The sequence below is a fragment of the Symphalangus syndactylus genome, chromosome 13 (assembly GCF_028878055.3).
Source record: "Symphalangus syndactylus isolate Jambi chromosome 13, NHGRI_mSymSyn1-v2.1_pri, whole genome shotgun sequence".
Lineage (NCBI taxonomy): Eukaryota > Metazoa > Chordata > Mammalia > Primates > Hylobatidae > Symphalangus > Symphalangus syndactylus.
In genome coordinates, this window is record NC_072435.2 from 29,096,730 (window position 1) to 29,334,355 (window position 237,626).

Consider the following 237,626-nt stretch of genomic DNA (forward strand, 5'->3'; position numbering starts at 1 on the left):
GAGAGAGAGGGACAGAGACCCACGGAGAGAGGGATAGAGACCCAGGGAGAGGGGGTGGGAAACCCAGAGAGAGAGAGGGACAGAGACCCAGGGAGAGGTGGACAGAGACTCAGAGAGAGATGGGGACAGAGACTCAGAGAGAGATGGGGACATATACCCAGAGAGGGGGACAGAGACTCAGAGAGAGAGGGGGGACAGAGACTCAGAGAGAGGGGGACAGAGACTCAGAGAGAGATGGGGACATATACCCAGAGAGGGGGACAGAGACTCAGAGAGAGAGGGGGGACAGAGACTCAGAGAGAGGGGGACAGAGACTCAGAGAGAGATGGGGACATATACCCAGAGAGGGGGACAGAGACTCAGAGAGAGATGGGGACAGAGACTCAGAGAGAGATGGGGACATATACCCAGAGAGGGGGACAGAGACTCAGAGAGAGAGGGGGGACAGAGACTCAGAGAGAGGGGGACAGAGACTCAGAGAGAGATGGGGACATATACCCAGAGAGGGGGACAGAGACTCAGAGAGAGAGGGGGGACAGAGACCCAGAGAGGTGGATGCGAGATGGGGAGGAGACACCTTGGGGCAAAGGGCAGGAACTCAGAAAGGAGAGGCCAGAGATTTAGGGGAGAGGGCACAGCGGGGACAGAGGGACGCAGACTTGGGTAGAGGACAGACACGAAGATGAGAGTGGGACAGAAGCCCAGAGTGAGAGGGAGAGGCAATCCCGTGGAGGAGGGACAGGGTCCCTGAAAGAGCAGATGACAGAATCGAAGAGAGAGGAGGACCCGTGAACAGGAAGGGAGACCCTAGTGGGGGCAGTCATGACCAGTGAGGAGTAGGAGATACTGACACACAGAGACGGGCAAGGCCACTGGTCTCCTGCCAGCCCTCTGTGACGGGGACAGCTGCGGCCCCTGTAACCTGAGTCCCCCAACCCCTCCCAGCTGTATTTATAGCCCTGGTCTAGCCCAGTCCCTGCCCCCAGATCTGAGTTCCAGGGACAGGAGGTCACGGACACGTGTGTTGGGGGCCATGTTCCTTTCTCCCCCTTCCAGGGCCTCAGTATTGACTTCACTCTTTCACCAGCGCGTGTCATTCTGGCTGGAAACACCCCGCAATTGAACCCCCAGTCCTTCCGTCCCAGGGGCCTCTCCCCTCTGATAAGTCTCTTCTGCCTCCCCCAGGTGCCCCAGGCTCCCCCAAAAACCTGCTAAAAGTCTAGCCTTTGTCTTTGCAGCTGCCAAACATGAGCTTGTTGGTAGGTCAAAGTCAAGTCCCTTGGCCCCCATCTCCTGGCCAGGGAGAGACCCCTCACTGATCCCCTCCCCAGCTGGGAGGAGGAGGAGCAGGAGGCAGGCAGGCGGGGACTGACCCAGAATAACTCAGGGCTGAGAGTAAATTTAGCTGGAGAGAGGGGAGGGGAAAGACCCTATTGGCTGGGGAATGGGGAGGGAGGGCCCCAGAGGGGGGTCAGGGGGCTCCGGAGACAGCCTCAGAGGGGTGTCCAGAGCCAGGCAGCAAGGACCAGAGGAAGGTGGACAGAGACCGAAAGGACAAAGCAAAGGAGAGACACAGAGAAAAAGAGACCGGCCCCAAAGGGACAAAGACCCCAACATTTGTCCACGTCCCCGCAGAGGCAGCTGGAGCCAGTGCTGCCTGTCCGTCCCCATGGGCCACCATAGGCCATGGCTGCACACTTCTGTCCTCTGGGCTGGGGTGGCCAGCCTGCTCCTCCCCTCGGCCATGACCCAGCAGCTGAGAGGGGATGGGCTGGGCTTCAGCAACTGGAACAACAACACCAGAGTCGCTGGGCTCTCCGAGGAGGCATCAGCAGAGCTTGGCCACCACCTCCACAGCCCTAGAGACCATCCAGATGAGAACGAGGATGTTTCCACAGAGAATGGGCATCATTTCTGGAGCCACCCAGACCGTGAAAAGGAGGATGAAGATGTCTCCAAGGAATATGGGCACCTACTCCCAGGCCACAGGTCCCAAGACCACAAAGTCGGAGATGAGGATGTCTCAGGTGAGGAGGACTTTGCAGAGCATGGTGGGCAGGCCCGTGGGCACAGAGGCCATGGGAGTGAAGACACGGAAGACTCAGCTGAGCACAGGCACCACCTCCCCAGCCACAGGAGCCACAGCCATCAAGACGAGGATGAGGATGAAGTTGTGTCCAGTGAGCATCACCATCATATCCTCCGGCATGGACACCAAGGCCATGATGGGGAAGATGATGAAGGAGAAGAGGAGGAGGAGGAGGAAGAGGAGGTCTCCACTGAGTATGGACACCAGGCCCACAGGCACCAAGGCCACGAAGAAGATGACGATGATGATGATGACGATGATGTCTCCACTGAGTATGGACACCAGGCTCACAGGCACCGAGGCCATGGGAGTGAAGAGGATGAAGATGTCTCAGATGGACACCATCATCGTGACCCCAGCCACAGGCACCAAAGCCATGAAGATGACAATGATGATGATGATGTCTCCACCGAGTATGGACACCAGGCCCACAGGCACCAAGACCACATAAAGGAAGAAGATGAGGCTGTCTCAGGTGAACACCGCCATCATGTCCCTGACCACAGGCACCAAGGCCACAGAGACGCGGAAGAAGATGAGGATGTGTCCACTGAACACTGGCACCAGGGTCCCCAACATGTCCACCATGGCCTTGCAGATGAGGAAGAGGAAGAAGAGGAGATCACAGTCCAGTTCAGCCACCATGTTGCAAGCCACCAAACTCGAGGCCACAAGAGTGATGAAGAGGACTTCCAAGATGAGTATAAAACAGAAGTCCCTCACCATCACCACCACAGAGTCCCCATGGAGGAAGATGAGGAGGTCTCTGCTGAGCTTGGCCACCAGGCCCCCAGCCGCAGGCAAAGCCACCAAGATGAAGAAACTGGCCATGGTCAAAGAGGGTCCTTCAAAGAGATGAGCCATCACCCCCCAGGACACACAGTGGTCAAGGATAGAAGCCATTTGAGGGAGGATGATTCTGAGGAGGGAAAGGAGAAGGAAGAGGACCCCGGCTCCCACGAGGAAGATGATGAAAGTTCAGAGCAGGGAGAGAAAGGCACCCATCATGGCAGCTGGGACGAGGAAGATGAGGAGGATGAGGAGGAAGGTCATGGCCTCAGCCTGAACCAGGAGGAGGAAGAAGAGGAAGACAAGGAGGAGGAGGAGGAAGAAGAGGAGGAGAGGAGGGAAGAGAGGGCTGAGGTTGGGGCCCCACTGAGCCGAGACCACAGCGAGGAGGAAGAGGAGGAGGAGGAGGGGCTGGAGGAAGATGAGCCCCACTTCACCATCATCCCCAACCCACTGGATGGGAGAGAGGAGACTGGAGGTGCCTCCAGTGAGGAGGAAAGCGGTGAGGACACAGGTAAGTGGCCTGGGCTGGTGTGGGTGGGAAGGAACCGAGTCAGCCTCGGTCACTGCTGCCCTCCTGTCCCCGCAGGTCCGCAGGACGCTCAGGAGTATGGGAACTACCAGCCAGGGTCCCTGTGTGGCTACTGCTCCTTCTGCAATGTATGTCCCTAGCCCAGATCCACCCACCAAGGTGTCCCCAGAGTCTGTCCCAGGGGCCCTGGGGTGGTGCTGTGGGAGGGCTCAGAGCAAGGGCAGGCCAGGGTCAGTTCTGAATGAAAAGAGATCCTTCTGCAGGCATGTGAGGTGAGGACAGACTGAAGGCTGGGAGGCTGGGAGGCTGGGGCAGTGGTGCAGGAAGGAGAGGACAAGACCCAAGCCGCATCTTGGGGTGTGGGGACAGAGACAGGGGTCTGTGGCAAAGAGAGTCGGGGGAAGGAGGGATGGCACAGGGGCTGATAGGCTAGGGGGAAAATAGGGAGAGAAGGGGTGGAGAGAGCACCTGAGCCCACCCTGACTGGGAGACATGGGGTCGCCCTGAGATAGAAAACCAGGGGCAGGGCCGGGCATGGTGGCTCACGCCTGTAATCCCAGCACTTTAGGAGGCCAGCGTGGGCAGAACACGAGGTCAGGAGATGGAGACCATCCTGGCTAACACAGTGAAACCCCATCTCTACTAAAAAATACAAAAAATTAGCCGGGCGTGGTGGCACGCACCTGTAATCCCAGCTACTCGGGAGGCCGAGGCAGGAGAATCGCTTGAACCTGGGAGACGGAGATTGCAATGAGCCGAGGTTGCGCCACTGCACTCCAGCCTGGGCGACAGAGAGAGACTCCGTCTCAAAAAAAGGGAAAAAAAGGGGAAAGAAGGAAGGAAGGAAGGAGGGAGGGAGGGAGAGAAGGAACGAAGGAGGGAGGGAGGGAGGGAGAGAAGGAAGGAAGGAAGGAAGGAAGGAAGGAAGGAAGGAAGGAAGGAAGGAAGGAAGGGGGGAGGGAAACCAGGGGCAGGGGAGGGGAGAGAGGCTGGTTTAGGGGACAGATACAGAGCTCACTGTTAGAGATAAAGAGGGTAGAGTCTGGGGAAGCGTCCAGGGTGCAGGGGTGGACCAGGGGCGGGTATCTCCCAAGTGGCGTTACAGTTTCCATCTAACCAGGCTCCCCCGGTCCCCAGCGATGCACTGAATGTGAGAGCTGTCACTGTGATGAGGAGAACATGGGTGAGCACTGCGACCAGTGCCAGGTGAGACCTCACCTCACACTCAAGGCTCCACTGGGCCTCAGGATGCACCGGGACCCTCTGAGGACCCCCAGCCCTAAATCCTGGCCTCTGACCCAACCCCTTACCCCTGATGCAACTTTGACTCCACAAGCGATCCTGACTCCAACCTTAACCTAGACCTAGCCCTCTGGTCCCGGTCTGGTCCCGGCCCCATCCTAACTCTGCCCCCGGCCACGCCCCACGCTCACTCTCTCTCCCGGTCCCCGCCCCCAGCACTGTCAGTTCTGCTATCTCTGCCCGCTGGTCTGCGAAACGGTCTGCACTCCAGGTGAGCATGGGCGGGGCCCTGGAAAAACCTGAGGAAGGTGCCAGGCCCAGCGTGGTGAATCCTGGTGGGGGCGGAGCCTGGCCCGGAAGGCTGGTGGGGCGGGGCTAAGAGGGGAGGCGTGGCCAAGGCTCTGAGCACGTGGGCCAGGACCTGGCTCGAGGAACACCAGGTGGTGTTGCTGAAGCCAAGGGACAGAAATGACTGAAGGCTTGAGGTGCGGCCTTAGAGCCTAATGGGCGAGGCCAACTCAAGTAGGAATCGAAGGGGCGGGGCTACTGGGGAAAGGAATCACTCAGAACGAAAAAGGGGTCCCGTAGAAGGGATTCAGTTTGAAGAAGGAATTAGGGAAAAGGAGGTAGAGCTAGCACTAATCTCGCACGCTATACTGAGTGGCCGCCTAATTTTGCTCGTGCGGTACCCCTCAAGCCTCTTTTCTCTGCTGTCCCACAGGAAGCTACGTTGACTATTTCTCCTCGTCCGTTTATCAGTAAGTGTGTAAAAGGGGAGTGTGTAAAAGCCCCGTTTAGAGAAGTGCTTGTCTCGCTATGAGTTATCAGATGACTTTGGGACTCCATTTCCCCGTCCATGAAATGGGCAGGTTAATGATCTCTAAGCGTCCTGGGGTGAGCTTTGAACACCAGCTATCTAACTTCTGGCGTTCTCCTCTCCAGGGCCCTGGCGGACATGCTGGAAACGCCGGAACCCTGACCCAGCCGCTCGACTGCGACGCAGGTGTACCTCCCCCTGCCTTCCAATCCCTTTCCACGAGCCATATTTATTTCTCTGAATAAACGTGCTCCCCGAAACCTTATTGTCAGACGTGGGGTCTGGGAATCTCAGGGCATCAGGGAATGCGGGTAGGGTCTAGAGACCTGGACCTAGACTTGAGGGATGAGGGGCCTGGACTCCTGGCTCGAGGTGGTTGGTTGAACACCCCCCCCCAAAAAAAAATCAGTCAACAAGGGAGTTTTTTGAAACAGTTCTCTTTACCCGTGATCACTGAGTGACGCCTGGGGCGGGGAGGCCGACCGAGAGTCGGGGGCGAGGGCTCCCCCACCGCCTCCCCTGCCCCCACGCCACGTCGCCCAGCGGCATCGTGGAAAGAGGATTCTCCCATGCAAACCCCGGAGCCAGAGGAGAAGGGGGAGCGCCATTCTGCGCCCCCTACCCCCGGGGCACGGATACGGCCACAGCACGGGGGGCGGTGAGGCCCCGGGGACACGAGACACGGGGGAGGGAGAGGGGACCCCGCCCGCAGATGACCCGGGGGACCGGCGACCGGACGCGGCGGGGCGGAGCTAAGTGGCACAGGGGGCGAGGCTTGTAGCAGCGAGTCCCCCCTCCCCTCCTTTCGGACGAAGAAGGAAGACTTGGGCCCCGCGACTGGGCAGGAAAAAGGGGAGGGGGCAGCCTCTCCCCGCATGCGGCCCGGGAGGGAAGCCCCGCCCTCTTCCCGCGGGTAAAGGACACCCGTCTCCCAACAGAAACTGATCAATAAATTACAAAGTAGAGAAAAGGAAGGCGGACGTTTGGGGCGGGATTTCTTCCTGCCCGCTTCTTCCCCTTCTCAGTCCAGTTCATGTGGTTTGGTCCAGGCCCCGGCCCTGCGCGAGGCGGGCGCGCGCACTCCCGCTGGTCTGTACAGATGGTCCAGTCCACGGCGCGAGCTCCCCCGCCCGCTCTCCCCGGCGAGGCCACAGTCCGGGCAGGAGAGGGAACAGCCCAGCCTCGGGAAGATTCTTCCGTCCGAGTGAGGTCACCTGCATGACGCCGAGCAGCGCGTGGAGCAGTGAAGATCCACCGTGCCGCCCCGCACCCCCAAGGTCGCCCAGCACGGTCCTCACCTGGAGGCCTGCACTAGCAGGAATAGGTCCGGACCGAAACGCCGTCTGCCCGGGAACTCCCAGAAGTCTGGCCTGGAGGGAGAGCGAGCAGCGGTTCAGCCGGGAGCACCCTCCTCCCTGTTCCTCTCCAGGATTCCTCCCTTTGGACTTCCCTTCCCGATGTCACAACGATCGCCAGGCTCCACATGGGTTTCCCTCCCTTCCCCGCAGCCAAGGACTCAAACTCTCACTGGGCGAGTTCACTCCCGCCCTGGGAAGGGGGAGTGGGATTTATCCATTTCATCCTGACGGGGGAGTACAGAACGTTGGAGCAGTCCATTCCTCAGGGGTGGGCGAGAAAGGACTAGGCCATTCCACAACCTGGACTACCGAGGTGGTCCATGGCCCACCCTAGGGAAGCGAGGAAGGGCTGTCGCATTTGGGAGCCCCCCACCTTCTGGCTGCAGCTTGCGGAGAGGGAGCCCCGGAGAGCCCAGGGCTCCTGCTGCAGCCGAACGAAAGTTGGGGGGCAACATCTCAGCTGAGTCGGGAGTTACGCCTCGGAGGTCCTTCTCTCGGAACATCTTCCGCCAGGATGGGGAGCGGCTAAAAGACTTGGCGCTGTCCTAGGTACAGGAGCCGGGCAGCCGGTGAGGGACTCCTGCCTCGTTTGACTCCGCCCCTTCCTTTGACCCCACCCCTCTCCGGGTCTCGCCTCTCCCTTAACCCCGCCCCCTCCTGGCCCCGCCTCCAACCTTGACCCGTTAATAGTCGGGCCCCGCCCCCTCAGCTCCGCCTCTCGAGGAGCCGCTGGGAGCAGAGCCCTCTGAGCTGCTGCCGCGCCCACCTCGTCCAGCCGTCTGTCTGTGCCTAAGGAGATAAGGTTGCTGAATTCCTTCTCCAGGAGCTGCCGGGCCTGGAAAGAGGAGGTGGAGGGGGCGGTTGGAGCGTGCAGTCTGCGAGGTGGGGACGCCCAGCATGCTCCGGGCCCAGCGGCAGCTCACCTGTGCGTTCTGCGTGGGGATCTGCAGGAGCAAGGCCAGGTCGGAGTAGTCGAAGGTCTCGTCCAGGGCGAGCAGTGCCCCGTGTACCCCGCTCTCCGTGAGGTTCGTGGCAAATTCCTTCAGGCCCAGCCCGGACACCCAACCCATGACCCGCTCATTGGACCACACCATCACGTCTGGGGACGGAAGGGACCTTCAGCCGTGCCCCTCCCGTGGCCTGGAGAGTTCAGTTTAGCCCATACCTCCACCTCCATTTCCTCTCTTCGGGCCACGCCCCCCACGCTGGCTCCACCCCTCGGTTATGGTGCCAATCTTCTTCTCCTCCCCATCCAGCTCCACACCCTCCACCTGGCTCCCAAAGGGACCCTTACACTCTACTCACCTCGGATCTGGGTCTGACTTTCTTCCCGCCTCCGCTCCAGGTCCTTCCGGTCATAGTTGAGCCGTTTCAGGCACATAATCCCATAATGTAGGCTCACCCTGAGCAGCAGGGGAGGTGGAGTCACGGGTGAGCTTTCCAGTCCCCCAGACTGCTGCTCCTACGGGTCCCTCCCCACTGGCTGTGCTCTTCTTGGAAAGGGTGGGGAGCTGATAAGTTCTATTGACTGTTGACCCCCTCAGGAGGTGAGGCATTTTCAATAATAGGCACTCCCTATTGGCCAGCCTGGAAGGGGTCCAGGGTTAACTAGCCAAGCCATCTCAGGATCTGAACTTTTCCTGTGGACCATCTCATTGGTGAAAGGGGCACAGAGTCAGGATTTCCTGAGAACTCAGGCTAAAAGGGCCAAGATAAGCCTAGGAATCTCCCATGGCCAATCCCGTTGGCCGAAGACTCTCTGGGGTGGGGCTTCCCTTTGGACTGTCCCCATTGGCCAGGCAGCCCCCACCTGTGAAAGCTGTCCACCATCTTGAGTTGGCCCCGGAGCTCCTTCTTGTTAAGATGATCTAACATTCGAGCGTCCACCAGCGACTCCATGAAGTAGCTGCGGTATTGAGGCAGCCCCAGGCTGGGCAGCCAGTCGTTCCCCACCCACTCGTGGTTCATGTCGCCATATGCCAGGATCTGGGGCCATGGGCAGGTGAGGGAGGAGTCAGGCCCTCTGGCCCCTTCCCACTGTACATGAGAGGGGTACAACCCAACCTCCCAATCCAGTTTTTTCCCACCCCATGGTAGGACAATGATCAGTCTCTGCTCAGGATAATGGACCAATCCAGAGTTGTCTCCTAGCCCTTCATGACAGCATATACTCTTGGCTACTCAAACAGTTGTCCTGAGACCTAGAGCATCACCATCACCTGTGGACTTGCTGGAATTGCAGAATCTCAGACCTTATTCCAGACCTACTGAAGTCGGTATCTGCATTTTCACAAGACCCTCAGGTGATTTGAAATATACATTATATTTATTTTTTAATTTCTCTATTTCTTTCTTTCTCTTTCTCTTTCTCCTTCTCTTTCTCTTTCTCCTTCTCCTTCTCTTTCTGACAGAGTCTGCTATGTCACCCAGGCCGGAGTGCAGTGGCATGATCTCGTCTCCCTGCAACCTCCCCATCCCAGGTTCAAGCAATTCTCTTGCCTCAGCCTTCGAGTAGCTGGGATTACAGGTACGTGCCACCATGCCCGGCTAATTTTTGTATTTTTTAGTAGAGATGGCATTTCACCATGTCGGCCAGGCTGGTCTCGAACTCCTGACCTCAAGGGATCCGCCCACCTCAGCCTCCCATAGTGCTGGGATTATAGGCATGAGCCACTGCGTCCGGCCATATTTGTTTATTTTTTAGAGACAGGGTCTTACTATGTTGCCCAGGTTGACCTCAGCTTCGTGGACTCAAGCGATCCTCCTGCCTCAGTCTTCCAAGTAGCTGGGACTACAGGTGCGTGCCACCCCACTACACATTAAATTTGGGGAAGCACTGCTTTAACTCTGTCTCACTGCAGTCCAACATCACTACACCTCCAAGTCAGGACAATGGACTCTTTCAAGGCAGCTCTCCCACTAAGAAAGGGCCATCACTCTTGCAATGTCCTGAAAATACTTGTCTAATGTTATATCTGGCCCAGGGCAATATTTCAGATGAGCCCCAAGTCCCTCACTCCTTTCAGCATCAGCACAAAATCCATGCCTCCCCCTGGCTGGAAATATGTGATCTATGACCACAGTCACACATAATTCCTCCATGGACAGTGAGTTCATGCCTCTTGGGTTTTTTTGTTAGTTTATTTGTTTGGTTTTTATGAGATGGAATCTCACTCTGTCACCCAGGCTGGAGTACAATGGTGCAATCTCGGCTCAGTGCAACCTCTACCTCCTGGGTTCAAGCGATTCTCCTGCCTCAGCCTCCCAAGTAGCTGGGATTACAGACGCTAGCCACTGCACTCGGCTAATTTTTGTATTTTTAGTAGACACAGGGTTTCACCATGTTGGCCAGGCTGGTCTCAAACTCCTGACCTCAGGTGATCTGCCCACCTCAGCCTCCAAAAGTGCTAGGATTACAGGCATGAGCCACAGCGCCCTGCTGCCTCTTGTTTCTTGAGAACAAAGTGTAGCTCCTCCTCCCCAACTTCTCATTCAGCCTGGCTACCTCACCACCACCACAGCCAATGCTTCCTCCTTGGCCCTGGTACACTAAGCAGTCCACTGTAGCCCCCGCCCCTCCACTATAGGGACACCGGCTGCTCAGTCTCTCCTGAGCTACAGAATTGAAGCCCCTTAGAGCCCCCACACTCCACGATGATGAAATGGTCCATGCATAAGGCTGACTATGCAAGTCTGGGCTTCCACACCGCATCCCCTCTACCCTCCCCACCACCAAGCCATAATGGAACAGTCCAGAGCCAAGCTTGGCGCAGCGCCCCCCCCCCATGGGGATGATGGCATGTTCTGGTGAGGGCAGGGGCAGGGCTCGGAGGAGGGGCATCCATGCGTCGTGCACAGCCTGTTCATGCGCTCACGCCCCGCCCCGCGCCCCCTACCTGCTCCCAGCTGATCTCCTTGGTCTCCTGACCCGTTAGTAGGAAGAGGGGAGAGAAGGGGTGAGTTAAGGGGCAGGCAGAGGAGGACGCAAGGAGCAGACTTAGGGATGGCCACAGACTCGGTCCCCGCCCCCACCCCCAAAGAGGGTTGGTGCCACCCCCAAGGCGGCCGGCAGGGGGTACTCACGGGCTTGGTCGTGGCCGTAAGGGACTCCATCTCCTCGTGTGTCATCCACACGTTTCCTGTGGACTGAGGGGCAGGGAGTGTTAATGGATGGTGGGAGAGGGCTTCGCGTGGGGGAGAGGAAGGAGGGTGTCCTCCTGAAGGCCCTGGGCCATACGTTTATGTCCCTCCTGCTTTCTGGGACAAGCAGTAACAGAGAAAAGGAATGATCCTTATTATAGGGCACCTGCCATGTACCAGGCAATGTGACATTGGAGTTGAACAAATTCAGGTTAGAATTGGGACCCTGCCATGCATTTTGCTGTGTGGCCCTGTGCAAATGACATCACCTCGCTGACCTCACACAGAGGTACAGAATGAGGATTCAGAAGTGGGGGGCAGACACAGCCATGATGCAAATGTTTAGGGGGTGTGTGGGGGGGTTCACATTTATTGAGCTTCTGCTCCCAACAACCCCACGAGTTAGGAATCCATACAAGGATAAAAACATTTATGTACTTCTGGTGAGAGTCAGGCACCAGTCACCGTCATAGGGTGTGGGATATGGCAAGGGACACAACAGACCCTTTTCGTCATAGTGGGGGAGAAACAATGAACATATTTTAAGCAGCTGGGGAAATTTGAATACAGAGTGAATAGTAGATGAAATTAACAACTGTGGCCAGGTGTGGTGGCTCACACCTGTAGTGCCAGCACTTTGGGAGGCTGAGGCAGGCACATCACTTTTGGAGTTTGAAGACTAGCCTGGCCAACCTGGAGAAACCCCGTCTCTACTAAAAATACAAAAATTAGGCTGAGAGTGGTGGCTCATGCCTGTAATCCTAGCACTTTGGGAGGCAGAGGCGGGTGGATCACCTGAGGTCAGGAGTTCAAGACCAGCCTGGCCAACGTTGGTGAAACCCTATCTCTACTAAAAATACAAAAGTTAGCTGGGCATGGTGGCATGCGCCTTTAATCCCAGCTACTCAGGAGGCTGAGGCAGGAGAATCACTTGAACCAGGGAGACGGAGGTTGCGGTGAGCCCAGCTCACACCACTGCACTCCAGCCTGGGCGACAGAGTGAGACTCCGTCTCAAAAAAAAAAAAAAAAAGAAAAGAAAAGAAATGAACAACAATGTGAATGCCCTTAGGTGTGATAAAGGATGTGGTATTTACAAGGAAGAAAAAGACCTACTAAAGTAATTTTGGGGGCTAAGCTGTTATGATGTTCTCAAATTACATTCAATAGGTCTCTGAGCATCCCCAACCTGAAAATCTAAAATCCAAAATGCTCCAAAATTCTAAACGCGTTTTTTTTTGGGTTTTTTTTTTTTTTTGATGCACTCTTTCTCTGTCACCCAGGCTGCAGTACAGTGGGATAATCACAGCTCACTGCAGCCTCGACCTCCTGGGCTCAAAGGATCCTCCCACCTCAGCCTCCTGAGTAGCTGGGACTACAGGTATGCGCCACCACGCCCGACTAATTTTTGTATTTTTAGTAGAGACGGGGTTTCGCCATGTTGCCCAGGCTGGTCTTGAACTCCCGGGCTCAAGAGATCGGCCGCCCAAGGCCTCCCAAAATGCTGGAATTACAGGTGTGAGCCACAGTGCTTGGCCCTAAACTTCTTAAGTGCTGACACGAAGCCACAAGACGAAAATCCCCCACCTGACCTCATGTGACAGGTCACAATCAAAATGCAGTCAAAACTTTGTTTCACGCACAAAGTTATTTAAAATATTGTAGGCTGGGCGCAGTGGCTCACACCTGTAATCCCAGCACTTTGGGAGGCTGAGGCAGGTGGATCACGAGGTCAGGAGTTCAAGACCAGCCTGGCCAAGATGGTGAAACCCCATCTCTACTACAAATACAAAAATTAGCCAGGCTTGGTGGTGGGCGCCTGTAATCCCAGCTACTTGGGAGGCTGAGGCAGAGGATTGGAATTGCTTGAACCCGGGAGGCAGAGGTTGCAGTGAGCCAAGGTCACACCATTGCACTCCAGCCTGGGCGACAAAGCAAGACCCCATCTCAAAAAATAAAATAAAATAAAAAATTAAATATTGTATAAAATTCTTTTTAGGCATGTGTATGAGATGCATATGAAACATAAATGAATTTCATGTTTAGGCTTGGCTCTCATCCCCAAGATATTTCATTTATATGCAAATATTCAAAAAAAACTTTTTAAAATCAGAAATTCTAAACACTTCTGGTCCCACATATTTCAGGTAAGGGACACTCAACCTGTACTCCCCACTCCCCCCACCCCACACACACAACAGAGCAAGTACAGCAAAAGTTTGAGAATCACTGAACTGGGTACACATGATTTTCTGTATGTTTGAAATTTCTCGTAATAAAAAGTTGGAACGAGGGCCAGGCACAGGGGCTCACGCCTGTAATCTCAACACTTTGGGAGGCCGAGGTGGGCGGATCACCTGAGTTCGAGAGTTCAAGACCAGCCTGGCCAACATGTCAAAACCCCGTCTCCACTAAAAATACAAAAATTAGCCGGGCGTGGTGGCGGGCGCCTGTAATCCCAGCTACTCAGGAGGCTGAGACAGGAGAATGGCTTGAACCCCGGAGGCGGGGGTTGCAGCGAGCCAAGATCGCGCCATTGCACTCCAGCCTGGACAACAAGAGCGAAACTCTGTCTCAAAAAAAAAAAGTTGGAATGAAAAGATAGAATAATTAGAAGGCAATAATTGCTATGGGGAACATTAGAAGGTGCTGATATGCCGGAATGATGGGGTATCTCGTTTAGCTGACAAGTTAAGGAAAGCTTCTTAGAAGTGGTGACATTTTAGTGGGACAGCAAATGCCAAGGAGAGGGAGAGAGTCAGGGAAGGAGGTGGCCTGGGCCCCTCCTGGAGTACCACATGGATCACAGGCGAAGTTGGGAGCGGAGGGGAGGCTGAGGGGGGTAAGAGCCAATGAGAAGTAGGGTCGTGGGACAGAGGAGTGAGCAGGCCCAGGATTGGCTAGACTGAGGGCAAGAGGCGGGGCTCTGAGGAAGCGAAGGCTGGAATTGGCCGCCGGACACTCACAGTGCGGGAGGAGGCGGGGGCTGAGGGCGAGGTGAGCGAGACCATCTCCTGGATGGCGAGGCGTAGCTTGAGTCGGTGCAGCGGGTTGCTGATGCCGATCTCGCGCTGGATCTCCGTGTCTGACAGGTTGGCCATGATGGCACCGCTCTTGACATTGGCCCGGCAGGCGGCCACATACCAGGCAGGCATGCCTACCCACAGCTGCAACGGAAGGACAGAGGAACAGAGGGGACAGAGGAACAGAGGGGACAGGCAAGGGGGGGATGGGAGGTGAAACAGAGACGTGGGAAAGTTCGCAAGGAGAAGAAACAGGACAAGTAAAAGAGACGTGGACGAGATGAGGGAGAGTCCGAGGGAGACAAATAGGGAGAGAGAGACAGGGAGACAGACGGAGGGGGGATAGGGAGAGAGAAGGAGAGCAAGGGAGGGGGGGACGGAGGGAGAGAGAGAGAGAGAGAAATAGAGGGTGGGGAGAGACAGAAAGCGGGAGACAGGGAGACGTCGGCAGGGCGATCGGAGACATCAGGAGAAATACGGGGGATGACAAAAGCGTGGTCAGAGATGGGAATGGTGCCGAAAAATAGAGACAGAGAATCCAGAAAGAGAGAGTAGAGAGAACGACAGGAGACCATGACCCAGGTGGGCAAGGCCAGAGTGGCAGGGGCAGAAGGAGAAGGAGAAAGAAGCTGTTTAGATGAACAGGAAGCCCGAGCCCTCTTGGGTCCTCACCTGCCCGGCCCATGGCCACCCCCACCTCTGGGCTAGAAGCAGGGTGGCGCCAGAAGGACCAGGCAGCCCCTACCAGTGGGGCTGTCAGAGGGGTTGGGGACCAACAGGGCATTTCTGGGTCCCAGTACCTCCAGCCAGGACACCACGGTGGGCCCGTCCCAGGCAGCAAAAGGTAGGCCCTGGCGGCAGGCCTCCTCCAGGAGTTCATGCCTGTAGGGGTGAAGGGGCCAGGATAGAAGCTGTCAGGGGTGGAGACCCCCTGCTCTGTGGATGGCCCCCATCAGCACACACACACACACACACGCACACACGCACACGCACCTTTTATGAATGTATAAAACACGGCAGAAGGTCAAAAAATACATGTGAATCTGTAAATCCTCTCCCCCCAACCCCTATCAAAAGAGAGAAAAAAATAAGAAAAATAAAAGAAACAATATTATATAAATGCAAAAAATACAAAAATTTTTTTCAAAAAAAAAGAAAGAAAAAATAAAAACTCTAGGAGCTCCTGGGTTTCCAGGCAAGCAAGTTCACGATCACGAACACCCCCTCCCAGCATTGAATTCCCATTTCTGTTCACCACCCCTGCTGCACACACACACACACACAGTCACACACATACACACACATCCACACATACACACTCAGACACCCACTCTCGCAGACTCTCACACACACACTCACACACACACACAAACACACACATTCACATACACAGACACCCACTCTCGCAGACTCTCACACACACACTCACACTCACTCACACACCCAAACACACACATTCACATACACTCTCTCACACACACTCACTTCCTCTTGTTCCTTCGGTCCTTGTCTCCTGGGCCTGTCAGCTTGGCTAGCCCCAGAGGGTCAGTGGCCAGTGTCTCATCTGAGGGTGTTCCAGCTGGAGGCAGGGAGGGGTCGAAATTTGGAAAATCTCAAGGGGAAGGCAGAATCTTTCATGCTGGAGGTAATGAGGAAAATGCTGGAAAGGCAGAGGCCCTGAGGGAGTAGTGAGTGAGGGCACGTCGAGGAAGTGATAAAGCCAGACAGGCGCCCATGAATTGGAGTCATCCCCAAAATACGGCTGGATGCACTGGGCTGGCCTTGGTAACGCAGCAGTGGTGTGCTGGTAAATGCCTAACAACTGGCTCCTTGGCGAGGCAGAAGGGAATCCCTGATTTGTAGCATTTGCCCATTTCCATGGTGTAAATAATCCCACCATGGGCAATTTCAAACTACCAGTGTGATGTCAGCCAATTCCTGAAATAGCGGATCTCCTGAGCCAGTGCCAGCAGGCTCCAGCACACCACAGGAAGGTGCCCTGCCTTGAGGATGCCACACCCTCTTCCTCTGTTTAAAAAATAGGTGGCCGGGCATGGTGGCTCACACCTGTAATCCCAGCACTTTGGGAGGCTGAGGCAGGCGGATCACGAGGTCAGGAGATCAAGACCATCCTGGCTAACACGGTGAAACCCCGTCTCTACTAAAAATACAAAAAGTTAGCCGGGCATGGTGGCGGGCGCCTGTAGTCCCAGCTACTGGGGAGGCTGAGGCAGGAGAATGGCGTGAACCCGGGAGGCAGAGCTTACAGTGAGCCAAGATAGCGCATAGCGCAACTGCACTCCAGCCTGGGCAACAGAGCGAGACTCCATCTCCAAAAAAAAAAAAAAAAAAAAGGTAAATAAGTCTGTAATCCCAGCACTTTGGGAGGCCAAGGCGGGTGGATCATCTGAGGTCAGGAGTTCAAGACCAGCCTGGCCAACATAGGGAAACCCTATCTCTACTAAAAAATACAAAAAAATTAGCCAGGCATGGTGGCGGGCGCCTGTAATCCCAGCTGCTCAAGAGGCTGAGGCCGGAGAATCATTTGAACCCAGGAGGTGGAGGTTCCAGTGAGCCAAGATCGTGCCACTGCACTCCAGCCTGGGTGACAGAGCGAAACTCCGTCTCAAAACAACAACAACAAAAACGAAAATACAACAAAAAAAAATAGATAAAGGAAATAAATTCATTTACCCACCCAGTCACCCAAGCAGGCCCCAGAGTGCCCTCTCCTTTTCCCTCCTCCTCCCGCCTACCTTGGCAAGCTGTGTTCCTTCCAAATTCTAAATAAATCACCAAAGGAATGAAGACATGAATGGATGTCAAATGAACATACAAAGAAGAAAGAAAGGGAGGGAGGAAGGGAGGAAGGAACCAAGGAGGGAAGGGTTAGAGTGAGGTACTCACCCAGAGAAGAGCTGTCCCGGCCTGGGGGTCCCATTCGTCCCTTCTCTTTCTTGCCAAAGAGACGGCCTATGGATGACTTGATGCTCTTCTTCTTGGGGGCTTTGTGCAGGGAATCTGGGGTGCCCTCACTGGGAAAGCAGGAGAGAATGAGAGCATATCCTTGCTGGGATGCCCCCTCTCCTCCCAAGTCCTTGTCCACCCCCTTCTCATCTTCCCAAGCCAGCTTCTCCCTGTCCCTATCCCTTGTCCCTGCTGACCTTCCCCGTGAGGGTCCCCCATCTTCCAGGGACCCCGCCTGCAGTGCCAAGGCCTGGGTCATTCTCTCAAGACGGGCAGAACGGGGAGTGGGTGGTGGGGTGTCTCCTGGGATGGCCGGCCCCTCCCCTCGTGGAGCTCCAGCTTCCTCCTTAGGGACATGATTCTGAGGACAGAGGGCATAGATGCTGGATTGAGTTCAAAGAGTCATGTCGGGGGCTCCTTATTAACTGAGACGTCTACTAAGGGGTGTGTGGGGTGACCCTGGTTTAGAACACAGTATCCAAAGGTAGTCTAGCTCAAGTCAGGGTGAATTGCAGAAACTTTTTTTTTTTTTTTTGAGATGGAGTTTCACTCTTGTTGCCCAGGCTGGAGTGCAATGGCACAATCTCGGCTCACTGCAACCTCTGCCTCCCAGGTTCAAGAGATTCTCCTGCCTCAGCCTCCCAAGCAGCTGAGATTAAAGGCATGTGCCACCATGCCCGGCTTTTTTTTTTTTTTTTTTTTTTTTGAGACGGAGTCTAGCTCTGTCGCCAGGCTGGAGTGCAGTGGCGCAATCTCGGCTCACTGCAACCTCCGCCTCCTGAGTTTAAGCAATTCTTTTGCCTCAGCCTCCCGAGAAGCTGGGACTACAGGCCCGCGCCACCACATCCAGATACCAGATAATTTTGTATTTTTAGTAGAGATGGGGTTTCACCATGTTGATCGGGCCTCAAAGAAAGCTAATGAGTTACAGGTTCTGGAAGCAGGAAAGCTGAATTTAAGGGAGTAAAATAGGGCCAATATCTCTTTGCCTCCCTCAAAGGTCAGTTCTGAGGATCTAATTTGTAGTTCTCAAATGCATGTTGTCACTGAAACTTTTTTTTTTTTGAGACACAGTTTCACTCTGTCTCTCAGGTTGGAGTGCAGTGGCACGATTTCAACTCACTGCAAACTCTGCCTCTTGGGTTCAAGTGATTCTCCTGCATCAGCCTCCTGAGTAACTGGAATTACAGGCACATGCCACCAGGCCAGGCTAATTTTTGTATTTTTAGTAGAGGGGGGCATTTCACCATGTTGGCCAGGTGGGTCTCGAACTCCTGATCTCAAGTGATCTGCCCACCTTGGCCTCCCAAAGTGCTGGGATTACAGGCGTGAGCCACCGCACCCAGTCAGAAACTTTTTAAAATCCTGTGCAGAAACTTGACGCATGAGAAATAAAAGTAGACCAGATCTGACTAAAGTGAAAGTTAGGGTTCAAGATCCCAGTGACTCAGCCTCCCCTTTGCCCTTTGAGTTTGAACCTTTAGGGAAAGCTGAGGTTGCTTTGGAAAACCACTGGTGTGAGGGGTTATTGTTGCTGTACACTGGGGAGCCCTGCTTCTGACCTCTCCCCATCCCCCTACTAGGCTGGGGAGACTTCAGAGCACTCACAGCCTTGTCGGTGCCCTCACGGGCAGGGCTAGGGGGTGCCAGGCGGGGTGTTGAGTGGCCAGAGCTGGGAGGGGAGGGGCTGGCAAGGGTAGAGGTGGTGAGGGAGGGGGGCAGGGAGCAGCTGCTGCGGTAGCGGCCCAACGAGTCCAAGCCAGAGCTGGACACCCGGCTCTCCAGCTCCTCTGCCCTCTGTTCTGTTGTCTCCTTCTCCTCTTGGATCAGCCTGAGGAGGGAAATAGGGGAAACTGGGTGAGGGGCCGCAGCAGACAGCGGGAGAGGGAATCTGGGAGCACAATAGGCCAGAAAGGCTTGGTGGGGCAAGGGGAATTCTGGGGACGGTGCAATGATGTCAGAGGGCTTTGGTGGGTTTCTGAAGGCCTTCCAGGCTCAAGGAGAGTCAAGGGGTCCTGATAGTCTCAGGAAGTCGTTGCAGGATTAGGGCTGTCAAGGTGATCAGGGTCTGCATCAGGGTGGCCCTGATGATAGTCAAGTGGTTTGGAAAATCATGAAGGGATTACTATGGACAAAAGGTCAAGTTCAAGATGGACTGTAAGACCAAGGTCATAATAGGAGTGGTGTGAGATCAGGGACTCAGGCCACTCTAGGCTCTGGGAAGGGCATGGAGTCATTTGGTATGGAAGGTGGTGGTCACGGTATATTTGCCGAAGGCTCATGGGGAGTACATTATAGGAGAATTGCTGAATATGGCCATTGCTGGTGAATCGGGGTAGACTTTACATCACTGGGGGCTTCTTAATAAGTTGGGGACTTTTTTTTTTTTTTTTTTTTTGAGACAGAGTCTCGCTTTGTCGCCCAGGCTGGAGTGCAGTGGCACTATCTCAGCTCACTGCAAGCTCCGCCTCCTGGGTTCACGCCATTCTCCTGCCTCAGCCTCCCGAGTAGCTGGGACTACAGGCACCTGCCACCAAGCCTGGCTAATTTTTTGTATTTTTAGTAGAGACGGGGTTTCACCGTGTTAGCCAGGATGGTCTAGATCTCCTGACCTCGTGATCTGCCAGCCTCGGCCTCCCAAAGTGCTGGGATTACAGGCATGAGCCACCGCGCCCGGCCCGGAGTTGAAGTTTTTGATTAGCGTGTTAGGATGAGATTCTTGGTGTTTGAGGTTGGGAACCTTGTGTTGTCTTGAGATTCTTAGGGTAGTGGAAGACTCTGGGCACTGGTTATGTGAAACCACAAAATTGATGGTATAATGGAAGATTCTTGATGCATCGAGAGGAACTAGGGTATTTGGGGATGCAGGCTTTGGTGTATTGGGGAATGGTGAGTACTGGCTGGGGGGTATATGTGTAGGTAGCACATAGAAGACTTCTGAGTGTATCCTAGGGGTTGCCTGGACAGCGGAGTGAGTGTTGGGCTGGAAGAATTCCTTGTGGATGGTGTAAGAGGAGATAGACTCAGGCTTTCAGGCCTCCAGAGCCAGAAGGGCTGTGGAGTCAGCTCGGGCAGGGCAGGGCAGGCCAGGGCGGGACCAGGGCTCACTTGATCTCCTTGTTGATGGCCTCCAGCTGCTCCTGAAGCATGATGGCCAGCGTCTGCACGTCGGCCTGCCCACTGGGGGACAGCAGCTCAGCCCCAAACATCCCCTCTGCCTCCTCCTCATCGGAGCCGTCCAGCTCCCCAGGGAACGGGGGTGGTATGGAGCCTGCAGGGGCAGACCGCTCCCAATCCTGTCCCTGTGTGAGGACAGAGGGACATTAGGTGGGTGGGGGCTGAGGTTGGCGCTGGGTCTTGGCTCATGATCCTGACCTTGCCCAACCTCACTGATGCTTTTCCCAGCCCAACTTTATTTCGTTTTATTTTATTTATTTTTTCTTGAGACAGAGTCTCACTCTGTCGCCCAGGCTGGAGTGCAATGGTGCAATCTTGGGTTATGCCTCCCAGGTTCGAACGATCCTTCTGCCTCAGTCTCCTGAATAGCTGGGATTACAGGTGCCCGCTACCACGCCTGGCTAATTTTTGCATTTTTAGTAGCGATGCCATTTTGGCAAGGCTGCCGTCGAACTCCTGACCTCAAGGCAGATCTGCCTGCCTCGGCGCCAGCAAGTGTTGGGATTACAGGCGTGGGCCCGGCCTCTAACTTCCTCTCTTGACAGGTCCCTGTTCTCGATCCCTCCTGGAACCCTCTCCAAGCCACGCCCACACCCATGACTCCACCCCCACCCTGATTCCCATGACTCAGCTGGCTCCTGTTCCTCACCTAACCCCGCCTACTCTGGGATTCTACACGCCCCTCCCTGTCCCATCATTACTCTCAGGTTCTCACCAGGTGGCAGGACATCCACACGAGGAGACATCCAGGCAAGAGGGTTGCAGGGAAGGAGAGAAGAAAGGGTGAGTGGGTGAGTCCAGGAGATCCTGCCTCAACCCAGCTTCCTCCCGGAGCCCCACATATTTAGCTCCACTTCCTACAGCTGCCCGCCCAAGCCCTGCTCAGTCCAGGCCCCAGAGGCAGCTGCTGACCTTGGAAGGCTCCTCCTTGACCCCTGACCAGCGGCCCCTCTTGCCTGCCCGACCACTGCCAGCCACATAGGGATCCAGGTGGGCACCAGAAGGTAATGTGGGTGCCTGAGAGTAACGGAGCTCCAGGGCACTGCCAGGGAGAGACCTGTGGGCATGAGGAATGCAGTCAGGGACCAAGGGGTCAGGAAAAGGGCACAGAGGTAAGGGGTCACAGAGACAGACCTAGCGCCAGGGGTCCTGAAGTCAGGGTCAAGGGGCCAGGCCTGGTGGCTAAGGCCTGTAATCCCAGCACTTTGGGAGGCAGAGGTGGGCAGATCACTTGAGGTCAGGAGTTCAAGACCAGGCCAACATGGTGAAGCCCTGTCTCTACTAAAAATAAAAAAATCAGCCAGACGTGGTGGTGGGCTCCTGTAATCCCTGCCACTCTAGAGGCTGAGAGAGGAAAGTCACTCGAACCGGAGAGGCGGAGGTTGCAGTGAGCTGAGATCGCGCCACTGCACTCTAGCCTGAGCAACAGAGAGAGGCTCTGTCTCAAAAGAAAGAAAAAATAAATAAAATCAGGGTCAAAAACCAGAGTGGGCTGAGCACAGTGGCTCACACCTATAATCCCAGCACTTTGGGAGGCCAAGGCAGGAGGATCACTTGAGGCCTGGAGTTCCAGCCTGGCCAACATGGCAAAACCCCGTCTCTACTAAAACTACAAAAATTAGCTGGCTGTGGTGGTGCACGCCTGTAGTCCCAGCTACTCGGGAGGCTGAGGCACGAGAATCGCTTGAACTCAGGAGGTGGAGGTTGCAGTGAGCCGGCATCGTGCCACTGCATTCCAGCCTGGGCGACAGAGTGAGACTGTCTCAAAAAAAAAAAAAAAAAAAAAAAAAAAAAAAAAAAAAAAAAAAAACCAGAGGGGTCAGAAGTCTCAGGAGGACAGGAAGTGGGGATCAGAAGGGAGGAGCTTGGCCAATGGGGCTCCATGGTGGGGGCAGGGCAGGAGGGCTGCTGTCACCTGGAGTAGGAGGATGGTGGCCTCCCCCGCAGCTGGTCGATCTCCATCTGCATCCGCTCCATTTCGGCCAAGAGCTGCTCCTTGGGGCCGGTGTTGGAGGTGTCGGGTTAGAATCTGCTCCGCCCAGGAGGAACAGCCCCTGCCAGACTTGCAGACCCTAGTCTCAGCAAGCACTGCCCCAACGTCCTCGTCCTGGATCCTCAGGGCCCCCTACCTTGTTTAGCAGCAGCTCATCCTGAAGCTTCTTCATGTTGGCTATCTCCTCGCTCAGGGAGTTCTATGGAGACAGAGGTCAAGTGAGGGAGTGGGGCCTGAAGGGGGCACGCCCGTGGGGCTGCAGGCAGCTCCCAATGCACACAGACAGGCCTGAGGGGACCCAGGAGGAATGAGATGGACACAAGTGGTGAGTTTCGGGGGAGAAGGGGCAACGATGTTTCTGGGGATAGAAGCCCCGGGATGCGACGTGCTGTGCAATCTCAGAGGGTTCAGGGTTTGGAGGTCCATGGGGTTGGAGGCTTTGGGAAAAGTCAAGGACTCGAGGCATGGGTGCCCCAGAATTCGGCTCTTGGAACGTCTAGAACAGGTGAAAAAGCGGTCTAGGCAACAGAGCAGAGAAGGCTGCCCAACTCAGGATGCCGGGGTTGAGGGAGGCCTCCGATAACAGATCTGAGGGAAAAGCCTGGGGCCCCAGGATTCCAGCAAAAGGTAGTCCCGGAATTCCGCGTCCCGCAGTCCTGTATAGGGGGCGCACCTTCTCCTCCAGCGCCCCCATGCGCTCCTTCAGGTGAAGCTGCAAGCGCTCGTTGGACTCGCTCAGCAGCTTGTCCACCGTCTCGGACAGCCGCTTATTGTGGTCATCGTTCATCTTCTCCCGCTGCCGGGCCTGAGCAAAGCAGAGCGGGGCGGGCGTGCTCAAGCCCACCCTGCCCAGACCACCGCCCTTGCTCTAAGCCCCGCCCCCGGGCCCAGCCCAGCCTCCTTATTAAGCTCCGCCCCAGCCTCGAAGCCCCACCCTCTGTGCAGTCTTCCGCCCCCTCACCCGCTGCAGCTCTTGATTCTTCTCTTCCAGCTGGGCCTCCAGCTGCCGAAGCCGCTCCTCGAAATTCCCATGACGTTCCTCAGCCTAGAGGATGGAACCCATGGCGTGTGACTTACCCTTCCAGGATCAGTCAGGCTCCGAGCCCCACCTCCTCCAAGGCTGAGCGCCAGGCCCCGCCCCCACAGCGCCAGGTTCCTCCCCTGCACCTTTGAATCAGGCCCCGCCCCTGCGCCTAGTCCACTTTTTCAGGACCTGTTCCTTCCCTCTCAGATTCCAGGCCACCCGTCCTTTCAGTCCAGGATAGAGAACCCCGCTCCCATCCGTCCCCCGTGCAAACCTCCAGGCCCTCCCCATTCCAAGTCCTGTTCCTTTCCCAGGCCCTAGGCCCCACCCTTTCCCCCAAATCCAGGGTTCTGACCTCGCTCCCACCCCTCCAGATTCACGGCCCCGCCTCCTCTAGACCCCACCCCTTCCCCACGCAAGGCCCCGACCCGAGTCCTCCCCGCACCTTGTTGAGCGCCGCCACGCGCTGCGCCAGCTGCGCCTCTATCTCGGGCAAGGTCTCCGCTTTCTGCAGCGTCTGCTGCAGCTTCTGCTTGGCGTCGTCCAACCACTCGGCCAGCTGACGGCTCTTCTCTTCACTCTGCGGGAGGGAGAGGCAGGGGGAGGGGACGGGCTGGGTCACTTGGGCCCCGGCGCCGCCCCCGTCGCCCCTCCCGGCTACGCCCCCACCTGCCGATACAGCGACTCCTTGCTAGCTAACTCGTTCTCCAGTTTGTCGTTGGCGTCGTGCAGAGACGTGGCCTCGCGCTGGGCGCTCAGGTAGCGCTTCTCCAGCGTCGTAATCCGCTCCTCCATATCTTCCCGCTGCGCCAGCGCCTGCGGAGGTGGCAAAGGGCCCCGTGGACTGCGAGCCCCTGGGGGAGAGGACGGGGCATCCCCTTCTTCCCTGGGAAACAAAGTGCCCTGACATGGGAGTCAGAATGGTGGTATCACACCTGCTAAGAGCTCCCAGGACTAGCCCATCTTAAGTCCCTGCCACCTGCGAGTTAAAATGGTGATGCTACACCTCCCATGAGCTTCTAGGACACTGCAGGCTCAGATCCTCCAGGTGCAGAGGATCTGAGGCCTGTGGGATGTGAAGTCTCCACTCCAGCCCTCTCCTCAAAACCCAGGCCTTGGATTTCTCACTAATTTCTGGCATAGAGCAGACTCAGAATCCAAGAGCAAGTGTCCTGGGGTCTCATGGGAAATAAGGATCCCTTCTACCTAGAAGGCAACACCTCTCAAGAGCTACCAGGGTACCAGAGGCTTAGAACCCCAAAAGAGGTGCTTCAAGTTCTCATGGGAGATGGACCCTCATCTGGTAGCCCACGTGGTGGGGCTACATTTCCCAATAGCCCCTGCGGCTATCCAGGCTTAAAATCTCAGATGAAGGCTCTCTCTCTCTTTCCCTTTTTTTTTTTTTTTTTTTGAGAGAGAGAGTCTTGCTGTCACCCAGGCTAGAGTGCAGTGGTGCGATCTTGGCTCACTGCAACCTCCACCTCCTGGGTTCAAAGGATTCTCCTGCCTCAGCCTCTCAAGTAGCTGGGATTACAGGCACCCGCTACCATGCCTGGCTAATTTTTGTATTTTCAGTAGAGACGGGGGTTTCACGATGTTGGCCAGGCTAGTCTTGAACTCCTGACCTCAGGTGATCTGCTTGCCTTGGACTCCCAAAGTGCTAGGATTACAGGCGTGAGCAACCAGCACCCTGGCTGGAGTGCAGTGGTACGGATCTCGGCTTACTGCAACCTCCACCTCCCAAGCTCAAGTGATTCTTATGCCTCAGCCTTTTTTTTTTTTTTTTTTTGAGACGGAGTCTTGCTCTGTCGCCCAGGCTGGAGTGCAGTGGCGCGATCTCGGCTCACGGCAAGCTCCGCCTCCTGGGTTCACGCCATTCTCCTGCCTCAGCCTCCCGAGTAGCCGGGACTGCAGGCGCCCGCCACCACACCCGGCTAATTTTTTGTATTTTTTGTAGAGACGGGGTTTCACCGAGTTAGCCAGGATGGTCTCGATCTCCTGACCTCGTGATCCACCCGCCTCGGCCTCCCAAAGTGCTGGGATTACAGGCGTGAGCCACCGCGCTTGGCATGCCTTAGCCTCTCTAGTGGCTGGGACTAAAGGCACCCGCCACCACGCCCGGCTAATTTTTTTTTTTTTTAAGTAGAGAGAGGGTCTCGCTATGTTGCCTCCGCTAGTCCTAGTGCTCACTCTTCTTTCTCATCCACTGCCTTCAAGAATCCAGGTCCACATTTCCCAGCAGCTCCCTGGGATCACCGGGGTTAGGATAAAGCAGCCTAAGCCAGAAAGGGGTGAAATACCCACAAAACATTCCATTTAGAGGCTGGACGCAGTGGCTCACACCTGTAATCCCAGCACTTTGGGAAGCCAAGGAGAGCTGATCACTTGAGGTCAGGGGTTCGAGAACAGCCTGGCCAATATGGTGAAACCCCATTTCTACTGAAGATACAAAAAAAAAAAAAAAATTAGCCAGGTGTGGTGGTGCACACCTGTAGTCCCAGCTACTCGGGAGGCTGAGGCAGGAGAATCGCTTGAACCCGGGAGGCAGAGGTTGCAGTGAGCCGAGATCGAGCCACTGCACTCCAGCCTGGGTGACACAGCTAGACTCCATCTCAAAAAAAAAAAAAAAAAAAAAAAAAAAGAGGCTGGGTGCTGTGGCTCACTACTGTAATCCCAATACTTTGGGAGGCCGAGGTGGGCGGATCAAGAGTTCAAGACCAGCCTGGCCAACATAGTGAAACCCCGTCTCTACTAAAAATACAAAAAAAAAAAAAAAAAAAAAAAAAAAAAAAAAAAAAGCCCGGCGTGGTGGCAGGTGCCTGTAGTTCTAGCTACTTGGGAGGCTGAGGCAGGAGAATCGCTTGAACCCGGGAGGCAGAGGTGGCAGTAAGCCAAGATCTCGCCACTGCACTCCAGCCTGGGCGAGACAGCCAGACTCTGTCTCACAAAAGAAAAAAAAATCCATTTAGAGGCACCAGAGAAGGACCCAAAGTTAGGTAACAAAGTAATTACGAGCAGTTATGGAGCGCCTACTCTGTGCCACAGGCTCACCATCTGATGAGAATCATACATCTCCTTTCACAGCTGGGGAAACTGAACCTCAAAGAGGAGTCACCCAGCCTGTGGACTGAATCGAGGTTCCGCCATTCGTGAGCAATGCGCGAGGGAGAGCTCTACGGAAAGGCGAGGAAAGGCGAGGGACCGAGGGCAGCCCGCCTCCCTGGGGGCCTCACCTCCTTGAGGTCGCGCTGCAGCTTGGAGTTGGCTTCCTCCGCCTTGCCCAGCTCACGGTGCGCGGTGCCCAACTCCTCCTCCAGCTGGCTCATCTGACGGCACAGCACCGCCAGGCGCTCCCGCAGCTGGCACACCTCAGCGCGCTGCCGCTCCAGGGCCTCCTCCAGCTCTGCTGTGCGCCGGTTGGAATCCCCGCCAGGACCCAGGCCATTGGCAAGAGTCTGGAGTAAGGGAAGGAAGGGACCAGATCCCAGAGTGTCTCCGGAGACACAGAGGAAATCCAAGGAGAAAGTCAATCAGCTGAATGTAGATCAAAGATCAATAAGGATCATGCTGGTCAGAGTCCACGGAGGTCAGTGAAGAAGGAGGTCACAGAAGTTAGCTAGGTGACCTGAATCAGAGGTCCAAGCTCTGTGACAGTCTTAGAGGTGCAGCCGTCTTAGGGCCAATGAGGATTATACCAAGCATTACAAACACCATCACAAAGTCAGGGAGTTGAATGGAGCTCACGGAGAGGGGACTTCCATGTCTCACCTGCCCATCCCCATCCTTGCCTGGCTCTTCCAGCCCTGACCGCCGCCTAGACAGCTGTTCTCGAAGGTTCAGAGTCTGGAAGTGTGAAAGGGGAATCAGAGCACAGGGGCTCCCTGAACCCCCAGCTCTAGTTCTCACTGGCATTGGCCCTCTAAGGGGATAGGCGGCCCCATCTGAGATGCCTCCGGTCGTGCTGCGGCCATGCCTACCCCACGGTTTACCCTTAGGCCCCCTCCCTCCTTATATCCCTCCTCAGCTGCCACCACGGAGGGCGTCTACCCTTACTCTTCCCCTTAGCCTTCTGGACAAAGTTTCCGCTTTAGCCCCGCTTTTCCCCATTCAGTCGCTTCCTCCTTAGTCCTAGCCTGAGCCCCAGCCCCTGGTTCTACCTTTAATCTCACTCTCACTGGGAGATTCTCCCCGTAGCCCTGCGCAATGAGTGCCCACTTAGAAACCCCACTGGTTTCTCTCCATAGTCCAACCCCATAGCTTGTCTGCCCTAGTCCCGCCCCAATAGATTCTCTCTGGAACCCACCCAACCGGCTCCGCCCCATGGGCAGCCCCTTAGCCCCTCCCCTTGGATTCAAATTCCCTTTCTTGGCCACACCCACACCTCCTGATTGCTCAGTTCCAGCTCCTCCTCGAGCACTGCCACGCGCTCCAGCGCCATCCGCAGCCGCTCCCGAACCTGGGGATCGGGGCAGGGCAACAGTCAGCTGGAGACCAGACCCAATTTAGGACAGTTGCTCTTGGTCCAGAACACCCCGGGACGGATCCGATAGGGCAGCGTTGGGGTTCCTGTCTCCATAACGGGTATGCAGCCCCAACCAGCTATCCAGTCTGTCCCATCCACTGGTAGCCCCTATCCTGGTTTATTTTTCTGCTATCAAACCAGTCAGGTCCCAGTCTACGTATCCTGTTCCCAATCAATCACAGTCAACATTCTTCCAACTCAGAACATCCCCAACCAATCACGGCCAGAATCTCTCCCACTCAGAACAGCCCCAGTCAACTATGGGTTTCCATTCTCCACCCCTGCTCTTCTAATTCCCATACCTTCTCATCCAGGGCCTTGTGGTGCTCGAAGAGAGACTTTAGAGCCTTGAGCACTTCTACCTCCGAGGAGACCCCACCCGGGGACTGGGCCTGGCGCTTCACCACGGTCATGCGCAGTGACCTCTCGTGCCTGGACACCAGGCACTCCAGGTGTTCCAGGAGCAGCTACAGGCACACGACATGGGGTCAAGGAAAAGAGGCAAGGGAAAAGGGGCAGAGTTGAGAAAAAGGGTGACAGGTAGGGCGGACACATGGAGGAAAAGATGGAGCCATATAAAGGAGCACCGAGAGAGACAGGTCAGGAAAAGAGAGGAGGTCGGGGTCAAGGAAGCGGTGGTACAGAAGAGAGAAAAGTTATGGAGACAGGGAGGAAGGAGTGGGACCAGAGTGGGAGACCAGCCAGGAAGTGGGAGCAGGGAAGAGAAGCAGAAAGGCGAGATGGGGAAAAAAAATGGGTCACGCTGCAACACTGCGAGGCCCCGCCCTCCACTTCAACACCACGAGGCCCCGCCCCCACTTAGGCCCCGCCCTCAACACCCCTCACCCGCGTGTTGTTCCGTTCCGCCTTCAGCTCTGCAATCTCTTCCTCCCTCTCCAGCAGCTGCTCCCGACATAAGTTCAGCTCCTTCGTCAGAGCTGCAAACTCCTGTCCGGACATTGGCAGGATCTGGACATTCAGCTCAATCCTTTCCCTGTCTCCTTCATTCCCTGGGACTGGAAGTTTGAAGGTCCCGCCCTCCCTGCTAAGTCCCGCTGTCCCTTGCCACTCAGGCCCCGCCCATTAACGGCAAGCCTCGCCCAGACTCCTCCCTTCCAGGCGCCAAGCCCGGCCCCTTCCGGACCGCCTTCTCCGCCGAGGCCCCGCCCCCTCAGGCCCCGCCCCGATCCCGCCCAGACCTGGGGCAGCGCGATGCTGAGCTGGCGCTGCAGCGAGTCCTTCTCGTGGCCGAGCTCGCGCAGCCGCAGCTGCGCTGTAGCCAACCCGTCTTGTGCCTCGCGCAGCGTCTCCAGCAGGCGCTCGCGCTCCGTGAGCATCGTGACCATGAGGCGCTCCAGTTCCCCGCCCGCCTCGTCCGGGCCCAGCGCCGAGCCCCGCCGGCCATCCTCGCTGATGGTGGGCATCACCTCGCACATCATGGCGGCGGTGCGGGCCTGCGGGGCGGGGAGGGCAAGGAACAGACCAGCCTTGTCAAGGCACAACAGAGAAACTGAGGCATGGCCACTCGGATACCATGTAGGGGAAATAGGGGCAAACCAAGCACTGCACAGAAGAAACTGAGGCCCAGGCAGTGTGATCATGACACAGGGAAACAGGCACCGCCACCTGTCACTCCACCAGGGAAACCAAAGATTGGCCACCAGGTGCTGCCAGAGGAAACTGAGGCCTATTTTTTTTTTTTTTTTTAACAGGGTCTCACTCTGTCGCCCAGGCTGGAGTTCAGTGGCGCGATCACGGCCCACTGCAGCCTGAACGACCCAGACTCAAGCAGTCCTCCCAACTCAGCCTCCTGAGTAGCTGTGACTACAGGCACGCGCCACCATACCTGGCTAATTTTTTTCTTTTCTTTTCTTTTCCTTTCCCTACTTTCTTTTTTTTTTTTTTTTTCTTTTTGAGCTGGAGTGATCTGTCACCCAGGCTGGAGTGTAGTGATGCGATCTCGGCTCACTGCAGCCTCCACCTCCCGGGTCCCGGTTCAAGCAATTCTCCTCCCTCAGCCTCCCGAGTAGCTGGGATTACAGGAACCCGCCACCATGCCCAGCTAATTTTTGTATTTTTAGTAGAGACAGGGTTTCACCATGTTGGCCAGGCTGGTCTTGAATTCCTGACCTCGTGATCTGCCCGCCTTGGCCTCCCAAAGTGCTGGGATTACAGGCATGAGCCACGGCGCCTGACTTTTTTTTTTTTTTTTTTTTTTTTAGAGACGAGGTCTCACTCCTGGACTCAAGGGATCCTCCTGCCTCAGCATGCCAAAGTATGCCACTGTGCCTGTGCCATTGCTCTTAGGAAAACAGTCCTGGCTACCTGGGTGAGAGGATTTGGGAAAACCGAGGTCAGACTCCAACATACACTGGCAGCAAACCTAAGCCTAGCCCACTCAAAGGAACCAAAGCTGGGTGACCCTGGCATCGTATGAGTGAACGTGGAGAAAATCAAGTCTCTACCTATTCTGGCTCTACTGAGAATCCCCCTCAACCCACTGCATGGGTAGGAAAACTGAGGCCCAGACCAGAACCATGCCTTAAGAAGGCCACAGGGCCAGGGACCCAGGATTAGGTCACTAGGATGTGGTTACCTGTATAATGTCACAGGGTTGGTCTCACCTACTAGCCAGCCCAACTCCTGCCTCCTTCAATTTCCCAGAAATCTGGACCCCGGCTCCCTAAGAATCTAAAGACCCACTCCATTTGGGAAAAGAAAAAAAAAAAAAAAAAAAAGCAAGGCCAGGACTGGGCGCAGTGGCTCATGCCTGTAATCCTAGCACTTTGGGAGGCCGAGATGGGTAGATCACTTGAGGTCAGGAGTTCAAGACCAGGCTGGCCAACATGGTGACCCCATCTCTACTAAAAATACAAAAAAAAATTAGCCGGGCATGGTGGCATGTGCCTGTAATCCCAGCCACTGGGGAGGCTGAGGCACGAGAATCGCTTGAACCCGGGAGGTGGAGGTTAGAGTGAGCCGAGATAGCACCACTGAACTCCGGCCTGGGCATGGGCAACAGAGTGAGACTCCGTTTCAAAAAAAAAAACAGTAATGGCTGGGCATGGCGGCTCACGCCTGTAATCCCAGCACTTTGGGAGGCTGAGGCCGGCAGATCGCGAGGTCAAGACATCGAGACCAGCCTGGCCAACATGGTGAAACCCCATCTCTACTAAAAATACAAAAATTAGCTTGGCGTGGTGGCACGCACCTGTAGTCCCAGCTACTCGGGAGGCTGAGGCAGAAGAATTGCTTGAACCCGGGAGGCAGAGGTTGCAGTGAGCCGAGATTGCGCCACTGCACTCCAGCCTGGCGATATAGACAGACCCCATTTCAAAAAAAAAAAAAAAAAACCACTATGGCCAGGACCATGTTCGTCACTTCTTCACCCTCTTCACGACCAGGAAGTCCAAGAACTAGCTCCCGCCTCCCTCAGGTCACAGGAGTATAAGACCCAGTCCCTTTCATCCCTCAGACCCCAGGAGCCTGCGCCTCCAGCCCCCACCTCCCCATTCCCAGGAGACTGCACCCCTCTCCTCCCCTAAGAGACAAGTCTAGGGGCCGGGCGCGGTGGCTCAAGCCTGTAATCCCAGCACTTTGGGAGGCCGAGGCGGGAGGATCACGAGGTCAGGAGATCGAGACCATCCTGGCTAACACAGTGAAACCCCGTCTCTACTAAAAATACAAAAAAATTAGCCGGCCGTGTTGGCGGGCGCCTGTAGTCCCAGCTACTCGGGAGGCTGAGGCGGGAGAATGGCGTGAACCCAGGAGGCGGAGCTTGCAGTGAGCCGAGATCGCGCCACTGCACTCCAGCCTGGGGGACAGAGCAAGACTCCGTCTCAAAAAAAAAAAAAAAAAAAAAAAAGAGACAAGTCTGGGCTCTCAGCTTCCTCGCTTAGACTCAGAAGTCCCAGGCTTCAGGCTTCTCCTCCCCCAGGCCCCTGCGTGCACAGCTCCTCCTCCAGGACCCAGGAGTTCTGGGACGCTCCCACCAACCCCAGCCCCAGCCCTCTTGAGGCTATACCCAAGGGCGGGGGACAAGGAAGGGGCGGGGTTTCTGTGGCGGGAAGGCGGGACTTGGGTCCCTGGAGCCAGGGGCAGGGCGGAGATGAAGCCAGGCCCCCTGAACCGCTCCCTCCACACACATCAGGTCCGACGGGTCCAGCTGGCCCGGCCGAAAGCAGGAGGGACTTTCACTCAGTTCCTTCTTTTCCTTCTCCCCCTGCGGGCAACGCATAACCGGTTCTGAGCGTGGATAATTCCCAGCCCCGCCCAATACGCGGACTGTGTCCAAAGCCTGGGACTGGGGCCTTGGACTTCTGTGAGGAGAGGAGGGCCTGAGGACCGTGGGCCCTGGGAGAGGAGGCAGCTGGGTTCCTGTCCCCTTGGCTGTTTGAGGTGGTGCATCTGAGAATCTAGGCAGGCGAATCCCAGCACTCAGTGGAAAGATTCAGGAAAACGATTCTAAGAGGGCAAGCCAGCCATAGGCCAAAAACCAACATGATATCTTTTTTTTTTTTTTTTTTTTTTGAGACGGAGTCTCACTCTATCCCCCAGGCTGGAGTGCACTGGCGCAATCTCGGCTAACTGCAACCTCTGCCTCCAGGGTTCAAGCGATTCTGCTGCCTCAGCTTCCCAAGTAACTGCGACTACAGGCTCGTGCCGCCACGCCCGGCTAATTATTTTTTGTATGTTTAGTAGAGACGGGTTTCACCGTGTTAGCCAGGATGAGCTCAATCTCCTGACCTCGTGATCCACCCGCCTCGGCCTCCCAAAGTGCTGAGATTATAGGCATGAGCCACCGCGCCCAGCCCCAACATGATATCTAAAACCAGCAATCCACTCTGACGATGCAACACAGATGTTTTGGGGAGGCTGTTCCAGAGCCTTAAATTCACCGAGAAGGAAATAAAAAACACAGCAAGGCTGGACATAGAACCTAGAAGGTTACTATGCACAGTACAGGGTGGGAAATAGACGTATGCTTCCACGCTTTCAATGGCTTGGGGTAAGAACCGCTCATAGGACTAAGTAGAGTAATCTAGAACTAAGTTCTGAAGCCTATAATCTAGAACCAGCCAAGAGCAACCCAATAACTTAGTGTCCAGGTCACCCCAGAACCCCACATACTTAATGACACCCATTAATATACCTAATGCAACACATAACAAACATAGTCAGCAGATAAAATCTAGAACTCAGAACCTGCTAGGGATGAAGGTATAACACAGAATATAGCAGGGGGCCAGGCGCGGAGGCTCATGCCTGAAATCCCAGCACCTCGGGAGGCTGAGGCGGGCGGATCACGAGGTCAGGAGATCGAGACCACGGTGAAACTCCGCCTCTACTAAAAATACAAAAAATTATCGGGGCGCGGGGGCGGGCACCTGTAGTCCCAGCTACTCGGGAGGCTGAGGCAGGAGAATGGCCTGAACCCAGGAGGCGGAGCTTGCAGTGAGCTGAGATCACGCCACTGCACTCCAGCCTGGGCGGCAGAGCGGGACTCCACCTCAAAAAAAAAAAAAAAAAAAAATCTAGAACTCAGAACCTGCTAGGGATAAGGGTATAACACAGAATATAGCAGGGGGCCGAGCGCAGTGGCTCATGCCTGTAATCCCAGCACTTATGGGAGGCCAAGGTGGGAGGATCGCTTGAGCCCAGAGGTTTGAGACCAGCCTGGGAAACATGGTGAAACCCCGTCTCTACAAAAAAATACAAAAATTAACCAGTCTCATAACCTGGTTTCAAAATAAATAAATAAATAGATTTTTAAAAATTTAATTACATTTTTATTTTTTTTTTTTATTTTTTTATTTTTTTGAGACGGAGTCTCGCTCTGTCGCCCAGGCTGGAGTGCAGTGGCACAATCTCGGCTCATTGCAAGCTCCGCCTCCCGGGTTCACGCCATTCTCCTGCCTCAGCCTCTCCGAGTAGCTGGGACTACAGGCGCCCGCCACCACGCCCGGCTAATTTTTTGTATTTTTAGTAGAGACAGGGTTTCACCGTGGTCTCGATCTCCTGACCTCGTGATCCGCCCACCTCGGCCTCCCAAAGTGCTGGGATTACAAGCGTGAGCCACCGCGCCCGGCCTAATTACATTTTTAAAAAAGAATATAGCAGGAGTCACATCCTTGGTTTTATCATGTGTCTAAGAGTTTGCTTGGAACTTAGAATTGTCTATAGGGTGGGGAGGGGGAGAGATCAAAAGGATGCATGTTGAGAATTGAGCATTTCCTGGAATAAAGACTGAGCTGGCAAAGGAGGGGGGCTGTTCTGGAAATAAGGACATTTCTAGGCTGAAGGCTCCAGAAGAAGAGAGAGCCTAGAACAAGCTTAGAATGCCAAAGTGGCAGATGGAAGAGAAAACCCACAATCCACCAGGGGACAAGTTCTAAACTAAGGCTGCACTGGGGAAAAAATGACAGAAAATGAATGGGCCTAGAACCTAGAACCAGGGGAAGGAAAACATTATGTAGAACACTTCACTGGGAATCTTTTACGTTTAAGAATATGAGGCCGGGTGCGGTGGTTCACGCCTGTAATCCCAGCATTTTGGGAGGCTGAGCCGGGTGGATCATTTGAGGTCAGGATTTCGAGACCAGCCTAGCCAACATGGTGAAATCCCGTCTCTACTAAAAACACAAAAAATTAGCCAGGCGTGGTGGTACACACCTGTAATCCCAGGTCCTCGAGGGGCTGAGGCAGGAGAATTTGCTTGAACACAGGAGGTGGAGGTTGCAGTGAGCCGGGATTGCGTCACTGCACTCTGGCCTGGGCAACAGAGTGAGACTCAGTCTCAAAAAAAAAAAATAAAAATAAAAAAGAATGTGAGATTAGGGCGAGGCACAGTGGCTCATGCTTGTAATTCCAGCACTTTGGAAGGCCAAGGTGAGAGGATCGCCTCAGTAACATAATGAGATCCAATGTCTAAACAACAATAACAGGCCAGGCGTGGTGGCTCACACCTGTAATCCCAGCACTTTGGGAGGCAGGAGGGGGATCACTTGAGGTCGGGAGTTCGAGACCAGCCTGGCCAACATGGCAAAACCCTGTCTCTACTAAAAATACAAAAAAAAAATTAGCCAGGCATGGTGGCATGTGCCTGTAGTCCCAGCTACTTGGGAGGCTGAGGCAGGAGAATTGCTTGAACCTGGGAGGCAGAGGTTGCAGTGAGCTGAGATCGTACCACTGCACTCCAGCCTGGGTGACACAGCGAGACTCCGTCTCAAAAATAAAATAAAAACTAAACAACAGGCCAGGCGTGGTGGCTCCTGCCTGTAATCCCAACACTTTGGGAGGCCGAGGCAGGCAGATCACGAGGTTAACAGATCAAGACCCTCCTGGCTAACATGGTGATATCCCGTCTCTACTAAAAATACAAAAAATTAGCTGGGCATGGTGGCAGGCACCTGTAGTCCCAGCTACTTGGGAGGCTGAGGCAGGAGAATGGCGTGAACCCGGAAGGCAGAGCTTGCAGTGAGCTGAGATCGTACCACTGCACTCCAGCCTGGGTGACACAGCGAGACTCCGTCTCAAAAATAAAATAAAAACTAAACAACAGGCCAGGCGTGGTGGCTCCTGCCTGTAATCCCAACACTTTGGGAGGCCGAGGCAGGCGGATCACGAGGTTAACCGATCGAGACCCTCCTGGCTAACATGGTGATACCCCGTCTCTACTAAAAATACAAAAAATTAGCTGGGCGTGGTGGCAGGCACCTGTAGTCCCAGCTACTTGGGAGGCTGAGGCAGGAGAATGGCGTGAACCTGGAAGGCAGAGCTTGCAGTGAGCCGAGATCACGCCACTGCACTCCAGCCTGGGAGACACAGCGAGACTCCGTCTCAAAAAAAAAAAAAAAAAAAAAAACTAAACAACAACAACAAAAAAGAATGTGCAATTAGATAAAACTTCCTTAGATCCTAAAACAGGGAAACAGGGAAGGGCATTCTAGAATCAATGGCACGAATTAGGAAGCCTAGAGTGCATACTTGGAACACACACATCTTAGAAGTTAGATTGCTCCTGGGAAGAGAATGGAATCTAGAACAACATGGCTGAAACCGAGAACACACTTGAAATGACCATTTAGCAAAGAAGGAAGGACTGGTTGTTAGAACTTTGGAACATGTCTGAGGATACGGTGGGATCAGAATCTGGCTCAGGGGTCTTATCTAAATATTTGAAAGAAACAAAGGCTGGGCACAGTGGCTCACGTCTATAATCCCAGCACTTAGGGAGGCCGAGGCAGGTGATCACCTGAGGTCGGGAACTCGAGACTAGTCTGACCAATATGGAAAAACACCCATCTCTACTAAAAATACAAAAAATTAGCTGGGCATGGTGGTAGGCGGCTGTAATCCCAGCTGCTCAGGAGGCTGAGGCAGGACAATCGCTTGAACGCGGGAGGCAGAGGTTGTGGTGAGCCAAGATCGCACCATTGCACTCCAGCCTGGGCAACAAGAGTGAAACTCCGTCTCAAAAAAAAAAAAAAAATTTGGCATCTGGCCTAGAACTCAGACCATGCCTGGAATGAAAATGGAACACAGAACAGACATCAACTGGGAGTGTTCTTGTGTTTAGAAGGAATCTAGAACATGGAGCAATGCAAGAGCACATGTGCGACAAGAAATGTGGCTGGGCCAGGCACGATGGCCATGCCTGTAATCCCAGCACTTTTGGGAGCCGACGGAGAAGGATCGCTTGAGCCTAGGAGTTTCAGACCAGTCTGGGCAACGTGGCGAAACCCCCATCTCTACAAAAAATTTAAAAATAAAATAAAATAAAATTTTTTTTTGAGACGGACTTTCGCTCTTGTTGTTCAGGCTGGAATGCAGTGGTGCGATCTCAGCTCAATGCAACCTCCGCCTCCAGGGTTCAAGCGACTCTCCTGCCTCAGCCTCCTGAGTAGCTGGGATTATAGGCATGTGCCACCACGCCTGGCTAATTTTGTATTTTTAGTAGAGACAGGGTTTCTCCATGTTGGCCAGGCTGGTCTCAAAATCCTGACCTCAGGTGATCCACCCGCTTCAGCCTCCCGAAGTGCTGGGATTACCGACATGAGCCACCGCGCCTGGCCAAAAAAATTTTTTTTAATTAGCCAGGCCTGGTGGTGAGTGCCTGTGGTCCCAGCTACTCAGGAGGCTAAGGTGGGAAGATCACCTGAGCCCAGGAGGTGGAGGCTGCAGTGAGCTTGGCTGTGCCACTGCACTCCAGCCTGGGCAACAGAGACCTTGTTTCAAAAAAATAAATAAATAAAGAAAGAAAGAAAGAAAGAAAGAAAGAAAGAAAGAAAGAAAGAAAGAAAGAAAGAAAGAAAGAAAGAAATTTGTATGGCAGCAGGTAGCTTCTAGATTCTCCTTATGAGCCCAGGCCACAGAATACATCTGGAGGAGGTGATGTGTGTTCGGCTCATTGGCCTGGGAGAGTGTACTTGGAGAATGGGAACTCATCTGAGCCTCAGGGGGCAATGGACTGCTAGAAACATCTCAACAATCTGCGTCTTAGGGGAAAGAGTAGAGAGTCCTGAACCCCACCACCTGGGGTGACATGAGGATGAGACAGGGGTTTGTTAAGGCCACAGGAGATGTGAAGTTGATGGGGCAGAGTGATGAGGCTGTGAAGACCTAGTTCCTAAAAGTGAGAGCTGAGAAACTAGATACCTGCTGGGGAGGGCAGTGGACAGAGCTGGGAGCCTGGACTTCTGAGTGCTTGTGGAGATAAATGATGGGGGATTGGAAGGTGAGAGCCTGAGGTCTTGTTTGGAGAGAGGGTTGAGGCAGACAGCCTCAGTAAAAGCTGGTGGGCAGTACAGAAGCTGGGATCTGAACTCCTGGGTCCCTGAGGGGATACAAGACTGGGACCAAGACATTTAGGTCCCCAAGAGGGAGTGTGAACATAAGTCAGAGAACTGCATTGAGAATCACATTCCGGGTCCCCCAAAGGAAGCGAGTCACGGCGCCTGAGTCCCTCAGGGAGCAGATGCTGGGTGCCAGGAGGCTAAGTCTGTGTGTCTGCAGGGCACAGCGGCTGTTGAACGGGGTTCTAAGCAGAGCAAACGCTGGGGAACAGGATTCCTAGGTTCTGACGGGGTGAGGGCTACCACCTGGGGCCAGCAGAGGTGTAGACACGGGCAGGCTTCCCGAACGGGGTGGGAGCTGCATGCCCGGATGCCATGGTCCCCACGGCGACCAGAACAGGAAAATTCAGAACCCCTGGATCCTCAGGGAGCAGCTGGAGTCCCAGGAACCCGGGGTGCCGAGGACGGGGCGACGAGCCTGGCCGGCAGAACCCAGAGGCTGGGGCGCCCGGGTCGGGGAGGGCCCGGGTATTCCCGGGTCAAAGGCGCGGCGGGGGGGATCCCCGCGCTGCCTGCGCCCCCTCCCTAGTGGCGGCGGCGGGAGGTGGGGGGAGGCGAGGCTGCCGAGCGCGCTGACCATGGACAGCTCCAGAGCGGGCCTGTGTCCAGGGCGGCCGCCGAGCCTGCTTGGACCGTGGGACGCGGCCGGCTGTGCGAGCCCGAGGCTGGCGACGGGAGACGGAGTGTGCGAAGCGGGGACGATGCGGACGCGCCTGGGGAGTCTGGCACCGCCGCGGCGGGTGTCTGGAGCTCCCAGGACAGGGTCAGGAAGGGGAATCTAGGCTCTAGAGGGGTCCCGGGGCCGGACCGGGAAATCCCAGCTCCTGGGCCCTGGAGGAGGCGCGAGGCGGCGGTGCGCCCGGGATTCTAGGGTTCGGTCGGGGACTCTGGGCGCCGGGAGGGGCACGCCTGAGTCCCCGGGGTTGGGCTGTGAAATCTGGGCTCGGGGGTCCCCTGGGATGAGGAAGGGAATCCGGGATCTCGGGGAGGCGGGGGAGGCTCGCCAAGAGGTCCCCGGGGTGGGCGCTGCCAGGAGGGCCGGGCCGGGCTCTTACCTGCCTGGTCCGCGGCGGCTGCGGGCGGAGCTGGGCTGCAGGAGGGACGTGGGGTGGAGTGGGGGGGCCGGGCGGGGCCCCTGGCAGCGGCCGGGGCCCGGCTCTGTCGCTTCGGAGCCCTGGAGCCCTGTCTCCGACGCTCGCGCGGGCTCCGCGTCTCTGGCTCGGGCTTGGGCGCTGGGGACCCCCTCCCCCTCACGCTCTCACTGCCTTCTACCCCCAAAATAGCCCCCTGCCCCTGTCACCGATCAGCCTCCCCCCGCGAGGCCGCAGCCGCCAGATACAGGGGTGCCCACCAGCGCCCCCCAAATCCCACCTTCCCCCCAAAAAAATTCCTCCTCCCTCCCCCTCCCCCCCACGGCTCCCGGGCGGTCGTGGCCCCTTTAACAGGAGACTGACAGACGGCGACGAGCGGCCAATGGAAGAAAGCGTCGGCGCCGGCCGGCGACTAGACCCCGCCTCCACACCGGCCGGGAGGGGTCGCGCGGGCGGAGAGCGAGAGGCGGGGCAAAAGGCGCATCGACCAATAGGCGCGCGGCGTGCGGCGGCTGGGGCGGGAGGCGGAGCCCGGCAGGGGGATGATGTCACCTGGAGCGAGTAGCGCGCGGCGTGGAACGCGAGTCGCGACCCCGGCTGCCGGCAGTGGCGCGCACTAGCCCTCGCGCCGCACGGGACACGAGGGCTGGGCGGGCAGCGGGATGGGGCTAAAGGTTGGATTTCAAGGCGGGGGCAGCTTCCGGAAAGACGCGCTCTGGTTGGAAGGTGGAGTGAGCACCCGGTGGGCGAGGGCACCTCATTCTGCACCCCTGCGCCTGCCTCGGGAACTGCACGCGGCACCCCCACCCGCGACTCCCACGCAGACAGTAGTGCGGCCTGCAGGGTTCCCCCGGCGGACGAGGCTAATGGTTTGCTCCACCCCGCCCACACAGAGGCCGCCCACTGGCTCAGGCTGCGTTTCAGGACTCTGGAGGAAGGGACTTGGCCTTCGCCCTCAGACGCTCTTAAGGGTAGGCGGCGTTGTCCTCAGTTCTGCCCCAGCACTCAGACCCAGACTGGGTCCCGGCCTCCGCCCTCCGCCCTCGGACTAGTCTCTTGGAAGCCGGCCTGTCTCCGCCTTCAGACCTAGGGAGAGGTCTTAACCTCTGTTCTCAGACTCTGGAAAAGGCTTCTCGAGGGCTTGGCCTGACCTCAGCTCCTCGCATTCCCTCCACATCTCAAGACACCAACCCAGGGATGCAGGACAGACACACAGACACTCAGTGAGAGTCAAATATCTTTAAATAAAGTGCCAGGGACAATAAATACTGTACAGGAAGAGAGTGCACGTGAACGTCCAGATCTGTGTTTTCAACCTCGAGACTCCAAGGACCTGCAAGGGGGGTGGAGAAGGGACCCGGGATCAGGGAGCCTCCGGGTAGATGAGAGGCAGGACTGGGGTTGCAGAGGCAAGGGCCCAGGGAAGTGGGCTGAGGGATCCCAGCCACAGTAGGTTCCATATCTTGGGATGGAAGGAAGCTAAGGGCTCCCCAGGGGATTTGGCCAGACTAGCCTGGGGTGAGAGCCTGGGCCAAGGGTCAAGGGTCAGGATCCCAGAGGAGGGGCCAGGGCTGGAAGATCCAGGAAGCATTGGCCTGGTTTGGGAGCCTGAGGTTAAAGGGAGCCAGTGGAGGCCCCAGGGGTGTGGTGATCCAGGGGCTCACGAGTAGCTCTGATGCTGTTGGCGCCGGCGGGCAGAGCGCATCTTCTCGAACCGGGCCTCCATCTCCTCCAGCACTCGCGGCGTGTAACGGACAACCAGCTTCACCGAGCCCTGGGCCGCCTTCAGCAGCTCCACCGCCTTCTCATGCTGCTCACCCTCAACGCTCTGCAGAGCCCAACACAGACAACTGAGCCTGGGGCCCGCTGCCTTCGTCCAGCCCCCACCGGGAGATGGGACCCACTGCTAGTGAGCCTGGTGCCAGCCCTGAGATGCCAATGCCTCATGTCCTCCTCGTGGGAGAGTCACTAACTCCTGGTTCAGTGTCCTCCTCCAAAACCTCCCAGGATTCCCATGTCAGGGATAGCCCCGTGTTCCCTCAGTCCCCAGCCAAACGTCCAGACCCATCTTTGTGGCCTCCCTGCCCACTAATGCCCGCCTACCTTGACTCCCTTTGTCCCCACAGCCCTGGGCCAGCTCAGGCCTTGTCCTCTCTTTTCTGGACTCCTACCCCAGCCTCCTCCCTGGCCTGGCTTCTAGTCTCTCCCCTCAGTTCATCTCCCATAGAGTCCCAGAGGGGTCTTTCTGCACCTGCAAGCTGAGCTTATCCCTGGCTCACCCCTCCCATAGCTCCCCAGCACCCATGGGACAAAGTCCCAGCTTGTCAGGCTGGCACTCAGGTCCTGTATGGCTGACCCCAGCCACCTCTCCAGTTGTGCTTCCCTCAACTCTAACCACAGTGATTTTTTTTTTTTTTGAGAGGGACTCTCACTCTGTCACCCACGCTGGAGTACAGTGGTGCTATCTCAGCTCACTGCAACCTCTGCCTCCCATGTTCAAACGATTCTCCTGCCTCAGCCTCCCAAGTAGCTGGGATTACAGGTGCCTGCCACCACACCTGGCTAATTTTTGTATTTTTAGTAGAGACGGGGTTTCACCATGTTGGCCAGGCTGGTCTTGAACTCCTGACCTCAAGTGATCCACGTGCCTCAGCCTCCCAAAGTGCTGGCATTACAGGTGTGAGCCACTGCACCCAGCCTAACCACCGTGATTTTAATTACCTGCATGCCCCAGACCTCCATCAGAACTAAGCCCTTTCTTTTCAGCTCAGAGGTATACCAAGTCAGTATCCTTACCTACAGTACCCTCAGCAGGAACACCCTATACCTTGTGTGCCTGGAGAACTCCTACTCATCCTTTAACACCCAACCCAAATGTCCCTTACTCTGCAAAACTTTCCTGTATCTATGCTGGCCTGGTGCCACATCTAGGCTGTCACAATACCTTGCACTTCCTCATTATTATGTCTCTGGATTAGGACTATTTCAGCCGGGGCCTACTGCCCTCCCCAGAGAGGGAAGGTTGAGTGTAGGGAGCTGAGGCCAACATCTCTCAGGGTCTGTAACATTGCCCAGCACAGGGCTAGCCATAGAGACAGCACTCAGTGTGTGTTGAGCAAATGTCAAAAGCAGGGGCTATGCTACCTTAGACAGACTGTGTCCCCCAGTCCTGCCTCAGCCCTCCACTCACCACACCATTCACCGACAACAGTTGATCCCCACGCTTGAGGCCTCCGTGGCGGTCAGCCACACCCCCTGGGATGACCCGGGAGATGTAGATGGGCGAGTTTTGCTCTTTGCCACCCATGATGTTGAAGCCTAGGCCCTCATCCGTCTTGGGTAGCTCCACTACCCTGGGATGTGCGTGGCCCTCGCTGGCTGTGAAGGCAGCCACTGTGGCCTGGGAGAGAGAAAGTGACTGAAGATGAGGGTCCCTTCCAGGTGGACACAAAGGCTGGGGTGGGGGATCTGGACCAAGGACAGCGATTTAGCCTGGGTTACTATCCCCAAGCATGGGACACTTGCCATGGCACAATGCAAGATCCCCCTGTAATGACTGTGCATCTCTTTCTGTTCACTTGCAAGAGAAAGTGTCCATTTGGTGTGTGTCTTGAATACCCTATACTTGCCAATCTTTTTTTTTTTGAGATGAAGTCTCACTCTGTCGCCCAGGCTGGAGTGCAATGGCAGGATCCCCGGCTCACTGCAACCTCGGCCTCCTGGGTTCAAGCGATTCTCCTGTCTCAGCCTCCCGAGTTGTAATCCAGCTTACAGGCACCCGCCACCACGCTCGGCTAATTTTTTTTTTTTTTTTTTTTTTTTTTTTTTAAATTTCTGTAGAGACGGGGTTTCACCATGTTGGCCAGGCTGGTCTCGAACTCCTGACCTCAACTGATCCACCTGCCTCGGCCTCCCAAAGTGTTGGGATTACAGGCATGAGCCACCGTGCCTGGCCTCAATCTTACTTTTAAACAGAGGGAAGCCAGGCCTGGAGGGAGATCCGAGCCTCCGGACAGCAGCAAGAGGTAGCAGCATCTAACTATTGTGCAGTGAGAGGTCAGAGCGCCATGACTTTCCTGGTTTGCACTGTGCAGATGTTGAAGGTTATCTTCTAGCCAGCCATGCCATACTGTTTCCATTTGCAGTTGCTAAAGACGCCTCAGTATGACATTTAAGTTAAAAATGTGCGATTATTTAATAATAGTAAGGGTGTCACATAGATTTAGCAAAAATCATGAGGGAGGAAACAGAAATGACTGGCATGAAGGAGATACTGAGTTCGACCAGGCAGTTAAATAGACACCAGGAGCAATGGGGTGTGGGGCCCACCTTGGCTGTGGCATGGGCTCGGATCTCGGCGCTGCCGGTGATGTCCAGCGTGTCATAAAGCTGCTCATACACCTGGGTGAGGAGGCAGCGACATCAGGGAGCCGCCAGCTCTTCCAGGCCTAGACGCAGGAGTTCGGGCCTCTAGACCCTCTCCCGTTACCACGCAAGGATTCGCCCCGCCCCCGCAACAGGAGCCTGAGGAAACTACAACTCCCGAAGAACCCCTGAACTGAAGCGTTGGCACCCCAAGGCGGGCCGCCTCGGGAACTGCCGGGAGGCGTAGTCCCCGGGCTCACGACAAGGAGGAGGAGGAGGACGGTGGCCACCAGCTCGCGCCCCTGCGCCGCGCGCCCCTCACCTCTCGGATAGCGGAGCAGAAGCGGCTCTGCAGGACTCGCTGGAGGGCCTGCAGCTTCTGCGGGGGCAGCTCCCCGCTGCGCTGGAGCCGCTCGAGGAGCTCAACCGCCCGGGACACGTCTGCGGGGCGGGGGCGGGGCGCAGATACCCCGAGTGTCAGAAACCCCGAGACGCAGAGAAGCAAGGAGAGCGGCGGAGTGAGGCCGAGCGCGCAGTCCGGGGAGGACGGCCGAAGCCTAGTCGGACACCCCGCAGAGTCCAGGGTGGCGCAGGAGAGACCGCCACCAGCGGCCCTGCGGCCCCGGGACCCCTCCACAGGCTGGGGTGTAAGGCGGGCGCCCCCCGCCCCGGCCCGCGCCCAGGGAGCCTCCCACACCCCGCGACCGCCCGGCCCTGGCGCCTGCCCCGCCCCGCCCACCCCCGCCGGATCCGCTGGCCCACCCGCACTGGTCTGACCCGGGAAGGGCGGGGACCGGAGGCTGGGTATGCAGGCCGCGGCCCAGGTGGGCAGGGCCCCCTGGCGCGCGCTTACCCCGCTCCAGCCCCAGCGGCTCCACCAGCGCAGCCATGTCGGCGCCACAGCTGCCAGCCGCCCGCCTGCCCTGGCGCCGGCGAGGAGGGCGGGGCTGCGCGAGGCCACGCCCCGGGCCACGGGCGCCCCCTGCGGAGGCGCAGCCTGGAGAGCGCCCAGCTCTCCCGCGCCGACTGCTCCTACCCCCTCGCGCTCGCCAGCCGTGGCCCTGCCCTCCGCCCCGGCCAGTCGGTCCTGTTGGCGACCCCTCCCACTGCAGGTTCGGTCCGTGTGTCTCTTTCAGGATCCGTGTCTGCCTGCCCTCCACACCTGTCTATCCCCTGTCCATCCTTTTCCCACATTCATTCAACAAACTCTTGTGAAACATCTGAGCCCAAGGCATGGACACCGTGGTGAGCAGGACAGCCAAGCCCACGGCCCGAACGAAGCTTCCAGTCTATAGGGGAGGTAGACGACCAACCACTGCCGTGATGAGAACTGAGAGTGGGGAGGTAATGATCTAGAAGACGAAGGAAATCCTAGAGGAGGGACATTGACATACAGTCCTGGGAGGTAAGAGGAACAAGAGGTGGAGCTTGGGTCACCCCCACCACGCAGAAAGAGCCCACGTGGCTGGAAGCAGAGTTAGGATTGGTTGATGATGAGGTGAAAAGGCCGGCAGGATAGTTTATGCCTGGGCTCCTGCGTTGGCAAATGCGCCTTGAGGATTTGGGGCTTCATGCAAACTCCTAAGAGTAAAATATGACACTCAAATTTGTATTATTATTATTTTTGAGATGGGGCTTCGCTCTGTCGCCCAGGTTGGGCCTCAAATTTGTATTTTAAGATCACTGGGGCTGGGCATGGTGGCTCACATCTGTAATCCTAACACTTTGGGAGGCTGCAGCAAGACTACTTGAGCCCAGGAGTTCAAGACCAGCATGGGCAATATAGTGAGACCTCGTATCTATTGAAAAAAAAAAATCACTGTAGCCACTGTGAAGACTAGTTTGGACAAGAACAAGAGGAGAAGCAGCGGGGCAACTTGGGAGGCTACCACAGCCATCCAGGTGGCAGCTGGCACCAGGGCCAAAGCACAGAAGATGGGTGGGCAGATGTGGAAAATGTCTGGACAAGCCTTGGTGCTTGTCTATATGTGGGGATTGGGAGGTGCAGGGAGAAGACAGTATTAAGGTGCTTTGGTGCCATTTTTAAGATGGTCTACACTGAAGGAGGGATACTGGATATTTTGTTTGTTTTTTGAGACAGAGTCTTCCCTCTGTTGCCCAGTCTCGAGTGCAGTGGCAAGATCTCGGCTCATTGCAACCTCTGCCTCCCGGGTACAAGCGATTCTCCTGCCTCAGCCTCCCGAGTAGCTGGGAGTACAGGTGCGCACCTCCACGCCTGCCAAATTGTTGTATTTTTCGTAGAGATGGGGTTTCACCATGATGGCCAGGCTGGTCTCGAACTCCTGACCTCAAGTGATCCACCTGCCTCAGCCTCCCAAAGTGCTGGGATTACAGGCGTGAGCCACCGTGCCCGGCCGATACTGGATATTTTGAATTTGAGGAGCCTATGCAGAATCCATGGGGAGAAACTATCGATCTAGGTCTAGAGCTCAAAAGAGCAACCTGGTCTGCAGGCATGTTTGAGTATTGGGACACAGGTGGTAAATAAAACCACGGGAGTGGATAAGAATGTCAGGGGCAAGCGAATATTAAGATGGCCTAGGACTGGTCCCCAAACCTCTCTAACACTTACAAGTCAGGAGGACAGCAGAGAATGGCCTGAAATGTGGGCAGAAACCCAGGTGGGAGAAACCATGAGAAGAAAGGTTTTTTATCTTTTTTGTTGTTTGTTTTAGATGGAGGGGTCTTTGTTGCTCAGGCTGGTCTTGAACTCCTGGGCTCAAACAGTCCCCCTGCCTCGGCCTCCCAAAGTGCTGAGTTTACAGGCATGAACTACTGTGCCTGGCTGAGAGTGTTTTTAAAAAGAAGTGTGGCTGGGCGTGGTGGCTTATGCCTGTAATCCCAGCACTTTGGGGGGTCGAGGCAGGTGGATCGCCTGAGGTCAGGAGACCAGCCTGACCAACATGGAGAAACCCCGTCTTTACTAAAAATACAAAATTAGCCAGGCGTGGTGGTGCATGCCTGTAATCCCAACTACTGGGGAGGCTGAGGCAGGAGAACTGCTTGAACCCAGGAGGCGGAGGTTTCAGTGAGCCGAGATCGCGCCATTGCATTCCAGCTTCGGCAACAAGAGCGAAACTCCGTATCAAAAAAAAAACAAAAAAAAGTGAGGCCAGGCGTGGTGGCTCACGCCTGTAAGCATTTTGGGAGGCTGAGGCGGGTGGATCACCTGAGGTCAGGAGTTTGAGACCAGCCTGGCCAACTTGATGAAACCCCATCTCTACTAAAAATACAAAAAATTAGCTGGGCGTGGTGGCGGGTGCCTGTAATCCCAGCTATTCGGGAGGCTGAGGCAGGAGAATTGCTTGAACCCGGGAGGTGGAGGTTGCGGTGAGCCGAGATCGTGCCATTACACTCCAGCCTGGGCAATAAGAGTGAAACTCCGTCTTGGAAAATTAAATAAACAAAAAATAAAAAAAGGAAGTGGTCAGTGGTATCATGCTCTAGAGAGGCTGAGGAGACGTGGACAAGACTTTGGAGAAGTCCGGCTGCTGCTCTTCTGGTTCTGCTGAGTGGTGATATGGAGTCCAGAAAAGGGCTTGTTCCAAGTTGGAGGACTAGAGCAGGTTTGTCTGGCTCTCTCCTTCACTGTAGTTCTCTCTTTAGCAAAAAGTAATGTCTTTATGGGATTAAAAACAAAATCAAATAACACAGACAGGCTAATAGTGAAAAGCAACAGCCTCTACCTCTCCTAACTCTACTCACTGTGAGAGGGAACTTACAGATGTTTAGTCTGAGAGCTGCTTCTGTGTCTAAGTAACATGCTATTTCTCTCTCTCTCTCTCTCTATATATATATATATACATATATATATATTTATCTGTCATCTATCGATTTATTTGAGGTAGAGTCTCTCTCTGTCATCCTGGATGCAGGCTGGAGTGCAGTGGCTGCAATCTCCACTCACTGCAACCTCTGCCTCCCGGGTTCAAGCGATTCTTCTGCCTCAGCCTCCCAAGCAGCTGGGACTACAGGCGTGCGCCACCACACCCAGCTAATTTTTTGTATTTTTAGTAGAGACGGGGTTTCACCATATTGACCAGGCTGGTCTTGAACTCCTGACCTTGTGATCCACCCACCTCGGCCTCCCAAAGTGTAGGGATTACAGGCATGAGCCACCACGCATGGCTATTTTTTAATTTTTTTGAGATGAAGTGGACTGTTGCCTAGGCTGGAGTACAGTGGCACCATCTCAGCTCACTGCAACCTCCGCCTCCCGGGTTCAAGCGATTCTCCTGCCCTTGTCTCCTGAGTGGCTGGGATTACAGGTGCCCCCCCCACCCCCGCGCCCACACCACACCTGGCTAATTTGCATATTTTTAGTAGTGATGGGGTTTCTCCATTTTGGCCAAGCTGGTTTTGAACTCCTGACCCTGAGTGATCTGCCCACTTCGGCCTCCTAAAGTGCTAAGATTATAGGCGTCAGTCACTGCACCCAGCCCTTGATTTATCAATTTAGATGTAATAGATTACAGATTGATTTTCTGCTCTTACCATCTTTTCCTGAAACTTCTGGGAAACTTCAGTCCTCTTACCCAACTCTGAACCAAATTGCTTTCTAGAAACTGCCATCCTGGAACTAACTTCCACTGATCTCCCGAATTAGATCCAGTTTCTTCTTGAAAATCCTTCATTTTAGTGAAGTATGGCTTCAGTTTTTCCTAAAGAAGTTGTGAGATGTCTCTTTCAAGAAAGTTTGAGGCCAGGCGCGGTAGCTTATGCCTGTAATCCCAGCACTTTGGGAGGCTGAGGCGGGAGGATCACCTGAAGTCAGGAGCTCGAGACCAGCCTGGCTAACATGGTGAAACCCTGTTTCTACTAAGAACACAAAAATTAGCCAGGCGTGGTGGCACATTCCCAGCTACTCAGGAAGCTGAGGCAGGAGAATCGCTTGAACCCAGAAGGTGGAGGTTGCAGTGAGCCAAGGTCGCCCATTGCACTCCAGCCTGGGCGACAGGAGCGAAACTCTGTCTCAAAAAAAAAAAAAAGGTTTGTTCAAGTCAATCTTTCCTAGCATTTCTAGCATTGATAAGGAAGACTCCACTTTATCTAGTGTCTCATTAACTACTAAATTCCTTTTTTTTTTTTGACAGAGTCTTGCTCTGTCCCCCAGGCTGGAGTGCAGTGGCACAATCTCAGCTCATTGTAACCTCCGCCTCCCAGGTTCAAGCAATTATCCTGCCTCAGCCTCCCGAGTAGCTGGGACTACAGGCACCCGCCACCACGCCCGCCTTTTGCATTTTTAGTAGAGACAGTGTTTCACCGTATTAGCCAGGCTGGTCTCGAACTCCTGATCTCAGGTGATCCCCCTACCTTGGACTCCCAAAGTGCTGGGATTACAGGCGTTAGCCACCGCGCCCGGCTGTCTACTAAATTCTTTAGTGTGTGTGTGTGGTGTTTTGTTGTTGTTGTTACAGGGTCTCACTTTGTTGCCCAAGATGAAGAGCAGTCGTGCAATCATGGCTCACTGCAGCCTTGACCTCCCTGGGCTCAGGTAATCCTTCCACCTCAGCCTCCTGAGTATCTGGGACCATAGGCGCACGCCACGTTTGGCTAATTTTTGTATTTTTTGTAGAGACCAGGCTTTTGCAATGTTGCCCAGGCTGGTCTCCATCTCCTGGGCTCAAGTGATCCTTCCACCTTGGCCTCCCAAAGTTTTGAGTTTACAGAGCCACCATGCCTGGCCACCACCTACTTAATTCTTAATTTCAGTTGTGTTTTCTAGTTCTAGAATTGCCATTTAACTTTTTGTTAGATTCCAGATTTTTTTTTTTTGAGGCAGGGTCTTCCTGTCACCCAGGCTGGAGTGCAGTGGTGTGATCACAGCTCACTGTAATCTGAAACTCCTTGGCTTAAAGAATCCTCCTACCTCTGCCTCTCAAGTAGGTAGATTCCAGATATCTCAACATTCTCCATCTTTTCCTTTTTTTTTTTTTTTTTTTTTTTTTTGAGACGGAGTCTCGCTCTGTCACCCAGGCTGGAGTGCAGTGGCGCAATCTCGGCTCACTGCAAGCTCTGCCTCCCGGGTTCACGCCATTCTCCTGCCTCAGCCTCTCCGAGTAGCTGGGACTACAGGCGCCCACAACCACGCCTGGCTAATTTTTTTTTTTTTTTGTATTTTTAGTAGAGACGGGGTTTCACCATGGTCTCAATCTCCTGACCTCGTGATCCGCCCGCCTCGGCCTCCCAAAGTGCTGGGATTACAAGCGTGAGCCACCGCGCCCAGCCCATCTTTTCCTTATTTTGTGAATATATCAGTTATGATAACTCCAACATCTGAATCACCCCTGCCTGGGTCTCTTTCTATTGTCTATTTTGTTTCCCTCTTGGTTTTCAGCAAATTAAGTCCTTTCTATCAAGGCTGGTTAACTATTGAGTAGATGCTGAGTAATGGGTACTAAAAATAGTGCATGTGGAGACTCGGAACGTTATCTTCTTCCAGAGTTTTCTTCTGACTAGCAGACTGCCCAAATCCTGAAAAAGTCTGGTTTCAGGCTTTCTTAGCTTGATTGATTATTTATTTATTCTTTTTGAGATGGAGTCTCTCTGTTACCCAGGCTGGAGTGCAGTGGCGCCATCTCGGCTCACTGCAACCTCCACCTCCCAGGTTCAAGCCATTCTCCTGCCTCAGCCTCCTGAGTGCCTGGGATTACAGGCGCTCACTACCATGCCCGGCTAATGTTTTGTATTTTTTAGTAGAGATTGGGTTTTGCCATGTTGGCCAGGATGGTCTCAAACTCCTGACCTCAGGTGATCTGCCCGCCTCGGCCTCCCAAAGAGCTGGGATTACAGGCATGAGCCACCGCACCTGGCCTCAGGGTAATTTTTGTATTTTTGGTAGAGACAGGGTTTCGCCATGTTGGCCAGGCTAGTCTTGAACTCCTGACCTCAAGTAATCCACCCACCTCCGCTTCCCAAAGTGCTGGGATTACAAGCATGAGCCACCGCGCCCAGCCTCTTAGTCTGATTTCTTCTGTTATAGCGTTACTCTGACACTGAGGCACTCTGGCCATCTCAAGCAGGGCCAATCCATGGTGGGCCTTGAACCCCAACCTGTCTCCCCTAGAACAGCACGGCTGCTGCAGTCTCCAGGCCACCAGTTCCTTAGACTCCCAGTTACTGCATTCTGATGAGTTTCTTGGGGGGTCTTGCAGACAGTGAGCAGCTTGAGTTGGCAGATGCCTCTAAGGGAGGGTGCACGTAGATTTGGGAGCTCAGTGCCCTCCTCTCCTGTTTTGTCAAGTCCCAGCTGCCTGGCTGAACCTCTGTGAACTTGGCCCAGTGGAAGTCAGTCCTGCCTGACCTCCTCAGGCTAAATGGAAAAACATCCTCAAGGAAAAGGCAAGGGTAAGTGCGAAACACACCTGTGTGTTCTCTTAACGGATCACACCCCCTCAAGCCTCATCAAAGCTGGCCGCTCTCCGGCGCCTTTCCTAAGTTTTTGCCTATTGTCCAGCCTTTATGTAACCAGTCTGTGCCATGTTAGTCCAAAATGGGCTTCTTGTAGCCAATACTAGAAGTCTTAATAGTTGCAGTATCTGGGATAGCTATGAAATAGTATACTAACTAGAGGTATGAAGTTCTTTTATTCCTAAGTCATTTCTTCCAGGGTCACTTTTTCTATTTATCTTGTGGTCTGTTTTTCTTTAAATGTCTGGGTATCCTCCGTTGGTTAAACTGAAGCCGTTAAAAAGCAGACTGAAATCCTGCCTGTCAGTCACAGACCCTCTGAGTTATCAGGCCAAGTTTGCCTTCAGGCTGAGACGCTTCTACAAGACACAAGCAGGTCTGAACACAAGCAGGTTTGCCTAGGCACCCCTGGCCCAGCTCCCAGGCATCCTGAGTGCCAACAGGGAGGCCAACTGTTCTGTACCGAGCTCTCCCTCTGGCCTCCCACCCTTGCTCTCCTGGAGCTGCAGCCTTGACCCTCTAGGGTTCTGCAAGGCTGACTGGCTTCCTTCCCTGCACTCACTAGACTGAAGTGTTCTCAACACCGATGTCTTTAATCTTTTGTCCAGGAATCTGCTTGAAATCTCAATTGCTGGTGGAACCTCTTTTGTGTTTCTGCTCGTTACTCCTCTGTCACTACTAAGTATGATGGGAGTCCACCCTTCCTGCTCTGCCCCATCTCACCCGTGCCCAGTGCGTTCATTCTGCCTTTCCTCACCCTGTGTGCCCCTCTCCCTTGCAAATGGTAGCTTCCCTTACATATTCAAAACTGCAGCTTCCCCAGAGTAATCAAGTCCCCTCCTAATTCCCAGCCCCCACCAAGACGGGTATGGTCAGCCCCGAGGAATGTGTGGCAGAGATGAAAAAGAAAAAGGTGAAAAACACAAGGGAGACAAGGAGCCCGAGAGGCGTCCTCACCCCACTTGGAACAGCCCTGGCTACTGGGCAGAGCCAGCCTCACGTCCTAACGCTCAAGTCGTGCTAAGTACGCCCTGGAAACCAAGCAGGGCTATCAAGTCAGGGACAACCTTCTGGGGAGAACAGAGCAGTGAGGAAGAAGCCGAGGTGCCCACTATCAACAGGAAATTAATTTTATTTTTAAATCCAAGGGGCCAGAACAAATGAGACACCTACCCTTGGAGGACAAACTCAGGTGGCCAAGGGTGGGGGAGGGCATGACAGCAAGGGGCTGGGCAGGAACGCGTCCAAACACAGCGGATGGAGAGGGCCTCTTCACTCCGGCGCAGCCTCCATCAAATACCCATTCTCCGGAGCCAGGTAGCCATCGCCACCCTCAGACTCCATGTACATGTCTCGGCTGTCGTTGCCCAGACCCTCCAGCCCGTTGTCCTGGCCACCGCCCCCACCTCGGGCCTCATCCCTGCCCCGCTCACTGCCCCGCTCCCCCCGTTTGTGCTCGCGGTCACGGTCACGGTCACGATCCCGGTCCCGACGCCGCTCGCGCTCACTCCGGTGGCTCCGCCGTCGCTCCCGGTCACGATCTCGGCCCTTTTCCTCTGGACCGTCAGGGCCGTCAGGCCCGAGCTCCCCTGGAGGCCCATCATCAGGGGGCGCGTCACCCGCCTCAGAGGGCTCCGCCATGTCGCCACCGCCGCCCCGCAGCTCCTCCTTGCGCTCCCGCTCCCGCCGGGCCCGCTCCCGACTCCGGCTGCTTCGCCGCTTCCGGTCCCGGTCCTTGTCCTTGCTCCGCTCCCTGGAGCGCCTCCGCTCCTCCTTGTCGCGACTCCGTGAGCGCCTCCGCCGGTCCCGAGAGCGGGAGCGTCGCCGTTCTCGCTCCTTGTCTCGCTCCCGGCTCCGCTCTCTGCGCTCCCGCTCACGGTCCCGGTCCCGGTCCCTGTGCGGAAGCGGGGAGGGGCCGGGCCTGGATGAGGTGGGCAGACCTGTGTGGCTGGGCTCCCCCCCGTGACTGCCCCCCACCCCAGGACACCGGTCGCCCAATCTTACCTCTCATCGTAGCGGGAGGTGTCATCGCGGCCTGAATGTCGGATGTTCACATCAGCCCCTCCTCTTCTGGTACCACCGAGGCCTCCTCCTGGGGCAGGGCAGACGGACAGAGGGTCAGTCTGGGCAGGAGCAGGGCCCGGAGGAGCAGAAATGAGCCGACTCCAAGAGCAAAGGGCAGGAAGGCAGCCCCTGGCTTAGTGTTCACAGGGCTGGGTCCCCCCGTGCAGTTCATCCCGTGCACTCCCATCACAAGACAGCCACGACTTCCCTAATTAACTCACACGAAGCGTTCGCTGGGAAACAGCTATTACTGGAACCCACGTTTGACCCCAAAGCGCATCATCTTAACCACAGCGCACTTCACAGCCTCCTCAAAACCCTCCCTTCCAATCATCCTCGCCCTCACACAAACCCGAAGCCAATGATCTTTCCATCCAAAAATGTGATCTGCTTAGAAGCCTTTGGTGGCGTGCCCCAGCCTAAGGTCCAAACTCCTTGTCAACTGGTGGTAGAGGCAGCAAGAGCGGGCCCTGCTAGCGTGAGCCGCGGCTCTTGGCTGCATGTCCCAGGCCTTTCCCGGTGTCCCCGCGCTCACCTTCCTGCCAGTGTCTGCGCATTCTCCTTGCACTGGACTGGTCTCCCTTTCCTTCTCTGGTGAACTCACACTCACCCTTAACGCTAGCCCGAACATCCCTTCTTCGGGAAGCCTCTCCTCACAGTCCTACGTACTCACAGCTGCAGAAACACTTCCTTTCCCCGGAGTTTCAGGTTTGCTACCTGAGTCAACCCCTACCTGCCTCTCCCACCAGACTGCAGGGCACCGGGACCGTGGGCATGCCCAGCTCTTGCTCATGGTACCAGCAGGTGGCGCTGCAGCTGGTATAGAGAGGTGGATGTGTGTGTGTGTCAAGTGAATAGATGAACAGCCCCAAGGCACAGATGATAACCTCATGGTTCTGATGGGGAAACAATCTCAGATCAAGTCACTGGCCCACAGTGACTCAGCAAAGAAGGTGCAGAACTGGGCTGTCACTGCCGTCTGCTGCAAAACCTGCCTTCTCAAGCGCTCCTCTTATCTCACACTGCCTGGAAAAGCTTCCGTGAGGCAGGGCTGAGTTCTGTATAGAAAAGAGGCTGCAGGGAGACATTCTCATAGAAGCAGGCAGCAGACCAGGCACCTGCTATGTCACAGGCACAGGGCAGCTAGACTAGCCTTTCCTATTTTCAGGTCATGACCCAGAAATGAGTCACATCATCAATCTGATGGGTTGCAACCAACATCTTAAGTAACAAAACAGCAGAATACAACTATATACTTACTACACAGAAAAAACTGTTTCCTCAAACTTTAGGTTACAGTATTTCTGCAGGTGCACCGAGTCAAGATGTTATTGGCTAACACCAACAAAAAGTTTGAATGGCAATTGAACTAGAAGATTCTGAGATTCTGGAAAGACTGAGATTCTAGAATTCTCCCGCCCCAACAGGAAACAGCAAAGCTATAAGAACTCACTCCACCCCAGAGAGACCAGAGTAAGGTAAGAACATGCCTGGTAAGCTCAGAGGCTCAGCAGCTGAGAGTGTGGTCTCCCTAGCACAGGTGAATCCAGAGCGAGGACACAGGGCTGGGAGGCAAGACAGGAGCCCCAAGTTGCTACTACTGCCTGGGTGTCTGCCCAGGGACCATCATCTTCTCTGACAACTGTCACTCAGCTTTGCAGGATTCAGTCCTTAATAAGCATGCCTGAGCAACAGGACCCCAGGCCCAATACTAAGTCAATCAAATGTGCCCACCCCGAAACAAGAGACTCAACCAGGACTGAGTGTAAAGATGGGGCCTGCGGCATGCTGTGTTGGGCCAGTGCAAAGAGGCATGGGACAGACCCAGCTGCATGGAGGCAAACGAGGCAGAAGCAAGCTGTGGGCTGTCACACATCACAGGTGGGTCGTCCGTTTTTTTTTTTTTTTTTTTTTTTTTGAGACAGAGTCTTGCTCTGGCACCCAGGCTGGATGGAATGCAGTGACTCTATCTTGGCTCACTGCAACCTCTGCCTCCCGGGTTCAAGCAATCCTCTGCCTCAGCCTCCCGAGTAGATGGGATTACAGGCATCCGCCACCACGCCCAGCTAATTTTTGTATTTTTAGTAGAGACGGGGTTTCAACATCTTGGCCAGGCTGATCTCGAACTCCTGACCTCATGATCCACCCGCCTCGGCCTCCCAAAGTGCTGGGATTACAGGCGAGCCACCGCACCTGGCCTGGCTGCCCCAGCTCTTAACAGCTTCAGCTACCAGGTTCTCAGGTCCACGGACATCAAATACCTCTGAACTCCAAAGGATGCCCATGATTCTGTATCAACAGGGCCCTTTATGTTTCAGGAAGCTCAAGTTTATTTCTGATACTTGCAGCCAAACTGACCTTGCCTGAGACAGCGAATGACAATGAGGAGACCGATTGCAGGAGGCTCAGAGGGCAGAGGCTGCCTCTGTGTTGCTCTTGACTAGAAGTCTGGCACATGGCTGGTGATCAAATAGGTACTTGCTGAATCAGTAAAAGAGCGAACAAGGGCAACAGCAAGCAGCAGAAGCAGATGAGCGGGTGACATTTACAACCCCAGCATGCGTCACTGCCAAGCTGGGCACCCAGGACACTGAGCTCAGTGAACTCGGGGTTATTTCCACTGAGAGGAGGACAATGAGGCAGGAGAAGGGGACCCCCAGCTAGCAAGCGCGGACGCCAGCATGTGGGCTCAGGCCTCTCCAGCTTGGTGCCCCTGCTCCTCACAGTAACCCAGAACGAGGAGACAGGCAGCTGTCAGAAATGTGATGGTCACAAGAGAGAGAAGCTGGAGATGAGGACGCGATGGGAGAGGTGGGCCAGCAGGAGACAGAGAAGCAGAAAGCAGCAGAAAAGGGAGAACAAGGCCACCAGGCCCAGAGCCCCTGAGAGCCCGTCGAGGGCAGAACGTGCTCACCTAGCCGCCGGGGCCTCCAGCCCTTCACGGTTCGGCCCCTCTCCACGTCCACAAGGACCCTCCTGCCATCAATCTTCTTGCCGTCTGCGTGTTTGTAAGCGGCTGTAACAGATGTGGGGAGGGGGAGGGGAGAGGAGTCCCCAGAGGGTCCTCTAGTCAGGACAGGCCCAGCTCTATAGAATCCCCGCCCCATGTCCCCATCATCACGCACACGCATACGCCCAACAGACAGCCAGGCAACTGACAGCCAGACCAACCCTCTCCCAAACCGGTGAAGGGCCTGCTCCATCTCAGCGTCTGCTTCCTCTCAGCGCCCCAACCACTCCTGGTCGGGGGAGACGTCCACCCTCACCCGCCACCCCCTGGGCTCCCCGGTCCTTCCTCTCCCACATGATGGAACAGCCCCCTCCCGCCAGGGCGGCCAAAATCGCTGCAAAGAAACTGAAGGTTAACTCCACGCTGGACTCTGCTGTGGGGGAGGGGGCTCCTCCACAACCCCAAGCATGCACCCTGAGACACCAAGCCGGGGCAGGAGGCCCAGCTGGGACGCTCTGCACCCCAGACCACACCGGTTTTTTCTGTTTTTGTTTTTTTTTGGAGGGGGGTGAGTGTGGGGGTAACAGACATCAGAACAGAAAATGAACCAGAAGGGGGTGGGAGGAATCTTCAGGAAATGGCAGGGGGGAGCAGAGAGGCGGGTTATACACTCCCAGGGGGCCTGGCGGGGCCCCTGCAGCAGGGGAGAGGGGCAGTGGAGGAAGCATGGGGAGCCGTGCGGTGCTACTGAAAATCCCTGCCTTACCTGAGACGACTGACTCTGCCTCCCCCCAGCCCTGCCCCATCTCGCCCTCCACACCCCCGGCTCAACACACGCTGGGAGCGCACCCCAGCCTGAGCCTGCCAGGAAAGGGGAGTCGTAGAGGAGAGACGGGGGACAGGCTCACTGCTGCTCTCGGGCAGCGCATAGCAGAAGGCAAGCCTGAGGCCCTGGCCTGTGATCAACGTGGGACTGTCATGAAGGCCAAAAAGTCCCCGTTCCCCCACCCAGCCCTGGCCTAGGGGGCTGTCCTCAACCAACCGTAATACCCTGCCCCGCCCCAGCCCGCTCCCCCCCAAATAACAACCAGAGGAAGAGAAAAAGGTGCCATTTACCGATGCCGGCCTTGCGGGTGTCCAAACCGAGCGGGATGGGGGGGGCTCGGCAACTCCTGGGGGCCTGGCGAGGAGGCGGGCTTCCCGGGGGGGGGACACGGGACCGCTTACCTGGAGCCCCCAAGCTTACCTGAGCACGCGCACAGACCCCACACCCACCACCATGGGGTCAGCTAAAGCTACAGGGAGGGGAAGTGGGGAGTTCTAGGGAGCCAGGAGAGGGAGAGGAACCACATCTCCTGTACCACCTGGAGACAGGCAGAGGACGTGGTGGACCCCAAAGAAATCTCAAGGAGGCCTTAGAGTGGGGGAGACGAGGATTATTATCCAAGCTGGGCGCTGGAAAGCTCTGGGCTATCTCGTGTGAATTTACAAAGAAGGCTAGGGAGGCCTCAAAAACCTGTCCGCCCTCACCAATCCCCAAGTCACACTGAACTAGGCACACAGCCCACCCCCTCCGAGGACCAGGAGTGACTTCTCCAGCTCCGACTCCATGCTCCCTCCCACCAGCTGCATCTGCAGAGGCTGGCACACAGGGGTCCAGGAGACAGTGCTGCCCGTGCTCTGAGGAGGGGCCGCTTGGCCCCTGAACCCACAGGAGGGGAGTGGGGAAAGGCATTTAAGGACCAGGATCAAAGTCAAGCGAAGGAACCCCGCTCGGGTTCAGAGTCCCAAACCCCAAAAGAGGCCCATCCCGGGAGGAACAGCAAAGAAAACATGTGATTGTGTTCGTCTAGGCCTCTCTCTCTCTTTCCCTCTCTCATGTCTCTAGACAGTGGAAGGTTCTTTAGTAAAAACCTACGACACCTTCAGCTGCTGGCAGCCTACCCCTTGACCCCTCCCACACCCCAAGCCCCAATTCCATGCACTTTAGGGAGCTCCTGACCACCTCTGGAGAGCGGCTGGACGTCACATCCAGCCCCCTCGGGAGGCCTCAACCACAGTAAGGAAGACAGGAAGGGGGCAGAGCACCCCAAAACTAGCAGCCAAAAAGACTCTCCAGGGCTAGCACAGTAGCAGCCCCACAGAAAGCACGGGGGCAGGGAAGGAAGGCTGAAGGGTTCCAGTGGAGCCCTGGCCTGGAGCCCTGCCCTCGGTGTTCCCGCCACCTCGCCGCTGACATCACGAAGCCGGGTCATCAGAGGCTGGGTGGAACCCAAGCGGAGAGGCCGCCGCCTTTCCCACCAGGTTCATCCTTCCCCTCCTGGGATCAGCAAGATTCTCGGAGAGCATACGGATCGGGGCAGGAGGGACAAAGGGCACCCAAACAAGGAAAGGGCCATGGGTGCGGGGAGGCTGCGGGGGCGACTGGGGCGGGAGGAGGGGCGCCTCGCTGCACCTGAGCTGCCTGGCTAAGCTGGGCTGGTGTGCGGTGCTGAGTGATCTTACCCATGATACAAACCCTTATACCAACCATACACTGAGGTGTTGTAAGGGGAGCGTAAGCATCAGCTGCAAGCCAGCTGCGTGGTGGCTGCAGTGACAATAAGAACAGTCAATTAATACGGCGGCCCCTGGACACGCCGCAGCCCTGCCCACCCTCCCCCACCCATCCCTGCCCATGTGGACGCCGCGGCAGCCTCAAAGGGGGCTTTGGAACTGTAGGGGCAGGCGCTCAACATGCCTATCACCCCACTGCCCGCTGAGGAACAGGGTGGGGGGCCAGGGTTGGGGAGGCGGAGGGTCGGGTGGTCCAGCCCCAGTTCTACTGGGGGGGAAGAGAGGGCAGGTTCAAAGGCCAGTCCTCATTGCAACCTGGCCACCCCCAACTTCGGTGGGGGGAATGGGGGAGGCTCCCCCAAAATCCGACCCCTCCCCCCACCTCCAGCTGGCCCCAGCCCCCCACCAAGTTCCCTCTTTGCCCCTGAGGTTCAACGTGTGACACTTACCTCCCCAGGTTCACACACACACACACGTTGTGGGGGATTTGGTTTTTGTTTTTTAAAAAACACGTATATAAAAAAAAAAAGATACATCAGAAACAGAGGGAGGAGGAAAAGAGACATCGCTAATGTCAGGTGTGGCAGGGTGGGGGAGGGGACAGACTGGGAGGGGCTGGGGCAGCAGAGAAGTGAGAGCGGGTCAGAGGGCAGGGCTCGGCGGGAGGTACTCACAGTGCATGTCTCGCTCGTGTTCGTACTCGATGAAGGCATAGCCACGGGGCTTTCCTGACCGCTTACTGTAGACCATGTGTATCTGCGGGGCACATGGGGACAGGGGTGAGTCCTGCCACAGGGCGGCTCCGTCCCACCAACCCCACAACAGCCTGTGCACCAGGCCCTGGGCCGGGTGAGGCCTCAGACCCTCTCTGTCCTTCAAGAGCCCTGAGTGACTCATGTTCTAATGGCAGGAGCAGAGGGCACAGAGGCGGCTTCTTGGAGAAAATGACACTTAAGCTAAGACCTAAAGAAAGAAGAGAGATGAAGGAAGACAGTGAGGTGTCAGCCTGTCAGGTGGAATAGCAGTAACTCCAGAAGTCCAAGGGCCTGGGTGCAGGAGGGCAGGAGGCTGGGGATGTACTTCGGCAGGGCTGGCTCATGTACTGATGACAAAGAGTCCCAGGAGATGAGGCCACAAGGGTGAGCGGGCCCAGGGTCACCAAGCGCCCCAATGCCAGGCCGAGAAGCGTGGTCGCTGAAGAGCTGGGAAGGGTGTTGAGCAAGGAAGGGCCAATGTGGGTGTTCTATGTGGAGTCAGGAGGACACAAATGGAGTTGGGGAAACAGGAGGGAGTTGTGAATGCCAATGGGACAGGGGAATTCTTTTTTTTTCTTTTGGAGTCTTGCTCTGTTGCCCAGGCTAGAGTGCAATGGCACGATCTCAGCTCACTGCAGCCTGCACCTCCTGGGCTCAAGTGATTCTCCTGCCTCAGCCTCCCGAGTAGCTGAGATTACAGGCACGCGCCACCACACCTGGGTAATTTTTTGTATCTTTAGTAGAGACGGGGTTTCACCATGTTGGCCAGGCTGGTCTTGAAATCCTGACCTCATGATCTGCCCTTCTCGGCCTCCCAAAGTGCTGGGATTATGGACGTGAGCCACTGCACTCGGCCTGACATGTATAAATATTTTTAAAAGACGGATCAGAAACAGAGGAGGGAGGAGAAGAGACATGGCTAACATCAGTTTGTGTGCAGGATGGCCTCAAGCCCTCACTACTGCCCAGTGAAGGCATGCGTCTCCCATGCTATATAAAGGAAATTAGACACAGAGCACTTAAGTGACTTAAAAGAAGACTGGTAAAACAAAGCCTTCCTCTAAAACAAGACTCAGCATAGGTATTCTGCCAAGACCCAGAGAGTAGATATTTCCAGCTTTGACGGCCGTGTACTCTGTTGCAACAACCCAACCCTGCCTTGCAACAGTAGCAGCCAAAGACAATGTGTAAACAAACAGACCTGCCTGGCTGAGCAGCAGGAAAACTTTAAGTCTGTAGTTTGCCAACCCCTGCTCTCAACCAACCACCAGCAGTCATTATTTCTCATTTTACTCCTGCTGCCCAAGGTCTGCTGCATGGAGATAGTCAGGATGCATAAACCCAGGCCCTGAAATGGTGTGAGCCATGCTCAGGGCTGAGATCTCTCTCCCTCCCTCTCAGGATACGCCCCTCCTCCATGCACCCCCAATTCAAACACCCTGACCCACTCCACTTACTCTTTTGATAGGTCCGTACACCTCAAACTCTCTCCGGAGCTTGGATTCTGTTGTGTCATAGTTCTACAAGGAGATGGGTATGACGTTAAATGGGAGAACAGAGCTGTCCCACAGTCCCTGGAACATTCCCCTGTACCTAGCCTATTTGACCTTTGTGCCAGACCCAGGCTCTCAGCAGCGTGGGGTTCCAGGAGCTAGGAGCTGGGGACTTACCACTCTCGCCACGAAGAGAGTCTTGAAGGCATCCCCCTGAGCATTGGGATCATTGTGAGGGTCCCCTGTGCAGGAAGAAGGGAATTTTATAAGTTGAAGGTGTCCATGGTCTCAGGTAGCAAAACAAATACGATGGGCAGAGGCCAAGAAGAAAACGGTGGCATTGGGAGAGGCCCCTAACTGGAGGAACATGGGTGGTGACCTGGCAACCTCAGGCACACCCCTCTCTGAACCTGTTTTTCTGAGGCACAGTGGGCTTTATCAGAGTGGCTGAGAGAGAATCCAGGCTGCTGAGGGGAGGAGGTAAGGCTGACTTCTAGCTGACAGGATGTGGGCAGGCCCAACTGCCATTTCAGACCTACATAAACCCTAAGGGCCCTATTGCTCCCAGATGCAAGGTGATCCAAACAGTAATAGCCCAACTGGGCTCCCCTGGAGATGCAGCTGATGCCCCCAGGTTCTGAGCTCCCGCCTGTAGGCAGAGCCACACTGCCACCTGCTGGACACAGACTGCAACTACAGCCCACAGGAAAACCTGAGACCAAGCGGCCCCAAGGCTACGAATGAGAGCCAGGAGAGCAAACACTAAGCAAGCCCTGCTTTCCTGTCTGTGCCGTGTGTCTCTAAAAGGAACCCAGGAACTGACTAGCATTAGATCAGATTCTCACTCCAGCCTCGCTACTGTGAGGCAAACTGTTCTACCTGGCTACTAAGGAATAACAATCTCCAAAGAAAGAGCCAGGAATCTCCTAAGAAACCAATTCCATAGGTGATCCTGCGGGTCAGGCCTGGGAATAAGTCCTTTTCACCAAATGTGGTGGCCCCAGCACATAATGACCCTGACTTCTGCCGAGGCCTTAAGGACACTGCCGGTTCTTCCATGGTATAGTGTTTCCCTCGGAAGCCCTGGCACATTCTGGGAGAGCATGAGAAAAGGAATAATATTAACCCATTTATGCCAGAAGTTGCAATTTTTTGAATTGCAGACACGTGAAAAATCAGACCCTGGTGATGACCGGTGCAGTAGGATATAAACAACTCCCACATGCTTAGCGTTCCAATAATGGAACATTAGGCATATAATTTACTGAACACATACTATGGCCCAGACACAGTGCTGGACACTGATATTTATTTATTACTATTTTGCAAATAGAAGCAAAACAGAACAAACTTGAGACACAGAAAAAGGGAGGTGTTAAAGTGGCAAAGGGCCAAGGCAGACTTCACTTCTCACCCCGGGCACTTGAACTACCAGGCTCCTTCCCTGAACCCTCGGGTGCTACCTTTTCAGGAAGACAGTGTGGGTGTTGCCAGAAGCTAGAGAAATAAAGTCTCAGATTTTTTTTTTTTGAGACAGAGTCTTGCTCTGTTGTCCAGGCTTAAAGTGCAATGGCGCAATCTCATCTCACTGCAACCTCTGCCTCCCAGGTTCAAGCGATTCTCCTGCCTCAGCTTCTCAAGCAACTGGGATTACAGGCGTGTGCCACCACATCCAGCTAATTTTTGTATTTTTAGTAGAGACGGGGTTTCGCCATGTTGGCCAGGCTGGTCTCGAACTCCTGACCTCAGGTGATCCACCCTCCTCGGCCTCCCAACGTGCTGGGATTACAGGCATGAACCACTGCGTCCGGCCAGATTTGTTTCTTACGAGAGAATTTAACTACAAGTATAAACTAAGGTCAAGATGACTTTAAGGAATGTATTTTTTTTGAGACAGAGTGTCACTCTTGGCAACATTTCGGCTTACTGCAACCTCTGCCTCCCGGGTTCAAGCGATTCTCCTGCCTCAGCCTCCCAAGTAGCTGGGATTACAGATACACACCACCACACCCAGCTAATCTTTTGTATTTTTAGTAGAGACGGGGTTTCACTATGTTGGTCAGGCTAGTTTCGAACTCCTGACCTCAGATGATCTGCCTGCCTCGGCCTCCCAAAGTGCTGGCATTACAGGCGTGAGCCACCGCACCTGACCTAAGAATATTTTAGAAAACAGAAGCCTGAGCCACAATTTAAGGGAATTGCTATCTGGGACAAATGGAAACGTCTGAAAACAACTCCATCTTGGCGTTCTCTCCACCCACTCCTCAAAGTTCCTTGCCAGGCTGGGCGCGGTGGCTCACACCTGTAATCCCAGCAATTTGGGAGGAGGCTAAGGCGGACGGATCACCTGAGGTCAGGTGTTTGAGACCAGCCTGGCCAACATGGCGAAACCCCGTCTCTACTAAAAATACAAAATTACCAGGGCATGGTGGTGTGCACCTATAGTCCCAGCTACTCGGGAGGCTGACGCAGGAGAATTGCTTGAACCTGGGAGGTGGAGGTTGCAGTGAGCCGAGATCATACCACTGCACTCCAGCCTGGACAATAAAGCGGAAAAAAAAAAAAAAGTTCCTTGCCATACCTTATCCCTGAGCGTTGTAATTTTCCATGGCCAGGTCTCTCAATCTGCACTGCTTTTTTTTTTTTTTTTTGCGCCAGCTAACTCTCATTTATTCAATAGGTAATTCTTTTTTTTTGCCGATGTTTGTACTCTTGTAAATAGGTAATTCTTAAGCATCTACTATGTGCCTGTAAATGCTATAGTTGTTGGGGATTTGGCAGTAAACAAGACAAAAAAAGGTGCTGGGCGCAGTGGCTCACAGCTGTAATCCCAGCACTTTGGGAGGTCGAGGCAGGCAGACCACTTGTGACCAGGAGTTCGAGCCCAGCCTGATCAACACAGCGAAACCTCATCTCTACTAAAAATACACAAAAAATTAGCTGGGTGTGGTCCAGCTACTCAGGAGGCTAAGATAAGAGAATCGCTTGAACCAGGGAGGCAATGAAGGTTGCAGTAAACCGAGATCGTGCCACTGCAGTCCATCCTGCACAACAGAGTGAGACTGTCTCAGAAAAAAAAAAAAAAGAGGTACCTACCCTCATGGGGTTCATATGCTAATGAAAGAGGTAAATAAGGAGCTCATATGATCACATCAGATGACAACAGAGACAGAAACGGGTGACTTTACAAGGCAGGTTAGGAAAGGCCTCATAAGATGCTGACATTTAATGAAGAGCTGAAAGCCGTCACAGCAGCAAGGAAACCCACCCGGCAATGCCAGACGACAGGCGTTCTGACAGTTACTGTGGAGCACTACAGTGGGACCAATGAATGCTGCAGGGTTGGGGAGTGGACGAAGGCCAAACAACAGCTGAGCTTCCTGAAGGGCAGCAGAGGGAAACCACCCCAGCACACTGCGTGAGCTCCCTGGAGCACTTGCTTACCCGGGGGGTGCGGGGGCCACAAATGAGACTAAAGGTAAAAAGCAAATGCAGCAAAGCAATGGTACCCCCAAGTCCTGAACATAGAGAACAAAAGCTCAAAGAAGGTAGCACAGACCCAATGCCGGGCAGTGCCCCACCAGCCAGTGTATGCGTGCAGAGCCCTGCCGGCAGCTCTCCCTTAGGAAATCACTGGTTAAGGGCTCATCTAAGTAGCAGCCCAGAGCAGAGACTCAAAGGAACTGGGCCATGGAGTTGGGAATTAGGCTTTGAGGTACTCGAGGTCCCATCTCCGAACTCTCACTCTTTGTAAGCGTGCTTGCCTCAACAAGCCTCCATTTCTTTATCTTAGAAATGGGAGTAGCAACCCCTGCTGCACTAGGAAGCTATGAGAAGTCAGTAACACGAAGTACAAGTGCTCAGCAAGGAGGCACCGTCCCCTTGACGGGAGCTGTTCATTGTGACAAGGCACAGCAAGCTTCTATAGCTATGAGTGGAGGCTCTCAAGGGCACAGAAACCCTACTGAACTTGATCCATTCTTTTATTTCTTTTCTATTATGGAGAAGTTCAAGCATTTAATGGAAGTAGAGCAGTATAATGAACTCCCATGAGCCTGCTTCCATTAACAACATGTGGCCGGACTTGTTTCATCCCTATCCTCCCACAGCCCACTGGATTTTTTTGAGACGGAGTCTTGCTCTGTCACCTAGGCTGGAGTGCAGTGGCATGACCTCAGCTCACCCCAAACTCTGCCTCCTGAGTTCAAGTGATTCTCCTGCCTCAGCCTCCCAAGTAGTTGTGATTACAGGCCCCTGCCACCACACCCAGATAATTTTTATATTTTCAGTTGAGACAGGGTTTCACCATATTCAACCCCGTCTCAGTTTTAATGTTTTTCTAAAAAAGAAAAAAAAGAAGACCCACAGTGGATTTTGGTTGGTTAAGACACAGATAAACTAGGCCGGGTGCGGTGGCTCATGCCTGTAATCCCAGCACTTTGGGAGGCTGAAGCAGGTGGATCACCTGAGGTCAGGAGTTCGAGACCAGCCTGGCCAATATGGTGAAACCCCATCTCTACTAAAATTACAAAAATCAGCTGGGCATGGTGGCACGCGCCTGTAGTCCCAGCTACTCAGGAGGCTGAGGCAGGAGAATCACTTGAAGCCAGGAGGCAGAGGTTGCAGTGAGCCGAGATAGTACCACTGCACTCCAGCCTGGGTGACAGAGTGTGACTCCGTCTCAAAAGAAAAGCGGGGGGTGGGGGTGGCCAGGCACAGTGGCTCATGCCTGTAATCCCAGCACTTTGGGAGGCCAAGGTGGGCAGATCACAAGGTCAACAGATCTAGACGATCCTGGCCAACGTGCTGAAACCCCGTCTCTACTAAAAATACAAAAATTAGCTGGGCGTGGTAATGCACGCCTCTAGTCCCAGCTACTTGGGAGGCTGAAGCAGGAGAATCACTTGAACCTGGGAGGTGGAGGGTGCAGTGAGCCAAGATTGCGCCACTACACTCCAGCCTGGCCACAGAGCAAGGCTGCCTCCAAAAACAAACAAACAAAAAAGACATAGGTAAACTAATTAAGACTGTGACTGTGTTGTCTAGGCAAGAGGTGACCTGGGTGGTGACGATGGACATGAAAAGAAGGGTCAGGTTTGTGACATTTAGAAAATAACACAAATAGGTCTTGGTGAGAGGCTGAGCAAAGGGTTAGAAAAGGTGTTAGAAACAAACTGCATGGCAAAAAATGAGGCCATGACGGGCACAGCTGAATGTCTACGTCCCACAGAAAACACCCAAAGGAAACCAGGTTGGTGGCGAAGGAAAACCCCTGTGGTTTGGACACTGAGTCTGAGATGCCTCTGAGGCAGGACATCAAAACAGCGTTCCGACAGCCAACGTCCAAAGAGCGCACCGCCAGATGTCTCTGTCACGCTTCTGTGTGAGCACCGAGGAAATCCTGCACTCCAGGATTTGGAGGAAAGGGATTCATCAAAGTTCACAGGTATAGGAGGAAAACCTGTCTTCTCACCAGAGTCATGTCATGTTCTGAGAAGTGCGTCGTTTGATGTTGTCGTCGATATGCCTACATGAGACGGCACTTCCACGAGCCTAGATAGCATACCTAGCAGCACTCCTGGGCTAGAGGGTCCGTCCCACTGCTCCGAGGCCAAGCGTGTTACTACACCAAATACCACAGCAATCCTAACACAATACTAAGTATTTGTGCATCTAAACGTATCAAAGAATAGAAAGGGTACAGTAAATATATGGTATAATCTTTTTTTTTTTTTTTTTTTAGACAGACTTTTGCTCTTGTTGCCCAGGCTGGGTTGCAGTGAGCCAATGTGATCCCAGCTCACTGCAACCTCCGCCTTCTGGGTTCAGGAGATTCTCCTGCCTCAGTCTCCCAAGTAGCTGGGATTACAGGCACCCGCCACCACACCCGGCTAATTTTTGTACTTTTAGTAGAGACAGGATTTCAGCATGTTGGTCGGGCTGGTCTCGAACTCCTGACCTCATGATCTGCCTGCCTCGGCCTCCCAAAGTACTGGGATTACAATGTAAGCCACTGTGCCTGGCAAAATACGGTATAATCTTATAGGATCACCATCACATCCACGGTTCCCTGCTGACTAAAACATTGTTATGCTGCGTGTGACTGTACAGTTTTTACTTTCAGAATAAAGAGCCATGGAGGTTGACATCTGACCCCCTTATGAGTTTGGTTAATGGCAACAACACACCTGTCTTGTACTCCAATTCCTCCTCCATGTGGAGGGGATGGAACATCCTCAGCCCAAGGGTCGGGGAGTTGAGGTTAGAGCCAGGACAGACCCACTAGCCCACAACCCACCACTTCAGCCTGTGACACCCAGCTGGGGTGTGGGAGCCCCTGAACTGTCCTCCTGTGCAGGAGAAGCCCAAGGTGCCAGGGGTCTCCCTTCCTGCCAACTTTTACCCTATGTTCTGCTGCTGAAAAGCCTAAACCAAAAACAGTGCTTGTGAAGTGGCATGGGCCAAAGAAATGAACTTAACCCTGCTCCCCACAAAACAGGCCTTAGGGAGACAGCAGGGTCCTGGGTATGACCTGGGAAGAATACAGAGGGTTTGGGGGAGGAGAGAGCCAAACGGTGGATGAGAGACTTACACATTTTAAGCTCCGTCTCCACTTCTTGCTGTCGCCGCTCAATCTTTTCCCGTCTCTGTCAGGAGAAAGGTCAGGTGGGGAAGTGAATGCAGATAGAAGTGCCCTAGTGTCAAGGATCATCTGGAGACAGTGGTAAAACAGGGGGTCAGGAAGCAAAAATGACATACTTTCCTCTCCATGCGCTCCTCTCGGGTTTCTGCACGAGTTGGAGGGGGGGCATCTCTAGGGTCCTGGGAACAAGAAGAGAGGTGACAGGGTGGGAAGGACTAGGGGAAATGGCAAAGGACACTCACCAAGGAAATAAGCAAGTTAACCCTCCCACCCCCACCCCCTACAAAAATAAACATCCACGCACACTTCCCCTGTCACAGTGGAGGGAGGGGAGTGCCACAGATCAAAGCAAGGTCTGCAGCCACGCACAGTGGCTTCCACTTGTAATTGCAGCACTTTGGGAGGACAACACAGGAAGAATGCTTGAGCCTAGGGGTTTCAGACCAGCCTGGGAAAACACAGTGAAACACCATCTCTACAAAAAATTTAAAAATTAGCCAGGTGTAAAGGCCGGGTGCAGTGAGCACGCCTGTAATCCCAGCACTTTGGGAGGCCGAGGCAGGCAGATCACGAGGTCAGGAGATCGAGACCATCCTGGCTCACACAGTGAAACCCCATCTCTACCAAAAATACAAAAAATTAGCTGGGCGTGGTGGCGGGCGCCTGTAGTCCCAGCTACTCAGGAGGCTGAGGCAGGAGAATGGCGTGAACCCAGGCAGCGGAGCTTGCAGTGAGCCGAGATCACGCCACTGCACTCCAGCCTGGGGGACAGAGCGAGACTCTGTCTCAAAAAAAAAAAAATCCTGTCTCAAAAACTAAGCACGGTCCATGGACCAGTACTATCTAAACTGCTGCTGGACTGTGGTTAAGTACAGATAAGTACAGAAACCAGGAATAAGTGTTCAGGAACTTCTACAGCAATTTCACAATTTGATGTCCACTGACTCTAAAACAAATTTGGTCTTTTATTCTGCAGGTCTTTTTTTTTTCTGAGACGAAGTCGTGGTCTGTTGCCCAGGCTGGCATGCAATGGCACGATCTGGACTCACTGCAACCTCCGCTTCCCAGGTTCAAGCGATTCTACGCCCTGCTTTGCCCCCTGTGCCCGTGTCTCTAAAAGGAACCCAAGAACTGACTAGAATCGTTCAAGCAGTTCTCCTGCCTAAGCCTCCTGAGTGAGTACCTGGGATTATAGGCACACAACAGCACGTTGGCTAGTTTTTGCATTTTTAGTAGAGATGGGGTTTCACCATGTTGGCCTGGCTGGTCTTGAACTCCTGACTGTGGATCTTTCTCTAAAAAGTAATTCTATCCTGTTTATCAAAAGCAAACAGATTGGAAACAGTATCTGTCCTTCACCAAAGACAGCTTGAAAGGCACTGGTACAGGTGACATCTAGTATTTAGGAAACACACTGCCTTCCATGTTTAGGAAACACATTGCTCCTCAAAGCTCCAAGGAACACTCACATTGAACAAAGTGCCAGAGGATGTGATGGGAGTGGAGTGATAGCAGGGCCCTGCTTATGAGTGCCAGTGAGGAGGACCAGGCCTGAAGCAACATGAGCTGACAGGACAGGGCTCCGAAGCCCACAACTACGCACCCTCTGAGGGCCAAGGCAGCTCTTAAAGGTCTCACCAACCACATATTAAATAGTAACTGGCTGGTAGGGTGCAGTGGCTCATGCCTGTAATCCCAGCACTTTGGGAGGCCAAGGCAGGCAGATCACAAGGTCAGGAGTTTGAGACCATCCTGACCAACATGGTGAAACCGCGTCTTTACAAAAAATACAAAAATTAGCCGGGCATGGTAGCGCGTGCCTGTAATCCCAGCTACTCAGGAGGCTGAGGCAGGAGAATCCTTTGAACCTGGGAGGCAGAGGTTGCAGTGAGCCAAGATCGCGCCACTGCACTCCAGCCTGGGCAACAGAGCGATAGTCTGTCTCAAAAAAAAAAAAAAAAAAAAAAAAAAAAAGGTCGGGCGCGGTGGCTCGCGTCTGTAATCCCAGCACTTTGGGAGGCCAAGGCAGGCGGATCACAAGGTCAGGAGATCAAGACCATCCTGGCTAACACGGTGAAACCCCATCTCTACTAAAAATACAAAAAATTAGCCAGGTGTGGTGGCGGGCACCTGTAGTCCCAGCTACTTGGGAGGCTGAGGCAGGAGAATGGCGTGAACCTGGGAGGCGGAGCTTGCAGTGAGCCAAGACTGCGCCACTGCACTCCAGCCTGGGCGACAGAGCAAGACTCCATCTCAAGAAAACAAAAAACAAAACAAAAAAAGGTACCTGGCTCCCAGGCATGGTGGCTCACACCTGTAATCGCAGCATTCTGGGAGGCCAAGCGGGGTGGATCACCTGAGGTTAGGGGTTCGAAACCAGCCTGGCCTACATGGTGAAACCCCATCTCTACTAAAAATACAAAATTAGCCAGGCGTGGTGGCACATGCCTGTAATCCCAGCTACTTGAGAGGCTGAGGCAGGAGAACTGCTTGAACCGGAAGCTGCAGTTAGCTAAAATCACACCACTGCACTCCAGCCTGGGCAACAGAGCAAAACTGTCTCATAAATAAATAAATAAATAAATAGTAACTGGCACATGACTTGCATCATCAAAGGGCACCTACCACCTGCCTGTGCCCATTAAGTTAATTGGCCAGTAACATTTCTCAAGTGCGGGTTCACCAAGGGTGGCAAATCCCACTGAAGATATACCTTTCTGTTATCTACGAAATTCTGCTCTGCAACTCCCTCGCCTCCAGCTGCCCTTACCTACCCAATGCTAGAACGTTCTTCTTGTAACTTCCGGCTGTGTGCCACCTTTTCTCAGGTGTGCTCTGATGCACCTAAGAGATGACCCTCATCAACCCATTTCACAAATAAAAACAGAGGTCCAGGAGCCTAAGTCATTCATTCCTATTCACCCCGAAGGTGCAGAGCTAAGATCCTCATCTGCAGTTTTAAGCCCTCCAATACTCAATACTGGGTGCTAGGCCTTTATGAACATCATCTTATTAACAATAAGAATGGTATACAGAGTAACAAAGGCTGACATGTGCTAACTGCTTGGTGCCAAGCTCCCCGACATACACTTTGCCATTTAATTCTCCACCAACATTATGAGGGTGCCACCACTATCCCCTTGCTAAAGAAACCAATGCATTAAGAGGATACAACATTTGCCCAAAGTCAGAGCTGATAAATGGTGCGGGTTAAGTGTGAATCCTCAACCACTACTCACTGAATTTTCACAAAAATTCTACAAAAGGTGTACTATCAACCCTACTTTTTTTTTTTTTTTTGAGACAGTCTTGTTCTGTTGCTCAGGATGGAGTGCAGTGGCGCGATCTCGGCTCATTGCAACCTCCGCCTCCGGGGTTCAAGTGATTCTCGTGCCTCAGCCTCTCAAGTAGCTGGAATTACAGGCATCATCATGCCCGGCTAGTTTTTGTTATTTTTAGTAGAGATGTGGTTTCACCATGTTGGCCAGGCTGGTCTTGAACTCCTCACCTCAGGTGATCCACCTGCCTCAGCCTCCCAAAGTACTGGGATTACAGGTGTGAGCCACCGCACCGGGCCACAACCCCATTTTAAAAAAAAATTTTTTTTTTGAGAGACGAAGTCGTGCTCTGTCACGCAGGCCGGAGTATAGTGGCACAATCACAAAGCACTCCAGCCTCCAACTCCTGGACTCAAGCAATCCTCCCATCTCAGCCTCCTGAGTAGCTGGGACTACAGACGCATTCGACCACACCCGACACCCGGCTCCAACCCCATTTAAAACAGGGAAACTGAGGATCACAAAGATTAAGCCCCTCACTTAAATCACACAGCTAGCAAAATGGCCAGAGGCTGGACTCCCAAATTCAACCCTCTGCTCCCCAGAACCCAAACCATTCCTGGCCTGCTCAGTGAACTCACCTCAAACTCTCGAATGTACGGCGCAATGCCACAATAAGGTTGATTGTGGTGTTTTTCATGTGGCAGTTTCTCCAGGGGTGGCAGGTATGGAATAGGGTCACGGGGGGCAAAGAGGGCCAGAAGGTTGGGCGGCAGGAACTGGGTCATCTTGCCAAGTCTGAGAGCAGAAGCAGGACAGCCTTAGGTTAGATCGGGTCTGCACAGAGAAAACCGCTATTACTCCTTGACTCTCAAAATAAGAAAGACAGAAGAAAAGTCTCGGAATTAAAACAGGCTCTGTAAGGGCAGAGAACGGTCCTTTGTTACGGAGAAAAGGGTACGTCTTGGTGGGGGTGGAGATGAAAGGCCAGTAAACAAAAACAACAGCTGGAAAAGGGTTCCTAAGTAGTGAAGTCTCAGAGTCCTGAGACACGAGCTGTAGGGCGGAGAGGTTCCCTGGGAATTTCTGGGGGAATCAAAGACCCGAGGAGGGAGGCCCAGAGCAGTTGTGGCTGCTCGTCCCGTGCCGTGGAGGGCAAATTACGAGATGCAGTTTGCAGGGTCCTGGGGATCGGAAGTTTCCAAGCAAAGAAAGAGAAACATAAGCAGCGAAGCCCCAAAACCAAGTGCTTGTGAGTAACAGACCTGGACCCCGCAAAAGCGAAAGGAATTATGGGTAAGGATCCAGGACAACATACAAAATCGAAAAATAAAAAGGGCCACACACCGCAAGGGCCTGTGGGTAGGGAACCTCGAGGGCGCTGTGGGAAGCGGGCGTGGGTGCCCAGAGATCTCGGGATCCGGGAAAGGGATGCAGAAGGGACCTGTGGCGGGGACGCGGGAAAGGGGCCTGGCCGCAGGGAAGAGGACGGTGCCCACCGCTGGGGCTTCTGGGTAGCGGCCCCGCACCCCGTCGGGCCACTCAGTCACACTCACTCGCCGCGCGGCGCCCTCCTCGCTCTGTCGTCTGTCCGGAGGCTCGCGGCGGCTGCGGCGGCCCCTCAGCAACAACAACTCCTGCTTCGGCTTCCACTCCGGGGGCGTCCGCGTCCGTCTGATTCCGTCGCCCGCTAAGCGAGCGAACCAGGCCGCTGCTCAGCCACCCGCGCGGCCTCGGCTAGCGACTGGAGCAGGGGGTGGGTCCCGGCCGCAAATCCCTCCGCCGTCCACACTGCGCACGCGCCGCGCGAGGCCAAGAACAACCCACACACTAAGACCCGTCGCTGCCGCGGGCACAGCGCACGCGCGAGCTCACTACCCCGCCTTCGGGCACCTTGAGTACCTCAGCCGCGGAGGGCTGGCGTCTGCACTGCGCACGCGCGCTTGTCCCAAGCCGCCCCTCCACCTCCCGCTTTCCGCTCCGAACCGCTTATATCCGCGAGACTCTCCTGATGCTCCGCCCCTTTCCGATCACACTTCCCGGATCTTTCGCGCATGCGTTTTGCGTAGAGAACTGTAATGTACCTCTCCGCCGCCTAGCAAAGAGTCCCTAGGTGACTAGCCTGATTGTGTTGATGTCTAATCTATTCAATCAGTAACTATTCATCGAGCATCTCGTGCGTGCTAGGCACTGTCTGGGCTTTGGAGGTACAGCACGTGATTAAAGCAAAGTCTTCTCCTGCTAGGGCTTACATTGTACTGGGAGAGACAATAAAAGCATTTAACTGAATAAAGATAATTTGAGGCCAGGCGCGGTGGATCACGCCTGTAATCCCAGAAATTCTGGGAGGCTGAGGCGGGCAGATCACCTGAGGTCAGGAGTGTGAGACCAACCTGACCAACATGGTGAAAGCCCGTCTCTACTAAAAATACAAAAATTAGCCGGGCATGGCGGTGCACGCCTGTAAGCCCAGTTATTCGGGAGGCTGAGGCAGGAGAATCGCTTGAACTCGGGAGGCGGAGGTTGCAGTGAGCCGAGGTCGTGCCATTGCACTCCAGCCTGGGCGACAGAGCGACTCCGTCTCAAAAATAAATAAATAAATAAAAAATAAAAGATAATTTGAGATAGTGGCCAGCATGATGAAGAACGATGGAGCAGAATAAAGGGATGGGAAGTGAGAGCGAGGCTATTTTGGAAAGGGTGATAATGGAAGGCTCCTTTGAAGAGGTTAACATTTGAATAAAGGCCAGATAGAAGCCAGATCTGGGGTGGGGTGGGGGAGGGGGCGGTGTTTAACAGTAAGTGCAAAGGTCCTGAACTGGGACCAGATGGCAGGAATCTCAGGTTGTTGGCCATGAGATCAGAGAGCTGGCACTTGTTATTTAGAGCCCTGTTCTTAAGTATTGTATCTTAAGTTTTGTGGATGGATTCAACAGCCTGTTTAATGACTACAGAAATTATTGCAAAATTAAAATGACTAATTTTATGTTTCAAGAAAAAGGCTGAGTGCAGTGGCTCACGCCTGTAATCCCAGCACTTTGGGAGGCCAAGGCCGGCAGATCACCTGAGGTCAATACTTCAAGACCAGACAGATCAACATGGAGAAACCCCGTCTCTAGTAAAAATACAAAATTAGCTGGGTATGGTGGCACATGCCTATAATCCCAGCTACTTGAGAGGCTGAGGCAGGAGAATCACTTGAACCTGGGAGCAGAGGTTGTGGTGAGCCAAGACTGCACCATTGCACTCCAGCCTGGGTGAAAAGAGCAAAACTCCATCTCAAATAAAAAAAAAAAAGAAGTGGGAGGATCGTTTGAGCCCAGAAAGTCGAGGCTGCAGTGAGCCAAGATTGTGCCACTAGACTCCAGCCTGGGCAACAGAGTGAGACCGTGTCTCAAAAAAAAAAAAAAAAAAAAAAGAGAAAGAAAAGGGCTGGGTGTGGTGGCTCACGCCTGTAATCCCAGCACTTTGGGAGGCCGAAGTGGGCGGATCACCTGGCCAACGTGGTGAAATCCCATCTCTACTAAAAATACAAAAATTAGCTGGGAGTGGTGGCACGCACCTGTAATTCCAGCTACCTGGGAAGCTGAGGCAGGAGAATTGCTTGAACCCGGGAGGCAGAGATTGCACCACTGCACTCCAGCCTGCACAACAGAGTGAGAATCTCTCTCAAAAAAATAAACAAATAAACCTGTAATCCCAGCACTTTGGGAGGCCAAGGTAGGAGGATACCTGAGATCAGGAGTTCAAGACCAGCCTGGGCAACATGGTGAAACCCCTTCTCTATTAAAAATACAAAAATTAGCTGGACATGGTGGCACGCACCTGTAATCCCAGCTACTTCGAAGGCTAAGGCAGGAGAATCACTCGAATCTGGGAGGTGGGGGCTGCAGTGAGCTGAGATTGTGCAACTGCACTCCAGCCTAGACAGAGCAAGACTCTATCTCAAAAAATAATGATGATGGCTGGGTGCGGTGGCTCACACCTGTAATCCTGGCACTTTGGGAGGCCGAGGCAGGCAGATCACAAGGTCAAGAAATCGAGACCTGGCCGGGCGCGGTGGCTCAAGCCTGTAATCCCAGCACTTTGGGAGGCCGAGGCGGGCGGATCACGAGGTCAGGAGATCGAGACCATCCTGGCTAACACGGTGAAACCCCGTCTCTACTAAAAATACAAAAAATTAGCCAGGCGTGTTGGCGGGCGCCTGTAGTCCCAGCTACTCGGCAGGCTGAGGCAGGAGAATGGAGTGAACCCGGGAGGCGGAGCTTGCAGTGAGCCGAGATCGCGCCACTGCACTCCAGCCTGGGGAACAGAGAAAGACTCCGTCTCAAAAAAAAAAAAAAAAAAGAGATTGAGACCATCCTGGCCAACATGGTGAAACCCCGTCTCTACTAAAAATACAAAAATTAGCTGGGTATGGTGGCATGTGCCTGTTGTCCCAGCTACTTGGGAGGCTGAGGCAGGAGAATCGCTTGAACCCAGGAAGCAGAGGTTGCAGTGAGCCAAGATCGTGCCACTATACTCCAGCCTGGCAACAGAGCGAGACTTTGTCTCAAAATAACAACAATAAAAATAAAAAAAAAATAGGCCGGGTGCGGTGGCTCACGCTTGTAATCCCAGCACTTTGGGAGGCCGAGGTGGGTGGATCACGAGGTCAGGAGATCGAGACCATGGTGAAATTCCGTCTCTACTAAAAACACAAAAAATTAGCCGGGCGTGGTGGCGGGCACCTGTAGTCCCAGCTACTCGGAGAGGCTGAGGCAGGAGAATGGCGTGAACCCAGGAGGCGGAGCTTGCAGTGAGCCGAGATTGTGCCACTGCACTCCAGCCTGGGCGACAGAGCGAGACTCCGTCTCAAAAAAAAAAAAATTAAATAAATAAAATAATAATAATAATAATAAAATAAAAGGGAGAAATCTGCCAAAGGAAAGGGACAATAGGCTTAACAGAAGTCTGAAACACAGCAGAGAAGATATTAAACTTTAAAGCTCCAGCCTGGCGTGGTGGCTCACACCTGTCATCTCAGCACTTTGGGAGGCCAAGGTGGGTGGATCACAAAGTCAGGAGTTCAAGACCAGCCTGGTCAAGATGGCAAAACCGCATCTCAACTAAAAATACAAAAATTAGCCAGGTGTGGTGGCAGGTGCCTGTAATCCCAGCTACTCATGAGGCTGAGGCAGAAGAATTGCTTGAACTCAGGAGGTGAAGGTTGCCATGAGCCAAGATTGCACCACTGCACTCCAGCCTGGGCAACAGAGAAAGACTCTGTCTCAAAACAAACAAACAAACAAACAAACAAAAACTTTAAAGCTCCAAAATAATCCCTGATTCCATGTTCTGCATCCAAGGCACACTGGTGCAGAGTGGGCTCCCAAAGTCTTGGGCAGCAAAGTCCAGCCCCAATGTCTCCTCACACAGGTTGGAGTTTAGTGCCTGCAGCTGTTGTAGGCTCAGGGTGCAATCTGCTGGCAGATCTATCACTCTGGGGTCTAGAGGGGAGGGGTCCCCTTCTCACAGCTCCACTAGGCAGCACCCTGGTGGGGACTCTATGTTGGGCCTCCAACCCCACCTTTCCCCCTTGGCACTGTCCTAGTAGAGGCTCTCTGTAGGGACTCCAACCATGCAGCCGACTTCTGCCTGGATGCCCAGGCTTTCCTACACATCCTCTGAAATCCAGGTGGGAGCTGCTAAGCTTCCTTCACTCTTGCATTCTGTGCACCTGCAGGCTTAATCCCACATGAAATCTGCCAAAGTTGCCGGGCGCGGTGGCTCACGCTTGTAATCCCAGCACTTTGGGAGGCTGAGGCGGGCGGATCACGAGGTCAGGAGATCGAGACCACAGTGAAACCCCGTCTCTACTAAAAATACAAAAAATTAGCCGGGCGTGGTGGCGGGCGCCTGTAGTCCCAGCTACTCGGAGAGGCTGAGGCAGGAGAATGGCGTGAACCCCGGAGGCGGCGCTTGCAGTGAGCCGAGATTGCGCCACTGCACTCCAGCCTGGGCGACAGAGCGAGACTCCGTCTCAGAAAAAAAAAAAAAAAGAAATCGGCCAAAGTTTATAGCTTGCACCCTCTGGAGTGGTGGCCCAAGCTGTACTTGGGACCCCATGAGTCATGGCTGGTGATGGAACAGCAGGGATGCAGGGGAGCAGTGTCCCCAGGCTGAGCAGGAGACAGGGCCCTGGATCTGGCCCAATAAACCACTCTTTCCTTATATGCCTCAGAGCCTGTGATGGGGGAGGATGTTCTGAAAACTCCTGAAATGCCTTCAAGGCCTTTTTCCCATTGTCTTGGCTGTTAGCACTTGGCTTCCTTTTAGTCACGCAAACCTCTCTAGCAAGGCAATATAGCCTGCTTGTATTTCTGTCTTAAAAAATGCTCTTCCCTTCTCTACCACATTGCCAGGTTGTGGCTTTTCTAAACTTTTATGCTGTGCTTCCTATTTATTGATTTTTCAGAGACAGGGTCTCACTGTGTCACTCAAGCTCGTGTGCAGTGGCTATTCATAGGCATGATCCCACTCCTGATCAACACGGGAGTTTTGACCTGCTCCATTTCCAGCCTAGGTCAGTTCACCCCCTGCTAGGCAGCCTGGTAGTCTCCCACGCCTCGGAGGTCACCATATTGAAGTCAAACTTAGTATGGACACCTAGTCAGCATAACACACTACAGCCCAGAAATCCTGGGCTCAAACAATCCTCTTGCCTCAGCCTCCAAGTAGCTGGGACTACAGGCACGTGCCACAGAGCCTGGCTGCCTCTCTTTATTTATTTATTTAAGACGGAGTCTTGCTCTGCCGCCCAGGCTGGAGTGTAGTGGCGCAATCTCGGTTCACTGCAAGCTCCGCCTCCCAGGTTCACGCCATTCTCCTGCCTCAGCCTCCCGGGTAGCTGGGACTACAGGTGCCCGCCACCACACTCGGCTAATTTTTTGTATTTTTAGTACAGACAGGGTTTCACTGTGTCAGCCAGGATGGTCTCGATCTCCTGACCTTGTGATCCGCCTGTCTTGGCCTCCCAAAGTGCTGGGATTACAGGCGTGAGCCACCGCACCTGGTCCAGAACATCCCTTTTTAAGAATGAAAACTTGCCAGGCACAGTGGCTTACGCCTGTAATCCCAGCACTTTGGAAGGCTGAGGTGGGTGGATCACCTGAGATCAGGAGTTCAAGACCAGCCTGGCCAACACAGTGAAACTCTATCTCTACTAAAAATACAAAAATCAGCCGGGTGTGGTGGCACACACCTGTAATCCCAGCTACTCAGGAGGCTGAGGCAGGAGAATCGCCAAGATCATGCCATTGCACTCCAGCCTGGGCAACAAGAGCCAAACTATGTCAAAAAAAAAAAAAAAAAAAAAGAAAGACAAGAAAAGAAAAGAAAGAGAAAGAAAGATAGATTTAAATTATTCGGGTGTGGTGGCTCAGGTCTATAGTCCCAGCTACTTGGGAGGCTGAAGTGGGAGGATCTGTTTGAGCCCGGGAGGTCAAGGCTGCAGTGAACTATGATTACACCACTGCACTCCAGCCTGGGCAACAGAGTGAGACCTTGTCTCAAGAAAAAAATGTTAACATCACCAGCAATATGGCATATGGACATCATATGCCCCCAGTATGATATGAGAAGAACAATGCCTCTCTGTGGCATTCTTTCTACCCCCACCCCACAAAAAGTATAACCTCAATCCAATCAAGATAACAGATCAGAGGAACACAAATTGAGAGACAGTCTACAAAACAACTGACTAGTATTCTTCTAGTTTCCAGATCATGAAAGACAAGGAAAAAGTAACAAACTATCACAGATTGCAGAAGACTAAGGAGGTAGGACAACCAAATGCAACATAGTAACCCCGACTGCAGCCTGGCATGGGAAAAAGACATTAGTGGAAATATAGAAAACCTGAATGAACTCTGTCATTTTGTCAAAAGTATTGTGCCACCTCAATGTCTTGTTGTTTTTTGTTTGTTTGTTTGTTTTTTTGTTTTTTTTGAGACAGAGTCTCGCTCTCTCACCCAGGCTGGAGTGCAATGGCGCGATCTTGGCTCACTGCAACCTCCACCTCCCGGGTTCAAGCCATTCTCCTGCCTCAGCCTCGCAAGTAGCCGGGACTACAGGCGCCCGCCACCACGCCCAGCTAATTTTCGTACTTTTAGTAGAGACGGGGTTTCACCATGTTGGCCAGGCTGGTCTCAAACTCCTGACCTCAGGTGATCCGTCCCCCCTAGCCTCCCAAGGTGCTAGGACTACAGGAGTGAGGCTCCGGCCAATGTCTGAGCTTTAACAAACGTTGCCAAAGCAATGCAACATTCTAACATTTGGGGAACCTGGGTGATGGATATTTTTTAAATGTCTGTACAATCTTTGCAACTCTTCTGTAAGGCTAAAAATAGTTCAAAGTGAAAATGAAACAAAACGGGCCCAACACAATAGCTCGCACTTGTAATCCCAGCACTTTGGAAGGCTGATGTGGGTGGATTACCTCAAGTCAGGAGTTCGAGACCAGCCTGGCCAACATAGTGAGGACCAAAAATTAGGCTGGGCACCATGGCTCATGCCTGTAATCCCAGCACTTCGGGAGGCCAAGTCAGGTGGATCACAAGGTCAGGAAATTGAGACCAGCCTGGATAACACAGTGAAACCCCGTCTCTACTTAAAATACAAAAAAAATTTTAGCTGGGCATAGTGGCACGCGTCTGTAGTCCCAGCTACTTGGGAGGCTGAGGCAGGAGAATCACTTGAACCTGGGAGGTGGAGGTTGCAGTGAGCCAAGATTGGGCCACTGCACTCCAGACTGGGTGACAGAGTGAGACTCCATCTCAAAAAAAAAATCGCAGAGCAGGGCCAGTGGCTCACACATGTAATCCTAGCACTTTGGGAGGCTGAGGCAAGAGGACTGTTTGAGCCCAGGAATTTAAAATCGGCCTGGACAACATAGTGAGACCTTATCTCTACCAAAAATTTAACCAAAAAGAAAACTAGCCGGGCATGGTGGTACACATTTTTAATCTCAGCTACTTGGGAGGCTGAAGCAGGAGACTTGCTTGAACCCAGGAGGCAGAGGTTGCAGTGAGCCGAGATTGCACCACTGCACTCCAGCCTGGGCAACAGAGTGAGACTCTGTCTCAAAAAATAAATAAAATAAAATAAAATAAAACCAAATGCTACCACAACCTCAGAGAATGACTCTGAGGAATTGCAGAGTCTAACTGTATTATTTTCTTGTTGCCGCTACAACAACTTACCACAAACTTGGTGGCTTAAAACAACATAAGTTTATTAGAATGCAGTTCTAGAGGTTAGACGTCGAAAATGGGGTGGCAGGGCTGTGTTTCTTCTGGTGGCTCTAGGGGACAGTCTGTTTCCTTGCCTTTTCAAGCTTCAGGAAGCCGCCCCCATTCCTTGGCTCATGGCCATTCCTCGGCTCATGGCCATTCCTCCGTCTTCAAACTTCAAAGCCAGCACGGTGACATCCTCTCTTCTCTGATCTCTATGTCCATCCTCACATCATCCATGAATCAGACCTTCCTGCAACCCTCTTTTTTTTATTTTTTATTTTTGAGACAGAGTCTTACTCTGTTGCCCAGGCTGGAGTGCAGTGGCTCAATCTCGGCTCACTGCAGCCTCTGCCTTCCGGGTTCAAGCGATCCTCCTGCCTCAGCCTCCCCAGTCGCTGGGATTACAGGCGCCCACCACCACACCCAGCTAATTTTTGTTATTTTTAGTAGAGATGGGGTTTTGCCATGTTGGCCGGTCTGGTCTTGAACTCCTGGCCTCAGGTGATCCACCTGCCTCGGCCTCCCAAAGTGCTGGGATTACAGGAGTGAGCACCCAACCATGTCCCTCTTTTAAAGACCCTTATGATTAGTGGGCCTACCCAAATGATCCAAGATAATATCCCTAACTCATCAGCCTTAATTTTTTATTTTTTTGAGACAGGGTCTTGCTTTGTCACCCAGACTGGAGTGCAGTGGTGTGATCATAGCTCACTGCAGCTTTGACTTCCTTGGCTCAAATGATCCTTCCACCTCAGCCTCCCAAGTAGCTGGATTACTGGTGTGCACCACCACACCTGGCTGTTTGTTTTGTTTTGTTTTTGAGACAGAGTCTCACTCAGTCGCCCAGGCTGGAGTGCAGTGGTGCCATCTCAGCTCACTGCAACCTCCACCTCCCAGGTTCAAGTGATTCTCCCACCTCAGCCTCCAGAGTAGTTGGGATGACAGGCGGAGCCACCCTGCCTGGCTAATTTTTGTATTTTTAGTAGAAATGGGGTTTCACCATGTTTACTAGGCTTGTCTTGAACTCCTGACCTCAGGCAATCCAGCCACCTCGGCCTCCCAAAGTGCTGGGATTATAGGAGTGAGCCACTGTGCCTGACCCACCTTTTACATTTTGTTCTAACTTCTTGAGCAAAAAAATGGCACCTTGGTTGGGTGCGGTGGTGTGCGCCTGTGATCTCAGCAATTTGGGAGGCCAAGTCAGGTGGATTACTTAAGGTCAGGAGTTCGAGACCAGCCTAGCCAACATGGTGAAACCTCATCTCTACTAAAAATACAAAAATTAGGTTGGACGTGGTGGCTCACGCTTGTAATCCCAGCACTTTGGGAGGCCGAGGTGGGCAGATCATGAGGTCGGGAGTTTGAGACCAGCCTGGCCAACATGGTGAAACCCCATCTCTACTAAAAATACAAAAATTAGCCAGGTGTGGTTGCGCACACCTGTAATCCCAGCTACTCAGGAGGCTGAGGCAGGAGAATTACTTGAACCCAGGAGGTGGAGGTTGCAGTGAGCCGAGATCACACCACTGCACTCCAGCCTGCGCAACAGAGCAAGGCTCCATCTCAAAAAAAAAAAAAAAAAAAAAAAAAAGGCTGGGCTTGGTGGTTCATGCCTATAATCCCAGCACTTTGGGAGACCGAGGTGGGCAGATCATGAGGTCAGAAGATTGAGACCATTCTGGCTAACATGGTGAAACTCCATCTCTACTAAAAATACAAAAAATTAGCCGGGCGTAGTGGCGGGTGCCTGTAGTCCCAGCTACTCAGGAGGCTGTGTCAGGAGAATGGCGTGAACCCAGGAGGCGGAGCTTGCAGTGAGCTGAGATGCGCCACTGCACTCCAGCCTGGGCGACTGAGTGAGACTCTGTCTCAAAAAAAAAAAAAAAAAAAAATTTAGCTGGTGTGGTGGTGCACGCCTGTAATCCCAGCTACTCAGGAGGCTGAGGCAGGAGAATCACTTGAACTCAGGAGGCGAAGGTTGCACAAAGAGCCGAGATCATGCTGCTGCTCTACATCCTGGGCAACAAGAGTGAGACTCCAACTCAAAAAAAAAAAAAAAAAAAAAAACGAGAATGGGAGAAAATAGGAGACAGAGACCAGAAAGACAGGGGACAGAGAGAGATAGAGAAGGCCAAAGACCATAAAATAAATGGACACAGACCTAGACAGAAGGAAGATAGAGACCTAGAGAGAGGGACACAGAAGTCCAGGGGACATAGATCTCAGATAGGGTGGGTGCAGTGGCTTACACCTGTAATCCTAGCACTTGGAGAGGCCTAGTACGGTGGATTGCTTGGGCTCAGGAGTAGAAGAGCAGCCTGGGCAACATAGCAAGACCCCGTCTCTACAAAAATTACAAAAAATAGCCATGCATGGTGGCTCACACCTATAGTCCCAGTTACTTAGAAGAGGTGGGAGGGGCCAGGTGAGGTGGCTCATTCCTGTAATCCCAGCACTTTGGGAGGCCAAGGCAGGCGGATCACCTGAGGTCAGGAGTTCGAGACCAGACTGATCAACATGGAGAAACCCTGTCTCTACTAAAAATACAAAATTAGCTGGGCATGGTGGCACATGCCTGCAATCCTAGCTACTTGAGAGGCTGAGGCAGGAGAATCACTTGAACCTGGGAGGCGGAGGTTGCGGTGAACCGAGATTGCACCATTGCACTCCAGCCTGGGTGACAAGAGGGAAACTCTGTCTCAACAAAATAAAAAGTGGGAGGATTGTTTGAGCCCAGAAAGTTGAGGCTGCAGTGAGCCAAGACTGTGCCACTAGACTCCAGCCTGGGTGACAGAGTGAGACCCTGTCTCAAAAAAGAAAGGAAGGAAGGAAGGAAGGAAGGAAGGAAGGAAGGAAGGAAGGAAAAGGAAAGGAAAGGAAAGGAAAGGAAAGGAAAGGAAAGGAAAGGAAAAAGGAAAGGAAAGAAAGAGAAAGAAAGAAAGAAAGAAAAGAAAGAAAGAAAAAAAGAAAAGGGCTGGGAGAGGTGGCTCATGCCTGTAATCCCAGCACTTTGGGAGGCTGAGGCGGGCAGATCACCTGAGGTCAGGAGTTCAAGACCAGCCTGGCCAACATGGCAAATCCTCGTCTGTACTAAAAATACAACAATCGTAGGGTCCAGCCCCACAGGGTCAGTGGGTTTTTCTCTCTGTTTGCAGAGAAGAGAGATTGTGGAAATAAAGATACAAGACAAAGAGATAAAAGAAAAGACAGCTGGGCCCGGGGGACCACTACCACCAAGACGCGGAGACCGGTAGTGGCCCCAAATGCCAGGCTGCACTGATATTTATTGGATACAAGACAAAGGGGCAGGGTAAGGAGTGTGAGACATCTCCGATGATAGGCAAGGTCATCTGGGTCACGTGTCCACTGGACAGGGGGCCCTTCCCTGCCTGGCAGCCGAGGCAGAGAGAGAAGAGAAAGAGAGACAGTTTATGCCATTATTTCTGCATATCAGAGACTTTTAGTACTTTCACTGATTTTCTACTGCTATCTAAAAGGCAGAGCCAGGTGTACAGGATGGAACATGAAAGCAGACTAGGAGCTGAAACACAGCATCACAGGGAGACGGTTAGGCCTCCGGATAACTGCGGGCAAGCCTGACTGATGTCAGGCCCTCCACAAGAGGTGGAGGACTAGAGTCTTCTCTAAACTCCCCCAGGGAAGGGACCTGGGGAAACGGAGACTCCCTTTCCCGGTCTGCTAAGTAGTGGGTGTTTTTCCTTGGCACTGACGCTACTGCTAGACCATGGTCCACTTGGCAACGGGCGTCTTCCCAGACGCTGGCGTTACCACTAGACCAAGGAGCCCTCTAGTGGCCCTGTCCAGGCATAACAGAAGGCTCGCACTCTTGTCTTCTGGTCACCTCACTATGTCCCCTCAGCTCGTATTTCTGTATGGCCTGGTTTTTCCTAGATTATGATTGTAGACTGAGGATTATTATAATATTGGAATAAAGAGTAATTGCTACAAACTAATGATTAATGATATTCATATATAATCATATCTATGATTTATATCTAGTATAACTATTCTTATTTTATATATTTTATTATATCGGAACAGCTCATGCCCTCGGTCTCTTGCCTCGCGGCACCCGGGTGGCTTGCCGCTCACAAACAATTAGCCGCGTGTGGTGGGCGCCTGTAATCCTAGCTACTCGGGAGGCTAAGGCAGAATTGCTTGAATTCAGGAGGCAGAGGTTGCAGCGAGCCAAGATCGCACCACTGCACTATAGCCTAGGCGACTGCAAGACTCCATCTCAAGAAAAAGAAAAAGAAAAAGAAAGAAAGAAAGGGCCGAGGGCAGTGGCTCACGTCTGTAATCCCAGCACTTTGGGAGGCCAAGGCAGGCGGTTCGCGAGGTCAAGAGTTCGAGACCAGCCTGGCCAACATGGTGAAACCTTGTCTCTACTAAAAATACAAAAATTAGGTGGGCGTGGTGACCAGTGCCTGGAATTCCAGCTACTCAGGAGGCTGAGGCAGGAGAATCGCTTGAAACCGGCAGGCGGAGGTTGCAGTGAGCTGAGATCACGTCACTGCACTCTAGCCTGGACAACAAGAGCGAAACTCCTCTCAAGAAAAAAAAAAAAAAAAAAAAGAAAAAGAAAAAAGAAAAAGAAGAAAGGAAGAGAGGAGGAATAGAAGGAAGACAGGAAGAGAGAGTGCCAGGATTAGCAGGGGGTTCTAACCCTTAGTGCCTCTCTCCACACCCCCAGCAGAGGGCGACCAGGACTTCTTTCCTGGGCGTCTCAGTGATCAAACCCCTCCACTTCCCCCAAGCCCATCTGATGGAGCTATTTTTATGCAGTGTCACCGGACACCAGTAGCTAGAAGGCCACCGTCTTGTCTCTGCGCCCTTCAGTTCCTGAAAATGACCCTGTGGCATCTCCCCGGCCCACACCCCCAACCCCCGCCCGTTCTGGCAAGCCCAGACTCCTTTTGAGAGAGTCATAGCCACAGCTCAGGTCCTGCTGGGTCTCAGAAAGTCTTGCGAAGAATACAGGTGGAGACTCTGGAGCGAACTCTGGGGAGAGAATGGGGCGTGCGTGCACGTGCTCAGTGGTTTGCAGCTGCCAGAGTGACCCTAGGATGGGACAGCCACCGGGACTGTGGCAGGACCCACATGGAGTGATGGTCAGGGAGAGATTCAGAGATATGACTCCAGAGACCCTAAGTCCTCTAGAGACGCTAAGGGGAGACCCAAAGGGGAGCGGCAGAGGAACCCTGAGACAGAGACGTGGAGGGCTAAGAGAGAATGAGAAAAAAGAGACCTAGAGAGGAGAGACAAAGAGACCAAGAGAGACAAGAGAAAAAGGGAGACAGACCAAGAGTCAAAATAAAGACGGAGACCAAGACATAGAGGCTGGCAGAGGTACCCATACAGAGGCCCCCAGAACAACGAATCTCAGAAATAAATGACCCATAGAGATACTCAGAGATACATCCGAACAGAGACACAGACCCAGCGGGGACAGCCGGACACAGACACACAAGAGAGTGAGAGACAGAGGTGCAAACAGGGCAACTCCAGGCCGGGCGCCGTGGCTCACGCTTGTAACCCCAGCAATTCGGGAGGCCAAGGAGGGCAGATCACTTGAGGTCGGGAGTACCAGACCTGCCTGGCCAACATGGTGAAACAAACCCTTTCTCAACTAAAAAAAACAGAAAAAAAAATTAGCTGGGCTTGGAGGCGCCTGTAATTCCAGCTACTAGGGAGGCTGAGGCACGAGAATCGCTTGAGCCCGGGAGGCGGAAGTTGTTGCAGTGAGCGGAGATGGCGCCACTGCACTCCAGCCTGGGCGACAGAGGGAAACCGTGTCTCAAAAAAAAAAAGAAAAGAAAAGAAAAGAAAAAACAAGAAAGAAAGAAGAAGAAAGAAAAAAGAAAAGAGACGACTGCAACCGAAGCCTGATTCTGACGAGACACACGCACACGGAAACTTGGAGAGACGCAGGACAGGATCCCGGTGGCAGAAGGACGGAGAGAAAGGGGACCCAGGGACGGGAAAGGCGCAGTGCAGGCGCGGGCGGCGGCGGCGGGGCAGGGCGGGAGTCCCGGCAGAGGGCGCGCCGTCGCCCTGTCGCCCTCCGCCCCGCCGGGGTCACAGTGCCCCCCTCCCCCGCGCCCTAGCCGCCCTGCCGGGCTATTTTTACGCGCGGACACCGGACACCGGACACCGGGCTGGGGCGGCGGCGGCGGCCGAGGCGGCCGAGGCGGGGCCGCACCGGGGCCGGGCGTCGGGGCCACACGTCCGTTCGCGGGTCGCCGGGGCTGCGCACGCCATGGAGCCGCGGTGCCCGCCGCCGTGCGGCTGCTGCGAGCGGCTGGTGCTCAACGTGGCGGGGCTGCGCTTCGAGACGCGGGCGCGCACGCTGGGCCGCTTCCCGGACACTCTGCTCGGGGACCCAGCGCGCCGCGGCCGCTTCTACGACGACGCGCGCCGCGAGTACTTCTTCGACCGGCACCGGCCCAGCTTCGACGCCGTGCTCTACTACTACCAGTCGGGCGGGCGGCTGCGGCGGCCAGCGCACGTGCCGCTCGACGTCTTCCTGGAAGAGGTGGCCTTCTACGGGCTGGGCGCGGCAGCCCTGGCGCGCCTGCGCGAGGACGAGGGCTGCCCGGTGCCGCCGGAGCGCCCCCTGCCCCGCCGCGCCTTCGCGCGCCAGCTGTGGCTGCTCTTCGAGTTTCCCGAGAGCTCTCAGGCCGCGCGCGTGCTCGCCGTAGTCTCCGTGCTGGTCATCCTCGTCTCCATCGTCGTCTTCTGCCTCGAGACACTGCCTGACTTCCGCGACGACCGCGACGGCACAGGGCTTGCTGCTGTAGCCGCAGCCGGCCCAGTGAGAGGCGGGGAGTGGGTGGAGACGGGCGGGGTTTGGGAAGAGATGGGCGGGGTCCAGAGGGGATCTGGCCAATCATAAGGCGGGGCCAGGGGCTGCGAGGGGTGGGCCAGCCGAAGACAGGGTGGGAGGGAGGCGGGGCCTGAGGATCCGGGTCGGAGGACCTGCCCCATCAGAAGGTGGGGTTGAGGTCAGTGAGAAACCCGGCATGCAGAGGGCAGGGCCCTTGGTGCAAGGGGTAGGAGGACAGGAACCTTAAAAATCAGAGCTGAGGAGTCCAAGGAGAGCCTGAAAACTCCGGGGTCTGTGCGCCTGGGAAGGACGTGCTGGGGGTGATGAAAGCCAGGCCCTGAATAACGCCAGCTGAGGGTGCTGGAGCCCGAGGGGCGAGAGTAGGAGGAATCTATGGAAAGAAAGCCAGGCTGAGGGGCCAGAGGAGGGGCCTAGGGCTCGGCTTGCAGAGAAGGTCTTTTTTTTTTTTTTTTTTTTTTTTTTTTTTTCCTGTGAGACAGTCTTGCTCTGTCGCCCAGGCTGGAGTGCAATGGCGCTATCTCGGCTCACTGCAAGCTCCGCCTCCCGGGTTCAAGCGATTCTCCTGCCTTAGTCTCCCAAGTAGCTGGGATTACAGGTGCAGGCCACCACGCCCGGCTAATTTTTGTATTTTTAGTAGAGATGGGGTTTCACCAGTTGGCCAAGATGGTCTCTATTTCCTGACCTCGTGATCCGCCCGCCTCGGCTTCCCAAAGTGCTGGGATTACAGACGTGAGCCACCGTGCCCGACCGCATTTAGTCTGGGCTGGAACTGGGGAGGGCAAGGAAAAGCTAGGTACAAGGTGGTGGGGCCAGGACAGGGACCCTCCCCATCTAGAAAATCAACACTGGAGGCGGGACTTTGGGAGAGAAGAGGTTGCACCCTACTCAAACATGAGTTCTCGCGCATGAAGGGGCAGGGACCACCTCTCCAGCCACCCACCAGGTCAGGAAACCAGAAAGTCAGCGGCCCAGGGATGATCCCTGGGATCCTGGGAGGAAGTCTGGGATAACCAGGTCACCGAGGGCCTTGGCACAGCGGCTACTGACCAATGCGTAAAGAGGAGCTGGGTATTTAAATGATGATTAAGGCTGTCCCTGTGTCCTAGCCCCAGCCTGACCCTCCCTGAACACTTTCCTCCCTGCAGTTCCCCGCTCGGCTGAATGGCTCCAGCCAAGTGCCTGGAAATCCACCCCGCCTGCCCTTCAATGACCCATTCTTCGTGGTGGAGACGCTGTGTATTTGTTGGTTCTCCTTTGAGCTGCTGGTACGCCTCCTGGCCTGTCCAAGCAAGGCGATCTTCTTCAAGAATGTGATGAACCTCATCGATTTTGTGGCTATCCTTCCCTACTTTGTGGCGCTGGGCACTGAGCTGGCCCGGCAGCGAGGGGTGGGACAGCAGGCCATGTCACTGGCCATCCTGAGAGTCATCCGATTGGTGCGTGTCTTCCGCATCTTCAAGCTGTCCCGGCACTCAAAGGGCCTGCAAATCTTGGGCCAGACACTTCGGGCCTCCATGCGTGAGCTGGGCCTCCTCATCTTTTTCCTCTTCATTGGTGTGGTCCTCTTTTCCAGCGCGGTCTACTTTGCCGAAGTCGACCGGGTGGACTCCCATTTCACTAGCATCCCTGAGTCCTTCTGGTGGGCGGTAGTCACCATGACTACAGTTGGCTATGGAGACATGGCACCCGTCACTGTAGGTGGCAAGATAGTGGGCTCTCTGTGTGCCATTGCCGGCGTGCTGACCATTTCCCTGCCTGTGCCCGTCATTGTCTCCAATTTCAGCTACTTTTATCACCGGGAGACAGAGGGCGAAGAGGCTGGGATGTTCAGCCATGTGGACACGCAGCCTTGTGGCCCACTGGAGGGCAAGGCCAATGGGGGGCTGGTGGACGGGGAGGTACCTGAGCTACCACCTCCACTCTGGGCACCCCCAGGGAAACACCTGGTCACCGAAGTGTGAGGAACAGTTGAGGTCTGCAGGACCTCAAACCTCCCTAGAGGGAGGGAGGGAGGGCAGGGTGGAGGGCAAGGCTGGGGGGAGGGGATTGGGTTTAGGAAGAGCTAGGTTAAGTGGTAACGAGTGGGGAAACACTGAGTCTTGTTGGGTCTTGGGTTGTGTGGTTTGGTAGCTCCTGTGAGTACCTCCTGAAGCAGCAGCAAATGGCAATGGGTTGTGTTGTGTTAACGAAGACTCAATTGGTTCGTATTACTCTGAGTTGTGCAAAGCTCATGGAGCCTTTTGGGGTAGTGTTGAGCTAGGTTTGGTCGTATCATTTTGTGAGTTTCCTAGGTCAGTGTTGGGTTTGGTTGGGTTGTGAGTCTGGGAGAGTGTGGTCCAGCTGCACTGTGTAGGATTCTGTGGTTTGGTGGGTCCCCCAGGGCCATGTTGGCTCAAGTTAGATGGTCCCCCATGGCATTGTTGAGATTGTGTGTGGTGTTCAGTTTCGTTGAGACATGGTGGAAATTTGGTAGCTTTGTGATTCTTCTAGGGGCATGTTATTTTAGGTTCTGTGAACTTGTGAGTCATGTAGAAATGTGAAGAGTCAAGTGGTAGAATTTGAGCTTTCTAGGTCACATTGGGTTAAGTATGTATGACCAAATGAATCTTGTAGGGTTCTGCTGGGCTGAACTGTGTAGAGGTGTGTGGCTGGACATGCATTGTGTAGAGGTGTGTGGCTGGACATGCATTGTGTAGAGGTGTGTGGCTGGACATTTTTCATGGCCACAGCAACTTTAGTTGTGTTGAATTGTACAACCATATGAGCCTTGTAAGGCCAGTTCAGTTGGGTCATGCCACTGTTTGAGTCTCATAGGGCCATGTTGAGTTGAGTTCCATTGAGTTCTGTCACTATGTGAGTCCTACAGGAAGTTGAGTTGAGTTGGACTGTGTGAATGAGTTCCATAGGGCCACATTGGGCTGTTTTGCATTTAGTGGTACCACCAGGACCCAAAGGAAATAGCAGCGGGGAAGCATCATGTATCAGGGAGCATGCAGTGGCGAGGGCTCTGGGAGATGTGCTGAGCTGGCTCCCCAGCTCACTGTAGGGGGCGGGACTGGATTCTGTATCCATGGGATTGGATGTTCATCCAGAGGCGATTGGGGTAAACTAGGAAGAGGTGGATGCTCCTCCTGTTTACCCCACATCCACTTCATTGTGCTGTTCACTCCCATTCTCCCCTACAGTTTTATGCTAGACATGGAGGTCAGAGCCACAGGGAAAGGGGGAGAGGGGGAGAAAACTGTACTCTGTCCAGACGTGATAGAGGGACAGAGCCAAAAGGATGGGGAAGGAGACCCAGAAAAAGGAAGAGATGGAAACCCAGAGAGACAGAGACCCAAAGGGAGAGAAATAGAGACTCAGGGAGAGGGAGACAAAGACCTGGAGGGTGGGGTATGGCAGAGACGCAGAAGAGGGGAACAGAAATCCAGAGTGAGAAGGGGACAGAGACCAAGAGCAGGGGATAGAAGCCAGGCGAAGTGGCCCACGCCTGTAATCTCAGCACTCTGGGAGGCCAAGGAAGGGGGATTGATTGAGGCCAGGAGTTCAAGACTAGCCTGGGCAACATGGTTAGACCCCATCTCTACAAAAAATACAAAAATTAGCTGAGTGTGGTGGCACATGCCTGTGATCCCAGCTACTCAGGAAGCTGAGGCGGAAAGATCCCTCGATCCTGAGAGGTAGAGGCAGCATTGAGCCATGATTGCACCACTGCACTCCAGCCTGGGCAACAGAGGGAGCCCCCGTCTCAACAAACAAACAAAAAGAGCCGGGGGGACAGAGACCCAGAGGGCAGCGTCAGGCACCGAGAGTTGGAGACAGAGCAACAGAGTCTCAGGGAAAGAGAACCACAATAGAAAAAGGCAGAAAAGGCTGGGTGTGGTGGCTCATGCCTGTAACCCCAGCACTTTGGGAGGCCGAGGCGGGCAGATCACGAGGTCAGGAGATCCAGACCATCCTGGCTAACACGGTGAAACCCCGTCTCTACTAAAAATACAAAAAAATTAGCCGGGCGTGGTGGCGGGCGCCTGTAGTCCCAGCTACTCAGGAGGCTGAGGCAGGAGAATGGCGTGAACCCGGGAGGCGGAGCTTGCAGTGAGCCGAGATCGCGCCATTGCACTCCAGCCTAGGCGACAGAGTGAGACTCCGTCTCAAAAAAAAATAAAAAGAAAAAGAAAAGAAAAAGGCAGAAAAAGTTGGTGCCCCTGAACCCAAGAGTGATGTACAGTCTATTCCATAGAATCACAGAACGATCCTGAACCAGGCCTGTCGCCTACCCTCCCCGCAGCTCAGGAAGGCTGTCAGACAGGCTGGGGGCCTCACTCTGTTTTCCAGGGGAGAAACTGGAGTCTCAGAGCAGGGGAGTGGCTTCCCAAGGTCTCACAGCTTGTCCCCAGGGGCCAGGCAGGCTGTCTGTCTGCTTCACATGTCCCCGTCAGACTGCTGGGACAGGTCCTCGTTTCTTACAGACAGGGTCTCCTGAGTCCCGTAGCCTCGTTTCTTACAGACAGGGAAACTGAGGCTCAGAGCGGCGGGTGTTACCCAAGGTCACAAGGCCGAACATTTTCAGAAATCTTTCAGAACTCAGAGGGCATTTAGAGGAGGAAGGCTGAAATCACTAAAACATATAGGGCTTCCTTTGGTATCAAAGTACTTTACTGGGATTAATTTATTAAAACCTATCCAGTGGTTTACAGACTGTTGTTGTTATTTTTAGCCATACCCACCCCTTTTTGGGGTCAAATCGATCTTCCTTAGAGACACCAGTGGGAAGCATGGGAAGGGAACTGGCTGGAGGAGAACACGCCTCCTCTTGGCAACTCAAAATGCAGCTCAGGAATTCAGTGTGGAAACCCCTGGTTTCATCTGAGCACCTTTTCATACAGCTAAAGAGAAGAGGGTACAGATGGTGGCAGGAGTTTGATAATGGTTGAAATTAATAGAAGCTTTAGGTAGTCACTTGTCTCTGAAATGGAGAGAAAGCCACATTTAGGGACAGAATGGAGACGGACCTCACAGTGACAAGCGACAGGTCGGACTCCAGCACAGAGACCTAAAGAGGAGACACAGACAAGTTCGGAACTGAGGCCGAGAAGGAGGAGGGGCCCAGAACAAAAGAGAGAAATCCAAGGGCGAGGGGGAAGAGGGCAGATGGCCGGGAGTGGGGACGGAGACCCCCACGAGGGGAAAGAGAGGCAGACAGTGACCCCAAGAGACAGGATGCAAGAGGCTCAGAGAGAAGGAGACTGGGACCCAGAGAGGGTGGACAGATATCCAGAGAGAAGAAAACTGGGACCCAGAAAGAGGGGGACAGAGAGCAGAGAGAAGGGGGGACAGAGACCTGGGAGGGGAACAGAGACCCAGGGAGAGGGGGGACAGAGACCCAGAGAGAGAGAAAGAGGGACAGAGACCCAGACAGTGAAGGGGACAGAGACCCAGACAGCGAAGGGGACAGAAACCCAGACAGCGAAGGGGACAAAGACCCAGAGAGAGGGGGACAGAGACCCAGAGACAGAAAGGGACAGAGACCCAGAGAGAGAGGGACAGAGACCCAGAGAGAGAGGGACAGAGACCCAGAGAGAGGGGGACAGAGACCCAGAGAGAGAAGGACAGACCCAGAGTTGGAGGGAGACAGAAATCCAGAGGGAGGGGGACAGAGACCCAGGCAGGGAGAGGACAGAGACCTGGAGATAGGGGGACAGAGACTGTTTCCCAGTCACTCTGTTTGGAAACCTCATCCCTACTATCCCCTCCAGGACTAGAAGCTAGAAGCTAGAGTCCTCCCGCTATGAGGCAGGATGTATTGGGTGTTTAGGAACAGGGGAAGTGTGGAGAAGCCGGAGAGGTGACCCGAACGCACACCCAAAGCCTGGGAAGTGGCCCTTCCCCCCCTCCAATAAATAACCGGAGTGGCCTTGTGTGTTGCCTTGGCTGGGATGGTGAGGAGCAGGAAACACCCTAACCGGGGACACCCTCCTGCCACTTTGCCATGCTATATTTAGGCTGGGGGGGTGTGGGATGACCCCCGAGGCAGGTGTCAGTTTTCCTTCTGAAAATAGCGCAGGCAGAGGGGAGCAGAGTCTCAGGGTGGAGGTGTGGTGGGGTGAGGAGCCCCGCTGCCCTCATGACTGTCCTGAGACACTCCGGCTCCGGTCCCATCCCTGTCTTTCTCCGGGTCTCTCAGGGGCTCTGTCCCCTTCTGGGGTGGGGGTGGGGGAGGGTGGTCTGCCCTCGCACTCTCTGGGCCTGTCTTCTCTCTGGGCTCCTGCCCTCCCCCACTCTCTCTAGTCTTGCTCCCCCTCTTTCTTTTGGTCTCTCCCCACTTTTCCATGTCTTCTCCCTATCTCTCCCTTCATCTGTCACCGCGCGCCATTTCTCGAAGTAGCTGATTGTTCTTAAGACACATCTGTCTATCTCTGGGTCCTATGATACCTTGTATGTCTCTTATCTGAGCTCAGGACAAGACCCTCTCTCCGGTCCCCATCCAGGAAATTCCAGGGGAGAGGAGTATACGGGAGCCCCCACATCCACTGTCTCCCCGGGCCTGGGGCCTTATCACTGCCCAAGCCCAGCTGGTTAATGTCTGGCGTGGAGCTCCTGGGAAGTGGGGAGGAGAGCAGAGGGTGGGAATCTGCCCCGGGATTGACACGCAATTGGCAAAAGACGGCAAAGGAATCTCAAGCCCAGACTCCTGGGGCTAATGGAGGAGGAGGCTGGGGGCTGGACTCCTGAGTCTGAGACGGGGCGGGGTTGGGAGGTGGTGGGGGGAACTGTGAGTTTAGTACTCAGGCGCCTGGGACTGGGGGGGAGAAGTGGCTGGGGTCGCAAGTCCTGGGTCTGAGGGAGGAGGGGCTGGATGCCTGGACACTCCTGGGTCTGAGGGAGGAGGGGCTGGGGGCCTGGACTCCTGGGTCTGAGGGAGAAAGGGCTGGGGGCCTGGACTACTAGGTCTAAAGGAGGAGGCAGCTGGAAACTGGGACTCCTGTGACCAAGGCGGCCAGGTTGAACGAGCCAGGCCTGGCTTCCAAGGTCCCGGCACGCGTGTGCAAGGCAGGATCCCCCGGCCCCTCCTCTGCCGTCCGGCGCCGCCCCGCCCCCGCCCCCGACCCGGGCCCTGCAGAGCGCGAGCAGTTAGCAGCCGGCGGGCCAGCGAGCGTCCGTGCAGCCAGCGAGCAGGAGGAGGAGCTGCTGCCGGGCCGAGGGCAGCCGGGGGAGCCGAAGAGGGCGCCCCAGGTAAGAGCTCCACGCCTCCTCCCCCGAGATTCCGGCGTGCTGGTCGCCCTGCCCTCGGGTGGGGAGGGACGGGGGCGGGGCCGAGGGGGGCGGGGCTTGGCGGAGGAAACTGAGGCAAGAGGGAAGTGTCCCAGATATGCAGCCGGTTTCCCCTGAGGGGTCTCGGAGTCCAGACCCCCAGCCCAAATGTGGAGGATGAGGAACCCCGAGTCTGCATTTCTTAGTACCCGAGAAGGAGGAGTCTGAATTCCAGAACTCCTGGGTCTGAGGGAGGAGGGCACTGGGGGCCTGGATTCCTGGGTCTGAGGGAGAAGGGCGCTGGGGGCCTGGGCCTGGACTCCTCCTGGGTCTCAGGGAGAAGGGCGCTGGGGGCCTGGATTTCTGGGTCTGAGAGAGGAGGGCGCTGGGGGCCTGGACTCCTCCTGGTTCTGAGAGAGGAGGGCTCTGGGGATCTGAACTCCTGAGTCTGAAGGTGGAGGCCCTGGGGTCTGCACTACTCGGTCTGAGGGAGAAGGCGGTCCTGGTTGGGTCAGCCGGGGCTCCTTTCACTCTCCACCCTTCCCCTTTCCTGTACCGAGGAGCCAGGGCAGGCAGCCACTCCAGGTATGTGCAGAAGTCTTGGGCGGGCCCTGGCCTGTCCTGTGAGGAGGGAACATTCCAGGAAGCAGCTTGGGGAACCAGGGCTTCTTGAGTGTGGGCCCTCAGGGACCCAGGTGGCCAGTTCCGCCGCATCTGGGAGATGAATGGACCGAGGGGGATGTCATCTCTTCCAGCCTTCTTCTTCCACTGCCTCTCCCTTCCCCTCCTCCCCCATCCCCTCCATCCATCTGCCTCCCCTCCCAGCCAGGAGCCATCACCTGGGTAGAAAAGGGGCCTCTGGAAAGGGGGCGGGGCCTTGACTCTTGGGTACCCTGCACTTGAAGAGGGACTCTGGGAAGAGGTTGTTCAGGCATTTGGCCCCTTCCTCACCTGCCTCTATAACCTGTCTATTCTTTTCTTCCCCTAGGTGGTTGCCCCCTCCCTCTCCTGAGATGTCAGGAAGGAGGGGGCCACCTGTGTCCTCCACAGGGGCCCCCCAAAGCCTGGGGCCTCCCAGCCCCAGAGCTCCGAGGTGGAGGAGGTGCTGACAGGTCTGGTAACTACTGACTGTGTCCCAGTGTTCTCCACGCCACCCTTTCCCAGAACCACAGGCTTCCAGAACGTTGTAAAGAAACTGCAAAATCCACGCCTCCACCAGCCTCTCCCAACGCCAGGTCAATTTCACACACGGGGAAACTGAAGCCTGCCTCAGAGGGGCAGGGTTTTACCTCCTTAGTGGCAGTTTTGAGGTGAACGGGGCTCTCCCTAGGATTCCAGGTTGTGACCTTTCTCTAAATTGTGGAATGTGGCCAGGCGTGGTGACTTGAGTCTGTAGTCCCAGCTACTTAGGAGCCACAGCAGGAGGACTGCTTGAGCCCAGGAGTTCAAGTCCAGCGGGGAAACATAGCGAGACTTGATCTTAAAACAATCTGTGGCCGGGCGCGGTGGCTCACGCCTGTAATCCCAGCACTTTGGGAGGCCAAGCCGGGCGGATCACAAGGTCAGGAGATCGAGACCATCCTGGCTAACGCGGTGAAACCCCGTCTCTACTAAAAACACAAAAAATTAGTCGGGCGTAGTGGCGGGCGCCTGTAGTCCCAGCTACTCGGCAGTCTGAGGCAGAATGGCCTGAACCCGGGAGGCAGAGCTTGCAGTGAGCAGAGATCACACCACTGCACTCCAGCCTGGGCTGGAGACCAGTTTGGGACCAGGCACGGTGGCTTATGCCTGTAATCCCAGCACTTTGGGAGACCAGGACAGGACTATTGCTTGAGGTTGGGAGTTCAAGACCAGTCTGGCCAACATGGTGACACCTCATTTCTATTAAAAACACAAAAATTAGCTGGGCACATTGGCAGGTGCTTGTAATTCCACCTACTCAGAAGGCTGAGGCAGGAGAATCACTTGAACCCAGGAGGCAGACATTGCAGTGAGCCAGGATTGTGCCATTGTACTCCAGCCTGGCCAACAGAGTAAGACTCTGTCTCAAAAAAAAAAAAAAATTGTTTGGAGCATCCTCCAAGATGCAAGACTGTTGGTTCCTCAGAGTTCTACAGGAAGGATGGCAGAGTGCAGTTGCCCAGAGGTGAAGTCCCATCTCTGCCATTTGCTGGCTGTGTGACCGGGCACAAATCATTAACTTTTCTGAGCCTGTATTTCAACATCTGTTACTATTAAGTAATAGTAGTTGAATTATTTTTATTTTTATTTTATTATTGTTTTTTAAGACGGAGTTTCGCTCTTGTTGCCCAGGCTGGAGTGCAATGGCGCAATCTCAGCTCACCACGACCTCCACCTCCTGGGTTCAAGTGATTCTCCTGCCTCAGCCTCCCAAGTAACTGGGATTACAGACATGCACCACCATACCCAGGTAATTCTGTGTTTTTAGTAGAGAAGGGGTTTCACCATGTTGACCAGGCTGGTCTGGAACTCCTCACCTCAGGTGAGCCGCCCACCTCGGCCTCCCGAAGTGCTGGGATTACAGGCATGAGCCACCATGCCTGGCCTTACTTTTACTTTTGAGACAGAGTCTCACTCTGTCGCCCAGGCGGCAGGGCAGTGGTGCGCTCTCTGCTAACTGCAACCTCTGCCTCCCAGGTTCAAATTATTCTCCTGCCTCAGCCTACCGAGTAGCTGGGATTACAGGCGTGCAGCACCATGCCCGGCTAATTTTGGTATTTTTAGTAGAGAGAGGTTTCACCGTGTTGACCAGGCTGCTCTCGAACTCCTGACCTCAAGTTGTCCACCCGCCTCAGCCTCCCAAAATGCTGGGATTAGAGGTGTGAGCCACAGTGCCTGGCCTGTAGTAGTTGAATATTTATTATTAATCTACAAGTTGGGCATTACACAAGCCCTAGATATAGGGTCCCCCAAACTTCTAGAACAAGGGCTTCCCCACAATCCTGGCAGGCAAGCCTCCCCTGGGGTTCCAAACTTCTGTCCCCACTGAAGTTTTTACCCCCTTCTCTAATCCCAGCCTCCCTCTCTCTGTCTCCAGGTGCTCCGAGAGATGCTCCCTCTCCCCTCATGCTCCCTCCCCATCCTCCTCCTTTTCCTCCTCCCCAGTGTGCCAACTGAGTCCCAACCCCCACCCTCAACGTTGCCCCCTTTTCTGGCCCCTGAGTGGGACCTTCTGTCCCCCCGAGTAGTCCTGTCTAGGGGTGCCCCTGCTGGGCCCCCTCTGCTCTTCCTGCTGGAGGCCGGGGCCTTTCGGGAGTCAGCAGGTGCCCCGGCCAACCGCAGCCGGCGTGGGGTGAGCGAAACCGCACCAGCGAGTCGTCGGGGTGAGCTGGCTGTGTGCGATGCAGTCAGTGGCTGGGTGACAGACCGCCGGACCGCTGTGGACTTGCGTGGGCGCGAGGTGGAGGTGTTGGGCGAGGTGCCTGCAGCTGGCGGCAGTCCCCTCCGCCAGTACTTCTTTGAAACCCGCTGCAAGGCTGATAACGCTGAGGAAGGTGGCCCGGGGGCAGGTGGAGGGGGCTGCCGGGGAGTGGACAGGAGGCACTGGGTATCTGAGTGCAAGGCCAAGCAGTCCTATGTGCGGGCATTGACCGCTGATGCCCAGGGCCGTGTGGGCTGGCGATGGATTCGAATTGACACTGCCTGCGTCTGCACACTCCTCAGCCGGACTGGCCGGGCCTGAGACCCATGCCCAGAAAAATAACAGAACTGGATGCTGAGAGACCTCAGGGATGGCCCAGCTGATCTAAGGACCCTAGTTTGGGAACTCATCAAATAATCACAAAATCACAATTCTCTGATTTTGAGCTCAATCTCTGCAGGATGGGTGAAACCACATGGGGTTTTGGAGGCTGAGTAGGAGTTCTCCTGGGGGAACTTGAGGGTAATAATGATGATGATATAATAATAATAGCCACTATTTACTGAGTGTTTACTGTTTCTTAGCCCTAATACATAACTCCTCAGATCAACTCATGGATTTGATCATTGGTGGCCCTTGGCGTTAAGTTGCTGACTACTCAGTCTCAGAGGACACCACCTTGCTCATCCTGGGGAGTGGAAGGGGACATTTCACGATGTGGGTGGGGGAGGAGATAAACTGGAACAGGCAAGCAGATGGCCAGGGGACCTTGAGAATGTGGCCCACAGAAGGCCTTTAAGTATCTGGGAGCTGGGGTTCAAATGGGAAATCTTACTTGGTAAGAGGGGGCAAAGGTTGACTTAGAATATTCTGTTTTGAGGTAATAAGCTACCGATCACAGGGGGAGTACACGCAAGGTTGAATGAGAAGTGATCAGGATGCTGGAGAGTTCAGCCCTGGGTGGGGAGCTGCAGTCAGGTTTCTAGCCCTCTTCCCTGTGCCAACCTTTACTCTACACTGGGAAAGAAACAGACCTTAAAATTTTCCAGCTTGATGGCCAGGTGCGATGGCTCATGCCTGTAATCCCAGCACTTTGGGAGGCCGAGGTGGGCGAATCACCTGAGGTCGGGAGTTCGAGACCAGCCTGGCCAACATGGTGAAACCCTGTCTCTACTAAAATTATAAAAAGAAATTAGCTGGGCGTGGTGGCGGGTGCCTGTAATCCACGCTACTCTGAAGGGTGAGGTAGGCGAATTGCTTGAACCCAGGAGGCAGAGGTTGCAGTGAGCCAAGACCATGTCATTGTACTCCAGCCTTGGCAAAAAGAGCGAAACTCCATCTCAAAAAAAAAAAAAAAAATGTGTCCAGCTTGAGTGGGGCATGAGTTTCTGAGTAACTCACCGGCCCCCTGGCTAGGATCAGGGGGTCACTGTCCATTGAGAGCCCTTGAATAGGGCCAGCAAAATCCAACAGAAAGGCCCCAGAAGCCTGAATGGGGGAGGAGGGGTAAGTGGGATCCTGGGCCTGGCTGCAGAAAGTAGCCTCAGTTTTCCTTGTCTGAAGAATGGGCTGGTAGGATGAGATAATGGGGGTTGAGGAGGAGTCGAGGCCTTGACCAAAAGCTTTTTTTTTTTTTTTTTTTTTGAGATGGAGTCTCGCTCTGTCGCCCAGGCTGGAGTGCAGTGGTGCGATCTGAGCTCACTGCAGCCTTCACCTCCCGGGTTGAAGTGATTCTCCTGCCTTAGTTGGGATTACAGGTGTTCGCCACCACGCCCGGCTACTTTTTGTATTTTTTGGTAGAGACAGCATTTCGCCATGTTGGCAAGGCTGGTCTCAAACTCCTGACCGCAAGTGATCCACATGCCTCGGCCTCCCAAAGTGCTGGGAATACGGGCATGAGCCACTGCTCCCGGTGACCAAAAGCTGTTTATAGTGAAGAAGTGACAAGCGAAGCCAGCGACAGACCACAGGCCTTCACAGTAGCCAACTCTCTATCTCTCTCTCAGGTCCGGCTTTGAGCAAAGGACATAGGCAACTTCTCCCCCCATCTATACAGACCAGGCCCCTGGGCAGGGTGGGGCATGGCTGCCTCAGTTCCTACATCTCCTTGTTTTCCATCTGTGACTTTGGCCTTTTTTGCCACCTTCATCTCTGTCTCTAACTTCCAGTGTCTCTCGCCTCTGGGTAGTACTAATAGCTCCCTTTCCATCGTGGTCTCTTTCTTCCTCCCTGTCTCTCCCCTTTCTTCTATTTATTCCTCACTCATCAAAGCCCATCTTTTTCGCTATGTCCCTGTGCACTTCTCTCTAGGTCCCTTTCTCTTTCCCCACCCAGCCTACCCAGGTAGAAGTTTTCAACCAAATCAAAGGCAGGCAGGACAGCTGACACTGGCACTGACTCCTTCAGCACATGCGGGAAGGGTTGGGGAGCCCCAGGGATGGCTGGAAATCGTTACCCCGATGTGGGCAGGCCTGGCAGAGGAAGGAAGCAGCTAGGAGGTTCTGGACCCTGGAGCAAAGGGGGGTGTTTCTCATGGATGTCCTGAGGTGCTGGGTGCAGTGCAGGGGTCTCTGTCTGGATCTCTGACACCTCCAGGTTTCTGTCCTTCTTTCTGGGTCTCTGTCTCCCCCACCCCCTGGGTCTCTGAAATCCTGAACTTCTCCGTCCCCTTCTGCCCGCCTCTTTCTGACTCTCCATCCCCCACTCCGTGTTTCTCTGTGCCCCTCTTGGAGTCCCTGTCCCTCTGTCTCTGGGTCTCTTAATCACTCCATCCATCCATGTGCCTGCAGGCCTTTCACTGGCTGGATTGGGGTGGGCGGGTTCTGTCACCTGGGGCAACACCAACAAACCAGCTCCTGCTTGGCTACAGGGAGGGGGTGGAACCATGGCCAGTGGCACCCTGGCTCTGCGCTGTGGCCCACCGTGGTCTTCCATCTCTGCAACCCAGATGCCTGAATCCTGGCCCAACGGGAATCTCACCAGCAGCTACCTTACCCATGGCATCATCCCACCCGTACCCTTCCCCCCGCCCACGGTGCAGGTGGGCAGACCCTAGGCTGAAGCCCTGCCAGGCCTGGCGACCCAAAAAGATGGGGGCTGCGAAAAGGGGATTGGGAGCTTGGACTCCTCTCTGAAGCAGGAGGGTCCTGGAGTTCTGGGTCTGAGAGAGGAGGCGCCAAGGAATCTGGATGCCAGGGACTGCAGAGGAAAGGGCTGGGGGCCGACCGGAGGAGGTCAGAGTTTGGGGTGGGGGTGATACGGACTCCTGAGTCTTTAAGGCTGATGTGCAGCGCCTTCTCTCCAGTCCACGGTCGCGGACCCTTTACCTCCGACTGCAAAGCAGGATTCTCGCATCTGGGCTTTCGACGAGGTCCTCAGCAGATGGGAGACAACCTCTGGCTCGGCCTACGTGCCCAAGACCCATGGCGGGCCCTGCGCCCAGCCCAGAGCCCCAGAGCCTGCAGACCCCACGCGGACTGTGGGGATCAAGGATTCAGGAGAAAAGGTAAGATTTGGGGAGTGCCGGAGTCCGCAGGGGACAGGGCGGGGGACTGCATTTGAGTCCCCTGCTCCTTCACATGAGTCTCTGGGTCGCCTTTCCGCAGCTCAGACACCGCGGCTGGCGCCTCCCACTGACCACAAAGTACCAGAACAGCGAGACGAGGGCGCAGTACACTGGCTTTCCCAGCGGGGACCCGCGCGCCCCGGAATACTTCGGGCCCCAGCCCCCACAACTCGCAGACCACCACCGCGGGGGGCCTTCCCAGGTGGCTGGGTGGAAGCCGGCGCTGGCGAGACAGGGCGGAGCTCCGGGAGCCCTGGGCGGGGCCAGAAGGAATCACGGCTTTGGGGCGTGGCTGCTAAAGGGTCTGGGGCGGGATCGGGAGGTTAGAGGAGCCGGGTGAGGGGCTGGGCATTAGGCCAGGCCAGAAGGACCAGGGACTACAAACCCACCTTCAGGGTTCCGAAGCTGCTGCGGAGCTAGACGGCGGGCTGTGGGTGGGGACGAGACTAGAATATTCTGAGACGGGGTCGGGTGGGAGTTGGGAGAGGTAACGTGGAGTTGCTGCCCAAGATGCAGCTCAGCTCCAGTGGCCACACCAAGACGCTTTAAGACCGGGAGCGGAACCAGGGAGGTTGTTTTTGGTGGCTGGGGAGCCTGGATTTGAGTTCCTTGACCAGCAGGAAGGCTTGGATTTAGGGAGGTGAGGCTGAGAAGGGTTCGGGTATGAGGAAGGAAGCTCAAGTTCCCTGGCGTGGGTGGCAGGAAGGGCTCTGACTCTGGGGCGGGGTGCGAGGGCCGTGGCCGTCATGGCTGTCGAGGCCGAAGGAGAGGGATTCTGAACTCGGGACCCAGGGCTTGGGATGGGGTATGAAATCTATGTCTTGGGTATGCCTCCTCCCCCAATCTTGCTCAGGCTCTAATCGCCTGGACGAAGAACCCCGCGCTGTCTGGCCGGCCTTTCACAGTATCCGACGGGGGCGTCCTGAACCGCCGACAGCTCTATCTAACCACCTCAGCGCGGGACTTTCGGTTCTATCCCAAGTAAGCCGGGCTCTCGCTCGGCACCGCCTCCTGCACAGCCCCCGCCTTGGCCGGTGCACACCGAGCCCCTGGGCTGTCTCCCATTCTCTGACCGGTGGTCTCAGCCTCGACTCCTGTAGCAGCAACAACCACAGTTCAGGCCCCAGCCCCTCCCGCTTTTAGCACCCAGGAGTCCTTAGTGTCACCTCTCAGGAACCGCGGTAGGGACAGGAAGCCTGCACAGCGGCTCCAGGGGATTCTGGATCTGAGGGCAGGGCCTCCTTCTGTACTTCAGCCCCCAGATACTCTTTCACAAGGAAGCGAAAGCCCCCGTTTCCTTCCCCAGGATGCGAAAGCTCAGTTTCCAGGACGTTAAGTACCTCGAGGACCCAGGAACGCAGGCTACGCGTGCCCGGTCGCGTCCTTCCGAAGGGGATCCTCTCCTGGAAATGCAGGAGTTTGAGTGTGCAGACTCCTTAGATCCCGAGGTCTGAACCTCGTCCCCAAGGATCCAGCTGTATCCTCACCATCCTGCCCTGCTCCCACAGGACGGAGCTGTCCGGATACCCCCGCAAGGACTACCTGACCTACTGGAGCTTCGAAGAGACGCCCCAGGTCTGGGGCCACGGCAGCAGCGGCCGCCCTGTCCGCCCTCCTCCCGGCCGCCTCGAGCGACGCACGGCGAGGCCCTTTCTCTGGCTCAGGAATCCTACAGCCCCTCGCTGCAAACGCACCGCCAGCTCGACCGCTTCCGCCCGCCGGAGGCGACCGGGGATGGCCCCCACTGGAACCCCTGCCGGGCATCCACAGCGTCCCGAAAGCCTACAGCACGGAGAACTCCCGCTCAGGCAACTGGAAGCCCGGGCCAGTGGGAGCCGGCTCAGCCAGCCCAACCCCAGACACGCCCCCTGGCCTGGGGGCGGAGCGGAGCTCTAGACCTCCGCTCTCTACTCGGTGTCCGGACCAAGGTGGGCTCGCACTCATTAACTCTGTCCCCAGTGTGGAAACAGGACTAGTCCAGACACGCTCACTCAGCTACGGCTGGATCGCGGGGAAGGGAGTAAGTCCAGATAAAGTCCTTCGAGGCTGCGGCCCCGCGGGCAGGACACAAGCCCTTCGGGCCTATTCAATAATCAGTTAAATCACCTGAAGCACACGCATTTCCGGGGACCGCTCCGGGCATCCTGGCTTGAGGGTGGGGTGGGCGGAGGTCCCTAAGGGAGAGGTGGGGCTCAGGCTGAATCCCTCCTTGGGGACATCTGGGTCAAGTGGCTTCCCTGGCAGCACAGTCACGGGGAGACCCTCTCTCATTGGGCAGAAGCTAAGTCCGAAGCAGCGCCCCTCCTGGGAGGTTGGACTGTGGCACAGGAATGGCTCAAGTGGAGGAGGGTTGAGGCTTCAGTCCAGCACCTTTCTCGGGTCACGGCCTCCTCCTGGTTCCCAAGACCCCACGATAGGCAGAGACAGGCCTTCCTACACCCTACTCCCTGTGCCTCCAGCCTCGACTAGTCCCTAGCACTCGAGGACTCAGTCTCTGAGGTCACTTCACCGTGGTCTCCGCCTCACCCTTGGCGCTGGACCACTGAGAGGAGAGGGCTGGGGCGCTCCGCTGAGCCACTCCTGCGCCTCCCTGGCCTTGTCTACCTCTCGCCCCCCGAGGGGTTAGTGTCGAGCTCACCCCAGCATCCTACCACCTCCTGGTGGCCTTGCCGCCCCCACAACCCCGAGGTATAAAGGCAGGTACACGAGGCAGGGGACGCATCAAGGATGGAGATGCTCCAGGTAAGACTGCAGGGCCCCTGGGCACCTTCCACCTCCTTCCAGGCCATTACTGGCATGAGAAGGGGCAGACCCGTGTGAGCTGTGGAAGGAGGCCTCTTTCTGGAAGAGCGTGACCCCCAGTAAGCTTCAGGTGGGGCAGTTCCTGAGGGTGGGGATCTGAAATGTTGGGGTATCTCAGGTCCTCTGGGCTGTGGGGTGGGCTCTGAAAGGCAGGTGTCCGGGTGGTGGGTCCCGAATAGGAGATGCCAGGAAGGGTCTCTGGGTCTTCGTGGGTGGTGTACCCCGGGGGATGGGAAGGCCAGGGCTCAGGGCTCCGGTCTCCGACCCGGGTGAACCAGTGTCCTTGTCCCAGGGGCTGCTGCTGTTGCTGCTGCTGAGCATGGGCGGGGCATGGGCATCCAGTGAGCCGCTTCGGCCACGGTGCCACCCCGTCAATGCCACCCTGCCGATCGAGAAGGAAGGCTGCTCCGTGTGCGTCACCGTCAACACCACCATCTGTGCCGGCTACTGCGCCACCAAGGTGAGCTGCCTGGGGCCAGGGGCAGATGCTGCCACCTCAGGGCCAGACCCACAGAGGCAGCGGGGGAGGAAGGGTGGTCTGCCTCTCCGGTCAGGGGCTGGGGAATGGGGTGTGGGAGGGCAGGAACAGAGGGCTTCCTGGACTCGTGAGTCTGAGACCTGTGGGGGCAGCTGGGGAGCTCAGCTGAGGCGCTGGCCCCAGGCACATGCTCATTCCCCAACTCACACGGCTTCCAGACGAGGGTGCTGCAGTCGGTCCTGCCGCCCCTGCCTCAGGTGGTGTGCAACTACCGCGATGTGCGCTTCGAGTCCATCCGGCTCTCTGGCTGCCGGCGCGGCGTGAACCCCGTGGTCTCCTACGCCGTGGCTCTCAGCTGTCAATGTGGACTCTGCCGCCGCAGCACCACTGACTGCGGGGGTCCCAAGGACCACCCCTGGACCTGTGACGACCCCCGCTTCCAGGCCTCCTCTTCCTCAAAGGCCCCTCCCCCCAGCCTTCCGAGTCCATCCCGACTTCCGGAGCCCGCAGACGCCCGGATCCGCCCATAATTAAAGCTTCTCAATCCGCACTCTGGAGGTGTCTTTCTGTGGGCTCAGGGCAACCACACACACACACAGGGTGGGTCCAGCTTCCAAACCATTTTATACAGATTCACAATATCAGAACTCTGTAGAAAACAGGGTGGACCGCTGGGCGCGGTGGTTCACGCCTGTAATCCCACCATTTTGGGAGGCTGACGCTGGGGTGGATCATGAGGTCAGGAGATCAAGACCATCCTGCTAACACGGTGAAACCCCGTCTCTACTAAAAATACAAAAACTTCTCTGGGCTTGTTGGCGGGCGCTTGTAGTCCAAGCTACTTGGGAGGTTGAGGCAGGAGAATGGAGTGAACCTAGGAGGGGGAGCTTGCAGTGAGCTGAGATCTCACCATTGCACTCCAGCCTGCACGACAGAGCGAGACGCCATCGAAAGGAAAGAAAGAAAGAAAGAAGGAAGGAAGGAAGGAAGGAAGGAAGGAAAAAGAAAGAAAGAAAGGAGAAGGAAAGAAAGAAAGAAAGAAAGAGAGAAGAAAGAAGAAAGAAAGAAAGAAAGAAAGAAAGAAAGAAAGAAAGAAAGAAAGAAAGAAAGAAAGAAAGAGAAAACAGGGTGGAGATGGGGGATGACCTCCAGCTCAGGAGGTGTCCATGGTCGGGCCTTCTGTGGGGAGAAGGAAGGCCACATGATCGGTGTGGCCCAGGGGGCAGCGCCTGAGCCTTCTAAGCCGAGCTCCCTCTTCCTCCTTCTGAGGTTGGCATTGGCAGTGCAGGTGGGGTGTGGGGACCTGAATGGGATGAATGGGCTAAGGGGGATGTCATCACTTCCATTCTCCTTCATCCACTGCCTCTCCCTTCCCCTCCTCCCCCATCCCCTCCCTCCATCTGCTTCCCCTCCCAGCCAGGAGCCATCACCTGGGTAGAAAAGGGGCCTCTGGAAAGGGGGCGGGGCCTTGACCCTTGGGTACCCTGCACTTGAAGAGGAACTATGGGAAGGGGTTGTTCAGGGATTTGGCCCCTTCCCCACCTGGTTGTATACCCTTCCTGTTCTTTTCTTCCCCTACCCAGTTTCCCCTCCCTCTCCTGAGATGTCAGGAAAGAGGGGGCCACCTGCGTCCTGCACAGGGGCCCCTGAAGCCTGGGGTTCCCAGTCCTAGAGCTCGGAGGTGGAGGAGGTGCTCCAGCTCTGGTAACCACTGGCTGTTTCCCAGTCTTCTCCACGCCACCCTTTCCCAGAACCACAGGCTTCCAGAATGTTGTAGGGAAACTGCAAAATCCACGCCTCCACCAGCCTCTCCCAGCGCCAGGTCAATTTCACACACAGGGAAACTGAAGCCTGCCTCAGAGGGGCAGGGTTTTACCTTCTTAGTGACAGTTTTGAGGGGAATGGGGTCTCCCTAGGATTCCAGGTTGTGGACTTTCTCTAAATTGTGGAATGTGGCCAGGTGTGGTGGCTTGAGTCTGTAGTCCCAGCTACTCAGGAGCCACAGCAGGAGGACTGCTTGAGCCCAGGAGTTCAAGCGCAGTGGGGAAACATAGGCAGACCTCTTCTTAAAACAATTTTTGGGCCAGGGTTGGTGTCTCACGCCTATAATCCCAGCACTCTTGGAGGCCAGGGCAGGAGTACCACTGGAGGTTGTGAGTTTAAGACCAGTCTGGCCAACGTGGTGAAACCCTATCTCTACTAAAAATACAAAAATTAGCTGAGCACCGTGGCAGGCGCTTGTAATTCCAGTTACTCAGAAGGCTGAGGCAGGAGAATCACTTGAACCCAGGAGGCAGGCGTTACAGTGAGCCGGGATTGTGGCACTGTACTCCAGCCTGGCCAGACAGAGACTCTGTCTGAAAAAAAAAAAAAAAAAAAAAAAAAAATTGATTGGAGCATCCTCCAAGATGCAAGACTGTCGGTTCCTCAGAGTTCTACAGGAAGGATGGCAGAGTGCAGTTGCCCAGAGGTGAAGTCCCATCTCTGCCATTTGTGGGCTGTGTGACCGGGCACAAAGCATTAATTTCTCAGAGCCTATATTTTGCCATCTGTTGCTGTTAAGTAATAGTAGTTCAGGATTTTTTATTTTTATTTTACTTTATTTTATTTATTAATTTTTTTGAGACAGAGTCTCGACCAGTCACCCAGGCTGGAGTGCAATAGCGCGATCTCGGCTCACTGCACCTCTGCCTCCCAGGTTCACGCGATTCTCCTGCCTCAGCCTCCTGAGCAGCTGGGACTACAGGCATGCACCACTACACCCTGCTAATTTTTGTATATTTTTTAGTAGAGACAGGGTTTCATCATTTGGCCAGGCTGGTCTCAAAGTCCTGACCTCAGGTGATTCACCCGCCTCGGCCTTCCAAAGTGCTTGGATTACAGGTGTGAGCCACTGTGCCCAGCCGAATATTTTTTATTTTTATTTTATTATTATTATTATATGAGATGGAGCTTCATTCTTGTAGCCCGGGCTGAAGTGCAATGGTGAGATGTTGGCTCACTGCAACCTCCGCCTCCTGGGTTCAAGCAATTCTCCTGCCTCAGCCTCCCAAGTAGCTGGGATTATAGGCATGTACCATCACGCCCAAGGATATTTTGTATTTTTAGTAGAGATGGGGTTTCTCCATGTTGGTCAGGTTAGTCTGGAACTCCTCACCTCAGTTGATGTGCCCACCTCAGCCTCCGACAATGCTGGGATTGCAAGCGTCAGCCACCATGTCTGGCCTTATTATTATTATCATTATTATTTTTGAGACAGAGTCTCACTCTGTTTTCCAGACAGAAGTGCAGTGGCACGATCTTGGCTCACTGCAATCTCGGCCTGCCGGGTTCAAGCGATTCTCCTGCCTCAGCCTCCTGAGTAGCTGAGATTACAGGCGCGCAGAACCACGCCCGGGCTAATTTTGGTATTATTAGTAGAGATGTTGTTTCACAGTGTTGGCCAGGCTGCTCTCCAACTCCTGACCTCAAAGTCATCCACCAGCCTCAGCCTCCCAAAGTGCTGGGATTACAGGTGTGAGCCACGGTGCCCGACCTGTCGTTGTTGAATATTATTATTAACCTACAAGTTGGGCGTTATGCAAGTCCTGTATATCGCGTCCCCCAAACTTCTAGAGCAAGGGCTTCCCCACAATCCTGGCAGCCAAGCTGACCCTGGGGTTCCAAACTTCTGTCCCCACTGAAGTGTTTATCCTCTTCTCTAATCCCAGCCTCCTTTTCCCTGTCTCCAAGTGATCTCAGAGATATTCCCCCTCCCCCAGGCTCCCTCCACATCCCCTTCATTTTCCCCCTCCCCAGTGTGTCAATGGAGTCCCAACTTCCACCCTCCACATTGTCCCCTTTCCCTGCCCAAAGTGGGACCTTCTTTTCCCCCCAAGTGGTCCTGTCTTTGGTTGCCGCTGCCAGGCCCCCTCTGGTCTTCCTGCTGGAGACTGGGGCCGTTCGGGAGTCAGCAGGCGCCCAGCCAACCACAGCCAGCGTGGGGTGAGCGATACTGGACCGACGAGTCATCAGGGTGAGCTGGCCGTGTGCGATGCAGTCAGTGTCTGGGTGACAGACCCCCGGACACCTGTGGACTTGGGTGGCCTCGAGGTGGAGGTGTTGGGCGAGGTGCCTGCAGCTGGGAGCAGTTCCCTCCGCCAGCACTTTGTCACCCGCTTCAAGGCCAATAACGGAGGAAAGTGGCCCGGGGGTGGGTAGAGGGGGCTGCCACCGGGGTGTGGACCGGGGGCACTGGGTGTCTGAGTGCAAGGCCAAGCAGTCCTATGTGCGGGCATTGACCACTGATGCCCAGGGCCGGGTAGACTGGTGATGGATTCAAATTGGCACTGCCTGTGTCTGCACACTACTCAGCCGGACTGGCAGGGCCTGAGGGTTATACCCAGGAACTGGTCAGGCAGAAAAAGAACAGAGCTGGATGCTGAGAGACCTCAGGGTTGTCCCAGCTGCTCTAAGGACCGCAGTTTGGGAACTCATCAAATCATCAAACAATCACAACTCTCTGAATTTGAGCTCAATCTCTGCAGAATGGGTGAAACCAAATGGGGTTTTGAAGGTTGAATAGGAGTTCTCCTGGGGGAACTTGAGGGTGATGATGATGATGATGATGATGATGATGATGATGATGATAACAGCCACTGTTTACTGAGTGTTTACTCTTTCTTAGCCCTAATACGTAACTCCTCAGATCAACTCTCATGGATTTGATCACTGGTGAGCTTTGGTGTTCAGTTGCTGCCTGCCCAGTCACAGAGGACACCACCTTGCTCATCCTGGGGAGTGGGAGGGCACATTTCATGATGTGGATGGGGGAGGAGAGAAACTGGAACATGCAAGCAGATGGCCAGGGGACCTTGAGAACATGGTCTACAGAAGGCCTTAAAGTATCTGGGAGCTGGGGTTCAAATGAGAAACCTTACTTGGTGAGAGCGGGCAGGGGTTGGCTTAGAATATTCTGTTTTGAGATAATGAGCTACTGATCACAGGGGGAGTATAAGCAAGGTTGAATGAGACGTGATCAGGATGCTGGAGAGTTGAGCCCTGGGCGGGGAGCTGAAGTCAGCTTTCTAGCCCTCTTCCCTGTGCCAACCTATACCCTACATTGGGAAAGAAACAGACTTTAAAATTGTCCAGCTCGATGGCATCGCGGGGAAGGGACTAAGTCCAGATAATGTCCTCTGAGGCTGCGGCCCCTCGGGCAGGACACACCCCCTGAGGGCCTATTCAATAATCAGTTAAGTCACCTGAAGCACACGCATTTCCGGGGACCTCTCTGGGCATCCTGGCTTGAGGGTAGGGTGGGCGGAGGTCCCTAAGGGAGAGGTGGGGCTCAGGCTGAATCCCTCGTTCGGGGCATCTGCGTCAAGTGGCTTCCCTGGCAGCACAGTCACGGGGAGACCCTCTATCATTGGGCAGAAGCTAAGTCCGAAGCCGCGCCCCTCCTGGGAGGTTGGACTGTGGCACAGGAAAGCCTCAAGTAGAGGAGGGTTGAGGCTTCAGTCCAGCACCTTTCTCGGGTCACGGCCTCCTCCTGGCTGCCAAGACCCCACGATAGGCAGAGACAGGCCTTCCTACACCCTACTCCCTGTGCCTCCAGCCTCGACTAGTCCCTAGCACTCGAGGACTCAGTCTCTGAGGTCACTTCACCGTGGTCTCCGCCTCACCCTTGGCGCTGGACCACTGAGGGGAGAGGGCTGGGGCGCTCCGCTGAGCCACTCCTGCGCCTCCCTGGCCTTGTCTACCTCTCGCCCCCCGAGGGGTTAGTGTCGAGCTCACCACAGCATCCTACCAACCTCCTGGTGGCCTTGCCGCCCCCACAACCCCGAGGTATAAAGCCAGGTACACGAGGCAGGGGACGCACCAAGGATGGAGATGTTCCAGGTAAGACTGCAGGGCCCCTGGGCACCTTCCACCTCCTTCCAGGCCATCACTGGCATGAGAAGGGGCAGACCCGTGTGAGCTGTGGAAGGAGACCTCATTCTGGAGGAGCGTGACCCCCAGTAAGCTTCAGGTGGGGCAGTTCCTGAGGGTGGGGATCTGAAATGTTGAGGTATCTCAGGTCCTCTGGGCTGCGGGGTGGGCTCTGAAAGGCAGGTGTCCGGGTGGTGGGTCCCGAATAGGAGATGCCAGGAAGGGTCTCTGGGTCTCTGTGGGTGGTGTACCCTGGGGGATGGGAAGGCCAGGGCTCAGGGCTCCGGTCTCCGACCCGGGTGAACCAGTGTCCTTGTCCCAGGGGCTGCTGATGTTGCTGCTGCTGAGCATGGGCGGGGCATGGGCATCCAGTGAGCCGCTTCGGCCACGGTGCCACCCTGTCAATGCCACCCTGCCTATCGAGAAGGAGGGCTGCTCCGTGTGCGTCACCGTCAACACCACCATCTGTGCCGGCTACTGCGCCACCAAGGTGAGCTGCCTGGGGCCAGGGGCAGATGCTGCCACCTCAGGGCCAGACCCACAGAGGCAGCGGGGGAGGAAGGGTGGTCTGCCTCTCCGGTCAGGGGCTGGGGAATGGGGTGTGGGAGGGCAGGAACAGAGGGCTTCCTGGACTCGTGAGTCTGAGACCTGTGGGGGCAGCTGGGGAGCTCAGCTGAGGCGCTGGCCCCAGGCACATGCTCATTCCCCAACTCACACGGCTTCCAGACGAGGGTGCTGCAGTCGGTCCTGCCGCCCCTGCCTCAGGTGGTGTGCAACTACCGCGATGTGCGCTTCGAGTCCATCCGGCTCTCTGGCTGCCGGCGCGGCGTGAACCCCGTGGTCTCCTACGCCGTGGCTCTCAGCTGTCAATGTGGACTCTGCCGCCGCAGCACCACTGACTGCGGGGGTCCCAAGGACCACCCCTGGACCTGTGACGACCCCCGCTTCCAGGCCTCCTCTTCCTCAAAGGCCCCTCCCCCCAGCCTTCCGAGTCCATCCCGACTTCCGGAGCCCGCAGACGCCCGGATCCGCCCATAATTAAAGCTTCTCAATCCGCACTCTGGAGGTGTCTTTCTGTGGGCTCAGGGCAACCACACACACACACAGGGTGGGTCCAGCTTCCAAACCATTTTATACAGATTCACAATATCAGAACTCTGTAGAAAACAGGGTGGACCGCTGGGCGCGGTGGTTCACGCCACCAGTTTGGGAGGTCGAGGCGGGCGGATCATGAAGTCAGGAGATCAAGACCATCCTGGCTGACACGGAGAAACCCCTTCTCTACTAAACATACAAAAACTTATCCGGGCTTGTTGGCGGGCGCTTGCAGGAGAATGGAGTGAACCTGGGAGGGGGAGCTTGCAGTGAGCCCAGATCATGCCACTGCACTCCAGCCTGCAGGACAGAGCGAGACGCCATCTGAAAAAAAAAAAAAGAAAGAAAGAGAGAGAGAGAACGAAAGAAAGAAAGAAAGAAAGAAAAAGAAAGAAAAAAGAAAGAAAGAAAGAAAGAAAGAAAGAGAAAGAAAAGAAAGACAGAAAGAAAACAGGGTGGAGATGGGGGATGACCTCCAGCTCAGGAGGTGTCCATGGTCTGGCCTTCTGTGGGGAGAGGGAAGGCCACATGATCGGTGTGGCCCAGGAGGCAGGGCCTGAGCCTTCTAAGCTGGGCTCCCTCTTCCTCCCTCTGAGGCTGGCACTGGCAGTGCAGGTGGGGGGTGGGGACCTGAATGGGATGAATGGGCTGAGTGGGATGTCATCTCTTCCATTCTCCTTCATCCACTGCCTCTCCCTTCCCCTCCTCCCCCATCCCCTCCCTCCATCTGCCTCCCATCCCAGCCAGGAGCCATCACCTGGGTAGAAAAGGGGCCTCTGGAAAGGGGGTGGGGCCTTGACTCTTGGGAACCCTGCACTTGAAGAGGAACTCTGGGAAGGGGTTGTTCAGGAATTTGGCCCCTTCCCCACCTGGCTGTATACCCTTCCTGTTCTTTTCTTCCCCTAGCCAGTTTCCCCTCCCTCTCCTGAGATGTCAGGAAAGAGGGGGCCACGTGCGTCCTCCACAGGGGCCCCAGAGGCCTGGGGTTCTCAGCCCCAGAGCTCGGAGGTGGAGGAGGTGCTCCAGCTCTGGTAACCACTGGTTGTTTCCCAGTCTTCTCCACGCCACCCTTTCCCAGAACCACAGGCTTCCAGAATGTTGTAGGGAAACTGCAAAATCCACGCCTCCACCAGCCTCTCCCAGCGCCAGGTCAATTTCACACACAGGGAAACTGAAGCCTGCCTCAGAGGGGCAGGGTTTTACCTTCTTAGTGGCAGTTTTGAGGGGAATCGGGGTCTCCCTAGGATTCCAGGTTGTGGACTTTCTCTAAATTGTGGAATGTGGCCAGGTGTGGTGGCTTGAGTCTGTAGTCCCAGCTACTCAGGAGCCACAGCAGGAGGACTGCTTGAGCCCTGGAGTTCAAGTGCAGTGGGGAAACATAGAGCGACCTCGTCTTAAAACAATTTGTTTAGGGCCAGGGGTGGTGTCTCACGCCTATAATCCCAGCACTCTGGGAGGCCAGGGCAGGAGTATCACTGGAGGTTAGGAATTTGAGATCAGTCTGGCCAATGTGGTAAAACCCCTTCTCTACTAAAAATACAAAAATTAGCTGGGCACGGTGGCAGGCGCTTGTAATTCCAGTTACTCAGAAGGCTGAGGCAGGAGAATCACTTGAGCCCAGGAGGCAGGCGTTACAGTGAGCCAGGATTGTGGCACTGTACTCCAGCCTGGCCAGACAGAGTGAGACTCTGTTTCAAAAAAAAAAAAAAAAAAAAAAAATTGATTAGAACATCCTCCAAGATGCATGACTGTCGGTTCCTCAGAGTTCTACAGGAAGGATGGCAGAGTGCAGTTGCCCAGAGGTGAAGTCCCATCTCTGCCATTTGTCGGCTGTGTGACCGGGCATAAATCATGAATTTCTCAGAGCCTGTATGTTGCCATCTGTTGCTATTAAGTAATAGTAGTTGAATATTTTTTATTTTCATTTTACTTTATTTATTTTTTGAGACGGAGTCTCCACCTGTCACCGAGGCTGAAGTGCAATAGCGCGATCTCGGCTCACTGCACCTCTGCCTCCTGGGTTCAAGCAATTCTCCTGCTTCAGCCTCCTGAGTAGCTGGGACTACAGACGTGCACCACCACACCCAGCTAATTTTTGTATATTTTTTAGTAGAGACAGGGTTTCATCATGTTGGCCAGGCTGGTCTCAAAGTCCTGACCTCAGGTGATTCACCCGCCTCGGCCTCCCAAAGTGCTGGGATTACAGGTGTGAGCCACTGTGCCCAGTGGAATATTTTTTTTTATTTTATTATTATTATTATTATTATTATTTGAGATGGAGCTTCGTTCTTGTAGCCCAGGTTGAAGTGCAATGATGAGATCTTGGCTCACTGCAATCACCACCTCCTGGGATCAAGGGATTCTCCTGCCTCAGCCTCTCAAGTAGCTGGGATTATAGGCATGTACCATCACACCGGAAGATATTTGGTATTTTTAGTAGAGATGGGGTTTCTCCATGTTGGTCAGGCTGGCTTGGAACTCCTCACCTCAGTTGATGCGCCCACCTCAGCCTCCGACAATGCTGGGATTGCAAGCGTCAGCCACCATGTCCGGCCTTATTATTATTATCATTATTATTATTATTATTTTTGAGACAGAGTCTCACTCTGTTTTCCAGACAGAAGTGCAGTGGCACGATCTCGGCTTACTGCAATCTCGGCCTCCCGGGTTCAAGCGATTCTCCTGCCTCAGCCTCCTGAGTAGCTGAGATTACAGGCGCGCAGAACCACGCCCGGCTAATTTTGGTATTATTAGTAGACATGTTGTTTCACAGTGTTGGCCAGGCTGCTCTCCAACTCCTGAATTCAAGTCATCCACCCGTCTCAGCCTCCCAAAGTGCTGGGATTACAGGTGTGAGCCACGGTGCCTGACCTGTCGTTGTTGAATATTTATTATCAACCTACAAGTTGGGCGTTATGCAAGTCCTATATATAGCGTCCCCCAAACTTCTAGAGCAAGGGCTTCCCCACAATCCTGGCAGCCAAGCCGACCCTGGGGTTCCAAACTTCTGTCCCCACTGAAGTGTTTATCCTCTTCTCTAATCCCAGCCTCCTTTTCCCTGTCTCCAAGTGATCTCAGAGATATTCCCCCTCCCCCAGGCTCCCTCTGCATCCCCTGCATTTTCCCCCTCCCCAGTGTGTCAATGGAGTCCCAACTTCCACCCTCCACATTGTCCCCTTTCCCTGCCCCAAAGTGAGACCTTCTTTACCCCCGAGTGGTCCTGTCTAGGGTTGCTGCTGCCGGGCCCCCTCTGGTCTTCCTGCTGGAGACTGGGGCCGTTCGGGAGTCAGCAGGCACGCGGCAAACCGCAGCCAGGGTGGGGTGAGAGATACTGGACCGACGAGTCGTCAGGGTGAGCTGGCCGTGTGCGATGCAGTCAGTGTCTGGGTGACAGACCCCCGGACCGCTGTGGACTTGGGTGGCCTCGAGGTAGAGGTGTTGGGGGAGGTGCCTGCAGCTTGGAGCAGTTCCCTCCGCCAGCACTTTTTCACCTGCTTCAAGGCCAATAACTGAGGAAAGTGGCTCTCGGTTGGGTGGAGGGGGCTGCCACCGGGGTGTGGACCGGGGGCACTGGGTGTCTGAGTGCAAGGCCAAGCAGTCCTAGGTGCAGGCATTGACCGCTGATGCCCAGGGCCGTGTAGACTGGTGATAGATTCAAATTGGCACTGCCTGTGTCTGCACACTACTCAGCCGGACTGGCCGGGCCTGAAGGTTATACCGAGGAACTGGCCAGACAGAAAAAGAACAGAGCTGGATGCTGAGAGACCTCAGGGTTGGCCCAGCTGCTCTAAGGACCGCAGTTTGGGAACTCATCAAATCATCACAAAATCACAACTATCTGAATTTGAGCTCAATCTCTGCAGGATTGGTAAAACCAAATGGGGTTTTGAAGGTTGAATAGGAGTTCTCCTGGGGGAACTTGAGGGTGATGATGATGATGATGATGATGATGATGATGATAACAGCCACTATTTACTGAGTGTTACTCTTTCTTAGCCCTAATACATAACTCCTCAGATCAACTCTCATGGATTTGATCATTGGTGACCTTTCATGTTAAGTTGCTGACTGCTCAGTCACAGAGGACACCACCTTGCTCATCCTGGGGAGTGGGAGGGCACATTTCATGATGTGGATGGGGGAGAAGAGAAACTGGAACATGCAAGCAGATGGCCAGGGGACCTTGAGAACATGGTCTACAGAAGGCCTTAAAGTATCTGGGAGCTGGGGTTCAAATGAGAAACCTTACTTGGTGAGAGCGGGCAGGGGTTGGCTTAGAATATTCTGTTTTGAGATAAGGAGCTGCTGATCACAGGGGGAGTATAAGCAAGGTTGAATGAGAAGTGATCAGGATGCTGGAGAGTTGAGCCCTGGGCGGGGAGCTGAAGTCAGGTTTCTAGCCCTCTTCCCTGTGCCAACCTACACCCTACATTGAGAAAGAAACAGACATTAAAATTCTCCAGCTTGATGGCATCGCGGGGAAGGGACTAAGTCCAGATAACGTCCTCAGAGGCTGCGGCCCTGCGGGCAGGACACACCCCCTGCGGGCCTATTCAATAATCAGTTAAGTCACCTGAAGCACACGCATTTCCGGGGACCTCTCTGGGCATCCTGGCTTGAGGGTAGGGTGGGCGGAGGTCCCTAAGGGAGAGGTGGGGCTCAGGCTGAATCCCTCGTTCGGGGCATCTGCGTCAAGTGGCTTCCCTGGCAGCACAGTCACGGGGAGACCCTCTATCATTGGGCAGAAGCTAAGTCCGAAGCCGCGCCCCTCCTGGGAGGTTGGACTGTGGCACAGGAAAGCCTCAAGTAGAGGAGGGTTGAGGCTTCAGTCCAGCACCTTTCTCGGGTCACGGCCTCCTCCTGGCTGCCAAGACCCCACGATAGGCAGAGACAGGCCTTCCTACACCCTACTCCCTGTGCCTCCAGCCTCGACTAGTCCCTAGCACTCGAGGACTCAGTCTCTGAGGTCACTTCACCGTGGTCTCCGCCTCACCCTTGGCGCTGGACCACTGAGGGGAGAGGGCTGGGGCGCTCCGCTGAGCCACTCCTGCGCCTCCCTGGCCTCGTCTCCTTTCGCCCCCCGAGGGGTTAGTGTCGAGCTCACCACAGCATCCTACCACCTCCTGGTGGCCTTGCCGCCCCCACAACCCCGAGGTATAAAGCCAGGTACACGAGGCAGGGGACGCACCAAGGATGGAGATGTTCCAGGTAAGACTGCAGGGCCCCTGGGCACCTTCCACCTCCTTCCAGGCCATCACTGGCATGAGAAGGGGCAGACCCGTGTGAGCTGTGGAAGGAGACCTCATTCTGGAGGAGCGTGACCCCCAGTAAGCTTCAGGTGGGGCAGTTCCTGAGGGTGGGGATCTGAAATGTTGAGGTATCTCAGGTCCTCTGGGCTGCGGGGTGGGCTCTGAAAGGCAGGTGTCCGGGTGGTGGGTCCCGAATAGGAGATGCCAGGAAGGGTCTCTGGGTCTCTGTGGGTGGTGTACCCTGGGGGATGGGAAGGCCAGGGCTCAGGGCTCCGGTCTCCGACCCGGGTGAACCAGTGTCCTTGTCCCAGGGGCTGCTGATGTTGCTGCTGCTGAGCATGGGCGGGGCATGGGCATCCAGTGAGCCGCTTCGGCCACGGTGCCACCCCGTCAATGCCACCCTGCCGATCGAGAAGGAAGGCTGCTCCGTGTGCGTCACCGTCAACACCACCATCTGTGCCGGCTACTGCGCCACCAAGGTGAGCTGCCTGGGGCCAGGGGCAGATGCTGCCACCTCAGGGCCAGACCCACAGAGGCAGCGGGGGAGGAAGGGTGGTCTGCCTCTCCGGTCAGGGGCTGGGGAATGGGGTGTGGGAGGGCAGGAACAGAGGGCTTCCTGGACTCGTGAGTCTGAGACCTGTGGGGGCAGCTGGGGAGCTCAGCTGAGGCGCTGGCCCCAGGCACATGCTCATTCCCCAACTCACACGGCTTCCAGACGAGGGTGCTGCAGTCGGTCCTGCCGCCCCTGCCTCAGGTGGTGTGCAACTACCGCGATGTGCGCTTCGAGTCCATCCGGCTCTCTGGCTGCCGGCGCGGCGTGAACCCCGTGGTCTCCTACGCCGTGGCTCTCAGCTGTCAATGTGGACTCTGCCGCCGCAGCACCACTGACTGCGGGGGTCCCAAGGACCACCCCTGGACCTGTGACGACCCCCGCTTCCAGGCCTCCTCTTCCTCAAAGGCCCCTCCCCCCAGCCTTCCGAGTCCATCCCGACTTCCGGAGCCCGCAGACGCCCGGATCCGCCCATAATTAAAGCTTCTCAATCCGCACTCTGGAGGTGTCTTTCTGTGGGCTCAGGGCAACCACACACACACACAGGGTGGGTCCAGCTTCCAAACCATTTTATACAGATTCACAATATCAGAACTCTGTAGAAAACAGGGTGGACTGCTGGGCGCGGTGGTTCACGCCACCAGTTTGGGAGGTCGAGGCGGGCGGATCATGAAGTCAGGAGATCAAGACCATCCTGGCTGACACGGAGAAACCCCTTCTCTACTAAACATACAAAAACTTATCCGGGCTTGTTGGCGGGCGCTTGCAGGAGAATGGAGTGAACCTGGGAGGGGGAGCTTGCAGTGAGCCCAGATCATGCCACTGCACTCCAGCCTGCAGGACAGAGCGAGACGCCATCTGAAAAAAAAAAAAAAAAAGAAAGAGAGAGAGAGAACGAAAGAAAGAAAGAAAGAAAGAAAGAAAAAGAAAGAAAAAAGAAAGAAAGAAAGAAAGAAAGAAAGGGAAAGAAAAGAAAGAAAAGAAAGACAGAAAGAAAACAGGGTGGAGATGGGGGATGACCTCCAGCTCAGGAGGTGTCCATGGTCTGGCCTTCTGTGGGGAGAGGGAAGGCCACATGATCGGTGTGGCCCAGGAGGCAGGGCCTGAGCCTTCTAAGCTGGGCTCCCTCTTCCTCCCTCTGAGGCTGGCACTGGCAGTGCAGGTGGGGGGTGGGGACCTGAATGGGATGAATGGGCTGAGTGGGATGTCATCTCTTCCATTCTCCTTCATCCACTGCCTCTCCCTTCCCCTCCTCCCCCATCCCCTCCCTCCATCTGCCTCCCATCCCAGCCAGGAGCCATCACCTGGGTAGAAAAGGGGCCTCTGGAAAGGGGGTGGGGCCTTGACTCTTGGGAACCCTGCACTTGAAGAGGAACTCTGGGAAGGGGTTGTTCAGGAATTTGGCCCCTTCCCCACCTGGCTGTATACCCTTCCTGTTCTTTTCTTCCCCTAGCCAGTTTCCCCTCCCTCTCCTGAGATGTCAGGAAAGAGGGGGCCACGTGCGTCCTCCACAGGGGCCCCAGAGGCCTGGGGTTCTCAGCCCCAGAGCTCGGAGGTGGAGGAGGTGCTCCAGCTCTGGTAACCACTGGTTGTTTCCCAGTCTTCTCCACGCCACCCTTTCCCAGAACCACAGGCTTCCAGAATGTTGTAGGGAAACTGCAAAATCCACGCCTCCACCAGCCTCTCCCAGCGCCAGGTCAATTTCACACACAGGGAAACTGAAGCCTGCCTCAGAGGGGCAGGGTTTTACCTCCTTAGTGGCAGTTTTGAGGGGAATCGGGGTCTCCCTATGATTCCAGGTTGTGGACTTTCTCTAAATTGTGGAATGTGGCCAGGTGTGGTGGCTTGAGTCTGTAGTCCCAGCTACTCAGGAGCCACAGCAGGAGGACTGCTTGAGTCCAGGAATTCAAGTGCAGTGGGGTAACATATGGAGACCTCATATTAAAACAATTTGTTTAGGGCCAGGGATGGTGTCTCACGCCTATAATCCCAGCACTCTGGGAGGCCAGGGCAGGAGTACCACTGGAGGTTGGGAGTTTGAGAGCAGTCTGGCCAACGTGGTGAAACCCCATCTCTACTAAAAATACAAAAATTAGTTGGGCACCGTGGCAGGCGCTTGTCATTCCAGTTACTCAGAAGGCTGAGGCAGGAGAATCACTTGAATCCCGGAGGCAGGCGTTACAGTGAGCCAGGGTTGTGCCACTGTACTCCAGCCTGGCCAGACAGAGTGAGACTCTGTCTCAAAACAAAAACAAACAAGAAATTGTTTGGAGCATCCTCCAAGATGCAAGACTGTCGGTTCCTCAGAGTTCTACAGGAAGGATGGCAGAGTGCAGTTGCCCAGAGGTGAAGTCCCATCTCTGCCTTTTGTTGGCTGTGTGACCGGGCACAAATCATTAATTTCTAAGAGCCTATATTTTACCATCTGTTGCTATTAAGTAATAGTAGTTGAATATTTTTTATTTTTATTTTATTTTATTTATTTATTTTTTTGAGACGGAGTCTCACCCTGTTACCCAGGCTGGAGTGCAGTGGCGTGATCTCGGCTCACTGTACCTCTGCCTCCCGGGTTGAAGCAATTCTCCTGCCTCAGCCTTCGGAATAGCTGGGACTACAGGCGTGCACCACCACACCCAACTTATTTTTGTATTTTTTTTAGTAGAGACAAGGTTTCACCATGTTGGCCAGGCTGCTCTCCAAGTCCTGACCTCAGGTGATTCACCCACCTCGGCTTCCCAAAGTGCTGGGATTAGAGGTGTGAGCCACTGTGCCCTGCCGAATATTTTTTATTTTTATTTTATTATTATTATTATATGAGATGGAGCTTCGTTCTTGTAGCCCGGGCTGAAGTGCAATGGTGAGATGTTGGCTTACTGCAACCTCCGCCTCCTGGGTTCAAGCAATTCTCCTGCCTCAGCCTCCCAAGTAGCTGGGATTATAGGCATGTACCATCACGCCCGAGGATATTTTGTATTTTTAGTAGAGATGGGGTTTCTCCATGTTGGTCAGGCTGTTCTGAAATTCCTCACCTCGGCTGATCTGCCCACCTCAGCCTCCGACAATGCTGGGATTGCAAGCGTCAGCCACCATGTCCGGCCTTATTATTTTTTTTTTTAGACAGAGTTTCACTCTGTTTTCCAGGCGGAAGTGCAGTGGCACGATCTGGGCTCACTGCAATCTCGGCCTCCCTGGTTCAAGCGATTCTCCTGCCTCAGCCTCCTGAGTAGCTGAGATTACAGGCGCGCAGAACCACGCCCGGCTAATTTTGGTATTATTAGTAGACATGTTGTTTCACAGTGTTGGCCAGGCTGCTCTCCAACTCCTGACCTCAAAGTCATCCACCAGCCTCAGCCTCCCAAAGTGCTGGGATTACAGGTGTGAGCCACGGTGCCTGACTTGTAGTTTTTGAATATTTATTATTAATCTACAAGTTGGGCGTTATGCAAGTCCTATATATAGCGTCCCCCAAACTTCTAGAGCAAGGGCTTCCCCACAATCCTGGCAGCCAAGCCTCCCCTGGGGTTCCAAACTTCTGTCGCCACTGAAGTGTTTATCCTCTTCTCTAATCCCAGCCTCCTTTTCCTTGTCTCAAAGTGATCTCAGAGATACTCCGCCTCCCCCAGACTCCCTCCCCATTCCCCTCATTTTCCCCCTCCCCAGTGTGTCAATGGAGTCCAAACACCTATCCTCCACATTGTCCCCTTTCCCTTCCCCAAAGTGAGACCTTCTTTTCTCCCGACTGGTCCTGTCTAGGGGTGCCGCTGCCGGGCCCCCTCTGGTCTTCCTGCTGGAGACTGGGGCCTTTCGGGAGTCAGCAGGCACCTGGCCAACCGCAGCCAGCATGGGGTGAGCGATACTGCACTGGCGAGTCATAAGGGTGAGCTGGCCCTCTGCGATGCAGTTAGTGTCTGGGTGACAGACCCCCGGACGGCTGTGGACTTGGGTGGCCTCGAGGTGGAGGTGTTGGGCGAGGTGCCTGCAGCTGGGGGCAGTTCCCTCCGCCAGCAGTTCTTTGTCACCCGCTTCGAGGCCCATAACTCTGAGCAAGGTAGCCCAGGGGTAGGTGGAGGGGGCTGCTGCCAGGGTGTGGACAGGAGGCACTGGGTGTCTGAGTGCAAGGCCAAGCAGTCCTATGTGCGGGCATTGACCGCTGATGCCCAGGGCCGTGTGGACTGGTGAAGGATTCAAACTGACAGTGTCTGTGTCTGCACACTCCTCAGCCGGACTGGCCGGGCCTGGGACTTATACCAAGGAACTGGTCAGGCAGAAAAAGAACAGAGCTGGATGCTGAGAGACCTCAGGGTTGGCCCAGCTGCTCTACGGACCCCAGTTCGGGAACTCATCAAAACATCACAAAATCACAACTCTCTGAATTTGAGCTCAATCTCTGCAGGATGGGTGAAACCACATGGGGTTTTGAAGGTTGAATAGGAGTTCTCCTGGGGGAACCTGAGGGTAATAATGATGATGATGATGATGATAACAGCCACTATTTACTGAGTGTTTACTCTTTCTTAGCCCTAATACATAACTCAGATCAACTCTCATGGATTTGATCATTGGTGACCTTTGGTGTTCAGTTGCTGATTGCTCAGTCACAGAGGACACCACCTTGCTCATCCTGGGGAGTGGGAGGGCACATTTCATGATGTGGATGGGGGAGGAGAGAAACTGGAACATGCAAGCAGATGGCCAGGGGACCTTGAGATCATGGTCTACAGAAGGCCTTAAAGTATCTGGGAGCTGGGGTTCAAATGAGAAACCTTACTTGGTGAGAGCGGGCAGGGGTTGGCTTAGAATATTCTGTTTTGAGATAATGAGCTACTGATCACAGGGGGAGTATAAGCAAGGTTGAATGAGACGTGATCAGGATGCTGGAGAGTTGAGCCCTGGGCGGGGAGCTGAAGTCAGGTTTCTAGCCCTCTTCCCTGTGCCAACCTATACCCTACATTGGGAAAGAAACAGACTTTAAAATTGTCCAGCTTGATGGCATCGCGGGGAAGGGACTAAGTCCAGATAATGTCCTCAAAGGCTGCGGCCCCTCGGGCAGGACACACCCCCTGAGGGCCTATTCAATAATCAGTTAAGTCACCTGAAGCACACGCATTTCCGGGGACCTCTCCGGGCATCCTGGCTTGAGGGTAGGGTGGGCGGAGGTCCCTAAGGGAGAGGTGGGGCTCAGGCTGAATCCCTCCTTGGGGGCATCTGGGTCAAGTGGCTTCCCTGGCAGCACAGTCACGGGGAGGCCCTGTCTCATTGGGCAGAAGCTAAGTCCGAAGCCGCGCCCCTCCTGGGAGGTTGTACTTGATGCAGCAAAGCCTCAAGTACAGGAGGGTTGAGGCTTCAGTCCAGCACCTTTCTCGGGTCACGGCCTCCTCCTGGCTGCCAAGACCCCACGATAGGCAGAGACAGGCCTTCCTACACCCTACTCCCTGTGCCTCCAGCCTCGACTAGTCCCTAGCACTCGAGGACTCAGTCTCTGAGGTCACTTTACCGTGGTCTCCGCCTCACCCTTGGCGCTGGACCACTGAGAGGAGAGGGCTGGGGCGCTCCGCTGAGCCACTCCTGCGCCTCCCTGGCCTTGTCTACCTCTCGGCCCCCGAGGGGTTAGTGTCGAGCTCACCACAGCATCCTACCACCTCCTGGTGGCCTTGCCGCCCCCACAACCCCGAGGTATAAAGCCAGGTACACGAGGCAGGGGACGCACCAAGGATGGAGATGTTCCAGGTAAGACTGCAGGGCCCCTGGGCACCTTCCACCTCCTTCCAGGCCATCACTGGCATGAGAAGGGGCAGACCCGTGTGAGCTGTGGAAGGAGGCCTCTTTCTGGAAGAGCGTGACCCCCAGTAAGCTTCAGGTGGGGCAGTTCCTGAGGGTGGGGATCTGAAATGTTGAGGTATCTCAGGTCCTCTGGGCTGTGGGGTGGGCTCTGAAAGGCAGGTGTCCGGGTGGTGGGTCCTGAATAGGAGATGCCAGCAAGGGTCTCTGGGTCTCTGTGGGTGGTGTACCCCGGGGAATGGGAAGGCCAGGGCTCAGGGCTCCGGTCTTCGACCTGGGTGAACCAGTGTCCTTGTCCCAGGGGCTGCTGCTGTTGCTGCTGCTGAGCATGGGCGGGGCATGGGCATCCAGTGAGCCGCTTCGGCCACGGTGCCACCCCGTCAATGCCACCCTGCCGATCGAGAAGGAAGGCTGCTCCGTGTGCGTCACCGTCAACACCACCATCTGTGCCGGCTACTGCGCCACCAAGGTGAGCTGCCTGGGGCCAGGGGCAGGTGCTGCCACCTCAGGGCCAGACCCACAGAGGCAGCGGGGGAGGAAGGGTGGTCTGCCTCTCCGGTCAGGGGCTGGGGAATGGGGTGTGGGAGGGCAGGAACAGAGGGCTTCCTGGACTCGTGAGTCTGAGACCTGTGGGGGCAGCTGGGGAGCTCAGCTGAGGCGCTGGCCCCAGGCACATGCTCATTCCCCAACTCACACGGCTTCCAGACGAGGGTGCTGCAGTCGGTCCTGCCGCCCCTGCCTCAGGTGGTGTGCAACTACCGCGATGTGCGCTTCGAGTCCATCCGGCTCTCTGGCTGCCGGCGCGGCGTGAACCCCGTGGTCTCCTACGCCGTGGCTCTCAGCTGTCAATGTGGACTCTGCCGCCGCAGCACCACTGACTGCGGGGGTCCCAAGGACCACCCCTGGACCTGTGACGACCCCCGCTTCCAGGCCTCCTCTTCCTCAAAGGCCCCTCCCCCCAGCCTTCCGAGTCCATCCCGACTTCCGGAGCCCGCAGACGCCCGGATCCGCCCATAATTAAAGCTTCTCAATCCGCACTCTGGAGGTGTCTTTCTGTGGGCTCAGGGCAACCACACACACACACAGGGTGGGTACAGCTTCCAAACCATTTTATACAGATTCACAATATCAGAACTCTGTAGAAAACAGGGTGGACCGCTGGGCGCGGTGGTTCACGCCACCAGTTTGGGAGGTCGAGGCGGGCGGATCATGAGGTCAGGAGATCAAGACCATCCTGGCTGACACGGAGAAACCCCTTCTCTACTAAACATACAAAAACTTATCCGGGCTTGTTGGCGGGCGCTTGCAGGAGAATGGAGTGAACCTGGGAGGGGGAGCTTGCAGTGAGCCCAGATCATGCCACTGCACTCCAACCTGCACGACAGAGCGAGACTCCATCTCAAAAAAAGAAAAGGAAAGGAAGAAGGGAAAACAGGGTGGAGATGGGGGATGACCTCCTGCTCAGGAGGTGTCCATGGTCGGGCCTTCTGTGGGGAGAGGGAAGGCCACATGATCTGTTTGGCCCAGGGGGCAGGGCCTGAGCCTTCTAAGCCGAGCTCCCTCTTCCTCCCTCTGAGGTTGGCACTGGCAGTGTAGGTGGGGGGTGGGGACCTGAATGGGATCAATGGGCTGAGGGGGATGTCATCTCTTCCATTCTCCTTCATCCACTGCCTCTCCCTTACCCTCCTCCCCCATCCCCTCCCTCCATCTGCCTCCCATCCCAGCCAGGAGCCATCACCTGGGTAGAAAAGGGGCCTCTGGAAAGGGGGCGGGGCCTTGACTCTGGGGTACCCTGCACTTGAAGAGGAACTCTGGGAAGGGGTTGTTCAGGGATTTGGCCCCTTCCCCACTTGGCTGTATACCCTTCCTGTTCTTTTCTTCCCCTAGCCAGTTGCCCCTCCCTCTCCTGAGATGTCAGGAAAGAGGGGGCCACCTGCGTCCTCCACAGGGGCCCCCGAAGCCTGGGGTTCCCAGTCCTAGAGCTCGGAGGTGGAGGAGGTGCTCCAGCTCTGGTAACCACTGGTTGTTTCCCAGTCTTCTCCACGCCACCTTTTCCCAAAACCACAGGCTTCCAGCATGTTGTAGGGAAACTGCAAAATCCACGCCTCCACCAGCCTCTCCCAGCGCCAAGTCAATTTCACACACAGGGAAACTGAAGCCTGCCTCAGAGGGGCAGGGTTTTACCTTCTTAGTGGCAGTTTTGAGGGGAATCGGGGTCTCCCTAGGATTCCAGGTTGTGGACTTTCTCTAAATTGTGGAATGTGGCCAGGCCTGGTGGCTTGAGTCTGTAGTCCCAGCTACTCAGGAGCCACAGCAGGAGGACTGCTTGAGCCCTGGAGTTCAAGTGCAGTGGGGAAACATAGGGAGACCTCGTCTTAAAACAATTTGTTTAGGGCCAGGGGTGGTGTCTCACGCCTATAATCCCAGCACTCTGGGAGGCCAGGGCAGGAGTACCACTGGAGGTTTTGAGTTTGAGAGCAGTCTGGCCAACGTGGTGAAACCCCATCTCTACTAAAAATACAAAAATTAGCTGGGCACGGTGGCAGGCGCTTGTAATTCCAGTTACTCAGAAGGCTGAGGCAGGAGAATCACTTGAATCCCGGAGGCAGGCGTTACAGTGAGCCGGGATTGTGCCAATGTACTCCAGCCTGGCCAGACAGAGTGAGACTCTGTCTCGAAAAAAAAAAAAAGAATTGGCCTGGGCGCAGTGTCTCATGCCTGTAATCCCAGCACTTTGGGAGGCCGAGGGGGGCGAATCACAAGGTCAGGAGAGGCAGACCATCCTGGCTAACACGGGGAAACCGCGTCTCTACTAAAAAATAGAAAAAATTAGCCGGGCGTGGTGGTGGGTGCCTGTAGTCCCAGATACTTGGGAGGCTGAGACAGGAGAATGGTGCGAACCCGGGAGGCAGAGCTTGCACTGAGCTGAGATCCAGCCACTGCAGTCCAGTCTGGGCGAAAGAGCGAGACTCCGCCTCAAAAAAAATAAAAAATTGATTGGAACATCCTTCAAGATACAAGACTCTCGGTTCCTCAGAATTCTACAGGAAGGATGGCAGAGTGCAGTTGCCCAGAAGTGAAGTCCCATCTCTGCCATTTGTTGGCTGTGTGACTGGCCACAAATCATTAATTTCTCTGAGCCTGTATTTTACCATCTGTTGCTATTGAGTAATAGTAGTTGAATATTTTGTACTTTTATTTTTATTTTATTTTATTTATTTACTTATTTTTTTAGACGGAGTCTCACCCTGTCACCCAGGCTGGAGTGCAGTGGCGCGATCTTGGCTCACTTCACCTCTGCTTGCGGGTTTCAAGCGATTCTCCTGCCTCAGCCTCCCGAGTAGCTGGGACCACAGGCCTGCACCACCACACCAAGCTAATTTTTGTATTTTTTTTAGTAGAGACAAGGTTTCACCATGTTTGCCAGGCTGGTCTCGAAGTCCTGACCTCAGGTGATGCACCCGCCTCAGCCTCCGACAATGCTGGGATTGCAAGCGTCAGCCACCACGCCTGGCCTTATTTTTATTTTTATTTTTGTGAGACAGAGTCTCACTGTGTTGTCCAGGCAGAAGTGCAGTGGCACGATCTTGGCTCACTGCAATCTTGGCCTCCCGGGTTCAAGCGATTCTCCTGCCTCAGCCTCCTGAGTAGCTGAGATTACAGGCGCGCAGCACCACGCCCGGCTAATTTTGGTATTATTAGTAGAGATGTTGTTTCACAGTGTTGGCCAGGCTGCTCTCCAACTCCTGAATTCAAGTCACCCACCCGCCTCAGCCTCCCAAAGTGCTGGGATTACAGGTGTGAGCCACGGTGCCTGACCTGTCGTTGTTGACTATTTATTATTAATCTACAAGTTGGGCGTTATGCAAGTCCTAAAAATGGAGTCTCCGAAACTTCTAGAGCAAGGGCTTCCCCACAATCCTGGCAGGCAAGCCTCCCCTGGGGTTCCAAACTTCTGTCCCCACTGAAGTGTTTATCCTCTTCTCTAATCCCAGCCTCCTTTTCCCTGTCTCCATGTGCTCTGAGATACTCCCCCTCCCCCAGGCTCCCTCCGCATCCCCCTCATTTTCCCCCTCCCCAGTGTGTCAATAGAGTCCTAATCCCCACCCTCCACATTGTCCCCTTTTCCTGCTCCAGCATGGTACCTTCTTTTCCCCCGACTGGTCCTGTTTAGGGGTGCCGCTGCCGGGCCCCATCTGGTCTTCCTGCTGGAGACTGGGGCCTTTCGGGAGTCAGCAGGTGCCTGGCCAACCGCGGCCAGGGTGGGGTGAGCGATACTGCACTGGCGAGTCATCGGGGTGAGCTGGCCGTGTGCGATGCAGTTAGTGTCTGGGTGACAGACCCCCGGACCGCTGTGGACTTGGGTGGCCTAGAGGTGGAGGTGTTTGGCGAGGTGCCGGCAGCTGGCAGGACTTCCCTCCGCCAGCACTTCTCTGTCACCCACTTTGAGGACAATAACTCTGAGGAAGGTGGCCCGGGGGTAGGTGGAGAAGGCAGTCACCAGGGTGTGGACCGGGGACACTGGTTGTCTGAGTGCAAGGCCAAGCAGTCCTAGGTGCGGGCATTGACCACTGATGCCCAGGGCCGTGTGGACTGGCGAAGGATTCAAATTGACAGTGTCTGTGTCTGCACACTCCTCAGCTGGACTGGCCAGGCATAGGACTTATACCCAGGAACTGGTCAGGCAGAAAAAGAACAGAGCTGGATGCTGAGAGACCTCAGGGTTGGCCCAGCTGCTCTACGGACCCCAGTTTGGGAACTCATCAAATCATCACAAAATCGCAACTCTCTGAATTTGAGCTCAATCTCTGCAGGATGGGTGCAACCACATGGGGTTTTGAAGGTTGAATAGGAGTTCTCCTGGGGGAACCTGAGGGTAATAATGATGATGATGAGGATGATGATAACAGCCACTGTTTACTGAGTGTTTACTCTTTCTTAGTCCTAATACGTAACTCCTCAGATCAACTCTCATGGATTTGATCATTGGTGACCTTTCATGTTAAGTTGCTGACTGCTCAGTCACAGAGGACACCACCTTGCTCGTCCTGGGCAGTGGGAGGGCACATTTCATGATGTGGATGGGGGAGGAGAGAAACTGGAACATGCAAGCAGATGGCCAGGGGACCTTGAGAACATGGTCTACAGAAGGTCTTTAAGTATCTGGGAGCTGGGGTTCAAATGAGAAACCTTACTTGGTGAGAGTGGGCAGGGGTTGGCTTAGAATATTCTGTTTTGAGATAATGAGCTACTGATCACAGGGGGAGTATAAGCAAGGTTGAATGAGACGTGATCAGGATGCTGGAGAGTTGAGCCCTGGGCGGGGAGCTGAAGTCAGCTTTCTAGCCCTCTTCGCTGTGCCAACCTATACCCTACATTGGGAAAGAAACAGACCTTAAAATTGTCCAGCTTGATGGCATCGCGGGGAAGGGACTAAGTCCAGATAATGTCCTCGAAGGCTGCGGCCCCTCGGGCAGGACACACCCCCTGAGGGCCTATTCAATAATCAGTTAAGTCACCTGAAGCACACGCATTTCCGGGGACCTCTCCGGGCATCCTGGCTTGAGGGTAGGGTGGGCGGAGGTCCCTAAGGGAGAGGTGGGGCTCAGGCTGAATCCCTCCTTGGGGGCATCTGGGTCAAGTGGCTTCCCTGGCAGCACAGTCACGGGGAGACCCTCTCTCATTGGGCAGAAGCTAAGTCCGAAGCCGCGCCCCTCCTGGGAGGTTGGACTGTGGCACAGAAAAGCCTCAAGTAGAGGAGGGTTGAGGCTTCAGTCCAGCACCTTTCTCGGGTCACGGCCTCCTCCTGGCTGCCAAGACCCCACGATAGGCAGAGACAGGCCTTCCTACACCCTACTCCCTGTGCCTCCAGCCTCGACTAGTCCCTAGCACTCGAGGACTCAGTCTCTGAGGTCACTTCACCCTGGTCTCCGCCTCACCCTTGGCGCTGGACCACTGAGGGGAGAGGGCTGGGGCGCTCCGCTGAGCCACTCCTGCGCCTCCCTGGCCTTGTCTACCTCTCGCCCCCCGAGGGGTTAGTGTCGAGCTCACCACAGCATCCTACCACCTCCTGGTGGCTTTGCCGCCCCCACAACCCCGAGGTATAAAGCCAGGTACACGAGGCAGGGGACGCACCAAGGATGGAGATGTTCCAGGTAAGACTGCAGGGCCCCTGGGCACCTTCCACCTCCTTCCAGGCCATCACTGGCATGAGAAGGGGCAGACCCGTGTGAGCTGTGGAAGGAGGCCTCTTTCTGGAAGAGCGTGACCCCCAGTAAGCTCAGGTGGGGCAGTTCCTGAGGGTGGGGATCTGAAATGTTGAGGTATCTCAGGTCCTCTGGGCTGTGGGGTGGGCTCTGAAAGGCAGGTGTCCGGGTGGTGGGTCCCGAATAGGAGATGCCAGGAAGGGTCTCTGGGTCTTCGTGGGTGGTGTACCCCGGGGGATGGGAAGGCCAGGGCTCAGGGCGCCGGTCTCCGACCCCGGTGAACCAGTGTCCTTGTCCCAGGGGCTGCTGCTGTTGCTGCTGCTGAGCATGGGCGGGGCATGGGCATCCAGTGAGCCGCTTCGGCCACGGTGCCACCCTGTCAATGCCACCCTGCCTATCGAGAAGGAGGGCTGCTCCGTGTGCGTCACCGTCAACACCACCATCTGTGCCGGCTACTGCGCCACCAAGGTGAGCTGCCTGGGGCCAGGGGCAGATGCTGCCACCTCAGGGCCAGACCCACAGAGGCAGAGGGGGAGGAAGGGTGGTCTGCCTCTCCGGTCAGGGGCTGGGGAATGGGGTGTGGGAGGGCAGGAACAGAGGGCTTCCTGGACTCGTGAGTCTGAGACCTGTGGGGGCAGCTGGGGAGCTCAGCTGAGGCGCTGGCCCCAGGCACATGCTCATTCCCCAACTCACACGGCTTCCAGACGAGGGTGCTGCAGTCGGTCCTGCCGCCCCTGCCTCAGGTGGTGTGCAACTACCGCGATGTGCGCTTCGAGTCCATCCGGCTCTCTGGCTGCCGGCGCGGCGTGAACCCCGTGGTCTCCTACGCCGTGGCTCTCAGCTGTCAATGTGGACTCTGCCGCCGCAGCACCACTGACTGCGGGGGTCCCAAGGACCACCCCTGGACCTGTGACGACCCCCGCTTCCAGGCCTCCTCTTCCTCAAAGGCCCCTCCCCCCAGCCTTCCGAGTCCATCCCGACTTCCGGAGCCCGCAGACGCCCGGATCCGCCCATAATTAAAGCTTCTCAATCCGCACTCTGGAGGTGTCTTTCTGTGGGCTCAGGGCAACCACACACACACACAGGGTGGGTCCAGCGTCCAAACCATTTTATACAGATTCACAATATCAGAACTCTGTAGAAAACGGGGTGGACCGCTGGGCGCGGTGGTTCACGCCACCACGTTGGGAGGCCGAGGCGGGCAGATCATGAGGTCAGGAGATCGAGACCATCCTGGCTAACACGGAGAAACCCCGTCTCTACTAAACATACAAAAACTTATCCCGGCTTGGTGGCGGGCGCCTGCAGGAGAATGGGGTGAACCTGGGAGGGGGAGCCTGCAGTGAGCCCAGACCGCGCCATTGCACTCCAGCCTGCACGATAGAGCGAGACTCCATCTCAAAAAAAGGAAAGGAAGGAAGGAAGGGAAGGGAAGGGAAGGGAAGGGAAGGGAAGGGAAGGGAAGGGAAGGGAAGGGAAGGGAAGGGAAGGGAAAGGAAAGGAAAGGAAGACAGAAAGAAAACAGGGTGGAGATGGGGGATGACCTCCAGCTCAGGAGGTGTCCATGGTCGGGCCTTCTGTGGGGAGAGGGAAGGCCACATGATCGGTTTGGCCCAGGGGGCAGGGCCTGAGCCTTCTAAGCGGAGGTCCCTCTTTCTCCCTCTGAGGTTGGCACTGGCAGTGCAGGTGGGGGCTGGGGACCTGAATGGGATCAATAGGCTGAGGCAGATGTCATCTCTTCCATTCTCCTTCATCCACTGCCTCTTCCTTCCCCTCCTCCCCCATCCCTTCCATCCATCTGCCTCCCATCCCAGCCAGGAGCCATCACCTGGGTAGAAAAGGGGCCTCTGGAAAGGGGGCGGGGCCTTGACTCTTGGGTACCCTGCACTTGAAGAGGGACTCTGGGAAGGGGTTGTTCAGGGATTTGGCCCCTTCCCCACCTGGCTGTATACGCTTCCTGTTCTTTTCTTCCCCTAGCCAGTTGCCCCTCCCTCTCCTGAGATGTCAGGAAAGAGGGGGCCACCTGTGTCCTGCACAGGGGCCCCCGAAGCCTTGGGTTCCCAGTCCTAGAGCTCGGAGGTGGAGGAGGTGCTCCAGCTCTGGTAACCACTGGTTGTTTCCCAGTCTTCTCCACGCCACCCTTTCCCAGAACCACAGCCTTCCAGAATGTTGTAGGGAAACTGCAAAATCCACTCCCCCACCAGCCTCTCCCAGTGCCAAGTCAATTTCACACACAGGGAAACTGAAGCCTGCCTCAGAGGGGCAGGGTTTTACCTTCTTAGTGGCAGTTTTGAGGGGAATCGGGGTCTCCCTAGGATTCCAGGTTGTGGACTTTCTCTAAATTGTGGAATGTGGCCAGGTGTGGTGGCTTGAGTCTGTAGTCCCAGCTACTCAGGAGCCACAGCAGGAGGACTGCTTGAGCCCTGGAGTTCAAGTGCAGTGGGGAAACATAGAGGTACCTCGTCTTACAACAATTTGTTTGGGGCCAGGGGTGGTGTCTCACGCCTATAATCCCAGCACTCTGGGAGGCCAGGGCAGGAGTACCACTGGAGGTTGGGAGTTTGAGACCAGTCTGGCCAATGTCGTGAAACCACATCTCTACTAAAAATACAAAAATTAGCTGGGCACGGTGGCAGGCATTTGTAATTCCAGTTACTCAGAAGGCTGAGGCAGGAGAATCACTTGAACCCAGGAGGCAGGCGTTACAGTGAGCCAGGATTGTGCCACTGTACTCCAGCCTGGCCAGACAGAGTGAGACTCTGTCTCAAAAAAAAAAAAAAAAAAAAAAAAAATAGAATTGGCCTGGGCGCAGTGTCTCATGCCTGTAATCCCAGCACTTTGGGAGGCCGAGGCGGGCAGATCACAAGGTCAGGAGAGGCAGACCATCCTGGCTAACACGGGGAAACCCCGTCTCTACTAAAAAATAGAAAAAATTAGCCGGGCGTGGTGGTGGGTGCCTGTAGTCCCAGCTACTCGGGAGGCTGAGACAGGAGAATGGTGCAAACCCGGGAGGCAGAGCTTGCAGTGAGATCGAGCCACTGCAGTCCAGTCTGGGCGAAAGAGCGAGACTCCGCCTCAAAAAAAATAAAAAATTGATTGGAACATCCTTCAAGATACAAGACTCTCGGTTCCTCAGAATTCTACAGGAAGGATGGCAGAGTGCAGTTGCCCAGAAGTGAAGTCCCATCTCTGCCATTTGTTGGCTGTGTGACTGGCCACAAATCATTAATTTCTCTGAGCCTGTATTTTACCATCTGTTGCTATTGAGTAATAGTAGTTGAATATTTTGTACTTTTATTTTTATTTTATTTTATTTATTTACTTATTTTTTTAGATGGAGTCTCACCCTGTCACCCAGGCTGGAGTGCAGTGGCGCGATCTTGGCTCACCGCACCTCTGCTTGCGGGGTTCAAGCAATTCTCCTGCCTCAGCCTCCCGAGTAGTTGGGACTATAGGCCTGCACCACCACACCCAGCTAATTTTTGTATTTTTTTTAGTAGAGACAAGGTTTCACCATGTTGGCCAGGCTGGTCTCGAAGTCCTGACCTCAGGTGATGCACCCACCTCGGCCTCCCGAAGTGCTGGGATTGCAAGAGTGAGCCACTGCGCCCGGCCGAACATTTTTTATTTTTATTTTATTATTATTATTTTTTGAGATGGAGCTTTGTTTTTGTTGCCCAAGCTGAAGTGCAATGGCACGATCTTGGCTCACTGCAAACTCCGCCTCCTGCGATCAAGCGATTCTCCTGCCTCAGCCTCCCAAGTAGCTGGGATTATAGGCATGCACCAGCACGCCCAAGGATATTTTGTATTTCTAGTAGAGATGGGGTTTCTGCATGTTGGTCAGGCTGTTCTGGAACTCCTCACCTCAGCTGATCCGCCCACCTCAGCCTCCGACAATGCTGGGATTACAAGTGGGAGCCACCACGCCCGGCCTTATGTTTATTTTTATTTTTGTGAGACAGAGTCTCACTGTGTTGTCCAGGCAGAAGTGCAGTGGCACGATCTTGGCTCACTGCAATCTCGGCCTCCCGAGTTCAAGCGATTCTCCTGCCTCAGCCTCCCGAGTTCAAGCGATTCTCCTGCCTCAGCCTCCTGAGTAGCTTAGATTACAGGCGCGCAGCACCACGCCCGGCTAATTTTGGTATTATTAGTAGAGATGTTGTTTCACAGTGTTGGCCAGGCTGCTCTCGTACTCCTGATCTCAAGTCATCCACCCGCCTCAGCCTCCCAAAGTGCTGGGATTACAGGTGTGAGCCACGGTGCCTGACCTGTCCTTGTTGACTATTTATTATTATTTTTTATTTTTTATTTTTTTAATTTTTTAATTTTTTTTGCATACAAAAACAATAAGCATTTTCTAAAAATACATACAAACAAAAAGATGCGTATCAAACATATTAGGAAGGTTGCACATGGGAAGTCGGGGAATAGAAATGGGGGTGGGAGTTAAAATAAATGAGAGAGGGACTTTATATGGATCAGTGATAATAACTCAATCCTCTATTTGACAAAGAAGAGGGAGAAGGAAGAGGAAGAAAAAGAAAGTGGGATAAAGGATCAGAAAGGGAGGAAAATAGAAAAAATTAGAGTATGACTCCAGGGTAGACCTGTTTTGTTGTCATTGAGTTGGTTGGTTGGTTTGTCTGTTGTATTCTTCATGTTTCGCCAAGTTGGCCAGACTGGTCTCGTACTCCTAGCCCGAAGTGATCAACCCGCCTCGCCCCCCAGAGTGCCGGGACCACAGGCGTGAGCCACCACGTCCAGCCCCCACATTGCTTCTGGCCTCCGTGGTAGACCTCCCAGACGGAGCGGCCAGGCAGAGGAGCTCCTCACTTCTACCCAGACACGGGGCGGCCGGGCAGAGGGGCTCCTCACTTCCCAGACGGGGCGGCCAGGCAGAGACGCTCCTCACTTCTTCCCAGACGATAGGTGGCCGGGCAGAGGCGCTCCTCACTTCCCAGACGATGGGTGGTCGGGCAGAGGCGCTCCCCACTTCCCAGACGATGGGTGGCCGGGCAGAGGCGCTCCTCACCTCCCAGATGATGGGTGGCCGGGCAGAGGCACTCCTCACTTCCCAGACGATGGGCGGCCGGGCAGAGGCGCTCCTCACCTCCCAGATGATGGGTGGCCGGGCAGAGGCACTCCTCACTTCCCAGATGGGGCAGCCGGGCAGAGGCGCTCCTCACTTTCCAGACGACGGGTGGCCTGGCAGAGGCGCTCCTCGCCTCCCAGACGATGGGTGGCCGGGCAGAGGCGCTCTTCACCTCCCAGACGATGGGTGGCCGGGCAGAGGCGCTCCTCACTTCTTCCCGGACGGGGCGGCCGGGCAGAGGCGCTCCTCACTTCTTCCCGGACGGGGCGGCCGGGCAGAGGCGCTCCTCACCTCCCAGACGGTGGGTGGCCGGGCAGAGGCGCTCCTCACTTCCCAGACGGGGTGGCCGGGCAGAGGCGCTCCTCACTTCCCAGACGGTGGGTGGCCGGGCAGAGGCGCTCCTCACTTCCCAGACAATGGGTGGCCGGGCAGAGGCGCTCCTCACTTCCCAGACGGTGGGTGGCCGGGCAGAGGCGCTCCTCACTTCCCAGACGGTGGGTGGCCGGGCAGAGGCGCTCCTCACTTCCCAGACGGGGTGGCCGGGCAGAGGCGCTCCTCACTTCCCAGACGGTGGGTGGCCGGGCAGAGGCGCTCCTCACTTCCCAGACGATGGGTGGCCGGGCAGAGGCGCTCCTCACTTCCCAGACGGTGGGTGGCCGGGCAGAGGCGCTCCTCACTTCCCAGACGGGGCGGCCAGGCAGAGGTGCTCCTCACCTCCCAGACGGGGCGGCCGGGCAGAGGCGCTCCCCACCTTCCAGATGGGGCGGCGGCCGGGCAGGGGCTGCAATCCCAGCATCCTGGCAGGCCAAGGCAGGCGGCCGGGGGGTAGAGGCTGCCGCGAGGCCAGACCACGCCACCGCACTCCAGCCGGGGCAACACCGAGCACTGGGTGAGCGAGACTCTGTCTGTAGTCCCAGTAACTCGGGAGGCTGAGGCGGGCAGAGCACTCGGCGTCAGGAGCTGGCGACCAGTGTGGCCAAGATGGCGAACGCGTGCCTGCATCCAAAGGAGAAAAGGCAGGCAGCGGTGGCGCGCGCCGGCAGTCCCAGGCAGTCCGCGGCGCGGGCAGCAGCAAGCCGAGTAGATTGTAGCCTGGGCCAGAGAGGGAAAGAAAGAAGGAAAGAAGGAAAGAAGGAAAGAAGGAAAGAAGGAAAGAAGGAAAGAAAGAAAGAAAGAAAGAAAGAAAGAAAGAAAGAAAGAAAGAAAGAAAGAAAGAAAGAAGGAAAGAAGGAAAGAAGGAAAGAAGGAAAGAAGGAAGGAAGGAAGGAAGGAAGGAAGGAAGGAAGGAGGGAAGGAAGGAAGGAAGGAAGGAAAGGAAGACTATTTATTATTAATCTACAAGTTGGGCGTTATGCAAGTCCTAAAAATGGAGTCCCCGAAACTTCTAGAGCAAGGGCTTCCCCATAATCCTGGCAGCCAAGCCTCCCATGGGGTTCCAAACTTCTGTCCCCACTGAAGTGTTTATCCTCTTCTCTAATCCCAGCCTCCTTTTCCCTGTCTCCATGTGCTCTGAGAGATATTCCCCCTCTCCCAGGCTCCCTCCACATCCCCCTCATTTTCCCCCTCCCCAGTGTGTCAGTAGAGTCCTAGTCCCCACCCTCCACATTGTCCCCTTTTCCTGCTCCAACGTGGGACCTTCTTTTCCCCGGAGTGGTCCTGTCTAGGGGTGCCGCTGCCGGGCCCCCTCTGGTCTTCCTGCTGGAGACTGGGGCCTTTCGGGAGTCAGCAGGCGCCTGGCCAACCGCAGCCAGCGTGGGGTGAGCGATACTGCACTGGCGAGTCATCAGGGTGAGCTGGCCGTGTGCGATGCAGTCAGTGTCTGGGTGACAGACCCCCAGACTGCTGTGGCCTTGGGTGGCCTCGAGGTGGAGGTGTTGGGCGAGGTGCCGGCAGCTGGCGGCAGTTCCCTCTGCCAGCACTTCTTTGTCACCCGCTTCGAGGCCCATAACTCTGAGGAAGGTAGCCCGGGGGTAGGTGGAGGGGGCTGCCGGGGTGTGGACTAGAGGCACTGGTTATCTGAGCGCAAGGCCAAGCAGTCCTATGTGCGGGCATTGACTGTTGATGCCCCGGGCCGTGTGGACTGGTGATGGATTCAAATTAGCACTGCCTGTGTCTGCACACTCCTCAGCCGGACTGGCCGGGCCTGGGACTTATGCCCAGGAACTGGTCAGGCAGAAAAAGAACAGAGCTGGGTGCCGAGAGACCTCAGGGTTGTCCCAGCTGCTTTACAGACCCCCAGTTCGGGAACTCAACAAATTATCACAAAATCACAACCCTCTGAATTTGAGCTCAATCTCTGCAGGATGGGTGAAACCACGTGGAGTTTTGAAGGTTGAATAGGAGTTCTCCTGGGGGAACTTGAGGGTAATAATGATGATGATGATGATGATGATAACAGCCACTATTTACTGAGTGTTTACTCTTTCTTAGCCCTAATACATAACTCAGATCAACTCATGGATTTGATCATTGGTGAGCTTTGGTGTTCAGTTGCTGCCTGCTCAGTCACAGAGGACACCACCTTGCTCATCCTGGGGAGTGGGAGGGCACATTTCATGATGTGGATGGGGGAGGAGAGAAACTGGAACATGCAAGCAGATGGCCAGAGGACCTGTAGAACGTGGTCTACAGGAGGCCTTAAAGTATCTGAGAGTTGGGGTTCAAATGGGAAACCTTACTTGGTGAGAGCGGGCAGGGGTTGGCTTAGAATATTCTGTTTTGAGATAATGAGCTACTGATCACAGGGGGAGTATAACAAGGTTGAATGAGACCTGATCAGGATGCTGGAGAGTTCAGCCCTGGGCGGGGAGCTGAAGTCAGGTTTCTAGCCCTCTTCCCTGTGCCAACCTACACCCTACATTGGGAAAGAAACAGACCTTAAAATTGTCCAGCTTGATGGCCATGTGCGATGGCTCATGCCTGTAATCCCAGCACTTTGAGAGGCCAAGACAGGCGAATCACCTGAGGTTAGGAGTTCAAGACCAGCCTGGTTAACATGGTGAAACCCTGTTTCTACTAAAATTACCTAAAGAAATTAGCTGGGTGTGGATGCGGGTGCCTGTAATCCAAGCTACTCTGGAGGGTGAGGCAGGAGAATCGCTTGATCCCGGGAGGCGGAGGTTGCAGTGAGCCGAGACTGTGCCATTGTACTCCAGCCTGGGCAAAAAGAGTGAAAGTCCGTCTCAAAAAAAAAAAAAATTGTCCCGTTTGAGTGGGACATGAGGTTCTGACTAACTCGCTGGCCCCCCCTGGCTAGGATCAGGGGGTTACTGTTCATTGACAGCCCTTGAGTAGGGTCAGCAAAATCCAACAGAAAGGCCCCAGAAGCCTGAATCAGGGAGGAGGGGTAAGTGGGATTGTGGGCCTGGCTGCAGAAGGCAGCCTGAGGTTTCCTTGTCTGAAGAATGGGCTCGTGGGATGAGATAATGAGGGTTGAGGAGGCAGAGGCTTAAAGCTATTTTTTTTTTTTTTTTTTTTTTTTTTGAGATGGAGTCTTCCCTGTCGCCCAGGCTGGAGTGCAGTGGTGTGATCTCAGCTCACTGCCACCTTCACCTCCCGGGTTCAAGTGATTCTCCTGCCTTAGTTGGGATTACAGGTGTGTGCCACTATGCCTGGCTAATTTTTATATTTTTCGATAGAGACAGGGTTTTGCCATGTTGGCCAGGCTGGTCTCAAACTCCTAAACTCAAGTTATCTGCCTGCCTCTGCCTCTCAAAGTGCTGGGATTACAAGAGTGAGTCATCGTTTCCGGTGACCAAAAGCTCTATATGGTGAAGAAATGACAAGGGAAGCCAGGGACAGACCACGGGAGTTCACAGTAGCCCTTCACCTATTACCCATCTCCCCACATGTGTTGCCAACACACAGACATACAGACACACACACACACACACACACACACACTCTCTCTCTCACTCTCTCTCTCTCTGGGACAGACCACAGGACTTCACAACAGCCCTTTACCTATTACCCATCTCCCCACATGTGTTGCCAACACACAGACACACACACACACGCGCGCGCGCACGCATACACACACACACACACACTCTCTCTCTCACTCTCTCCCCCTCTCTCTCTCTCAGGTCCAGCTTTGAGCAAAGGACATAGGCACCCCCTCCACCAATCTGTACAGACCAGGCCCATGGGTGGGGTGGGGCATGGCTGCCTCCGTTTCTACATCTCCTTGTTACCATCTCTGATTTTGCTCTTTTTTGCCACCTTCCTCTCTGTCTCTAACTTCCAGCGGCTCTAGCCTCTGGGTGAGTACTAATAGCTCCGTTTCCAACGTGGTCTGTGTCTTCCTCCCTGTCTCTCTCTTCTCTTGTATTTCTTTCTCACTCATCAAAACCCATCTTTTTCGCTATGGTCTCGTGCAGTTCTCTGTGGGTCCCTCCCTCTTTCCACACGCCGCCTACCCAGGTGGAACTTTTCAAGCAAATCAAAGGCAGGCAGGACAGCCAATGCTGGTGCCGATTACTTCAGCACGTGCGTAAGGGGAGGGTCAGGGAGCCCTGGAGATGTCTGGAAATCGTTACCCTGAGGTGGGCAGGCCTGGTAGAGGGAGGAAGCAGCCGGGAGCATCTGGACCCTGGAAGAAAGGGGGGTGTTTCTCATGGATGTCCTGAGTTGCTAGGTGCAATGCAGGGGTCTCTGTCTCTCTGTCTGGATCTCTGACACCTCCAGGTCCCTGTCCCTCTTTTTGGGTTTCTCTCTCCCCCACCCCCTGGGTCTCTGAAATTCGGAACTTCTCCTTCCCTTTCTGCCCTCCTCTCTTTGAGACTCCATTCCCCCTCCTCGTGTGTCTTTGTACCCCTCTTTGGGTCCTTGTCTTTGGGTCTCTTTCTCGCTCCATCCATCCAGGTGCCTGCAGGCCCTTGATTGACTAGGTTCTGGGTGGGCGGGTTCTGTCACCTGGGGCAACAACCACAACAAGCCAGCTTGGCTACGGAGTGGGGGTGGAACCATGGCCAGTGGCACCCTGGCTCCGTGCTGTGGCCCTGCGTGCTGTCGTATCTCTGCAACCGAGGTACCTGGATCCAGGCCCAACTGGTATCTCACCAGCAGCTACGTTGCCCACCGCATTATCCCACCCGTACCCTTCACCCTGCCCACGGTGCCGGTAAGCAGACCCTAGGCTGCAGCCCTGCCAGGCCTGGCGACCCAAAAAGATGGGGGCTAAGTAAAGGGGATTGGGAGCTTGGACTCCTCTCTGAAGCAGGAGGGCCCTGGAGTTCTGGGTCTGAGAGAGGAGGCACCAGGGAATTTGGATGCCAGGGACTGCAGAGGAAAGGGCTGGGGGCCGACCGGAGGAGGTCAGAGTTTGGGGTGGGGGTGATACGGACTCCTGAGTCTTTAAGGCTGATGTGCAGCGCCTTCTCTCCAGTCCACGGTCGCGGACCCTTTACCTCCGACTGCAAAGCAGGATTCTCGCATCTGGGCTTTCGACGAGGTCCTCAGCAGATGGGAGACAACCTCTGGCTCGGCCTACGTGCCCAAGACCCATGGCGGGCCCTGCGCCCAGCCCAGAGCCCCAGAGCCTGCAGACCCCACGCGGACTGTGGGGATCAAGGATTCAGGAGAAAAGGTAAGATTTGGGGAGTGCCGGAGTCCGCAGGGGACAGGGCGGGGGACTGCATTTGAGTCCCCTGCTCCTTCACATGAGTCTCTGGGTCGCCTTTCCGCAGCTCAGACACCGCGGCTGGCGCCTCCCACTGACCACAAAGTACCAGAACAGCGAGACGAGGGCGCAGTACACTGGCTTTCCCAGCGGGGACCCGCGCGCCCCGGAATACTTCGGGCCCCAGCCCCCACAACTCGCAGACCACCACCGCGGGGGGCCTTCCCAGGTGGCTGGGTGGAAGCCGGCGCTGGCGAGACAGGGCGGAGCTCCGGGAGCCCTGGGCGGGGCCAGAAGGAATCACGGCTTTGGGGCGTGGCTGCTAAAGGGTCTGGGGCGGGATCGGGAGGTTAGAGGAGCCGGGTGAGGGGCTGGGCATCCAGGCCAGGCCAGAAGGACCAGGGACTACAAACCCACCTTCAGGGTTCCGAAGCTGCTGCGGAGCTAGACGGCGGGCTGTGGGTGGGGACGAGACTAGAATATTCTGAGACGGGGTCGGGTGGGAGTTGGGAGAGGTAACGTGGAGTTGCTGCCCAAGATGCAGCTCAGCTCCAGTGGCCACACCAAGACGCTTTAAGACCGGGAGCGGAACCAGGGAGGTTGTTTTTGGTGGCTGGGGAGCCTGGATTTGAGTTCCTTGACCAGCAGGAAGGCTTGGATTTAGGGAGGTGAGGCTGGGAAGGGTTCGGGTATGAGGAAGGAAGCTCAAGTTCCCTGGCGTGGGTGGCAGGAAGGGCTCTGACTCTGGGGCGGGGTGCGAGGGCCGTGGCCGTCATGGCTGTCGAGGCCGAAGGAGAGGGATTCTGAACTCGGGACCCAGGGCTTGGGATGGGGTATGAAATCTATGTCTTGGGTATGCCTCCTCCCCCAATCTTGCTCAGGCTCTAATCTCCTGCACGAAGAACCCCGCGCTGTCTGGCCGGCCTTTCACAGTATCCGACGGGGGCGTCCTGAACCGCCGACAGCTCTATCTAACCACCTCAGCGCGGGACTTTCGGTTCTATCCCAAGTAAGCCGGGCTCTCGCTCGGCACCGCCTCCTGCACAGCCCCCGCCTTGGCCGGTGCACGCCGAGCCCCTGGGCTGTCTCCCATTCTCTGACCGGTGGTCTCAGCCTCGACTCCTGTAGCAGCAACAACCACAGTTCAGGCCCCAGCCCCTCCCGCTTTTAGCACCCAGGAGTCCTTAGTGTCAACTCTCAGGAACCGCGGTAGGGACAGGAAGCCTGCACAGCGGCTCCAGGGGATTCTGGATCTGAGGGCAGGGCCTCCTTCTGTACTTCAGCCCCCAGATACTCTTTCGCAAGGAAGCGAAAGCCCCCGTTTCCTTCCCCAGGATGCAAAAGCTCAGTTTCCAGGACGTTAAGTACCTCGAGGACCCAGGAACGCAGGCTACGCGTGCCCGGTCGCGTCCTTCCGAAGGGGATCCTCTCCTGGAAATGCAGGAGTTTGAGTGTGCAGACTCCTTAGATCCCGAGGTCTGAACCTCGTCCCCAAGGATCCAGCTGTATCCTCACCATCCTGCCCTGCTCCCACAGGACGGAGCTGTCCGGATACCCCCGCAAGGACTACCTGACCTACTGGAGCTTCGAAGAGACGCCCCAGGTCTGGGACCACGGCCCGCAGCGGCCGCCCTGTCCGCCCTCCTCCCGGCCGCCCCGACCACCGCAGGTCCGCGTGCCACGCGTCAGCCCGGTGACCTCGGCCATTCCGCACCGGGGAGCCCTGTCTCTGGCTCAGGAGTCCTACAGCCCCCTGCTGCACCCGCTCCGGCGGCTCGACCGCTTCTGCCCGCTGGAGGCGCCCTGGGGCGGCCTGCACTGGAAGCCTCTGCGGGGCATCCACAGCGTGCCGGAAGCCTACAGTACCGAGAACTCCAGCTACGGCAGCTTGAAGCCGGCGCTGGTGTGAGCCGGCCGGGCCAACCCCACCCCAGACCCGCCCCCAGGGCCGCGCGGCCGAGCGGAGCTCGGGACCTCCGCTTACTAGGAGGGGTCCGGACCCAGCCTGAGTCGCACTCATTACGTCTATTGGCAATGTGCGGGCAGGACTAGCCCAGACACCCACTCAGCTGCGGCATCGCGGAGAGGGGACTAAGTCCAGATAACGTCCTTGGAGGCTGTGGCCCCGGGGTCAAGACACGTACCCTGCAGGCGTATTAAATAATGAGTTAAATCACCTGAAGCACACCCATTTCCGGGGACTGCTCCGGACATTCTGGCTTGAGGGTAGGATGGGCGGAGGTCCCTAAGGGAGAGGTGGGATTCGGGCTGAATCCCTCGTTGAGGGCATCTGGGTCAAGTGGCTTCCCTGGCAGCTCAGTCACGGGGAGACCCTCTCTCATTGGGCAGAAGCTAAGTCCGAAGCAGCGCCCCTCCTGGGAGGTTGGACTGTGGCATAGGAATGGCTCAAGTGGAGGAGGGTTGAGGCTTCAGTCCAGCACCTTTCTCGGGTCACGGCCTCCTCCTGGTTCCCAAGACCCCACGATAGGCAGAGACAGGCCTTCCTACACCCTACTCCCTGTGCCTCCAGCCTCGACTAGTCCCTAGCACTCGAGGACTCAGTCTCTGAGGTCACTTCACCCTGGCCTCTGCCTCATCCCTGGCTATGGACCACTGAGGGGAGAGGGCTGGGGCGCTCCGCTGAGCCACTCCTGCGCCTCCCCGGCTGTGTGCACCTCTCGCCCCCGGGGGGATTAGTGTCCAGGTTACCCCAGCATCCTACCACCTCCTGGTGGCCTTGCCGCCCCCACAACCCCGAGGTATAAAGGCAGGTACATGAGGCAGGGGACGCACCAAGGATGGAGATGCTCCAGGTAAGACTGCAGGGCCCCTGGGCACCTTCCACTTCCTTCCAGGCCATCACTGGCATGAGAAGGGGCAGACCCGTGTGAGCTGTGGAAGGAGGCCTCTTTCTGGAAGAGCGTGACCCCCCAGTAAGCTCAGGTGGGGCAGTTCCTGAGGGTGGGGATCTGAAATGTTGGGGTATCTCAGGTCCTCTGGGCTGTGGGGTGGGCTCTGAAAGGCAGGTGTCCGGGTGGTGGGTCCTGAATAGGAGATGCCAGGAAGGGTCTCTGGGTCTTTGTGGGTGGTGTACCCCGGGGGATGGGAAGGCCAGGGCTCAGGGCTCCGGTCTCCGACCCGGGTGAAGCAGTGTCCTTGTCCCAGGGGCTGCTGCTGCTGCTGCTGCTGAGCATGGGCGGGGCATGGGCATCCAGGGAGCCGCTTCGGCCACGGTGCCGCCCCATCAATGCCACCCTGGCTGTGGAGAAGGAGGGCTGCCCCGTGTGCATCACCGTCAACACCACCATCTGTGCCGGCTACTGTGCCACCATGGTGAGCTGCCTGGGGCCAGGGGCAGATGCTGCCACCTCAGGGCCAGACCCACAGAGGCAGTGGGGGAGGAAGGGTGGTCTGCCTCTCTGGCCTGCGGTTGGGGAATGGGGTGTGGGAGGGCAGGAACAGAGGGCTTCCTGGACACCTGAGTCCAGGACCTGTGGGGGCAGCTGGGGAGCTCAGCTGAGGCGCTGGCCCCAGGCACATGCTCATTCCCCAACTCACACGGCCTCCAGATGCGGGTGCTGCAGGCGGCCCTGCCACCCTTGCCTCAGGTGGTGTGCACCTACCGCGAGGTGCGCTTCGAGTCCATCCGGCTCCCTGGCTGCCCGCCCGGTGTGGACCCAGTGGTCTCCTTCCCTGTGGCTCTCAGCTGTCACTGTGGGCCCTGCCGCCGCAGCATCTCTGACTGTGGGGGTCCCAAGGACCACCCCTTGACCTGTGACCACCCCCAACTCCCAAGCCTCCTCTTCCTCTGAAGACCCTCCCCGCAGACTTCCGAGTCCATCCCGACTCCCAGAGCCCGCAGACACCCCGTTCCTCCCATAATAAAGGCTTCTCAATCCGAACTCTGGAGGTGTCTTTCTGTGGGCTCAGGGCAACCACACACACACAGGGTGGGTCCAGCTTCCAAACCATTTTATACAAAGTCACAGTGTCAGAACTCTGGTAGAAAACAGGGTGGGGTCGGGGGATGACGTCCAGCTCAGGAGGTGTCCATGGTCTCGCCTTCTGTGGGGAGAAGGAAGGCCACATGGTCAGTGTCGCCCCGGGGCAGGGCCTGAGCCTTCTAGGCCGAGCTCCCTCTGCCTCCCTCTGAGGCTGGCTCTGGCAGTGCGGGTGTGGGGTGGGGATTCTTACTGAGTTCATTGAAGAGGAAGGCGTCCTGGTACTCCTTCATGTACTGCGTGGAGCGGGACTCGTCCAGGAAGAGTGAGTAGACCCGCTTGATGTCATCCACCTGCACTTCTGTACCCTAGAGGAGGAGGGCGAGTCCTCAGTTGGGCCCCTCTCCGTGAGGCTCACGGCACAGACCCCAGCGTATGCCACCTCCATGCTCTAGGCAGCAGAGCGTGGCATGTGAGGGGAGGGCATTCTGGGCCAGACTGCCTGGGTTCAAATCCTGCCTGGCCATCTCCTGGTTGTGGGCCCAGCCTCTTCATTCCCCAGTTTCTTTATCTGTAAGGTGGACCTAACAGCATCTACTTACAGTCAACAGAGATCTACTGAGCACCTACTATAGGCCAGGCTGGGCGATACAGAAGCCATCCTGAGGGATGAAAATTCCCTGCCTCTGAAAATGTACATTCTAGGATGAAACTGGAACCCTGGAAGCCCCTGAAGTACTGCGTCACTCACTGCCGCCATCTGGCCCTGCTGGCTAATTCAGCCGGCTGACCTTGCGTTTCCGGCACACCAGGCTGGCAGCTGTGATGAGCTGGATGGCGTAGCGCAGTGACGTCTCCAGCCCGATGCGCGTCAGCACTGTGTAGGCGTCCTCACTCATCTCCACATCTTCCTCCTCACACCTGCAAGCAGTGGGGGACAGGGGTGGCTCAGCCAGGGCCCAGCCTCTGACTGCAGCAGAAGTGGCCACAGCAACCCTCTGGCTCTTCCCCACTGGGAATATGTGGCGCCTACATCTTAGAACCATAGAATGCTGAGGCTAGAAGAGCCACAGAGACAGGGGCTGGGCTGGACCTAAAACCTAGGCCTCCTGGCCACCCCCAGGGTGCTGGCCCCAACACTAGTCACGGGTACCTCGCCTCCCTTTCCCACCGTGGCTCCTGCTCCTGGATCGGAGGCCACTGTCTGGGTGCCCGCTCAGCCCTCTCTCTTGCAGGCCCAGCCACCATGCCACTCTGCCAGACCTCAGTGTCAGCATTTGTCAAACAGGGTACACCCCAGCCCTGCCTCTCAGGCGCACGGCCTGGTCCTGCCCGCACCGGATGCGGAGGATCTGCTTCGTGTCTTTCTCGCTGTAGGGGGTGGTGGAGACGATAAGCAGCCGGTCCAGCAGGTCTATGGGGATGCCGTGAGGGCTCTGGTAGCTGGTGCCCCGGATTCTGAGGAAGAGGCAGAAAGAGGGGGCTGTCAGGGGGATGTTCCCTCTTCAAGGAACACTCTCACCTCCCATCACCACCCACTCACAGGGCCCAACACCACTTAACCTTTAGCTCGCGTCTCCTGTCACATGATGACATCACCCCCTGATGACGCAGCCTTCCACAACTGCGTCAGTCCCCCAAGGGCACCTTTCCGCAGAGCTGGGCTGCTTTAAGCTAGATCTCTGCCTCCAGGATTACTGGTCAAGGCCCCACTGCCGTGCTCGACATGAAGCTTCACAAAGGAGGGGGCTGCACCTGTCTTGTTCCCTGCTGCAGCGGGGCCAGCCCAGGGCTGGTGCCAGGGGATACAGTCAGCTCCCCTTATTCACAGTAGTGAGGTTCTAGAAAGTCATCGTGAACACTCCAGTTAGCTGATCCTGAGCCACTGCTCCTCGTGGAACACAGGGTTAGGCGCTCTCGAGCCTCTGCTTACAGAATTTTCATCAATCTATATATATATAATTTGGGTCTATGTGTGTTTTCATTTGTGTGTTTCTGGTTTTTTTGGTTTGTTTTTTGAGACTGAGTCTCACTCTGTTGCGAGGCTGGAGTGCAGTGGCGTGATCTCGGCTCACTGCAACCTCCGCCTCCCGGGTTCAACCGATCCTCCTGCCTCAACCTCCCGAGTAGCTGGGTCTACAGGCGCCTGCCGCCACACCCAGCTAATCTTTTCTTTTTTTTTTTTTTTTTTTTTTTTTGAGACGGAGTCTCGCTCTTTCACCCAGGCTGGAGTGCAGTGGCGCGATCTCGGCTCACTGCAGGCTCCGCCCCCCGGGGTTCACGCCATTCTCCTGCCTCAGCCTCCCTTGTAGCTGGGACTACAGGCGCCTGCCACCTCGCCCGGCTAATTTTTTGTATTTTTAGTAGAGACGGGGTTTCACCGTGTTAGCCAGGATGGTCTCGATCTCCTGACCTTGTGATCCGCCCACCTCGGCCTCCCAAAGTGCTGGGATTACAGGCGTGAGCCACCGCGCCCGGCCCTAATTTTTTCTATTTTTAATAGAGACGGGGTTTCACCATGTCGGCCGGGATGGTCTCATTCTCTTGACCTCGTGATCCGCCCACCTTGGCCTCCCAAAGTGCTGGGATTACAGGTGTGAACTACTGCGCCTGGCCTCATTTACGTGTGTTTCTATTTCCATGTGTTTGTTATGTAACATCACTGTTTATTCTCTAACATGGAGCTCATGTCAATAGCATTCTAACTTGGGCTCAGCGAAGCGTCTATAACACGGCATTTCCTCCGTCAGGCATCACAGCCTCCTTGCACTTAGAATACTAGACAGCACTTCAGCACTGTGCACAGGGGACAATTTAAATGGCAATATCACCAATAAATGGCCCCAAAAAGTTTAAAAAAAAAAAAGGCACAAAAAAAGTGACACTTTGGGAGGCTGAGGCGGGCGGATTGCTTGAGCCCAGGAGTTTGAGACCAGCCTGGGCAACATGGCAAAACCCCATCTCTACAAAAAAAATACAAAAAAAAAAAATTAGGCCAGAAGCAGTGGCTCACCCCTGTAATCCCAACACTTTGGGAGGCCGAGGTGGGCAGATCACGAGGTCAGGAGTTCGAGACCAGCCTGGCCAATATGGTGAAACCCCATCTCTACTAAAAATACCAAAATTAGCCGAGCGTGGTGGCGGGTGCCCGTAATCCCAGCTACTCGGGAGGCTGAGGCAGGAAAACTGCTTGAACCCGGGAGGCAGAGGTTGCAGTGAGCTGAGATCGTGCCACTGCACTCCAGCCTGGTGACAGAGCTAGACTCCATCTCAAAACAAAAACAAAAATTAGCTAGGCATAGTGGTCCATGCCCATGGTCCCAGCTGATGAGGAGGCTGAGGCCAGAGGATTGATTGAGTCCCAGGGGTGGTGTGTGTATGTGTGTGTGTGGTGGGCACTGAGGCTGCAGTGCGCCATGATCGTGCCTCTGCACTGCAGCGTGGGCGACAGAGCAAGACCCTGTCTCAAAGAACAAAAGTGCCAAATGTAAAACTAAATAGAATACAACAAGGACACTTATTTACAGCATGAGCGCTAAAGAGAGTAGGCAGTGTTGCCTCATCCACACTCAGCTGGGAAAGTGGGTGTCAGGCAACTTGAATTTGTTGCGGAAAGCAGGGCAGATATTTATTTGGGGATTACAAATAAATCTTAGCAAGCGAGGAGATTCTCAGATATGGAGTCTACGAACAATCAGGGCTGCCCGTAGCTGCTGCCTCCCACAGGAGGTGCCCCTGGGCAGTCCCCAGGCCCTGGCCTGCAGTTTCTGTGAAAACACCGTCAGCCCTGGGGGTCTCTTCCAGTGTCCAGCCATCCAGAGACCAAATTCTGGCCCTGCTACCTTCTAGACTTGTGACCTGGGCAAGTCACTGGGCCTCACTGTCCTGCCCTGTAAAATGGGGCTGAGGTGATATCTACCTTCTGAGCTTCTTCCGCGGATCCAAGGAGTTAAAAGAGCCAAACACAGAGCCAGGCACAGCGGCCCACCATCCTCTGTAGGGTGCCCGCTTCTTCCCTTTTGTGATGCCCACCCCAACCGCCCAGTTTCAGCTGGGCCCATGGCTGCAGGGCTGGAGCTGACAGTCCCCAGCCTTCTTTGCCACCAGGTACGGCCCTGAGCCCGAGCAGTGCTGCGCAATGGAATGTGGGTGCAAGGGTGGGGTGCAGCCTGTGGATCACAGCCTATGGGGGCTGCCTGCCCTCCACATCCCCCTGCTTCCTGCGGGCCAAAATGTGGCAAGGTGGAGAAGACAGCCAGTGGGCATGGTGGCAGGTACCCATAATCCCAGCTACACAGGGTGCTGGCAACACCTGGGAGATGAGGTTCCCAGGCTTCAGCAGAGCACAGTACCCTCTGTGTCACGGGAATCTGTCCCCGGCATCCTCGGGCCAAACACAACACTAAGAGTTCCCGTGCACGGGGTGCTGGCAACACCTGGGAGATGAGGTTCCCAGGCTTCAGCACAGCACAGTACCCTCTGTGTCACAGGAATCTGTCCCCGGCATCCTCAGGCCAAACACAACACCAAGAGTTCTGTTAATGAAATTGTTGGGTCGAAGTGACTGAACAATCGTAGTTTATGTTATGTCTAACAGATGTCACTGTGCTTCCCTCAAGATTAGAAAACATCCCACAGCACTCCTGTGAGTTTCCTGCAGCACCCTGGGGTGCCTCGGCACGCAGTTTGAAAACTGCAGCCTTGGGGGCTAAAGGAGCAGCAAGACAGAAAGGCAGCAAGAACACAGTCTCTGGGCTTCCTCTGGCAGCAGAGCTGCCTCCTGCCCGCCTTTGTAAGCGAAGAGCGCACACTGCAGTCACGCGTCCCTCCCTGACCTGGTGTCAACACAGGCTCCCGTTGACCCTCTCACCACACCCACTCCCAGAGCATCCCGTTTTCCCCAGAGGCCCCTGTGGCCAGCTCACCGCGTGATGCCGCGGTTGGTGGCCATGATCAGGACAGGCGCCATGTCACTCTCCAGGGCCCGGTTGAGGAAGGAGAAGCTCTCGATGTCCAGCATGTGGACCTCGTCGATGAACAGCACCTGGGATTGGGGTGCGTGTGAGAGTCACCACCTGCGCCCGCACTTCCCCGGCCCACCTCCACCCCACCGCCTGCCCCGGCCACGTCCTGGGTCCTCACTCCAGGGATGATCTCCGCCTTGCCCTCCTCGCGCCACTCGGCCACCTTGGCATTGATCTGCTCGCGGACTTCTGACTTGATCTCCCCTGTGTCACCTATGGGAGGCACAGGTTGCATCAGGGAAGTCGGAGAGGAGGCGGGTTCCAGGGCCAGAGTGTGGCTAAGACAGAGAAGGGTGATGCCAGGGATGGAGGAAGGGGAGCAAAGCAAGGAGGGACGAGGAGCCTGAGACATCCCCAGAGAGGAGGAACAGAGGCAGAGAACACAAGAGGGGAGAGGGCAGGACCACACCCCATCACAGCATCAGCAGGGGTGGGGACGAAGCGGACTTGCAGGTGGAGAACAGAGGCAGCCACGGGCCGGAGTTACAGGAAACGGTGTGGAGCAAGTGGGCCCCGCTCGGAGTGCAGAAACAGAGGGAGCCCGAGGGAGGCTGCTAGGCCTGGGGCAGGGCAGGGCAGGAGGGGCCTCACCTGAGAAGAGCGCCAGGAAGCCCTGGGTGCGGGAGTTGATGACGTCGATCTCGTGCAGGGACACGGTGTGCACCACCTCCTTGCGTTTCTGGAGCTCCCCATCTGGGCACTGCACGAACTTGGTCTATGGGGCGGGGGTGGGGGAAGAATGGAGGAGACAGGGCAGGGAAGGGCATGAAGGGGGCCCCTAAAGCCCTCTGTCTGGGGGAGACTGGAGCTCCAGGAAATGGAGCTGGGAGGCTAAATAGGGTCATCTGGAAACCCCAGGCCCAGGAAGTAGTCAGGACTAGGGGCGTTCCAGAGCTCTGAGGGTCATGGGGGCTCCCGGAGGACCTCAGAAGCCACAGGCCACATGTGGCGATGCGAAGCTATAGTGCCAGGCTGAGGGGCCCAGCTGTCCTAGGGTTACAGGGAAGACCCAGGAGTACCAGGACAAAGAGTCAGGGAGACAGGAAGATCCAGACCCCATGGGTCAAGGGGGTGATAGGAAAACACCCCAGTGCTGGGGGCGAGGGGATCCTGGGAGTCCTGGCCACACCTGGGAGCCCATCGCATCGTAGTCACGGGCACGTGTGAAGGAGCGGCCCAGCTTGGAGATCTTGCCCGTCGCCTTGTCGATGGTGATCACATCCCTACAGGGGGATAGGGGTGGGGTAAGGAAAGGAATGGGCCCAAGCTCGCCCATCCCCCTGGCTGCCTGGCATGGCCCGAATGCTCACCCGGCCTGGACCTTGTCCTTGGTCAGGGACTCAATCATCTTGGTGCCCAGGTCGTAGATGGTCTCCATCTCTGTGGTCTTGAGGGTCAGTTTGCCCACCTTGGAGCCCTGAGAGTGGGGACAAGCCAGGGATGGGGCTCAGAGAGGGCCTTGATGTTGCCCCAGTGCCCCCAGTGTTGAAGAGCTTCTGGCTCTGCTCCGGCCTCTGCTTATACAGCTTCAAAACGGGCACAACACAAGGAAGCTCTTCCGGGAAGAGAGACAGTGTGCTCACCAGCCTGACGTGGTGATGGCTCCGCGGCTGAACACGTATGTCCCAACTGACCATACTGGACACTTGCAATGTGTACAGCTTTCTGTATGTCAATTAAAACTCAATAAAGTTCTTTTTTTTTTTTTTTGAGACGGAGTCTTGCTCTGTCGCCCACGCTGGAGTGCAGTAGCGCGATCTCAGCTCACTGTAAGCTCTGCCTCCTGGGTTCACACCATTCTCCTGCCTCAGCCTCCCGAGTAGCTGGGACTACAGGTGCCCGCCACCACGCCCGGCTAATTTTTGTATTTTTAGTAGAGATGGGGTTTCACCGTGATAGCCAGGATGGTCTCGATCTCCTGACCTTGTGATCTGCCCGCCTCAGCCTCCCAAAGTGCTGGGATTACAGGTGTGAGCCACTGCGCCTGGCCAAAACTCAATAAAGCTCTTAATAAAAATAGTAAACAGGCAGGGTGCGGTGGCTCACACCTGTAATCCCAGCACTTTGGGAGGCCAAGGCAGGCAGATCACAAGGTCAGGAGATCGAGACCACAGTGAAACCCCGTCTCTACTAAAAATACAAAAAATTAGCCGGGCATGGTGGCAGGTGCCTGTAGTCCCAGCTACTCGGGAGGCTGGGACAGGAAAATGGCGTGAACCCGGGAGGCAGAGCTTGCAGTGAGCTGAGATCGTGCCACTGCACCCCAGCCTGGGCAACAGAGCAAGACTCCATCTCAAAAAAAAATTATAATAAAATAAAAATAAAAAATAAAAATAGTAAACAAACAACATGCCTAAAAAATAAAGTCTATCAAAAACAACATAGGCCCGAGGTCTTGCAAAATTGCCACAGGTCACACTTTGACATTCCTATTTTATACCCAAATACAAGGTGTTTTTGTTGATCACAAAATCAGAAAACACTTTTGCTATGCAAAAAGGAGAAAACAGAAATTGTAAAAAACAAAACAAACAAACAAAAAGGCCAGGTATGATGGCTCATGCCTGTAATCCCAGCACTTTGGGAGGCCAAGGTGGGCAGATCACGAGGTCAGGAGTTCGAGACCAGCCTGGCCAACATGGTGCAACCCCGTCTCTACTAAAAATACAAAAATTAGCCGGGCGTGGTGGCACACACCTGTAATCTCAGCTACTCGGAAGGCTGAGGCAGGAGAATCACTTGAACCCGGGAGGCAGAGGTTGCAGTGAGCCGAGATTGCACCACTGCATTCCAGTCTGGGGGACAGAGGGAGACTCTGTCTCAAAAACAACAACAAAAAAAAGAGAGAGCAAATCACCCGTATCATGTAAGCTGGGCAGTACATGCCTTTCGGCCACAGAACGGGTTTTGAAGTCTGTTGGGTTTTGAGGTCTGCTGGGAACTCAATAACAGATCTCTCTCATTATTTTACTGCCTCAGTTTCTATTGCCCATAATGTCCCTCATAAGGGGATAAGCCACTGTCAAGTTAACTGACCTCCTACTGTAGGCATGTACATGGCTCTAGTCTGCAGCTAGAACATTCCATGGGATTCTGACCTCAGTGAAGACCTGACATCTACTCTCTCCAACGCTGGCGCTGGAGGTGGCCTCAGCAGGGTACAGACTCGCAGACTCACCGTCCCTGTTGCCGGTCGATCAATCTGGATCTCCACCACCTCCCCTTCGATGATCTCCGTCTCCTCCCTAGCCAGAGAGCAGATCTGAGGAGACAGCCTGACACCCGGGCCCTCAGGAATCACCAGCTTCCACGAGCTCTGGGACAAAGGACTAGCCGCCCGGGGCTCGGGGTTGCTCCCAGGCTCTGGGGACTGGCACCCGCCTCGGGTCCCCCGCTTACTTGATGCGAACGCCAATGGACCGCCGGAAGGCCTGCGTCAGCGCCTCGGTCTTGCTCATCTCCAGGGAGAAGATTTCACTGCCGGCGATGGCTGTGAATGGCGTGTCAGGGCCCAGGGCCTGCGCCATGCCTGGGAAGGAGGCAGTCTGGGTAGGTGAAGCCGCCCTGGCACCAGGTCCCCGACACGTGCTCTGTGGCAAACTAGCTCTTCTCCTACCCCAGGAAAGAGGGTTCAGTGCCATCCTACATGTAAGGACTTGGCTCCGAGCTGAGCAGAGCCCTGGGGAGGGGGAAGTGGAGGGCGGGGTTCAGCCACGAGGCAGACAGTGAGTGAGAAGCCAGGGAGGGCAGGTTGCTCCGGCAGGCCTGGCTTAGAATCCCACATTGCCCAGAGGGTACAGCCTAGAACCTCACCACACCTCAGTCTCCCAGCCTGTACGAGCTGTCTAGCCGCAGAGCTGGGCGAAGGGGACCAGGGACGAAGGCCAAGGAGCCGACGTAATAGCTACAAGTGATGAAGGCAGACTGCCTCGGTTCCGATCCCAGATCCACCACTTAGTGCAGTTGGTGCTGTGTGATCTTGAGCGATCTCAACTGCTCCCTGAGCCTCAGTTTCCCCGTCTAATGGGGATAATAACAGAACAGGTGCCGGCATGGGATGACACCCTGCTTAGGAGTGACTATGGGCGGGCAGGCAGGCACTGGTGCTCAGCAGTAACACAGTTGCACAGCCTGAAACTGGCACAGGGCGGGGCCCGCTCTACTGCCTGTGGCCTGGGGTGGCTGGCAGGAAGCAGCGCTGTCTCCAGCAATGGCTCTGAGCGCCAGACCTTTCCTTCCAGCTCCCTGGCCACAAGGTTTGGTCCAATGTAGGGCACGCCCTTACAGACAGGCCGACGCCACACCCTCCTGCCCAGTGTCAAGTGGGACCTCTTCTTAGTCCCCTTTGTGGATGCACAATGGCCCTCATCACAGAACTCAGCAAGTATCTGCTGAGGACTGAGTGGACGAGCATGGCCTATGCCATCTGGGGACACCAGGGGTCCTCTCTGCCTCTTTCATTAGACTAAGGAGCATCCCCCCCAGGGCGAGGCTGGCCTCACCCCAGTGCTGCCCAGTACAGGGTTTGGCCTGCAGGAGGCTTTACCCAGGAGACACAAGAAGAGGAAAGGCGAGGCCAGGCACAGTGGCTCACGCCTGTGATCCCAGCACTTTGGGAGGCCAAGGCAGGCGGGTGGATCACCTGAGGTCAGGAGTTTGGGACCAGCCTGGCCAACATGGTAAAATCCCATTTCTACTAAAAATACAAAAATTAGTTGGGTGTGGTGGCACACATCTGTAATCCCAGCTACTTGGGAGGCTGAGGCAGGAGGATCACTTGAACCTGGGAGGCAGAGGTTGCAGTGAGCCAAGATCACACCATTGCACTTCAGCCTGAGTGACAGAGTGAAACTCTGTCTCAGAAAAAAAGAAGAGGAGGAAAGCAGAAAGGATGGAGGGAAGGAAGGTGCTGTGTGTGCCACATTCTGGGCCTGGACATGCTGTCCCCAGTGTCTGCCCAGAAGCCTCCTGGCCATCCTACTAGGCTTAGCTCAGATATCCGCTTCTCTGGAAGCCTCTACTGACAAATGCCACCACATGCCCTGTTTTCCTACCAAGGTCAGGAGCCTCCTCTGTCACGTGCTACCTCCATTGTAACACATGTCGCCTTGGAAGGGATCGTGTTCATGACCACCTCCTCCAGACCAGGAGCTCTTTGAAGTCAGGCCTTGGTCTAACTCATCTATGGGTCCCCAGTGTCCAGTCCAAGGCCTGGCACCCCAACAGGCACTGCTTTATCTTCACTGAAGACCTGGCTGTTAACTCTGATTCTCCCTGCCTGGCCCCAGCCTCAGCACAGAGGTGGGAGTGAGTGGGAAGAGCAGTGGGTTAGGAAAAGCTTCAATGGGGCAGAGATGCTGAAGTAGGGTTTTGAAGGATAAATAGGAGTTCAACAAGGAAGAAGAGGAACAGCTGGGAGTGAAAAGATCATAAACCACTAGTGGACTGCAACACAGACTGCTGGGTGACTCTTCAATACCCACCTTCCCCTTCTTCCTTAGTTCCAGAACCCTCATTTTCTTTCCTTTTTTTTAAAAAAAATTTTTTATTTTTACAACAACCTCTTGCCCAACAGAAGAATCCTCATTTTCTTAAGGCAAAAATGGTCCAAATTATGAAATTTAAAAAAACATTTAATGTGCCAGCCTCCCCTGAAGCAGAGTGTGAGCATGATTAAATTCTAGTCAATGAGATATAAGCAGAAGCATGGAGGATTTCCAAGATGACTGCTTAAAAGAAGCCAACTGGAGGGGGTTCATCCTCATGGCAACTCCTTTCTTCCTGCTGCCTGGATTATGAGTGGGGAGGCTGGAGCTCCGGCAGCCCTCTTGGAACACGACGTCCTCTTGACACTGGAACCAAGTGCAGAGGATGATGAGGCAGGAAGATGGAAGACCTCCTGGAACTGCTTAATATGCCCCAAATGGCCTACCTCTAGATTCTTCCACGGGCGAGAATGAATCCTGAGTGTTTAAGCCACTGCCATTTTGGGTCATCTGTGAAATGCGGCTCATCCTGACCCTGACTTACACAGGAGTTATTTAGCAGGGAACTCCCTGCCCTGGGAGGTTTCTTACCCATGGCGATGGCCGTCTTCCCCGTGCCTGGCTGGCCAGCAATAAGGACTGCCCGCCCAGCAATCTTCCCTTCCCGGATCATCTCCAGCACCACGCCGGCTGCCCGCCGTGCCGCCAGCTGACCCACCATGCCCTGCGAAGCCTGTGGGTGGGAGGCAGTACATTAGGTGATTTCCTATGGGGCTACCACGGCATTTCTACCACATCCTGGCTAGTGAGATGGAAGCAGACATTACTAGCTGGGACTTCCAGGAAAAGCCAAAAAAGCTTTCTCCACTTTTTGTTTTTTTTTTTTGGAGACAAGATCTCGCTCTGTCACCCAGGCTGAACTACAGTGGTACGATCATGGCTCACTGTAGCCTTGACCTCTAGGGATCAAGAGATCCTTCCACCTTAGCCTCTTGAGTAGCTGGGACCACAAATGTGCACCACCATATCCAGCTAATTTTTTAGATTTTTTATAGAGATGGGGTCTCACTATGCTACCCAGGCTGGCCTCAAGCTCTTAGGCTCAAGCAACCTTCCCACCTCAGCCTCCCAAAGTGTTGGGATTACAAGTGTGAGCCATTGCACCCAGCCTAATTTTTTTTTAAGGTGGCAAAGCAATTGCTACCCACCCCCAATTTTTTTTTTTTTTTTTTTGAGATGTCACCCAGGCTGGAGGGCAGTGGCACAATCTCGGCTCACTGCAACCTCCACCTCCCGGGTTCAAGCAATTCTCCTGCCTCAGCCTCTCGAGTACCTGGGATTATAGGCGTGCACCACCATGCTCGGCTAATTTTTGTATTTTTAGTAGAGATGGGGTTTCACCGTGTTGGTCAGGCTGGTCTTGAACTCTGACCTCAGGTGACCCACCCACCTTGGCCTCCCAAAGTGCTGAGATTACAGGCATGAGCCACCACACCTAGCCTAACCAATTCTTTAGTACCAAGAAAACCCACGTGTGGCTGAAGTTTATGGGTATGTAGCCAAAGGTCCAGCAGACCGTAACATAGTCCCCACACTCCCCAGGGCCCTGGGTACCCACTACCCAAGACCTTCATGGAGAGGCCCTCACACCCCAGCCTCCTCTGCTCTACCTGCCGAGGCTCCAAGGCATCGTCCAGCCCCAGTCCCCGGATGTGGGAATGGGCACCTATATGAAGGGAAAGAACAAAGACTCAGTTACTAGCCAGCTTGCCGCACGTATGGCCTAACCCCTCAGAGCCCTGGTTTCCTTCTTTGTCAAAGGGGTGGGTGGGAGTAGCGAGCAGGGGTTGGGGGAATGAAGGGGCACATGGGAAGGATATCCCAAAAGCCTCCCTAGGAAGATGGCTGAACGTGGTAAATGCTCAATGAACGGGAGCTGCTCTGAGGATGCATCCTAGTTAAACAAAAGTCACCGAGGCCTGATTAAGCACATAATTGTACCAAGAACTAACCACAAGGGCTAATGATCACAATTACTTCGTGTTTATGGCTTACACAGCACCCACATGTTTTCAGTTTATTCCATATGACCCTGCAAAAAAAGAGCCCTGGCTGGGGCCGGGCGCAGTGGCTCCTGCCTGTAATCCCAGCACTTTGGGAGGCTGAGGCGGGCATATCACTGGAGGTCAGGAGTTCGAGACCAGCCTGGCCAACATGGTGAAACCCCGTCTCTACTAAAAATACAAAAATTAGCTGGGCGTGGTGGCAGACGACTGTAATCCCAGCTTCTCAGGAGGCTGAGGCAGGAGAATTGCTTGAACCTGGGAGGTGGAGGTTGCAGTGAGCCAAGATTGTGCCACTGCATTCCAGCCTGGGTGACACAGCAAGACCTGTCTCAATAAAACAAAATAAAATGAAACAAGAGCCCTGGCTGCTATCACCCTGAAAACACTTCTGGGTATCAAAATGGCAACAATCCCAGAACCTATTGATATGAATAGGGAGGGAGCTCAGAGAGGTTAGGTCCCATGCCCCAGTCATACAGCCAGCGAGAGGGGAAGATGGGATTCCAATGCTTTACATTAGATGAGGGTTGAGCAAACCTAAGCCTGGAGGCCAGCCACCTGTTTTTGCAAATAAAATTTTATTGGAACTGGGCGCGGTGGCTCACGCTTATAATCCCAGCACTTTGGGAGACAAAGGCAAGCAGATCACCTGAGGTCAGGAGTTCGAGACTAGCCTGGCCAACACAGTGAAACCCCGTCTCTACTAAAAAATACAAAAATTAGCCTGGTGTGGTGGCATGCACCTGTAGTCTCAGGTACTCGGGAGGCTGAGGCATGAGAGTTGCTTAAATCTGGGAGGTAGAGGTTGCAGTGAGCTGAGATCGCCCCACTGCACTCCAGCCTGAGCAACACAGCGAGACTCCATCTCAAAAAAAAAAAAAAAAAAAAAACAACCAAAAAACCTTTGTATTGGAACACTGCCATGCCATTTCATTTATATACTGTCTGTGGCTGCCTTCGCACTGCAAGAGGAGAGTTGAGTAGTTTCAACAGAGGAAAGATTTACCATCTGACCCTTTAAGAAAGATTTGCTAGGGGCCAGGCATGGTGGCTTACGTCTGTAATGCCAGCACTTTGGGAGGCCGAGGCGGGCGGATCACGAGGTCAGGAGATCGAGACCATCCTGACTAACACAGCGAAACCCCGTCTCTACTAAAAATATAAAAAATTAGACGGGCTTGGTGTTGGGCGCCTGTAGTCCCAGCTACTAGGGAGGCTGAGGCAGGAGAATGGCATGAACCCGGGAGGTGGAGCTTGCAGTGAGCCGAGATTGCACCACTGCACTCCAGCATGGGGGACAGAATGAGACTCCGTCTCAAAAAAAAAAAAAAAAAAAAAAAAAAGGAAGATTTGCTGACCCCAGTGCTTGACTGTGAGCACCCCAAGGGAGGCTCCTGGGTGCAGCTAGTCTCTACTGGGTCCTCAGCTCACAAGCAGTGCTTGGCCCTTCATCTTTTTTTTTTTTTTTTTTAAATTTATTATTGTTTTTCAGCCAGGCGCGGTGGCTCACGCCTGTAATCTCAGCACTTTGGGAGGCCGAGGCAGGCGGATCACGAGGTCAGGAGATGGAGACCATCCTGGCTAACACGGGGAAACCCCGTCTCTACTAAAAACACAAAAAATTTGCCAGGCGTGGTGGCCGGCGCCTGTAGTCCCAGCTACTCGGGAGGCTGAGGCAGGAGAATGGCTTGAACCCGGGAGGCGGAGCTTGCAGTGAGCCGAGATTGCACCACCGCACTCCAGCCTGGGCGACAGAGTGAGACCCTCTCTCAAAAAAAAAATTTTTTTTTTTTTTTTTGGAGACGGAGTCTTGCTCTGTCGCCCAGGCTGGAGTGCAGTGGCGCAGTCACATCTCACCACAGCTTGAACCTCCTTGGTTCAAGGAGTTCTCCCAAGTAGCTGGGACTCAGGCATGCACCACCACTGATGGCTAATTTCTTGATGTTTTTCTTTTTTAGAGACAGGATCACACTATGTGACTCAGGCTGGTCTTGAACTCCTGATTCAAGCAGTCCTCCTGCCTCCACCTCTCAAAGTGCTGGGATTACAGGCGTGACCCATCGTGCCCGGCCATACTTGGCACTTTTTGTTTGTTTTTGAGATGGAGTCACTCTGTCACCCAAGCTGGAGTGCAGTGGCACGATATTGGCTCACTGCAACCTTTGCCTCCCAGGTTCAAGCCATCCTCCCTAGTAGCTGGGACTATAGGTATGCACCACCATGCCTGGCTAATTTTTGTATTTTTAGTAGAGACAGGGTTTCACCATGTTGGCCAAGCTGGTCTCAAACTCCTGACTTCAGGTGATCCACCCGCCTTGGCCTCCCAAAGTGCTGGGATTACAGGCGTGAGCTACAGCGCCCAGTCTTGGCACTTTTATTTATTTATTTATTTAGAGACAGAGTTTCACTCTTGTCACTCAGGCTGGAATGCAATGGCATGATCTTGGCTCACTGCAACCTCCACCTCCTCGTTCAAGCAGTTTTCCTGCCTCAGCCTCCCGAGTAGCTGAGATTACAGGCACGCGCCACCATGCCCAGCAAATTTTGGTATTTTTAGTAGAGACGAGGTTTCACCATGTTGGCCAGGCTGGTCTCAAATTCCCGACCTCAGGTGATCCAACCACCTTGGCCTTCCAAAGTGCTGGGATTACAGGCATGAGCCAATGCGCCCAGTGCCCCGGCACTTTTAATAGATGAAACAGTGTTGGCACACAGACCCAAAGTGCTTTCTATGAACTACCTTATTGAATCTTACATTAACTGATGAGGTGAACTATCTTAGCTTCATCTTGCAGATAAGGAAACTGAGGCACAGAGAGGAACTAGTCCCTGGCCACATGGTGGAAAAGTGGCAGCGCTAAGCTCCAGGAATCCAGCGCTGGGTTTCTAAAACCCATGTTCACAGCCAGGAGCCCTTACTGCCTTTCTCGGAGGCGCTGAATGAGTGAGCCTGCTGCATGAATGAATGCGGTCTCTTCCCTGCCGGTACAGCTCTTTGTGAGAGCGCACCCTGCTGGCCTCACTGCGTTCCAACTTCCTGCTCTGTGTGAGCCGGGGCCAGTGATTTAGCTGTTCTGAAAATTCAGTTCCCTCAGCTAACAGTTACAATATGCACCTCATGGGGCTACTGCAAGGGTTCCACAGGACGCAAACTCGTGCATTCAGTGGTTATCTCTTGATCATCTGCTCTGTCAGGTCCTGTGCTAGGGACACAGCTAGGATTGAGACAGACCTGGTCCCTGCCCTCAGGGAACTCACCCCACGGTGTGTACTGGGTATATGAGGCCAAACCCAGTAAAGCACCCAGTAAATATCTATGACTTCCAGGCAAACATACCCGGGAACCCCACCAGGATAGCCAGGCTAGCAGCCTGGTCCCCAGTGCATCATCTGACCCAACTCTGGAACTGAGGATCCACCTCCCCCATTAGACAAGGCGAGTGGGGGAATGGTAGTGGGGGGGCAGTTGGTGTGCAGGCCACCTCCCTCTCCATCTTAGGGGTCCTCAATAGGTTTGCTCTGTCAGGGCACATGGCAGGCAGGGCTTAGGTCCTATTCCTGACCCAACTCACTCACCGATTCGCTCAATCCTTGTCACATCACGGATCTCCGGGACTTTGGTTGTGGCTGTCTGGGGGTGCAAGAAGATGTGTCAGAGGACTAGTGTGGTCTCAGCTTTCACCAACCCCTCCTCTGTCCCTCCCATGAGACGGTCCTTTCCACTCCTTCCCCTCACAGGCAGGCGATGGGTCAGGCACCAGTCACCCCCACCCCTCTTGCCTGTCACTGCCTAATGGCTGGTTGGTTGAGCCCCAGGAAGACAAGGACTGTCTGTCTCATCCACAGCTCGGTCCTCAGGGTCCAGCATGTATTTGGTTATTTGGTGAATGAATGAAATCCTCCCTGTTTCTTTTTTTTCTTTTGAGACGAAGTCTCGCTCTGTCACCCAGGCTGGAGTGCAGTGGTCTAATCTCGGCTCACTGCAACCTCTGCCTCCTGGGTTCAAGCAATTCTCTGCCTCAGCCTCCTGAGTAGCTGGGATTACAGGCATGTGTCAACACACCCAGCTAATTTTTGTATAAACACCTAGAGATGGGGTTTTGCCATGCTGGCCAGGCTGGTCTCAAACTCCTGGCCTCAAGTGATACGCCAGCCTTGGCCTCCCAGAGCGCTGGGATTATGGGCATGAGCCATTGTGCCCGGCAAAGTCCTCCCTATTTCTTTTTTTTTTTTTTTTAATTTTTTGAGACGGAGTCTGCTCTGTCACCCAGGTTGGAGTGCAGTGGCCCGATCTCAGCTCACTGCAACCTCCACCTCCTGGGTTTAAACGATTCTCCTGCCTCAGCCTCCTGAGTAGCTGGGACTACAGGCTCACACCACCATACCTGGCTAATTTTTTTTGTATTTTTAGTAGAGATGGGGTTTCGCCCATCTCTACTGGGGTTGGCCAGGCTGGTCTCGAACTCCTGACCTCAACCGATCTGCCCGGCAAGGCCTCCCAAAGTGCTGGGATTACAGGCGTGAACCACCATACCCAGACAAGTCCTCCCCATTTCTAGTAACTGTGAGCTCCATAAGGACAGACACCAACGAGGAGCAGGCATGGAGCTGCACATGCTCTGGGCCCTGCTGATTTCCCAGCATCCCTTGTACCAGGCGGCCCCAGTTCTCAACCACCAGGCCTTGCACATGCTGGCCCCTGAGTCCAGACTGCTCTCCCTGCCCTCTCACTGAATTAGATCAAGTGCTGCCCCCTAGGGGAGGCCCTTTCTGACCACCACCCCTGCCAGGCTAGTTCTAGGACCTCTAGACATTCAGACAGGTGAAAGGCTTCCCTGGGAGCCTGATCTCCCCGTGTGATCTCACATTCCTGAGGGAGATGGATGGATCAATATTCTCGGCTCCAGTGGACATGAGTCCCATGACGGGCATGGCCTGTGTCTCTCTTGTTCACCTCGGGACTCAGTGTCTGTGGTTCGCATAAGTGATACTCCAAAGTGCTGAGCTCATTCACCAAGAATATACCGAGGCCTCCCATGTTGACAGTTCTCCAAAGAGAGGAGCCAGCTACCACCCCTTCTCACATCGGGGAGGGAGGTGAGTAAACACCACCCGGGACAATTCAGGACCCCCCCAGAGGTCCACACAAAACATGGACACGAGTGTTCACAGCAGCACTATTCACAACAGCCAAAAGATAGAAACAACCCACATGTCCATCAGCTGATGAAAGGCGAAATAAAACATGGTCTATTTGTGCAATGGAATATTATTCAGTCACAAAAAGGAATGGAGTTCTTTATTCTTTTCTTCCTTTTTTTTTTTGAGACAGTCTCACTCTGTCACCCAGGCTGGAGTACAATGACGCAATCTCGGCTCACTACAACCTCTGCTTCCTGGGTTCAAGCGATTCTCCTGCCTCAGCCTCCCGAGTAGCTGGGATTACAGGTGCCCGCCACCACACCTGGCTAATTTTTTTTGTGTGTATTTTTTAGTAGAGATGGGGTTTCACCATGTTGGCCAGGCTGGTCTTGAACTCCTGACCTCAGGTGATCCACCTGCCTCGGCGCCCCAAAGTGTTGGGGTTATAGGCGTGAGCCACCGTGCCCAGCCAGGAATGGAGTTCTGATACATGCTACAACGTGGATGAACTTTGAAAACATTATACTGACTGAAAGCCGCACACGAAAGACACGTATTGTATGATTCCATCTATATGAAGTAGCCACAATAGGCAAATCGATATACAGAGAAAGATTAGTGACTGCCTAGAACTGAAGATGGGAGGTATGGAAGGATTAGCGGTGACAGGTAAGAGGCATAGGGTTTCTTTTTGGGGTGATGACAATGTTCTAAAATTGACCGTGGAAATGGCGGCACAACTCTGTGAATATACTAGAAAACACTGAGCTGTATACTTTAAATGGGTGAATTATGTAGTACGTGAATTCTATCTCAATAAAGCTATTAAGAAAAAAAAACAACAGGCTGGGCGTAGTGGCTCCCACCTGTAATACCAGCACTTTGGGAGGCTGAGGCAGGCAAATCACTTGAGGTCAGGGGTTTGAGACCAGCCTGGCCAACATGGTGAAACCCTGTCTCTACTAAAAATACAGAAATTAGGTCGGGCACGGTGGCTCACGCCCGTAATCCCAGCACTTTGGGAGGTCAAGGCAGGTGGATCACTTGAGGTCAGGAGTTCGAGACCAGCCTGGCCAACACGGTGAAACCCAGTCTATACTAAAAATACAAAAAATTAGCAGGGCGTGGTGGCAGGTACCTGTAATCCCAGGTACTTGGGAGGCTGAGGCAGCAGAATTGCTTGAACCCAGGAGGCAGAGGTTGTAGTGAGCAGAGATCATGCCACTACACTCCAGTCTGGGCAACAGAGCAAGACTCTATCACTAACACACACACACACACACACACAGACACACACACACACAGATACAAAAATTAGCTGGGCGTGGTGACGCACACCTGTAGTCCCAGCTACTCGAGAGGCTGAGGCAGAAGGATCATTTGAACATGGGAGGCAGAGGCTGCAGGGAGCCAAGGTCACACCACCGCACTCCAGCCTGGGAGACAGAGTGAGACTCTGTCTGGAAAAAAAGAAAAAACAAAAAAACAATCCTGGATGGTGGATCTTTGCGTGTCTGTTACATTATTTTCTGACACTTCGGGATAGTTCGTAATTTCTAATAAGGAAAAGGAAGCCTAAGAAACTAGCATGCTAACCAAGGCCACCCATCCCCAACTCTCATTCCTTCCCACAGGTTTGTGTTTTTTTTTTGAGACAAGATCTCATTCTGTCACCCAGGCTGGACTGCCGTGGCTTCCACCTCCCAGGCTCAAGCAATCCTCCCACCTCAGCCTCCCAAGTAGTTGGGACTACAGGTGTGTCCCACCACATTTGGTTAATTTTCTTTTTTTTCTTTTTTTTTTTTTTTGAGACAGAGCCTCACTCTGTCACCCAGGCTGGGGTGCAGTGGCACGATCTCAGCTCACTGCAACCTTCATCTCCCAGGTTCAAGCAATTCTCCTGCCTCAGCCTCCAGAGTAGCTGGGACTACAGGCCTGTGCCACCACACCTGGCTAATTTTTTTTTGTATTTTTAGTAGAGACAGGGTTTCACCATATTGGCCAGGCTGCTCTCAAACTCCTGACCTCGTGACCTGCCCGCCTCGGCCTCCCAAAGTGCTGGGATTACAGGTGTGAGCCACCACGCCCGGCCTAATTTTCTTACTTTTTTGTGGAGACAGGGTTTCGCTATGTTGCCAGGGCTAGTCTTAAATTCCTGGGCTCAGGCAATCCTTCTACCTTGGCCTCCCAAAGTGCGGGATTACAGGCATGAGCCACTGTGCCCAGCCCACAGGTCTTTCTTCTCTTCTTCCCCCAGAGAGGATATGCAGTTATCTAGCCCACAGGAAGCCTCCTCCCTCTGGAGCCAATCGTTTAGACTTTCTGGCCATCAGTGGTCACAAGCTTTCCCTGTCACTGTGTGAACCTTCTCACCTACTGTCTCCTATAGGAAGCTGGAACCCAGGAGCACAGAACATTACCCGCAGACTACAAGCAGAAGACTAGGCATCCCCGTCCCACAAAAAAGACATGAATCCAGGAATCCCAAATTCAGCTCTCTCAACATAAACAGGCCCCTTACCAAGGACTGTCTCCTACAAAGACTTTCTCTTTCACCATAAGTCTCTCCAAAACCTTGCTGCCCACTGGCCCCATGAAAACCAAGGTCATTTCAAAACTCAGCACCCACCATCCCCTCATACTTCCAATACTTTCTCCACAGAAGTTCTGGTCATAGCCTTCCTCTTCTACTTCCCTATCCACCTCCTCCTCCTCCTTGCCCTGGTGAGAGCAACAGACTCAAATCTCATCCCCAGCTACCAACAACTTTCTCCCCCTCCCTTCCTCCATCTTGACTGGGATCATCATGGAAATTGAGGCACCTGTAAGCCCAGCCCGGTCCCTAAGTTCAGGTCACATCACTTTTTTTTTTTTTTGAGACAGAGTCTCGCTCTGTCGCCCAGGCTGGAATGCAGTGGCGCGATCTTGGCTCACTGCAACTTCTGCCTCCCAGGTTCAAGCGATTCTCCTGCCTCAGCCTTCTGAGTAGCTGGGATTACAGGCCTGCACCACCACGCCTGGCTAATTTTTGTATTTTTAATAGAGACAGGGTTTCGCCATGTTGGCCACGAACTCCTGACCTGAAGTGATCCGCCCGCCTTGGCCTCCCAGAGTGCTGGGATTACAGGCATGAGCCACCACGCCAGGCCAAAATCACTTCTTTATTCAGGTAATTGAGGAGGTGCCAGGCCAAGTTTCCTGGCCTCTCCTTCATTCACATGTATTCATTCATTCAAATATTCAAGTGATAATTTATTGAGCATTTACACTGAGACATAACCCGTGTGAAATACTAGAAATATGAAAATGGCCAAAACGGTAGCATGACAAGATCCCGATTTCTGGGTCCCTAATCCTTTAGTCCTCTCCACTAAGACTCTCTTGTTTCTTGACAATTTCTTCCCACTAAAGGCTCACTAGGCGCCCTCGCGCTCTCAGACACACAGAACAGGTACCTGCCTGTGCTTCCAGCTTGGAACTCAAGTGCCATTGGCACCACTAACAATCCAAGGCTCCCAAATGGCTCGAAGCGCAAGGTCCCACAACCCTCCTCATCACACACTGGCGCCAAGGACTGCGGAACTCAAGGACTGGCGCCAAGAGGATTTTGAAAGTTGGAGTTCCTATAGCATGATGGGGCCAGACCTGAGATTCCGGGATCCCAGCCCCCTCCCCGCCTCAGATCCAGAAGTCCAGCCCCCATGTCCCCTTCTCCCCCAGATCTGAGAGGCCGAGCTTCCTCCTCCTTCAGACCCAGAAGTCTGAACCCCCAGATCCCTCCTCCCTCAGACCCAGGAGTCAGGGCCTCCAGCATCCTCCTCTCTCAAACTCAAGACTGAGAGCTCGCTCCTCACCCTCCATGCACCCACACTTACAACGGTTGCCATGATGCTCACCAACCGCCAGAGTCCTAGCGGAAACGGAAAAGCGCGAGAAGCGAGATGTTCTGGCTCCTCTAGGCTAGCTGGTTCTTCAAAGATCTCGATGGTTCCTCATAAATATGTAAATATTGCGGGGGCGTGGCGGGACTTTAGGCCCCGCCCTCCCACCGAGGCTGCGCTGGAAGACGGGTGTCAGGAACTCCTGGGTCCATTCCCACTGCCTCCTGGCTCCTCTTCCTTTTGCTCAACCCCACCACCGCCCCGCTCAGGCCGACTGCAAAATTCTTAGCTGTTCTTTGAGTAACCACACGTCCTCCACGCTCCTTTCCTCTTTATCCCACCCTCCTCCTCCTCCCCACTTTGAGGCCTCCAGCTTCAGATTGACAGAGCTGAAGGCCAATCGTTTCCGTAGAGCGCAGCGGCAAACTCCGCCTCCTGGAGGTCTCACCGCTGAGGCGGGGCCGGGACACAGCGACTCCAACCCGCTCCACCAATGAGGACACGCGGAAATCCCCGCCCCCGGGCGTGGGCCAATGGCGCTGGCTGGGGGTGCGGTCACCGCCTCCTGGCGGCTGCGAGGTTTCACTGCAGGGGCGCCGGTGGGCTCAGTGACGCTGCGGCCGCCTTCTGCCTAGGTCAGAACGCTTCGGGGCGTGGGTGCGGTCTTGCAATAGGAAGCTGAGCGTCTTGCAAGCTTCCCATCGGGCACCAGCTACTCAGCCCCGCACCCTACCTAGTGCATTCCCTGGACACCTCCGGGGTCCCTACCGTGAGGTCCCCGGAGCCCCCGTCCTGCGCCAGCCATGCCTTTAAACCGCACTTTGTCCATGTCCTCACTGCCAGGACTGGAGGACTGGGAGGATGAATTCGACCTGGAGAACGCTGTGCTCTTCGAAGTGGCCTGGGAGGTGGCTAACAAGGGTGAGCACGCCAGGCGTCGGGGCCCTTGACCAGAAGGACAGTAGTGGAGGGGGGCCCGGAACTCTGAGTTGTAGGAGGACCGGGCTACTAGGGGAACCCTTGGGACCTGGGCAAGGAGGCTGTGACCCTGTGCCCTTGAGGAGGGGCTAGGAGGCCGGCGGTGGGTGGGAGAGTGATCGTTCGTTTGACTTAAGATGAAAGGAGGCTGGAAGCCCGGGTTCTGGGTCCTAGGGAAGAGGGCGCTAAAATGAGACTCCTAGGTCCTGGAGGGAGGCTTCCGAGAGACTAGATACCTGGATCCTGAACTGGGAAGGGGATGGGGGGGATGGGATTTCTGCGTGCAAACCTGGGAAGCTGCCGGGGTTTCAGACCTATGACCCTAACAGCATGGTCTAGGGGATAAAACTCCAGATTTGAGAGAGAACTGACTGGGAGATAGGAGGCCTGAGCGGCGGTGGGAGGACCTGAGGACCTGGCTGCTTAAGAATAAAGATGGGACGGGCTGGAGACTGTAATCCTTAGAGCCTAGGGTCGGAGAGGCTTGTGGGCCTGAATGCCTGGGCTTTGAAGGAGCTGAGGGCCTGAGCTATTAGTTCCTAGGAGTAGAGGAGCCCGTGGCCTGGGACACATGCGTACTGGAATAGGGGAAGGCTGGGAAGTCCTAAGTTAGTCAGGGGCTGGGCCCTAGGATGGGAGGGGCTAGGATCCTGCATTTCTGTGTCTTGGGCTTCAAAAAGCTGAGGTTCTGGCCTTGGAGAAGGCTGGGGCTGAAATCCCCAGGAACAAGCCAATCTCACACCTCAAAGAGCAGGGTCTGGGGGGTTGCTCTGCTGGGTCTTGGAGGGGAAAGGGACTGTGTCTCCCAGGAGGAGAGGGGGCCCGTGAACACACAGCCGGGTATCGCCAGGGCCTGGGCTCCAGGAGGGGAGGAGGCTGGGGGCTGGGGCTCCTGGGTCTGGGGTGGGGTCATGGGAGAGGCAGAACCGTGCTTGCCGGTGTCCCTAGTCAGGGAGAGGAAATTGGGAGGCAGGTCAGCAAGGTCCCTGGGGGCAGGGAATGACCATGCAGGCTTCTCTTGGGCAATGGTGAGAAGCTGGATTGGCCATGAGGAGGTCTCCCTCACCGGGTTTTGGAGCCTGGCTGCTATTTAAACCCAGCTCCTGTGAGCTGGGAACTCGGGAACCTGGGTCCGGGTAGTCCTCAGCTCTGCCATCCTTAGAGCCCCAGTCCCTAATTCCCTCAGACCAAGGGGTCCCAGCACCCAGCCCTTTCTCTCTCAGACCCAGAAGTCTAGCCTGAGCCCCCTCCCCCCTCAGGGTCCTGACCCCAGCCCCCTTCTCCCTTAGACCCGGGAGGACTGCCCCCCAGCCCCCCTGTTCCCTTCATCCAAGCCTCCAACCCCTACTCCAAACTACGGGCTCCCAGTCCCCTCTTCCCACTGAGCTAGGGGTCTGGGGCCTGAGTGCCCCCTACATCCCCGGCCCACCCCACCCCAGGCCCCAGAACTATGGACCTTGGCCGGGGCCTGCCCTCACACGCTTGGGCCCACAGTGGGTGGCATCTACACGGTACTGCAGACGAAGGCGAAGGTGACGGGGGACGAATGGGGTGACAACTACTTCCTGGTGGGGCCGTACACGGAGCAGGGCGTGAGGACCCAGGTGGAACTGCTGGAGGCCCCCACCCCGGCCCTGAAGAGGACACTGGATTCCATGAACAGCAAGGGCTGCAAGGTGGGACATGGCCCGGCCCAGGGCAGAAGCGGGTGGACAGCCTGTCATCGGGGTGGGAGCCACAGACGGAGAGGGGGAAGGGTGGACAGCCCCAGCCAGAGAGCGAGGCAGGCTTGGACACAGGAAGGAGGCGTGATAGAACACCCAGACAGATGCAGGGCCTGGAAGTGGGTGGGTGGATCCCAGACATGGGCGAATAGACAGACAGATGGCAAGTATGAGACAGACTGAGATGGAGATCCAAGAGGCCAAGGTCCTCAGACCCAGAGAGAAAGAGAGCGAGATCGAAAGACAGCCTGGTCAACATGGTGAAACCCCGTCTCTACTAAAAATACAAAAAAAATTAGCTGAGCATGGTGGCGTGCGCCTGTAATCCCAGCTACTCGGGAGGCTGAGGCAGGAGAATCGCTTGAACCCGGGAGGCGGAGGTTGCAGTGAGCTGCGATTGGGCCACTGCACTCCAGCCTGGGCGATGGAGCGAGACTCTGTCTCAGAAAAGAATGCCAGCCAGCCAGGCAGAGCTGGGGAGAAGTGGGCCTGGGGTCAGGAAGGAACAGGATTCTGGAGCCTGAAGTTCAAGTTCTCCCCTCCACTTGCTGCCTGTGTGTCCTTGGCTAATGGACACGCTAATAGCATCTACCTTCTAGAGGTGCTGGGAGGAGGAAACAGTTAATAAGGATAAAATGGTTAGTAGAGTTCTCGGCATGAAGGTAGCACAGGATGTGGTCGGTGATTGTCATTGTTATTATGATCATCATCATTGTTACTAACAGCCAAGCTTGGAGAGTGAGGGGGACAGGCAGACCAAGGGAGAAGGGTGGATGGAGCCACGGGCAAGAGTAATAGACAGACTAGGGATAGAAGAGAGGCCGCCAGATGTTTCAGAAAGTCAGTCCTAGAAGGAGAGAGAAGCATGGAATATCGGGGAAGAGAGGAGAGTTCACTGGACAGACCCACAGAACCGAGTCTTAGATGGGCAGATCAGGGATTAGAGAGGAGGGGGAGTTCCAGGGCCCCAGGATGAAGACGGAAGGAGACATGCTGTTGTCCAAGGAGAAAGCCATCAGGCAGCAGGGCTAAGGGACAGACAGGTCCAGGCCGGGGACGGAGAGGCACCGTGGTTCCTTTACTCATTCACAGCCTCTGGTTTGGGGTGGGGTCTGGAATCCATTCAGGCCCGACTGTGTCCCTAAGGGAACCCAGAACAGTCCAGTCCCTTCCTGAGGGCAGCTGCTTCCCACGTGCTGGGGGCCTAAGAATAGCCCCCCCCTCCAGCAAAAGGGCAGACAACAGCTGGGAGGGGGAGGGACCTCAGAGCGAGGCTCCGGGCAGGAAAAAGCCAGGTCGGCAAGGAGCAGAGCTGCTTCTCCGCTGCTGTGGCAGCAGGCCCAGAACCAACGCCATGGTCTCAGGGAGGAAAACAGCCAACTGGAGAAGTGCGGCCGAGGCAGAAGTGAGACAGCAAGTCTTCGAAACACGGCAGTGGTTAGAAAAATGCAGCCCCGGGGCACGGACAGAGGATGGGCTCTGTTAGAAATGTGTGGCCAGGCCGAGCACGGTGGCGCATGCCTGGAATTCCAGCACTTTGGGAGGCCGAGGTGGGAGGACAGCTTGAGCCCAGGAGTTCCTGACCCGCCTGGGCAACATGGCGAAACTCTGTCTCTACTAAAAATACAAAAAATTACCGGGTATGATGGTGTGTGCCTGTGATCCCAGTTACTCAGGAGGCTGAGGTGGGAGGATGAGATGTTGAGGCTGTAGTGAGCCATGTTTTTTTTTTTTTTTTTTTTTGAGATAGACTCTCACTCTGTCGCTCAGTCTGGAGTGCAGTGGTGCAATCTCGACTCACTGCAACCTCCACCTCCCGCGTTCAAGCAATTCTCCTGCCTCAGCCTCCCAAGTAGCTGGGACCTCAGGCGCATGCCACCATGCCCAACTAATTTTTTGTATTTTAGTAAGACAGGGTTTCACCGTGTTGCCCAGGCTGGTCTCAAACTCCTGAGCTCAGGCAATCCGCCCACCTCGGCCTCCCAAAGTGCTAGGATTACAGGCGTGAGCTACCGCACCCGGCCCAGTGAGCCATGATTGCACCACTGCACTCCAGCCTGGGCAACTGGAGTGAGACCCTGTCAAAAAAAAAAAAAAGAAAGAAAGAAAAAGAAAGGAGAGATGGAGGGAGGGAGGGAAGGAAGGAAGGAAGGAAGGAAGGAAGGAAGGAAGGAAGGAAGGAAGGAAGGAAAGAAGGAGGGGGGCTGTGGACTACAAAATAGGCCTATGGATAGAGGAAAGAGGTGGCAGGTGACAGATATGTGATGAAAGGAACAGAAACAAAGCAGCAAGGGGAAGAAAAGTGGCAGCCTAAACAGTAAGAATCATTACAGGCTGGGTGCAGTAGCTCACGCCTGTAATCCCAGCACTTTGGTAGGCTGAGGCCAGGAGTTTGAGACCAGCCTGGGCAACATGGTGAAACCCTGTCCTTACAAAAAATTTTAGCCGGGGTATGGTGCCATGTGCCTGTGGTCCCAGCTATGTGGCAAGCTGCGGTGGGAGGATTGCTTGAGCCTGGGAGGCCGAAGCTTCAGTGAACCGTAATTGCACCACTCCATTCCAGGCTGGAGGACAGAGCAAGACCCTGTCTCTGAAAATAAAAAAGGGCCTGGTTTGGTGGCTCACACTTCTAATCTCAACACTTTGGGAAGCTAAGCAGGAAAACTGCTTGAACGCAGGAGTTCACGATCAGCCTGGGCAACATAGTGAGACCCCATCTCCACAGAATATTAAAAAATTAGCCTGGCATGGTGGCCCACGCCTGTAGGAGGTGAGGTGGGAGGATTGACTGAGCCAGGGAAGTTGAGGCTGCAGTGAACCATGTTCACAGCACTGCACTCCAGCCTGGGTAACAGAGCGAGACCCTGTCTTAAAACAAAAAAGAAGCATCCCATGGAACGAATTAGCATCAGAAAGAAAAGACAGTGGGAGATGCAGATGGTTGGTAAGAGAAATGTGGCAGCAAGTATAGAAACAAGGCAGCAGGTAGGAGAAATGATTTGCAGAGTGGCCAGACAGGGCAGTGGGGGCATAGACACAGGACATGTGACGTATGTGGTTATAAGCAGAGAAAGGAGGCAGCAAGTGGGAGAAGGGTAGCAGTTATAGGAATTAAACAGGAGGCTGGGTGCGGTGGCTCACGCCTGTAATCCCAGCACTTTGAGACGCCCAGGCGGGCTGATCATGAGGTCAGGAGATCGAGACCATCCTGGCTAACATGGTGAAACCCTGTCTCTACTAAAAATACAAAAAATTAGCCGGCCGTGGTGGCGGGCGCCTGTAGTCCCAGCTACTTGGGAGGCTGAGGCAGGAGAATGGCATGAACCCGGAAGGCGGAGCTTGCAGTGAGCCGAGATCGTGCCACTGCACTCCAGCCTGGGCGACAGAGCAAGACTCTGTCTAAAAAAAAAAAAAAAGAAAGAAAGAAATTAAACAGGAGGCTAGGTGGGTGCAGTGGCTCACGCCTGTAATCCCAACATTTTGGGAGGCCGAGGAGGGCAGATCACCTGAGGTCAGGAGTTCGAGACCAGCCTGGCCAACATGCTGAAACTCTGTCTCTACTAAAAATACAAAAAATTAGCCAGGTGTGGCCGGGCGCGGTGGCTCATGCCTGTAATCCCAGCACTTTGGGAGGCTGAGGCGGGCGGATCATGAGGTCAGGAGATCGAGACCATCCTGGCTAAAACGGTGAAACCCCGGCTCTACTAAAAATACAAAAAAAATTAGCCAGGCGTGGTGGCGGGCGCCTGTAGTCCCAGCTACTCGGGAGGCTGAGGCAGGAGAATGGCTTGAACCCGGGAGGCGGAGGTTGCAGCGAGCCGAGATCGTGCTACAGCACTCCAGCCTGGGCAACAGAGCCAGACTCCGTCTCAAGAAAAAAAAAAAATTAGCCAAGTGTAGGGGCGGGTGCCTGTAATCCCAGCTACTTGGGAGGCTGAGGCAGGAGAATTGCTTGAACCCGGGAGGCAGAGGTTGCAGTGAGCTGAGATTGCGCCACTGCACTCCAGCCTGGGCCACAGAGCAAGACTCTATCTCAAAAAAAAGAAAGAAAGAAAGAAAGCAGGGGGCAGGGAAAATATTGCAACAGAGATGGAAACAATGTGTAGCAGGAATAAATCGTGCAAATAGAGAAGTAAGGCTAAGGCAGCAGGTGAGAAATTAGCGGCAGATACGGAAACAGAAGGTAAGAGAGCTGCGGCTTAAGTCTAGACATCTGCCTGCAAATGGAACCACAGATGCATGCAGATATGAGGTTGAAGCCCAGAGCCTCCCTATGGTGCCTCCCCCACCCCATCCCAGGTGTATTTCGGGCGCTGGCTGATCGAGGGAGGCCCTCTGGTAGTGCTCCTGGACGTGGGTGCCTCAGCTTGGGCCCTGGAGCGCTGGAAGGGAGAGCTCTGGGATACCTGCAACATCGGGGTGCCGTGGTACGACCGCGAGGCCAACGACGCTGTCCTCTTTGGCTTTCTGACCACCTGGTTCCTGGGTGAGGTAGGCCCCATCCGACATGTTCCACTCATACCTGAAACTACAATGACCATCAGCCCCTGGGACAGAGGATGGGCTTCTCCCTGGGCATTCTGGGAGTCATAGAGTCCTTTAATCCAAGGATTAGCTCTGGCCTTTGAGGACATGGACATCCAGGGGCCCAGGCTCTACTCTCGATGCCAACTTCATTTACTCCAGTCTTCCAAGCACAGGGATTCTATCTCAAAGTGAGGCTGGCGGGCTTGCCCAAGGAATTCTGGGAGTTGCAGTTCTCTAGTGTGCTATTGCTGGACTCAGCTCTCAGATGCTGCCCTGGATGCTTATGAATCCCCAGCCTGACCTGGTTTTGACCCCCTTCTAGGTTTTAAAAGGCTCAAGAAACTTAGTTTCCAGGCTGGGCACGGTGGCTCACGCCTGTAATCTCAGCATTTTGGGAGGCTGATGGGGGAAGATCACTTGAGGTCAGGAGTTCAAGATGGCCAAACCTCGTCTTTACTAAAAATACAAAAAAATTGGCTGGGCGTGGTGGTGGGCACCTGTAATCCCAAATCCCAGCTACTTGGGAGGCTGAGACAGGAGAATTGCTTGAACCTGGGAGGTGGGAATTGCAGTGAACTGAGATCGCATCACGGCACTCCAGCCTGGGCCACAGAGCGAGACACTGTCTCAAAAAAAAAAAAAAAAAGAAAGAAAGAAAAAAGAAAAAAAAAGCTTAATTTCTCATGCCCTGGGACAAATAATTCAGGAACTGGCTGCTCCTATGGCATTCTGGGAGTTGTAGTCCTTTTGCCAGTGTTGGGTACAGACAGTGTACCCTTGAGACAAGTGGTCTTTAGAGACTGTCCAGGACCTGGGGACATGAAAACTTCAGTCTTTCCAATCTTACTCTGCCAGGACTTAGACGGTTGGCCAAAAAATCCTCAGTTCCTGTCAACCCCTGAGGAGGCAGTCACTTGAGCCCAGGAGTTCAAGACCAGCCTGGGCTGCATCAGGGATTTACAGGTCCCTGTCCGGTTGGGATTGCTGCAGTGGAGACAGCGGCCCTGTCCCTGTTGCCCACAGTTCCTGGCGCAGAGTGAGGAGAAGCCACACGTGGTTGCTCACTTCCATGAGTGGCTGGCAGGCATTGGACTCTGCCTGTGTCGTGCCCGGCGACTGCCTGTAGCAACCATCTTCACCACCCATGCCACGCTGCTGGGGCGCTACCTGTGTGCCGGTGCCGTGGACTTCTACAACAACCTGGAGAACGTGAGCTGGGACCGTGGCAGATGGGGGACTGCGAGTATGCCAGGGAAACCCAAAGCTCTGGGGGGCGCAAGGGGATGGTGCCCCCTCTTCCCCCAGGATCCAGGAGTCCAAGTCCCCAGATCCCTCCTACCTCAGACCCAAGAATCCAGCCCCCAGCACTAATTTCTCTTAGGACCCCAGTGTCTGGACCTCCAGAGTCTTCTCCCCAGTCCTTCTAACCTGACTGCTGTCCCCTCCCACCCAGTTCAACGTGGACAAGGAAGCAGGGGAGAGGCAGATCTATCACCGCTACTGCATGGAAAGGGCGGCAGCCCACTGTGCTCACGTCTTCACTACTGTGTCCCAGATCACTGCCATCGAGGCACAGCACTTGCTTAAGAGGAAACCAGGTAGGGGCTGGGCTGAAGTCCCCAGACATGAATGAGGTAGGCAGCTGTCTATGCCAAAGCCAGTTGCTCCTCATCCCAAGAAGCTCACTGTAAGTTAAAATAGCATAAACCGAAAATGTATTTCGGCTGGGCACGGTGGCTGACACCTGTAATCTCAGCACTTTGAGAGGCCAAGGCAGGAGAACCACTTGAGCCTGGGAATTTGAGACCAGCCTGAGCAACATGGCGAATCCCTGTCTAAAAAATTCGCCAGACATTGTGGTGTGTGCCTGTATCCCTAACTACTCAGGAGGCTGAGGTGGGAGGATTGCTCGAGCCTAGGAGGTCAAGGGTGCAGTGAGCTGTGATCGTGCCATTGCATGATTTGGGTGGCCTGGAGAGACCCTGTCACAGCCTGGGTGACACAGTGAGACCCTGTCTCAAAAAATTAAAAAAATGCATTTAATACACCTAACCTACTGAACATCATAGCTTAGGCTAGTATACCTTAAATGTGCCCAGAACACTTTATGTTAGCCTGCGACTGGGCAAAATCATCCAATACAAATCTATTTTATTTTATTTTGTTTTTATTTATTTATTTATTTTTGAGACGGAGTCTTGCTCTGTCGCCCAGGCTGCAGTGCAGTGGCGCTGTCTCAGCTCACTGCAAGCTCCGTCTCTCAGGTTCATGCCATTCTCCTGCCTCAGCCTCCCAAGTAGCTGGGACTATAGGCGCCCGCCACCACACCTGGCTAATTTTAATACAAACCTATTTTATAATAAAGTGTTGAATAGGCTGGGCGCAGTGGCTCACACCTGTAATGCCAACACTTTGGGAGCCCAAGGCGGGCAGATCACGAGGTCAGGAGATCGAGACCAGTCTGGCCAACATGGCGAAACTCCATCTCTACCAAAAATACAAAAATTAGCTGGGCGTGGTGGTGGGTGCCTGTAATCCCAGCTACTTGGGAGGCTGAGGCAGGAGAATCGCTTGAACCCCGGAGGCAGAGGTTGCAGTGGGCCGAGATCGCACCACTGCCCTCCAGCCTGGACAACAGAGCGAGACTCCGTCTCAAAAAATTTAAAAGAAAAGCCGGGCGCGGTGGCTCATGCCTGTAATCCCAGCACTTTGGGAGGCCGAGGCGGGTGGATCATGAGGTCAAGAGATCGAGACCATCCTGGCTAACACGGTGAAACCCCGTTTCTACTAAAAATACAAAAAATTAGCTGGGCATGTTGGGCCCAGCTTGGGAGACCCAGCCTGTAGTCCCAGCTACTTGGGAGGCTGAGGCAGGAGAATGGCGTGAACCCGGGAGGCGGAGCTTGCAGTGAGCCGAGATCGCACCACTGCACTCCAGCCTGGGCGAAAGAGCGAGACTCCGTCTCAAAAAAAAAAAAATTTAAAAGAAAAGTGTTGAATATCTCATCAAAATCCAAAATTGGACTCATGTGAATGTATGTAACTTTCACACCATCATAAGGTTGAGAAATCATAACTTGGCCGGGCGCGGTGGCTTACACCTGTAATCCCAGCACTTTGGAAGGCTGAGGTGGGCAGATCACCTGAGGTCATGTGCTCAAGACCAGCCTGGCCAACATTGTGAGACCCCCTCTCTACCAAAAATACAAAAATTAGGTGGGCATGGTGGCAGACGCCTGTAATCCCAGCTACTTAGCTACTCGGGAGGCTGAGGCAGGAGAATCTCTTGAACCCGGGAGACAGAGGTTGTAGTGAGCCAAGATTGCGCCACTGCACTCCAGCCTGGGCAACAAGAGCGAAACTCTGTCTCGAAAAGAAAAATCATAACTTGGACCATCCTAAGTCCTAAGCTGGGGACCATCGGTTACCATTTTTTTTCCTAAAGAATAGAGAACTACAGCTCCCAGAAGGCTGTGGAGGTGGTGACCTGTATTTGAGGCTCTCTGACTATATACTCTGGAGGCTAATGGAAGGTCTAATTTCTTTCATATTAATTTCAGATATGATAAAATTCTGTAATTGGCTAATGTAGATTGGTCTTATGAAAGGGAATGGAAGATCAGTGGACTTTGTTTTTGAGAAAGGTTAGGTCGGAACTGGGCATTCTTCCCAGCCCTTAGTATCCGTTCTCGTGAGTATAAGGTGAGAACTACAACTCCCAGAAAGCCTTTGACTAGTTAGCTCCATATGTTCCAGAACTTTGCCCTAGGCGCTGATGGGGGTTGTAGTTTTTCGTTGATATACTTTAATTTGTATAAGGAGAAGAAATGACTGGGTCCCTGTAAGAAGCTTGGAAGTAGAGGATATATCCTAGGAGACGAAGAACTTTGGGGATGTTTAATCATTTCCATCTCAGGGTGGGCTAAGAGGAAACAAAAGAACTACAACTTTCCCAGAATCACCAGTGTGGATCAGATCCTGTTAGCCATTTCCAGTAGCTGAGGAGACTTATACTTGTGCTTGTGAACCTAAGCAAGTAATATTAGGCAAGAAGGCATCTCGGAGTCAGGGTATGTGTGTCACCAAGGGAACTGGCCAGGCATGGTGGCTCACACCTGTAATCCTAGCACTTTAGGAGGCCAGGGCAGGAAGACAGCTTGAAGCCAAGAGTTTGAGATCAGCTTGGGCAACATGACAAGACCCCATCACTACAAAAGTAAAATAAATAAATTAGCCAGGTGTGGTAGTGCACGCATGTAGTGCCAGCTACTCAGGAGGCTGAGGAGGGAGGATTGCTTGATCCCAGGAGGTCAGGGATGCAATGAGCTGTGATTGTGCCACTGCTCTCCAGCCTGAGTGACAGAGAGAAACCCTGTCTCCAAAAACAAACAAAAAAGGCGGGGGGGGGTGGGGGCGGACCTCATAGGAAGGCTCTTGAAACAAAGAAATTGCAAAAGGCAAAGGGTGTTTTCTTCATTTATTCATTCAACCACAACATTGATCTGAATGAACAAATAAAACATGGGACCCTCACCCCCAATCCCAGATATTGTGACCCCCAATGGGCTGAATGTGAAGAAGTTTTCTGCCATGCATGAGTTCCAGAACCTCCATGCTCAGAGCAAGGCTCGAATCCAGGAGTTTGTGCGGGGCCATTTTTATGGGTACGTGGGGCATATACCTAGGTCTTAAGAGAGGAGGGCATTGGGAGCCTAACCATCTAGGTCCGGGGGAGGGGGCAGCTGGGGGCCCGGACTCCTGGGTCTGAGGGAGGGGGCACCTGGGTAGTCGGCCTCCTTAATTCTTGAGCGCCGGAATAATGGGCTGAGGATTAAAGGAAAGCTCCAACTAAAGAGAAGAACTACAACTCCCAGGAGGCCCCATGATGCCTCTGTATTACCTAAGACACCCTCTGCCCCCACCCATAGCTTCTGGGATTTGTAGTTTTGAGGCCAGGGCTAGTGGGTGGGTGAGGGCTTTGGGCTTTACCGTGCCTTGTGGGTTCTTTAGGCATCTGGACTTCAACTTGGACAAGACCTTATACTTCTTTATCGCTGGCCGCTATGAGTTCTCCAACAAGGGTGCCGACGTCTTCCTGGAGGCCTTGGCTCGGCTCAACTATCTGCTCAGAGTGAGGCCTGGGCTATGAGGGGATAGAGGGAGGGCAACCAAAGCAGTTTATAACTAGGGAGAACAGCCAGGCACAGTGGCTCACGCCTATAATCCCAACACTTTCGGAGGCCAAGGCGGGAGGATAACTTGAGCCCAGGAGATGGAGACCAGCCTGGGCAACATGGTGAAACGCCATCTCTACAAAAAATACAAAAATTAAATTATCCAGGCATGGTGGCTCACACATGTAGTCCCAGCTACTTGGGAGGGTGAAAGGGGAGGATCACGTGAGCCCGGGAGGCGAAGGTTGCAGTGAGCCGAGATCACATCACTGCACTCCAGCCTGGGCGACAGAAAAAGACACTGTCTCAAAAACAAACAAAACAAGACAAAAAATAACAGAGAGAACAGAAACCCAAGAAGAAGGAGGCAGAGGTTGCAGTGAGCCGAGATCACATCACTGCACTCCAGCCTGGGCGACAGAAAAAGACGCTGTCTCAAAAACAAACAAGACAAAACAAGAAAATAACAGAGAGAACAGAAACCTAGGAAAGCACCTGCGTGTGGTGGGGGGCCGTGAGGGGAATATGGAGACCCAGAAAGAAGGTCAGAGTCCAGGTGGGGACTGTCCTATAATTCTCCTTGACAGGAAGGGGTACGGCAGGATCCCAGCGGTCTTGGCAGAAAGGCTGGCTGGTTCCAGGCTTCCCCCACACGATCCTGTCCTCCCCCTCCTTTCTGCGCAGGTGAACGGCAGCGAGCAGACAGTGGTTGCCTTCTTCATCATGCCAGCACGGACCAACAATTTCAACGTGGAAACCCTCAAAGGCCAAGCCGTGCGCAAACAGCTTTGGTTAGCAGCCCTCGCTCCGGCCCCTGGCCCAGTCCACTCCCAGCTGCATGCTTTGGGTCCCGTGTTTCTCCTAGGGTCTCAGTGTTTTTTGTTTTTTTTTTTTTTGAGACAGTCTCACTCTGTCTCCCAGGCTGGAGTGTAGTGGCGCGATCTTGGCTCACTGCAACCTCTGCCTCCTGGGTTCAAGCAATTCTTCTGCCTCAGCCTCTCGAGTAGCTGGGACTACGGGTACACACCACCATGCCCGGCTAATTTTTGTATTTTCAATAGACACGGGGTTTCAGCACATTGGTCAGGCTAGTCTGAAACTCCTGACCTCGTGATCTGCCCGCCTCAGCCTCCCAAAGTGCTGGGATTACAGGCATGAGCCACCGCACCCAGCCCTCTTTTTTTTTTTTTTTTTTTGAGATGGAGTCTTGCTCTGTCGCCCAGGCTGTAGTGCAATGGCATGATCTCGGCTCACCGCAACCTCCGCCTCCTGGGTTCAAGCGATTTTCCTGCCTCAGCCCCTGAGTAGCTGGGACTACAGGGGTGTGCCACCACACCTGGCTAACTTTTTATTTTTATTAGAGACAGGGTTTCACTATGTTGGCCAGGGTGGTCTCGAACTCCTGACCTCAGGTGTTCTGCCTGCCTCAGCCTCCCAAAGTGCTGGGATTCCAGGCATGAGCCACCACGCCTAGCCTTTTTTTGTATTTTTAGTAGAGACGGGGTTTCACCATGTTGGCCAGGCTGATCTCGAACACCCGACCTCAGGTGATCCAGCCACCTTGGCATCCCAAAGTGCTGGGATTACAGGGGTGAGCCACTGTGCCCAGCTGAGTTTCTTTTTCTTTTCTCTGATTTTTTTTTTTTTTTTTTTGAGACAGTCTCACTCTGTTGCCCAGGCTGGAGTGCAGTGGCGTGATCTCGGCTCACTGCAACCTCTGCCTCCCAGTGAAGCTCAGTTTCTTCATCTGTAAAACCGTTCATTCATTAGCAGCAGATACTCACTGAGCATCTACTATGTGCTGGCTAATTTTTATATTTTTAGTACCGATGGGATTTCACCATGTTGACCAGGCTGGTCTTGAACTCCTGACCTCAAGTGACCTGCCCTCCTCATGTATTCCAGGTCCTGGGAATACAGCTGTGAACCAGAAAGATAAGATCCCTTTCCTCATGGAGCTTGTATTCTAGAAAATCCTGTAGACGGAATTTACTTTCGGGCAAAAATAAAGCAGAACTGGAATATGAGACAGGGTTGTCAGGACACGCCACACTGAGAAAGTGTTATGGGGTAGAGACGAGGAAAGGTGAGGAGGGAGCAAGCCCTGTGGGTATCTGAGGAACAGCAGATGCGAAGGCCCTGAGGCATGATTGAGACACGGTGGGGAGTCCTGTGGGGCTGGAGCAGCATGTCTCATAGAGAAGAGATAGAAAGTGAGGCAAGATGGGGGACACCTATAGTCCCAGCTACCCGGGAGGCTGAGGCAGGAGGATCATTTCGGCCCTGGAGATTGAGGCTGTAGTGAGGCATGATTGCGCCACTGCACTCCAGCCTAGGCGACAGAGTGAGACTGTCTCAAAAAAATAAAAAAGAGGCCGGGCGCGGTGGCTCACGCTTGTAATCCCAGCACTTTGGGAGGCCGAGGCGGGCGGATCACGAGGTCAGGAGATCGAGACCACGGTGAAACCCCGTCTCTACTAAAAATACAAAAAATTAGCCGGGCGTGGTGGCGGGTGCCTGTAGTCCCAGCTACTCGGAGAGGCTGAGGCAGGAGAATGGCGTGAACCTGGGAGGCGGAGCTTGCAGTGAGCCGAGATTGCACCACTGCACTCCAGCCTGGGCGACAGAGCGAGACTCCGTCTCAAAAAAAAAATAAAATAAAAAAATAAAAATAAAAAAGAAGTCGGGCATGGCGGCTCACACCTGTAATCCTAGCACTTTGGGAGGCCGAGGCGGGTGGATCACCTGAGGTCGGGAGTTTGAGACCAGCCTGACCAACATGGTGAAACCCCATCTTTACTAAAAATAAAAAAATTAGCTGGGAGTGGTGATGCACATCCATAGTCCTAGCTACTCAAGAGGCTAAGCAGGAGAATCGCTCGAACCCAGAAGGCAGAGATTGCAGTGAGCCAAGATCACGTCAACGCACTCCAGCATGGGTAACAGCGAGACTTGGTCTCAAAAAAGAAAAAAGAAACAGGCTGGGCACGGTGGCTCACACCTGTAATCCCAGCACTTTGGGAGGCTGAGGAGGGCGGATCACTTGAGGTCAGGAGTTCGAGACCAGCCTGGTCAACATGGTGAAATCACATCGGTACTAAAAATATAAAAATTAGCCAGACGTGGTGGCACACGCTTGTAATTGCAGCTACTCAGGAGGCTGAGGCAGGAGAATTTCTTGAACCTAGAAAGTGGCCGAGATTGCGCCAGCCTGGGCAACAGAGCGAGACTCTGTCTCAAAAAAAAAAAAAAGAAAGAAAGAAAAATAAATGAGGCCAGAGCTATGGGAGGATTTTAATTAGAGAAGTGACCGTGGGGCTGTCATGTGACACTGCTAGCTTTACTTGTGTGCCTAAATGGTCCTTTCTCAGAATCTTACTTTCTTTTCATATAAAATGGGGCTTAGCATTGCCATCTGCAGGACAAGTACGAGTCCTAATAATAGCTGACATTTCTGGAAGGCTTGCCATGTGTACTTTTTGGCATGACATCATTGGGTCCTCGTTGCAAACCTCTGAGGTTGATTCTATTTTCATCCTCGTCTGAAAAATGAGTCACTGCAGTCAGAGAGGGAAGGCCACCTGTCCCTGACCACACAGCTAATGTCAGACACGTGGGATCTAAGCCTTCCAGGGCCTGCCCCCTGGGTCCCCATCCTCCAGCCTGGAGGCCACAGGGCACGGCTTCCCTGCTCACACCCCAGTTTCCTTGCTACCCTAGAAACCTAAGAGTAGCTGGGCGCGGTGGCTCACGCCTGTAATTCCAGCACTTTGGGAGGCCGAGGTGGCCAATTACCAGCCAGAGATCAGGAGTTCAAGACCAGCCTGGCCAACATGGTGAAACCCCGTCTCTACTAAAAATACAAAAATTAGCCAGGCATGGTGGCAGGTGCCTGTAATCCCGGCTACTCAGGAGGCTGAGGCAGGAGAATTGCTTGAACCTGGGAGGCAGAGGGTGCAGTGAGCCAAGATCGCACCACTGCACTCCAGCCTGGGCAACAGAGTAACTCTGTCAAAAATATATATAATAATAATAATAACAATAAACTGCCGGGCGTGTGGCTCAAGCCTCTAATCTCAGTACTTTGGGAGGCCGAGGTGGGCAGATCACCTGAGGTCGGCAGTTTAAGACATGGAGAAACCCTGTCTCTACTAAAAATACAAAACTGTTAGCCAGGCGTGGTGGCACGCGCCTGTAGTCCCAGCTACTTGGGAGGCTGAGGCAGGAGAATCGCTTGAATCCAGGAGGCAGAGGTTGCAGTGAGCCGAGATCATGCCATTGCACTCCAGCCTGGGCAACAAGAGCCAAACTCCGTCTCAAAATAAACAAACAAACTAACTAAAGAAGCCTAACAGTAAACGGCAGCTGGTGTGTGTGTGACCCTGTTGCTCTGCTTCCTCCAGGGACACGGCCAACACAGTGAAGGAAAAGTTCGGGAGGAAGCTTTACGAATCCTTACTGGTGTGAGTGCCCTACCCTTAGCCCTGTGCCCTCCTAGGCCCTGACTAACCCCTCTCATCACTCCGTTCTCACATGCATGCCCCCGCTTGCCTTGCAGTGGGAGTCTTCCCGACATGAACAAGATGCTGGATAAGGAAGACTTCACTATGATGAAGAGAGCCATCTTTGCAACGCAGGTATGGATTGGACCTCTGTGCAGAGAGATGGCAGTTCCTGGCAGCCCCTGAGGCACATACACACACACACACGAAAGAAGGAAAAGAAAGAAAAGAAAAGGTCAAGACAGCCATAAAAGAATTACAACTCTCAGCTCTCCTTGGGCCTTGCTGCACAAGGCTCCACCTCTGCCCCTAAAACTGCTGGGAGTGGTAGTTTTATCGGGCCACTTTAGGGACGGAGTCAGGTGAGCAAAAGCACCCAGCATTCTCTAGAAAACATTGCAAACTCTCAGCAGCTGCGGTTTCTTATTCCAGAGGCTGTGTGTTGGTCCCCAGACACCCCTGGGAATTGTAGCTGCTTTAGATTCCTAACTTCAGAGAGAATCGGCATTTATAAAACGAGAACTTACAGTCATTCTATTGAGTCTAGGGGCCCGAGAAACTACAACTCCCAGCAGGCCCTGCTGGCTTTCTGGGGCATTGACTCTTCCCTTGTCCAGAGGCTTCTGGGAGTTAGAGTTTTTTCATTCTCTGGGGTCCAGGGACTTCAGTACTTGTGGTCTACATTGGTGAGCCATTTCCTGGGGAATGGAAACCTAGACAGCTAAGTTGTAGAAACAAAATGTGAACTGCTTTTGGCTAACCCATAATTTCCAATAGTCCCTAAAGCAGCCCACTTCATTATGAATGTTTCTGCCACGGGGCTGCTGGGAGTTGTAGTTTCTCGGGCCCCTAGACTCAGTAGAGTGATGGTAAGTAAAATCTTTAATGAGCTATGATAGAACAGTTGCAAAGAACTATACACCCCAGTAGTCCCCAGGACTTCCTATCACACTAGCTCTGTCTTGCTCCAGAGACTCTTGGAAATTGTGGTTTCTTTGGGCCTCTGTTAGGGTTGGAGGTGAATTTTCTTTTTTCTTTTTTCTTTTTTTTTTTTTTTGAGACGGAGTCTCGCTCTGTCGCCCAGGCTGGAGTGCGGTGGCACAATCTTGGCTCACTTCAACCTCCGCCTCCCGGGTTCATGCCGTTCTTCTGCCCCAGCCTCCTGAGTAGCTGGGGCTACAGCTGCCCAGCACCACACCTGGCTAATTTTTTGTATTTTTAGTAGAAACGGGGTTTCACTGTGTTAGCCAGGATGGTCTCGATCTCCTGACCTCGTCATCCTCCTGCCTCGACCTCCCAAAGTGCTGGGATTACAGGCATGAGCCACCGTGCCTGGTGGTTGGAGGTGAATTTTCATAAGGCAACTACAACTCCCAGCAGTCTCCAAAGCTTGCTGCCATATTGGTACACAGTCTCCACCCACATTGACTAGGGATAGTTATACTTTGGGTTTCTTTAATAATAGAGCCCAGAGTACAGAACAAGGTGGCTGCAACTCCTCATAGTCCTTAGAGGTAAGGGAGTTGCTAACACTGGCTTTGCCTCAAAGACAGCTGGGAATTGTAGTTCTTTTAAGCTCATGGTGGTTAAGGGAAAGAAAACCTTTCCAGGCCAGGTGTGGTGGCTCAAGTCTGTAATCCCAGCAGTTTGGGAGGCCGAAAGGAGTGCATCGCTTGAGCCCATGAGTTCAAGACCTACTTGGCCAACATAGTGAAACCCCATCTCTATTAAAAAAAAAAATAGGCCAGGCGCGGTGGCTCACATCTGTAATCCCAGCACTTTGGGAGGCCGAGACGGGCGGATCACGAGGTCAGGAGATCAAGACCATCCTGACTAACACAGTGAAACCCCATCTCTACTAAAAATACAAAACATTAGCCAGGCGTGGTGGCAGGCGCCTGTAGTTCCAGCTACTCGGGAGGCTGAGGCAGGAGAATGGCATGATCCTGGGAGGCGGAGCTTGCAGTGAGCCGAGATCGTGCCACTGCGTTCCAGCCTGGGCGACAGAGCGAGACTCTGCCTCAAAAATAAATAATAATAATAATAATTTAAAAGAAAAGAAAGAAAACCTTTACGGTTGTACTAGAGCCTAGTGGGAATCCACAACTCCTGGTGATCACTTGGGCCTGTTGCCCCACAGTCTGGTGCACTTGTGGTCTCCTTGGCTCCCCCAGGGTCAGCATGGCTCATGAGGAAGTAGGGAGTTCTCTGTCCCTTCCATGACCCCTTGCCCTTCTTGTGGCTCCTGCAGCGGCAGTCTTTCCCCCCTGTGTGCACCCACAATATGCTGGATGACTCCTCAGACCCCATCCTGACCACCATCCGCCGAATCGGCCTCTTCAATAGCAGTGCCGACAGGGTGAAGGTGAGGGCATTTGGTCAGGGCTGGGTTGGGCACGGCAGAGGGAAGGGGTGGGGTCCTGGGCCTCACACACTCCATTTCCCCATAAGTTTTATCGAAGGTATTGCTGTGGTTAGAAAGAACCCTGGCTTCTGAGGCAGACAGACCTGGGTTTGAACACTGGTCCTACCAAACACATGCTGTGTGATGCTAGACAAGCTTTTTACCCTCTCTGGGCCACCTTGGGATCTCAGGGCTTAGCTAAATAAGGCACTTGGGCTGAGTCCTTCTTTTTCACTACCAGGTGATTTTCCACCCGGAGTTCCTCTCCTCCACAAGCCCTCTGCTCCCTGTGGACTATGAGGAGTTTGTCCGTGGCTGTCACCTTGGAGTCTTCCCCTCCTACTATGAGCCTTGGGGCTACACGCCGGGTGAGTGTAGTGGGCAGGGGACAGCGTGGTCATGGCGTCCTAGTCAGAGCTAGCATGTCTTGGGGCAAGGCACTGGCCTTCTCTGAGCCTGTTGCCTTCTTTGCAAAACAGGAACAATGGTAAACATCTGTTCTGCTACAGCACGTGCTTTTGTGACACAATAGCTCATGTATTGAGGAACTAGAAGGCTGGGTTTTGAGGACTAGTTAGTGTCAAATGGGTGTCACAGTTCACACTGCTTTCTCCCAGTGCATGGGCATTTGGCCCCCCAAATAGCAGCAATGAAATGCACAATTCACAAATACAGCCGAGTGTGGCCAAGTCTCCTCGTAAGACATTCCCAGTGCCCATCAACTCCACCTTCCTCTTGTTGGTTCACATTAGCCAGTGTTTTTAAAGCTAAATAAGGCCGGGCGTGGTGGCTCAGGCCTGTAATCCCAGCACTTGGGGAGGCCAAGATGGGCAGATCATGAGGTCAGGAGTTTGAGACCAGCCTGGCCAATATGGTGAAACCCCGTCTCTACTAAAAATACAAAAATTAGCCAGGTGTGGTGGTACGCACCTGTAGTCCCAGCTACTCAGGAGGCTGAGGCAGAGAATTGCTTGAACTTGGGAGGCGGAGGTTGCAGTGAGCTGAGATCACGCCACTGCACTCCAGCAGTGCTGTGCTCTGGGTGACAGAGCGAGACTCCGTCTCAAAAAAAAAAAAAAAAATTAAAGCTAAATAAGTGCCATTTCCTAATTTATTAGTAATTTAACAAGTCTTGCAAACTGTGCTTGCATGATAATTAGGAGTCATGTGGTCAGCCCCAATTCCCGTTTCCATAGGCCTTTGTTTTATAGATAGATTGATAGGTAGTATTAGTCTGTTTTCACACTGCCATAAAAAAAAAAATCCAAGACTGGGTAATTTATAACGGAAAGAGGTGTAATTGACTCACAGTTCCACATGTCTGGGGAGGCCTCAGAAAACTCAGTCATGGCGGAAGGGAAAGAAAGAAGCTTCTTCACATGGCGGCAGGAGAGAGAAGTATGTGAGGGTGCAGGAAAAAACGAACATTTATAAAACCATGAGATCTCGTGAGAATTCACTCACTATCGTGAGAACAGCAGCAGGGGAACCACCCCTGTAATCCAATCATTTCCCTCCCTTGACATGTGGGGACTACATTTCCAGATGAAAGTTGGGGGGAAACACAGAGTCAAACTAGATCATAAATATATATTCAATACTTTTTATTATTTGTTTCTTTTTTGAGATGGGGGTATTACTCTGTTGCCCAGGCTCACCTGGAACTCCTAGGTTTAGGTGCGGCTCCTGCCTCAGCCTCTTATATGTCATTATAGGTGCACCCCACCGTGCCTGACAGACCTATTATATTTAGTGCCTATTTTTGCAGTTTACAGAGGTTTTTAGGAAAACTTACATAAGAATTATAGATCAGGCCAGGCATGGTGGTTCACGCCTATAATCCCCACACTTTTTGGGAGACCGAGGTGGGAGGATCACTTGAGAATAGGAGTTAGAGACCAGCCTGGCCAACATGGTGAAACCCTGTCTCTACTAAAAATACAAAAATTAGCTGGGCGTGGTGGCAGGCACCTATAATCCCAGCCCCTCGGGAGGTTGAGGTGGGAGAATTGTTTGAACCCCCGAGGCAGAGGTTGCAGTGAGCCGAGATCGCGCCACTGCACTCCAGCCTGGGCGACAGAGTCAGACCCTGTCTAAAAAAACCGTAATAATAATAATTATTATTATAGGTTGGGGCAGTGGCTCACACCTATAATCCTAGCATCTTGGAAGGCTGAGGTGGGAGGATAGGTTGAGCCCAGGAGTTCAAGACGAGCCTGGACAACATGGTAAGACCCTGTCTCTATAAAATTTTTTTTTTTTTTTTTTTTTTTTGAGACAGAGTCTTGCTCTATCGCCAGGCTGGAGTGCAGTGGCACAATCTTGGCTCACTGCAACCGCCTCCCGGGTTCAAGTGATTCTCCTGCCTCAGCCTCCAGAGTAGCCGGGACTACAGGCGCCCGCCACCACACCCAGCTAATTTTTGTATTTTTAGTAGACACAGGGTTTCACCATGTTGGCCAGGCTGGTTTTTTTTTTTTTTTTTTTTTTTTTTTTTTCTCTTCTTGACCTCGTGATCCACCTGCCTTAGCCTCCAAAAGTGCTGGGATTACAGCCATGAGCCACCATGCCCGGCCTTTTTTTTTTTTTTTTTTTTTTTAATTAGCCAGGCATAGTGTTGTGTGCTTATAGTCCCAGCCACTTGGGTGGCTGAGATGGGAGGATTGCTTGAGCCTAGGAGGTCAAGGCTGCAGTGAGCTATGATCAAGCCACTGTCTTCCAGGTTGGGTGATAAAGTGAGACCTTGTCTTGAGAAAAAAAAAAAAAAAGCATTGGACCAGGCGCAGTGGCTCACGCCTATAATTTCACCACTTTGGGAAGCCAAGATGGATGGATCACCTGAAGTCAGGAGTTCGAGACCTGCCTGGCCAACATGGTGAAACCCTGTCTCTACTAAAAAATACAATAATTAACTGGGCATGGTGGTGTGTGCCTGTAGTTCCAGCTACTTGGGTGGCTAAGGCACGAAAATCTCTTGAATCCGGGAGGTGAAGGTTGCAGTGAGTCGAGATTGTGCCATTGCACTACAGCTTGGGTGACAGAGTGAGACCCTGTCTCAAAAGAAAAAAAAAGCATAAAAATCCATCAAAAAATTATAATACATTCCTTGAACTATTTCTCAAGGTTGTTAAACGTATTAAACAAGACGTACTAGATGCTCTGTACACAGGGATACTAATAATGAGAGACCTTATCTTACCCCCCATCAAAATAGACTAAGTCTGTACAAGATACTGGCACAAGAAAAGATCTTACAGGTTGTGACAATTAAGTAGAATGACGGACCTTGGCCCGATCCTACAGGTTGTGAGAGTTAAGTCAAATGGACATTGGGATGCTCAATCAATTAGCATCCTTATCTCCCAACTATAGACTTTCCCGCATCTTGGAGCAAGAGCAAGTAATTCTCTTTTCTGAGCCTCTTAGCGTCCCTTCTGAGAAATAGGGAAATGCACAGTCTGGTTGTGCGGGCTCAGCGACGCTCCGCACAGCGCCTGGCACTTGGTACAGGCACCAGTAGAGGGCGGTGTTGAGGCGTCTATTGCGATTAAGAGGGTAGGAGATATGGGAAGCTAAGTGGGTCTCTCTCCTGCCTTCCCGCAGCTGAGTGCACGGTTATGGGAATCCCCAGTATCTCCACCAATCTCTCCGGCTTCGGCTGCTTCATGGAGGAACACATCGCAGACCCCTCAGCTTACGGTCAGCGCCCAGGCGCCTGAGGATTCTACAAGGGGGCTTGAGAACAGTGACTCCTGGATCCTGGGAAGGAGGAGATTGCATCCTTGGGGACCAGGGGCACGAGGAAATGGGGGGGCTCTTGGGCCGCGGGGAGAGGAGGGGTCCTGGTACCACAGAGTCCTGGAGACCATGAAGATCTCCCCAGGATGTTTTCTGAACCTGGGTCCTGGCCTCCACAGGTATCTACATTCTCGACCGGCGGTTCCGCAGCCTGGATGATTCCTGCTCGCAGCTCACCTCCTTCCTCTACAGCTTCTGTCAGCAGAGCCGGCGGCAGCGTATCATCCAGCGGAACCGCACGGAGCGCCTCTCTGACCTTCTGGACTGGAAGTACCTAGGCCGGGTAGGACCCCCACTTTCTATCCTCTCCTGGCAAATCAGCCGCTCCTGGCTAGGGGTCTTTGGTGCAGGATGAAGGGTCCCATCCTATTTGTAACAGTTGCTGTCCCTTTAAGCAATGAACCAGGCCGGTCGCGTTGGTGGCTCATGCCTGTAATCCCAGCACTTCGGGAGGCCTAACAGGGAGGATCGCGTGAGCTCAGGAGTTAAGAAACCAGCCTGGGCAACATTTTATTTCTACTAAAAATTAAAAAAATCAGCCGAGCGTGGTGGTGCGTGTCTGTAGTCCCAGCTACTGGGGAGGCTGAGGTGGTAGGATCGCTTGAGGCCCAGAGGTGCAAGCTGCAGTGAGCTTTGATCAACCTCACTGCACTCCATCCTAGGGTAGCAAAGCAGGACCACGTTCAAAAAGAAAAAAAGAACATTGGTCAGGCGTTCTCATTTGCATAAGGGTGTGGCCAAAGAGGTGACTGACTTGAGAATTCAGCCCCTGTTTGAGGGATGTGGCTCAGAAACTGTCCATTCAGAGATCTGCTTATCTACATAAGGGGTGGAGTCAGTTAGATGGATTATTTGCATGGGGCAGGCTCAACGGTGCAGCAGTGTGCTCATCTGCATAAAGGGTGTGGCCAGGACCCCCATCATCTGCCTGGGGGTGGGGCCTGGCTCTTACATTCTCTGCCCCCTCCCCTCCTTTCCCCTAGTACTATATGTCTGCGCGCCACATGGCGTTGTCCAAGGCCTTTCCAGAGCACTTCACCTACGAGCCCAACGAGGCGGATGCGGTGAGTGGACCCTGGATTTCTGCTTAGCTAGGAGCCAAAGGGCTGGGCTTTGGTGGGGTGGGGATCCCTCCTGGAGTGGGAAGGCCTAGAGGTGGCTGGATGCCTGGGTGGGACTGTGAGGTCCTCAGCTCACCCTGGTTTGCACCCACATCCCCGTATGCAGGCCCAGGGGTACCGCTACCCACGGCCAGCCTCAGTGCCACCGTCGCCCTCGCTGTCACGACACTCCAGCCCGCACCAGAGTGAGGACGAGGAGGATCCCCGGAACGGGCCGCTGGAGGAAGACGGCGAGCGCTACGATGAGGACGAGGAGGCTGCCAAGGACCGGCGCAACATTCGTGCACCAGAGTGGCCGCGCCGAGCGTCCTGCACCTCCTCCACCAGCGGGAGCAAGCGCAACTCTGTGGACACGGCCACCTCCAGCTCACTCAGCACCCCAAGCGAGCCCCTCAGCCCCACCAGCTCCCTGGGCGAGGAGCGTAACTAAGTCCCCCCCATCACACTCCCCGCCTGTCCTGCCTCCCTCCTCCAGAGAGAGGATGCAGAGGGGCGCTGCTCCTAAACCCCCGCTCCAGATCCGCACTGGGTGTGGCCCCGCAGTGCCCCCACCCAGTCCGCCAAACACTCCAGCCCTTCCAGCTCCACTTTCCAAGTTCCTGCACTCCAGAATCCACAAAGCCGTGCCTTTCTTTGGCTCCAGAATGCATAATCAGCGCCCTGGAGTCCCCTGGGCCTGGACCGCTTCCCAGAGGCCAGGAATCTGCCATTATTCTGCCGTGGTGCCAGAGGTTTTAGGAAACCTGGCATGGTGCTTTCAGGTCTGGGGCTCCTAGAGCCCCCCGTGTGGCTTGCAAATTCTACAGCATACAGAGCAGGCCACGCTCAGGCCCGGCATGCGGGCCACCAAGTGCAGGAAACCACATGGTGTCCCTGTGAATGGGGCAATCAAGGCCAGAGCCGGGGCACTTTCAGAGTTTGAAGGTAACTGAGAGCAGATGGTCCTCCATTTCAGCTCCAGAAGTGGAGCTCTGGGATGAGCTCATGTTCTAGCCCTCCCCTGGCATGTCAGAGCCAGGCTCTGCCTGGAGGATCCCTCCATCCGGCTCCTGTCATCCCCTACACTTTGGCCAAGCAAGAGGTGGTAGAACCACTTGGCTGCTCGTTCCTTCTGGAGGACACACAGTCTCGGTCCAGATGCTTTCCTGTCTTTCTGGCCCTTTCTGGACCAGATCCTACTCCTCCTTTCTAAATCTGAGATCTCCCTCCAGGGAATCTGCCTGCAGAGGACAGAGCTGGCTGTCTACCCCCACCCCTAACCTGGCTTATTCCCAACCGCTCTGCCCACTGTGAAACCACTAGGTTCTAGGTCCTGGCTTCTAGATCTGGAACCTTACCACGTTACTGCATACTCATCCCTTTCCCATGATCCAGAACTGAGGTCACCGGGTTCTAGAACCCCCACATTTACCTCGAGGCTCTTCCATCCCCAAACTGTGCCCTGCCTTCAGCTTTGGTGAAAGGGAGGGCCCCTCATGTGTGCTGTGCTGTGTCTGCACCGCTTGGTTTGCAGTTGAGAGGGGAGGGCAGGAGGGGTGTGATTGGAGTGTGTCCGGAGATGAGATGAAAAAAAATACATCTATATTTAAGAATCCCAGGAGTGGTCAGACATGAACACTTGGTGGGCCTGGTTCTGACGTCCCCCCAGTGCCACCCCTTCCCTGGTCTGAGCTCATCCTCCTATTCTAGAGAGACTTGGATTTTGCTGTTCTAAAATTCCAGTGTCATTCATGGAAGGTATCTCTGATTGCTTACTTGGGACTTGATTTGCAAGTGGCAAAAATTTGGCTTAAGACATCTTGGGCATAAAGGGGCTATGTGACTGGGAGGAAGATCTATAGGACAGCTGTGAACCACGTGTAGCTTTTTTTTTTTTTTTTTTTTTTTTGAGATGGAGTCTCGCTCTGTCACCAGGCTGGAGTGCAGTGGCATGATCTCGGCTCGCTGCAACCTCTGCCTCCCAGCTTCAAGTGAATCTCCTGCCTCAGCCTCCAGAGTAGCTGGGATTACAGGCGCCCGCCACCACGCCCAGCTCATTTTTGTATTTTTAGTAGAGATGGGGTTTCACCATGTTGGCCAGGATGGTTTTTTTTTTGTTTTTTTTTTTTTTTTTTGAGACAAGAGTCTCGCCTTGCTTCCAGGCTGGAGTGCAGTGGAGAGCAATCTCATCTCGGCTCACTGTAACCTCCGCCTCCTGGGTTTAAGCAATTCTCCTGCCTTAGCCCCCTGAGTAGCTGAGACTACAGGAGCACGCCACTACACCGGGCTAATTTTTGTATTTTTAGTAGAGGCGGGGTTTCACGTTGTTGGCAAGGCTGGTCTCCAAACTCTTAAACTCAGGTGATCTGCCTGCCTCGGCCTCCCAAAGTGCTGGGATTACAGGTGTGAGCCACCGTGCCCAGCCACTTCTTTTTTTGATACAGGTCTCCCTCTGAATCCCAGACTGGAGTGCAATGGAGCAATCACAGCTCACTGCAGCCTCAACCTCCCAGGCTCAAGTGATCCTCTCGCCTCAGCCTCACAAGTAATGGGGACTATAGGTACTTGCCACTGCACCTGGTTAAATTTATTCTTTTCTTTTAGAGAGTGGGGGTCTCCCTATGTTGCCTAGGCTGGACTCAAACTCCTGGGCTCAAGTGATCCTCCTGCCTTGGCCTTCCAAAGTGCTGGGATTACAGACTTGAACCACCCTGCCCCAGCCTCAGGGGAAGGAGAAGGGGAGGAGTCAGAGCTGACACAGCAGTTTTGCAGCTTGGACCCAGCAAGTGCTTTTTAAGGCCTGTTTTAAACTTCTTCAGTTCCCATTTGGAGAATCCGGCCCAAAGTTTCACATCCCATTTCTATGATGAACCCTAAACCCCTTGTCCAGCATTGCTTGGGCATCACATGTTCCTGGCTGCTCAGCTCCACTTGCCAGTTCCTCTCAGTGTGCACCCACATTGGGATTACTGAAGCTTGGGCCGTAATCTCTAAACTCTGGAGCAAAGACCTCAGTGAGCCTCCTGGTTGCCATGCAAGTTGCATAGCAATAGCGTCAATGTGCCCATATACAGAGCCTCATAATTCCACTGCCTCCCAGAATTGAGGCTTTTTTTTTTTTTTTGAGAGTCTTACTCTGCTGCCCAGGCTGGAGCACAGTGCCGCGATCTCAGCTCACCGCAACCTCCGTGAGGTAGACATGCCTTCGTGAGGCAGACGGGAGTTTCCGCTCTTTTTGCCCAGGCTGGAATGCAATGACGCGATCTCAGCCCACTGCAACCTCTGCCTCCCATGTTCAAGCGAGTCTCCCACCTTAACCTCCTGACTAGCTGGGATTACAGGTATGAGCCACCACACCCGGCTAATTTTGTATTTTAGTAGAGACGGGGTTTTCTTCATGTTGCTCAGGCTGGTCTCAAACTCCTGACATCAGGTGACCGGTCCACCTGGCCCTATAATCACTCGTTAAATAGGGCTGTTTCTGGCTGAGACCCAACAGATCTGTTTCTAGGTACCAACCTAGGTCTTAATTCAACTCCCTGGAGTCTATCTCTACCATCTGGGAGGGACAGTTAACAGCCAGGTAAGCAGAGAACCCTCAGGTTCAACACTACCCAGATAGCTTCTTGTCTTACGACAGGTAAGAAAATGGGAGATGGGGCCAACTCCTCTTTCACTGGCATCCCAACCCAGCCAGAAGCTTCATGAGAACAAATCCCACCTCATCTTCCACACCACACACAAAACCACCAGCTGCATCAAAAAGCTTTATTTCTATTTGGTCCAAAGCTTGTTAGGGTAGTTAAGAAAGCTGCCTATTGGCTGGAGGGAGAGGCTTAGGCAGAAGCCCTATTATTTTGCAAGGGGCCCTTCAGAAGTCGCTGGACTCAGAAGGCTCTTAGTCGTGCTTGAGAGTAAGCCTTTCGAAGAGATACTCGCCCAGCCCAGCCTCCGGGCCACCCAGCCTGTGGAGGTTGGTCAGGTGGTCACCCATCTTCTTGATGAGCTTCACTTCCTCATCTAGGAAGTGAGTCTCCAGGAAGTCACAGAGCTGAGAGAGAAGAGGGAGAAATTAGAAACTCAATCCCTGGAAAAGAGGGACAGAGAGCAGCCAGTTGCAGATTAAAATGTGACAGGTGTGGCCGGACGCAGTCGCTCACGCTTGTAATCCCAGCACTTTGGGAGGCCGAGGCGGGCAGATCACGAGGTCAGGAGACCGAGACCACGGTGAAACCCCGTCTCTACTAAAAATACAAAATATTAGCCGGGCGTGGTGGCGGGCGCCTGTAGTCCCAGCTACTCGGAGAGGCTGAGGCAGGAGAATGGCGTGAACCCGGGAGGCGGAGCTAGCAGTGAGCCGAGATTGCGCCACTGCACTCCAGCCTGGGCAACAGAGCGAGACTCCGTCTCAAAAAAAAAAAAAGGCCGGGCGCGGTGGCTCAAGCCTGTAATCCCAGCACTTCGGGAGGCCGAGGCGGGCGGATCACGAGGTCAGGAGATCGAGACCATCCTGGCTAACACAGTGAAACCCCGTCTCTACTAAAAATACAAAAAATTAGCAGGGCGTGGTGGCGAGCGCCTGTAGTCCCAGCTACTCGGGAGGCTGAGGCAGGAGAATGGCGTGAACCCGGGAGGCGGAGTTTGCAGTGAGCGGAGATCGCGCCACTGCACTCCAGCCTGGGCGACAGAGCGAGACTCCGTCTCAAAAAAAAAAAAAAAAAAAAAAAAGTGACAGGTGTGAAATGAGGCTCTGAAGGATATTTGCCCAAAGGGAGCAGAGGCTTGCGGGGTATGGTTGGGTAGCCATGGATGCAGGGGGTACGTACATGGGGGTCTGTGCGGGCAGAACCCAGGGCATGAAGATCCAAAAGGGCCTGGTTCAGCTTTTTCTCCAGGGCCATGGCAGCTTTCATGGCGTCTGGGGTTTTACCCCACTCATCTTCAGCTGGCTTCTATATAGAAGGGACAAATGGCTCAGAATACACACACTCGGCACATAGAACTAAACCTACATTTCCCAAGAGTCGTTGGGGGTTAGAGGCCCAGGCCACAAAGACATGTGACAGCTTGTATTTATCACTCTCCGCACCCTGTCCTAGCTCTTCCAGCTACACGTCCCTAAGACCATGCAGCAGTGGGGACTGCCGCGTCTTGGGGGCACTGCACGAGGTGCGCCTCTATTTCCAGCCATAAAGAGGGCTCACAAGACCGAACTCAATCTCCCAGAAGCCCACGCGACATCTAAGCCCTCAAATCAAGGCTCCTCGCGCGCACGGCCTGCTGGGAGATGTAGTCCATTACCCACACACTAGTTACCTTGATGTCCTGGAAGAGAGCGCGGCCTCCACGCTGGTTTTGCATCTTCAGGAGACGCTCGTAGCCCTCGCGCTTCTCCTCAGCCAATTCGCGGAAGAAGTGGCTCACTCCTTCCAGAGCCACATCATCGCGGTCGAAATAGAAGCCCTACGGGAAGAGATGGAGGCAACAATGGTTAGCGGGAGGCGAGGCCAAGGGGGACTCCTCCCTCTGTTTACCCGACCGCACCAAGAAGGCCGGCGCGTGTAGTGAGGGCCGGAGGTGCGCAGCTGGAGGAAATTAGGGCCAGGGACGTCCTGGGGACTCACCAGAGAGAGGTAGGTGTAGGAGGCCTGCAGGTACAAATTGACCAGGCTGTTGACGGCTGCCTCCACGTCGGTGGAATAATTCTGACGAATCTGGGAGCTCATGGTTGGTCGGCAAGAAGGAGCTAACGACAAAAACGGTGCTGGCAGGTCCCAGAAGCAGGAGATGGCCGAGAAGATGGTCCTGGAGGTTGCAAGTGGAGATGAAATCGGAGGGCGGTCGGAGGCTGGAAGAGTCCCCGGATCTGTTCCGTCCAAACACTGTTGAAGCAAGACACAGACCCGCGGACCGCCGAACTGCGAGCAGACGTGGCTAGGGCGGCTTCTTTTATAGTGCACTGGCCCTCGGAGGCGGGGCGCTAGGGGCGGGCTATCGGCCAATCTGCGGTGGCAGGAGGCGGGACCGAAGGCCGTGCCTGACCAATCCGGAGCACATAGGAGTCTCAGCCCCCTGCCCCAAAGCAAGGGGAAGTCACGCGCTTGTAGCGCCAGCGTGTTGTGAAATGGGGGTTTGGGGGGGTTGGGGCCCTGGGGCTGATTCTGGGACTGGAGGGTTTCGTGGACGGGAGGGTGGGGGCTGGGGTCCCTCTGGGAGGCTAGAGTTTTATGGGAGCACTAAGAGCCCTGTGAACTGGTGACCCTGGGCTCCTGGGGGTGCCTCGGGAAAGTAAGATTCTGGGGTTTCCGAGGGCATGGATTTTTCTGGAACCTCGAGTGGGGGGAGGGGCACCTCAGAGGTGCAGGGAGGACCTGTAGTTGCCTGAGGTTTGCGCTGCGAGGTAAGAAGTCTCCGGATCCTTGGGAAGCTTGGAAGGCTGTGAGGTGTTATTTCTGGACCCCTGGAGATCTCTGGGAGACGGAGTGGTGCGGGGACTGGAGTCCTGGGATTTGCAGAGGTGGTAGTTCACTATGCAAACTCTCTATATTTTGGAGCCCTCCCCAGGGAGATCTTTAGGTTCTTGAGGTGCTCTGCAAGTTGGAAAGGGCACTTGTTCTGGAGCCGTAGGGTTCACCCATTGCGGGAAGCCCAGGAGGAGCATTGTATGAGGTAGGGTGACTTCTGGAACCCTGGACAGCCCTCTGGAACCCTCCAAAGATTGGCTGGGACTTGGGGGATACCTTGGAGCTCTTTCAGGGGCCCAGGCTTTTTCTGGGAGTGGAAATGGGGAGGAATGAAAAGTCTGTTTCCAGCTTTGCGGTGTCTCTGGGATTGCATTTCCTGGAGGCTGTTTTGGAGGCAACTCACAGACTTCGAGAATTCTCCGTGGCCCTGAACAGTGTCTCTGAAGTTGCCCTCGTGTCTTGCCTGAGGTGTGCTCATAAGGCCCACAGAGAAGCCCTGCGTTGTGGACAGAGTCTGGGGACCTATGGACGAGACGTGTGTCTTCGACTAATGCATATTTTTTAAGTGGGCCTGGTCCATGTTGATTTCTGGGAGACGGAGTCGGCGCAAACCTTGACCCTACTTAGGTGCCCTGATGGAGGCAGCCCGTGCGCTGGGCAGGGAGCTGAAGCCACTGGGGTGTGGGGTGAGGTCAGGCCCTGCCCTACAGAGGAGCTGCTCCGAACAGCCCAGGCGGGGCAGCCCCTGACCGAGGGGATCTGCAGATTCCCCGCCAGGCCGGTATCTGGGGTCCTTGTTGCAGGCAGCGACTGCTGAGTCATGCTGAGCTCAGCGCGGGAAGGGGCCCCCGCGGGGACGGATGGGGGTGGGGCCGCTCGCTGACCTCATCCCCTTGGCACTCCCCGACTTTTTTGGTGGGACCCTCAGAACTAGACCAGGCTCAGACCCAAATCGGGCCCCTCCCCCAAGGTCCCCCTTGTTGGAGGCAGGCTGTGTGCTTTGTCTCGGTCTTTTTGGTTCCCATAATTTGTTTTTTTCCTGGGATCCTGCCTGTGGCCATATTGTCCCCTCGCTCTGGGTGGTGGCTCAGCGTACACTCATTGATCCTCTGCTCCTCTCTCCCCCGTGACTTGGGGTCTCTGGGAAGAGTCCATGGAGGAGGGGCAGCTGCCCAAAGCACCCCGTTGACTGTGGGGCCCGAGTTACTCATTTACCAAATGTCATACCTCAGCCCAGAGACCTTTAGTCGGCCAAGAGGGGCCTTGGGGCCCATAGGTGGAGGGAGAGGAGGGGCTGAGAGAGACAGGATCTGGAGACCATAGAGAACGTGGGGTGGGGAGACAGAGGCCCAGAGAAAAACAGACTCAGAGACCCTGAGAGAGAGGGGGACAGAGACCTGGGCAGGGGCACAGAGACCCAGAGAGAGGGGAAAACAGACCCAGAGACAGAGGGGTACAGAGATCCCGAGAGAGGGGTACAGAGACCCTGAGAGGGGGACAGATCTAGAGAGAGGGGGACAGAGGTAGGGGGGACAGAGGCAGAGAGGTACAGAGACCCAGGGATGGGGGGGATAGAGACCCAGAGGGACCCAGGGGGGGATAGAAATCCAGAGCGGGGGGACAGATCCAGAGTGGGGGACAGAGATCCAGAGAGAGGTGGGGACAGATCCGGAGAAGGGGGGACAGAGACCCAGAGAGAGGGTGACAGAGACCCAGAGAGAGGGGGGACAGGGACTCAGAAGGGGACAGAGACTGGGGGGAGGACAGAGACCGGGGGGGGACAGGGACCCGGGGGCGGGGGACAGAGACCGGGGAGAGGGAAAGAGACCCAGAGAGAGGGGAGGTACAGAGATCCAGAAGAGGGTGACAGCCAGAGAGAGGACAGAGACTCAGCGAGAGGGGGACAGAAACTCAGGGTGGGGGGACAGACCCAGAGAGAGAGATGGGGGGCCAGAGATCCAGAGGGGGGGGACAAAGACCCAGAGACAGGGGGCCAGAGGTCTGGGTGCTGGGGGTGGAAAGAGGCCCAGAGAAAGAGGGCCAACGGTGGGGTGGGAACAGAGACTCGGAAAGCAAAGACCCAGAGAGAGAAGTGGGGACAGAGATCCAGAGATGGGAGCGGGTAAAGACCCAGAGGGGGACGACAGAGCCAGAGAGAGGGGGCGCCAGAGACCCTGTGACTGAGAACCCACATCCTCTAGCCCCCTTGTCTTCGCTCCGCCTGTGTCTAAGGTCACTGGGCCTCTGAGCTCAGCACCTTCTTCCGGCAGTTCCTCTCCAGGGGGGCCCCACCCAGCTGTAGGGCCAGACCAGGTTCCTCCTCCTCTGCCCTGCCCTCCAGCCTCTCAGTCCCCAGCCAGGTCCCTTCCTCTCTGTCCTCAGCCCAGCTCAGGAGGCCTCTCCCGTGGGCCCTTGCCCTTGTGTCCTCAGCCTCACCCTCCAGCGACGTCACCACCAGGCTCCAGAGCCCTTCCTGCTCCTGTGATCCTCCCATCCCTCCTCCCCCTCCCATCCCTCCTCCCCCCACTCCCATCCCTCCTCCCCCTCCCATCCCTCTTCCCCCCACTCCCATTCTCCAGCTCAGTAAAGGTATGGCCTTCTGAGGTCCCATGTGTGACACTCCAGGCTCCGGTCCCCAGGCCCTGGAGGCTTGCTCTGCAGCCGCTGTGCTGTTCTTCCCCCTACCCACACGCCTGCTCAGGCCTCACAGGCCGCTGCCTTTGTCCTGCACAGATCATCATGGGCTGCGACAGATGTGCCACCAATCACCCTCCTTTCCTTTGAGCTCCCTTTTCCTTTCCCGCGAGCTCCTGCAGGGCAGGCCTGGGACCAACTCATCCATAATCCATAGACCCCAAAGGGCACCCCAGAAAAAGATGTCAAGTGACTGCAGAGAGCCCCACGTCCCTGAGTGGCCCAAGCAGGTATCTCTAGGCCAGCAGACGGCGGGCCTGGCGTGGGGCGGTGGGCAGGGCCTGCTCTCCTGATGTGCCGGGGAACGGGGCAGAGGCCCAGTGACTTAGATGCCGAAGTGTGTCACGAAGAAGGTTTATTACCCCCTCAAGACCACTCTTCCCCACCCCCCCAATAATTACAAAAGTAAGAAAAATGCCCATGTCCCCCAATCCCCACCCCTCCCAGAAAAATGCCATAATTTATGGAGAAAAAACACAGTCCAAGGCAGCTGGGGGCCTCAGCCCATCTTCTTCCAGATGGTGAGTGAGGCGGTGAGTACTCCAGCCACAATGATGGTCACGGTCTGCCACGTGGGCGTCCCAAAGTAGGAGAGGAGGCCGTCCTGGAGACAGGGACATCAGTCGCTTCAGCGACTCGGCCAGGGGCAGCCCCTGGGCAGGCAGAGGCGGGATCAGGGAGGGAGGAGGTCAGAAGGGAGGATTGTGCGCAGGGGACTAAGATGAATGGGCATTAAAGAGCTGGACTCAGGCCAGGCATGGTGGCTCACACCTGTAATCCCAGCACTTTGAGAGGCTGTGGTGGGAGGATCACTTGAGGCCAGGAGTTCGAGACCAACCTGGGCAACATAGCGAGAACCCCTTCTCAGTGGAAAAAAAAAAAAGGAAAGAGTTGGGGTCAGAGGGTCATCAATGAATTTGAGCAATTCCAGAGGCAATGGAGGCTCCAGGGAGGGCAGAAGGCACTAATCAAGTCAAGGTCACAGTGAGGTCAGGGGTCACTGGGAGGTCAGCAGGGTAGATGAATCACGGATTGATCAGACACATAAGGAAACGCATTATAAACCACATCTGATGATCCTACAGTGGGGAGAGGGCACCACTGTGACCTGCTCCAGAAGGCCCAGGGTCCCAGAGGAGTGGCGGGGGGGCAGGGACGGTGGGGCAGGGGCGGTGGTGAGGGCGCGGTGGTTAGGGTGAGGAGGCTTGAGGAGTCTCACCCAACCACCCTGGTCTTGGATCCAGCCCAACAGCCGCTCCCGGAGGAAGTCCAATGTCCAGCCCATGATGGTTCTGATCAGTTCGGGCACCTTGGTGCACAGGGCCTGTGGGGAGTGGAGTGGGCATTAGGGACTGAACCTTGTCCCCACTGCTTGGAGATAGTGGCCCCAAGCCTCCTTTCTCAATTCTTTGCCTCCCCTCAAAGATTTCTGCCACCCACAATTGAAGTCAGCTTCAAAAGTTGTAAACATGGCCAGGTGCGGCAGTCCATGCCTGTAATCCCAGCACTTTGAGAGGCCAAGGCAGGCGGATCACTTGAGGTAGGGAGTTCAAGACCAGCCTGACCAACATGGAGTAACGCTATCTCTACTAAAAATACAAAATTAGCCGGGCGTGGTGGCGCATGCCTGTAATCCCAGCTACTTGGGAGGCTGAGGCAGGAGAATTGCTTGAACCCGGGAGGCGGAGGTTACAGTGAGCCGAGGTTGCGCCATTGCACTCCAGCCTGGGCAACAAGAGCAAAACTCCATCTCAAAATAAATAAATAAATACAAAAATTAGCTGGGTTTAGTGGCAGGCACCTGTAATCCCAGCTCCTTGGGATGCTGAGGCAGGTGAATCGCTTGAACCCAGGAGGCAGAGGTTGCAGTGAGCCCAGATCACACCACTTCACTCCAGCCTGGACAATAGAGCAAGAATCCGTCTCAAAAAATAAATAAATAAACAAAACAAAATTGTAAACAAGATAATGTTACTCTCAACTGCCCCACCCCTAAGCCTTCTGTGGCTCCCCAGTACCCTCAGGATGAAGACCCGAAGGCACAGTGCAGCCCACAACGCCTGTGTGCAGGCTCTGGCCTGACCTCACTCCACCTTTCCACTTCCTGTTTTGTGCCTCGCTGAGCTGCTTCCATTTTTTTTTTTTTTTTTTTTTTTTAAGATGGAGTCTTGCTCTGTCACCCAGGATGGAGTGCAGTGGCGCAATCTTGGCTCACTTAAAGCTCTGCCTTCCGGGTTCAAGCAATTCTCCTGCCTCAGCCTCCCAAGGAGCTGGGATTACAGGTGCCTGCCAACATGCCTGGCTAATTTATTTATTTATTTATTTTTTTGAGACGGAGTTTTGCTCTTGTTGCCCAGGCTGGAGTACAATAGCGCAGTCTCAGCTCATTGCAACCTCCGCCTCCCCAATTTAAGTGATTCTCCTGCCTGAGCCTCCCACGCAGCTGGTATTACAGGCACCCGCCACCACACTGGGCTATTTTTTTTTTTTTGTATTTTTAGTACAGACAAGGTTTCACCATGTTGGTCAGGCTGGTCTCAAACTCCTGACCTTAGGTGATCCGCATGCCTCAGCCTCCCAAAGTGCCGGGATTACAGGTGTGAGCCACCACACCCGGCCCCATTTTTTTTTTTTTTTGATTTTTTAAATTCCCATCAAATTCTTCCTGCCTGGGGACCTCTTCATGTGCTCCTGTTTCCGCCTAAACAGGCCTCGACCAAGCAAATTCTTACCCTTCAGCTCTCAGGGCAAATGTCACTTCCCCAGAGAGGACTTTTCTTTTTTTTTGAGACAGAGTCTCACTCTGTCGCCCAGGCTGGAGTGCAGTGGCGCAGTCTCGACTCACTGCAAGCTCTGCCTCCCAGTTCATGCCATTCTCCTGCTTCAGCCTCCCAAGTAGCTGGGACTACAGGCGCCCACCACCACGCCCGGCTAATTTTTTGTATTTTTAGTAGAGACGGGGTTTCACCGTGTTAGCCAGGATGGTCTCGATCTCCTGACCTCGTGATCCACTCGCCTCGGCCTCCCAAAGTGTTGGGATTACAGGCGTGAGCCACCGTGCCCGGCCAGAGAGGACTTTTCTGGACCAGAGAAGACCAACCCCTGCCCATGGACCCCGACCTGCTCTCCCATCTCCTGCAGCCTTTATCTGGCCACTTCTATTCTGTCATCCCCGCTCTGTAGGTGGCCTCACCATCACCTGCACTGCTATTCCCCTCACCTCTGACGTTCAAGCCCCATCAGCTCAATCTTGAACACACATCAAAAAATATCCCTCTCGGCCGAGCACGGTGGCTCACACCTGTAATTCCAGCACTTTGGGAGGCTGAGGCAGGCGGATCACCTGAGGTAAGGAGTTCGAGAGCAGCCTGGCCAACATGGTGAAACCCCATCTCTACTAAAAATGCAAAAATTAGCCGGGTGTGGTGGCGGACGCCTGTAATCCCAAGCTACTCTGGAGGCTGAGGCAGGAGAATCACTTGAACCCAGGAGGTGGAGGTTGCAGTGAGCTCAGATTGTGCCACTGCACTCCAGCCTGGGTGCAACCGAGAGAGACTCCATCTCAGAAAAAAAAAAAGAAAGAAATATCCCTCCCATTAGCTGATGTGGTGGGGAGCACCTCTAATCCCAGCTTCTCAGGAGGCTGAGGTAGAATTGCTTGAACCCAGGAGGTGGAGACTGCAGTGAGCCAAGGTCAAGCCACTGCACTCCAGCCTTGGTAACAGAGCAAGACCCTGTCTCAAAAAAAAAAAAAGTCTTCCAAAAACAAATATCCCTTCCTGTTGGAGACCAGACTGGACAACATAGCAAGACCCCATCTCTATAGAAAAAGGCTAATGCAACAGTTAGTGGGGTGTGGTGGCATGCTCCTGTAGTCCCAGCTACTCTGGAGACTGAGGTGAGAGAACTGCTTGAGCCTTGCAGTTTGAGGCTGCAGTGGGCTATGATCACTACTGCACTCCAGCCTGGCCAACAGAGCAAGACCCCACCTCTTAAAAAAAAAAAAATCCCCCCCCACCACCTCTGCTGCTACCACCAGGGCTTGTCATCTTTCAGCAAGACTATGACAGGTGCCACCTCTCCAGGCTCCTTGCTTCTGCCCTTGTGCCCCATGATCTCTTTTGGCCAACAGCCAGGATCATTTCACCACCACCCCCACCATATTTTCTTATGAGAATCTTCATAAAGAAAAGTTAAAAGAATTTCACAGTTAAAAGCCATATAGCCGCCACCTACAATTAGATTTTACAATTAACATTTTGCTATATAGACAGTCCCCAACTTATGATGATTCGACTTACAACTTTGACCTTACTGTGGGTTTATCAGGGCATTGAATGCATTTTCAACTTATGTTGTTTTCAATTTATGATGGGATTACTAGGATGTAACACCATTGCAGGTCAAGGGGCATCTATACTTGCTAGAATAATCTCTTAAATTTATAAATCAGGTCCCGTCACTTCCGTATTTAAAACAAGCCAGTCACTCCCATCACACTCAGAGTAAAGTTAAAGTCTTTCCAGGCTGGGTGCGGTGGCTCATGCCTGTAATCCCAGCACTTTGGGAGGCCAAGGTGGGCAGATCACTCGAGGCCAGGAGTTTGAGACCAGCCTGGCCAACATGGCGAAACCCCGTCTCTACTAAAAATACAAAAACTAGCCAGGCGTGGTGGTGCGTGCCTATAATTCTAGCTACTTGGGAGTGCTTTAGCTCACTTGAACCTGGGAGGCGGAGGTTGCAGTGAGCTGAGATGGCGCCATTGCACTCCAGCCTGGGCAACAAGGTGAGACTCTGTCTCAAAAAAAAAAAAAAAAAGTGTTTCCAGCAGCCCAAAAAACTCCACACAATCTGCCCCTGCCCAACTGTGCCCTCCTTTCCCACCCTCTCCCCAGCTCACTGTTCCAACAGCACTGGCCTCCTCCCTACCGTCAAAAGATGAGGCTTGGTCCTACCTCAGGGCCTTTGCACCTGCTGTTCCCTCTACCAGATGCCTCATCCCCCTGATCACTATAGATCACTGCATCCTTCTTATCATTCCAACTTTGGCTTTAATGTCACCCTCTCTTAGATGTCACCTGCTCTTAGAAGTCTTTCCTGGCTGGTTGCAGTGGCTCATGCCTGTAATCCCAGCACTTTGGGAGGCCAAGGCGGGTGGATCACTTGAGGTCAGGAGTTCAAGACCAGCCTGACCAACATGGTGAAACCCCGTCTCTACTAAAAATACAAAAAAAAAGCCAGGGATAATGGTGCACACCTGTAATCCCAGCTACTCAGGAAGCTGAGGCAGGAGAATCGCTTGAACCTGGGAGGCAGAGGTTGCAGTGAACCAAGATCGTGCCATTGCACTCCAGCCTGGGCAACAAAAGCAAAACCTCTATCTCCAAAAAACAAAAAAGTCTTTCCTGACCACTCTGCTAAATCACACTGCCCACTTTACTTCGCCCCTGCACGTGAACTCTCTGAGAGCAGGGATGTAGCCTGTTTTGTACGGTGCTGTGTCCCAGGTGCCAGGTACAGACCTGGCACATAGCAGGTCCAGTAAATGCTTGTTGAATGAATAAAAGAAGGAGCAGACACCCAGTGCACAGCCATCTCTCTCCATGCCCTCTGTGGTCACTGGGCCACAGGGGGTTGACACCATGATCCCCAGGTCCTCACAGGTCTGAGGGGGAGCATCCCTGGGCTCACCGCCCTGCAGCTGCCCACCTTGAGCACCAGTTTGCTGGCAAAGTAGAAAAGGGCGACAACCCGGCCCCAGTTGAAGTTGCCGTCAGAAAACATTTCAGCTGCCACTCGGAAAAAGACCTCTCGGGGGGAGTCTGTGTCCACGGCAGCAATCATCCTGCAGGAGAGAGGAGAACCAGTGCCAGGGAGCGGGCATCAGGCTGATAGTGGAAATTCCCACATCACTGAACACTAAAGATAAGGAGACTGAGGCCCAAGCCAGGCTGAAATGAAAAGCAACAGGCCAACGCGGGGCAAGGGAAGGGGACAAAACAGACATTTAGGAAGGTGGGAAAAATGACTCCCTGAAGGAGAGTTTTAAGATCCTGGCGGAGAGGAGGGCTGGGAGTCCGGAATGCTTGCGCTGAGTTATGGGGCCCAGACTCCTAGTTCTTAGGGGAGGAGGAGAATGCGGGGCTGAGAGTCCTGTGTTCTGAAGGAGCCCAGTGGCTGGACTTCTGGGTCCCCAGGGGCCCACACCTCTGCAGCTCCATGTTACTGTCCAGTTCGTCCCCGATGCGCTTGAGACACTCGCTCAGCTTCTTGGTGGACGCATCCTGAGGCACCGGGTCCAGGGCCAGCTCGGGTGCCTCCCCCCCCATTCGCCCTGCTCGATCCTGGATGAAACTAGAGTGGGGATGGAGTGAGGGTGCAGAATCAGAACGGGGTGTCACTCCTCAAATCTGTGCCACAATAATCAGACCTCAAACTCACCCCTGAAGCAAAAGGGCCCCTGTCTTCATGATCTGCTCAGAGCTGGTGGGCCCTAGAGGAGAAAGGAAGGGAAGAGGTGCCTGGACTCTTGGGTTCTAGGGGATCAGGAGACTGTGGAGGCTCACGGCCCCTGAGGGAGGACAGAGCTGGGGACCCTGGACTTCTGGGACCCTAGCAGATAAAGTGACGGGGGGCCCAGACAACTGACTCCCTGATGGAGAAAGGCCAGGAGGCTGGGCCTGTATCCTACATTCTCCCCGGGGAAAGAGGCTAGGGGAACGCTAAATGCATCCAGACCCCTGGCCTGAGGGGGCAGAGGCGAGACCCGCCCCTCCCACCAGTGCCAGAGGCAGGAAGTGGTGCGGGCGACAAGCCCGGGCCTGCCCGGGGGCTTGGCTTCCGAGATACCCTGGTTCTCGGGGGTCCGAGAGCGCCAGAGAGGCAGGGATCGGGGCACGGGGATCAGAGAGCCAGGAACCTCCGGGGACGGAGGGGGCTGGAGGCTGGCAGCGCCCGATCCGGGAGTTTCTGCTCCTCAGTGCTTGGAGATCGCACAGTTCCAGGCCGGTAGGAAGGATCCTGGGACCGGCCGGCGAGGGGGCTCGCCCTCCTCCCGCCCGTCTGCCTCCCGCCTCACCCCCGCCTCTGGGCTGCTCACCGGACCCGTCCATCACCGCCGCTCCCGCCGCCGCCTCTCGCCGGGTCTGAGCGGACGGCCGCGGCGCGCCCGGGTCACGTGAGAGCCCCGCTGAACGTGCGTCCCTCACGGGGCCGCCCCGCAAAATGGCCGCTGCCCCGCAGCACCGCCGGGCCACGTGACCGCACCTGCCTCGCTCCCTGCGGAGGCTTGATCCCGTCACGTGACTGTCCAATGAGCATCTCCCGATAAGTGCCAGCCGTGGCGCCATCCGACAGCCGCCCGTCCAATCGCAGCTCTAATGCCTTCATTTATCCAGGCACCATTTTTAGAAGTTTCGGGCAGGGTTTGAGCTCTTCCCAGAGCAGAAGGAATAGCAAGTGCAAAAGCTCAGAGGCCCAAAATAGCGTGCTTCCAGGCAGGACGTTGTAGATGACTAAAAACTGAGTGGTTTTGTTTTTTGCAGAGACCTGGATCTCGCTATATAGCCCACGCCCAGGCTTGTCTCTAACTTGGGAGCCCAAGAGATACCCCCGTCTCAGCCTTCCAAAGCGCTGGGATTACAGGCATGAGCTACCGCGCCAGGCCTGCTTTTCTTTTTTTTCCTTTTTTTTTTTTTTTTTTGAGACAGGGTCTCTCTGTGTTGCCCAGGCTGGAGTGCAGTGGCCCAATCATGGCTCACTGCAGCCTAGAATTCCCGGGTTCAAGCCTCCCACCTCAGCCTCCTGAGTAGCTGGGACTACACCGCCCCTGGTTAATTTTTAAAAATTTTTTTGTGGAGATGAGTTCTCTCTATGTCGCTCAGGCTGGTCTCTGAACTCCCAGGCTGAAATGATCCTCGCACCTTGGCCTCCCAAAATGCTGAGATTACAGGCTTGAGCCACCCCACCCAGTCATGACTCGAGTGTTTGTGTTTGTGTAAAAAGAAAAGGAATATGAAGTTCAAAAAGTGGCAGAAACTAATCTGTAATGATAGATCAGCAGGGTATGGAGGGGAGGGGCCACAAGAGAGACTCCCCGGGTGCCCCAAATATGCCATATTTTTATCTGAATGGTGTATGCATGGGTATACACATATTATTATTATTATTATTATTATTATTATTATTATTATTATTATTTTGAGACGGAGTTTTGCTCTTGTTGCCCAGGATGGAGTGCAATGGCATGATCTCAGCTCACTGCAACCTCTGCCTGCGGAGTTTAAGCGATTCTCCTGCCTCAGCCTCCCAAGTAGCTGGGATTGCAGGCATGTGCCACCACACCCAGCTAATTTTGTATTTTTAGTAAAGATGGGGTTTCACCATGTTGGTCAGGCTGGTCTCAAGCTCCTGACCTCAAGTGATCCACCCGCCTCGGCCTCCCAAAGTGCTGGGATTACAGGCGTGAGCCACTGTGCCCGGCCGGGTATACACATATTTACAATTCATTGAGCTGTACACATAAGACTTGGGTGCCTTATGAATATTATGACATGTCACTTTAGAAAGAAAATAATAGCAACCAAGGAAAACTCAGAAAAATGAGCTAGGATCAGATGATAAAGGGTTTGGGCCTGTCAGAGAAGGGACTTGATCTATGTCCATAAGGCAGCTGGGAACCATGGGAAAATTTTGAGCAGGCAAAGGGCAGAGTCAGACTAGGGTGTCAGGAAGATCTCTTGGACTTCCTTCTTTCTCGAAGGAGCTCCTGGTTGGGCGCAGTGGCTCACTTCTGTAATCCCAGCACTTTGGGAGGCTGAGATGGGTGGATCACCTGAGGTCAGGAGTTTGAGACCAGCCTGGCCAATACGGTGAAACCCCATCTCTACTAAAAATTCAAAATTAGCCAGGTGTGGTGGCAGGCACCTGTAGTCCCAGCTACTCAGGAGCTGAGGCAGGGGAATTGTTTGAATCTGGAGTCAGAGGTTGCAGTGAGCCGAGATGGTGACCTTGCACTCCAGCCTCAGTAACAAGAGGGAAACTCCAACTCAAAAAAAAAAAAAAACTCCCATAGCAGCCAGGATGTATAACGCTTCTCACAACTGTAAATGTGTGCAGTGTTTTAATTTAATGTTTTTTTCATCGGCCCAAAATTTCCACAAGGTTAATTTGTCCTCAATTCTCCCAGAAACCAGCATGTTACTTGATTCATAGTTATCTCTCAGAATGTGTTATTCATAACTGTATGATTGAATGTTGGGGAGCATACAGAAATAAGACATTGTCTACCTCTGACATTCAGAGAAGACTTCTCAGAGGAGATATTTCCCCTTGACCTTGAAGGATCAGTTTGATTTGAAAACTGAAGAAAGGGGCCAGGTGTGATGGTTCATTCCTATAGTCCCAGCACTTTGGGAGGCCAAGGCAGGAGGATCACTTGAAGCCAGGAGTTCAGGACCAGCCTGGGCTGTACCATGGTGAGACCCTGTGTCAACTAAAAAACAAAAGAAAGGAGGGGGGAGCCGGGCGTGGTAGCTCACACCTGTAATCCTAGCTCTTTGGGAGGCTGAAGTGGGTGTATCATCTGAGGTCAGGAGTTTGTGACCAGCCTGGCCAACATGGCGAAACCCCGTCTCCACTAAAAATACAAAAAAATTAGCTGGGAGCGGTGGCACGTGCCTGCAGTCCCAGCTGCTTGGGAGGCTGAGGCAGGAGAATCGCTTGAACCCAAGAGGCAGAGGTTGCAGTGAGCCAAGATCATGCCACTGCACCCCAGCCTGGGCAACAGAGCGAGCCTCTATCTAAAAAAAAAAAAGGAAGCAGAAGAAAAAGAAAATTAGCTGGATGTGGTGGCGTGCGCCTGTAGTCCCAGCTATTTGGGAGGCTGAGGTGGGGAGATTGAGCTTGGGAGGTCCTGGCTGCAGTGAGCTGTGATCAATTGCACCACTGCAGTCAGACTGGGTGACAGAGGAAGAGCCTGTCTCAAAAAGAAAAAAGAAAAGAAAAAGCCAAGATAAAGGGGGAGGGTAGAGCTTAGGTGACAACCAAATGATAGCTTAGAGCAAAGCAAGGTCAACATTGGGTCAGGACTGTGAAGTGAATCCAGTGTGAAGTGAAACCCGCTGAATCACTGGAAACAAGAAGGTACATGTGAAATGTTGCATCCAGAAACCCTTTATCTGAAGTTGTGCACCTGCTTTGGAAATCAAGGCTGCTACTCTGTATCAAGTGGATTAGATCCTCCCAGCAAGACTTGGATGTTTCATTTTTACTGATAGAATTTCCAACAATTTATGAATTTAGAGAACAAAGTCTCTGTGAGTAAGAAACCATGTCCTTGGCCAGCGTGGTGGCTCATACCTGTAATCCCAGCACTTTGGGAGGCCAAGACAGGCAGATCACCTGAGGTCAGGAGTTCGAGACCAGCCTGGCCAACATGGTGAAACCCTGTCTCTACTAAAAATACAAAAATTAGCCGGGCATAGTGGTGCGCTCCTGTAATCCCAGCTACCTGGGAGGCTGAGGCAAGAGAATCAATTGAACCCAGGAGGCAGAGGCTGCAGTGAGCAGAGATTGTGCCATTGCATTCCACCTCGGGTGACAGAGTGAGACTTCATCTCAAAACAAACAAAGCGTATCCATGAGAGAAATAGTGTTTCCTGTTAACTTTGCGGCCAGCTTTATCTGTGTGTGTTACTCCAGTCCAATGAGATAGCCCTCCCCTACCCCAGTTACAGAGAAGGAAAGAAAGGGCTTTTAATGCAGCTACACGCCTCTGAACAGTACAGTCACTGAGTGAGGGAATACACTTTTTAGCTAGTCGTGAAGTCAAAACTGTTTATTTTTATTTTTATTTATTTATTTTGAGACAGTGTCTCCCTCTGTCGTCCAGCCTGGAGTGCAGTGACACAATTGTGGCTCACTGCTGCCTCGACCTCCTGGGCTTTAAGGGATCCTCCCACCTCAGCTTCTGGAGTAGCTGGGACTACACATGTGCGCCAACATGCACTGCTAATTTTGTATTTTTTGTATAGAGAGGGTTTTGCCATGTTGCCCAGGCTGGTCTCAAACCCCTGGGCTCAAGTGATCCACCCGCCTCAGCTTCCCACAGTGCTGGGACTACAGGCATGCGTCACTGTGCCTGACTAAAACTCTTTTTTTTTTTGAGACAGAGTCTCGCTGTGTCGCCCAGGCTGGAGTGCAGTGGCGCAATCTTGGCTCACTGCAAGCTCTGCCTCCTGGGTTCACGCCATTCTTCTGTCTCAGCCTCCCGAGTAGCTGGGGCTACAGGTGCCCAACACCACACCCGGCTAATTTTTTTGTATTTTTAGTGGAGACGGGGTTAGCCAAGATGATCTCGATCTCCTGACTTCATGATCCGCCTGCCTTGGCCCCCCAAAGTGCTGGGATTACAGGCATGAGCCACTGCACCCAGCTGTTTTTTTTTGTTTTTTGTTTTGTTTTTTCTTGGTTTTTTTTTTTTTTTTTTTTGAGACAGAATCTTGCTCTGTTGCCAGGCTGGAGTGCAGTGGTGCAATCTCGGCTCACTGCAACCTCCGCCTCCTGCCTCAGCCTCCTGAGTAGCTGGGACTACAGGCATGTGCCACCACACCCCGCTAATTTTGCTATTTTTATTAGAGATGGGGTTTTGCCATGTTGGCCAGGATGGGTCTCGATCTCTTGACCTCATGATCCGCCTGCCTTGGCCTCCTAAAGTGCTGGGACTACAGGGGTGAGCCACCGCACCTGGCCAAACTCTTTATAATAATAAAGATGCTGTATCAAAACTATTAAGACCACATCCAAGATGGCACCTGAGGAGTCACACCCCCAGGTATTCATGCTCCTGTGTGGTCTCTGCCCACACTCAGTAGGGCTAAACAGTGTGACCAAGAGGGTATTGTGGAAATGACAGAGTGTGATTTCACAGGATAGGTCAGAAAAGCCACTACAGCTTCCACCTTGTTCCCTTTCAGATCACTTCCTTTAGGGAAAGCCAGCTGCCATGTGGTGAGTGTCAAGCCTCTGAGCCCAAGCTAAGCCATCATATCCCCTGTGACCTGCACGTACACATCCAGATGGCCGGAAGCAACTGAAGATCCACAAAAGAAGTGAAAATAGCCTTAAGTGATGACATTCTACTATTGTGATTTGTTCCTGCCCCACTCTAACTGATATGATATATTCTTCCCCACCTCCCACCTTAAGAAGGTACTTTGTAGGCCGGGCGCGGTGGCTCACGCCTGTAATCCCAGCACTTTGGGAGGCCGAGGCAGGTGGATCATGAAGTCAGGAGATCGAGACCATCCTGGCTAAAACAGTGAAACCCTTTCTCTACTAAAAAATACAAAAAATTAGCCGGGCGTGGTGGCGGGTGCCTATAGTCCCAGCTACTCGGGAGGCTGAGGCGGGAGAATGGCGTGAACCTGGGAGGCGGAGCTTGCAGTGAGCTGAGATGGTGCCACTGCACTCCAGCCTGGGCAACAGAGCGAGACTCCATCTCAAAAAAAAAAAAAAAAAAAAAAAAAAAAAAGAAAGTACTTTGTAATATTCTCCCCACCCTTGAGAATGTAATTTGTATGCCTGTCCCAAACCTATAAGAACTAAGGATAATCCCACCACCCTTTGCGGACTCCCTTTTCGGACTCAGCCCACCTGCACCCAGGTGAAATAAACAGCCTCGTTGCTCACACAAAGCCTGTTTGGTGGTCTCTTTGCACGGACACGCATGACAGTGAGGACACTGAAGCAGTCATACTCTGGCGAAACACTGGTGGCAGGAAACCAAGTCCTCTGGCCAGGTGAGTTAATCACTTTGGAAAGGGACTCTTCAGCCCCAGTCAAGCTTTCAGGTGAAGATAGCCCTGACTGATATCATGACTGCAATTTTCAGGGAGACCCTGAGCTGGAACCACCCAGCTAAGCCACCCATTAATTTCTTTTCTTCTTTCACCCAGGCCAGAGTGGAGTGGTGCGATCCTGGCTCACTGCAACCTCCACCTCCCAGGTTCAAGAGATCTCTGCTGTCTCAGCCTCCCCAGTAGCTGGGATTACAGGCATGCACCACCATGCCCAGGTGATTTTTGTATTTTTAGTAGAGATGGGGTTTCACCATGTTGGCCAGGCTGGCTAGAACTCCTGATCTCAGGTGATCTGCCCGCCTTGGCCTCCCAAAGTGCTGGGATTACAGGTGTGAGCCACTGTGCCCGGCCTGATTTTTGTATTTTTAGTAGAGACGGGATTTCACCATGTTGGCCAGGTTGGTCTTGAACTCTTGACCTCAAGTGATCTGCCCACCTTAGCCTCCCAAAATGCTCAAATTACAGGCATGAGCCACTGCACCTGACAGAGGCTGGGTAATTTATAAACAAAAGAGGTTTGCCGGGTGCAGTGGCTCATGCCTGTAATCCTGCTACTTTGGGATGCCAAGGCAGGCAGGTTACCTAACGTCAGGAGTTCAAGACAAAAAAAAAATTAGCCGGGTGCAGTGGTGCACACCTGTAATCCTAGCTACTTGGGAGGCTGAGGCAAGAAAATCACTTGAACCTGGGAAGCAGAGGTTGCGGTGAGGTGAGATCGTGCCACTGCACTCCACCCTGGGCCACAGAGTGAGACTTCATCTCAAAAAAAACAAAAAACAAAAAAAAAAAAAACGAGGTTTAATTGGCTCATGGTTCTGCAGACTTGTACAGGAAGTGTAACACAGGCATCTGCTTCTGGGGAGGCCTCAGGAAGCTTCTGCTCATGGCAGAAGGTGAAGGGGGAGCAAGCATCTCACATGGCAGGATAAGGAGCAGGAGAGAGTGGGGAAGGTGCTACACTGCCAAGACCAGCTCAGCCGTGGAGACCCTAACCCAGTGGCGCTAGAGGAATTAAAGACACACACACAGAAATATAGAGGTGTGGAGTGGGAAATCAGGGGTCTCACAGCCTTCGGAGCTGAGAGCCTCGAACAGAGATTTTTTGACAGAAAGCCAGTGATAAGCATTGTTTCTATAGATTATAGATTAACTAAAAGTATTCCTTACGGGAAACAAAGGGATGGGCCGAAATAAAGGGATGGGTCTGGCTAGTCATCGGCAGCAGGAACATGTCGTTAAGGCACAGATAGCTCATGCTATTTTTTGTGGTTTAAGAACGCCATGAAGCGGTTTTCCGCCCTGGGTCGGCCAGGTATTCCTTGCCTTTATTCCAGTAAACCCACAACCTTCCAGCGTGGGCGTCATGGCCATCACGAACATGTCACAGTGCTGCAGAGCTTTTGTTTATGGCCAGTTTTGGGGCCAGTTTATGGCCAGATTTTGGGGGCCTATTCCCAACACTGCACACTTTTAAATGACCAGATCTCAAGAGAACTCACCGTCGTGAGGGCGGTACCAAGGTGATGGTGCTAAACCATTCATGAGAAAGCCACCCCGATGAGCCGATCACCTTGCACCAGGCCCTGCCTCCAAAACTGGAAATTAAATTTCAAGATGAGATTTGGGCAGGGGCTCAGATCCAAACTACATATCAGTCACAATCTCTTTTTTTTTTTTTTTTTTTGGAGACAGAGTCTCGCTCTGTCACCCAGGCTGGAGTGCAGTGGCGAGACCTTGGCTCACTGCAAGCTCTGCCTCCCAGGTTCACGCCATTCTCCTGCCTCAGCCTCCCGAGTAGCTGGGACTACAGGCACCCACCACCACGCCTGGCTAATTTTTTTGTATTTTTAGTAGAGACGAGGTTTCACTGTGTTAGCCAGGATGGTCTCGATCCCTGACCTCATGATCTGCCTGCCTCGGCCTCCCAAAGTGCTGGGATTACAGGCATGAGCCACCGCACCCAGCCCCATCAGTCACCATCTCATTTATTCCTCAGCAGAGGAAAGTTAGTAGTACCCCTTTACTGATGAAGAGACAAAGAGAGGCTGGGGGAGAGTGTATTTAGGGATACTTCCTATCCACACACTATTAGTTTCCTGAGGTCACAGGCACCGTCTGGCTCCAGTGCCCAGGCCTACACGTCACTGGTGAAACTGTTACAGGATCTTTTGGGTCTTGCTTTTCTGGCCAGAAACCTCTGGGGCTGGTGGTGTCTTTGCTCTAGTTCTTGTCCCGTGTCCAGGAAGAATGAGGTACACAGACAAGGGAAGGGTGCATAAGACAGACAGGAGCTTTATTGAGTATTACGACAGCTCAGAGGACACTCACAGTGGGTAGTTCCTCTCTGTAGGCAGGTTGTCCCATCAAGTGCTCAGCTCTCAGTACAGAGGAGCTCTGGAAAGGGTAGCTCTGCTCTGTAGCTGGTCATCCTGTTGTGTCTCTGTCCTCTGCCTGCTCTGGCTGAGCCTGGGGCTTTTATCGGCCTCAGAGAGGGGAAGTGCATGCTTATTGGTCCATAGCAGCCATGGGTGGTGGGCCCAGGAAAAAGCACCATGAGTTCTCCCTTCAATCCACAGGACTGGCCCCCAGGCTTCAGACCTGCCCTGGCCGGAAGGTGGGGCTTCACTGGGGACCTGGCCCCTTCTGCCCAGGAGCCTGTCTGCCTTCTATGGCCACCCATGGTGCACCCCCTCAGGTTCCCCTCTGGTGCTCCTCGGCACCCAATGTCTGGAGGAGGCCGAGGTGGCAGGGTGCTGGCATGTTAGCACTACCCTGAGCATGTGCACACCTGGCGGACAATGTCAGCACCTGGGCTTGGCCCCAACCCCACTCTGAGATCAGAGCAGGAGAAGGAGTAGGGAGAGGCCAGGCAGCGGTGGCAGGCAGGCACCTCTGAGCATACAGGGACAAGGGAGGCCTTCCTAGGCCTCTCAGGAGTGCAGGGATGCCTCGGTCTACAGCCCCAGTTTTGGGGGCTGCAGCTATGCCCCGGGGGACGGGGTTCCTGCCTGCTCTGTAGAGCCCCTGGGGGTGGGGCTCCTGTCTACTCCCAGCTCCCAATAGCACGGGGGTGTCCAGGTTGCAGCCACGGCCCGGGCAGCTGCAGTTGCTCCTAGGGAGCTCTCACCCGCCGGAGCTTGGAAGGGGCAGGGCTCCCGTGTGTCCCCAGCTCCTGCTGGCTCCATGAAGCATGGCACCTGACTATACCCCTATGCAGCCTGGGGTGGGGGCTCTGGGTCCTCGCTAGGACTGGGCTGGCATTGGCGGCAAAGGCAGCATGGCTGTGAGCTCCTCCTGTGACCCTGGCACTCAGAGACGGCCTGGAGCTCCCCCTCACCTGGCACAACACCCGGCCCAGCCCTGTGGGGGTGGTCCCCGGGGCAGCGGACTGCAGGGGTGAGGGGCTGTCCCTCTCTTTTCTGTGCCCTGCTGGCAGCAGCCAGCATGATGGCAGCAGCTGTACCAGATGGCCCACTGCTGCCATTAAAACCCATGCCAAGGAAAGTCAAAGAGATAGAGAAAAACAGCGTCCTGGGCTGATGCCCGCCCTGCCCTGAAGGCTTTAATTACCCAGCATTCCATTCCTGTGCAGGCTTTTTTTTTTTTTTTTCTTTGCAGAGATGGGGGTCTCACTATGTTGCCCAGTCTGGTCTCAAACTCCTGGCCTCAAGTGGTCCTCCTGTCTCAGCCTCCCAAAGTGATGTGATTACAGATGTGAGCCCCCATGCCTGGCCTTGTGGAGACATTCTGAGTTGTTTCTGACACTTTCCAAAGGAACAGCCTGACTACTATACCAAATTCAAGGAGAGGCAATTACAGACAGGAAGAGCAACAAGAACAAAAGCTGGGTGGCTTTCAGGAGTCCAGAAAAAGAGAGACTGATTTTTGAGGTGAGAAATAGGTTGTTTTGCAAAAGTCACTCCAAGGCAATGAGGGTCAGACCCCAGGGAGGCCATGACAGGCAAACGGTGGATCTGCCCATAGGTGTCTGTGCCACGAGCTTCTGGGAATGTGGTCCTGACCCTGCACATTCCTCCCTCTCCAAAATCATTCTTTTTTTGTTTTTCTTTTGAGACTCGGTCTGTCTCTGTCACCCAGGCTGAAGTGCAGTGGTGCAATCATGGCTCACTGCAGTTTCAACCTCCTGGATTAAAGCAGTCCTCCCACTTCAGCCTCCCAAGTAGCTGGGACTACAGGTGCGGGCCACCATGCCTGGACAATATTTTTATTTTTTGTAGAGACAGTGTCTTGCCATGTTACCCAGGCTGGTCTCAAAATCCTGGCCTCAAGCAAGCTTCCCACCTTGGCCTCTCAAAGTGCTGAGATTACAGGTGTGAGCCACCACGCCCAGCCTTCCCACATCACTCTGCCTGAATTTTTTTTCTTTATTTTTATTTTTTTTGAGATAGAGTTTCACTCTTGTTGCCCAGAGTGGAGTGCAATGGCACGATCTCGGCTCACTGCAACCTCTGCCTCCTGAGTTCAAGCCATTCTCCTGCCTCAGCCTCCCGAGTAGCTGGGATTACAGGCATGTGCCACCATGCCCGGCTAATTTTGTATTTTTAGTAGAGATGGGGTTTCACCATGTTGGTCAGGCTGGTCTCAAACTCCTGATCTCAGGTGATCCACCCTCCTCCGCCTCCCAAAGTGCTGGGATTACAGGCGTGAGCTGCCACGCCCTTTCCTGCCCAAATTATTTTCTAGTGACCCTTAGGTACTAGGTTCTCCAGCTTCTGCCAAACCACTACCACGAAGATGTAAGATGTCTTTATTTATTCGGGGATACATCAGTGTTTGTCTTGGGGGAAGGTGACTCCAATGGCCTTCCTCACCTCTTCAAGGATGTCAGCCAGGAGCTCACTTTCCGACAGGGGAATCACAGGACTTTCCTTCATACCTGTGGGGAGAGTGTAGTTAGGGACCCCACCTACCCACGCACCCGAGACCCCGAAGAACTACAATTCCCAGAATTCCATGTGGCACAATATACATAGTTCAGGCAGACGGATGCTGCAGGGGTTCCTGAGAGATGTAGTTCTTTTTTTGGAGCGAGAGTCTTGCTCTGTTGCCCAGGCTGGAGTGCAGTGGTGCGATCTCAGCTCACTGCAACCTCCTGAGAGATGTAGTTCTAAACAGCAAGGTGACAGAGCAGGTGGGGAGGGGCCCAATGTCCCCCTACCAGGCCTGGCGCCTGCCCCCCATCCATATCCTTACCCTTCCGTAGGCACTCCCGGACGTGCTTGGCCTCATAACTCATGCCTGCCCCGTTGTCAAAATTGCAGTCCTTTGGGACTGGGGGCAGCGGGAACTCCTTATGCTCCCCCTTCACCACCAGCTCGGTTGGGCACCAGCAGGGGTTGAGGAGCTGGAGGGAGAGAAGAAGTGGCACTGCTGCCTTCACCAATGGTGCTGCTGGGTGGGGCTGCCCCCAGCAACATGCCAGGCGGTGCGCAGGGGCCTCCCTCTCGAACCTGGTGGCTAAGAGCTTGCCCCGTCCATCCCCGGGGAGTTTTGGACCCTCCCTCATTTCTAGTTCCTAGAAGTTTGTTCCTTAGCAATGCTGCTGTCACACAAAAATTCTGTCTGTCTCCCCAGGAGCAAACCTCTCCCTAACCTTAGGAGGTTAGAAACAAGGTGTTCTTAGGGCCTAAAGAGGAGGGCTTATCTTCGTGTGTCTGTGAACCATGTTTTCTTCTTTTCTTTTTTTTTTTGAGATGGAGTCTCGCTCTATCGCCCAGGCTGGAGTGCAGTGGATCAATCTCGGTTCACTGCAACCTCCACCTCCCGGGTTCAAGTGATTCTTCTGCCTTAGCCTCCCGAGTAACTGGGATTACAGGTGCGCACCACCATGCCTGGCTAATTTTTTTTTTTTTTTGCAAGACAGAGTTTCGCTCTTGTTGCCCAGCCTGGAGTGCAATGGCGCGATCTCGGGTCACTGCAACCTCCGCCTCTCAAGTTCAGGCAATTCTCCTGCCTCAGCTTCCTGAGTAGCTGGGATTACAGGCATGCACCACCATACTTGGCTAATTTTTGCATTTTTAGGAGAGACAGGGTTTCATCATGTTGGTCAGGCTAGTCACAAATACCTGACTTCAGGTGATCCACCTGCTCTGGGCTGCCAAAGTACTGGGATTACAGGTGTGAGCCACCGCACCCAGCCTGTATTTTTTTTTTAGTAGAGATGGAGTTTCACCATGTTGGCCAGGCTGGTCTTGAATTCCTGAGCCCAAGTGATCTGCCTGCCTTGGCCTCCCAATCATGCTGGGATTACAGGTGTAAGTCACCATGCCTGGCTATAAGATAGGGTTTTTTTTTTCTAGCAACAGGGCCCCAGGAAGACCAGTTAAGCTGACCTTTGGTAACACCCAGATCCTCCCCCGGATGCACTTCCGAAGTTCACAACTGCCCAATAAACATGGTTGATAATAACTGGCTTCTCCTCAGGACTAAAGACAGATATTTGAGACAGGATCTCACTCTGTCACCCAGGCTGGAGTGCAGTGGCACAATCACAGCTCACTGCAGCCTCGACCTCCAGGGCTCAAGCGATCCACCAGCTTCAGCCTCCCAAAGTGCTGGGATTATAGGTGTGACTACTGTGCTGGCCAGGCCCAAGGATATATATATATATATATATATATATATATATATATATATATATTTTTTTTTTTTTTTTTTTTTGAGATGGAGTTTTGCTCTTATCACCCAGGCTAGAGTGTAATGGCATAATCTCAACTCACTGCAACCTCCATCTTCCGGATTCAAGCGATTCTCCTGCCTCAGCCTCCCTAGTAGCTAGGATTACAGGCGCTTGCCACTACACCCAGCTAATTTTTATATTTTTAGTAGAGATGGAGTTTCACCATGTTGTCCAGGCAGGTCTCGAACTTCTGACCTCAGGTGATCTGCCTGCCTTGGCCTCCCAAAGTGCTGGGATTACAGACGTGAGCTACCGTGCCAGCCAGGCCCAAGGATATTTGACAGAGCAATAGGTTCAACCTAAGTAAGGAGAGCCTAGAGGCCCAGAATCCACCTCTTGGCTTGGTTAAGGAGGAACTCTTTAGCAATGATGTGAAATTGGCTGGTTAAGCTCTCATCTAGCTCCAGAGGCCATTTGTCCCCTTCCTATTTTAGGCGCACGATCCCCAGCGCTTGGGCCCGCCACGCCTCACCTGTGCCATGCCCTTGGTGCCGCTCACGGAGGTCGTGTTGGAGAGCTGCGCGGTGATGCTGCAGGTGAAGCTGCCGTGGACCTCTCCTGGGTACTGCAGGAGCACCGTGACAGTGTCATCCACACCTGGAGGGAAGTCCTGGGTCAGGGCAGGGGTCTCTCAGGGCAGAGTCTCTAAGACTGCACAGGCCTCAAATCCTGCCTGTGGAACCTTGGGTGAGAGACTTCACTTATTGCATGGCAAGACAAAAGAATGAAGTGCTGGCTGGTGGCAGTGGCTCACGCCTGTAATCCCAGCACTTTGGGAGGCTGAGGTGGGCAGATCATGGGGTCAGGAGATCAAGACCATCCTGGCTAACATGGTGAAACCCTGTCTCTACTAAAGATACAAAAAATTAGCCAGGCATGGTGGCACCCGCCTGTAGTCCCAGCTACTCGGGAAGCTGAGGCAGGAGAATGGCGTGAACCCGGGAGGCGGAGCTTGCAGTGAGCCGAGATCACACCACTGCACTCCAGCCTGGGCGACAGAGCAAGACTCCATCACACACACACACACACACACACACACACAAAAGAAGTACAGTCTTGGCTGTGCACAGTGACTCACACCTATAATCTCAGCACTTTGGGAGGTGGAGGCAGGAGGATCCCTTGAGTCCAGGAGTTCAAGACCAGCCTGGGCAACAGAGGGAGACCCCGTCTCTACAAAAAATAAAAAATTTAGGTGGGTGTGGTGGCTTGTGCCTGTGATCCTAGCTACTCAGGAGGCTGAGGTGGAGAATCCCTGGAGCCTGGGAGGTCAAGGTTGCAGTGAGCAATGATTGTGCCACTGCACTCAGCCTGAGTGACAGAGTGAGACCCTGTCTCAAAAAAAAAAAAAAAGCCGGTGGTTCATGCCTGTAATCCCCAGCACTTTGGGAGGCCAAAATATGTGTACTGCTTGAGCCCAGGAGGTCGAGACCAGCCTGGGCAACATGGGGAAACTCCATCTCTACAAAAAACAAACAAACGTAGCCAGGCGTGGTGGCCCGCATCTGTATGCCCAGCTACTTGGGGGTCTTACGGAGGAGAATCGCTTGAATTTAGGAGGTTGACGCTGCAGTGTGCCAAGATCACACCACTACATTCTACCCTGGGTGGCAAAGTGAGATACTATCTAAAAAAAAAAAAAAAAATTACAGTCTATTTGCCCATCTCTGAAAACTGAGCTGGCCATGTAACTTGCTTTGGCCAATAGGCCAATAGCAAATATGGTGTAATTAGAGGCCTGAAAAGTGCTTGCACATCAGGAATTCTCATATCATGATATGAATGGTATCTAGCCAGCTGGAGAGGCCGGGTGAAGGCTTCCCAGACAGTCACCTACCACCTGTAAGACATAAATGAAGCCTACCAGACTGTCCAGTCCCAGCTGAACAGCCAACTGACTGCAGCTGCAGGAGTAAGACCAGCAGAAGAACCATCAAGCAGAGCCCAACCCCAAATTGCCAATGCACAGAATCACAAGCTAATAAATGATTGCTATTTGAAGTCACTAAGTTTTTTTGAGACAGGGTCTGGCTCGCCAGGCGCGGTGGCTCACGCCTGTAATCCCAGGTCACAGGGAGGCAGAGGTGGGAGGATAGCTTGAACCCAGGAGTTTGAGACCTGCCTGGGCAATATAACGAGACCCCGTTCTCCACAAAAAGGAGACAGGGTCTGGCTCTGTTCCCCAGGCTGGAATGCAGTGGCACCATCTCAGTTCACTGCCACCTCTGCCTCCCAGGCTCAATTGATCCTCCTACCTCACCTTGCAGAGTAGCCAGACTATAGGTGCACGCCACCACGCCCAACAAATTTATTTTGCACTTTTCATAGAGACAGGGTTTTACCATGTTGGCCAGGGTGGTCTTGAACTCCTGGCCTCAAGTGATCCGCCCACCTCAGCCTCCCAAAGTGCTGGGATTACAGGCGTGAGCCACCGTGCCCAGCCTGAAGTCACTAAGTTTTGTGGTAGTTTTTGTTTTTTGTTTTGTTTTTTGTTTTGCGGCTGAATGTAACTTTAATAAAGCATGAACTGCCTCTTGCTCCTTGGGGTTAAAGGTCAAAGATGATGGGCATCACATCTGGCTGGCTCATGCACTCTTGGACACTTTCCAGCTGAGTGGAAGCCAAGGCAAGGGCCTCTTCTGCAAAGTGGGGCAGCTTTTTTTTTTTTTTTTTTTTTGAGATGGAGTCTCATTCTGTCACCCAGGCTAGAATACAGTGGCGCCATCTCGGCTCACTGCAACCTCCGCCCCCTGGGTTCAAGTGATTCTCCTGCCTTAGCCTCCCAAATAGCTGGGATTACAGGTGCCTGCCACAATGCCTAGCTAATTTTTGTATTTTTAGTAGAGATGGGGTTTCATCATATTGGCCAGGGCAGTCTCCAACTCCTGACCTCAGGTGATCCGGCCACCTCGGCCTTCCAAAGTGCTGGGATTACAGGCGTGAGTCACCACGCCTGGCCAAGTGGGGTAGTCTTTTATGTAGCAAAGGATCACTGAGACAACTTCAAAAAATAATAATTTTATATTTCTTAACTGCCATTTGCCTCAGCAGTTACTTCATTAACTCCCATGACAACCCTATTAGTGACACTTCACCAGTAAAGTAATTAAGATTCAGAGATGTTAAGTCTGCTGGCTAAGATCACATAGCAAAGTCCCAGGAGAGTGCCCATCTGCAGTCTTGACTCTGATCCTCTCTGGCTTCATGGGAAGTTGTTCCTCTAGGTGTCTGATCTAATTCTCATTGACCTGGAGACTTGTCCTCCGCTCAGTGCTCCCAGAGAGAGACAGAATCATTCCCATCACCACGAAATATTCCAGGATAGATGGTACCTGTTTCATGACGCCTTCCCACGACGGAAATCTTCTCTGGCTTCTGCCCTCCAAAGACCATGGAGATGAACTGGACACAGTAGATGCCAATGTCCAGCAGGGCCCCCCCGGCCTGCGCCCAGTCTACGGCCCGGGGAATATGGGTGAGGTTCTTCCCAAATTCTGCCCGAGCCACCCGGAGGTCTCCTAGAGTTCCCTGGGCCAAAACAGACCTCAGAGCCTCGGAGGCAGGAAAGAAGCGGGTCCAGATGGCCTGCAGACCACAAGGAAAGGAGTTAACCAACCAGTTCTAATCCCTTCTGGGGTCCCAATCATAAGGGGATACCCACTCCAAACACAGTCCATCAGTCCCCAGGTTGTATCCCTCTTGCTCCTGACCCTCTTGACTTTTCTTCATTTTCCTTTTCTTTTTTTGAATAGAGATAGGGTCTCACTATGTTGCCCAGGCTGGTCTCGAACTCCTGGGCTCAAGCAGTCCTCCCACCTCAGCCTCCCAAAGTGCTGAGATTACAGGCATAAGCCACCGCGCCCTACTGACTTTTGTTCTTTTTCATCTGGACCATTGCCCCAGTCTCCCCATGTTATGGGCTGAATTGTGTCTGTCTCCCTCCCGCTTCTGCCCCGCCAAACACAATTCGTGTGTTGAAGACTTAACTCCCTAGTACCTCTGAAAGCGACTGTTGTGACCACAGGGTTTTCGGAGAGATAATTATGTTAAAATAAGGTCAAGGCTGGGCGTGGTGGCTCACGCCTGTAATCCCAGCACTTTGTGAGGCCGCAGTGGGCAGATCACGAGGTCAGGAGTTCGAGACCAGCCTGGCCAAGAGACCAGCCTGGCCAACATGGTAAAACCCCGTCTCTACTCAAAATACAAAAAAATTTAGCCAGGCGTGATGGCGCACGCCTGTAGTCCCAGCTACTCGGGAAGCTGAGGCAGGAGAATTGCTTGAACCCGAGAGGCAGAGGTTGCAGTGAGCTGAAGATCGTGCCATTGCACTCCATCCAGCCTGGGCGACAGAGCGAGACTCCAACTCAAAAAAAAAAAAAAAAAAATGAGGTCATTAGGTTGGGCCCTTATCCAATATGACAATATGACTGGTGTCCTTATAAGAAGAGATTAGATGCAGGTATAGAGCATGCAGGCCGGTGGGTCTGAGAGTTATGTATGCATTTCCTAGTGAAACTCCTTAAAGGAGGCATACAGATACAGAAGGTAGAAATAAAACTCTTTGTTCATAGATGACATGATCTATGTAGAAAAATGCAAAACAACAACAAAAAAACTCCTGGAACCGGGGGCCGGGCGCGGTGGCTCGCGCCTGTAATCCCAGCGCTTTGGGAGGTCAAGGCAGGCGGATCACCTGAGGTCAGGAGTTCCAGACCAGCCTGGACAACATGGCAAAACCCTGTCTCTACTAAAAACACAAAAATTAGCTGGGCGTGGTGGTGCATGCCTATAATCCCAATTACTCGGGAGGTTGAGGAAGGAGAATCGCTTAAAGCCGGGTGGCAGAGGTTGCAGTGAGCTGAGATCACGCCACTGCACTCCAGCCTGGCGACAGAGCAAGGCTCTCTCAAAAACAACAACAACGACAACAAAAACCAGAGTTCTGCGTCTTGGAGCACCCAGTCCAGAGAGACAGAGAACAGGCAACCAAGGGATGAACAAAGGAATACCAAGGACACAACTAACTTCACGCAGGACGGCCGAGACGGTGACACCCTGAGGAGGTGACATTCCAGGGGAGGCGGAAGCTCCGTGGACTAGGCAAAGAGCCCTGAGAAAGAATGTCATGGGCAGAGCCGGGAGAATGGGCAAAGGTCCCAAGGCTGCACTCCAGCAATTTCTTTTTTTTGTTTTGTTTTTGTTTTTTAAAGACAGTCTCGCTCTTGTCGTCCAGGCTGGAGTGCAGTGTCGTGATCTTAGCTCACTGCAACCTCCGCCTCCCGGGTTCAAGCGATTCTCCTGCCTCAGTCTTCTCAGTAGCTGTGATTGCAGGCATGCGCCACCACATCCGGCTAATTTTTGTACTTTTTTAGTAGAGACGAGGTTTCGTCATGTTGGCCAGGCTGGTCTTGAACTCCTGACCTCAGGTGATCTGCCCGCCTCGGCCTCCCAAAGTGCTGGGATTACAGGCGTGAGCCACCGCGCCCGGCCGGCATCTTTTTCTTAAAGACTGACAAAAGATTCAAGCAATTTCAGTAAGCCTTGTCGTGTTTGCTAAGGGCCAAAAGCAATGGCTCTCACGGTAATAGATGCTGCCAAGGAGGTTCAGATACATCCTGGCAAATGCACTGACCCCGCCCGCGCACTGGCAACCATATTTAATGGCAAGCACTGCTATGTTGGATGTTGGAAGGGCTCCACTGCCCTCACCTCCATAAGGAAGAGGCCTCGGGATCGGGCCTCCGCGACCATCTCGCGAACTTCTGCCGCGTTCACGCCCATGGGCTTCTCGCACACAACGGCCTTGCCCGCCGCCAAACACAGCATCACCGCCGCCTTGTGCTGGGGGTGCTGGGTGCCAATGTAGGCCACCTCTAGGGTGGGAGTAGGTCAAGAGGTCAGCAGCCCCGCCCACCCAGACCGCCGAGCTCCGCCCACAACTTCGAGGCCCCGCCCTAGCACCCAGGGACCAGGTGGTCGGTCACACCTCCCTCTCCCTTAGGGAGCTGTCCTTAGGAAGGAGCTGTTACCTCTTGCCATTCTTTCTCTCTTTTTTAAAAATTTTAATTAATTAATTAATTTTTTTTTTTGAGACGGAGTCTCACTCTTTGCCCAGTCTAGAGTGCAGTGGCGTGATCTCGGCTCACTGCAAGCTCCACCTCCCGGGTTCACGCCATTCTCCTACCTCAGCCTCCCGAGTAGCTGGGACTACAGGCGCCCGCCACCATGCCCGGCTAATTTTTTGTATTTTTAGTGGAGGACGGGGTTTCACCACATTAGCCAGGATGGTCTCGATCTCCTGACCTCGTAATCTGCCCGCCTTGGCCTCCCAAAGTGCTGGGATTACAGGCGTGAGCCACCGCGCCCGGCCTATTTATTTATTTCTAAGACCAAGTCTCACTCTGTCGCCCAGGCTGGAGTGCAGTAGCGCGATCTTGGCTCACTTCAACCTCTGCTTCCCGGGTTCAAGTGATTCTCCTGCCTCAGCCTCCCCAGTAGCTGGGACTACAGGTGTGTGCCACCATACCTGGCTAATTTATTTTTATTGTTATTTTTTGTAGAGATTGGGTCTTGCTATGTTGCCGAGGCTGGTCTCGAACGCTAAGTGTAGTTTAACACCCACTAGACAGCCAGTCCCAGACCAAGCCTGTTTTATAGTTCTCCTCCCAGCCAAAGGTCTTTATGGAACCGAAACAGATTGACCCATCCTGAGTAGCTTGCATCTCCCATGGGGCAGCCAGGGGGCAGCGCTCCAGGGGCGGCAGCCAGCACCCCCATCGCCCTCGCCACTCACCCACGTTCGGGTCCTTGGCCAGCTCCTCATAGGAGCCGTAGGCCTTGGGGATGTCGTGTTTCTGTGCAAACTCCTTTGCACGGCTCAGGTCGCGGGCCGCCACCGCCACCACCTGGAGGGGCACAAGAATCGGATTTGAGGGGCTGAGGCAGGCATGGAAATTGGGTGGAAGGGAGGCGAAGGAGGAGGCTCTGGCCAGGGGAAGGGGAGACGTGGTCCTGGGGGAAGAGATGACGGGGGCTGGACATTTGGGCCCTGGGAAAGAGAGATCTGGGGGAAAGCCGTTATTAAATCCCCCAATATCGAAATTATCTTCATAGCAGCTTACATCAAGCCTTTCCAAACCTCAAGACACTCAGGTTTGTGTGGGGAAAAGAAAGAGAGATCAGATTGTTACTATGTCTATGTAGAAAAGGAATCTGTATCATGAATAAGTTCAAGGAAAGGTGCTGTGCCCGGATGTGCACGTAGGCTAGATTTATGTTTCACTTTACACAAACGCCTCAGTGTAGCAAAGAGTAACAGAGCAGTATTGCTGCCAGCATATCTCGCCTCCAGCCACAGGGCGGTTTTCTCCTATCTCAGAATAGAAGGAATGGGAATGGTCCGCTTTACGCCGAGACATTCGACTCCTAGGGAGAGCAGGAGACAGAAGCCTTCCTCTTATCTCAACTGCAAAGAGGCCTCCCTCTTTCACTACTCCTCCTCAGCACAGACCATTTACTGGTGTCGGGCTAGGGGATGTAAGGTCTTCCTTTCCCACGAGGCCATATCTCAGGCTGTCTCGGGGGAAACCTTGGACAATACCCAGGGCTTTCTTGGGCAGAGGTCCCTGTGGCTTTCCGCAGTGCAGTGTGCCCCTGGTTAATAGAGAATGGAGAATGGCGATGACTTTTACCAAGCATACTGCCTGCAACCATATTGTTAACAAGGCACATCTTGCACAGCCCTAAATCCATTAAACTTTGATTCAATACAGGACATGTTTCTGTGAGCACAGAGTTGGGGCTAAAGTTACAGGTTAACAGCATCTCAAAGCAGAAACAATTTTTCTTAGTACAGATCAAAATGGAGTTTCTTATGTCTTCATTTTCTACACAGACACTGTAACAATCTGACCTTTCTTTTCCCCACAGGTTTGCAGAACAGACATGGAGAAGGAGGTAGCAAGGAAACAGACGTTTCACTGCAATGACGACCCACTCACTAGTCCTGAACCCTAAACTCCCTCCTCTTTTAGACTGTGGAGTCCCGCCCCCCGCCTCCTCTTCCCCAGAATCCGGAGGGCTGGCAGACCTGGTGCTCGGAGCGAGGCAGCGTCTGCAGCACGGCCGTGAAGTCGCTGGAGATGAGGCCGACAGACACGATGCCCCAGCGCAGCGCCATGGTTGCGATGCGAGGCCCTCAGCACCTTCGGTCCCTGGAGGCGCGAATTAAGTACCTGACGCCCCGCCCAACGCGGGGGCGGGTCCGTATCCTCCGCCCCTATTGCGCCTAGGCCGTTTCTCGTTGGCTCCAGTAGATAGGGCGGTCATTTAGTTCTAGCTTCCCCATTGGGCGAATGCACCGTTTAGCTCCGCCTTACAGAGGGAACCACACCTAGGCGTCGCTTCTGCAGATCTCTAACCTATGACTTTAGGCTCGTCGGATACGCGGGATAAGGACAGCGTGGGGAGGGGAGGCTTGCTTTCTTGCCAACAGCAATCCTTGAGAGTTAGATTTAATGTCTTGCCCTCTGGACTTTGTGGCGAAACTTTGCCCTGAGTTTTTTTGCTCTCAAAGCCACGCATCATTAGGGGTTGTTCAGAGGGAGAGAGAGGATTGTAACAGCAAACTTAATAATTATTACTAATATGTATAGAGCACCTGTAGACCAGCTCCTCAGCTCTGCGCTTTACCTTCCTCGTTCCTAATTTCTCCCCGCAGACCTGCGAAGTAGGTTCTATTGTCCCCAGTTCACAAAGGGGGAAACTGACTCCAAGATCCCTGGTCATTTTTTGGAGGTCTCACAGCCAGGAGGTAAAGACCTGTAAATTGGCTGCTTCCAGAAGCTATAGTTTTAGAAACCAGGCTGTTTTGCTTGTTAAGAGCCCCGGAGCCTGGCCGACTGGTTTCAAAACTCTCCTTGCCCTTTCTTGGCTGTATTGCTTTTGGACAAGAGGTCGCCCTCTCTGTTCCTCACTTTTCTATTCTGGAAAGCAGAGATCATGATAACATCTACCTACATAGGGTTGTGAGGAGGATTCATTGAGCTCTATGGTCTATTAGGTAAAATATACTGTATTATTATAATTATTATTGATATAGGGTCTCGCTCTGTTGCCCAGGAAGGAGTGCAGCGGCACAATCATAGCTCACTGCAGCCTCAAATTCCTTAGCTCAAGAAATTAACTCCTGCCTTAGCCACCCTAGTACTTGGGACTACAGTAGCTGGGACCCAAGTAGCTACTGGCTACTACACCTGGCTAATTATTTTTTTATTTATTAATTATTTTAGAGATAGGGTCTCACTGTTACCTAGCTGGACTGCAGTGGCGTGATAACAGCTCAGAGCTGCCTTGAACTCCTGGGCTCAAGCTATCCTCCCGCCTCAGCCTCCTGAGTAGCTGGGATTATAGGCATGTGCCCCACTTACTGCTATTTGTTTGTTTGTTTGTTTGTTTGAGACGGAGTCTCACTCTGTCCCCAGGCTGGAGTGCAGTGGTGTGATCTCAGCTCACTGCAACCTCTGCCTCCCTGGTTCAAGTGATTCTCCTGCCTCAGCCTCCTGAGTAGCTGGGACCTCAGGCGCCCTCCACCACGCCCAGCTAATTTTTTTTATTTTTAGTGGAGACAGGGTTTCACCATGTTGGCCAGGATGGTCTCGATCTCCTGACCTTGTGATTTACCTGCCTTGGCCTCCCAAAATGCTGGGATTACAAGCATGAGCCACTGTGCCCAGCCTGCTATTTTTTTTTTTTTTTTTTTTTTTTTTTTTTTTTTTTTGAGACGGAGTCTCGCTCTGTCGCCCAGGCTGGGGTGATCATGCAGTGGCATAATCTTGGCTCACTGCAACCTCCACCTCCTGGTTTCAAGCGATTCTCCTACCTCAACCTCCTGAATAGCTGGGATGACAGGCGCCCGCTACCATGCCCAACTAATTTTTGTATTTTTACTAGAGATGGGGTTTCACTGTGTTTGCCAGGCTGGTCTCGAATTCCTGACCTCAGGTGATCTGCCTGCCTCAGCCTCCCAAAGTGCTGAGATTACATGCGTGAGCCACCGTGCCCAGCAATTTTTTGTACAGAAAAGGTCTCACTTTGTTGTCCAGGCTGGTCTCCAATTCCTGGGTTCAAGCAATCCTCCTGCCTCAGCCTCCCAAAGTGCTGGGATTACAGGTATGAGACACCGTGTCCGGTCGATTTTTAAACTGTTTTATCAAGGCAGGGACTTGCCAAGCTTCCCAGGCTGGTTGGGTCACGGTTATTCCTAACTGGCTGGCCAGCTTCACACAGGGCAGGATATTAGTCAGTTTCTCTTACTTGGTAGACAATAATTAAGACCTGAGTGTCACACACGGATTCACAGACTTCAAGTTTACACAAACTGCTGAATAGAAACACAAATGGGACCAGGCACGGTGGTTCACGCCTGTAATCCCAGTACTGTGGGAGGCCCAAATGGGAGGAATGCTTGAAGCCAGGACTTTGAGACCAGCCTGGGCAACAAAGCAAGACCCCATCTCCACCAGAAAAAAAGGGGAGGAGGGGGAAGGGCACAGTGGCTCATGCCTGTAATCCTAGCACTTTGGGAGGCCATGGTGGGTGGATCACTTGAGGTCAGCAGTTCGAAACCAGCCTGGCAAACATGGTGAAACCCCCATCTCTACTAAAAATACAAAATAATTAGCCAAGCATGGTGGCGGGCACCTGCAATCCCAGCTTCTTGGGAGGCTGAGGCAGATGAATTGCTTGAACCTGGGAGGAGGAGGTTGCAGTGAGCCAAGATCGCACCACGGCACTCCAGCCTGGGTGACAGAGAGAGACTCTGTCTCAATAAAAAAAAAAAAAAGTTTAGAGGGAGAGAAATCCACACAGGACACAATATCATTACTATGAAGAAAAAGAAAAAATAATTTAATAATAGATATCAAAAAATGATTTTGATACTCCCAGGTATTTGTCCTAGAGAGAAAAAATAATGTTTGTACACAGTTGTTCATAGCAGCTGTACATAGCTCAAGCCCAAATGTCCTTTAAGCTGCCAGTGGATTCAACAAAATACTACTCAGCGGCCAGGCGCGGTGGCTCACGCCTGTAATCGCAGCACTTTGGGAGGCCGAGACGGGTGGATCACGAGGTCAGGAGATTGAGACCATCCTGGCTAACACGGTGAAACCCTGTCTCTACTAAAAATACAAAAAATTAGCTGGGCGTGGTGGCGGGCGCCTGTAGTCCCAGCTACTCGGGAGGCTGAGGCAGGAGAATGGTGTGAACGTGGGAGGCAGAGCTTGCAGTGAGCCGAGATCGCACCACTGCACTCCAGCCTGGGCGACAGAGCAAGATTCTGTCTCAAAAAAAAAAAAAAAAAAAACTACTCAGCAATAGAAAGAAATGAACTATTGATACAAATAAGAACTTGGGTGGCTCTATCCAGAGCATTGGGCTGAGTGGAAAGAAAAAAACATTAGCCAGGTGTGGTGGCACATGCCTCTGGGCTCAGCTACTCGGGAGGCTGAGATGGGAGGATCGCTTGAGCCCAGGTGGTGGAGGCTGCAGTGAGCAGTGTCAGAGCAGGATTCCGTCTCCAAAAAAAAGAAAAGAGAGGGTTACATACTGAATGATTCCATTTATATAACATTCTCAAAGTGACAAAATTATATATAGTAATAGAAAACAGACCAGATGTGAACACAGGTGATTAGAGTTTAAGGGAGGATTTTATTGTTATTATTGTTTTGATATGGAGTCTTGATCTGCAATCCAACCCGGAGGGCGGTGGCGCAATCTTGGCTAACTGCAACCTCTGCCTTCCAGGTTCAAGCAATTCTGCCTCGGCCTCCCAAGCAGCTGGGATAACTAAGGCCACCACCGCACCCAGCTAAATTTTATATTTTTAGTAGAGACAAGTGTTCACCATGTTGCCCAGGATGGTCTTGAACTCCTGACCTCAGATGATCCACCCGCCTCGGCCTTCCAAAGTGCTGGGATTACAGGCGTGGGCCACCATGCCCGGCCAGGAGGATTTAATTAGTAAGGGGTGCCCCAAGGGAGTTTCTCTGTGGAGATGGGACAGTTCTGTTTCCTGACAGTGGTGATTAATACTCGAATCTTCACATTTGATAAAATTCACAGAAGTAGACACCTAAAATTTTCAAAAGTGCATATGAACCGATATGGTCTTGAACTCCTGGGCTTAAGTGATCCACCTGCTTTGGCCTCCGAAAGTGCTGGGATTACAGGCATGAGCCACCGTACCTGGTGCCAAAACCAGCTTGGTTGTGGAGACCCCAACCCAGCGGCGCTAGAGGAATTAAGACAAAGACGCAGGAATATAAAGTGGGAATCAGGGGGCTGACAACCTTCAGAGCTGAGAGCCAGGAACAGAGTCTGACCCATACATTTATTGACAGAAAGCCAGTGATAAGCATTGCTTCTATAGATTATAGATTAGCTAAAAGCATTCCTTATGGGAAACAAAGCATTCTTAGCAAGGAGGAGAGAAACAGGCCCTGGCTGATTATCCACAGCAAAAGCATGTTTTTAAGGCGCAGGACACTCCTGCTATCGTTTGTGGTTTGAGCAGTTTTCCGCTCCGGGCCGGGCCAGGTGTTCCTTGCCCTGCTCCAGTAAACCAACAGCTTTTAGCAGTGTGCGTGACAGCCATCAACGGCATGTCACACTGCTGCAGAAATCCTGTTTACGGCCAATTTCTTTAAGGCCTGTTTATGACAGGGTTAGGGCTCGCTACCAACGACCCGCTCTGCATCTTGAAAGATTTTGATATGGCTGAGCACAGTGGCTCACGCCTGTAATCCCAGCACTTTGGGAGGCCAAGGCGGGTGGATCACTTGAGGTCAGGAGTTCAACAGCCTGGCCGACATGGTGAAACCCCGTCTCTACTAAAAATACAAAAATTAGCCGCACATGGTAGCAAGCGCCTGTAATCCCAGCTACTCGGGAGGCTGAGGCAGGAGAATCGCTTGAACCTGGGAGGTGGAGGTTGCAGTGAGCCGAGACCGTGCCCCTGCACTCCAGCCTGGACAACCAGAGCGAAACACTGTTTCAAAAAAAACAAAAAAGAAAGAAAGATTTTGATGGAGGTTTTTTGGGCATAGAAGGAGAGATGGCCTTCCAGACAGTGGCAAACATCTATACAGGACAAAGCTGGATGCATTTGGAAGAGGAGTTAAGACGCTGGAGCCAGGGAGAGAGCGGGATACGTGAGAGGTAAAGGCGGAGAGGTCAACTCGGCCATTTGTGAAGGGCCAAGGCATTCACCCTGCAGGCAGTGGAGCATGGAGAAGGCACTGGGGCATGGAGGAGGCCAGGGTGGGGTCATCTTCAATTGTTAGAAAAACACCTGCAAGGCCGGGCGCTGTGGCTCACGCCTGTAATCCCAGCACTTTGGGAGGTGGAGGCGGGTGGATCACCTGAGGTCAGGAGGCCGAGACTAGCCTGGCCAACATGGCGAAACCCCGTCTCTACTAAAAATACAAAAATTAGCCGGGCATGGTGGCAGGCGCCTGTAATCCCAGCTACTCGGGAGACTGAGGCAGGAGCATCGCTTGAACCCAGGAGGCAGAGGTTGCAGTGAGCCGACATCGTGCCACTGCACTCCAGCCTGGGCGACAGAGCGAGACTCTGTCTCAACAAAAATAATAATAATTATTATTTTCTTATTGCTACACTCCAGCACCTCACAGAAGGCAAAAAGTTAAACACTGAAAAGAAAATATGCTGGGCACGGTGGCACATGCCTGTAATCTCAGCACTTTGGGAGACCGTGGTGGGCAGATCACTTGAGCCCAAGAGTTGGAGACCAACCTGCAAAAAATTAGCCAGGTGTGGTGGTGTGCATCTGTATTCCCAGCTACTAGGGAGGCTGAAGCAGGAGGATCACTTGAGCTGGGAAGTTTGAGGCTGCAGTAAGCTATGATGGCACCTCTGCACTCCAGCCTGGGCAACAGAGTGAGACTCTGTCTCAAAAAAGAAAAAGAGGCCAGGTGCAGTGGCTCACGCCTGTAAACCCAGCACTTTGGGAGGCCGAGGTGGGCACATAACCTGAGGTCAAGAGTTTGAGACCAGCCTGGCCAACATGGTGAAACTCCATCTCTACTAAAAATACAAAAATTAGCCAGGTGTGGTGGTGGGTGCCTGTAATCCCAGCTGCTGGGGAGAGACTGGAGAATTGCTTGAACTCGGGAGGCACAGGTTGCAGTGAGCTGAGATCGCGCCTTTGCACTCCAGCCTGGGCAACAGAATGAGACTGTGTATCAAAAAAAAAAAAAAACTTGCAAAATTAAAGATCACACAGAAAGTGTCAACCAAGTGTGCAGTAGGCAGACCCCATGCCAAGAAGGGAGCATAACATTTATTTATTAACTCATGTGTTCACCAGAGTTTACCCAGTGTAAACTCAGTGCCAAAAAAGAACATCACATGCCGGCTAGGAGCCAGGACTTTGGATCCAGCCTGCCTGGGTTCAAATCCCAGTTCTGCTTTTTACTAGCTGTGGGACCTTGAGCAAGTGCCTCAGCCTCCCGTATTTGCCTCATGTGCAAAATGAGGGTGATGAAGGTAACGTCCTTGCAGGTTGTTGTGATGATGGGATGATGGAATGAAGTTATTTATAGCAGATCACGTGCTTGTGATGGGGCCTGCCACATACTAAGTGCTGCAGAAGTGCTTGCTAATATGTATTAGCTTTTATTAGGTTCCTGTTTGCTGCTGAAACAAATGCCTATCATCCATAATAATAGCAGTAATGGTAATAGTATAAGAATTCTGGGCCGGATGTGGTGGCTCACGCCCATAATCACTGCACTTTGGGAGGCTGAGGTAGGTGGATCACTTGAGGCCAGGAGTTTGAGGCCAGCCTGGCCAACATAGTGAAACCCCGTCTACAAAAAATACAAAAATTAGCTGGGTGTGGTGACAAACACCTGTTGTCCCAGCTACCTGTGAGGCTGAGGAATGAGAATTACTCAAATCTGGGAGGCTGAGCTTGCAGTGAGCCGAGATCACACCACTCTACCCCAGCCTGGGCAACAGAGGAAGACCCAGTCTCAAAAAAAAAAAAAATATATATATATATATAGGTATATATATATGCCTATATATATATATATATACCTATATATATACCTATATATATATACCTATATATAGATACCTATATATATATATATACATATATATACATATATATATTACTTACTTTTTTTTTTTTTTTTTTTTGAGATGGAGTCTCACTCTGTCGCCCAGGCTGGAGTGCAGTGGTGCGATCTCAGCTCACTGCAAGCTCCACCTCCAGGGCTCATGCCATTCTCCTGCCTCAGCCTCCCTGGTACCTGGGACTACAGGCGCCCGCCACCACACCCGGCTAATTTTTTGTATTTTTAGTACAGAAAGGGTTTCACTGTATTAGCCAGGATGGTCTCGATCTCCTGACCTTGTGATCCGCCCGCCTTGGCCTCCCAAAGTGCTGGGATTACAGGCATGAGCCACTGCGTCTGGCCTAAAATTATTACTTTCTTATTGCTGCACTCCAGCACCTCAGAGGAGGCAAAAAGGTAAACACTGAAAAGAAGATGTGCCGGGCACAGTGGCACATGCCTATAATCCCAGCACTTTGGGAGACCGTGGTGGGCAGATCTCTTGAGCCCAAGAGTTGGAGACCAACCTGCAAAAAATTAGCCAGGTGTGGTGGTGCGCATCTGTATTCCCAGCTACTAGGGAGGCTGAAGCAGGAGGATCACTTGAGCTGGGAAGTTTGAGGCTGCAGTAAGCTATGATGGCACCTCTGCACTTCAGCCTGGGCAACAGAGTGAGACTCTGTCTCAAAAAAGAAAAAAGAGGGCGGGCGTAGTGGCTCACGCCTATAATCCCAGCATTTTGGGAGGCCGAGGCGGGCGGATCATCTGAGGTCAAGAGTTTGAGACCAGCCTGGCCAACATGGTGAAACCCCATCTCTACTAAAAATACAAAAATTAGCTGGGCGTGGTGGTGTGCACCTGTAATCCCAGCTACTTGGGAGGCTGAGGCACTGGAATCGCTTGAACCCAGGAGGCAGAGCTTTCAGTGAGCCGAGATCGCGCCATTGCACTCCAGCCTGGGCAACAGAGCGAGACTCCGTCTCAGAATAAAAAGAAAAAAAAAAAAAGAAGAAGAAAAACAAAATGCTGTGGGGTGCTGCCATGTGGAAAGACATTTGGGAAAGGCTAAAAGAACCCACTGCACACTTAATGGTATATCACATGTCAGTACCCGGTCAGACCCGCCTCTGATAACATGGAGGTAGATACTCTAGCAAGAATTAGAACACTGGGTCACTCACAATCCTCAAGGGCTTGGAGCAACTCAGTATCGTGTATAGACTGCAGATTTCACTTACCATATACTCTTCAAGTGGCAGGATTGATTAAAAGAAAAATGGCGGCCGGGCACAGTGGCTCACGCTTGTAATCCTAGCACTTTGGGAGGCCAAGGCGGTCAAGATCACAAGGTCAGGAGATCGAGACCATCCTGGCTAATACGGTGAAACCCCGTCTCTACTAAAAATACAAAAAACTAGCCGGGCGTGGTGGCGGGCGCCTGTAGTCCCAGCTACTCTGGAGGCTGAGGCAGGAGAATGGCATGAACCTGGGAGGCAGAGCTTGCAGTGAGCTGAGATCACGCCACTGCACTCCAGCCTGGGCGACAGAGCAAGACTCTGTCAAAAAAAAAAAAAAAAAAAAAAAAAAAAAAAAAAAAAGAGAAAGAAAGAAAGAAAAATGGCATTTTTAAATTAAAAATTTTTTTGCAGGTTTTATTTATTTATTTATTTGAGACAAAGTCTGGCTCTGTTGCCAGAGACAGAGCCACACTCTGTCTCAAAAAAGAAATAGAAAAAAAAATTTTTTTTGTAGAGATGGTGTCTCACCATGTTGCCTAGGCTGGCCTCCAACTCTTGGGCTGAAGTGATCCTCCCACCTCGGCCTCCCAAATCACTAGGCATGAGCCACCAAGCCTGGCCCAACTATCCATTACGCATAGTTGTAAGGCAAGTCTGGCCAGATGCATTTCTACTGGAGCTGATAAAAGGCCAATGGTAAACACTATTTAGGATTTCCCAGAATCTTGAGCCAAGGGGAGGGGTTGGACTGGCAACTTCCCCAGACTGGATAGGGTGTTTCTTGTCAGAGGGCAAGAATTTCTCGGGCAACTGCAGTGGTCTCCCTTGATCCTCTTGGGGTTGGGGCCAAAACAATCCACTTACCCCTACACTAGAACATGGTCCTTTTTTTTTTTTTTTTTTTTTTTGAGATGGAGTCTTGCTTCTGTCACCCAGGCTGGAGTGCAGTGACACAATTTCAGCTCACTGCAACTTCCTCCTCCTGGGTTCAAGCGATTCTCCTGCCTCAGGAGTAGCTGGGATTACAGGCGCCCATCACCATGCCCAGCTAATTTTGTATTTTTAGTAGAAATGGGGTTTTACCATGTTGGCTGGGCTGGTCTCAAACTGCTGACCTCAAGTGATCCATCTGCTGTGGCCTCCCAAATTGCTGGGTTATAAGCGTGAGCCATTGTTCTCATCCTGAGTGACTTAGTTTAATGTTATTTATTTATTTTTTAAGACGGAGTTTTGCTTTTGTTGTCCAGGCTGGAGTGCAATAGTGCGATCTCAGCTCACCACAACCTCTGCCTCCTGGGTTCAAGTGATTCTCCTGCCTCAGCCTCCCGAGCAGCTGGGATTACAGGCATGCGCCACCAGGCCCGGGTAATTTTGTATTTTCAGTAGAGACGGGGTTTCTCAATGTTGGTCAGGCTGGTCTCAAACTCCTGACCTCGGGTGATTCGCCTGCCTCAGCATCCCAAAGTGCTGAGATTACAGTCCTGAGCCACCGTGCCCAGCCTCGTGATTTTATTTTAAAATGCTACTCTGCCATGTGACTTTTTTCTTTTTTTTAAGAGATGGGGTTTGTAATCTCAGCTACTTGGGAGGCTGAGGCAGGAGAATTGCTTGAACCCGGGAGGCGGAGGTTGCAGTGAGCTGAGACCGTGCCATTGCACTCCAGCCTGGGGGACAGAGCGAGACTCTGTATCAAAAAAAAAAAAAAGAGAGAGAGAGACAGGGTTGGCCAGGCGCGGTGGCTCATGCCTGTAATCCCAGCACTTTGGGAGGCCAAGGAGGGCAGATCACCTGAGGACAGGAGTTTGAGACTACCCTGGCCAACATGGCGAAACCCTGCCTCTACTAAAAATACAAAAATTAGCCAGGTGTGGTGGGCACCTGTAATCCCAGTTACTCAGGAGGCTGAGGCAGGAGAATCACTTGAACCCGGGAGGCGGAGGTTGCAGTGAGCCAAGATTGAGCCACTGGCGACAAGAGTGAGACTCTGTCTCAAAAAAAAAAAAAAAAAAAAAGAGATGGGGTTTCACTATGTTGCTCAGGCTGGTTTCAAACTCTTGGGCTCAAACGGTCTTCCTGCCTCAGCCTCCCAAAATGCTGGCATTACAGGCATGAGCCACTGCACCCAGGCTGCCATGTGACTTCTGACTAACCCGAAACTGGGAATGCCTCCAAAATGTCTAGCGGATGTGTTACTCTTTATGTAGAAACACGTATTTACCAGCCTTTCCTCCAGAACAAGCCTTGATGTTGTCACATCCATCACAAGATGTATCGCCCATAGCCACCTACGCGTTCCTTCCAGAGCACAGATACGCTTTCCTCGAGATAGAAGCCCTGTGTCTGAGGGTTGCAGGGCGTGATCTATCTGTCTTGCTGCTGCCCAAGACCACACTTCTTTATTTTTCTTTTTTTTTTCCAGACAGAGTCTTGCTTTGTAGCCCAGGCTGGGGTGCAGTGGTGTGATCTCGGCTCACTGCAGCCTCCACCTCCCGGGTTCAAGTGATTCTCCTGCCTCAGCCTCTCAAGTAGCTGGGATTACAGGCGCCCACCACCACGCCCTGCTAATTTTTGTGGTATTTTATTTTATTTTATTTTATTTTTTGAGACGGAGTCTCGCTCTGTCGCCCAGGCTGGAGTGCAGTGGCGCGATCTCGGCTCACTGCAAGCTCCACCTCCCGGGTTCACGCCATTCTCCTGCCTCAGCCTCTCCGAGTAGCTGGGACTACAGGCGCCCGCCACCACGCTCGGCTAATTTTTTGTATTTTTAGTAGAGACGGGGTTTCACCGTGGTCTCGATCTCCTGACCTCGTGATCCGCCCGCCTCGGCCTCCCAAAGTGCTGGGATTACAAGCGTGAGCCACCGCGCCCGGCCTTATTTTATTTTATTATTATACTTTAGGTTTTAGGGTACATGTGCACAATGTGCAGGTTTGTTACATATGTATCCATGTGCCATGTTGTTTGGCTGCACCCACTAACTCGTCATTTAGCATTAGGTATATCTCCTAATGCTGTCCCTCCCCCCTCCCCCCACCCCTAATTTTTGTATTTTTAGTAGAGACAAGAGTTTCACCATGTCAGTCAGGCTGGTCTCGAACTTCTGACCCCAAGTGAGCCACCTGCCTCAGCCTCCCAAAGTGCTGGGATTCCAGGTGTAAGCTACCATGCCTGGCGAAGACCACACTCTAAGTTTCCCCCTAGTAAACCACCCCGTATTGACAAACTAGATGGGTCAGCTTCATTCTTTGGTTTCTTGGCTCCTTCAGCATCTGGGGGACCACTTTGCCTATATGAACCTTTCACAGAACACCATTTAGTCTTCCAGATTGGGTCACTGAGGCTCAACTCCCCTCATTTTCTGAGAGAAGCAAAGAGAGGCTGCAGCTGATGTTTGCTATGCTGATTGTTCAGGTGCAGCTGGAAGGGCATGACACACATGTAGCTTCCCAGGACATTCCAGGGTCTGGGAATATGTATTTTTGTTTTGTTTTGTTTTGTT

The 237,626-nt window shown here is 54.1% G+C and overlaps 19 protein-coding genes and 6 pseudogenes across 46 annotated transcripts; 18 read left to right on the plus strand and 7 right to left on the minus strand.

Annotated features, from left to right (window-relative positions):
• Positions 1–1,534: 1,534 nt before the first annotated feature.
• Positions 1,535–5,701, plus strand: HRC (histidine rich calcium binding protein). 2 transcript variants are annotated; one of them, XM_055240350.2, is made up of 6 exons: positions 1,535–3,392; positions 3,468–3,538; positions 4,548–4,616; positions 4,869–4,923; positions 5,374–5,410; positions 5,595–5,701. In XM_055240350.2, exons 1-6 carry the CDS (start codon positions 1,670–1,672, stop codon positions 5,629–5,631), a joined length of 1,992 nt encoding a protein of 663 aa, XP_055096325.1. In that variant the 5' UTR covers positions 1,535–1,669; the 3' UTR covers positions 5,632–5,701. The 2 variants fall into 2 exon arrangements, with proteins under 2 accessions (XP_055096325.1, XP_063470902.1); XM_063614832.1 differs by lacking the exons at positions 3,468–3,538; positions 4,869–4,923; positions 5,374–5,410; positions 5,595–5,701 and having other exon boundaries at positions 4,548–4,591.
• Positions 5,702–6,551: 850 nt separating this feature from the next.
• On the minus strand, positions 6,552–38,985 carry PPFIA3 (PTPRF interacting protein alpha 3). 2 transcript variants are annotated; one of them, XM_055240348.2, is made up of 30 exons: positions 38,581–38,985; positions 28,871–29,125; positions 28,518–28,619; positions 27,974–28,138; positions 27,531–27,605; positions 26,918–26,992; positions 26,383–26,604; positions 23,819–23,965; positions 23,595–23,729; positions 23,087–23,170; positions 22,799–22,930; positions 22,262–22,324; positions 22,048–22,127; positions 21,045–21,189; positions 20,064–20,251; positions 18,564–18,786; positions 17,153–17,316; positions 16,896–17,023; positions 15,474–15,567; positions 14,789–14,870; positions 13,932–14,132; positions 10,911–10,973; positions 10,724–10,750; positions 8,638–8,813; positions 8,133–8,230; positions 7,751–7,926; positions 7,594–7,662; positions 7,201–7,372; positions 6,768–6,839; positions 6,552–6,683 (listed from the first exon to the last, which is right to left on the minus strand). In XM_055240348.2, the coding sequence occupies exons 2-29, from the start codon at positions 29,108–29,110 to the stop codon at positions 6,781–6,783; spliced, it is 3,585 nt and encodes a 1,194-aa protein (XP_055096323.1). In that variant the 5' UTR covers positions 29,111–29,125; positions 38,581–38,985; the 3' UTR covers positions 6,552–6,683; positions 6,768–6,780. The 2 variants fall into 2 exon arrangements, with proteins under 2 accessions (XP_055096323.1, XP_055096324.1); XM_055240349.2 differs by lacking the exon at positions 10,724–10,750.
• C13H19orf73 (chromosome 13 C19orf73 homolog) lies at positions 37,506–39,910 on the plus strand. The gene is made up of 3 exons (XM_055240356.2): positions 37,506–38,288; positions 38,971–39,094; positions 39,510–39,910. Exons 1-3 carry the CDS (start codon positions 37,828–37,830, stop codon positions 39,666–39,668), a joined length of 744 nt encoding a protein of 247 aa, XP_055096331.1. The 5' UTR covers positions 37,506–37,827; the 3' UTR covers positions 39,669–39,910.
• On the minus strand, positions 39,841–43,943 carry LIN7B (lin-7 homolog B, crumbs cell polarity complex component). 2 transcript variants are annotated; one of them, XM_055240357.2, is made up of 6 exons: positions 43,835–43,942; positions 43,304–43,422; positions 42,946–43,017; positions 41,807–42,016; positions 40,281–40,444; positions 39,841–39,949 (listed from the first exon to the last, which is right to left on the minus strand). In XM_055240357.2, the coding sequence occupies exons 1-6, from the start codon at positions 43,869–43,871 to the stop codon at positions 39,928–39,930; spliced, it is 624 nt and encodes a 207-aa protein (XP_055096332.1). In that variant the 5' UTR covers positions 43,872–43,942; the 3' UTR covers positions 39,841–39,927. The 2 variants fall into 2 exon arrangements, with proteins under 2 accessions (XP_055096332.1, XP_055096333.1); XM_055240358.1 differs by lacking the exon at positions 41,807–42,016 and having other exon boundaries at positions 43,835–43,943.
• A 7,583-nt stretch (positions 43,944–51,526) lies between these two features.
• SNRNP70 (small nuclear ribonucleoprotein U1 subunit 70) lies at positions 51,527–72,192 on the minus strand. Of its 7 annotated transcripts, none has more exons than XM_055240351.2 (10): positions 71,708–72,192; positions 70,793–70,949; positions 66,990–67,052; positions 66,823–66,877; positions 60,408–60,472; positions 60,195–60,257; positions 58,657–58,738; positions 55,391–55,492; positions 52,417–52,504; positions 51,527–52,333 (listed from the first exon to the last, which is right to left on the minus strand). In XM_055240351.2, exons 2-10 carry the CDS (start codon positions 70,937–70,939, stop codon positions 51,685–51,687), a joined length of 1,314 nt encoding a protein of 437 aa, XP_055096326.1. In that variant the 5' UTR covers positions 70,940–70,949; positions 71,708–72,192; the 3' UTR covers positions 51,527–51,684. The 7 variants fall into 7 exon arrangements, with proteins under 7 accessions (XP_055096326.1, XP_055096329.1, XP_063471800.1 ...); XM_055240354.2 differs by having other exon boundaries at positions 51,527–52,306; positions 71,708–72,015; XM_063615730.1 differs by having other exon boundaries at positions 51,527–52,306; positions 70,793–70,988; positions 71,708–71,935.
• Positions 72,193–85,706: 13,514 nt separating this feature from the next.
• On the plus strand, positions 85,707–88,255 carry KCNA7 (potassium voltage-gated channel subfamily A member 7). The gene is made up of 2 exons (XM_055237660.1): positions 85,707–86,261; positions 87,440–88,255. Exons 1-2 carry the CDS (start codon positions 85,707–85,709, stop codon positions 88,253–88,255), a joined length of 1,371 nt encoding a protein of 456 aa, XP_055093635.1.
• Positions 88,256–94,574: 6,319 nt separating this feature from the next.
• Positions 94,575–97,248, plus strand: LOC129460475 (neurotrophin-4). 2 transcript variants are annotated; one of them, XM_063614834.1, is made up of 2 exons: positions 94,575–94,780; positions 96,604–97,248. In XM_063614834.1, exon 2 carries the CDS (start codon positions 96,616–96,618, stop codon positions 97,246–97,248), a length of 633 nt encoding a protein of 210 aa, XP_063470904.1. In that variant the 5' UTR covers positions 94,575–94,780; positions 96,604–96,615. The 2 variants fall into 2 exon arrangements, with proteins under 2 accessions (XP_063470904.1, XP_063470903.1); XM_063614833.1 differs by lacking the exon at positions 94,575–94,780 and adding an exon at positions 95,866–95,976.
• Positions 97,249–99,811: 2,563 nt separating this feature from the next.
• On the plus strand, positions 99,812–102,593 carry LOC129460163 (stabilizer of axonemal microtubules 3-like; annotated as a pseudogene).
• On the plus strand, positions 102,043–104,315 carry LOC129459648 (choriogonadotropin subunit beta 3-like). Of its 3 annotated transcripts, XM_055236673.2 has the most exons (4): positions 102,043–102,067; positions 103,277–103,364; positions 103,587–103,754; positions 103,991–104,315. In XM_055236673.2, the coding sequence occupies exons 3-4, from the start codon at positions 103,614–103,616 to the stop codon at positions 104,300–104,302; spliced, it is 453 nt and encodes a 150-aa protein (XP_055092648.1). In that variant the 5' UTR covers positions 102,043–102,067; positions 103,277–103,364; positions 103,587–103,613; the 3' UTR covers positions 104,303–104,315. The 3 variants fall into 3 exon arrangements, with proteins under 3 accessions (XP_055092648.1, XP_055092647.1, XP_055092646.1); XM_055236672.2 differs by lacking the exons at positions 102,043–102,067; positions 103,277–103,364 and adding an exon at positions 103,063–103,234; XM_055236671.2 differs by lacking the exons at positions 102,043–102,067; positions 103,277–103,364 and having other exon boundaries at positions 103,473–103,754.
• A 598-nt stretch (positions 104,316–104,913) lies between these two features.
• Positions 104,914–108,144, plus strand: LOC129460164 (neurotrophin-4-like; annotated as a pseudogene).
• A 1,490-nt stretch (positions 108,145–109,634) lies between these two features.
• LOC129459723 (choriogonadotropin subunit beta 3-like) lies at positions 109,635–110,733 on the plus strand. 2 transcript variants are annotated; one of them, XM_055236822.2, is made up of 3 exons: positions 109,635–109,652; positions 110,005–110,172; positions 110,409–110,733. In XM_055236822.2, exons 1-3 carry the CDS (start codon positions 109,638–109,640, stop codon positions 110,718–110,720), a joined length of 495 nt encoding a protein of 164 aa, XP_055092797.1. In that variant the 5' UTR covers positions 109,635–109,637; the 3' UTR covers positions 110,721–110,733. The 2 variants fall into 2 exon arrangements, with proteins under 2 accessions (XP_055092797.1, XP_055092796.1); XM_055236821.2 differs by lacking the exon at positions 109,635–109,652 and having other exon boundaries at positions 109,934–110,172.
• Positions 110,734–111,245: 512 nt separating this feature from the next.
• Positions 111,246–114,486, plus strand: LOC129460165 (neurotrophin-4-like; annotated as a pseudogene).
• A 510-nt stretch (positions 114,487–114,996) lies between these two features.
• LOC129459720 (choriogonadotropin subunit beta 3) lies at positions 114,997–117,066 on the plus strand. 3 transcript variants are annotated; one of them, XM_055236813.2, is made up of 3 exons: positions 114,997–115,029; positions 116,338–116,505; positions 116,742–117,066. In XM_055236813.2, exons 2-3 carry the CDS (start codon positions 116,347–116,349, stop codon positions 117,051–117,053), a joined length of 471 nt encoding a protein of 156 aa, XP_055092788.1. In that variant the 5' UTR covers positions 114,997–115,029; positions 116,338–116,346; the 3' UTR covers positions 117,054–117,066. The 3 variants fall into 3 exon arrangements, with proteins under 3 accessions (XP_055092788.1, XP_055092787.1, XP_055092786.1); XM_055236812.2 differs by lacking the exon at positions 114,997–115,029 and adding an exon at positions 115,945–115,985; XM_055236811.2 differs by lacking the exon at positions 114,997–115,029 and having other exon boundaries at positions 116,267–116,505.
• A 525-nt stretch (positions 117,067–117,591) lies between these two features.
• LOC129460166 (neurotrophin-4-like) lies at positions 117,592–120,978 on the plus strand (annotated as a pseudogene).
• Positions 120,979–122,231: 1,253 nt separating this feature from the next.
• LOC129459713 (choriogonadotropin subunit beta 3) lies at positions 122,232–123,384 on the plus strand. Its single transcript, XM_055236793.2, has 3 exons — positions 122,232–122,303; positions 122,656–122,823; positions 123,060–123,384. Exons 1-3 carry the CDS (start codon positions 122,289–122,291, stop codon positions 123,369–123,371), a joined length of 495 nt encoding a protein of 164 aa, XP_055092768.1. The 5' UTR covers positions 122,232–122,288; the 3' UTR covers positions 123,372–123,384.
• Positions 123,385–123,803: 419 nt separating this feature from the next.
• On the plus strand, positions 123,804–127,014 carry LOC129460167 (neurotrophin-4-like; annotated as a pseudogene).
• A 1,477-nt stretch (positions 127,015–128,491) lies between these two features.
• LOC129459743 (choriogonadotropin subunit beta 3) lies at positions 128,492–129,589 on the plus strand. Its single transcript, XM_055236885.2, has 3 exons — positions 128,492–128,509; positions 128,861–129,028; positions 129,265–129,589. Exons 1-3 carry the CDS (start codon positions 128,495–128,497, stop codon positions 129,574–129,576), a joined length of 495 nt encoding a protein of 164 aa, XP_055092860.1. The 5' UTR covers positions 128,492–128,494; the 3' UTR covers positions 129,577–129,589.
• A 510-nt stretch (positions 129,590–130,099) lies between these two features.
• LOC129460168 (neurotrophin-4-like) lies at positions 130,100–137,752 on the plus strand (annotated as a pseudogene).
• Positions 137,753–138,591: 839 nt separating this feature from the next.
• On the plus strand, positions 138,592–141,234 carry SAXO3 (stabilizer of axonemal microtubules 3). Its single transcript, XM_055237205.2, has 5 exons — positions 138,592–138,777; positions 139,042–139,242; positions 139,343–139,504; positions 140,157–140,284; positions 140,812–141,234. The coding sequence occupies exons 1-5, from the start codon at positions 138,622–138,624 to the stop codon at positions 141,182–141,184; spliced, it is 1,020 nt and encodes a 339-aa protein (XP_055093180.1). The 5' UTR covers positions 138,592–138,621; the 3' UTR covers positions 141,185–141,234.
• A 95-nt stretch (positions 141,235–141,329) lies between these two features.
• On the plus strand, positions 141,330–143,175 carry LHB (luteinizing hormone subunit beta). Its single transcript, XM_055237206.2, has 3 exons — positions 141,330–142,088; positions 142,441–142,608; positions 142,845–143,175. Exons 1-3 carry the CDS (start codon positions 142,074–142,076, stop codon positions 143,085–143,087), a joined length of 426 nt encoding a protein of 141 aa, XP_055093181.1. The 5' UTR covers positions 141,330–142,073; the 3' UTR covers positions 143,088–143,175.
• Positions 143,176–143,230: 55 nt separating this feature from the next.
• On the minus strand, positions 143,231–165,259 carry RUVBL2 (RuvB like AAA ATPase 2). 3 transcript variants are annotated; one of them, XM_055237202.2, is made up of 15 exons: positions 164,810–165,259; positions 159,369–159,423; positions 155,397–155,452; positions 154,318–154,459; positions 151,640–151,769; positions 151,419–151,485; positions 149,551–149,657; positions 149,370–149,463; positions 148,832–148,955; positions 148,359–148,453; positions 148,142–148,260; positions 144,555–144,674; positions 144,008–144,137; positions 143,470–143,584; positions 143,231–143,340 (listed from the first exon to the last, which is right to left on the minus strand). In XM_055237202.2, exons 1-15 carry the CDS (start codon positions 164,819–164,821, stop codon positions 143,315–143,317), a joined length of 1,392 nt encoding a protein of 463 aa, XP_055093177.1. In that variant the 5' UTR covers positions 164,822–165,259; the 3' UTR covers positions 143,231–143,314. The 3 variants fall into 3 exon arrangements, with proteins under 3 accessions (XP_055093177.1, XP_063471790.1, XP_063471789.1); XM_063615720.1 differs by having other exon boundaries at positions 164,831–164,903; XM_063615719.1 differs by having other exon boundaries at positions 143,231–143,584; positions 164,810–165,181.
• A 58-nt stretch (positions 165,260–165,317) lies between these two features.
• On the plus strand, positions 165,318–190,640 carry GYS1 (glycogen synthase 1). Of its 4 annotated transcripts, none has more exons than XM_055236589.2 (16): positions 165,346–165,736; positions 167,288–167,469; positions 171,817–172,008; positions 173,068–173,253; positions 173,498–173,642; positions 176,591–176,708; positions 177,055–177,175; positions 177,903–178,009; positions 181,622–181,681; positions 181,777–181,855; positions 183,972–184,085; positions 184,366–184,492; positions 187,728–187,823; positions 188,042–188,205; positions 188,906–188,986; positions 189,150–190,640. In XM_055236589.2, the coding sequence occupies exons 1-16, from the start codon at positions 165,619–165,621 to the stop codon at positions 189,471–189,473; spliced, it is 2,214 nt and encodes a 737-aa protein (XP_055092564.1). In that variant the 5' UTR covers positions 165,346–165,618; the 3' UTR covers positions 189,474–190,640. The 4 variants fall into 4 exon arrangements, with proteins under 4 accessions (XP_055092566.1, XP_055092564.1, XP_055092565.1 ...); XM_055236590.2 differs by having other exon boundaries at positions 165,362–165,736; positions 171,817–172,026; positions 173,089–173,253; XM_055236591.2 differs by lacking the exon at positions 171,817–172,008 and having other exon boundaries at positions 165,318–165,736.
• A 2,136-nt stretch (positions 190,641–192,776) lies between these two features.
• FTL (ferritin light chain) lies at positions 192,777–194,983 on the minus strand. The gene is made up of 4 exons (XM_055236593.2): positions 194,647–194,983; positions 194,339–194,485; positions 193,849–193,974; positions 192,777–193,073 (listed from the first exon to the last, which is right to left on the minus strand). The coding sequence occupies exons 1-4, from the start codon at positions 194,746–194,748 to the stop codon at positions 192,921–192,923; spliced, it is 528 nt and encodes a 175-aa protein (XP_055092568.1). The 5' UTR covers positions 194,749–194,983; the 3' UTR covers positions 192,777–192,920.
• A 3,535-nt stretch (positions 194,984–198,518) lies between these two features.
• On the minus strand, positions 198,519–205,696 carry BAX (BCL2 associated X, apoptosis regulator). Of its 8 annotated transcripts, none has more exons than XM_063615745.1 (6): positions 205,280–205,696; positions 204,622–204,673; positions 204,388–204,534; positions 203,890–204,025; positions 199,400–199,504; positions 198,519–198,784 (listed from the first exon to the last, which is right to left on the minus strand). In XM_063615745.1, exons 1-6 carry the CDS (start codon positions 205,527–205,529, stop codon positions 198,680–198,682), a joined length of 795 nt encoding a protein of 264 aa, XP_063471815.1. In that variant the 5' UTR covers positions 205,530–205,696; the 3' UTR covers positions 198,519–198,679. The 8 variants fall into 8 exon arrangements, with proteins under 8 accessions (XP_063471815.1, XP_055093439.1, XP_063471816.1 ...); XM_055237464.2 differs by having other exon boundaries at positions 205,259–205,432; XM_063615746.1 differs by having other exon boundaries at positions 198,519–198,833; positions 205,280–205,423.
• Positions 205,697–215,791: 10,095 nt separating this feature from the next.
• DHDH (dihydrodiol dehydrogenase) lies at positions 215,792–225,988 on the minus strand. The gene is made up of 7 exons (XM_055238190.2): positions 225,830–225,988; positions 224,534–224,645; positions 223,450–223,613; positions 221,073–221,325; positions 218,213–218,337; positions 216,255–216,405; positions 215,792–215,937 (listed from the first exon to the last, which is right to left on the minus strand). The coding sequence occupies exons 1-7, from the start codon at positions 225,917–225,919 to the stop codon at positions 215,828–215,830; spliced, it is 1,005 nt and encodes a 334-aa protein (XP_055094165.1). The 5' UTR covers positions 225,920–225,988; the 3' UTR covers positions 215,792–215,827.
• Positions 225,989–237,626: the final 11,638 nt, after the last annotated feature.

Excerpts from the sequence above, each read along its gene's own strand:
- HRC (XM_055240350.2), top strand. The coding sequence starts at position 1,670 with ATGGGCCACCATAGGCCATGGCTGCACACTTCTGTCCTCTGGGCTGGG. Across the intron at positions 3,393-3,467 it reads GGAAAGCGGTGAGGACACAG|GTCCGCAGGACGCTCAGGAG; the intron begins GTAAGTGGCCTG and ends CTGTCCCCGCAG. Across the intron at positions 5,411-5,594 it reads TTCTCCTCGTCCGTTTATCA|GGCCCTGGCGGACATGCTGG; the intron begins GTAAGTGTGTAA and ends TCTCCTCTCCAG.
- PPFIA3 (XM_055240348.2), bottom strand. The coding sequence starts at position 29,110 with ATGATGTGCGAGGTGATGCCCACCATCAGCGAGGATGGCCGGCGGGGC. Across the intron at positions 28,139-28,517 it reads CGGAACGGAACAACACGCGG|CTGCTCCTGGAACACCTGGA; the intron begins GTGAGGGGTGTT and ends GTGTGCCTGTAG. Across the intron at positions 23,730-23,818 it reads AGGAGTCGCTGTATCGGCAG|AGTGAAGAGAAGAGCCGTCA; the intron begins GTGGGGGCGTAG and ends TCCCTCCCGCAG.
- C13H19orf73 (XM_055240356.2), top strand. The coding sequence starts at position 37,828 with ATGCCCGGATGCCATGGTCCCCACGGCGACCAGAACAGGAAAATTCAG. Across the intron at positions 38,289-38,970 it reads TCTGGAGCTCCCAGGACAGG|GAGACTGACAGACGGCGACG; the intron begins GTCAGGAAGGGG and ends CCCCTTTAACAG. Across the intron at positions 39,095-39,509 it reads AGCGAGAGGCGGGGCAAAAG|AGGCCGCCCACTGGCTCAGG; the intron begins GCGCATCGACCA and ends CCGCCCACACAG.
- LIN7B (XM_055240357.2), bottom strand. The coding sequence starts at position 43,871 with ATGGCTGCGCTGGTGGAGCCGCTGGGGCTGGAGCGGG. Across the intron at positions 43,018-43,303 it reads TCTGCTCCGCTATCCGAGAG|GTGTATGAGCAGCTTTATGA; the intron begins GTGAGGGGCGCG and ends CTCCTCACCCAG. Across the intron at positions 40,445-41,806 it reads TGTTGTCGGTGAATGGTGTG|AGCGTTGAGGGTGAGCAGCA; the intron begins GTGAGTGGAGGG and ends TGGGCTCTGCAG.
- SNRNP70 (XM_055240351.2), bottom strand. The coding sequence starts at position 70,939 with ATGACCCAGTTCCTGCCGCCCAACCTTCTGGCCCTCTTTGCCCCCCGT. Across the intron at positions 66,878-66,989 it reads AGGAGCGCATGGAGAGGAAA|AGACGGGAAAAGATTGAGCG; the intron begins GTATGTCATTTT and ends TTCTCCTGACAG. Across the intron at positions 60,258-60,407 it reads CTCTCTTCGTGGCGAGAGTG|AACTATGACACAACAGAATC; the intron begins GTAAGTCCCCAG and ends ATCTCCTTGTAG.
- KCNA7 (XM_055237660.1), top strand. The coding sequence starts at position 85,707 with ATGGAGCCGCGGTGCCCGCCGCCGTGCGGCTGCTGCGAGCGGCTGGTG. Across the intron at positions 86,262-87,439 it reads CTGTAGCCGCAGCCGGCCCA|TTCCCCGCTCGGCTGAATGG; the intron begins GTGAGAGGCGGG and ends TCCTCCCTGCAG.
- LOC129459648 (XM_055236671.2), top strand. The coding sequence starts at position 103,524 with ATGGGAAGGCCAGGGCTCAGGGCTCCGGTCTCCGACCCGGGTGAACCA. Across the intron at positions 103,755-103,990 it reads CCGGCTACTGCGCCACCAAG|ACGAGGGTGCTGCAGTCGGT; the intron begins GTGAGCTGCCTG and ends CACGGCTTCCAG.
- LOC129459723 (XM_055236821.2), top strand. The coding sequence starts at position 109,942 with ATGGGAAGGCCAGGGCTCAGGGCTCCGGTCTCCGACCCGGGTGAACCA. Across the intron at positions 110,173-110,408 it reads CCGGCTACTGCGCCACCAAG|ACGAGGGTGCTGCAGTCGGT; the intron begins GTGAGCTGCCTG and ends CACGGCTTCCAG.
- LOC129459720 (XM_055236811.2), top strand. The coding sequence starts at position 116,275 with ATGGGAAGGCCAGGGCTCAGGGCTCCGGTCTCCGACCCGGGTGAACCA. Across the intron at positions 116,506-116,741 it reads CCGGCTACTGCGCCACCAAG|ACGAGGGTGCTGCAGTCGGT; the intron begins GTGAGCTGCCTG and ends CACGGCTTCCAG.
- LOC129459713 (XM_055236793.2), top strand. Across the intron at positions 122,824-123,059 it reads CCGGCTACTGCGCCACCAAG|ACGAGGGTGCTGCAGTCGGT; the intron begins GTGAGCTGCCTG and ends CACGGCTTCCAG.
- LOC129459743 (XM_055236885.2), top strand. Across the intron at positions 129,029-129,264 it reads CCGGCTACTGCGCCACCAAG|ACGAGGGTGCTGCAGTCGGT; the intron begins GTGAGCTGCCTG and ends CACGGCTTCCAG.
- SAXO3 (XM_055237205.2), top strand. The coding sequence starts at position 138,622 with ATGGCCAGTGGCACCCTGGCTCCGTGCTGTGGCCCTGCGTGCTGTCGT. Across the intron at positions 139,243-139,342 it reads TCAAGGATTCAGGAGAAAAG|CTCAGACACCGCGGCTGGCG; the intron begins GTAAGATTTGGG and ends GCCTTTCCGCAG. Across the intron at positions 139,505-140,156 it reads ACCGCGGGGGGCCTTCCCAG|GCTCTAATCTCCTGCACGAA; the intron begins GTGGCTGGGTGG and ends AATCTTGCTCAG.
- LHB (XM_055237206.2), top strand. Across the intron at positions 142,609-142,844 it reads CCGGCTACTGTGCCACCATG|ATGCGGGTGCTGCAGGCGGC; the intron begins GTGAGCTGCCTG and ends CACGGCCTCCAG.
- RUVBL2 (XM_063615719.1), bottom strand. Across the intron at positions 151,770-154,317 it reads GAAGACGGCCATCGCCATGG|GCATGGCGCAGGCCCTGGGC; the intron begins GTAAGAAACCTC and ends CCTCCTTCCCAG. Across the intron at positions 149,464-149,550 it reads AAGGACAAGGTCCAGGCCGG|GGATGTGATCACCATCGACA; the intron begins GTGAGCATTCGG and ends ATCCCCCTGTAG.
- GYS1 (XM_055236589.2), top strand. The coding sequence starts at position 165,619 with ATGCCTTTAAACCGCACTTTGTCCATGTCCTCACTGCCAGGACTGGAG. Across the intron at positions 173,643-176,590 it reads CTTGCTTAAGAGGAAACCAG|ATATTGTGACCCCCAATGGG; the intron begins GTAGGGGCTGGG and ends CCCCAATCCCAG. Across the intron at positions 187,824-188,041 it reads CGCAGACCCCTCAGCTTACG|GTATCTACATTCTCGACCGG; the intron begins GTCAGCGCCCAG and ends TGGCCTCCACAG.
- FTL (XM_055236593.2), bottom strand. The coding sequence starts at position 194,748 with ATGAGCTCCCAGATTCGTCAGAATTATTCCACCGACGTGGAGGCAGCC. Across the intron at positions 193,975-194,338 it reads CTCTCTTCCAGGACATCAAG|AAGCCAGCTGAAGATGAGTG; the intron begins GTAACTAGTGTG and ends CCTTCTATATAG. Across the intron at positions 193,074-193,848 it reads CTGCCCGCACAGACCCCCAT|CTCTGTGACTTCCTGGAGAC; the intron begins GTACGTACCCCC and ends CTTCTCTCTCAG.
- BAX (XM_063615745.1), bottom strand. The coding sequence starts at position 205,529 with ATGGCGCCACGGCTGGCACTTATCGGGAGATGCTCATTGGACAGTCAC. Across the intron at positions 204,535-204,621 it reads GGGGCCCTTTTGCTTCAGGG|TTTCATCCAGGATCGAGCAG; the intron begins GTGAGTTTGAGG and ends TCCCCACTCTAG. Across the intron at positions 199,505-203,889 it reads CCAGCAAACTGGTGCTCAAG|GCCCTGTGCACCAAGGTGCC; the intron begins GTGGGCAGCTGC and ends CACTCCCCACAG.
- DHDH (XM_055238190.2), bottom strand. The coding sequence starts at position 225,919 with ATGGCGCTGCGCTGGGGCATCGTGTCTGTCGGCCTCATCTCCAGCGAC. Across the intron at positions 223,614-224,533 it reads GGCCAAGGACCCGAACGTGG|AGGTGGCCTACATTGGCACC; the intron begins GTGAGTGGCGAG and ends CTCCCACCCTAG. Across the intron at positions 221,326-223,449 it reads GAGGCCTCTTCCTTATGGAG|GCCATCTGGACCCGCTTCTT; the intron begins GTGAGGGCAGTG and ends TGTGGTCTGCAG.